This window comes from Somniosus microcephalus, chromosome 34, assembly GCF_052327205.1.
Source record: "Somniosus microcephalus isolate GS21.2 chromosome 34, FLI_Smic_1.0, whole genome shotgun sequence".
Lineage (NCBI taxonomy): Eukaryota > Metazoa > Chordata > Chondrichthyes > Squaliformes > Somniosidae > Somniosus > Somniosus microcephalus.
In genome coordinates this window covers 9,870,392-10,151,163 of record NC_141020.1, presented here as the reverse complement: position 1 = coordinate 10,151,163, position 280,772 = coordinate 9,870,392, and the positions used below count along the sequence as shown (strand labels likewise).

General features: G+C 48.1%; 3 protein-coding genes and 2 long non-coding RNA genes across 9 annotated transcripts in view; 3 read left to right on the top strand and 2 right to left on the bottom strand.

The window, feature by feature from the left end:
• The window catches only part of LOC147096755 (uncharacterized), a 49,735-nt gene extending 36,342 nt beyond the window's left edge, over positions 1–13,393 (bottom strand). The window contains exon 1 of the long non-coding RNA XR_015074549.1: positions 13,105–13,393. This is a non-coding gene — a long non-coding RNA (uncharacterized LOC147096755). The remainder of the gene's footprint in view (positions 1–13,104) is intronic.
• Positions 13,394–57,921: 44,528 nt separating this feature from the next.
• On the bottom strand, positions 57,922–82,928 carry fkrp (fukutin related protein). The gene is made up of 2 exons (XM_085973372.1): positions 82,896–82,928; positions 57,922–60,428 (listed from the first exon to the last, which is right to left on the bottom strand). The coding sequence occupies exon 2, from the start codon at positions 60,249–60,251 to the stop codon at positions 58,746–58,748; it is 1,506 nt and encodes a 501-aa protein (XP_085829498.1). The 5' UTR covers positions 60,252–60,428; positions 82,896–82,928; the 3' UTR covers positions 57,922–58,745.
• On the top strand, positions 60,427–81,027 carry LOC147096754 (uncharacterized). Of its 2 annotated transcripts, none has more exons than XR_015074547.1 (2): positions 60,427–60,532; positions 79,267–81,027. It is a non-coding gene; the product is annotated as an uncharacterized LOC147096754 (long non-coding RNA). The 2 variants fall into 2 exon arrangements; XR_015074548.1 differs by lacking the exon at positions 60,427–60,532 and adding an exon at positions 74,369–75,354.
• Positions 82,455–152,353, top strand: LOC147096752 (striatin-3-like). 3 transcript variants are annotated; one of them, XR_015074546.1, is made up of 20 exons: positions 82,455–82,735; positions 95,124–95,227; positions 98,237–98,310; positions 103,719–103,800; positions 106,234–106,413; positions 110,680–110,839; positions 112,583–112,724; positions 113,096–113,200; positions 114,587–114,708; positions 115,947–116,122; positions 120,034–120,081; positions 120,612–120,733; positions 122,801–122,968; positions 123,813–123,953; positions 124,801–124,899; positions 126,743–126,829; positions 128,992–129,198; positions 132,630–137,386; positions 142,764–142,818; positions 151,427–152,353. XR_015074546.1 is itself a non-coding variant. In XM_085973370.1 (18 exons), exons 1-17 carry the CDS (start codon positions 82,508–82,510, stop codon positions 129,159–129,161), a joined length of 2,208 nt encoding a protein of 735 aa, XP_085829496.1. In that variant the 5' UTR covers positions 82,455–82,507; the 3' UTR covers positions 129,162–129,198; positions 132,630–142,650. The 3 variants fall into 3 exon arrangements, 1 of the variants encoding a protein (XP_085829496.1); XR_015074545.1 differs by having other exon boundaries at positions 132,630–140,350; positions 142,652–142,818; XM_085973370.1 differs by lacking the exons at positions 142,764–142,818; positions 151,427–152,353 and having other exon boundaries at positions 132,630–142,650.
• A 27,038-nt stretch (positions 152,354–179,391) lies between these two features.
• On the top strand, positions 179,392–278,744 carry prkd2 (protein kinase D2). 2 transcript variants are annotated; one of them, XM_085973368.1, is made up of 18 exons: positions 179,392–179,859; positions 215,405–215,543; positions 230,857–230,988; positions 233,755–233,915; positions 239,025–239,232; positions 244,917–244,994; positions 248,192–248,357; positions 252,859–252,982; positions 253,717–253,794; positions 256,701–256,980; positions 259,844–259,896; positions 260,979–261,051; positions 265,288–265,394; positions 267,905–268,066; positions 270,716–270,814; positions 272,895–273,162; positions 274,257–274,342; positions 275,455–278,744. In XM_085973368.1, the coding sequence occupies exons 1-18, from the start codon at positions 179,656–179,658 to the stop codon at positions 275,653–275,655; spliced, it is 2,619 nt and encodes an 872-aa protein (XP_085829494.1). In that variant the 5' UTR covers positions 179,392–179,655; the 3' UTR covers positions 275,656–278,744. The 2 variants fall into 2 exon arrangements, with proteins under 2 accessions (XP_085829494.1, XP_085829495.1); XM_085973369.1 differs by lacking the exons at positions 179,392–179,859; positions 215,405–215,543 and adding an exon at positions 218,410–218,764.
• The last annotated feature ends 2,028 nt before the right edge of the window (positions 278,745–280,772 follow it).

The window sequence follows — 280,772 nt, the reverse complement described above, 5'->3', positions numbered from 1 at the left end:
ACTGACAGTAATATAATGTGGAGGGGAGACTAATTTTTCTGGGTCCAATGAGCTGCTATTGGGTCTTTTAAAGTCTACCTAGACGGAGCCAGATTCTCTCCCTTGTATGCAGGAAGTCTTATTTGAAGCGATCTATTAAGGTGGTGGGACCTCCAGGTTTGGACCACTCCTCAGGGACCCACCAACTCGACTGAAAGTATCGCACGTTAAGCATATCAGGGCAGCAACGCTTGGAATGAAACGGGCTCCGTGACGACATGCATTGTGTCACTATATAAATACAAAGAAAGCGCCCAAAGCCCCTTCTCCCTCCTCCACATCCAGATAGTTGTTGTAAATACAGAAAAATGCTGGAGGCGCTCAGCGGGTCAGGCAGCCTCTGTGGAGGGAGAAACAGAGTTGGCGTTTCAGGTCGAGGGCCTTTTTGTCAGAACTGGAGGAAGTTGGAGGTTTAACTGCTTTCAAACAAGTGCAGAGGCACGGACAGGGGAAGGAAAGAAAAGGGAAGGTGGGGTGGAGGGCAGGGGTGATTTAATGACAAAAGGGATGATGGTGAAAGGCGATGGTAATGGGACAAGTAAAGAAACAAAAGATGGGTCCTAGAGGAGGTGTAAATGGCAACAGTTATGATCTGAAATTGTTGACATCAATGTTGAGTCAATGAAGGTTGTGAAGTGGTCTGAAAGTATAATATTTGTTATCTGTGTGCAGGCGAGCGCAGGAGTGTCCAAACCAAGGTTAGGGGACGTTATCCAGTTGTCAACCCAGCCCATGAAGCCGGGGCAACTCGGTTTCTGTGATTTTCATGGTCTCTCGTTTGTGCTGTTTAAATGTCCTGGAGCCTGGAGGTTTGGGAAGGGCTCTTGTTACTGCTGTTGCCTCATCCAAAGACCCACGGTCTCCTCGCACCAACAGCTTGAGCTATTGGGAATCAATGGGCGCAGGGATTTACGGGGCCCTTGAGGCTCCATGGTGCGGACCTCATCAGTCCATGTAGACCAAAGGCTTTGGAATTGGGCCCTCCTGCGTTAAAGCCTAAGGCTCTGGTACCCCTGCTCCACTAGGGAGTGATGTATCCTTCATGACGGGGCCTAGTAATGGTGTTCTGTGCTTTAATGTCTTGTGTTTTTTTTAAAAATACCATTGTATTTCTGTTTTCTATTGGTGCCTCCTTGTACTTTGTAAATTTGTGACTTTTAACAGAATCGATCGGCCCATGTGTCTGTGATGTCGATTAGAGTCTCTTGTATGTGGGTCAAAGTTTGCGTGTGTGTTTTAAATGTTATACAAAGTGAGGTATAATTAGGCGGCCATTTCTGTCCCCCCATTCGCTCCACTCCTCCAAGTCCAAAAGTGGACAGGAGGCCGCAGGATTAGGCTCCAAGGTTTGCTTTGGCGATGATGATAAATTCGTCAAAAAGCTTTGACAGTAAAAGCATCTTCACAAATCAAAAATGCGGAGGGGGGGGGGGAATGGTCTTCTATTTTTCTTTGTACCTGATTTAACAGCAAGAACTGGCCTGTTGAGCGCTTAAACCAAAACCAGTATAAGCCCGAGGTGTTATACAGGATAGAAACAGAATCGTTGTCAAAGGGCCCAACATGTATTGGAACTGAATCTTTGGTTGTCTCCTTGCCTCCCTCAATATTCCTCCCGACGCTCTCCGTTTGCCCGAATGCTTTCTACTCTGGTGGCCTCCTGCACTACGGGACCATGGCCCTTTTGTGTGGGTCTTCGATAAAGAAATGGGATCTTCCTCCCAAGCAGGGTGCCGGAGGAGCTCGGAGAAGAGCTTCCCAGAGAATTTTTTTCCCCCCTTATTGGCCCTGGGTTTTTTCCTCGGCTTTTTGCCTCTCCCAGAGGATTATATGGCTGGGGTTTGAGGGGGTGTGGTTGGGTAGGAAGTGCCAAAATCCAGGCTGACTGGAGCGCTGCACTGTCGGAAGTGCCGTTAAAGCGAGGCCCCTTCTGCTCTCTCGGGTGGACGTAAAAGATCCCCCGGCCACTATTTCGAAGAAGAGCAGGGGGGGGGAGTTCTCCCCCGGTGTCCTGGTCAATGTTTATCCCTCAACTGTCTGGCCATTTATTTCAATGCTGTTTGTGGGATCTTGCCATGCGCAAATGAGGCTGCCGCGTTTCCTACATTACAACAGTGACTGCACTTCAAAAAGTACTTCATTTTTGGCTGTAAAGCGCTTTGGGACGTCCTGAGGTGGTGAAAAGGCGCGATAGAAAATGCCATTTCTTCCTGCCGCTGAAAGTGAATTGAGAACCTGAATAAGTAACCGCTCAATGTCACAAAGACGCAGAAAATATGTGGGCGAAATTGGGTTTGGGGTCGGGGGAGATTATCTGTGTCAGGTTTGCCTTTTGAACCTGTGCATTGAATTGTCCGGTCCAGAGTTAGCTGGTGATTGAAGCCTGGCCTCAGTATTCATCGCGGTATATTTGTCCAGTTGTAGTTCAGAGAATACATGAGAAAACCTTGCCAAATACTTTCTTGGATCACGAACGTGCCCAGTTTCGAAGTAAAACATTTTTTTATTCATTCACTGGCAAGGCCGGCATTTATTGCCCATCCCAAACTGCCCTTGAGAAGGTGGTGGTGAGCCGCTGCCTTCAATAGAACTGAGTGGCTTGTTAGGCCATTTCAGAGGGGCATTTAAGAGTCCACATTGTTGTGGGTCCGGAGTCACATATCGGCCAGACCAGGTAAGGACGGCAGATTTCCTTTCCTAAAGGACATTAGTGAACGAGATGGGTTTTTAATGACACAGCTTCATGGTCGCCAGTACTGATACTAGCGTTTTATTTCCAGATTTATTTAAATTCCTCAGCTGCCGTGGTTGGATTTGAACTCTCGTCTCCGGATCAGTAGTCCAGGCCCCTGGATTACTCGTCCAGTAACATTACCACTATGCTACCGTACCGCACCCCAGCCTGACGACATTTCAGTGATTAAACCCGCGGCGTTATTCCTGCCAAAATGTTGCGCCCCCCGCCCCCCCTCCCCCCCTCCCCCCCTCCTTTTCATGTGAACACTTTCACTCTGGATGAATCTATCCAACTTTATAATTAGGAAAGAAAAGAGGAAAGTGTTCATGTACCAAAGTGCCTTTCACATCCACAGGATGTCCCAAAGCGCTTCACATAGCCAATGAATTACTTTTTGAAGTGCAGTCACTTGATATGTAAGGGAATGAAGCAGCCATTTTGCGCACGGTCCCACAAGCAGCAATGAGATGAATGTCCAGATAATCTGTTTTAGTGATGTTGATTGAGCGATGTATATTGGCCCCAGGACACTGGGGAGAACTCCCCCCTGCTCTTCAAATAGAACCATGGGATCTTTCACATTCAGCTGCAGCAACGGGGCCTCGGTTTGGCGTCTCCTCTCAAAAAGACGGCGCCTCCGACAGTGCAGCACTCCCTCAGTACTGTACTGGAGTGTCAATCTTAGTCTTGGCGTGGGGTTTATACCTGTGACCTGATTCAGAGGCGAGAGGGCCGCTTCTCAGCCAAGCAGGCCCTTGCTTTGCAGGCTGCCAAAGTGCATTATTACTGCTTGGTAAATCGATGGTTAAGTGCACTCTCTCCATCGTGGTGCTGAGGGGGGGGGATCGGATCAGACAGGGTCCCTGCTCCTGATTGCTATCCAGTGACCTCCAGTTTGGCCACAGGGTGAGGACAAGAACAAATGTGATGCCCTCCACTGTTGAACAGCCATTGACATGCACTCCCTGTCGAGTGGCCTCTTGGCTGACATGCAGCAGGTGTGTCTCGAGCTGAAGCCTGTGCAACTGTAACTCAGCAAAATTCTCTCGAGAGAGAGAGATGCTGACTGCGAGGGAGGCTGTAAACGAGGGTGAGTTAATTGGTCCTCCCTAGCTGCACCAAAAGAGGACCAAGAGAGCACAGGCAGAGATAGGATTATAACTCTCCGACCCTGAGTTTGGCTCCCCACTGGAAGCTCGGGATTGGTGAAGCTACTGTACCGTGTCGACGTGACATTATACAGGGAACTAACAATACAAGGGCTTTCATATGCCACTGCTGCTCTGTTACTGGCCTTAGGCTAGAGTACAAGGTGATTGATTAATGTCTGTTGAAGTATTCTGATGTTATCAATGCCCGAGGCTTTTGGAAGTGCTTCAGATTCAAACCAATGTTGGATTATTTATTAGAGGGACGTGTTTAATCTCCAAAGATAACAGGTGGTGTATTTGAGTCGATGGATTGTTAATACCTGCCCTGCCCCTATTGAGTCTCATGCAGTCATCACAAGCGCTGGCAAGGATGAGGAGGCTGCAGGTGACGCCTTCCAACATATTTAGCCGTGCTACTGCTTCCAACAGCCTCTGTTATCATTGCCCAGGGATTGAGCAAGTGGACGCAAAAATGATATTTATGTATGTTCGCACATCTTCATAATCAGTCTTGGTAGGAATTCACAAGCGCATCCGTTCGAAGATATTGCTTTAAATGACTAGTGGATTGTAATCGGGGATAATTGGGAGATATTTCTGACTGGTTTCACTGTCCCCTGATTGAACAATGTATAAACAGTAATGTATTAAAAGTTCTTGACTATATTGTGTGTCACAATGTACGATAGCAAAATACTGCAGATGTTGGAAATCCGAAATAACAACAGAAAATGCTGGAAAAACTCAGCAGGTCAGGCAACATCCGTGGAGAGAAATTTGAGTTGACGTTTCGGGTTTGACCCTTCTTCAAAACTGGAGAGAAAAGGAACTAGATCGAAGGCAGGGCTGCGATCGGACAAAAGAATAAAAGAACCAAAAGAAGTAAAAGAGATTAGAAGCTAGACGAGATGGTAATAGGCTGGGATTAGGTGTAAAGTGTACTGGCAGGGCAAAAGATAGCTGCCAGGTGTGAGAGAGAAACAAAAGGAAAGGGGGGGGGGGGAGGAAAGGAGTGGAAAAATATAAGTAAAAATGAAATAGGGGCCGAGGTTATGATCTGAAATTGTTGAACTCGATATTGAGACCGGAAGGCTGCAGAGTGCCTAATCGGAAGATGAGGTGCTGTTCCTCGAGTTTACGTTGAGCTTCCGTGGAACAGTACAAGAGGCCAAGGACGGTGAGGTCCGAGTGGGAATGGAGCGGTGAATTGAAATGACAGGCGACCGGAAGCTCGGGGTCACCCTTACGGACTGAACGGAGGTGTTCCGCAAAGCGGTCACCCAATCTGCGTTTGGTCTCCCCAATGTAGAGGAGACCGCATCGTGAGCAGCGAATACAGTATACAGTCACAGTGTTCCCTTCGTATTAGCTTGACTCGGTGCCATCTGTCAGATGGGATGTTGAAATGAAGTTCTGCCTGCTTGTTAAACAACTTGTATTTAAATAGTGCCTTTAACATAGCAAAACGTCCCAGGGCCCTCAACATGAGCGATAGCAGTGAAAATATTTTTTGACACCAAGGAGCTAGCAGGAAAGGAGACCGAAATAACAACAGAAAATGCTGGAAAAACTCAGCAGGTCCGGCAACATCCGTGGAGAGAAATTTGAGTTGACGTTTCGGGTCGAACCCTTCTTCAAAACTGGAAAGACAAGAAACTAGATCGAAGGCAGGACTGCGATCGGACAAAAGAATAAAAGAAACAAAAGAGCTAGACGAGATGGCAATAGGCTGAGATTAGGTGTGAAGTGTACTGGCAGAGCAAGAGATAGCTGCCAGGTGTATGAGAGAAACAAAAGGAAAGGGGGGGGAGGAAAAGGAGTGGAAAAATTAGAAGAAAAAATGTGTAATAGGGGCCAAGGTTATGATCTGAAATTGTTGAACTCGATATTGAGTCCGGAAGGCTGCAGAGTGCCTAATCGGAAGATGAGGTGCTGTTCCTCGAGTTTACGTTGAGCTTCCGTGGAATAATACAAGAGGCCAAGGACGGTGAGGTCCGAGTGGGAATGGAGCAGTGAATTAAAATGACAAGCGACCGGAAGCTCGGGGTCACCCTTACGGACTGAACGGAGGTGTTCCGCAAAGCGGTCACCCAAAAACCGAAAGCTTGGTCAAAGAGGTAGGTTTTAAGGAGCGTCTTAAAGGAGGAAAGAGAGGTAGCGAGGCGGAGAGGTTTAGGGAGGGGGATTCCAGAGTTTAGGGTCGTCTTAATCCGTATTACTTTCAGAATAATAAAACCACCAAACCTTTGGTGGTTTCAGGCCAGGACAGCTCGACAGATACAATAGCAAAAATGCTGCGGATGCTGGAAATCTGAAATAACAACAGAAAATGCTGGGAACACTCAGCAGGTCAGGCAGCATCCGTGGAGAGCGAAACAAGAGTTAACGTTTCAGGTCGGTGACCCTTCCTCAGCTCTACAGGTTCCTGGTACAGATGCACATTCTTCGAATTTACAGCTTGCATTTAATTAGCACCTTTTAACGTAGAAGAACGTCCCCCAAAATAAACAGACACCAGGCCTCCCATGGCACTGCCCATCATGGGTCTGGGATAGGGTTAAAAGTTTGTGAATGATGTTATGAAACTGAGGGCAATAAGCAGCTCCTGGTTAAAAAAAAGTTTTTTTGATGGGCTGCTGGGGGGAAAAACTTGAGAACCAATTAGAAGGCAGGCCGTCTTCTGGGGCTCGGAAAGATGAAGACTTGCACTTATTCAGCCTCCGGACATCCCAAAGTGCTTTGCATTACATAGAAACATAGAAGATAGGAGCAGGAGTAGGCCATTCGGCCCCTCGAACCTGTTCCGCCATTTAATGAGATCATGGTTGATCATCCAAATTCAGTACCCTGTCCCTGCTTTCTCCCCATATCCCTTGATCCCTTTAGCCTTAAGAAATATATCTAACTCCTTCTTGAACATTGGAGGCAGTTCAAAGAAGGTTTATGAGGCTGATTCCAGAGATGAAGGGGCTGTCTTATGAAGAAAGGTTAAGCAGGTTGGGTCTATACTCATTGGAGTTTAGAAGAGAGGTGATCTTATTGAAACATATAAGATTCTGAAGGGGCTTGACAGGGAGGATGTTTCCCCTCGTGGGGGAATCTAGAACTAGGGGGCATAGTCTCAGAATAAAGGGTCGCCCATTTAAATCGGAAATGAGGAATTTCTTCTCTCAGAGGGTCGTGAATCTTTGGGATTCTCTTCCCCAGAGAGCTGTGGAGGCTGGGTCATTGAATATATTTAAGGCAGAGATAGACAGATTTTTGAACGATAAGGGAGTCAAGGGTTATGGGGAGCGGGCAGGGAAGTGGTGTTGAGGCGAAGATCAGATCAGCCATGATCTTATTGAATGGCGGAGCAGGCTCGAGGGGCCAAATGGCCGACTCCTGCTCCTAATTCTTATGTTCGTAGCCGTCGGATTTGAAGTGTAGTCACTTTTCTTGTTGGCAAATGTGGCATAGCAAGATCCCACAATCAGACAGTGAGATAAGTGACCAATTAAACTGTTTTTGGTGGGTTTTGGTTGAAGGGTTGAAAAAATGCCCAGCGCACCAGGAGAAACTCCCGCTGCTCTTATTCCCCACCAAGTGCCCAGGGATCTTTTACGTCTACCTTCACGCCTCAGTTTTTAAATTCTCTCCCCTCGCCTGTCTCTGTAACCTCCTCCAGCCCTACAAGAGACTGAGATCTCTGCGTTCTTCCAATTATGGCCTCTTGCGCACCCCCGACTTTCTTCGCTCCACCATTGGCGGCCGTGCCTCCAGTTGCCTGGGCCCTGAGCTCTGGAATTCCCTCCCTAAACCTCTCCGCCTCGCTCTCCTCCTTTAAGATGCTCCTTTAAAGCCAAGCTCTTTTGACCAAGCTTTTGGTCATCTGTCCTAATATCTCCTTATGTGACTCTGTGTCATGTTTTGTTTGATAACGCTCCTGTGAAGCGCCTTGGGATGTTTTACTAAGTTAAAGGCGCTATATAAATACAAGTTGTTGTAAATGAATCTGTCCCGAAACCCCCTCTGCTGGTTGTCAGCTGTAAGTTCAATTTTATTGCCAAATATATTTATTTAAAAAAAAAGTTGTTCCCCTCCGATGAATTGTTCCCCAGATGATGTCGCGAGCTTACTGTCGCCCAAGGTGCCAGAGTGGCTAATTCAACCTGTGACCTCATCCAGGGGGAATGGCTCATCTGAGGAAGCATAGGGGGAGCAGGACTGTGCTCAGTTTCAGGATTAACAACTTTGAAAACCTGGGATTATGAGAGCAAACCTGTTGGCTGGTGGGGAATTGGCAAATGACGTGGTGCATTCTATTTTAAAATGCTTACATCTGTCCGCACCACGGAAAATCTTTGTGTGTGTGTGTGTGTGTGTCTCTCTGTGTGTTTTTTTTATTCGTTTATGGGATGTGGGCATCACTGACAAGGCCGGCATTTATTGCCCATCCCTAATTGCCCTTGAGAAGATGGTGGTGAGCCGCCGCCTTGAACCGCTGCAGTCCGTGTGGTGAAGGTACTCCCACAGTGCTGTTAGGGAGGGAGTTCCAGGATTTTGACCCAGCGACGATGAAGGAACGGCCGATATATTTCCAAGTCAATATGGTGTGTGACTTGGAGGGGAACTTGGAGGTGGTGGTGTTCCCATGCGCCTGCTGCCCTTGTCCTTCTAGGTGGAAGAGGTCGCAGGTTTGGGAGGTGCTGCCGAAGAAGCCTTGGCGAGTTGCTGCAGTGCATCTTGTAGATGGTACACACTGCAGCCACGGTGCGCCGGTGGTGGAGGGAGTGAATGTTTAAGGTGGTGGATGGGGTGCAAATTAAGCGGGGGCTGCTTTGTCCTGGATAGTGTTGAGCTTCTTGAGTGTTGTCGGAGCTGCACTCATCCAGGCTTCTTGAGTGTTGTCGGAGCTACACTCATCCAGGCAAGTGTCGCATACTAAGGGCAGGGGAGTGGGACTAATTGGACAGTGCTTTCAAAGAGCTGGCATAGGCACGAGGGGCTGAATGGCCTCCTTTCTATGATCTCCATCTCTTTTTGTCTCTGTGTGTTTCTCCTAATTCACTCCCAGTGTTTGTCTCTCTCTGGAAATTGCAGCTGATCCTGAAATAGGCTACACATGACTTTGAAAACTTTTTTAAAAACTTGCTGAGACATATGTAAGAGTTTAATATTTACGCGTTCAGTTTACCAGCCTTCCAGTCATTCCTGTTTGTTTTGTTGAACAGCAGCCTGCTGTTACGAAGGCGATTTGGATTGCAGCAAGACACATTCCGTGTGGCAGGAATTGTAGTGCAAAAATTAGTGAATGTTTTAAAGGCGCTATATAAATACAAGTTGTTGTAAATGAATCTGTCCCGAAACCCCCTCCTGCTGGTTGTCAGCTGTAAGTTCAACCGTAGTAAAACGTCCCAAGGCGCTTCACAGGAATGTTTTCAGACTGGCAATCAGTAACCAGTGGTGTTCCGCAGGGGCCAGTGCTGGGTCCCCAACTCTTTACAATCTATATTAACGATTTGGAGGAGGGGACCGAGTGTAACATATCAAAGTTTGCAGATGATACTAAGATGGGAGGGAAAGTAGTGAGTGAGGAGGACATAAAAAACCTGCAAGGGGACATAGACAGGCTAAGTAAGTGGGCAGAGATTTGGCAGATGGAATACAATACTGGAAAGTGTGAGGTTATGCACTTTGGCAGGAAAAATCATAGAGCAAGTTATTATCTTAATGGCAAGAAACTGGAAAGTACTGAAGTACAAAGGGATCTGGGGGTCCTGGTGCACGAAACTCAAAAGGTTAGTATGCAGGTGCAGCAAGTGATTAAGAAGGCCAATGGAATGTTGGTTTTCATTGCTAGGGGGATAGAATATAAAAATAGGGAGGTATTGCTTCAGTTGTACAAGGTATTGGTGAGACCGCACCTGGAATACTGCATACAGTTTTGGTGTCCATACTTAAGAAAGGACATACTTGCTCTCGAGTCAGTACAAAGAAGGTTCACTCGGTTAATCCTGGGGATGAGGGGATGGACATATGAGGAGAGGTTGAGTAGATTGGGATTCTACTCATTGGAGTTCAGAAGAATGAGAGGCGATCTTATTGAAACATATAAGATTGTGAAGGGGTTGGATCGGGTGGATGCGGGGAAGATGTTCCCGATGATGGGTGAAACTAGAACTAGGGGGCATAGTCTTAGAATAAGGGGCTGCCCTTTCAAAACTGAGATGAGGAGAAACTTCTTCACTCAGAGGGTAGTAAATCTATCGAATTTGCTACCTCAGAGAGCTGTGGAAGCTGCGACATTAAATAAATTTAAAACGGAGATAGACAGTTTCCTAGCTGATAAGGGAATTAGGGGTTACGGGGAGCGGGCAGGGAAGTGGACGTGAGTCTAGGTTTGGATCAGCCATGATCCTATTGAATGGCGGAGCAGGCCCGAGGGGCCGTATGGCCTACTCCTGCTCCTACTTCTTATGTTCTTATGCCTATTCCTGGAAAATTTCACAACGTATTTCTCAGTCCGTGCCATAATTGTCCGCAATCCGTTACTGCAATAAATGTTGGAATTTTTCCCCCCAAAATGATTCTCTTTGCCAATGATGGTGGGCCCACTATTTCCTCTCCCTGAAGGTGCTGACTCTTGCTGGGGGTACGGGCTCCATGGGTGCTCGTCCTCGTGGGTCCCTCGAGCATGTACTGTTGCTGCGGTGGGAGCCCGACAGTACCTCAGCCAAGCGACGTTTCTTCATACGTGACCCTCGGCGGTGAGTTGTTGGCCACGTGGGGGAGGGGCCTTCACAGCTGAGCCCAATCCTTTCTCCACCTGGTGCCCGAATTTAACGCACTTTCAAGCAGTGATCAGGGGTGGGTACCCTGGCTAATTCCCCACTCCCATCACCAACCATGCCCCAGGCCAAAGGTGCTGAGGCCAACTGTAGCGACAGATTCCCTGGCTGGGAGCAGCTAGCTAACTCCACACAGTCAGAGACTGAACTATGGACCGAACAGGTTGGCCATGGCTCAACTCCACACCAGGGGGTGTATTTACCAACTGACCCGTGAGGTGTACTTGGACATTTCTTAAAGTATAATCTCCTTCACTGATCTGTAAGTTGTCTCTAGGTTCCACCACCCCTCCCCTTCCATTTGCTGTTTGCGAGCCTGCAAGTGGGACAGCTGATTGATTTGGGTTTTCAGACAAGAATTGCTGAGTTTAACAAACCATCCCTGGTGTCCACTGGCACGCTTGAGGCCTTCCGCGACCGGTGGCCAACGGAGGGAGTGCATCATCACTCGACTCCGAGACCAAATTTTAATTTGATTTGTGAAGTTTTCTTTTTTTTAAATGTCGTCTAATTTACAGTTTAAGAAGGGGGCACTTGTTACCTCTCAATTAGTGGTAATTAGCATAACAAGAGGCAGCAAACCATCTCCCTGGCAACCATGGTTGGCGGAGAATAGGCCGGATCTTCGGCAGCGGCATCTGTGGGAGAGCGGCGAAATGTCAGCAATTATTCACTTGCAAACTTAACGCTGGACCCGTGACTGAGAGTCCCAGGTGTCCGATCGCTCACCAGTTGTCACTGCCTGAAAGTGTCTGGTGGACAATGTTTTCGAGTGTGAACCAACACTGGCATTGGCGAGGGAAGGAAATGCCACAGGACTACCGGCCACAATCCCTAATATGTATATAAAACATAGTTCTGCACTAACTATAGATGCCTTTTTGAAGGTTAAAAAAAAAACCTTCAGGTTTACAGAAGAAATATGTTAGTCGACCTCTTGTGGTATTGCACATGGGGAAGAGTCGAGACTAAATGCAGACTTCAGGTGAACATAAGAAATAGGAGCAGGATTAGGCCATACAACCTCTCGAACCTGCTCCGCCATTCAATGATCGTGACTGATCATCCACCTCAACTCCACTTTCCTGCCCCGATCTCCATATCCCTTGATTCCCCTAGAGTCGAAAAATCTATGGATCTCAGCCTCAAATAGCCTCAACGACTGAGCCTCCACAGCTCTGTGATTCCAAAGATTCACAAGCAGCCCCCCCCCCCCTCCCCGAGTGAAGAAATTCCTTGTGAGGGGGCTTGATCGGGTGGATGCGGGGAGGATGTTTCCACTGATGGGTGAGACTAGAACTAGGGGGCATAATCTTAGAATAAGGGGCTGCCCTTTCAAAACTGAGATGAGGAGAAACTTCTTCACTCAGAGGGTAGTAAATCTATGGAATTTGCTACCCCAGAGAGCTGTGGAAGCTGCGACATTAAATAAATTTAAAACGGAGATAGACAGTTTCCTAGCTGATAAGGGAATAAGGGGTTACGGGGAGAAGGCAGGGAAGTGGACATGAGTCTAGGTTCGGATCAGCCATGATCCTATTGAATGGCGGAGCAGGCCCAAGGGGCCGTATGGCCTACTCCTGCTCCTACTTCTTAATGTTCTAAAAGGCAGCCCTTCCGACAGCGCAGCACTCCCTCAGTACTGCACTGGGAGTAATATGGGTGTAAATGATGTGCGCAGGTACTGGAGTGGGGCTTGGAATCCATCGCCTTCTGACTCCTGAGTCAAGAGTGCTACCCACTGAGTCAAACCGACCAATTGGTGAAGTGGGTTCGAGTGTTTGGGATAATTGGACCTAATTCAGAGCCCATTTTAAAGCCATATCTTCTGTCCTTAGCTTTCTGGTCCCATTATAATTTCCTTTGTCCACTCTTCTAATGCAAACTGCTTATGTAACCTTGTAATTACAGCCTAACAAGGTTACAATGACAAATTCCACTGTCCACTTTTGTAATGTGGTGGTGGGGAGGGAAATTGACGCAGGAAATATGTGCAAACGTAAGATTAATATATCATGGATACAGAGATCATATAAAATTTCAAAACATTAAAAAGTTGAGTTTGCTGACTTGAATTGTAATTTTAAGAGTTGCAAAGAGTGATTATGTGAAATGTGTGTTCTGCGGAGTGAGTTTGCTGTGTGGATCAGATGGATCGAATGGTTAACCAGTTTATATTTTGCTTTGTCTCGTAGCAAAAGTTTAGCACTAATGTCAAACATGCGATTTCAACTCAATGGAGCTAAATTGCCGTACACTAATACATTTCAGTAAAATAAATAAAAACTAGATTTAATAGAACCCAGCTTGTCGTGTGTGTGTGTTTTTTTTGGGGGGTGGAGGGTACCTTGTTTCGAACATTTCTGCGTTGTATGATGTGTCAGCCCGTGGCTCAGTGGGCAGCACCCTCGCCGCTGAGTCAGAAGGTCGTGGGTTCAAGTCCCACTCCAGAGACTTGAGCAGAAAATCCAGGCTGACGCTCCCAGTGCAGTGCTGAGGGAGTGCTGCACGGTCAGAGGTGCCGTCTTTTGGATGAGACGTTAAACCGAGGCCCCGTCTGCTCTCTCAGGCGGACGTAAAAGATTCCACGGCCACTATTTCGAAGAAGAGCAGGGGCGTTATCCCTGGTGTCCTGGTCAATATTTATCCCTCAATCAACATTCTCTATCTGAATGCGCGTAGCATTCGTAACAAAATAGATGAGTTAATGGCACAAATAGCTACATATGGGTATGATCTTGTGGCCATTACAGAAACATGGCTGCAGGGAGACAATGCCTGGGAATTAAACATACCAGGTTATTTAACGATCAGGAAGGATAGGCAGGAAGGAAGGGGAGGTGGGGTGGCTATCTTAATAAAGGAAGGAATCACTGTAATACAGAGAAATGATATTGGGTCAAAAGATCAGGATAATGAAACAGTTTGGGTGGAGATAAGGAATAATAAGGGGAAAAAAACATTAGTGGGCGTAGTCTATAGGCCTCCGAACAGTTGCAACTCGGTTGGACGGAGTATCAATCAGGAAATAGTTGAGGCTTGTAATAAGGGAACATCTATAATTATGGGGGATTTTAACTATCATATTAACTGGACAAATCAAATTGGGCAGGGCTGCCTTGAGGATGAGTTCATTGAGTGTATTAGGGATGGGTTTCTTGAGCAGTATGTAACTGAACCGACCAGGGGGCAAGCAACCTTAGATCTGGTCCTGTGTAACGAGACAGGATTAATTAAAAATGTCCTAGTAAAGGATCCCCTTGGAATGAGTGACCACAACATGGTTGAATTCCATATTCAATTAGAGGGTGAGGAGGTTGTATCTCAAACAAGCGTGCTAAGCTTGAATAAAGGAGACTATGAAGGTATGAGAGCAGAATTGAGCAAAGTGGATTGGGAAAATAGATTAAAGGGTAAGACGATACATGATCAGTGGTGTACCTTTAAGGAGTTATTTTACAACTTCCAAAAAAAGTATATTCCACTGAGAAGAAAAGGGTGTAAAAGAAAAGACAGCCATCCGTGGCTAAGTAAAGAAATTAAGGATAGTATTCGACTAAAAACAAGGGCATATAAGGTAGCCAAATCTAGTGGGAGGATAGAGGATTGGGAAAACTTTAAAAGACAGCAAAAAATAACAAAAAGATTGATTAGGAAAGGGAAGATAGATTATGAAAGTAAATTAGCAAAAAATATAAAAACAGATAGTAAGAGTTTTTATAGTTATATAAAAAGAAAAAGGGTGGCTAAAGTAAATGTTGGTCCCTTAGAGGATGAGACCGGGAAATTAATGGTGGGAAATATGGAGATGGCAAAAACACTGAATGAATATTTTGTATCAGTCTTTACAGTAGAGGACACCAAGAATATCCCAACACTGGACAAGCAGGGGGCTATAGGGGGGGAGGAGATAAACACGATCAAAATCACTAAGGAAGTGGTACTCGGTAAAATAATGGGACTCAAGGCGGATAAATCGCCTGGACCTGATGGCTTACATCCAAGGGTCTTGAGGGAAGTGGCGGTAGGGATTGTGGATGCATTGGTAATAATCTTCCAAAACTCCCTGGACTCAGCAAAGGTCCCAGCAGACTGGAAAACTGCTAATGTAACACCCTTATTTAAAAAGGGCAGTAGACAGAAGGCTGGAAACTATATGTTAGCCTAACATCTGTGGTAGGTAAAATTTTGGAGTCCATTATTAAGGAGACAGTAACAGGGCATTTGGATAATCATAGTTTAATAAGACAAAGTCAGCATGGTTTTATGAAGGGGAAGTCATGTTTGACAAATTTGCTGGAGTTCTTTGAGGAAGTAACATACAGGGTGGATAAAGGTGAACCAGTGGACGTAGTGTATTTAGACTTCCAAAAGGCATTTGACAAGGTGCCACACAAAAGATTATTGCTTAAGATAAAAAATCACAGGATTGGGGGTAATATTCTGGCATGGATAGAGGATTGGCTATCTAACAGAAGGCAGAGAGTTGGGATAAATGGTTCATTCTCAGACTGGCAATCAGTAACCAGTGGTGTTCCGCAGGGGTCAGTGCTGGGTCCCCAACTCTTTACAATCTATATTAACGATTTGGAGGAGGGGACCGAGTGTAACATATCAAAGTTTGCAGATGATACTAAGATGGGAGGGAAAGTAGTGAGTGAGGAGGACATAAAAAACCTGCAAGGGGACATAGACAGGCTAAGTAAGTGGGCAGAGACTTGGCAGATGGAATACAATACTGGAAAGTGTGAGGTTATGCACTTTGGCAGGAAAAATCGTAGAGCAAGTTATTATCTTAATGGCAAGAAACTGGAAAGTACTGAAGTACAAAGGGATCTGGGGGTCCTGGTGCACGAAACTCAAAAGGTTAGTATGCAGGTGCAGCAAGTGATTAAGAAGGCCAATTGAATGTTGGTTTTCATTGCTAGGGGGATAGAATATAAAAATAGGGAGGTATTGCTTCAGTTGTACAAGGTATTGGTGAGACCGCACCTGGAATACTGCATACAGTTTTGGTGTCCATACTTAAGAAAGGACATACTTGCTCTCGAGTCAGTACAAAGAAGGTTCACTCGGTTAATCCTGGGGATGAGGGGATGGACATATGAGGAGAGGTTGAGTAGATTGGGATTCTACTCATTGGAGTTCAGAAGAATGAGAGGCGATCTTATTGAAACATATAAGATTGTGAAGGGGTTGGATCGGGTGGATGCGGGGAAGATGTTCCCGATGATGGGTGAAACTAGAACTAGGGGGCATAGTCTTAGAATAAGGGGCTGCTCTTTCAAAACTGAGATGAGGAGAAACTTCTTCACTCAGAGGGTAGTAAATCTATAGAATTTGCTACCTCAGAGAGCTGTGGAAGCTGCGACATTAAATAAATTTAAAACGGAGATAGACAGTTTCCTAGCTGATAAGGGAATTAGGGGTTACGGGGAGCGGGCAGGGAAGTGGACGTGAGTCTAGGTTCGGATCAGCCATGATCCTATTGAATGGCGGAGCAGGCCCGAGGGGCCGTATGGCCTACTCCTGCTCCTACTTCTTATGTTCTTATGCCTATTCCTGGAAAATTTCACAACGTATTTCTCAGTCCGTGCCATAATTGTCCGCAATCCGTTACTGCAATAAATGTTGGAATTTTTCCCCCCAAAATGATTCTCTTTGCCAATGATGGTGGGCCCACTATTTCCTCTCCCTGAAGGTGCTGACTCTTGCTGGGGGTACGGGCTCCATGGGTGCTCGTCCTCGTGGGTCCCTCGAGCATGTACTGTTGCTGCGGTGGGAGCCCGACAGTACCTCAGCCAAGCGACGTTTCTTCATACGTGACCCTCGGCGGTGAGTTGTTGGCCACGTGGGGGAGGGGCCTTCACAGCTGAGCCCAATCCTTTCTCCACCCGGTGCCCGAATTTAACGCACTTTCAAGCAGTGATCAGGGGTGGGTACCCTGGCTAATTCCCCACTCCCATCACCAACCATGCCCCAGGCCAAAGGTGCTGAGGCCAACTGTAGCGACAGATTCCCTGGCTGGGAGCAGCTAGCTAACTCCACACAGTCAGAGACTGAACTGTGGACCGAACAGGTTGGCCATGGCTCAACTCCACACCAGGGGGTGTATTTACCAACTGACCCGTGAGGTGTACTTGGACATTTCTTAAAGTATAATCTCCTTCACTGATCTGTAATTTGTCTCTAGGTTCCACCACCCCTCCCCTTCCATTTGCTGTTTGCGAGCCTGCAAGTGGGACAACTGATTGATTTGGGTTTTCAGACAAGGATTGCTGAGTTTAACAAACCATCCCTGGTGTCCACTGGCACGCTTGAGGCCTTCCGCGACCGGTGGCCAACGGAGGGAGTGCATCATCACTCGACTCCGAGACCAAATTTTAATTTGATTTGTGAAGTTTTCTTTTTTTTAAATGTCGTCTAATTTACAGTTTAAGAAGGGGGCACTTGTTACCTCTCAATTAGTGGTAATTAGCATAACAAGAGGCAGCAAACCATCTCCCTGGCAACCATGGTTGGCGGAGAATAGGCCGGATCTTCGGCAGCGGCATCTGTGGGAGAGCGGCGAAATGTCAGCAATTATTCACTTGCAAACTTAACGCTGGACCCGTGACTGAGAGTCCCAGGTGTCCGATCGCTCACCAGTTGTCACTGCCTGAAAGTGTCTGGTGGACAATGTTTTCGAGTGTGAACCAACACTGGCATTGGCGAGGGAAGGAAATGCCACAGGACTACCGGCCACAATCCCTAATATGTATATAAAACATAGTTCTGCACTAACTATAGATGCCTTTTTGAAGGTTAAAAAAAAAACCTTCAGGTTTACAGAAGAAATATGTTAGTCGACCTCTTGTGGTATTGCACATGGGGAAGAGTCGAGACTAAATGCAGACTTCAGGTGAACATAAGAAATAGGAGCAGGATTAGGCCATACAACCTCTCGAACCTGCTCCGCCATTCAATGATCGTGACTGATCATCCACCTCAACTCCACTTTCCTGCCCCGATCTCCATATCCCTTGATTCCCCTAGAGTCGAAAAATCTATGGATCACAGCCTCAAATAGCCTCAACGACTGAGCCTCCACAGCTCTGTGATTCCAAAGATTCACAAGCAGCCCCCCCCCCCCTCCCCGAGTGAAGAAATTCCTTGTGAGGGGGCTTGATCGGGTGGATGCGGGGAGGATGTTTCCACTGATGGGTGAGACTAGAACTAGGGGGCATAATCTTAGAATAAGGGGCTGCCCTTTCAAAACTGAGATGAGGAGAAACTTCTTCACTCAGAGGGTAGTAAATCTATGGAATTTGCTACCCCAGAGAGCTGTGGAAGCTGCGACATTAAATAAATTTAAAACGGAGATAGACAGTTTCCTAGCTGATAAGGGAATAAGGGGTTACGGGGAGAAGGCAGGGAAGTGGACATGAGTCTAGGTTCGGATCAGCCATGATCCTATTGAATGGCGGAGCAGGCCCAAGGGGCCGTATGGCCTACTCCTGCTCCTACTTCTTAATGTTCTAAAAGGCAGCCCTTCCGACAGCGCAGCACTCCCTCAGTACTGCACTGGGAGTAATATGGGTGTAAATGATGTGCGCAGGTACTGGAGTGGGGCTTGGAATCCATCGCCTTCTGACTCCTGAGTCAAGAGTGCTACCCACTGAGTCAAACCGACCAATTGGTGAAGTGGGTTCGAGTGTTTGGGATAATTGGACCTAATTCAGAGCCCATTTTAAAGCCATATCTTCTGTCCTTAGCTTTCTGGTCCCATTATAATTTCCTTTGTCCACTCTTCTAATGCAAACTGCTTATGTAACCTTGTAATTACAGCCTAACAAGGTTACAATGACAAATTCCACTGTCCACTTTTGTAATGTGGTGGTGGGGGGGGGGGAGGGAAATTGACGCAGGAAATATGTGCAAACGTAAGATTAATATATCATGGATACAGAGATCATATAAAATTTCAAAACATTAAAAAGTTGAGTTTGCTGACTTGAATTGTAATTTTAAGAGTTGCAAAGAGTGATTATGTGAAATGTGTGTTCTGCGGAGTGAGTTTGCTGTGTGGATCAGATGGATCGAATGGTTAACCAGTTTATATTTTGCTTTGTCTCGTAGCAAAAGTTTAGCACTAATGTCAAACATGCGATTTCAACTCAATGGAGCTAAATTGCCGTACACTAATACATTTCAGTAAAATAAATAAAAACTAGATTTAATAGAACCCAGCTTGTCGTGTGTGTGTGTTTTTTTTGGGGGGTGGAGGGTACCTTGTTTCGAACATTTCTGCGTTGTATGATGTGTCAGCCCGTGGCTCAGTGGGCAGCACCCTCGCCGCTGAGTCAGAAGGTCGTGGGTTCAAGTCCCACTCCAGAGACTTGAGCAGAAAATCCAGGCTGACGCTCCCAGTGCAGTGCTGAGGGAGTGCTGCACGGTCAGAGGTGCCGTCTTTTGGATGAGACATTAAACCGAGGCCCCGTCTGCTCTCTCAGGCGGACGTAAAAGATTCCACGGCCACTATTTCGAAGAAGAGCAGGGGCGTTATCCCTGGTGTCCTGGTCAATATTTATCCCTCAATCAACATTCTCTATCTGAATGCGCGTAGCATTCGTAACAAAATAGATGAGTTAATGGCACAAATAGTTACATATGGGTATGATCTTGTGGCCATTACAGAAACATGGCTGCAGGGTGACAATGCCTGGGAATTAAACATACCAGGTTATTTAACGATCAGGAAGGATAGGCAGGAAGGAAGGGGAGGTGGGGTGGCTATCTTAATAAAGGAAGGAATCACTGTAATACAGAGAAATGATATTGGGTCAAAAGATCAGGATAATGAAACAGTTTGGGTGGAGATAAGGAATAATAAGGGGAAAAAAACATTAGTGGGCGTAGTCTATAGGCCTCCGAACAGTTGCAACTCGGTTGGACGGAGTATCAATCAGGAAATAGTTGAGGCTTGTAATAAGGGAACATCTATAATTATGGGGGATTTTAACTATCATATTAACTGGACAAATCAAATTGGGCAGGGCTGCCTTGAGGATGAGTTCATTGAGTGTATTAGGGATGGGTTTCTTGAGCAGTATGTAACTGAACCGACCAGGGGGCAAGCAACCTTAGATCTGGTCCTGTGTAACGAGACAGGATTAATTAAAAATGTCCTAGTAAAGGATCCCCTTGGAATGAGTGACCACAACATGGTTGAATTCCATATTCAATTAGAGGGTGAGGAGGTTGTATCTCAAACAAGCGTGCTAAGCTTGAATAAAGGAGACTATGAAGGTATGAGAGCAGAATTGAGCAAAGTGGATTGGGAAAATAGATTAAAGGGTAAGACGATACATGATCAGTGGTGTACCTTTAAGGAGTTATTTTACAACTTCCAAAAAAAGTATATTCCACTGAGAAGAAAAGGGTGTAAAAGAAAAGACAGCCATCCGTGGCTAAGTAAAGAAATTAAGGATAGTATTCGACTAAAAACAAGGGCATATAAGGTAGCCAAATCTAGTGGGAGGATAGAGGATTGGGAAAACTTTAAAAGACAGCAAAAAATAACAAAAAGATTGATTAGGAAAGGGAAGATAGATTATGAAAGTAAATTAGCAAAAAATATAAAAACAGATAGTAAGAGTTTTTATAGTTATATAAAAAGAAAAAGGGTGGCTAAAGTAAATGTTGGTCCCTTAGAGGATGAGACCGGGAAATTAATGGTGGGAAATATGGAGATGGCAAAAACACTGAATGAATATTTTGTATCAGTCTTTACAGTAGAGGACACCAAGAATATCCCAACACTGGACAAGCAGGGGGCTATAGGGGGGGAGGAGATAAACACGATCAAAATCACTAAGGAAGTGGTACTCGGTAAAATAATGGGACTCAAGGCGGATAAATCGCCTGGACCTGATGGCTTACATCCAAGGGTCTTGAGGGAAGTGGCGGTAGGGATTGTGGATGCATTGGTAATAATCTTCCAAAACTCCCTGGACTCAGCAAAGGTCCCAGCAGACTGGAAAACTGCTAATGTAACACCCTTATTTAAAAAGGGCAGTAGACAGAAGGCTGGAAACTATAGACCGGTTAGCCTAACATCTGTGGTAGGTAAAATTTTGGAGTCCATTATTAAGGAGACAGTAACAGGGCATTTGGATAATCATAGTTTAATAAGACAAAGTCAGCATGGTTTTATGAAGGGGAAGTCATGTTTGACAAATTTGCTGGAGTTCTTTGAGGAAGTAACATACAGGGTGGATAAAGGTGAACCAGTGGACGTAGTGTATTTAGACTTCCAAAAGGCATTTGACAAGGTGCCACACAAAAGATTATTGCTTAAGATAAAAAATCACAGGATTGGGGGTAATATTCTGGCATGGATAGAGGATTGGCTATCTAACAGAAGGCAGAGAGTTGGGATAAATGGTTCATTCTCAGACTGGCAATCAGTAACCAGTGGTGTTCCGCAGGGGTCAGTGCTGGGTCCCCAACTCTTTACAATCTATATTAACGATTTGGAGGAGGGGACCGAGTGTAACATATCAAAGTTTGCAGATGATACTAAGATGGGAGGGAAAGTAGTGAGTGAGGAGGACATAAAAAACCTGCAAGGGGACATAGACAGGCTAAGTAAGTGGGCAGAGACTTGGCAGATGGAATACAATACTGGAAAGTGTGAGGTTATGCACTTTGGCAGGAAAAATCGTAGAGCAAGTTATTATCTTAATGGCAAGAAACTGGAAAGTACTGAAGTACAAAGGGATCTGGGGGTCCTGGTGCACGAAACTCAAAAGGTTAGTATGCAGGTGCAGCAAGTGATTAAGAAGGCCAATTGAATGTTGGTTTTCATTGCTAGGGGGATAGAATATAAAAATAGGGAGGTATTGCTTCAGTTGTACAAGGTATTGGTGAGACCGCACCTGGAATACTGCATACAGTTTTGGTGTCCATACTTAAGAAAGGACATACTTGCTCTCGAGTCAGTACAAAGAAGGTTCACTCGGTTAATCCTGGGGATGAGGGGATGGACATATGAGGAGAGGTTGAGTAGATTGGGATTCTACTCATTGGAGTTCAGAAGAATGAGAGGCGATCTTATTGAAACATATAAGATTGTGAAGGGGTTGGATCGGGTGGATGCGGGGAAGATGTTCCCGATGATGGGTGAAACTAGAACTAGGGGGCATAGTCTTAGAATAAGGGGCTGCTCTTTCAAAACTGAGATGAGGAGAAACTTCTTCACTCAGAGGGTAGTAAATCTATAGAATTTGCTACCTCAGAGAGCTGTGGAAGCTGCGACATTAAATAAATTTAAAACGGAGATAGACAGTTTCCTAGCTGATAAGGGAATTAGGGGTTACGGGGAGCGGGCAGGGAAGTGGACGTGAGTCTAGGTTCGGATCAGCCATGATCCTATTGAATGGCGGAGCAGGCCCGAGGGGCCGTATGGCCTACTCCTGCTCCTACTTCTTATGTTCTTATGCCTATTCCTGGAAAATTTCACAACGTATTTCTCAGTCCGTGCCATAATTGTCCGCAATCCGTTACTGCAATAAATGTTGGAATTTTTCCCCCAAAAATGATTCTCTTTGCCAATGATGGTGGGCCCACTATTTCCTCTCCCTGAAGGTGCTGACTCTTGCTGGGGGTACGGGCTCCATGGGTGCTCGTCCTCGTGGGTCCCTCGAGCATGTACTGTTGCTGCGGTGGGAGCCCGACAGTACCTCAGCCAAGCGACGTTTCTTCATACGTGACCCTCGGCGGTGAGTTGTTGGCCACGTGGGGGAGGGGCCTTCACAGCTGAGCCCAATCCTTTCTCCACCCGGTGCCCGAATTTAACGCACTTTCAAGCAGTGATCAGGGGTGGGTACCCTGGCTAATTCCCCACTCCCATCACCAACCATGCCCCAGGCCAAAGGTGCTGAGGCCAACTGTAGCGACAGATTCCCTGGCTGGGAGCAGCTAGCTAACTCCACACAGTCAGAGACTGAACTGTGGACCGAACAGGTTGGCCATGGCTCAACTCCACACCAGGGGGTGTATTTACCAACTGACCCGTGAGGTGTACTTGGACATTTCTTAAAGTATAATCTCCTTCACTGATCTGTAATTTGTCTCTAGGTTCCACCACCCCTCCCCTTCCATTTGCTGTTTGCGAGCCTGCAAGTGGGACAACTGATTGATTTGGGTTTTCAGACAAGGATTGCTGAGTTTAACAAACCATCCCTGGTGTCCACTGGCACGCTTGAGGCCTTCCGCGACCGGTGGCCAACGGAGGGAGTGCATCATCACTCGACTCCGAGACCAAATTTTAATTTGATTTGTGAAGTTTTCTTTTTTTTAAATGTCGTCTAATTTACAGTTTAAGAAGGGGGCACTTGTTACCTCTCAATTAGTGGTAATTAGCATAACAAGAGGCAGCAAACCATCTCCCTGGCAACCATGGTTGGCGGAGAATAGGCCGGATCTTCGGCAGCGGCATCTGTGGGAGAGCGGCGAAATGTCAGCAATTATTCACTTGCAAACTTAACGCTGGACCCGTGACTGAGAGTCCCAGGTGTCCGATCGCTCACCAGTTGTCACTGCCTGAAAGTGTCTGGTGGACAATGTTTTCGAGTGTGAACCAACACTGGCATTGGCGAGGGAAGGAAATGCCACAGGACTACCGGCCACAATCCCTAATATGTATATAAAACATAGTTCTGCACTAACTATAGATGCCTTTTTGAAGGTTAAAAAAAAAACCTTCAGGTTTACAGAAGAAATATGTTAGTCGACCTCTTGTGGTATTGCACATGGGGAAGAGTCGAGACTAAATGCAGACTTCAGGTGAACATAAGAAATAGGAGCAGGATTAGGCCATACAACCTCTCGAACCTGCTCCGCCATTCAATGATCGTGACTGATCATCCACCTCAACTCCACTTTCCTGCCCCGATCTCCATATCCCTTGATTCCCCTAGAGTCGAAAAATCTATGCATCACAGCCTCAAATAGCCTCAACGACTGAGCCTCCACAGCTCTGTGATTCCAAAGATTCACAAGCAGCCCCCCCCCCCCTCCCCGAGTGAAGAAATTCCTTGTGAGGGGGCTTGATCGGGTGGATGCGGGGAGGATGTTTCCACTGATGGGTGAGACTAGAACTAGGGGGCATAATCTTAGAATAAGGGGCTGCCCTTTCAAAACTGAGATGAGGAGAAACTTCTTCACTCAGAGGGTAGTAAATCTATGGAATTTGCTACCCCAGAGAGCTGTGGAAGCTGCGACATTAAATAAATTTAAAACGGAGATAGACAGTTTCCTAGCTGATAAGGGAATAAGGGGTTACGGGGAGAAGGCAGGGAAGTGGACATGAGTCTAGGTTCGGATCAGCCATGATCCTATTGAATGGCGGAGCAGGCCCAAGGGGCCGTATGGCCTACTCCTGCTCCTACTTCTTAATGTTCTAAAAGGCAGCCCTTCCGACAGCGCAGCACTCCCTCAGTACTGCACTGGGAGTAATATGGGTGTAAATGATGTGCGCAGGTACTGGAGTGGGGCTTGGAATCCATCGCCTTCTGACTCCTGAGTCAAGAGTGCTACCCACTGAGTCAAACCGACCAATTGGTGAAGTGGGTTCGAGTGTTTGGGATAATTGGACCTAATTCAGAGCCCATTTTAAAGCCATATCTTCTGTCCTTAGCTTTCTGGTCCCATTATAATTTCCTTTGTCCACTCTTCTAATGCAAACTGCTTATGTAACCTTGTAATTACAGCCTAACAAGGTTACAATGACAAATTCCACTGTCCACTTTTGTAATGTGGTGGTGGGGAGGGAAATTGACGCAGGAAATATGTGCAAACGTAAGATTAATATATCATGGATACAGAGATCATATAAAATTTCAAAACATTAAAAAGTTGAGTTTGCTGACTTGAATTGTAATTTTAAGAGTTGCAAAGAGTGATTATGTGAAATGTGTGTTCTGCGGAGTGAGTTTGCTGTGTGGATCAGATGGATCGAATGGTTAACCAGTTTATATTTTGCTTTGTCTCGTAGCAAAAGTTTAGCACTAATGTCAAACATGCGATTTCAACTCAATGGAGCTAAATTGCCGTACACTAATACATTTCAGTAAAATAAATAAAAACTAGATTTAATAGAACCCAGCTTGTCGTGTGTGTGTGTTTTTTTTGGGGGGTGGAGGGTACCTTGTTTCGAACATTTCTGCGTTGTATGATGTGTCAGCCCGTGGCTCAGTGGGCAGCACCCTCGCCGCTGAGTCAGAAGGTCGTGGGTTCAAGTCCCACTCCAGAGACTTGAGCAGAAAATCCAGGCTGACGCTCCCAGTGCAGTGCTGAGGGAGTGCTGCACGGTCAGAGGTGCCGTCTTTTGGATGAGACGTTAAACCGAGGCCCCGTCTGCTCTCTCAGGCGGACGTAAAAGATTCCACGGCCACTATTTCGAAGAAGAGCAGGGGCGTTATCCCTGGTGTCCTGGTCAATATTTATCCCTCAATCAACATTCTCTATCTGAATGCGCGTAGCATTCGTAACAAAATAGATGAGTTAATGGCACAAATAGTTACATATGGGTATGATCTTGTGGCCATTACAGAAACATGGCTGCAGGGTGACAATGCCTGGGAATTAAACATACCAGGTTATTTAACGATCAGGAAGGATAGGCAGGAAGGAAGGGGAGGTGGGGTGGCTATCTTAATAAAGGAAGGAATCACTGTAATACAGAGAAATGATATTGGGTCAAAAGATCAGGATAATGAAACAGTTTGGGTGGAGATAAGGAATAATAAGGGGAAAAAAACATTAGTGGGCGTAGTCTATAGGCCTCCGAACAGTTGCAACTCGGTTGGACGGAGTATCAATCAGGAAATAGTTGAGGCTTGTAATAAGGGAACATCTATAATTATGGGGGATTTTAACTATCATATTAACTGGACAAATCAAATTGGGCAGGGCTGCCTTGAGGATGAGTTCATTGAGTGTATTAGGGATGGGTTTCTTGAGCAGTATGTAACTGAACCGACCAGGGGGCAAGCAACCTTAGATCTGGTCCTGTGTAACGAGACAGGATTAATTAAAAATGTCCTAGTAAAGGATCCCCTTGGAATGAGTGACCACAACATGGTTGAATTCCATATTCAATTAGAGGGTGAGGAGGTTGTATCTCAAACAAGCGTGCTAAGCTTGAATAAAGGAGACTATGAAGGTATGAGAGCAGAATTGAGCAAAGTGGATTGGGAAAATAGATTAAAGGGTAAGACGATACATGATCAGTGGTGTACCTTTAAGGAGTTATTTTACAACTTCCAAAAAAAGTATATTCCACTGAGAAGAAAAGGGTGTAAAAGAAAAGACAGCCATCCGTGGCTAAGTAAAGAAATTAAGGATAGTATTCGACTAAAAACAAGGGCATATAAGGTAGCCAAATCTAGTGGGAGGATAGAGGATTGGGAAAACTTTAAAAGACAGCAAAAAATAACAAAAAGATTGATTAGGAAAGGGAAGATAGATTATGAAAGTAAATTAGCAAAAAATATAAAAACAGATAGTAAGAGTTTTTATAGTTATATAAAAAGAAAAAGGGTGGCTAAAGTAAATGTTGGTCCCTTAGAGGATGAGACCGGGAAATTAATGGTGGGAAATATGGAGATGGCAAAAACACTGAATGAATATTTTGTATCAGTCTTTACAGTAGAGGACACCAAGAATATCCCAACACTGGACAAGCAGGGGGCTATAGGGGGGGAGGAGATAAACACGATCAAAATCACTAAGGAAGTGGTACTCGGTAAAATAATGGGACTCAAGGCGGATAAATCGCCTGGACCTGATGGCTTACATCCAAGGGTCTTGAGGGAAGTGGCGGTAGGGATTGTGGATGCATTGGTAATAATCTTCCAAAACTCCCTGGACTCAGCAAAGGTCCCAGCAGACTGGAAAACTGCTAATGTAACACCCTTATTTAAAAAGGGCAGTAGACAGAAGGCTGGAAACTATAGACCGGTTAGCCTAACATCTGTGGTAGGTAAAATTTTGGAGTCCATTATTAAGGAGACAGTAACAGGGCATTTGGATAATCATAGTTTAATAAGACAAAGTCAGCATGGTTTTATGAAGGGGAAGTCATGTTTGACAAATTTGCTGGAGTTCTTTGAGGAAGTAACATACAGGGTGGATAAAGGTGAACCAGTGGACGTAGTGTATTTAGACTTCCAAAAGGCATTTGACAAGGTGCCACACAAAAGATTATTGCTTAAGATAAAAAATCACAGGATTGGGGGTAATATTCTGGCATGGATAGAGGATTGGCTATCTAACAGAAGGCAGAGAGTTGGGATAAATGGTTCATTCTCAGACTGGCAATCAGTAACCAGTGGTGTTCCGCAGGGGTCAGTGCTGGGTCCCCAACTCTTTACAATCTATATTAACGATTTGGAGGAGGGGACCGAGTGTAACATATCAAAGTTTGCAGATGATACTAAGATGGGAGGGAAAGTAGTGAGTGAGGAGGACATAAAAAACCTGCAAGGGGACATAGACAGGCTAAGTAAGTGGGCAGAGACTTGGCAGATGGAATACAATACTGGAAAGTGTGAGGTTATGCACTTTGGCAGGAAAAATCGTAGAGCAAGTTATTATCTTAATGGCAAGAAACTGGAAAGTACTGAAGTACAAAGGGATCTGGGGGTCCTGGTGCACGAAACTCAAAAGGTTAGTATGCAGGTGCAGCAAGTGATTAAGAAGGCCAATTGAATGTTGGTTTTCATTGCTAGGGGGATAGAATATAAAAATAGGGAGGTATTGCTTCAGTTGTACAAGGTATTGGTGAGACCGCACCTGGAATACTGCATACAGTTTTGGTGTCCATACTTAAGAAAGGACATACTTGCTCTCGAGTCAGTACAAAGAAGGTTCACTCGGTTAATCCTGGGGATGAGGGGATGGACATATGAGGAGAGGTTGAGTAGATTGGGATTCTACTCATTGGAGTTCAGAAGAATGAGAGGCGATCTTATTGAAACATATAAGATTGTGAAGGGGTTGGATCGGGTGGATGCGGGGAAGATGTTCCCGATGATGGGTGAAACTAGAACTAGGGGGCATAGTCTTAGAATAAGGGGCTGCTCTTTCAAAACTGAGATGAGGAGAAACTTCTTCACTCAGAGGGTAGTAAATCTATAGAATTTGCTACCTCAGAGAGCTGTGGAAGCTGCGACATTAAATAAATTTAAAACGGAGATAGACAGTTTCCTAGCTGATAAGGGAATTAGGGGTTACGGGGAGCGGGCAGGGAAGTGGACGTGAGTCTAGGTTCGGATCAGCCATGATCCTATTGAATGGCGGAGCAGGCCCGAGGGGCCGTATGGCCTACTCCTGCTCCTACTTCTTATGTTCTTATGCCTATTCCTGGAAAATTTCACAACGTATTTCTCAGTCCGTGCCATAATTGTCCGCAATCCGTTACTGCAATAAATGTTGGAATTTTTCCCCAAAAAATGATTCTCTTTGCCAATGATGGTGGGCCCACTATTTCCTCTCCCTGAAGGTGCTGACTCTTGCTGGGGGTACGGGCTCCATGGGTGCTCGTCCTCGTGGGTCCCTCGAGCATGTACTGTTGCTGCGGTGGGAGCCCGACAGTACCTCAGCCAAGCGACGTTTCTTCATACGTGACCCTCGGCGGTGAGTTGTTGGCCACGTGGGGGAGGGGCCTTCACAGCTGAGCCCAATCCTTTCTCCACCCGGTGCCCGAATTTAACGCACTTTCAAGCAGTGATCAGGGGTGGGTACCCTGGCTAATTCCCCACTCCCATCACCAACCATGCCCCAGGCCAAAGGTGCTGAGGCCAACTGTAGCGACAGATTCCCTGGCTGGGAGCAGCTAGCTAACTCCACACAGTCAGAGACTGAACTGTGGACCGAACAGGTTGGCCATGGCTCAACTCCACACCAGGGGGTGTATTTACCAACTGACCCGTGAGGTGTACTTGGACATTTCTTAAAGTATAATCTCCTTCACTGATCTGTAATTTGTCTCTAGGTTCCACCACCCCTCCCCTTCCATTTGCTGTTTGCGAGCCTGCAAGTGGGACAACTGATTGATTTGGGTTTTCAGACAAGGATTGCTGAGTTTAACAAACCATCCCTGGTGTCCACTGGCACGCTTGAGGCCTTCCGCGACCGGTGGCCAACGGAGGGAGTGCATCATCACTCGACTCCGAGACCAAATTTTAATTTGATTTGTGAAGTTTTCTTTTTTTTAAATGTCGTCTAATTTACAGTTTAAGAAGGGGGCACTTGTTACCTCTCAATTAGTGGTAATTAGCATAACAAGAGGCAGCAAACCATCTCCCTGGCAACCATGGTTGGCGGAGAATAGGCCGGATCTTCGGCAGCGGCATCTGTGGGAGAGCGGCGAAATGTCAGCAATTATTCACTTGCAAACTTAACGCTGGACCCGTGACTGAGAGTCCCAGGTGTCCGATCGCTCACCAGTTGTCACTGCCTGAAAGTGTCTGGTGGACAATGTTTTCGAGTGTGAACCAACACTGGCATTGGCGAGGGAAGGAAATGCCACAGGACTACCGGCCACAATCCCTAATATGTATATAAAACATAGTTCTGCACTAACTATAGATGCCTTTTTGAAGGTTAAAAAAAAAACCTTCAGGTTTACAGAAGAAATATGTTAGTCGACCTCTTGTGGTATTGCACATGGGGAAGAGTCGAGACTAAATGCAGACTTCAGGTGAACATAAGAAATAGGAGCAGGATTAGGCCATACAACCTCTCGAACCTGCTCCGCCATTCAATGATCGTGACTGATCATCCACCTCAACTCCACTTTCCTGCCCCGATCTCCATATCCCTTGATTCCCCTAGAGTCGAAAAATCTATGCATCACAGCCTCAAATAGCCTCAACGACTGAGCCTCCACAGCTCTGTGATTCCAAAGATTCACAAGCAGCCCCCCCCCCCTCCCCGAGTGAAGAAATTCCTTGTGAGGGGGCTTGATCGGGTGGATGCGGGGAGGATGTTTCCACTGATGGGTGAGACTAGAACTAGGGGGCATAATCTTAGAATAAGGGGCTGCCCTTTCAAAACTGAGATGAGGAGAAACTTCTTCACTCAGAGGGTAGTAAATCTATGGAATTTGCTACCCCAGAGAGCTGTGGAAGCTGCGACATTAAATAAATTTAAAACGGAGATAGACAGTTTCCTAGCTGATAAGGGAATAAGGGGTTACGGGGAGAAGGCAGGGAAGTGGACATGAGTCTAGGTTCGGATCAGCCATGATCCTATTGAATGGCGGAGCAGGCCCAAGGGGCCGTATGGCCTACTCCTGCTCCTACTTCTTAATGTTCTAAAAGGCAGCCCTTCCGACAGCGCAGCACTCCCTCAGTACTGCACTGGGAGTAATATGGGTGTAAATGATGTGCGCAGGTACTGGAGTGGGGCTTGGAATCCATCGCCTTCTGACTCCTGAGTCAAGAGTGCTACCCACTGAGTCAAACCGACCAATTGGTGAAGTGGGTTCGAGTGTTTGGGATAATTGGACCTAATTCAGAGCCCATTTTAAAGCCATATCTTCTGTCCTTAGCTTTCTGGTCCCATTATAATTTCCTTTGTCCACTCTTCTAATGCAAACTGCTTATGTAACCTTGTAATTACAGCCTAACAAGGTTACAATGACAAATTCCACTGTCCACTTTTGTAATGTGGTGGTGGGGGGGGGGGGAGGGAAATTGACGCAGGAAATATGTGCAAACGTAAGATTAATATATCATGGATACAGAGATCATATAAAATTTCAAAACATTAAAAAGTTGAGTTGCTGACTTGAATTGTAATTTTAAGAGTTGCAAAGAGTGATTATGTGAAATGTGTGTTCTGCGGAGTGAGTTTGCTGTGTGGATCAGATGGATCGAATGGTTAACCAGTTTATATTTTGCTTTGTCTCGTAGCAAAAGTTTAGCACTAATGTCAAACATGCGATTTCAACTCAATGGAGCTAAATTGCCGTACACTAATACATTTCAGTAAAATAAATAAAAACTAGATTTAATAGAACCCAGCTTGTCGTGTGTGTGTGTTTTTTTTGGGGGGTGGAGGGTACCTTGTTTCGAACATTTCTGCGTTGTATGATGTGTCAGCCCGTGGCTCAGTGGGCAGCACCCTCGCCGCTGAGTCAGAAGGTCGTTGGTTCAAGTCCCACTCCAGAGACTTGAGCAGAAAATCCAGGCTGACGCTCCCAGTGCAGTGCTGAGGGAGTGCTGCACGGTCAGAGGTGCCGTCTTTTGGATGAGACGTTAAACCGAGGCCCCGTCTGCTCTCTCAGGCGGACGTAAAAGATTCCACGGCCACTATTTCGAAGAAGAGCAGGGGCGTTATCCCTGGTGTCCTGGTCAATATTTATCCCTCAATCAACATTCTCTATCTGAATGCACGTAGCATTCGTAACAAAATAGATGAGTTAATGGCACAAATAGCTACATATGGGTATGATCTTGTGGCCATTACAGAAACATGGCTGCAGGGTGACAATGCCTGGGAATTAAACATACCAGGTTATTTAACGATCAGGAAGGATAGGCAGGAAGGAAGGGGAGGTGGGGTGGCTATGTTAATAAAGGAAGGAATCACTGTAATACAGAGAAATGATATTGGGTCAAAAGATCAGGATAATGAAACAGTTTGGGTGGAGATAAGGAATAATAAGGGGAAAAAAACATTAGTGGGCGTAGTCTATAGGCCTCCGAACAGTTGCAACTTGGTTGGACGGAGTATCAATCAGGAAATAGTTGAGGCTTGTAATAAGGGAACATCTATAATTATGGGGGATTTTAACTATCATATTAACTGGACAAATCAAATTGGGCAGGGCTACCTTGAGGATGAGTTCATTGAGTGTATTAGGGATGGGTTTCTTGAGCAGTATGTAACTGAACCGACCAGGGGGCAAGCAACCTTAGATCTGGTCCTGTGTAACGAGACAGGATTAATTAAAAATGTCCTAGTAAAGGATCCCCTTGGAATGAGTGACCACAACATGGTTGAATTCCATATTCAATTAGAGGGTGAGGAGGTTGTATCTCAAACAAGCGTGCTAAGCTTGAATAAAGGAGACTATGAAGGTATGAGAGCAGAATTGAGCAAAGTGGATTGGGAAAATAGATTAAAGGGTAAGACGATACATGATCAGTGGTGTACCTTTAAGGAGTTATTTTACAACTTCCAAAAAAAGTATATTCCACTGAGAAGAAAAGGGTGTAAAAGAAAAGACAGCCATCCGTGGCTAAGTAAAGAAATTAAGGATAGTATTCGACTAAAAACAAGGGCATATAAGGTAGCCAAATCTAGTGGGAGGATAGAGGATTGGGAAAACTTTAAAAGACAGCAAAAAATAACAAAAAGATTGATTAGGAAAGGGAAGATAGATTATGAAAGTAAATTAGCAAAAAATATAAAAACAGATAGTAAGAGTTTTTATAGTTATATAAAAAGAAAAAGGGTGGCTAAAGTAAATGTTGGTCCCTTAGAGGATGAGACCGGGAAATTAATGGTGGGAAATATGGAGATGGCAAAAACACTGAATGAATATTTTGTATCAGTCTTTACAGTAGAGGACACCAAGAATATCCCAACACTGGACAAGCAGGGGGCTATAGGGGGGGGAGGAGATAAACACGATCAAAATCACTAAGGAAGTGGTACTCGGTAAAATAATGGGACTCAAGGCGGATAAATCGCCTGGACCTGATGGCTTACATCCAAGGGTCTTGAGGGAAGTGGCGGTAGGGATTGTGGATGCATTGGTAATAATCTTCCAAAACTCCCTGGACTCAGCAAAGGTCCCAGCAGACTGGAAAACTGCTAATGTAACACCCTTATTTAAAAAGGGCAGTAGACAGAAGGCTGGAAACTATAGACCGGTTAGCCTAACATCTGTGGTAGGTAAAATTTTGGAGTCCATTATTAAGGAGACAGTAACAGGGCATTTGGATAATCATAGTTTAATAAGACAAAGTCAGCATGGTTTTATGAAGGGGAAGTCATGTTTGACAAATTTGCTGGAGTTCTTTGAGGAAGTAACATACAGGGTGGATAAAGGTGAACCAGTGGACGTAGTGTATTTAGACTTCCAAAAGGCATTTGACAAGGTGCCACACAAAAGATTATTGCTTAAGATAAAAAATCACAGGATTGGGGGTAATATTCTGGCATGGATAGAGGATTGGCTATCTAACAGAAGGCAGAGAGTTGGGATAAATGGTTCATTCTCAGACTGGCAATCAGTAACCAGTGGTGTTCCGCAGGGGTCAGTGCTGGGTCCCCAACTCTTTACAATCTATATTAACGATTTGGAGGAGGGGACCGAGTGTAACATATCAAAGTTTGCAGATGATACTAAGATGGGAGGGAAAGTAGTGAGTGAGGAGGACATAAAAAACCTGCAAGGGGACATAGACAGGCTAAGTAAGTGGGCAGAGATTTGGCAGATGGAATACAATACTGGAAAGTGTGAGGTTATGCACTTTGGCAGGAAAAATCGTAGAGCAAGTTATTATCTTAATGGCAAGAAACTGGAAAGTACTGAAGTACAAAGGGATCTGGGGGTCCTGGTGCACGAAACTCAAAAGGTTAGTATGCAGGTGCAGCAAGTGATTAAGAAGGCCAATTGAATGTTGGTTTTCATTGCTAGGGGGATAGAATATAAAAATAGGGAGGTATTGCTTCAGTTGTACAAGGTATTGGTGAGACCGCACCTGGAATACTGCATACAGTTTTGGTGTCCATACTTAAGAAAGGACATACTTGCTCTCGAGTCAGTACAAAGAAGGTTCACTCGGTTAATCCTGGGGATGAGGGGATGGACATATGAGGAGAGGTTGAGTAGATTGGGATTCTACTCATTGGAGTTCAGAAGAATGAGAGGCGATCTTATTGAAACATATAAGATTGTGAAGGGGTTGGATCGGGTGGATGCGGGGAAGATGTTCCCGATGATGGGTGAAACTAGAACTAGGGGGCATAGTCTTAGAATAAGGGGCTGCTCTTTCAAAACTGAGATGAGGAGAAACTTCTTCACTCAGAGGGTAGTAAATCTATCGAATTTGCTACCTCAGAGAGCTGTGGAAGCTGCGACATTAAATAAATTTAAAACGGAGATAGACAGTTTCCTAGCTGATAAGGGAATTAGGGGTTACGGGGAGCGGGCAGGGAAGTGGACGTGAGTCTAGGTTCGGATCAGCCATGATCCTATTGAATGGCGGAGCAGGCCCGAGGGGCCGTATGGCCTACTCCTGCTCCTACTTCTTATGTTCTTATGCCTATTCCTGGAAAATTTCACAACGTATTTCTCAGTCCGTGCCATAATTGTCCGCAATCCGTTACTGCAATAAATGTTGGAATTTTTCCCCCCAAAATGATTCTCTTTGCCAATGATGGTGGGCCCACTATTTCCTCTCCCTGAAGGTGCTGACTCTTGCTGGGGGTACGGGCTCCATGGGTGCTCGTCCTCGTGGGTCCCTCGAGCATGTACTGTTGCTGCGGTGGGAGCCCGACAGTACCTCAGCCAAGCGACGTTTCTTCATACGTGACCCTCGGCGGTGAGTTGTTGGCCACGTGGGGGAGGGGCCTTCACAGCTGAGCCCAATCCTTTCTCCACCCGGTGCCCGAATTTAACGCACTTTCAAGCAGTGATCAGGGGTGGGTACCCTGGCTAATTCCCCACTCCCATCACCAACCATGCCCCAGGCCAAAGGTGCTGAGGCCAACTGTAGCGACAGATTCCCTGGCTGGGAGCAGCTAGCTAACTCCACACAGTCAGAGACTGAACTATGGACCGAACAGGTTGGCCATGGCTCAACTCCACACCAGGGGGTGTATTTACCAACTGATCCGTGAGGTGTACTTGGACATTTCTTAAAGTATAATCTCCTTCACTGATCTGTAAGTTGTCTCTAGGTTCCACCACCCCTCCCCTTCCATTTGCTGTTTGCGAGCCTGCAAGTGGGACAACTGATTGATTTGGGTTTTCAGACAAGGATTGCTGAGTTTAACAAACCATCCCTGGTGTCCACTGGCACGCTTGAGGCCTTCCGCGACCGGTGGCCAACGGAGGGAGTGCATCATCACTCGACTCCGAGACCAAATTTTAATTTGATTTGTGAAGTTTTCTTTTTTTTAAATGTCGTCTAATTTACAGTTTAAGAAGGGGGCACTTGTTACCTCTCAATTAGTGGTAATTAGCATAACAAGAGGCAGCAAACCATCTCCCTGGCAACCATGGTTGGCGGAGAATAGGCCGGATCTTCGGCAGCGGCATCTGTGGGAGAGCGGCGAAATGTCAGCAATTATTCACTTGCAAACTTAACGCTGGACCCGTGACTGAGAGTCCCAGGTGTCCGATCGCTCACCAGTTGTCACTGCCTGAAAGTGTCTGGTGGACAATGTTTTCGAGTGTGAACCAACACTGGCATTGGCGAGGGAAGGAAATGCCACAGGACTACCGGCCACAATCCCCTAATATGTATATAAAACATAGTTCTGCACTAACTATAGATGCCTTTTTGAAGGTTAAAAAAAAAACCTTCAGGTTTACAGAAGAAATATGTTAGTCGACCTCTTGTGGTATTGCACATGGGGAAGAGTCGAGACTAAATGCAGACTTCAGGTGAACATAAGAAATAGGAGCAGGATTAGGCCATACAACCTCTCGAACCTGCTCCGCCATTCAATGATCGTGACTGATCATCCACCTCAACTCCACTTTCCTGCCCCGATCTCCATATCCCTTGATTCCCCTAGAGTCGAAAAATCTATGGATCTCAGCCTCAAATAGCCTCAACGACTGAGCCTCCACAGCTCTGTGATTCCAAAGATTCACAAGCAGCTCCCCCCCCTCCCCGAGTGAAGAAATTCCTTGTGAGGGGGCTTGATCGGGTGGGTACGGGGAGGATGTTTCCACTGATGGGTGAGACTAGAACTAGGGGGCATAATCTTAGAATAAGGGGCTGCCCTTTCAAAACTGAGATGAGGAGAAACTTCTTCACTCAGAGGGTAGTAAATCTATGGAATTTGCTACCCCAGAGAGCTGTGGAAGCTGCGACATTAAATAAATTTAAAACGGAGATAGACAGTTTCCTAGCTGATAAGGGAATAAGGGGTTACGGGGAGAAGGCAGGGAAGTGGACATGAGTCTAGGTTCGGATCAGCCATGATCCTATTGAATGGCGGAGCAGGCCCAAGGGGCCGTATGGCCTACTCCTGCTCCTACTTCTTAATGTTCTAAAAGGCAGCCCTTCCGACAGCGCAGCACTCCCTCAGTACTGCACTGGGAGTAATATGGGTGTAAATGATGTGCGCAGGTACTGGAGTGGGGCTTGGAATCCATCGCCTTCTGACTCCTGAGTCAAGAGTGCTACCCACTGAGTCAAACCGACCAATTGGTGAAGTGGGTTCGAGTGTTTGGGATAATTGGACCTAATTCAGAGCCCATTTTAAAGCCATATCTTCTGTCCTTAGCTTTCTGGTCCCATTATAATTTCCTTTGTCCACTCTTCTAATGCAAACTGCTTATGTAACCTTGTAATTACAGCCTAACAAGGTTACAATTACAAATTCCACTGTCCACTTTTGTAATGTGGTGGTGGGGGGGGGGAGGGAAATTGACGCAGGAAATATGTGCAAACGTAAGATTAATATATCATGGATACAGAGATCATATAAAATTTCAAAACATTAAAAAGTTGAGTTTGCTGACTTAAATTGTAATTTTAAGAGTTGCAAAGAGTGATTATGTGAAATGTGTGTTCTGCGGAGTGAGTTTGCTGTGTGGATCAGATGGATTGAATGGTTAACCAGTTTATATTTTGCTTTGTCTCGTAGCAAAAGTTTAGCACTAATGTCAAACATGCGATTTCAACTCAATGGAGCTGAATTGCCGTACACTAATACATTTCAGTAAAATAAATAAAAACTAGATTTAATAGAACCCAACTTGTCGTGTGTGTGTGTTTTTTTTGGGGGGTGGAGGGTACCTTGTTTCGAACATTTCTGCGTTGTATGATATGTCAGCCCATGGCTCAGTGGGCAGCACCCTCGCCGCTGAGTCAGAAGGTCGTGGGTTCAAGTCCCACTCCAGAGACTTGAGCAGAAAATCCAGGCTGACGCTCCCAGTGCAGTGCTGAGGGAGTGCTGCACGGTCAGAGGTGCCGTCTTTTGGATGAGACGTTAAACCGAGGCCCCGTCTGCTCTCTCAGGCGGACGTAAAAGATTCCACGGCCACTATTTCGAAGAAGAGCAGGGGCGTTATCCCTGGTGTCCTGGTCAATATTTATCCCTCAATCAACATTCTCTATCTGAATGCACGTAGCATTCGTAACAAAATAGATGAGTTAATGGCACAAATAGCTACATATGGGTATGATCTTGTGGCCATTACAGAAACATGGCTGCAGGGTGACAATGCCTGGGAATTAAACATACCAGGTTATTTAACGATCAGGAAGGATAGGCAGGAAGGAAGGGGAGGTGGGGTGGCTATGTTAATAAAGGAAGGAATCACTGTAATACAGAGAAATGATATTGGGTCAAAAGATCAGGATAATGAAACAGTTTGGGTGGAGATAAGGAATAATAAGGGGAAAAAAACATTAGTGGGCGTAGTCTATAGGCCTCCGAACAGTTGCAACTCGGTTGGACGGAGTATCAATCAGGAAATAGTTGAGGCTTGTAATAAGGGAACATCTATAATTATGGGGGATTTTAACTATCATATTAACTGGACAAATCAAATTGGGCAGGGCTGCCTTGAGGATGAGTTCATTGAGTGTATTAGGGATGGGTTTCTTGAGCAGTATGTAACTGAACCGACCAGGGGGCAAGCAACCTTAGATCTGGTCCTGTGTAACGAGACAGGATTAATTAAAAATGTCCTAGTAAAGGATCCCCTTGGAATGAGTGACCACAACATGGTTGAATTCCATATTCAATTAGAGGGTGAGGAGGTTGTATCTCAAACAAGCGTGCTAAGCTTGAATAAAGGAGACTATGAAGGTATGAGAGCAGAATTGAGCAAAGTGGATTGGGAAAATAGATTAAAGGGTAAGACGATACATGATCAGTGGTGTACCTTTAAGGAGTTATTTTACAACTTCCAAAAAAAGTATATTCCACTGAGAAGAAAAGGGTGTAAAAGAAAAGACAGCCATCCGTGGCTAAGTAAAGAAATTAAGGATAGTATTCGACTAAAAACAAGGGCATATAAGGTAGCCAAATCTAGTGGGAGGATAGAGGATTGGGAAAACTTTAAAAGACAGCAAAAAATAACAAAAAGATTGATTAGGAAAGGGAAGATAGATTATGAAAGTAAATTAGCAAAAAATATAAAAACAGATAGTAAGAGTTTTTATAGTTATATAAAAAGAAAAAGGGTGGCTAAAGTAAATGTTGGTCCCTTAGAGGATGAGACCGGGAAATTAATGGTGGGAAATATGGAGATGGCAAAAACACTGAATGAATATTTTGTATCAGTCTTTACAGTAGAGGACACCAAGAATATCCCAACACTGGACAAGCAGGGGGCTATAGGGGGGGAGGAGATAAACACGATCAAAATCACTAAGGAAGTGGTACTCGGTAAAATAATGGGACTCAAGGCGGATAAATCGCCTGGACCTGATGGCTTACATCCAAGGGTCTTGAGGGAAGTGGCGGTAGGGATTGTGGATGCATTGGTAATAATCTTCCAAAACTCCCTGGACTCAGCAAAGGTCCCAGCAGACTGGAAAACTGCTAATGTAACACCCTTATTTAAAAAGGGCAGTAGACAGAAGGCTGGAAACTATAGACCGGTTAGCCTAACATCTGTGGTAGGTAAAATTTTGGAGTCCATTATTAAGGAGACAGTAACAGGGCATTTGGATAATCATAGTTTAATAAGACAAAGTCAGCATGGTTTTATGAAGGGGAAGTCATGTTTGACACATTTGCTGGAGTTCTTTGAGGAAGTAACATACAGGGTGGATAAAGGTGAACCAGTGGACGTAGTGTATTTAGACTTCCAAAAGGCATTTGACAAGGTGCCACACAAAAGATTATTGCTTAAGATAAAAAATCACAGGATTGGGGGTAATATTCTGGCATGGATAGAGGATTGGCTATCTAACAGAAGGCAGAGAGTTGGGATAAATGGTTCATTCTCAGACTGGCAATCAGTAACCAGTGGTGTTCCGCAGGGGTCAGTGCTGGGTCCCCAACTCTTTACAATCTATATTAACGATTTGGAGGAGGGGACCGAGTGTAACATATCAAAGTTTGCAGATGATACTAAGATGGGAGGGAAAGTAGTGAGTGAGGAGGACATAAAAAACCTGCAAGGGGACATAGACAGGCTAAGTAAGTGGGCAGAGACTTGGCAGATGGAATACAATACTGGAAAGTGTGAGGTTATGCACTTTGGCAGGAAAAATCGTAGAGCAAGTTATTATCTTAATGGCAAGAAACTGGAAAGTACTGAAGTACAAAGGGATCTGGGGGTCCTGGTGCACGAAACTCAAAAGGTTAGTATGCAGGTGCAGCAAGTGATTAAGAAGGCCAATGGAATGTTGGCTTTCATTGTTAGGGGGATAGAATATAAAAGTAGGGAGGTATTGCTTCAGTTGTACAAGGTATTGGTGAGACCGCACCTGGAATACTGCATACAGTTTTGGTGTCCATACTTAAGAAAAGACATACTTGCTCTCGAGTCAGTACAAAGAAGGTTCACTCGGTTAATCCCGGGGATGAGGGGATGGACATATGAGGAGAGGTTGAGTAGATTGGGACTCTACTCATTGGAGTTCAGAAGAATGAGAGGCGATCTTATTGAAACATATAAGATTGTGAAGGGGTTGGATCGGGTGGATGCGGGGAAGATGTTCCCGATGATGGGTGAAACTAGAACTAGGGGGCATAGTCTTAGAATAAGGGGCTGCTCTTTCAAAACTGAGATGAGGAGGAACTACTTCACTCAGAGGGTGATAGGTCCATGGAATATGCTGCCCCAAAAAGCTGTTGAAGCTACATCATTACATAAATTTAAAACAGAAATAGACAGTTTCCTAGAAGAAAAGGGAATTAAGGGTTACGGAGAGCGGGCAGGAATTTGGACATGAGTTTAGGTGCGGATCGGTCATGGCCCTGTGGGTAGTGGAGCGGGCCCAGGGGCCGTGTAGCCTGATCCTGCTCCTGTTTCGTGTGTCTAATTCTGTTAGATTCAGGAGATAGTCCTGTCATAGTGGATTGGCGGTTAGGATCAGATCAGCCATGATCTTATTGAATGGCGGAGCAGGCTCGAGGGGCCAATTGGCCTACTCCTGCTCCTATTTCTTATGTTCTTATGTTCTTATGTAACATCACTAAAACAGATTATCTAGTCATTATCACATTGATGTTTGTGGGAGCTTGCTGTGCGCTAATTGGCTGCCACGTTTCCCACATTACAACAGTGACCACACTTCAAAAGTACTTCATTAGCTGTAAAGCGCTTTGGGACGTCTGGTGGTCGTGAAAGGTGCTATAGAAATGCAAGTCTTTCTTTAATATATGTCATAGGAATCAAATTGAACTTTAATTTCTGATGCTAATAGCTGGTAAAGGAATGAGTGTATGGTTCGGCAGTGCCTCGATTTTAAAATTCTCATCCTTGTTTTTAAATCCCTCCATGGCCCTCGCCCCTCCCTATCTCTGTAACCTCCTCATCTCTGTAACCTCCTCCAGCCCCACAATCCTCCGAGATCTCTGTGCTTCTCCAATTCTGGCCTCTTGCGCATCCCCCATTTCCATCGCTCCACCATTGGCGGCCGTGCCTACAGCTGCCTGGGACCCTGAGCTCTGGAATTCCCTCCCTAAACCGCTCCGCGTCTCTCTCCTCCTTTAAGACGCTCCTTAAAACCGACCTCTTTGACCAAGCTTTTGGTCACCTGTCCTAATATCTCCTTATGTGGCTCGGTGTCAATTTTGGTTTGATAATCGCTCCTGTGAAGTGCCTTGGGACATTTTACTACTTTAAAGGCGCTATGTAAATGCAAGTTGTTGTAATGGTATAATAATATTGTAAATGTCTTTAATGATGGCTTTAATGAAACCAATTCCTGGTAGAGGAATGATTGGCTGTTCTAACGGAATGATCATGATGTTATAAAAGTGTTTAATGATGAATTAAACTAATTTAAAAAATGACACCAATGTTAGAGATATGTGGCGCCCCCTTTTGTACAGGAACTGCAATGCAAGTCTCGAGGGCAATTACAGATGGGCGACAACGCCCAGATCCCATGAACGTAAAAAAAATATTCAGCATTTAAAGTACGTTTTTCTAAAGCCAGAGACTTTAAAAAATATTTTCTCAATATTCTTTTGTTAATTGATATTTTTTCCATCTCTCTGTAAGACACTGACTTCCTGGAATACTGTTCCACTGGATGTCCTTCACAACCTCAGGCATGCATGGATTCTTCATCTTGACAGTGGGTGTCGGCAGCTATTTAACCATAAGTGGCATCACAGTTGCTTCATGTCCTGTCCTGTCCTGACCCAAAAAATGCATACATGCCCACTTTCAAGCGGGGGTTCACTGGATAGTGATCAGGAGGGAGGACCCTAGCAGGTTTTCAGCCCTTAACCAACCCCCCCCCCCGCAAATCTCCTATGCCCCCTTCATCTCATTGTCACTGATGCCAATGGCAGCATCAAAACTGTCACCCTGACTGAGATCAGCCACCTCAGCACAGACTTTGGACCTTCTGGCCTGTAGGACTCAGTTCCGCACCAGTGGCAGTGTATCCAGAGGTAGCAAACTATTTGATTAATGCGTGATTACTGTTGGTTAATGAGAGATCTAATCAAGAGGGTTGACCAAGTCAAACATGGTAATGGTTTACAGGTGTTAACCATGGTTAAATTACAGCCTGTCATTCAATCATGTTTTTTATAATGTGGTTTCAAATCAACCTCACATTAATTCCTGGTATGCTGTAGTTTTGGTGATAACGTTGGTGGAAGCTGCACTGTTCAGTTAACAGATTAACAGAGGTGCTGCATTAACTGGCTATTAACTTCTATCCTTGCCAAATTTCCCCGTTCGCCATCGTATGGACTTCAAAATGCTTGTGTTTCAGATCCCTCTACGGTCTCGTTCCACTTTGACAGGTTTCTCTTCTGGTCGGATGTTCCTCCAGTCCTCCAAGTGCTTGTTGTCCACTTTGCCATCAGAGGCCAATCTTTCGGTCACCATCCCGCCACCCTGCTTCTTGGAACTTTCTCCCAAAACAGGAGTATGGTCCATAGTACTCCAGCTGAGGCCTAACCAGTGATTTATGAAGTTCTAGCAGTTAGAGTCATAGGGCTGGATTTTGTCATTGGGGCGGGCTGGGGTCGTGTCATCCGCTTTTCGTGTTATCCACCCGATTCCAAATTGATGTGGGAGATTGATGCGATTTTCACATAATTGGGCAATTGAGTTCCAGCGTGTGGGAACCCATGACACAATTAGTTTTTTCAGTCTGAAACTCGCCTCCAATGACGTCATCATTGCTGCTGCATTTAAGGTCTGCAAGAAGCCTTCAATCAACATAACAAAAACAGATTATCTGGTCATTATCACAGTGCTGTTTGTGGGAGCTTGCTGTGTGCAAATCGGCTGCCACGTTTCCTACATTACAACAGTGACTACACTTCAAAAAGTACTTCATTGGCTGTAAAGCGCTTTGGGACGTCCGGTGGTCGTGAAAGGCGCTGTAGAAATGCAAGTCTTTCTTTTTCCCCATATAATTAGTGAGAATAAAGTGAGTTGCTGCAGGGTCTCCTCAATCTTGATAACCTTGGCCCCCCGATCTTTTACATAGAAACATAGAAGATAGGAGCAGGAGTAGGCCATTCGGCCCCTCGAGCCTGCTCCGCCATTCAATGTGATCATAGCTGATCATCCAAACGCAGTACCCTGTCCCTGCTTTCTCCCCATATCCCTTGATCCCTTTAGCCTTAAGAAATATATCCAACTCCTTCTTGAATATATTTAATTTATTGGCCTCCACTGCCTTCTGTGGTAGAGAATTCCACAGGTTCACCACTCTCTGGGTGAAGAAATTCCTCCTCATCTCTGTCCTAAATGGCTTACCCCTTATCCTTAGACTGTGACCCCTGGTTCTGGACTCCCCGACCATCGGGAACATCCTTCCTGCATCTAGTCTGTCCAGTCCTGCCAGAATTTTATAAGTTTCAATGAGATCCCCTCTCATTCTTCTAAACTCCAGCGAGTATAAGCTCAATCGACCCAATCTCTCCTCATACGTCATTCCTGCCAACCCATCTTTTGGGTTATTATTACTTCTAACTTTCCCGTCTCTTTAATACGCATGGATTTTTTATACTGTAAACCTGACGAATTTTCTGATCTCCGCGCCCCCAAGAACAGAAAGTTATAATCATTCTTCCAAATATGCTGAACTCTGTGTAGAATTTGACCCCGGCCGACTTATTTTTTTTTAGAAAACCAGGTCAAGGGTCAAGCTACAACAGCCCAGGCGCTGAAGAGTGAAAGGAAAGGCAATTCGAGTGGTGCCGTGGGATCTTTTACCTTCGGCAAACCGAGCAGAGTGTAGGAGGAAGGGAAGGCTGAGACGTGAGGTCCTGGGAAAGAATGAGATTGCGTGGGAAACAGTACAATGTGCCTCAATTGCAACACAGTGAAGAAACAGGAAGGAGAAAGGGTGTGTAGGATGGGGTACTTGGAGCTGAGGAGAAACAAGGGTGAGAAAGTTCAGAGCAGGACTGACCACAGCAGTATTGGTGACAGAGACAAGAAAGGTTCCAATGGGATGAGGTTGGACACTAGGGGTAAGAGAGTTTATCAGACAGCAATCTTTTTCTTGTATCTTGTATCAGAGATGATGTGGAGATGCCGGTGTTGGACTGGGTGGACAAATGTAGGAAGTCACACAACACCAGGTTATAGTCCAACAGCTTTATTTGCAATCACAAGCTTTCGGAGCGCTGCTCCTTCGTCAGGTGAAGTGAAGCATACAGGCACAGCATATATAGTCAGAGAAAACTGCCAGATGATTACAGGTAATCTTTCTAACTGCCCTTTAACTGCCGAGGTGTGATAAAGGGCAGTTTGAAAGATTACCTGTAATCATCTGGCAGTTTTCTCTGACTATATATGCTGTGTCTATATGCATCTCTTCACTTCACCTGACGAAGGAGCAGCGCTCCGAAAGCTTGTGATTTCAAATAAAGCTGTTGGACTATAACCTGGTGTTGTGTGACTTCCTACATTTGTATCAGAGAGGTGCTGGAAGAATCTCTTTAGGAAGAAAGTCTTGCATGTATATAGCGCTTTTCACAACCTCAGGACATCCCGAAGCGCTTTACAGCCAATTAAGTACTTTTTGAAGTGCAGTCACTATTGTAATGTAGGAAACGCGGCAGCCAATTTGCGCACAGCAAGCTCCCACAAACTAATGAATTAAAGGACCAGATCATCTGCTTTTAGGGAGGGATCATTATTGGCTAGGTCACCGGGAGCACTCCCTTGCTCTCTTCTTCGAAGAGCACATCTCTTATGTAAACCTGAAAGGGAAGGCAGGCCTCGGTCTCATCCGAAAGACAGCCCCTCGATACTGCACTGGAGTATCAGCCTAGATTATGTGCTCAAAGTGTCAGGAGTGGGACTTGAACCGACAACCTTCTGACTCGAGAGGCAAGAATGCTACCCACTGAGCCACAGCTGGCAGACAGCAACTGGCCCTTGTGAATCAGAGAACTTTTGGGTTTCCGTCAGCTGCACGGGACCCAGATGCCGCTAACTGGTTTGCGCAGTGTGAAAACAACTACTGAATTGTTGCGGGGACAAGATTTTTCTGTCACTCTGTGTAATGCGCAGAGTGCTTCTTTAAAACTTTGCACTTGACCAAGGTTTGCTGGCAGTGTTTGCTCAAACGACTCAAATGCTGTATCCCAAAAATGGTATTTTCTGAAGGAAATCGCATTTGAATGAATCAATACTAACCGCTTCCACCGTCTCCCTCAGGAGCCTGTTCCATAGATTGACCACTCGCTCACTGAAATAATGTTTCCGTGGATTCGTTTTGAATTGACCCCCCTTCAAGCACTGTTCTGGACAAGGTGAAATAGTTTGCCGTGTTTTTTTTAATTCATTCACGGGATGGCAAGGCTGGCATTTATTGTCCATCGCTAGTTGCCCTTGAGAAGGTGACGGTGAGTCGTCCTGGGGCTGAGATGATTGACGTCCAACAACCACAACTGTTTTCCGTTGTGCTCGGTATGACTCCAGTCATGTGGAGAGTTTTCCCCCTGATTCCCGTTGACTTCAATGTTACTAGGGCTCCTTGATGCCACACTCGGGTCAAATGCTGCCTTGATGTCAAGGGCAGTCACTCTCACCTCACCTCTGGAATTCAGCTCCTTTGGCCCTGTTTGGACCGAGACTTTAATGAGGTCTGGAGCCGAGTGGTCCTGGCAGAACTCAAACTGGTCTATATTATCGAGTCTCTTTAAAATCCTTAATAACAGCAATCATATCAACTCTCAACCTTCTCTTTTCCTGTGAGAACATGCCCAATTTACATAATCGCTCCACACAAACCAGTCCTTCCAACCCCTCAATCATTCTGGTTGCTCTCTTCTCTACCTTTCAATAGCTGCGACATCCTTTTTATACTGCGACAACCAAAACTGTACAACAATGTTCTCAAGTGCGGATGCACCAACGATTTTTAAAGTGGCGGGTTTACCTCAATATTTCGGCTCAATATTTGACCTTTTAATACATGCCAACAGTATAATCAGTAAAAGAGAGAGACTTGCATTTCTACAGCGCCTTTCACGACCACCGGACGTCCCGAAGCGCCTTTGCAGCCTTACTTTGCAGTACTGTTTGAAGTGTAGCCGCTGTTGTAATGTAAGAAAACGCGGCAGCCAGTTTGCGCACAGCAAACTCTCACAACCAGCAATGCGGTCATGACAAGATTTTCTGCTTTTTAGTGATGCTGATTGAGGGATATTGTCCAGGACACTGGGGATGACTCCCCTGCTCTTCTTCGAAATAGTGCCATAAGATCGGTAATGGAGACCAGGCAAGTGAAGGAAAGATTGTAGGCGTGCTTTACTAATTGCACCACTCTGAATTCCATCCTCGCATCAGGTATGCATTGGACTAGAATAGACTGGTCTTCCAAAAGGCAAATTTAACGCGGCTTTACAAGAGACTTGTAGGGTCATGAATTTATTGGCGAAATGTCAGCCAGTGTCACTGTTCAGTGAATTCAGCGGCTAAAAACTCTGCTCTCCTTGCCTGCAGGTACTGATTTATACTGAGATAAGGTTTTACAGGCGCAGACTGGTAGTTAATCCCTGACGTTACACAACCTGAGCCACAGTTTCAAGCAAATATGAGGGAGCGGGAGGGAAGAAGAGGTTGATTAATATATATTTATGAGTGTCATTGAACGCTACATAGAATTGCAAACGAGTTTACAGCACAGAAAAAGGCCATTCGGCCCAACTGGTCCATGCCGGTGTTTATGCTCCACACGAGCCTCCTCCCACATCCTACTTCATCTCACTCCATCAGCATAGCCTTCTATTCCTTTATCCCTCGTGTGTTAATCCAGCTTCCCCTTAAATGCATCGATACTATTCGCCTCAACTACTCCCTGTGGTAGCGAGTTCCACATTCTCACCACTCTCTGGGTAAAGAAGTTTCTCCTGAATTCCCTGTTGGATTTATTGGTGACTATCTTATATTTATGGCCCCTAGTTAGTAGCAAACTAGTGATCGAATACTATACAGAAGACAATGGCTGCTGTGCTGCTGGGGCCAGGGGAATAGCCGCAGGAAAGCAACTCATAGGGTGAACTTCTCCTGTGAAGGCTTAACGGACTCCGACATTCCCGTGTGCGCTATTTTTACACAAGAAAAATGGGTTAATGCTTGGCCAAAAATAATGCACAGGGGAATGCATTGAGTGCGTTAAGCATCCACAGGTGAAGTTCTCCTATAACAACAGAAAATGCTGGAAATACTCAGCAGGCCAGGCAGCATCCATGGAGAGAGAAACAGGGTTAACGTTTCAGGTCTGGGACCCTTCATCAGAACTGGAAAAAGCTGGAGATGTAACAGATATTAAGCAGGTGCAGAGAGGGCGGGGGGCGGTTTAGGAGGGGAGGAAGGAATAGAAAGAACATCCTGTACTTTTGTAAGAGGCAGGAAAGATAAAATGTTGCAAATGGGAATGGCAAAAACCATACTGCATGAAAAATGGGGGCAGGGATAATTATCTGAAATTGTTGAACTCAATGTTGAGTCCGGCAGGCTGCAAAGTGCCCAATCGAAAGATGAGGTGCTGTTCCTCGAGCTTACGTTGAGCTTCATTGTTGGAAGCTCTGTCCTCACATAGAATAAAACAGCACAGAACAGGGCCATTCAGCCCATCGTGCTTAGGCTGGCTCTTTTGTTGAGCCCCGATTTTAACTCTAGGTGGATTCCCCGCTCAGGCCCGAGTTAAAATTACAGTCGGGTCTCAAAGATGTACTGTGCACACTTTTGGTCTCCTTATCTAAGGGAAGGATATACTTGCCTTGGAGGCGGTGCAACGAAGGTTCACTAGATTGATTCCTGGGATGAGGGGGTTGTCCTATGAGGAGAGATTGTGTAAAATGGGCCGATACTCTCTGGAGTTTAGAAGAATGAGAGGTGATCTCATTGAAACATACACGATTCTGAGGGGGATTGACAGGGTAGATGGCTGAGAGGTTGTTTCCCCTGGCTGGAGTGTCTAGAATGAGGGGGCATAGTCTCAGGGTAAGGGGTCGGCCATTTAAGACTGAGATGAGGAGGAATTTCTTCACTCAGAGGGTTGTGAATTTTTGGCATTCTTTGCCCCAGAGGGCTGTGAATGCTGAGTCTCTGAGTATATTCAAGGCTGAGATTGATAGATCCCTTGATTTTTGGACTCTAGGGGAATCAAGGGAGATCAGGCGGGAAAGTGGAGTTCAGGTCGATGATCAGCCATGATCTTATTGAATGGCGGAGCAGGCTCGAGGGGCCGTATGGCCGACTCCTGCTCTTACTTTTTATGTCCTTATGTCATCGGGCCGCAGCATGCCTACGTAAAGAAGGACCCTGTTGGCTCCGGGCACGTGTCCTTGCCACCTGCAGGTCAAAATTGCAAATGTTGCGATCATGGTGGCTTTCGGACAGGTAAGAGCCGGGGGCGATTTTAACCGCCCGCCCGCCAGGTTCCTGCTGAGTGAGTAGGGTTTAAAATCGCCCCCAAGTGTGGCCTCTCTGAGCAAATTTATCGGCAAGTTAGAAGTAATTTAGTGCTATGGGTCCTTGCCCTTCTGGAGTGAGACAGTCCAAATCATTTCAGGTAGCACCCTTGCAGCCTTTGGACAAGGAAAGCTTTCGGTCAATCTGAGGTAGATTTGAACAAGTTCCAGGGAGAAACAATACCCGCCCCCCCGGCAACTCCACTTCTTCCCTCCCATCCTGAGGCAAAATATAAAAAACTGAGGCCGTGATTTTGCAAATGGATGCAGCTTGGGAGCGGGTTAGCTGGTTTCTGGCTTCCAGTCCCGCCCCCAACTGCATCTGGCCTACGGATGTGATTTTCCCTTGATTGACCGTGTTAAGCCCCGCCCTGTGGGCTTGCCGGCCAATTAAGGGGAAGCCGGTCAGATGACATCATTTGATGATGCATCATCTGCCGGTTTTCTTAAAGGAACCACGCACAATTTTTTTTTGACAGCTCATTTCTCAGTGTTTGACAGCATTGAGGTGCTGCAAACACTGACAATCACTGTACAAAGGTGAGCCCTTGCACCCAGGCTCTCCAGTGACTCCCTCCTTAGGCTAGAACAGATGGCAGCTGCAGGTGAAGTTACAGAAGTGATCTGTCACTGGTGAGAGAGGTTCTCCCAATGAGGTGGGACTAGACATCCAATTCAAAGCTTGTTACCTACAGAAAAGTGTAAATGCATTAAAAATTATTTCCCCAACATTTTCTTACCTCTGAAACTCACCAGTGCACCATTGGATCCTTCACACCGCTTTTGCAGCTGTCATCAATCCACAAACATTACAGCAGACTCACAACATGACACACTTACCTGGCGTGGTGTCCGGATGTCGGGGAACCCAAGCCAGAAGCGTCAAAATTGAAAAAGAGCCTGTTAACAGCCAAGTAAGTGGCTATAATCCTCTTCCCGCCGCTAGGTGTCGGGTCCATGCGCAAATTGGGGATCCGACACGAGAAGATTGATTGGAGGCGGGTTGACAGCGGGTTTCCTACCTGCAGTCAATCTTTGCGATTTTGACTGCGGTTCCCCCTCCAAACCCGCCCTCTGAGCGCCGGCAAAATCCAGCCCTGTGTCTACTAATCCGGTGCGCAGTGGCCAACCCGTGAGAGAGAGAAGCAGGCCCCGGGCCATGGAGCGTGGAGCCGGTGACGGTGAGGAGGAGGCCGCGGCGATTGGAGCATTCACATCCCGACGATGTGTTCGGCGAGTCGGGCGGAGCGCAGCGCAACGAGCAGCAGACTCGACAACACGCTGCAGCACGTCGGCCGGCAGCTCCATTTCGGGTAACTCGCAGTCCGGCTGGGAGGAGGGGAGCCGGGCATGGCGGCCAGAGCGGGAGAAGCAGGCCACCACACGTGGAGCCGGCAACAGTGAGGAGGAGGCCGCGGTGAAGAGGAGGACGGAGCGGCTGAGGGACATCGTGCTCCCACTGCCACGGGAAGCCATTGTATTGACTCTGAACACGGCGCTGTATGTATAGCTGACGCGTCCCTACGGGGAATAAGCATTCCATTGTACTTGTACTTGTACTGGTTACATATATGGCAAATAAAGCTGAACTGAACTGAATACAGGGGCGATTCCGTGCTTCTCGTGAAAGAGCTGCCTACAAAACGGGCCGTGAGTTGGAGATAGGACTGCAACATTGTGGCCCCAAGTCTCCGACCCGTGCTCCCTGTGGGTGCAACTCCGTACTGGGAAGTACCCCTGAAATGCATTCTGCCAGCTGTTGGATGGCCCATCACATCTCTTCTCGACAACTCTGGACTTTAGATCCAGGACACGTGCCAGGAGGCCCAATCTTTATATTGACCTCGCAATTACTTTTTTTTGCATTGGGTCCACCCACTGGATAAATATATCGAACCGGACCACGCACACTTTCCGTTTACAGTGCCGCTGTCATCATAGATGTGAGCAGAGGGGCTGCTTTAACTGGTTCGTGTAGGTGCTCTGGTCATTGTTGACAACCTGGTTGCTAGGAGAACGTCCGATCCTTGAGCTGTGGGACTTGCTCCAGCGTCCAAGTGAAAGGGAAGCAGCTGCAGGACTTTAACCATTCAGTGTGTCCTGTCTGATCAAATAAATTCATGCAGATCATTTATGAGCTGTCCCGATGGCTCACTGGGGAAATGCTGCAGCTGGTGCGATAGAAAGAAGACTTGCATTTCTATAGCGCCTTTCATGACCTCAGGATGTCCCTAAGCGATTTACAGCCAATGAAGTACTTTTTGTAGTGTAGTCACTGTTGTAATGTGGGAAACGGGGCAGCCAATTCACGCACAGCAAGCTCCCACAAACGGCATTGTGATAATGACCAGATAATTTGTTTTGGTGATGTTGATTGAGGGATAAATATTGGCCAGGACACCGGGGGAGAACTCCCCTGCTCTTCTTCGAAGAAGTGGCCGTGGGATCTTTTACGTCCACCTGAGAGAGCAGACGGGGCCTCGGTTTAACGTCTCATCCGAAAGACAGCACCTCCGACAGTGCAGCACTCCCTCAGCACTGCACTGGGAGCGTCAACCTAGATTTTTGTGCTCAAGTCGCTGGAGTGGGACTTGAACCCACAACCTTCTGACTCAGAGGCGAGGGTGCTGCCCACTGAGCCATGGCTGACACTATGGAGTCTATACTTCACCGTGAGCCCGGGTGAATTCACCTCCTAGTGATAGTAAAGAGTTAACTTTCACCACTTAATCTTTAAGGGGAAATGGTTGAGATAGTTTTAATTGAAAAAGCAGTGACAGCGGTGAGAGGATAAAGAGCGGCCCGAGAGCGGACCTGAATTAAAGCAGTGGCGAGACTCCGATTCAAAAACAACAAAATCTATGATTGACATCACAGAAGAGCAGGTAGGTGATTGGTTGGTGAGTATTACAGCTTTATTTTGCTCTCTAGGTTAGGGAAGGGGGTTAAATTAACAGCCGAGAAACTATAACTTGCTAGTACTTATTAAATTAATAACTTAAAAAATCAAACAATAAAACTAAAATATTGATTGAATAATCGCTTTAACTAATTAATTAATAAATAAAACAAGGTTAGAGATGGCAGGGCAGGTGGTGTGTCGTAACTGCAGCATGTGGGAGTTTGTGGAGAGCATTGCGATCCCGAGCAACCCATCTGCAGTAAGTGTCTGCAACTCGAGGAACTGCGGCTCAGCGTTGTTGAGCTGGAGTCCGAGCTGCAGACATTGCGATGCATCAGGGAGGGGGGCGAGTTACCTGGATACTTTGTTCCAGGAGGCAGTCACACCCTTTAGGTTAAGCAGTACTTTAGAGTTCGTCAGTGGTCAGGGACAGGAGGGTGTGACTGCGAGTCAGGCAGGTATGGGGATCCAGGATGTAGTGATGGAGGAGCCTCAGCCCTTGACCTTGTCCAACAGGTACGAGGTACTTGCTACCTGTATGGATGAGGAAAAGGACTGCAGGGAGGATGGGCAAACTGACCACGGCACAAGGGGCCATCCAAGTGGGGGGAGAAGGAAGGAATGTGGTATTGGAAGGGACAATATAGTCAGGGGGGATAGATACAGTTCTCTGCAGCCACGAGAGTCCAGAAGGCTGTGTTGCCTGCCCGGTGCCAGGGCTAAGGATATCTCCACGCAGCTGGAGAAGAACTTGGAGTGGCAGGGTCAGAGTTGTCGTGGTCCATGTCAGAACCAACGACATAGGTAGAACTGAGAATGAGGTTCTGCTGAAGGAGTTTGCGGAGCTAGGGTCTAAATTAATAAGCAGAACCTCAAGGGTAATAATCCCTGGATTACTACCTGAGCCACGCGTAAATTGGCAAAGGGTCAAGCAGATCAGAGAGTTAAATGCGTGGCTCAAAGAGTGGTGTGGGAAGAAGGGGTTTCAATTCATGGTGCACTGGCACCAGTACTGGGGAAAGAGGGAACTGTTCCGTCGAGACGGGCTCCACTTAAACTGGGCTCGGACCAGCATCCTGGCGAATCGAATAACTAGGGCTGTAGATAGCGTAGATAGGGCTTTAAACTAAAAAAGAGGAGGGGTCAGGTGAGGGGAAATTCAGAAATCTAAAAAGAAAGATCAAGGCAAGAGAGCAGTGTTGCGATTTGGGTAAAAATAAGCAGAGTGTGACAGGAAGGGACAGAGAGTTTAACGGTAGCAGTGCAGCAGAGAATAAGGTCAAAGCAGAGAATAATGGTAAAAAATTTAAATTAAAGGCTCTTTATCTGAATGCATGAAGCATTCGTAACAAGATAGATGAACTGGTGGCACAAAATAGAGATAAAATGGGTTTGATCTAATAGCCATTACTGAGATGTGGTTGCAAGGTGACCAAGGTTGGGAACTAAATGTTCCAGGGTACTTGACGTTTAGAAAAGACAGGCAGAATGGAAAAGGTGGGGGGGGGGGGGTAGCTCTGATAATAAGGGCAGTAGAGAGAACGGATCTCGGCTCGGAAGATCAGGAAGTAGAATCAGTATGGGTGGAAATAAGGAATAACAAGGGGCAGAAAACACTGGTGGGTGTCGTATATAGGCCCCCAAACAATAGCTATACCGTTGGACAGAATATTAATCAAGAAATAGTGGGAGCTTGTAACAAAGGTAATGCAATAATCGCAGGGGATTTTAATCTTCATATAGACTGAACAGATCAAATTGGCAAAGGTAGTCTGGAGGACGAGTTCATGGAATGCATTTGAGACAGTTTCCTAGAATAATACGTCATGGAACCAACCAGGGAACAGGCTATTTTAGATCTTGTATTGTGTAATTTAAAAAAAATGTGTTCATGGGATGTGGGCGTCGCTGGCAAGGCCAGCATTTATTGGTCATCCTAGTTGCCCTTGAGAAGGTGGTAGTGAGTTGCCTTCTTGAACCGCTGCAGTCCGTGTGGTGAAGGTGCTCCCACAGTGCTGTTAGGGAGGGAATTCCAGGATTTTGACCCAGCGATGACGAAGGAACGGCCGATATATTTCCAAGTCAGGATGGTGTGTGACTTGGAGGGGAACTTGGTGGTGATGTTCCCATGCACCTGCTGCCCTTGTCCTTCTAGGTGGAAGAGGTTGCAGGTTTGGGAGGTGATGCCGAAGAAGCCTTGGCGAGTTGCTGCAGTGCAACCTGTAGATGGTACACACTACAGCCATGGTACGCGGGTGGTAGAGGGAGTGAATGTTTAAGGTGGTAGAGGGGGTGCCAATCAAGCGGGCTGCTTTGTCTTGGATGGTGTCGAGCTTCTTGAGTGTTGTTGAAACTGCACTCATCCAGGCAAGTGGAGAGTATTCCATCACACTCCTGACTTGTGCCTTGTAGATGGTGAAAGGCTTTGGGGAGTCAGGAGGTGAGACACTCATCACAGAATACCTAGCCTCTGACCTGCTCTTGTTGCCACAGTATTTATGTGGCTGGTCCAGTTAAGTTTCTGGTCAATGGTGACCCCCAGGATGTTGATGGTGGGGGGATTCGGCGATGGTAATGCCATTGAATGTCAAGGGGTGGTGGTTAAACTTTCGCTTGTTGGAGACAGTCATTGCCTGGCACTTGTGTGGCGCGAATGTTGCTTGCTACTTATCAGTCCAAGCTTGAACGTCGTCCAGGTCTTGTTGCATGCGGGCATGGACTGCTTCATTATCTGAGGAGTTGTGAATGGCGCTGAACATTGTGCAGCCATCAGCGAACATCCCCATTGCTGACCTTATGATGGAGGGAAGGTCATTGATGAAGCAGCTGAAGATGGTTGGGCCTTGGACACTACCCTGAGGAACTCCTGCAGCGATGTCCTGGGGCTGTGATGATTGACCTCCAACCACCACAACCATCTTCCTTTATGCTAGGTATGACTCCAGCCAGTGGAGAGTTTCCCCCCCCCCCCCCCCAATTCCCATTGACTTCAGTTTCACTAGGGCTCCTTGATGCCACACTCGGTCAAATGCTGCCTTGATGTCAAGGGCAGTCACTCTCACCTCACCTTTGGAATTCAGCTCCTTTGTCCATGTTTGGACCAAGGCTGTAATGAGGTCGGGAGCCGAGTGGTCTTGGCGGAACCCAAACTGGGCATCAGTGAGCAGGTTATTGGTGAGTAAGTGCCACTTGATAGCACTGTCGATGACCCCTTCCATCACTTTGCTGATGATTGAGTAGACTGATGGGGCGGTAATTGGCTGGATTGGATTTGTCCTGCTTTTTGTGGACAGGACATAACTGGGCAGTTTTCCACATTGTCGGATAGATGCCAGTGTTGTAGCTGTACTGGAACAGCTTGGCTAGAGGCACAGCCCATAGCCTTTGCTGTATCCAGTGCGCTCAGCCGTTTCCTGATATCACATGGAGTGAAGCGAATTGGCTGAAGACTGGCTTCTGTGATGGTGGGAATTCAGGAGGAGGCCAATATTGATCATTCACTCGGCACTTCTGGCTGACAATGGTTGCAAATGCTTCAGCTTTGTAATGAGACAGGGTTAATTAGCAGTCTCATAGTAAAAGATCCTTTGGGGCAGAGTGATCATAATATGATAGAATTTCACATTAAGTTTGAGAGTGACTTGCCTAAGTCAAAAACTAGAGTCTTAAACTTAAATGAAGCCAATTACATAGGTATGAGGGGTGAGTTGGCTAAGGTAGATTGGAAAAATAGATTGAAAGGTATGGTGGTAGATAAGCAGTAGCTAGCATTTAAAGAAATATTTCATAATTCTCAACAAACATACATTCCACTGAGAAACAAAAACTCCACAGGAAAAGTTTATCCGTGGCTAACTAAAGAAGGATAGCATTAGATTGAAAGAAGAAGCTTATAATGTTGTGAAGAATAGTAGTAAGCTTGAGGATTAGGCGAGTTTCAGAAACCAGCAAAGGATGATCAAAAAATTGATAAAAAGGGGAAAATTAGAATACAAGAGAAAACTAGCAAGAAATATAAAAACAGATTGTAAGAGCTTCTACAAGTATGTAAAAAGGAAGAGAGTAGCAAAAGTAAACGTTGGTCCCTTAGAGGCTGAGACAGGAGAAATTATTATGGGGAATAAGGAAATGGCAGAAATGTTAAATTAATATTTTGTATCTGTCTTCACAGTAGAAGACACAAAAAGCATACCAAAAATGGTGGGGAACCAAGTGTCTAATTAGGATGAGTAACTTAACGTAATTAATATAAGTAGAGAAAAAGTACTAAAGAAACTAGTGGGACTAAAAGCCGACAAATCCCCTGGACCCTACATCCTAGGGTTCTAAAAGAGGTGGCTGCAGAGATAGTGGATGCATTGGTTTTGATCTTCCAAAATTCCCTAGATTCTAGAACAGTCCGGGCGGAAGGTAACAAATGTAAAACCACTATTCAAGAAAGGAGGGAGAGAGAAAACAGGGAAGTACAGGCCAGTTAGCCTGACATCGGTCATTGGGAAAATGCTGGAATCCATCGTTAAGGAAGTGGTATCAGGGCACTCAGAAAATCATTACATGATTAGGCAGAGTCAACATGGTTTTATGAAAGGGAAATTGTGTTTGACAAATTTATTAAGAGTTTTTTGAGGATGTAATTAGCAGGGTAGATAAAGGGGAACCAGTGGATGTAGTATATTTGGATTTCCAAAAGGCATTCAATTAGGTGCCACATAAAAGGTTATTATACAAGCTAAGGGCTCATGGGGTATGGGGAAATATAGCAGCATGGACAGAGGATTGGTTAACGGACGGAAAACAGAGAGTAGGGATAAATGGGTCTTTTTCAGGTTGGCAGGCTGTAACTAGTGGGGTGCCGCAAGGATCAGCGTGGCCTCAGCTATTTACAATCTATATTAATGATCTAGATGAAGGGACTGAGTGTAATGTATCCAAGTTTGCTGACGATACAAAGCTAGGTGGGACAGTAAGCTGTGAGGAGAACACAAAGAGTCTGCAATGGGATATAGATAGACTGAGTGAGTGGGCAGTAAGGTGGCAGTTGGAGTATAATGTAGGGAAATGTGAGGTTATTCATTTCGGTAGGAAGGATAGAAAAACAGAATCTTTTTTAAATGGCGAGAAACTTTTAAATTATGTTCAGAGAGATTTGGGCGTCTGCGTGCAAGAAACACAGAAAGCTAGCATGCAGGTACAGCAAGCAATAAGGAAAACAAATGGTGACATGAATCAGTCATTCATGAAAGACTTATATGAAATAATACTGAGCGGCCTGCGGGTGGTGCTGTCCAGGGAGAGTATAAATACTCGGGCACGGGCCCAGCTTGCGCAGGACATTCTTAACAGGCACTAGTGAAGGACACAACTAGACCTCCATGTTGTAAAACAGTTGATTAAAGCTTTGTTTAACGTTTAGACCAAGTGCCTAGTAGTTTTCTTACGTCAAATGGTATTTTGGCCTTTGTTGCAAGGGAGCTGGAGTGTAAGAGTAAGGCAGTCTTGCTACAATAGTACAGGGCCTTGGTGAGACCACAACTGGAGTACTGTGTACAGTTTTGGTCTCCTTATCTAAGGAAGGATATACTTGCCTTGGAGGCGGTGCAACGAAGGTTCACTAGATTGATTCCTGGGATGAGAGGGCTGTCCTATGATGAGAGATTGTGTAGAATGGGCCGATACTCTCTGGAGTTTAGAAGAATGAGAGGTGATCTCATTGAAACATATAAGATTCTGAGGGGGATTGACAGGGTAGATGCTGAGAGGCTGTTTCCCCCTGACTGGAGTGTCTAGAACTAGGGGGCATAGTCTCAGGATAAGGGGTCGGCCATTTAAGACCGAGATGAGGAGGAATTTCTTCACTCAGAGGGTGGTGAATCTTTGGAATTCTCTGCCCCAGAGGGCTGTGGATGCTGAGTCGTTGAGTATATTCAAGGCCGAGATCGATAGATTTTTGGACTCTAGGGGAATCAAGGGATATGGGGATCGGGCGGGAAAGTAGAGTTGAGCTCGAAGGTCAGCCATGATCTTATTGAATGGCGGAGCAGGCTCAAGGGGCCGAATGGCCTCCTTCTACTCCTAATTCTTATGTTCTTATGTGTGGAAGGGCCCAGCTCTGCTCCAACGGTCTGTGGTGAGTTAACTGATCCCAGCCGGGGCGGCAGTAAGGTGGTGTGCTTGGTCTCAGTACCCTGTGAAAAGGAGTTAAAAATATCAGCTAGGGTTCCCATTTCCGATCAGAAGCAGTGAACCCTAATGTAGGACTGCAAGAAAGAAAGAGCTTGTATTTCTTTGGCGACTTTCACAATCTCAGGATGTCCCAAAGTGCTTCACAGCCATTGAAGTACTTTTGAAGTGTAGTCACTTTTGTAATGTAGGAGATGCTGCAGCCAATTTTAGCACAACAAGCTCCCACAATGAGATAATGACCAGATCATCTGCAAAATGTAGGCCAAAACACTGGGAGAAACTCCACCACCACCACCCCCCCTCCCCCATCTTCTTTGACTAGTGCCACGGGATCTTTTGCATCTACTTGAGAGGGCAGATGGGACCTGGGTCAAATGTTTCATCTGAAAGATGGCGCCGCTGACAGTGCGGCACTCCCTCAGTACTACGCCAAAGTATCAGCATAGATTATGTGCTCCAGTCTCTGGAGTGGGGCTTGGACCCCCAACCTTCTGACTCAGAGATGAGAGTACTACTCCTGAGCCAAGGAGATTGCAAAGGTAGGATAGGGCGAGGCCATGGCGGGATCTGTAGAGGATGATTAATGGTTTGACACTAATGCACTGAGGAATGGAGGTGACAGAACAGGTCAGGTGCAGATGGCAGAGTATTGGATGAGCTGGAACTTGTGTTGGAGAATTCGGAAACCGAGCTGATAAAGGCTTAGATTAGAGTAGAAACCAGGGGAATACTTGAAGCCTGGATTGTGAATTCTATTTAATGGGCAGTGGTTTAGTTCATTGGAATTTTGACACACAGAGTTAACAGCATATTTTTCAGGTAATACATCAGGAATTTAGCTGGTTCAGTCCAGACTCTGAACTGTCACAGAGCACCCTCTAGTGCTCTGCTTGTTTTTACATTTCAAATTTTGCATGCACGTTCAGGTCATATTATTTTCTGAGCTCAATCAAATAACCCTTCGTAACTCTGTAGTTGGGAGTCTTGAGGTGCCCCCTCACAATTTGGTCTCTTCCGTGCAAATTTGCCTCTTTATGTTCCCACATTTGTTCATCCAAGCTGTAGTTTTATTTTGTGTATTTACCCCTCGTGGCTCTGCGGGTAAATGTACCGCTCGGTGTGATACTGAGCCAGAGGATCTGAAGGTCTTGTGTTTGATCTCTCTGTCTTCAGCTGGACTTGGGGGTGTGGCCGAGATCAGCCAGGGTTCCTGCTCCTGTGACGATGCAGCGCCTCCTGTTGGAAAGGGCGAGCGTGCGGGTGTCGGGCGAGGATAGGATGGGATCGGGCTATCTGCGACTTCTCCATTTTCCAGTAGCTCGTCAACGATCACTGTCTGGACTCGTACATGAAGAAGGGCCAGATAGTGCCTTGGTGCTCGGAGAACTGACCCCCAGGAAGAGCCAGTGCCTTCAGGAGAGGAAACAGGATGGAAACAAACGTGGAATAACGAATATCTGGTATATTGTGTTTCGAGGCAAGAGCATGTCTCAAAAAGATCTAACATCTGAAGCCCCTGGCGTAACTGTCCCGTAATTCATTCCGAGATGTCTACTATCCTCAATTTAGTCCATCTTCTCCAATTTTTTCTTTGCGGGGTTTGGGTACTGAGGGTTTTCGATGACCCCCTCTCCAAACTTCAATTCCAGGAAGCGCCTGTGATTGTTGGGCGCAAAAGCAGTCACCCCAGCAAACTGCATGGGGACCAGCGGCTTAAGGAAGTGCTCGGGAAACTCCACATCCTGCCTGTGGTCCATCCAAGTGTTTTTGGTCATGATTCCTTCCCTGGCATAGAATGGCCACAAGTCGACATGCAAGTGGTTGCTTTCACTGTACTGCACTCGGTAGAAGTCCCCTTCCACTGCCTTTTCCCACACGTAGCCCTTCTCGTCAACAACCGAACCGGAGTCCAGGCTCCTTAGGAACTCGCAATTCTCCACGTCTTCCAGATATATTCCGAGATCCACATCGTAGTCCCATGGAATGATGTCCTGGTGACGGACAGCTCCCAGAAGCGTTCCGCCCTCCAGCCAGTAGCGGACACCTGAGGATTCCAAGATGTTTATAACGTACTTAGTGGTCTCGCGCAAGGCTTTGAGGCAGCAAGGCGGAGTCCACCTGTCCTCATACAGGTACTCAGGCGTGTCCTCGTGCACTGTGCCGAAACAGCGAGGGGTGTCTTTGTTGCATCCGTACCACTGCTCCTTCCCGTCGGCCTGGACCACGTGCTTCAGGCCAAAGTCTTTGAAGAGTTGGGCCAACCTCGCTTTCGCGTTGATGTCGGCCTTCCACTGGTTGTGGGCCGACATGAACAAGGAGCGGTGGTACGAGGAGAACACCACGTTCTCTGCCATCTTCACTCTCCAGCCGTGCAGCGAAGATTGAACGAAGAGGGAGGTCATGAGCGGCCGCACCATAGGCCGAGAGAGGTTGAACAAATCCTCGGTTCGAAGGAGAACCACGGCCTCTCCGCCAATGGCATCGCAAACCTGGGCTGGAGAAAGGCTGCTGACCGCACTCCACTCCTTTAGACTAACCCGCAAATTTAGGCACTGAAATATTCCTGCCGCCTGAACAGGGGCTGCCACCATTCGAACCATCCCTTTGTTGGCTTCAAATTCCCGAAGAAGACGGTCAAGCTGCTGAGTTGAGTCCAACTGCACCCCGTCGGGCACCAGAAGGGTGTACTCGGTCTTGATGTAGAACTCGGGTTTGGTGACGTAGTACGGCTGATCCGGGGACGCCTTCAACAGCACTACCTGCACGTTCCGCTTATCGGGAAGGTCCAACGGTGGGTATGGCAGTCTGTCAGCGACCACCACAATGGGCTGGTCCGGCCTTTCTTTCAAGAAGGACTGCACCACGCCCACCACCCAATTCTCAAAGTCTTCGAACTCGCGTATCAGCACCGTGATCCCAGTGACTCTTGAAACCGCCGGCCTCCGGGAGGCCGCCTTCCCTGGGTCTTTGTGCTTCAGCATTTGCTGTTGGGTTCTGGAGACGTAGTAAAGTACCACTAGATTTATCATTATTGCCCCGGTCAGCAGTATCTGGCAAAAACTAACCCGCATTGTGCTTTTTATAAATTCAGTAGTGTTGGTACTTAATTAGTTCAAGTAGCAGCTTTTCTTGAATAATATCTTGTTGTCTTTTGACATCGTAACAATTAGCAGTCAAGTCAAGATCCTGATTCCTGGACAACTAATAATTGCAATTAATTCATCAGATATGCATTGTCTTCATTGGATCTAAAAACAAAAAGAAACATTTATGAAGGACACTGAGCACAAGACCCAATTGATGAACACCTACAGACTGGAATCTCCCCAGTTAGGTATTCTTGAAGATACAGGTCAGTGGATATTTTGCACTTATAGAGTACCAACCAGGAGAACATAAGGACATAAGAAATAGGAGCAGGAGTAGGCCATATGGCCCCTTGAGCCTGCTCCGCCATTCAATAAGGAACGTATAAAATTCTTAAGGGGAGTGACAGGGTAGATGCAGGGAGGATGTTTCCCCTGGCTGGGGAGTCTACAACTCGGGGCCACAGTCTCAGAATAAGGGGTCGGCCATTTAGGACTGAGATGAGGAGAAATTTCTTCACTCGAAGGGTTGTGAATCTTTGGAATCCTCTACCCCAGAGGGATCTGGTTGCTCAATCACTGAGTACATTCAAGACTGCGATCGGTAGATTTTTGGATACTAAGGGAATCAAGGGATATGGGGATAGTGCAGGAAGGTGGAGATGAGGCAGAAGATCAGCCATGATCTTATTGAATGGCGGAGCAGGCTCAAAGAGACGAATGGCCGACTCCTGCTCCTATTTCTGATGTTCTTAAGATCATGGCTAAATTTCTATATCAACTCCACTTTACCGCTCTTACCCAGATCCCTTGATTCCCTTAATGCCCAAGGATCTATTGAGCAGTACGTCATATTTCTGCTCTCTTTTTCTGTTTCACTGATGCTATTTAGGACTGAGATGAGGAGAAATCTCTTCACTCAGAGGGTGGTGAACCTGTGGAATTCTCTACCACAGAAGGCTGTGGAGGCCAAGTCACTGAATATATTTAAGAAGGAGATCGATAGATTTCTAGACACTAAAGGCACCAAGGGGTATGGGGAAGAGAGTGGGAATATGGTATTGAGATAGAGGATCAGCCACGATCATATTGAATGGCGGAGCAGGCTCGAAGGGCCGAATGGCCGACTCCTGCTCCTATTTTTCTATTATGGGCATTGCTCTTCTGAATTTCCTCTGTTCTTTCTCCAAAGATATCATTCCATATCCTCTTCATAGTCTCTGCTTCCGCACTGTGGTTGAAGTCCAGACTCATCAAACTGTCTCCCTTCTCCGACTGTTTCTTTCACGGGACTGTTGAACTGTAGAACTCCTCTCCTCCCTCGGTCTCCCCTTCCTCTGACAATTTACATGCGTTTAAGTTGCAAGCTTGGCGTCCACTAACCCTTACTTTCTGATTTATCTCAAGCTTCTGCCTTCCTCTTTTCAACCTGGCTGCTGTCCTATATTGTGCGGCTTTGGCCCTCACCGGGGCTTCTCAACAATTAAAATATTTTAAATGATTTTTTTAGGGCATTGCATGGATTACTGAGTGGTGGAGGATGACTGTAATTTTGTGTAACTGGAGGAGTGAAACGGCAGAAAATTCCAGCCAAGAAACTCTTACTTATAAATGTCGAAGTCCAGTGCAAAACTGCCTCTGACACAAATGACACTGCCCTGGATTTCCACTCTGAGAATCATAGAAATTTACGGCACAGAAGGAGGCCATTTGGCCCATCGTGTCCGTGCCGGCCGACAAAGAGCTCTCCACCCTAATCCCACTTCCTAGCTCTTGGTCCGTAGCCCTGTAGGTTACGGCACTTCAAGTGCATAGCCAAGTACTTTTTAAATGCAATGAGGTTTCTGCCTCTACCACCCTTTCAGGCAGTGAGTTCCAGACCCCCACCACCCTCTGGGTGAAAAAGTTTCTCCTCAAATCCCCTCTAAACCTTCCCCCAATTACTTTAAATCTGTGCCCCCTGGTTATTGACACTTCTGCCAAGGGAAATAGGTCCTTCCTATCCACTCTATCTAGGCCCCTCATAATATTATACACCTCAATTCGGTCTCCCCTCAGCCTCCTCTGTTCCAAAGAAAACAACCCCAGCTTATCCAATTTTTCCTCATAGCTAAAATTCCCCAGCCCGGGCAACAGCCTCGTAAATCTCCTCTGCACCCCCTCTAGTGCAATCACATCCTTCCTGTAATGTGGTGACCAGAACTGCACGCAGTACTCTAGCTGTGGCCTAACTGGTGTTTTATACAGTTCAAGCATAACCTCCCTGCTCTTATATTCTATGCCTCGGCTAAAAAAGGCAAGTATCCCGTATGCTTTCTTAACCACCTTATCTACCTGTCCTGCTACCTTCAGGGATCTGTGGACATGCACTCCAAGATCCCTCTGATCCTCTGCACCTCTCAGTGTCCTACCATTTATAGTGTATTCCCTTGCCTTGTTAGCCCTCCCCAAATGCATTACCTCACACTTCTCCGGATTGAATTCCATTTGCCACTGTTCTGCCCACCAGACCAGTCCATTGATATATTTTTTATCCACACTTTTGTGTCTGTTCCTCTCTCCCACGTGGCAGCTGTCTTCCATTCTGCCAGCACAATTTACACTTCATCTAGAGCCATCCTTTATTCCTTAACCTGTCCCATTACCACCTCCTCTCGCCTTGAATATCTCTTAATGTCTCTCAATGTCTCTTAATCTCTCCTGCTTTCTATCCTATCACAGACCTTCCCTTTTGTTCTTTCATTCCCTCCCCCATTTCCCAGCCACACTTGCTTAAAAATCTGTTCCATTTCCTGCTTTTTTCCAGTTCTGACGAAAGCTCATCGACCTGAAACGTTAACTCTGTTTCTCTCTTCACAGATGCTGCCTGACCCGCTGAGTATCTCCAGCATTTTCTGTTTTTATTTCAGATTTCCAGCATCTGCAGTATTTTCTTTTTGCATTGATATCTTCCTGCAGTCTACAGCTTTCTTCTTCATTATCAACCACACGGCCAATTTATGTATCATCTGCAAACTTCTTAATCATACTTCCTGTATTCAAGTCCAAATCATTGATATATACAGTACCACAAAAAACAAATGACCCAGTACAGGAAACTTTCGATTTACCGGCACCTAAATAACCGGAAATCTCGGTTAACCGGCAAAATTCAGGAGTAGGTTCAGGTAACTTTTATTACTTGCCTTCCTCCATTTGTTGCTGTGCAAGGGTGTGGCTGCAGCTGTTGCTAAGCTACAGAGACACTTGCAACTTGTGGCCATTGTTCTGAAGCTGTTGCTAAGCAACAGGGTTTGTTGCTTTATACGGAGCTCTCAGCTCTCCGTATCTTTTACTATAGCGTTCGGTTATCCGGAATTTTTGATGAACCGGCACCACGTCGGTCCCGTCCGTGCCGGATAAAAAAAAGTTTCCTGTACTGAGCCCTGCAGAACCCCACTGGAAACAGCCTTCCAGTCACATGCCGTGTCATTTGTCCCAAGATATGGTATCAAGCTCTACCGAAACTCCAGCTACTGAAGGCTTTGGACTTCTTCAATGACTGTTTGAGAGAGCACTCCCGCCCGAGTCAGAAGGCCTTGGGTTCGTGTTCCGCTCCATTGAGCACAAAATCCAGACTGACACTCCAGCGCTAGTACTGATGGAGTGCTGCACTGTCCGGGGTGCCGTCTCTCGGATGAGACATTAATCCGAGTCCCCGTCTGCCCTCTCGGGCGCACGTAAAAGATCCCACCACGCTTTCGAAGAAGAGCAGGGGGAGTTTTCCCCAGTGTCCTGGCCAATATTTATCCCTCAATCAATGCCTAAAAAAAGCCAGACGACCTGGTCATTTAGTTCATTGATCTTTCTTTGTTCTCTCTCCTCTTTGTGTGTGGGATCTTGCTGTGCGCAAATTGGCTGCTCCGTTCCCTACATTACAACAGCGACTACACTTCAAAAAGTACTTCATTGACGGTAATCGCTTTGGGATGCCCTGAGTTCGAGAAAGGTGTTGTGTAAAATCTTTTTTTATGTTTTGAGTTGCCGGTGACCCTCCATCAGTTTGTCCACTCACCAGCATTTTCACTTTAATCAGGAGTGTGTTTTTGTGGTACCTTTGCTCCAGCTGCCTAACTGGAGGAGGTTGCCAGTTGCTCATGCGGTTAAAACAGGCACCACTGTGCTCAGGTTAAAGTTGAATCCATATAAAACGCTGGTGAGCAGGGCAGAATGCAAGTTGACTGTGAGTTCAACTGGGTCAGTTCAGGTGGGCAGAAAGCACTGACACTTCAGCGCTCATTCCTGAATAAAATTTAAGTCCCAGTGTATGGAAAAACAGACTGAGGGGATGGGGGGGAAGCATCGTGACCAGGTGGACTGAGAACCATTGGGGTATTAATAAGTGCAAAAGCACACGGGCGTTCTGCGTCCTTGAAAGCACTTCCTCCTTTAAAGAGAGAGTTCAGGCCTGGGCATCAGTTCAAACACACAGGGTGTGGGCTGTTACTGTTTCCAAGACTTCAGTGGGTTGAACAAAGAGTGGAATTTCCTGACAGCCAACGGGACATCAGATTCAGACACAGACTGTACCTTTCCGTCTACAATCAAAGAAAGGGCTTGCATTTAGGCAGCACCTTTAAGGCCTCAGGACATTCCAAAGCACTTTGCAGCTTCTTTTGAAGTGCGGTCGCTGTTGCAATGTGGGAAAACTTAGCAGCCAATTTGCGCACAGCAAGCTCCCACAAACAGTAATGAGATAATCTGCCTTTTAAAAAAAAAAAAAGTGATGTTGGTTGAGAGTTTAAATATTGGCCAGGACACCAGGGAGCGCTTCCTTGCTTTGCTTCGAATAGTGCCATGGGATCTTTCTGGTCCACCTGAGAAGCCAGACGTGGCCTGGGTTTACGTCCCATCCGAAAGACGGCACCTTTGACACAAATGGCCAGATAATCTTTTCCTTTTAACAAAAACTCCCGCCGCATTCTCTCTCCACAGATGCTGCCTGACCTGATGAGTATTTCCAGCATTTTTCTGTTTTTATTTCAGATTTCCAACCATCCCGCAGAACACCCGTGTGCTTTTGTGATCTGCTTTAGTACTAAAGTGTCAGCCTGGGTGACGTGCTCATGTCCCTGGAGTGGGACTTGAACAAGGGCGCGAGAGTGCTGCCCACTGAACCACGGCTAAGACCAACCTCCCACTCCGCCCTGACCATTTAAAAAAATGGCATTTTTATTCAGAACTTTTGAACAAGCCACCTAAATGTATGGTACCGCCCCATCCTATCTCTGTAAACTCCTCCAACCCTCCAACCCACCCAGATCATAAAATCATAGAATGGTTACAGCACAGAAGGAGACCATTCGGCCCGTCGAGCCCGTGCCGGCTCTCTGCAAGAGCACTTCAGCTAGTCCCACTCCCCCCGCCCTTTCCCCGTAGCCCCGCAAAATTTATTTCCTTCAGGTACTTATCCAATTCCCTTTTGAAAGCCATGAATGAGTCTGCCTCTAATACCATTTCAGGCAGTGCATTCCAGATCCTAACCACTCGCTGCGTAAAAATGTTTTTCCTCATGTCGCCTTTGGTTTTTCTGCCAATCACCTTAAATCTGTGTCCTCTGGTTCTCAACCCTTCTGCCAATGGGAACAGTTTCTCTCTATCCACTCTGTCCAGACTCCTCACGATTCCGAACACCTCCATCAAATCTCCTCTCAACCTTCTCTGCCCTAAGGAAAACAACCCCAGCTTCTCTAGTCTATCCACGTAACTGAAGTCCTTCATCCCTGAAACCATTCTTGCAATTCCTTTCCGCACCCTCTCAAAGGCACTTCACATCCTTCCTAAAGTGTGGCACCCAGAATTGGACGCAGTACTCCAGTTGAGGCCGAACCAGTGTTCCATACAGGTTCATCATAACTTCCTTGCTTTTGTACTCTATACCTTTATGCAGTCCAGGATTCAATGAAACATTGCAGGGTATAACAGATTTAGAAAAGATAGAGAGGGGAAAAGGGGAGGTGGATCTCTGCGCTCTTCCAATTCTGGCCGCTTGCACACCCCCAATTTTCTTCGCTCCACCATTGGCGGCCGTGCCTTTAGCTGCCGAGGCCCTAAGCTCTGGAATTCCCTCCCTAAACCTCTCTGCATCTCTCCCCTCCTTTAAGACACTCCTCAAAACCTACCTGCAGGAAGCTCTTTTTTATCCGGCACCGATGGGACCGGCGTGGTGCCGGTTTATCAAAAAGTCCGGATTACAGAGAGGTATAGTTAAAAGGTACGAGAGCTCCGTACACAGCAACAAATCCAGGCTTCCCTGTTGCTTAGCAACACGTGCAGGAATCCCGGCCACAGACCAAGCATCCCTGTTGCTTAGCAACATGTGCAGCCACACCCGATTGCACAGCCACAGATCGAGGAACTGCCACTAATAAGAAGTAAAACTTACCTGAACCTACTCCTGAATTTTGCCGGTTAACCGAGATTTCCGGTTATTTAGGTGCCGGTAAATCGAGAGTTTCCTGTATTTGACCAAGCTTTTGGTCACCTGCCCTAATATCTGCTTATGTCGCTCGGTGTCAAATTTTGTTTGACAATTGCTCCTATGAAGTGCCTTACTACATTAAAGGCGCTATATAAATACAAATTGCTGGTGCTGGGAGAGAATAATGTGCTGTATAATTGAGGGCCATTTGATGCTTATTGAAAAGTGAGCTGGGGTATTCCGAGGCGAGTTTGGGATAAATCAGAATAGATGCGAGTGAATTAGTGCCTCGTTCAAGTGCCCACCTCCCACTGAGGTGTCAGCCTAGATTATATGCTCAAGTCTCGGAGTCCTGGTTGGGGAGTCTAGGACTAGAGGACATAGCCTAAAAATTAGAGCCAGGCCTTTCTGGAGTGAAGTTAGGAAACACTTCTACACGCAAAGGGTGGTAGAAGTTTGGAACTCTCTTCCGCAAACGGCAATTGATGCTAGATCAATTGTTAATTTTAAATCGGAGATTGATAGATTTTTGTGAACCAAAGGTATTAAGGGATATGGGGCAAAGGCGGGTCTATGGAGTTAGGTCACAGATCAGCCATGATCTCATTGAATTGCGGAACAGGCTCGAGGGGCTAAATGGCCTCCTCCTGTTCCTATATTCCTACGGAGTGGAGCTTGAATCCATGACCTTCTGACTCAGAGGTGAGAGTTCTACCGAATGAGGGAAAACTGTTCTTCAGGACACTTCTTGTAAGGTGGCGGCCCTGCAATGTTGCTAACATCTGCAACGAGAACATAAGTATGATGGGTAGATGGGAGGGGAGCATTGTCTGGTAGAGAAGAGTCCACAGGAACATTCTGCCATCCAAGTTTTTTTCTTAACCATCTTGTGTGACACTGCGTCCTTCCAGTCCCATGTTCCGCTGGCTAAGAGCGTGAGCGGACAATCAGTTCCTCAGCTCCTTGTCAATGCCTCTTCAATCAAAATGCGTGCAAGAAGAACAGTGGGTCAGTACCCCTGCTGGCTGACTGGCTCAAAGCACTATGACGGGGTACTAGACCAGACGGTCCCAGATCCTTTGTTTTTGGCAGTTTTCTCCCTCCCCTCTCCCCTGAAGGTGCTGACGCGGAAACAGGTCCTCTCTGGTACCTTGCCCAAGTCCCCATTCTTCAGGTGTGAACCCAAGCAGTGCTGGCAGGATATTCGACCATGAAGGCCATTGCCAGATGCTGTCCTCACCTGATGTCCATGCACGTGGACTTTCCAGAATGAATAACTGGACAACATTCAGGAGCAAGAACCATGGCTGATTCTCCCCGTACTAGTTCAGGGATGCAACTGTAGCACCCTGACTGTTGCCTTACTGGCTCAGCACAGACAGAAGATCAAAACTGGGAGCATACTTTTTAAAAAAAAGAAAGAACAATTGCATTTATATAGCGCCATTAACGTAGTAAAGCGTCCCAAGGCGCTTCACAAGAACGTAATCAAACAAAATTTGACACCGAGCCACATGAGGAGATATTAGGGCAAGCTTGGTCAAAGAGGTAGGTTTTAAGGAGCGTCTTCAAGAAGGAAAGAGAGGCGGAGAGGTTTAGGGAGGGAATTCCAGAGCTCGGGTCCCAGGCAGCTGAAGGCACGGCCGCCAATGGTGGGGCGATGGAAATCGGGGATGCTCAAGAGGCCAGAATTAGAGGAGCGCAGATATCTCGGGGGGGTTGTGGGGACTGGAGGAGGTTACAGAGGTAGGGAGAGGCGAGTAGGCCATGGAGGAATTTGAAAACAAGGATAAGAATTTTAAAATTGAGGTGCTGCTTAACATTGAAATAATGTAGACAGAGATTCACCTGAACTTAAGAAATGGTTTCTTCCACCTTTAGTTTAGATGCTTCCGTCACACTATCAGTCCCAGACGTGAAGTTTTGTTGGTGATTTCTGCGCGTTATAGGACATGTCCGGATGACCATGAAACCTGGATGGATTAAAAAGCAAATGAATTTCTACACTGAAACATGCCATCGAATAGTATAAAGGGAGAAGTAATGAGGCAGCTGCAGGGGAGTGCCACAATCAGTCAGTGGTCCTTGGGTTAGGAAAGAGAGAAAAATTAAAACCAGCCAGGATTCCCTCTTGATGCATGGCAGATGCAGTATAATGTGGATAAATGCGAGGTTATCCACTTCGGTGGCAAAAACAGGAAGACAGATTATTATCTGAACGGCAATAGATTGGGAAAAGGGGAAGTGCAACGAGACCTGGGTGTCCTTGTGCACCAGTCGCTGAAGGTAAGCATGCAGGTGCAGCAGGCGGTTAAGAAGGCAAATGGTATGTTGGCCTTCATAGCGAGAGGGTTCGAGTACAGGAGCAAGGATGTCTTGCTGCAGTTGTACAGGGCCTTGGTGAGACCACACCTTGAGTATTGTGTGCAGTTTTGGTCGCCTTATCTGAGGAAGGATGTTCTTGCCATGGAGAGAGTGCAGCGAAGATTCACCAGACTGATACCTGGGATGGCAGGAATGACGTATGAGGAGAGATTGGGTCGATTGGGCTTGTACTCGCTGGAGTTTAGAAGAATGAGAGGGGATCTCATTGAAACTTATACAATTCTAACAGGACTAGACAGACTAGATGCAGGAAGGATGTTCCCGATGGCGGGGGAGTCCAGAACCAGGGGTCACAGTCTAAGGATAAGGGGTAAGCCATTTAGGACAGAAATGAGGAGGAATTTCTTCACCCAGAGAGTGGTGAACCTGTGGAATTCTCTACCACACAAGGCAGTTGAGGCCAAATCATTAAATATATTCAAGAAGGAGTTGGATATATTTCTTAAGGCTAAAGGGATCAAGGGATATGGGGAGAAAGCAGGGACAGGGTACTGAATTTGGATGATCAGTCATGATCTCATTAAATGGCGGAACAGGCTCAAGAGGCCGAATGGCCTACTCCTGCTCCTATCTTCTATACTTCTATGACCATTATCCAGTGACCCCCGCCCCCCTCCCCACCTTGCTGGAGCGAGGACAGGATGTGGCGCAGTGAAATATCCTGCTGACGTATATAAAGCCTCACCACTTAGTCAAGGTACGGGCACCTACAGGGCTGTATCTCAGTAAGAATCAGCACCTTCAGGGGAAGGGCAAAAAACATTTTAGTGGGGGGGAGCGGGTAGAAAATTGAGGGTAGAAATACAAATGAGATATCTATGCCATCATGAAAAGAAAGCATAAGAACATAAAAAATAGGAGCAGGACTTCTGCTCCCTCGAGCCTGCTCCGCCATTCAATGAGATCATGGCTGATCTTCTACCTCAACTCCACTTTGCCGCGCTATCCCCCTATTCCTTGATTCCCTTAAGTGTTCAAAAATGTGCATTTATATAGCGCTTTTCAGGACCTCAGGACGTCCCAAAGCGCTTTGCAGCCAATGAAGTGTAGTCACTGTTGTATTGCAGGAAACGGGCCAGCCAATTTTCAAACTTCTGCTTATTTTAAAAAATGAGGAACACATACAACTGCTTTTAAAGTTTAGCATCAGATGTATTGAGTTGCCCTCCAAAACAGTGAGTGAGAGAACAAAGGTTGGAAGAGTGCACACAGACCAGGAGGGCACTAGTTCACAGTGTACGTCACCCCTGAACACATGGGGGACTGGTCTAGTTCCTGACATTGCCTGGTTCCATGTCCCGGAGGAGCACAAGCCCTGCAGGCCACATTGCAGAAGTTAGTCTACTTGGCTCTGGCCCAGGTTGTTTCAGCTGCCCTTCACCCTGAGCCCCAGAAGAGGCGACTTTTCCACTCCCACTCTCAGCTGAGTCTGAGTCACATAAGAAATAGAAGCAGGAGTCGGCCATACAGCCCCTCGAGCCTGTTCTGCCTTTCAATAATGATGTGGAGATGCCGGTGTTGGACTGGGGTGGACAAATGTGAGAAGTCACACAACACCAGGTTATAGTCCAACAGCTTTATTTGAAATCACAAGCTTTCGGAGCGCTGCTCCTTCATCACCTGACGAAGGAGCAGCGCTCCAAAAGCTTGTGATTTCAAATAAAGCTGTTGGACTATAACCTGGTGTTGTGTGACTTCTCACCTTTCAATAAGATCATGGCTGATCTTCCACCTCAACTCCACTTTCCTGCCCGATCCCCATAACCCTCGATTCCCCTAGCATCCAAAAATCTATCCACCTCAGCCTTGAATATATTCAGTGATTGAGCCTCCACAGCCCTCTGGGGTAGAGAATTCCAAAGATTCACAACCCTCTGAGTGAAGAACTTTCTCCTCATCTCAGTCCTAAATGGCCGACCCCTTATCCTGACACTATAATCCCTAGTTCTAGACTCTCCAGCCAGGGGAAACAGCCTCTCAGCATCTACCCTGTCAAGCCCTCTCAGAATCGAAAATGTTTCAATGAGATCACCTCTCATTCTTCTAAACATCTGTCTGCTCCCCAAGACTTCAATCTTCACGACGTCCGTAGGTCACAATACATCGACCAGTCTCTTTATCCTTGGGTTTCAATTGGCCTCCATGTGGCAGCTACTGAGTCCTGCCTCAGTCAGTCATGGGAAAGACCACCGCACTACTGAGTGAAGAGACTTACCTCAGGTTCAGCTGAAGAACCCTCTCCCCAAAAGCTGATAGCAGACGCACTCTAGGCAGCTTCCTGGACTCTAGAAATAGGAATATTAAATATTATTATATAACTATTGGCTGCGCTCTCTACATTGCATCCAGGGCAAGGAATCTGGTACCATTTAAGAAAACTATTATTATAATTTGAATTTCACTTGAACAAATGTATTTTGTGGTCAAAGGCAGGAGTCAGTATTAAAGATAACTCATATTTATAATTTTAAGAAGATAATACTTTGTTTTCACTTTTGTTTTTATTCATTCATGAGATGTGGGCATCGCTGGCAAGGCCAGCATTTATTGCCCATCCCTAGTTGCCCTCGAGAAGGTGGTGGTGAGCCGCCTTCTTGAACCGCTGCAGTCCGTGTGGTGAAGGTGCTCCCACAGTGCTGTTAGGGAGGGAGTTCCAGGATTTTGACCCAGCGACGATGAAGGAACGGCCGATATATTTCCAAGTCAGGATGGCGCGTGACTTGGAGGGGAAACTTGGAGGTGGCGATGTTCCCAAGCGCCTGCTGCCCTTGTCCTTCTAGGTGGTAGAGGTCGCGGATTTTTGGGAGGTGCAGTTGAATTGCTGGTTGCTGTTGGCTATTATACATGTAATGGATAGATTAGGCTCACGCTAGCGTGTTCTCTCACACACGTGCTGGCCAGCGTGGTGTCTGGCTGTGCATGGAGTATTGCGTTCAGGGGTAGGGTTGGCCTGGAGTCTCCAGGAATTGAAGATTAATTTCCAGGACACTACTGCGTGCAAACCCAGGAGAAAAATCTTTGGAGCAGTATGTTTTTCTTAATTTTCTTTGAACACCCAGTACTGAGGGATTATGGCTATCGGGAAAGATTGAGCAGGTTGGGACTTGTTCTTTAGAAAAGAGAAGACTCAGAGGAGACTTGACGGAAGTCTTTCAAATTATGAACGGGTTGGACAGGGTAGATGTGGAGAGAATGTTTCCACTTGTGGGAGAATCCAAAACTAGGGGCCATAAATCCAAGATAGATACTAATAATTCCAATAGGAAAATAAGGAGAAATGTCTTTACTCAGAGAGTGGTTCAAATGTGGAACTCGCTGCACCACAGCAAGTGGTTGAAGCAAATTAGCTTAGATGCTTTCAAAAGGAAACTAGACGAGTACAAGAGAGAAAAGTGAATACAGGAAACTTTCTGGTATCCGGCACTGACGGGACCAAGTTGGTGCCGTCCCATCAAAACTGCCGTATAAACCAGCGCTAATGTTAAAACATACGGAGCTTTTCAGCTCCGTGTGAATCAACAAACCCAACAGCTTCAAAACAGTCGGCCGCAGCTTAAAAGCGTCTCCGTAGCTAAGCAACAGCTTCAGCTAGACCTTGCAGAGCCTGACTGGGGAAAAAAAAAGTAACGAGAAGTAAAAAAACTTATAGGAAACGGCTCCTGAATTTTGCCGGTAGATAGAGCTTTCCGGACTTTTAACCTCCGGTTAAACGAAAGTTTCCTGTAGAAAGATATGCTGAAAGATATGAGATGCGGTAGATGGAATGGGAGGAGACTCGTGTGGAGTATAAACATCTAGTTGGGCCGAATGGTCTGTTCTGTGCTGTATAATTCTATGTCATCAAGGATCATCCAATTAGCAGTTCAGAGAAGGTTCACTCGGTTGATTCCGGAGATGAGGGGGTTGACGTGAGGAAAGGTTGAGTAGGTTGGGCCTCTACTCATTGGAGTTCAGAAGAATGAGAGGCGATCTTATCGAAACATATAAGATTGTGAGGGGGCTTGATCGGGTGGATGCGGGGAGGATGTTTCCACTGATGGGTGAGACTAGAACTAGGGGGCATAATCTTAGAATAAGGGGCTGCCCTTTCAAAACTGAGATGAGGAGAAACTTCTTCACTCAGAGGGTAGTAAATCTATGGAATTTGCTACCCCAGAGAGCTGTGGAAGCTGCAACATTAAATAAATTTAAAACGGAGATAGACAGTTTCCTAGCAGATAAGGGAATTAGGGGTTACGGGGAGCGGGCAGGGAAGTGGACGTGAGTCTAGGTTCGGATCAGCCATGATCCTATTGAATGGCGGAGCAGACCCGAGGGGCCGTATGGCCTACTCCTGCTCCTACTTCTTATGTTCTTATGTAATTAAGTCTTTTCACTTTCCAATTGGCCGTGGGAGGATGGGGCGCCACGAGGATGGACGTGTCAGGCGACCAATGGCGGGAGCGTGGGGGCAGGGCAGTTGGAGGTGGGAGGTCACATGATGACACCGCCAGGAATACATTTAACTAGAGTTGGAAACCCTATGCAGGGGTCATTTCACATTTTTTGGTGCATCATTGCTGATCTGCAAAACTGATTTTCTTCTGCAGCGAGTTCCTGATCTTGGTTGTGCTTTTGAGATGGGCAGACACCCCAACAAGGCAATTTCGAGTTAACCCATCCTCGGCCACGCCTATTCCTGTCCAAGCAAATAAAGAGAGTAAATCTTTGGCATATGCAGTTTGCAATGGGTTGTGGTTGGGGACTTAGTTGCATCAACCAGTTCCTAATTATCATGGTCTTGGATGCAAAATCTTTCCCATTACTGCTAATTGATACCTTGACATCGTAAACAAGAGCCAATTCTACCCATCATTGAAAATCAATCCTTGTATCTTCTATTTTTCTTATATATTATTGACGGGTGGGTTGTATTATAGTTGATCATTTACTGGCAAAATTATGAAATACCAAGATTAAGCATATAGTTGCTTGAAAAAAATTATTAAAGGACGGAGAGGGGGGAGCAAGAAGAGTGGGATTAGGCTAGGTGGAGAAAAACACACGTGTGGACTTGCTGGACTGAATGACCTATTTCTGTGCTGCACTGTCGGAGGTGCCGTCTTTCGGGTGAGACGTTAAACCGAGGCCCCGTCTGCTCTCTCAGGTGACCATAAAAGGTCCCATGGCACTATTTTGAAGAAGAGCAGGGGAGTTATCCCCGGTATTGTAGAAGTGCATCAGCATAGAAATATATATCCACATAAAATTCGTATAAAATAAGCACACATACTCTCTTATATTAAAATGGAGTCTGGAACTGTTTCAACAGGCCAAAATGGCTTCACACAGTATAACATAAGGGGAAACGGGCAGGCCCATATTAGGAAGCGGTTTAAGGAAGAGGATGTGACTCCTTTGTAGCTTGCAGGCTAAGCAGTTCCAGTAAACAAGATAAGCCTAGTAGAACAAAAGCATGATAACCGAAGGACATGTACTGTAAACATTCGTATGAATGTCCAGAACCAAAGTGAGAGACAAACCGTCTCCATTGTATAAGATTAGTTAACTTTATCCAAAGGTATTCCTGCATCATGACTATTGATTATCTGTTGGCTAACCATATCTTAAGACACTGAGGCTCCGCTGACCCTCTAGTCATCTTCTTGTTGACCTTAAACATTCCTTACTCATTCCTTTCTTAGATGTTTACTTCGTTATTACTTATGTCTCACTACCATGCCATGTGATAGAAGGTTTTGATCTTTGTGTATAAAAAGAGGTGTTATTGTCCATGTATTCGGAGAAGTCACGATAGCCTTTGCCTACGTGAAGCTCCCCTTGCTAGCAAGTAATTAAATAAAGTCTGCCTTTGACGATCACTTTGTTTCACAGAGTCTTATTGAACAGTCGAAACTTCGACAGTTTCTTGGAGGTTCCACCGAGATCGCTTGCTGCCTTTCGGTAAGTCACGGACGAGGACACCATACTTTGCTAACGACAAATCCTGAATGGCCATAAGTGAGGTTTTCTCACAGAAAAGGATTTCTCTTTAGATACATAGTAGGTGTAGTCTGTCACTTCCGACGGGAGCACTGCGATCGGTTAAGACTCATGTGTGTTTGGAACTTGAGTTAACTTGTTGTAACCTTTGGCTTCTTTTTGACATTAAAAGGAGGAGGATACTGCCGGTTCGGGTTTCAAAACTATCGGACAAAGGGAGACAACAGAAAGGTCGCGACCAGGTTGAGTTCCGGAATATATGTGAGTGTACTGTGAAGGGATTAGCCTGAAGGATAGACACAGAAAGGGTACCAGAAGACCTGTGAAGAGACTAGCTCGAAGGATAGGCAGAGAGTGCACAGTGACGTAAATCTGTGAAGGGACTACCTAGTAATCCCGAAGGATAGATTGGTAGTTAAAATAAGGATAAGCATAGCATAAGGATTCAGAAATAAAACACAACTGTTTTGTAAGATAACGCTTATATGTTATATGCATATGTAAAATTGTTAAAGATTAAAAAAAAAACTGTTGGTGACTGAGTTGATCGACTAGAACAAGGAAGTGCCTGTCTCAAACGCGCAGCCTTAGACCGGTTGTTAAGAGGGGAAATCCCCCACGCGAAGGTCAGGACCCTGAAGTGGGCGGAGAGGCATAAAGGCACTTAGGATCGTGATACTCAGTCATTAGTTGTCAAAAGCTTGTAAAATAAGGCCTCGATCTGTAGAGCGTACCACGCAGATCGAGAAAACTGTCGGATTGTAATTTAGCTTTTGTAGAAAGCCTGCATAACTGTACCTACGTTATTTCATGTCTGAGTTCTTTTGTGTATCTGTTTGGACCTTCAAGTTATTCCTTAGTATTTTTCTTGATTGTTATTATTGTATGTTATTGTTCATCGCTCTCAGCACTTTGGTCATCCTGTAGGGGTCGTAAGAGGGTTGAGGGTAAAACTTGCGACCCAGAACAAGTGCAGCTAGTGGAAATTGAGAACTAACTAGGATGGGAGCTGCACAAAGCAAGGTCCCCGAAAGGGGAACCCCAGCTTTCCATATTTTTCAAAATTGTGGCCGATCATCCACAAATGATTTACCTAAATGGTCTAATTGGACCAAGAATGACAAATACCCATTCCCTATAGACGGAACCTTTAATTTAGACAGAATAACATGTCTAGAGAATTGCCTAGTAACTAGAGACCCGCAGAGAAAAGGAAAAAAAAAGAAGTAAATTGGTCAGCCTTCTCAGATTGGAAAAAGGAAGCAGAGAGGCGACGCGAACGAAGTATAGAAGTTAGTAAACATAATAAAAAAGAGGGATGAGATTAATCAGGAACAGAATAAACAACAAAAAGTTAAACAAATCAGGGTTGGCAGGGTCCACAAAATTTATCTGGAAACAGAAATACCCAAGCCCAGGTTCACACTCGCCCACAGACTAATTGGACAACTAGCAATCCCTGGGGAAATCAAAGTGGCCCAAACGAAGAGTTTGGACAAAATCCAAATTGTTCAGCATGACGTTACTTCGAGCCCACCCCAGACATTGCCCAGGAACAACAGGCTGTGGTACAATTGCCTGCAGTATCATTAAATTCTAAAGAAGAGCCATTTATAAATTTAAATATGAATGGAACACAAGTTCCATTTTTTGGTAGACACTGGAGCAACTAATTCGCTCTTGACTAAACAATATGCAGTATCAATTGTATCAATCAGAGTGTCAAGTGTGTAGGACTTTCAGGAACAACCCAGACTATGGTATGGCCCACTCCATTGGATGTACAGATGAAAGACTTTCATGAACAGCATGCATTCTTATTATCTGAAGACGTTCCCATCAACTTATTAGGAAGAGATTTGTTGTGTAAAATGAAAGCAGTGATATCATGTATGGAAAAAGGACTGAAGGTATATGTTCCAACTGACAGATGTGGGATGTACCCATTGCAGGTCCACAATTCTCCTATTTTGTATTGTTGGACTAATCATGATGACAACCTCAGTAAACAATTACTGATGGCTGTGGGAGCATTGCAGTATGCCACAAGATCAGTATCAGAATACCAGAAGCAGTTTAATTTGGGACATTGGCATGATAAATTGCACTGTATAGCCTATTATGACAAAACGGGAGAAGATCTAGAAGTGGCAATTAATTACAAGCCCTTTCTGCATCAGAAATATTCACTTAAAATCCGAAGAATTTTAATTGGGCAAGAAGGAATAGCGTCACCAATCTTGTTGACCCAAACAGCATGGGAATTATTCAGGGTAAAAGACTCTAAGCCACACTGTACACTAGCAGTGGCGCATGAATTCAAACCTTCTGATCTAGGACAGATGGTCCTACGCCTATCAAAAGCTGCAGTTCAACAGGAGTGGAGAATAAGTCAGGGTTGGTTCAAGACCTAAGAGCAGTTAACGAGTCTGTTCTCCCTGCCTACCCGGTGGTCCCAAACCCAGCCACCATCCTGACCAGTATACCTCCTAATTCAAGGTATTATATGGTCATTGATCTCTGCTCAGCCTTCTTCAGCATTCCTATTCACCAAGATTCCCAGTTCCTGTTTGCCTTCACGTTCAAAGGAACCCAATACACATGGACCAGGCTGCCTGCCACAAGGCTATACAGAAAGCTCAACTCTCTTTTCACAGTGCCTCAAACATGATTTACAGAACATTGTCTTAACCGATGGGTTAACCCTCATACAGTAAGTAGACGACCTGCTAATTGCATCACCTACCCAAGAGGCATTGTGAATCAGTGACTCAGCTTATCACTAAGCCTCGTATAGACATTGTAGAAACTCCTCTGGACAATAGCGATTTTATATTTTATGTGGATGGATCAGCCCTCAGACACGAAAAGGGCTCGCCAAAAAGTGCATATGCCATTTCCGATGATCATTCAATTATCCAAGTATGCTGACTACCATCTTTCTTTTCAGCACAACAAGCAGAACTGTTTGCCGTTACAAGAGCATGTATTTTAGCTACAGGAAAATCAGTGAATATTTATATTGACTCTCGGTATGCATTTGGAGTCACTCATAATTATGGTCAAATTTGGAAACTTAGAGGATTCCTGACTTCATCAGGATCTACAGTTAAAAATGCTGAACAAATTGATAACCTTTTAAAGGCTCTCCAGTGTCCTACAAAAATTGCTGTTATTAAATGCAAAGCATATACAGGCAATCAAGACCAGGCTTCTTTGGGCAATGATAAGGCGGATCGAGCAGCTAAGGCTGCTGCTCTTTCTGACACAGGGTCACAAGTGTCTGCATATGTTCTTGGAAATCAAGATCCAGACAATCCCCCACCCACAATTGATGACGTTTTGGCCTATCAATTACAGGCCAGTCCGGACGAAGTGTTAGCTTGGGTGAATGATTCTTGTTTTAAAACACCTGAAGGAGTATGGGTCTACCATGATGGCCGCATGGTGGCTTCCAAGTCAATACTCCCATGGATTGCCTGATGTGTCCACATGTTCACATGCAGGCAAAGGGGGGATGGCAGACTATATCACACAAACTTGGTATTCACCAGGCAGTGACAATTACAAAACAAATTAGTGAACAATGCATTACCTGCCAAACAATGAACCCAGGTGAAACGGAAAAGGTACAGGCTGCCTCCCACCCAAATCCAACAGGACCCTTTGTACATTTACAGATGGATTTTATTGAATTACCGGTATGTTTAGGATTTAAGTATGTATTAGTTATTGTAGATGTGTTTTCACGATGGATTGAAGCCTATCCATGTAAAAAAAAATGATGCAGTTACTGTTGCAAAATGTTTGTTAAAAGAAATTGTACCACGATTTGGTATACCTGCACAACTTTCAAGTGACAATGGACTTCTACTGCAGCTATCATCCACAGTCAGCGGGACTGGTAGAAAAATATAATGGTATGCTGAAGATTAAACTTTCTAAACTTTGCAATGAAACTGGACTTAAATGGGTCGAACTATTACCCCTAGCATTGATGATAATGCGAGCAGCAACTAACAGGACAACCGGACTATCGCCACAAGAGATTGTTATGGGACGACCCCTAAGACTGCCATTTTCAGCGTCACTTACGGTTAAGCAAATGGACATCCATAAAATGGATGAGAACATGTTAAACTATTGTATTGCATTAACTAGATGTATTTCCAGCTTTCACCAGCAGGTAAAAGAGGCGCAAACGGAACCAGCGGAAGGAAGGTGCCATAACTTGGAACCAGGAGATAACGTATACGTAAAGGTCTTCAAAAGAAAGAACGGACTACAACCACGCTTTGAAGGGCCATACCAAGTACTCCTGACAACGAACACAGCTGTTAAAAACAAGGAAAGACCGACCTGGATACACGCATCCCATTGCAAGAAAGCACCAGACGGGGACATTTAAAAAAAAAGACTTGAGACGATGAAATTATTGTTTACGCTGTATGTGCTCATTGAGATGGTATACGTAAACTGTCAGAGATATATTGAAGAACCCCGAAAGAAACGAGAATTACATGTTAACACTTTTCTGTATATGGCTTACGAGCATGCTAAGGATAGTGGTAGATCTAGTTGCTGGGTCTGTGCCCATATACCCATTCACACCACAGGAGGAATCCCACTAAGATCTATTCCCTTTAATATTTCCGAAACAGCAGAATGGATCATAAGGCGAAATAGTTCAGGCAACCCAGACAGAACCATGGATATGATTCAGTGGAGATCAGCAGGTTATAATCTGACCACCTTCCAGGGATGGTATCAACCCAATTATAACCATACTCGAGCGCCCCCTTCCTCTCCTTAACTAACACCTCAGGAGTTGGCAGACCGCAAGGGTCGTTATGCCTTAAAAAGGAGGTCAAGGTAGGGAGGAAGGTTGGACAGAGAATAGGAGAGAGTTCCTGCAATCAAACAGTCACGTGGCAATCACCTATTCCTGGTCTGACCAAGCAGGGAACGTTTTTACTAGAATGGACCAAGGTGTTTAATCAAACCAGTAAGTTGCTATGGGCTGGCGATGCTTTCCGCTTATGGAGGGAGATCAGGACAATCCCTTTCGTGAAGAGATGATACGGTTGGACAAAATACGATTTTAACAATTAGGATAGACAAGAGAGGAGAGACGATCTTAGATAAGGTCAGCCATCAATACAGGTATTATCCCGGGGATGGTCAAAACGGAAATGAAGTCGGTATCCTTAGGCCAAAATTTAAATTTGGCACGAGGACCGACAAAAGGGACTGAAAGAATTAATGTGGGCTATATTGTCCTAGGTAGGACAAAATGGGGGAATGTAGAAGTGCATCAGCATAGAAATATATATCCACATAAAATTAGTATAAAATAAGCACACATACTCTCTTATATTAAAATGGAGTCTGGAACTGTTTCAACAGGCCAAAATGGCTTCACACAGTATAACATAAGGGGAAACGGGCAGGCCCATATTAGGAAGCGGTTTAAGGAAGAGGATGTGACTCCTTTGTAGCTTGCAGGCTAAGCAGTTCCAGTAAACAAGATAAGCCTAGTAGAACAAAAGCATGATAACCGAAGGACATGTACTGTAAACATTCGTATGAATGTCCAGAACCAAAGTGAGAGACAAACCGTCTCCATTGTATAAAATTAATTCACTTTATCTAAAGGTATTCCTGCATCATGACTTTTGATTATCTATTCTTAAGACACCGAGGCTCTGCTGACCCTTTAGTCATCTTCTTGTTGACCTTAAACATTCCTTACTCATCTCTTTCTTAATGTTATTAATTGTGTCTCAATACCATACCATGTGATAAAAGGTTTTGATCTTTGTGTATAAAAAGAGGTGTTTTTGTCCATGTATTCGGAGAAGTCACGATAGCCTTTGCCTACGTGAAGCTCCCCTTGCTAGCAAGTAATTAAATAAAGTCTGCCTTTGACGATCACTTTGTTTCACAGAGTCTTATTGAACAGTCGAAACTTCGACAGTATCCTGGCCAATTTTTATGCTTCAACCAATATAACATAAAACAGATTATCTGGTCATAATCACATTGCTGTTTGTGGGAGGTGCTGTGCTGCATTTTCCTACAACAATGACTACACTTCAAAAAGAACTTAATTGGCTGTAAAGCGCTTTGGGATGTCCGGTGGTCATGAAAGGCGCTATATAAATGCAAGTCTTTCTTTCCAAGAAGAGCAGGGGGGAGTTATCCCCGGTGTCCTGGGGACAATATTTGTCCCTCAACCAACATCACAAAAAAACCAGATGATTCGGTCATTATCACATTGCTGTTAGTGCGAGCTTGCTGTGCGCAAATCGGCTGCCGCGTTTCCCACATTACAACAGCGACGCTACTTCAAAAAGAACTTCATTGGCCGTAAAGCGCTTTGGGACGTCCGGTGGTCGTGAAAGGTGCAGCAGGCGGTTAAGAAGGCAAATGGTATGTTGGCCTTCGTAGCAAGAGGGTTCGAGTACAGGAACAAGGATGTCTTGCTGCAGTTGTACAGGGCCTTGATGAGGCCACACCTTGAGTATGGTGTGCAGTTCTGGTCGCCTTATCTGAGGAAGGATGTTCTTGCCATGGAGGGAGTGCAGCGAAGATTCACCAGACTGATACCTGGGATGGCAGGAATGACGTATGAGAGATTGGGTCGATTGGGCTTATACTTGTTGGAGTTTAGAAGAATGAGAGGGGATCTCATTGAAACTTATAAAATTCTAACAGGACTAGACAGACTAGATGCAGAAAGGATGCTCCCGATGGCTGGGGAGTCCAGAACCAGGGGTCACAGTCTAAGGATAAGGGGTAAGCCATTTAGGACAGAGATGAGGAGGAATTTCTTCACCCAGAGAGTGGTGAACCTGTGGAATTCTCTACCACAGAAGGCAGTGGCGGTCCATTCATTAAATATATTCAAGAAGGAGTTAGATATATTTCTTAAAGGCTAAAGGAATCAAGGGATATGGGGAGAAAGCAGGGACAGGGAACTGAATTTGGATGATTTGCCATGATCTCACTGAATAGCGGAGCAGGCTCGAGGGGCCGAATGGCCTACTCCTGCTCCTATCTTCTATGTTTCTATGAATTACTTCACCCAGAGAGTGGTGAACCTGTGGAATTCTCTTCCACAGAAGGCAGTGGAGGCCAATTCATTAAATATATTCAAGAAGGAGTTAGATATATTTCTTAAGGTTTAAGAGATCAAGGGATTATGGAGAGAAGGCAGGGACAGGGTACTGAATTTGGATGATCAGCCAGGACTGGATGGGAAGGATGTTGTGGGGGAGCCACTATTTGGCAGGATGTCGGTGGCCCGCCGGCCGCACGGCGCATGCGCCGCCCAGCCTGGCGGACGGGGTGTCTCACTATCTGGCAAAGGCGGGCGGGGGGGAAACAGACCGGGAGCCTCAGCCGGCCGACAATGGACGGGCAGCCAGCCGCCGCCATGGCTTCAGCGCTCGGCAACCCGGGCTGTCCGACGACGCCGATGCCGGCGGTGGCGGCGGCCAGCCTGGAAAAATTCCCCTCGGAAAACTCGCCCGAGCCGGATTCTTACACGGTGCCGGGCATCTTGCACTTCATCCAGCACGAATGGGCGCGATTCGAGGTGGAGAAGGCGCGATGGGAAGCGGAAAAAGCCGAGTTGCAAGTAAGTGGTTTCTCCTTCTCAATGAAAACCCAACTTCTTTGGGTTTCCCCCGCCCTGTGTGTCCCGGTCGGTTCTTTACGTCGAAAGGTATCGGTCTCTGAGGAAACACGAGTGGGAAAAAATGTGCTTTGTGAGGGAGAAAGGCTTCTGTCTGTTTTACCTTCTATTGTTGCGGAGGGTCGCTGGTGCGTCGCCATCTTGGATTTCAAGATGGCGGCTTTGTGGTTATGTCATTAGCCAACAAGCCCAGTCAGTCAGAAATATTGGCATTATTCACACTTTTTTTCCACACTAAGTTGCAATAAATACTCTTTTGAACATTGTGCCAGCATTGAGTCTGCCTTTTAAAAAAAATTTACAAGCTAAAAATACAAGGCATGTTGTTGTTGGATTTGCTGCTTCAAAATGTCAAAGATCCTTGTTATCATCTAAAGATCTGTGCCTTTTCTTTTTTGTTTACTCTGAATATGGTGTGCAATGATTTTTCTATCTTGGTCCATGTAGTTCCCCCTCTCCCCCCACCCAAGAGGTGCCTGGTCCTACTTGGAGTCAGCAGTTTAGCTGATTTTTGAATCGCAGTGTCATCAGACTTGGTTTGCATTGATCTGTAGAAATTGGAGAGCTGCCAAGATCCCCAAATAAATTTCACTGAGCTTATTGGGAAAGGTGGATCGAATTCCAATGCTTACGTTGTCCAAAACGGGCAAAAAAATAGATGTTCGCTACTAAAATCACCGTAGCAGTTTGCATTTGATTTCCCCCCGCCTAGTAAATCTGCTAAATTGTTTTCACCTTCAAACTGATTTAGCTAGTTTCTCCAAGGGCGATGCACCTTTAATTTATTGTTGGCTGATAATAAAAATTGTGCCCACCAACGTACAGAGACGGAAGGTCAGACCAGGACATGTGTAAATATAAGGCAGGTGGCTAGCCTAGTCCTGTTGTGACAGAAGCATTTTTCTTGATTGATTGCTTTTTTTTTTCACAAATCTGGCTTGGTGTATATACTTCAGGTTCTCCTTTGTCTGTTCCCTGCTGCATTGTAGCTGTTGTAGTATTATTTGCAGCCATTCAGTAGTCTGTAGGGTGACGACTGTTCTTGGAGACCCAGAGCCATTTTTTGAACTAGGACACAGACTTCTAAATTTGGGACAATCAATTGCAATGGTTTTTTTTCCCAACGGCTGAAGTCACCTTCATATAAATCAAATTCGTAAAGTACGGTGGCAATTTTAGATCAGTTCAATTCATAACAAAGAAAGACTTGCATTTATTTCACGACCACCGGATGTGTCAAAGCGCTTTATAGCCAATGAAGGACTTTTTTTGAAGTGGAGTCACTGTTGTAATGTAGGAAACGCGGCAGCCAATTTGCGCACAGCAAGCTCCCACAAACAGCAATGTGATAATGACCAGATCATCTGTTTTAGTGATGCTGATTGAGGGATAGATATTGGTCAAGACAGCAGGGATGACTCCCCTGCTCTTCTTCGAAATAGTGCCATGGGATCTTTTACATTCACCCGAGAGAGCAGACAGGGCCTCGGTTTAACGTCTCATCCGAAAGACGGCACCTCCGACAGTGCAGCGTTCCCTCAGTACTGGAGTGTCAGCCTAGATTTTTGTGCTCAAGTCTCTGGAGTGGGATTTGAACCCACAACCTTCTGACTCGGAGGTAAGGGTGCTACCCACTGAGCCATGGCTGACATGAAGAAAAAGAAGTATGTACAATGAGAGTATTGTATCGAAGGTTAAATTGTGGTCAGTGTGGAAAAAGTAGCTGTCCCGACGCAGTGAGTGAATTTCTCTGAATAGCAAGCATGAAGTTATGCACAGCGCGTTTACTAAATGGTCATGTGTTGATTGTCGAAATGAGAGTTGGTTATGTGTTTGGATTATCCACGCTACTATGACACAATATTTCACAATTATCGGGGGAGGGAAGGAGAGTCAGATAGGTCAGCGACCTGCTGTTAGGCCTTTGTCTCTGCTGTGCGACTATTGAGCTGGAAGCATATGGTGTTATCCCAGGGTGTCTTGTCTCTGATTATTTCCCCCTCCTCCCCTCCTACATTAGTGCCTGCAGTATTCTGCATCTGAAGACAGTTTAATAAAGCTGTCGGGACTCTACAAGAGCAGCTCAAACAGAGATCCATGACCTCTTAAGAGAGGATCAGTGGAAAGAGGTGCGTATTTTCTGAGCCTCTAACCTCCACTTTTTGAACTTGTGCAAAAATAGGACTTGGGGCATAGGAACAGAGTCTGCGCGATGTATTTTTTTTTATTATCGGCACGTGGGTGTTGGCAAGGCTGGCATTTATTGCCCATCTCTAGTTGCCCTCAAGATGGTGGTGGTGGTGAGACTTCATCTTGAACTGCTGCAGTCCCTGTGGTAAAGGTGCTCTCTCAGTGCTGTTAGGTAGGGAGTTCCAGGACTTTGACCCAGTGACAATGAAGGAACGGCGATTATATGTCCAAATCAGAGTGGTGTGTGACTTGGTGGTGATGGTGTTCCCATGCACCTGCTGCTCGTGTCCTTGTAGGTGGTGGAGGTCCCCGGTTTGGGAGGTGTTGCCGAAGAAGCCTTGGCGAGTTGCTGCAGTACATACTGTAGACAGTATATATTGCAGCCATGGTACACCGATGGTAGAGGGGGTGGATGTTTAAGCTAGTGGATGGGGTGCTGATTGAGTTTCTTGAGTGTTGTTTGGAGCTGCACCCATCCAAGCAAGTGGAGAGTATTCCATCACAGTCTTCACTTGTAGTTGGTAGAGATACTTTGGGGGGGGTCAGAAGATGCGCCACTTATTACAGAATACCCAGCCTCTGGCCTGCTCTAGTAGCTGCAGCATTTATGTGGCTGGTTCAGTTCAGTTTTTGGTCAGTGGTGACCCTTGGCATGTTGCTGGTCAGGGACTCGGCAATGGTAATGCCTTTGATATGTGAGTAATGTGCTATTGTCACACCATTGATGTAAAGACACATGGCAAAAGTCGCTAGTTTAACCTCATCATAAAGAGTAGTTTTAAGTACTTGACAGCTTGACTTCCAACTACAAGATCAGGAGTTCAGATTATGGTTCTGTGAGTCATTCAGGTTTATTTGTTCTTTTTACAAAGTTCAAGGATTATAACTTTGTCAGTACCGCTAATCCATTTTATACTGGTCCCAAATACTTAAATAATTCCCTTTCGCGTCTTTTGCTAATTGTTCTCTTCACATGAAGGTACTGGGTCATGCTAGGGTATGGTTGCAGGGACATTGGTCACCTCCCAGCACAATGACCAAATGGTCTTCCATTATGCGATAGCCTAGACTGTGCGTGCTGGTCGACAACTCAGCAGGGGCACAGAAGCCACCCGACTGCATTGAACTCCGCAAGATCAGCAATCCGGGGCCGTCTGGTCTGTGTGGCTCAGTTAACTGCTGCGATAACCAACTGAATCAATGGGTGATTGGGCAGAAGCATGGCAGATGCAATATAACGTGGATAAATGCGAGGTTATCCACTTTGGTGTCAAAAACAGGAAGGCAGATTATTATTTGAATGGCAACAGATTGGGAGAAGGGGAAGTGCAACGAGACCTGGGTGTTCTTGTGCACCAGTCGCTGAAAGTAAGCATGCAGGTGCAGCAGGCGGTTAAGAAGGCAAATGGTATGTTGGCCTTCGTAGCAAGAGGGTTCGAGTACAGGAACAAGGATGTCTTGCTGCAGTTGTACAGGGCCTTGGTGAGACCACACCTTGAGTATTGTGTGCAGTTTTGGTCACCTCTGAGGAAGGATGTTCTTGCCATGGAGGGAGTGCAGCGAAGATTCACCAGACTGATACCTGGGATGGCAGGAATGACGTATGAGGAGAGATTGGGTCGATTGGGCTTATACTCGCTGGAGTTGAGGGGATCTCATTGAAACTTATAAAATTCTAACAGGATTAGACAGACTGGATGCAGGAAGGATGTTCCCGATGGCGGGGGAGTCCAGAACCAGGGGTCACAGTCTAAGGATAAGGGGTAAGCCATTTAGGACAGAAATGAGGAGGAATTTCTTCACCCAGAGAGTGGTGAACCTGTGGAATTCTCTACCACAGAAGGCAGTTGACGCCAATTCATTAAATATATTCAAGAAGGAGTTGGATATATTTCTTAAGGCTAAAGGAATCAAGGGATATGGGGAGAAGGCAGGGACAGGGTACTGAATTTGGATGATCAGCCATGACCTCATTGAATGGCGGAGCAGGCTCGAGGGGCCGAATGGCCTACTCCTGCTCCTGTCTTCTATGTTTCTTTGTTTCTCCCTCCCAATGTTGAGGCACTCAAACTAGGAACTGGCCAGGTTTGAGCCTTGACCTGTGCAGTGTCTGCTGATCTCAGCCAATGCAGCTACAATTCAATACCTCTGGGTTACAGAGGAGAGGGTTGCCCAGGCTTCCTGTTTCTGATTACTATTCCGTCTCCTGCTAAAAGTACCTTTTGAGACTGTTGGGTGAGGACATGTTTGGCCACAGATATGAGGCACCTCAGAGTCAAAGTCGCATACCCTGCCAACACCCTGTCAAGGCTCACACATGAAGAATAGGTATTGTGTGGCAAGGGCTGAACTTCTTTGAAGTGCCATAATCTACAAGGCTACGGACCAAGTGCTGGAAAGTGGGATTAGGCCAGCATGGACAAGATGGGCCGAATGGCGGCCTCCTGTGCTGTAAACTGCTATGATTCTTCAAGAAGGGAAGGCAGGGTCGGGGGGCAGAGGAAAATTGGTGAAAAAAGATAGGTGTGAAATCAATTAAGTATGATGTCAGATATAATCATTCATTTTCTACCTTCCCTTATGGTTGAGTGTTGGTTGGCTATTTTGATGAAACGGAATCCCGCATAGTAACTCTGTTTCTTCTCCCTGAACCTCCCCGGTGTGCTCCTCGTCTCCCCCTGAAGGTCTATGATGCCAGCAGCTGTCGAGTGGCTCCCTCGGGTAGCTATCCACATTGTGCAATTCCAGCCGATTTAGCACCTGCTGGATACTTGTCCGTGGGGAAATTGGACCCAATCCTGTCCACGCCCAAATTCCACATTTTCCAGCAGAAAGCACTGGGATAACTATTAGCAATGGAATCTCCGGCTGACTTCTTCACCCCCCACCGCCCGCCCTTATAGTGCAGACAAACACTGTTTGGGCATATGGCTGACTCGGTCATATACAGATCAATATGTGTTGCGGTTAGTGGCATCATTGCATACAGGCACACAACGTAACAAACCAGATCCAGCAATCAAATACAGGAAACTCTTTTTTTATCTGGGACCGGCGTGGTGCCGGTTTATCAAAAAGTCCGGATTACAGAGAGGTATAGTGAAAGGTACGAGAGCCCCGTACACGGCCACAGATCCAGGCGTCCCTGTTGCATGGCAACAGGTGCAGGAACCCGGGCCACAGATCCAGACGTCCCTGTTGCATAGCAACAGGTGCAGGAACCCCGGTTACACGGCCACAGATCCAGGAACGGCCACTAATATGAAGTAAAAGTTAACTGGACCTACTCCTGAATTTTGCCGGTTAGCAGAGATTTCCGGTTATTTAGGTGCCGGTAAATCGAGAGTTTCCTGTAGTAATGTTGCCCCCTGAACACTTGGACAGCTAGTCAGTCATTGGCTTTGCTGTGATTTTCCCCCCCGCCCCTTGTATTCCTACTGCAGTGCTCAGCAAAAGACTTGCATAAGGTGTGAAGAGCTGATTTATAAAAAGCATCTGCTCACTTCAATAAGGACAAGACGTCTCAAAATAATTGGCTGCTGAAAATGGTTCCTTCGCTATTTAACAATCTGCGAGATTTGCGATCTGCAGTATCTGGTGGAAACTCTTAATAAAACTATTGGATTCTGCAAAGGAAACTGTGTACTTGTAGATGCAGAATTATTTATAGCTATGTGAACTTTTTAAAATCACTTCATGTGTGTGTTTTATTCTGATCAAGGTGAGGGGTGTTAAGTGTCAGGGGATAGAACACTTCTAAGTACAGGAAACTTTGTGATATCCGGCACCGACGGGACCGGCATGTTGCCGATCTATCAAAACTGCCGGACATACAAAGTTAATGTTGAAGCATACGGAGGTTTTCATCTCCGTATCTGACAACAAACACTGTTGCTTAGCAACAGCTTCTAAAGAGTCGGCTGCAGCTGCAAGCGTCTCTAGCTGAAGCTGTTGCTATAGCTACAGACCTTGCAGTGCTTGACTGGGGAAAAAAAAAGAACGAGAACTAAAAAACCTTATAGAAAACGGCTCCTGATTTTTGCCGTTAGATCGAGTACTCCAGACATACAACCTCCGGATAAACCAAAGTTTCCTGTATTCCCAGTAACCCTCCCTCTACTCCTCCCCAGCAGTGCCTCAACCGTCAACTGAAGAAGAGCACTTATATGCACCTTTTTCAACACTAACCATCCTGTGGCCTGGTTAAGATGTCCACGGGAGGACATTTTTGTGCTGTGGGCCCATGTCTACAAGGAGCTGGATTATAACTCCTTTCCTACAACGACCTAACAGCCACTTCATCCCATCATAGAAACATAGAAGATAGGAGCAGGAGTAGGCCATTCGGCCCCTCGAGCCTGCTCCGCCATTCAATGAGATCATGGCGGATCATCCAAATTCAGTACCCTGTCCCTGCCTTCTCCCCATATCCCTTGATCCCTTTAGCCTTAAGAAACATATCTAACTCCTTCTTGAATATATTTAATGAATTGGCCTCAACTGCCTTCTGTGGTAGAGAATTCCACAGGTTCACCACTCTCTGGGTGAAGAAATTCCTCCTCATTTCTGTCCTAAATGGCTTACCCCTTATCCTTAGACTGTGACCCCTGGTTCTGGACTCCCCTGCCATCGGGAACATCCTTCCTGCATCTAGTCTGTCTAGTCCTGTTAGAATTTTATAAGTTTCAATGAGATCCCCTCTCATTCTTCTAAACTCCAGCGAGTATAAGCCCAATCGACCCAATCTCTCCTCATACGTCATTCCTGCCATCCCAGGTATCAGTCTGGTGAATCTTCGCTGCACTCCCTCCATGGCAAGAACATCCTTCCTCAGATAAGGTGAGGATCCAGTCTGGGCTGGATCCAAACTCGGGTTATAAAGGAGGACGGGCAGTGCCTGACCTGCTGCACCATGTCGAATTTTAAGCACCAAGAGAACTTCCAGCACCTTTTTTGTTTTCCTTTTAAACTGGAACGTACACTTCATGTCCACAATTACCTGCAATCCTACAACACTCCGGACATAAAGCAAGCTGTCACAAAGGCAGAGCAGCAGGGAGAAGGGAAAAACAGAGCTGGGGTGAGTGGGGTGGCACTGACCTGGTTTGAGGAGAAGGGTGTGAGGAGGTTTTGGAAAATAGCTAGGGTGATGCAGAGGCAGAAAGACTTCCAGAGGACCGGATGAAGTGTCTGGGAACTGCTGCCAGTGGTGGATTGGAGGCAGTTCATTTACCCACGAAACTACCAGGGGAGTTATCTCTTCTTTAAATCATACTTTATATATTTTCCCTCTTATTCAGACCTTCCTATTCCTTGGCTGGAGGAGCAGCCAAGTAATATAATCCAAAGCTTCTGGCAATATTACTCACTCAGAAGCATATAAATGCTTCCCACTCTAAATCAAGACGCACCATATGAAGTAACCTCATTCTGAAATAAACGGCCTCGTTGCTTATTTGCACATTTTGCTCCGACAATTTCCAATCGGTCCTGTCCAAAGGTCTAGACTGGTTTAAGTTAATGATCCCAGACATTGAGGATTGTAGCCAACAACAACGGGTGCCAGTGGTCCATCTTGCAAATGAGAAGGGACTGGGCATACGCTGTGCAGTTTTACACCTTGTACATGACAGATGGTTGCTAATAGCACCATTTGATTAGAGTTACAATTACTGGGGGAGATTGGCTGTGAAGGTACAGTGTTGTAAGTGTGCCTCTTGTATGCCAGCTGTGTTACTTGAGGAAAATAAGTGCAAAATAAACCCTTTTTTGAAACAACCCCATTTGGCTCAGTTGACAAAAGTGTCATGCAACTAAGCCAGATAGGCTAGAAGTTTCCAAGTTTGATTCTCCGTCTGCTGGGATAGCTGATTTTAGCTCTGGCTGGCCACTGCGTCGCAACAGTCGGCTTCAGTGCCCGTAGACTAAGGGCAGAAAAAAGTCCTGATTTCTATCCATTGGAAAGTGGGCATGTAAGGGTAAGGGTTTAATTGGGCTCAGTTATGGTGCTCTGCACAGCCAAGTAGCCTATTGACACAAACTGTTTAAAGAAATAAATAATTTGCATTTATATAGCACCTTTCCCAACTTCAGGATGTCCTACAGTGCCTCCAGTCAATGAAGTGCTTTTGAAGTGCATCCAATTTGCGCACAGCAAGGTCCCACAAACCGCAATGAGATAAATGACTAGCTAATCTGTTTGTGATAGTTTGAGGGATAAATGTTAGCCAGGACATTAGGAAAATTCCTCTGCTCTTTTGAATAGTACCATGGGATCTTTTGTGCCCACCTGCGAGGGCAGACAGGGCCTCAGTTTAACAGTCTCCTCTGAACGATGGCACTTCTGGGAGTGGAGTACTCCCTCAGTCCTGGTGCTGGCCTAAGTTATGTGCTGTAGATTGGGGCGTGGACTCACAACTTTCTGACTTGGATGAGAGTGCGATCGCTGAATCAAAGCTTAGGTTTGCGCATTGGGGGGGAAAAATAGGACTTTAGACAAGATACTGGGGACCTGCTGACATATGAAACCATATCCTAGAAGGAGTTAATGCCTTCAGGAGAGGAGGGCAGAAAGAAGGGAGAACAACAGCAAAAAAAAAACCCACTTAAACTCTGTAAACTGAACAATGATTAGGGACTGAACAATGATTAGGGACTGTTGATTGGGTTTGTGAGAAATTAAGAACATAAGAATTAGAAGCAGGAGTGGGCCATACAGCCCCTCGAGCCTGCTCCGCCATTCAGTAAGATCTTCGACCTCAACTCCACTTTCCCACCCGATCTCCATTTCCCCTAGAGTCCAAAAATCTATCGATCTCTGTCTTGAATATACTCAACGACTGAGCCTCCACAGCCCTCTGGGGCAGAAAATTCCAAAGATTCACCGCCCTCTGAGTGAAGAAATTCCTCCTCGTCTCCAGTCTGAAATGGCCGACGCTTTATCCTGAGACTGTGCCCCCCCTAGTTCCAGATTCTCCAGCCAGGGGAAACAACCTCTCCGCATCTATCCTGTCAGAATCCGCTTCAGAATCTTGTATGTTTCAATGAGATGACCTCTCATTGTTTTAAGCTCTAGAGTATAGGCTCAATCTCTCCTCATAGGACAACATTGGCTGTTATATCAACCCCAATGGCATAGCACCATTATAACAAACCCTATAGTGCTTCAGATGTAATAAGAGCAATTAATGGCCATGGTGGCCCACTGGGTTACTTCTCGAACTTGAAATGGGCTGAAGGAAGTGCCTGGTGGAGATTAGGCATGGAAATTGGAAGCTGATTACAAAGCAGGATTGGCCTGGAGAAGGATATTAACCCCTTATTGTTTAAATGGTGCAATGTTCCCTGTAAGCTGCACTTGGTTGTGCGCAGCCTGTTTCTTTCAGTGCGCGGTCCCTTTAAATTTCTGCGCACGTGCGGTCTTTCCAATATAAACGCTTGTGAGCGGCCTGCGCGGGACCTTGCAGATTACCGCGCGGCCGCACACAGCTTAGAGGGAACTTTGCAATGGTGCGATATTATTGACATTTTGTTATCGCTAATCTTCTATGTCATCCACCTTTTGTGCAGATGCAGCTTGTCACCATTCAGTGTCATCACTGGGCATGTTGACAATGTATTATAGCAAAATAACACAAACCACTTGTGCCTCAAATAGCTCCTATCACATGTGAATTGGTCACTTTGGAAAAAATTATAAACCTTTTTTGATTGAGAGTAATGGACACCTCCGATTAAAAGCAGCTGTTTCACTCTACAGGTATTTTGATCATAGAACACGTTGCTGGAATACATTTTTAACCAAAATTGTACCAAGTTTTATTTAATGCAGTTTAGGAAAAGTTACTCTTCGGCCAATATATGTAACTATACTCTGTGCAATACTCCAGCAGTGCTTTACTCCAGTTTTGTTATGAAACTCAAATGCTCGCTCCACACAGCAGCCAAATTTGGGAGGTCAAGCCCTTTTGCAGTTAAATTATATTTCCGGGTACTTTTCACAGTTCAAGTGGGAGTAGTATGACAGTTTTGCACATCCATCGTCACACGTCACTGAAATTCTAGTGCCCGCATTGGAGATTGGTCCACGGCCAGTCTAAGAGGCAGTCAGCGACGTGACTGCAGGAGCTGCTCGTGGCTTTATCAGAAGGTCTGTAGTAGAGTTTAATTTTTGTAAATGGTGGGAGGTATCCATCAATAAAATAATACCAGCAAAGAAATTTAAATTACAAAGAAGCTCTCGTGTCTTTGAAGAAAACTTTGTGAAGAAAATCTTCAGTCAATCCTTTGGTAATTCAATTGTAGGAATAAAGAGATAATGCACTTTTTTTGTTGAAAATGCTTGCAAATTGCTGCTAGACTGTGTTCTACCTATAATTTTAAACAACGCTGTTGAAATTCGAGTTTAGTTGCTTTGTATGCAATGTTCCCTCTTAAGCGCGGCTGCGTAGTAATTGGAAAGTCCCCGTCTTCCCTTTCAGGTGGACGTAAAAGATCCCATGGCACTGTTTTGAAGAAGAGCAGGGGGAGTTCTCCCCGTTGTCCTAGCCAACATTTGTCCCTCGACCAACATCACTAAAACTGGTCATTATCGCACTGCTGTTTGTGGGAGCTTGCTGTGCGCAAATTGGCTGCCACGTTTTCTACTTTGCAACAGTGACCACACTTCAAAAAGTACTTCATTGGCTTTAAAGCACTTTGGGACGTCCTGAGGTCGTGAAAGGCGCTAAATAAATGCAAGTTTTTTTTCTTTTACTACAACAGTATAATTGAGGTGGGGGACTCCACATGTTCAGAGCGGTAGCCCTCTGCCCCACCGGCCCCTGGCACACAGCATTGCTGGTTCCGCACCTTGTGCAGCTGTACCATGCACATTTACTTACCATATGAGATATTCAGCCCCATCATTACTTTTGATTTCAACAAAACAAATTGGCCCAGAAATTCGGGTCGGGGGCTTCCCGCGGGTGCAAGCCCCCGACCTGCACTTACCTTGCGCGCCGGCCGTTGAGATGTGGGCCCCTGTGGAATTCCGATCCGGGGCCTGGCCCAGCTGCCGGCGCGCTGTGCTTGCGTATCCCAGGGGCGCAGTTAGTGCGATGCATCCCCTGGGATCACGTGGGCCATGGGCAGCCAATCGGAGGAGGGAAAAGCCCATTCATAAGATTGACAGGAAGAGCTGTCAAAACTTATAAATACTACGGCCACAAAATAGCCGTAAACCTTCAAATAATTTTTTTTTAAAAACACACTTTTTAAATAAACTATAAATTACATTAAATAACTATTTTAAACAGTAGTTTAAATTTTAGAAAAACAGAATTTTATTTTCTAACGGGGCTAAAAATAAACGTACCTTGCTTTAAAGTATTTAAAAATAATAAACCTGTGGAAAAAATGTTTGAATTTTAATTAATTGACCACTTGTAAAAAGCAGGCCTTACGCCTGCTTTTTACATTTCTAAATCCTGCAGGCTTACGCTCCCGGGAAAACCTGTATTTAAAAAAAAAAATGTACGTTTGATGTGCACGCGCAGCCTCCCCTGCGCGCGTGTTCGACCTCTGAACCCCTTCGTTCAGAGGATCGGAAGTGCCGGTTTCCCGCGCATGCGCAGTGCATGTAGAAAACCGGCACTGCCATTCGGCCTACGGGTGAGTACCCCGTGCGTACTCACCTGTGGAGACCCGAATTTCTGGGCCATTATATTTTGTACGCCTTCACTGGGCCTCCTCTTGGCATGCACCATTTCTCAGTAGTGGGCAAACAGCCTGACGCAAGTCTAACGCCAATGCTATGCTTTAGTTGGTTACAAGAAGGTGCACGAGAATATTCTCGTTGATGAAAGGTTACAGAAACGTCACAGCCTGTCTTTCCTCTTTACATATTCTGACTAACTTGCTGTGTATTTTCAGTTTTCAATGTCAGATTTCCAGCATTTGCCACTTTTCCTTTTTTTTTAGTGACTCGGCCACTGCTTTTCCTTTTAGAATGTCCCCAAAATAAACCAAATTACCGTGAGTGGCAACTTGCTGTACAGAGAATCAATAGGTCTGGGTAGTCTTGCTGCTCCCCAACAGAAGGTTAATTGCAGCAAGCTCTCGCACTATTTTACTGATTGGTATCCGCTTTGATTGTTTACAGGCACGTGTAGCCTTTCTTCAAGGAGAGAGGAAAGGTCAGGAGAATCTCAAGAAGGATCTGGTACGGAGAATTAAGATGCTCGAATATGCCTTAAAGCAAGAAAGGTGAGCATTGCAAACTGAACTCTAGATCCTCCCCAAGAATATTGCGTATGAGCAACCATAGTTTTTCTTCTATTTAAAATTTGCTCTGAAAACTAAGTTGGGGTAATGAGAATTATAAAATATTAAAGGGCGGCGCGGTTGACAGCCGCCCGCTGCCGCTCCCCCGCTGTGTGTCTCGGGCCGAGCGGTTGTGAGGCCCGGCCCGAGTGACCCCAACTCACCTCCCGCTCCGGCGGGCCGACGCAGTTGAGGAAAAGCAGGGGGAAAAATGGCGGCAAAGTTTCGGGAGGCTGCAGGATTAGGTCCCGCCCGTGACGCACCGATTGGTCAACCATCAGGTCACTGAACTGTAGGAGTGGTCAACCATCACGTCACTCAACGCTAATGAGCGGTAGGATTGGTCAATCGCTAATGAGCGGATTTTTGAACGTTTTTTGTATACTGTCGGAACAATTTTTGTCTGACCAAAAAGTAAATACGCCTATGACACTCCCCTGATCATCAGCTTTCTTTTGATATCTATCTATCTATCTATCTTCTTATTTATTTATATATATAAAGCGGTTGGTTTGTCTGTCTGTCTGCTACACACTATAACTTTTGAGTGTATAGCGGACAGACAAAACAACCACTTTATTTTTTATATATATAGATAGATAAACTAAGCATGAAATGAAATTTCAAAAGTTCAACCCTAATGGGTTCTGCAAAGTAAAAGTTATTAAAGTGGAGTCTGCATATAACAAATGTGCGAATAGATAGGTTGAGGGAGAAAAGGGAACTCGCTTTGAATACCTGTGGAAAACGCCTTGTGCTGGTAACCGTGTTCTTTCCTCCATTACGAGCCTTGACCCTTCATCTCGGCTTCCTAGTTTTGTAAAAAAAAAATCAACCAGGTTCTGATTGATCGGTGACCCCCCCTTCCCCCACTGCAAAATAAACCTGAGATGATGGTGAGTGACCACCAGACTACAGAATGCGGCGGTACAGTGTGATTTTGGGGGTCCTCGTACATGAAACACAAAATGTTAGCATGCAGGTGCAGCAAGTAATTAGGAAGGCAAATGGAATAGAAACATAGAAGATTCGGCCCCTCGAGCCCGCTCCGCCATTCATTGAGATCATGGCCGATCATCCAAATTCAGTACCCTGTCCCTGCCTTCTCCCCATATCCCTTGATCCCTTTAGCCTTAAGAAATATATCTAACTCCTTCTTGAATATATTTAATGAATTGGCCTCCACTGCCTTCTGTGGTAGAGAATTCCACAGGTTCACCACTCGCTGGGTGAAGAAATTCCTCCTCATCTCTGTCCTAAATGGCTTACCCCTTATCCTTAGACTGTGACCCCTGGTTCTGGACTCCCCCGCCATCAGGAACATCCTTCCTGCATCTAGTCTGTCTAGTCCTGTCAGAATTTTATAAGTTTCAATGAGATCCCCTCTCATTCTTCTAAACTCCAGCGAGTATAAGCCCAATCGACCCAATCTCTCCTCATACGTCATTCCTGCCATCCCAGGTATCAGTCTGGTATGATAAGGTGTTGGCCTTTATTGCAAGGGCTATGGAGTATAAAAGTAGGGAAGTCTTGCTACAATTGTACAGGGCGCTGGTGAGACCACACCTGGAGTACTACGTACAATTTTGGTCCCCTTATTTAAGGAGGGATATGCTTGCATTGGAGGCCGTTCAGAGAAGGTTCACGAGGTTGATTCCTGAGATGAAGGGGTTGTCTTATGAGGAAAGGTTGAGCAGGTTGGGCCTATACTCATTGGCGTTTAGAAGAATGAGAGGTGATCTTATTGAAACATAAGATTCTGAGGGGGTTGGACAGGGTAGAGGCTGAGAGGATGTTCCCCATCGTGGGGGAATCTAGAACGAGGGGGCATAGTCTCAGAATAAGGGTCGCCCATTTAAGACTGAGATGAGGAGGAATTTCTTCTGAGGGTCGTGAATCTTTGGAATTCTTTACCCCAGAGAGCTGTGGAGGCGGAGTCATTGAATATATTCAAGGCGGAGATAGACAGATTTTTGAGCAACAGGGGAGTCGAGGGTTATGGGGAGCGGGCAGGAAAGTGGAGCTGAGGCCAAGATCAGATCAGCCATGATCTCATTAAATGGCGGAGCAGGCTCGAGGGGCCGAATGGCCTGCTCCTGCTCCTATTTCTTATGTTCTTATGACCATGGGCTCTGCTGTGCTGCTTCCCATAGTAATGAGCCTGCCACCACTTGTAGGAAGGATGGCCTTTTGAATGAGGTACTGAAGGGGTGTTGTTGGGTATTGAATCAGGCAAGAGCCAGTGTCTTGAAGGGAAAAAAATGGGATTTTCATGGTGAAAGTCCCTCTTTTTAACCTAGTACAGGTAGACTATCCTTTATCCGAACTTCCGAAAACCTCTTAAAAACCGAAAGTTTTTTCGTTCAGCGTAAGTCGTGCGCACGACATGACCAGAGTGGCGCACGACTTACGCTGAGGGTCACAGAGTTCCCTCCTGGGTAGGAGATTGCAGGCCGAGCTGGGCAGTGTGAAGGAGGTACCGGGAGAGTGAACCCGACAATACAGCGGCCCGTCCGATATTTTTTTCTCCCCCCCTGACCCGACCCGAACCGCGGCCCGTCCAATATTCTTTTCCCCCCCCGCCGACCCCGACAAATTTCCCAATACCTTCTGAAATCCGAAAACCGAAACTCAGCTGGTCCCAAGGTTTTCGGATAAAGGATAGTCTACCTGTAAAAGCACCTTGCTCAAAATATGTTAAAACCGCTTGCTGAAAAAGGAAGAAGAAAAAAAAAATGTCCTTTTTAAAAATTTAGCCCAGGCTTAATTGCCGGGAAGCAGTGGGATTCATGCTAATAAATCCCCAGATTACATCAGGAAGATGTAGGTGTCCAAAATGCAATTACATTTTTTCTTGTATTTCCTATTTCCCAAGTCAGGTGCTTTATTCGTGTAACTGTATCACTCCTTAATATTACATTAGAACATTTTCATTTCTATTTTGTTTTCTAGGACAAAGTACCACAAGCTGAAGTATGGAACGGAACCAGTTCAAGGTGACGCAAAGACAGACACGCCTGAATCGGGTACTTTTGAGAAATACACCATTTTTTTGCTCGAGACCAATTCATAGCTTCAGTTAAAAGTAGCTGTTGCAGATGCACATTATAGGTAGCGTCCTAGCCAATATTTATTCCTCAATCAACATCACTAAAACAGATTATCAGGTCATTATCACATCGCTGTTTGTGGGAGCTTGCTGTGCGCAAACTGGCTGGCGTGTTTGCTACATTACAGGAAACTTTCGATTAACCGGCCCCTAAATAACCGGAAATGTCGGTTAACTGGCAAAATTCAGGAGTAGGTTCAGGTAACTTTTATTACTTGCCTTGCTCCATGTGTTGCTGTGCAAGGGTGTGGCTGCAGCTGTTGCTAAGCTACAGAGACGCTTGCAACTTGTGGCCATTGTTTTGAACCTGTTGCTAAGCAACAGGGTTTGTTGCTTTATACGGAGCTCTCAGCTCCGTATCTCTTACTACAACGTTCGGTTATCCGGAATTTTTGATGAACCGGCACCACGTCGGTCCTGTCCATGCCGGATAAAAGAAAGTTTCCTGTACAACAGTGACTACACTTCAAACAGTACTTCATTGGTTGTAAAGCGCTTTGGGACGTCCGGTGGTCGTGAAAGGCGCTATAGAAATGCAAGTCTTTCTTCACTAATTTTGACACGCCGCACCCTCCAAGTGGTCTGTGGTTTTGGTCTTCGTGCTTCATCATGTCATTACTTCTCTTCCCCTTGTTCTGCGCTCGCTACGCCGGTGTGTTCCCACTACCCGCTCAGCTCTGTTCCAACAGCAAGCATTTATATAGCGCCATAAACATAGAAAAATGTCCCGAGGCACTCGATGTTGATGCTGCGCTCGCTCCTTTCTCCCTTCTGTGGCGGTGTCATTGCCACTTGTGTGCGCCTGCTGGCTCTTTTGAAATCCACTCGATTAAGTTAGTGTCCAGAGTAGCCTCGGAGGGAATGGCAACCACTTGTCAGAAGCCAACAACTTTACCCCCTTTGGGACTTTTTCTGCAAAGTTGCACCAACTGCAGTAAATGTAGAAATTGGTGGGATTTACAAGATCACATGGTCGTTGCAGATGAGGAAGGCCATTCATCTCGTAGTTTGTCCATCCAGAAAAACCCATCAGTCTCCTCACTGCAGTATCCAATTGCTGCTTAAATGATCCTAGGGTTATCACTTTCAGCACTTTATCCAGAAGTCTTTGCATATATTGATCACTCTTTGCCATGAATCATCACCCCTTGACAAATCACTTGCCCTAATTATAATAACATTTGTACAGTGCCCTTACTAGGCTTATTTAGCATTGTGTTACCATACTAAAATTAGAGTGATCATGGTTTTTAATAGGAAAAGAAAGAAAGACTTGCATTTATATAGCGACTTTCACGACCTTAGGATGTTCCAAAGAGCTTTACAGCCAATGAAGTACTTTTTGAAGTGTTTGTAATGTAGGAAACGCAGCAGCTAATTTGCACACAAACAGCAATGTGATAATGACCAGAGAATCTGTTAGTGATGTTGGTTGAGGAATAAATATTGGCCTAGGACACCGGGGAGCACTCCCCCCTGCTCTTCTTCGACATAGCTCTATGGGAGCTTTTGCGTTCACCTGAGAGGGCAGACGGGGCCTCGGTTTAATGTCTCATCCGAAAGAGGGAAGGAGCAAATATCAAATCTGAATTTGCACCACTGTTGAGTAACATGCCTGTACTTGTGTTACATCTACCCTTATTGCAAGAATCAGTGATTGTGGAAGTATGTTTATATTTGTATCGAAATCTATGTACCCGCTGGCAGTAACTGTAGACTGTTGACTAATAGTTTGACTGGAGGGTATCGCAGCTGACTGCAATCCCGTTGCGACACGTTGTCTGCACACATCACTTTCTAGCAGCGCTGGCTGATTTTTATCTCGGTTTTTTATCCTGGCCTCCTTAACCTGTAGCACCCCAATTACCACGCTGGATGGGATCAGTTAACTCCAATCAGACTGGGAATTGAATGCGAGACCTTTTGCTCTGTGTGGCGTAGTATAGTAAGAGTGCTGGGTTTATACTTGCAGAGGTAGCTGAAAAAATAGTGATGTCTGGACCTGCACGGGTTGAATTTTCACGTAAGCTTAATTGATGTGAAATTCAAACCTGATTTGGGGTGAAGTAGAATTAGGTGGAGTAACTATATGGGTTTCCAGAGCATAGAGTAAACACATTGGAATTTGAAATTACTCATTGTACAATTCTAGACTTGCCTATTGAAGGTACTGCAGATTTTCAGACAGATAAGCCTAATAGATATTTAACACTTTGAAAGGACTTGGGTCCAGTACAACTATGACTCTGGAAAATTGCAGCTATGTCCTTGCCACAGAAAATAGGAGAGATGTAACCCAGCCAATTACCACTCTATTGGTCTCCGCCCAGTAAGTGATGCTCAGTGCTATCAAGTGACAAATACTCACCAATAATATGGTCAGTTCGGATTCTACCAGAGTCACCCGGCTTCAGACCTCCTTGGCGCCTGGATCCAGACATGGACGCGAGAGATGAGAGCAGCTGCACTCGACATCAAGGCAGTATTTAACTGAGTATGGCACCCAGGAGCCCTAGCAAAACTGAGTTTAATAGGTAATGGGCCATGTTCCCTGTAATTTTTTTTGGCCCTTTTAAGGGTCGGTTTTTACATTGAAAAGCCGGCTGCGTGGGTTCCCTAGAGGGCTGCACAGCTTACAGGGAACATTGCTGGCGGGAGTCAAAGGCAAAACATTCCAGTGGCTGGAGTCATACCTGGCACAAAGGTTGTGGTTGTCAGTCATCACAATCCCAGGACATCGCTGCAGGAGTTCCTCAGAGAAGCATCCTTGGCTGACAGTCTACAGCGTCTTCAGTGACCTTCCCCCCCCCCCCCCCCCCCCTGCCATAAGCTCGGGAGCAGGGTTGTTTGCTGTTCATTTCACAGCGTTTGGCTCCAATCACAACTCCTCCTGATAGTAAAACTGCCCTTGCCAGCTTGCAGCATGACCTGGATAACATCTGAGCTTGGGCTCACGAGTGGCAGCTGATATTCACACCGCATTAGTAGTGCCGGGTATTGATCATCTTAAATGAGAGAAAACCCAGTCATCTCCCCTTAACATTTTAACATTGCCGAGTCCCCCACCATCAATATCTTGGGGGGTCACCATTGGCCAGATGCTCAACTGGACCAACCTTATCACCAGGGCAGAGGCTGGTTACTCCGCAACAAGCAGCTCGCGACCTGACCCCTCAAAGCCTCGCCACCATCTACAAGACAGAAGTGATGGAATACTTTCACTTGCCTGGATGAGTGCAACCGCAACAGCACTCCAGAAGCTCAACTCCATCGTAGACAGAGTAGTTCGCTTGATTGGTGCCTCCTCAACCACTGGCGCACTGTGGCTGCAGTATGTACGATCTAAGGATGCACTACAGCAGCTCGCCAAGGTTATTTCGACAGCATCTTCCTCACCTCGACTTCTACCACTGAGAAGGACAAGAGTAGCAATGTCGTGAGATCGCCATCCCCGCCAAGTTCCCCACCATACTTATTTGCTTCATAGTCCCTGCGTCAATATCCCGGAATTCCCTACTTGGCACCATTGTGGAAGCACTAACAGCACAATGACTGCAGTGGTTCAAGAAGGCAGCCACCAGCACCAGAGGAAAACTAGGGGTGGGCAATAAATGGTTAGCTTTATCGACATCTCGGGAACAAATAAAATAGTTGCTTTCACAATATAACAAACATTTTGTGACCACTGCTAATGTATCATTTAGATCCTGTAGGTAAATCCGTCAAAACTTTGTGTGTTAACACCTTTGGTAGGCTGCAGTGTAGTGTAATGGTCACATCCTAGTATGGTGGATTAACGAGATCCTTTATTCTCATCGTGTATTGTAAGATTATCTTACTGCACTCTCGGTTCCTTGTGGGTTTAAATATTGTCGCAGTACTTGAAGCCAGAATTGCTCAACAAGTTTCTGAAACTTCCTGCCCAGGCCCCTCTGCTTGCCATTTCCTCCCTGCTTTCAAAAACCCGCTCTTTGACCATGCTTTCAGTTCCACATTATAGCCTCTTCATATTTCTTCCTTTCCCCATGCTTCGTGGCCAGATTATCCATTTACTCCTTATTGTCATGCAATCTGTGACATCTTCCTGCCTGTGTGTTATTGTTGGGCCTGTTTACGTAGAAGATTACTCTTCATCTCTTTCTAAAGTCTTTCATTTTTTTCCCTCTAATTTTCTTTCCTGATTGCACTGACTCGTGCTGGGGTATAGTTCCACAGATCCCCGCTGCCCTCCAGTACCTTGCTCAAGTGGCCATTCTTGAAGTGCTTAGATGCTGAGTGTCACTAGGCTATTTGACTAAGTGGACCATCACAGGTAAACCTGATCTTGTCCTCAACCAGTGCCCACACATGGAAGAGATGGGGAAACCGCTCCTCCTGCTCCCAAGCCCAGGGTGCCAATTGCAGCAGCATATAGCCATCCTGGCTGAGATCAATCTGCACAAACCAAGAACCTTCCTAGTCTGCATTGCTCAGTTCTGGAAAGAAAGAACTTGCATTTATATAGAGCCTTTCGCGACCTCAAGACGTCCCAAAGTGCTTTACAGTCACTGAAATACTTTTGCAGTGTAGCCACTGTTGTAGTGTAGGAAATGTGGCAGCCAATTTGCGCACAGCAAGCTCCCACACACAGCAATGTGATAATGACCAGATAATCTGTTTTTAATGATGTTGATTGAGGGATAAATATTGGCCAGGACACTGGGGAGAACTCCCCTGCCCTTTGAAATAGTGTCATGTTATCTTTTACATCCGCCTGAGAGAGCAGATGGGGCCTTGGTTTAACGTCTCATCCGAAAGACGGCACCTCCAACAGTGCAGCGCTCCCTCAGTACTGCACTGGAGTGTCGGCCTAGATTTTTTGTGCTCAAGTCTCTGGAGCTGGACTTGAACCCACGACCTTCTGACTCCGAGGCGAGGGTGCTACCCCCTGCACAGGATAGGGCCTTTTTCAACTGTGCCATCAGGGTACACAGCTGTTTTCAGTCTTATGCTGGGATACTATGCAACCTGAAACAGAAAAATGTGCTGCTTTACTCCATTTTAATGTCCTTTCTCTTGGGGAGCACCACCGCAGTCAGTCTCCTCAACCCAGCTTTCTGTCCTAAAGCTGTTTTTGAGTTGTGGATAATGCAGTACGTTTAATATGCAACCCCCCGCCAAAACAAAATCAGAATGATAGGTTTAGCACCCTAATGTTATCAGGAATGTGTTTAACAGGTTTAAGCAAGAGTTATAATCTGATATCTCCTTATTTGTAACTAAGACTATTTTGGGATGCTATGATTGTACAAAATTAAATCAACTGTGTATTTCATGTCTTTTCAGTTATAAATAATGGCCCTGATACATCAATCATAGAACAGAGCAGTCCATTATCGTGGAAAGAAGGGCGGCAGCTGCTGAGACAGTAAGTAAGCTTCACGATCGCCTGCAGTTCCTGATGTATGAGGATAGAAAATCCCACTGACAGGAGTATGTAACACAGCACAAAGGTACCCACACTGAGATCCCTGGGCCAAAAGTGACGACCTAGCTCTGGCAATCCAGCCTACGAAGCCCAGAGAACTCTGTTCTCATAGCACTTATCTGCTGGTTTGTCCTGAGTGAATTCCATGGCCTAGAGGGTTGGAAAGGGCTGTTCTTATTGTTGCTGCCTCAGTGGCGGATAAATCCTAAATTGGAACATCAAGATCTGTTTGTATCAGTACTTGGAGATGTGTGCAAATTAATGGGAACCTGATTTTAAACTTTGTGTGACCTGTGAGTTGCCATGCCACACACCAACGCAGCCCACAAAGACAAAAAGTCCTGGTACTGAGTGTTTACTAACTCACTCCACCATGAATGCACAGGGCTGGATTTTGATACAGGAGGCGGGACTACAACTTTCGGGGTTGTAGTCCCACCTCCATCGAGTTGTGGCCAACCCACGCGATTTTCACTTGATTGACCTTGTTGAGCCCGCCCAGCGGGCTCAGCAGGCCAATTAAGGGCCACCCGGCAACAGGTGACGTCACACATTGACATTTCATCTGTCAAGAGCTTTTGACAGATGAAATATCAGCATTTGACAGCTCTTTGAAGCTGTCAAACACGGACAATCTGTACACTAAGTTAATTCCTTCCTCTCAGGCTGATTTAGAGATCTCTCCAGAACAGAAAGCTGAATGCTGCAACTTTTGACAGCTCGTGGCCATTCTGCTTTCTGTGCCGGTGAGATGAGGGACTCCCGAGACCTGAAGGAAGGAAGGCTGTAAAGGTAATTAAACTTCTTTAAACACTTTACACACACCAAACACACTTACCTCTGCACTCATGCACCCATCACTCACCTGAACACCGGACATCTCGAACACTTCAGCCCGACGGTCCGCCTCGCTAACTTGGCGTGGTTTGGAGCTGTTGGGAATCCCATACTTCAGCAATAAAAATAGGGATTAGGCTAAAAACTGCCCGTTAACAGGCAGTTAATTGGCACTAATCCCCTTCCCGCCTCAGGGAGGCGGGTCCCAGCACAGGTCGGGTATCCGCCTCCTTTGAAACTGGCATGGAGGCGGGTTGGGGGCGCGATGGGTTCGTGCCCCCTGATTTCGAGATTTTAACCCCCCACACGCCTCCCAAGGCCCAATGAAAATCCTGCCCACAGTCTCTACCAATCCCTACATGATGGATATCGTCCATTTACGTTGCACCGAATTGCAAAGAACACTATTAAAGCTTGCCTGCAATCCTCTGCTATTTTATCTTCGGCAAACATATCTTTGCATGTATAATGCATCATTGGCATTTCCTAAACTGTGACTTTGATCAGGGCAGTTTCGGTGCTGCAGCAGGGGCGGAAACCTGATTTGGAAGGGTTCAAACCAATGTTCTCCCGAAGCTGCACAGATGCGGAAGTGTCTGAGGTCCCGAGCAGGCCGCTCGCCGGCTTTCGCATTGTAAAAACTGCACACGCGCAAAATTTAAATGGCCTGTGCGGTCAAGGGAACATTGGTTCAAACATGGAGTTCCGGAAAGATATGCACTGATTTGAGAGGCGACAACACGTTCAAGGACTTTGGAGAGTAAATGGAAGTTGGAGATGGGGTGGTAGTTTGCAAGGACACGGAAATGAAATGCATCAAATCATATCCACAGACAGGCCTGATGTTAACTACAAACACACAACTCATTAGATATGTACATATTCTGTTCGGTAATTTCCTTCTCCAGTATATAAAATTAATTTGTGAGTCATGAGTGGTGAAATCTCATATCGTTCATTGAGCTGAAAAAGTGAGGATGTTTTAAAGATTTTATTGACTGTATAGTAGGATATAATAATACAGTTGTGACTTTTACCCAATGCTCCAAATGTTAAATATTCCAATTTTGGCAATTATTGCCAATAGCATTTTCAGTGTATTGATAACTAACAACAACGCAATGCATGCCATTCGTTCTGACTCTGGCCTCTTCGATGTAGCCATGTCGACCCTCCTCCTAGAACTCCCCTCCCTAAATCCCTTTTCCTTTCTGCCTTCCTCCTTCAAGAACTTCATCAAAACCTCCCGAAATCCTCCTGCTTTGGTGACTCTCTCTCTCTCTCTCTCTCTCTCCCCCTTCAAAAGTCCCAAAATTTGCCTCTTCGACCATGCTTTTAGTCGACTCTTCTAATACATGTTGGTTTCCATTTCTCATCCCTGCGATAACCTTGGAATGTTTGCTGTGTTAAAGTGCATAAGTGCAAGAATTTTATTGAACTGTGTAAAAGATGGATTAACATATGTGAAGCCCTCCATGAAGCTGCTGCTTTGTTGCCTAGAATTATATGTGTCTACCTCTATGCTGTTTTTTTTAGATATTTGCAGGAGGTGGGTTATACAGACACGATCTTGGATGTGCGGACAAAGAGGGTCCGATCCATGTTGGGCCATTCCAGTCCAGAGCACAATGGAGCAGCAGAGTCCAACAGCTTGGGACAGATTCTAAATGGGGGAGACTCTCCGTTAGTTAAGCAGATAGAAGAACAGATTAAGAGGTGAGTACCTGAATCAGACTGGTAATTCTCCTTAAATAAAAACAGAAAATGCTGGAGACACTCAGCTGGTACAGGAAACTCTTGTTTAAACGGCACCTAAATATCCGGAATTCTCTATTAACCGGCAAAATTCTCACTCCGAAAACAACACCTCAATAACCGGCAATGTTGCCGAATCCGAGTCTCCCGCGGTGGCCGAGTTAGTCAGTGGGGGTAGTTCTCCAAACTGCCACTACTCGGCTTCTTGGCACTTTCGGAAGTCGGAACACCTCAATACCCCTGTAACCGGAGTCTGACTCTCCCGCGCTGCCGGGAGTCTCTTCCGATCCGCCATTTTACAGGGGTACTGTGTGTCTCCCACGCTGCTGGTAGTCATTGCATTGCATTACCCTCAACTGGCAGTACTGTACTTAATCAAGCATCTTCCACCATCCATTTAACACAACATTCTGTAGGTGAGTACCCAATTACTGTATACTGCACATTTTTTTGATTTTTTAATTTTTCTTTGTTAAAAATAGCCTCGGTAGATAACCCTCTCCGTCATCCGGAATTTTTGATCAACCGGCAACACGCCGGTCCCGTCGGTGCCGGATACCAAAGAGTTTCCTGTAAATCTCCTCTTGCCGGTACTGCAGCTCCTAGCTCCAGACCTCCTCCAGCATTGTGTGCTTCTGTGGGATTCACCTAACAAAAGACAAAAAAGCTCGGGCGTGCCTATTGTGGAACACTGGCTTATTGATGCGATTCCCAGCCTTGATCTTGATGCTTGGTGAAGTTGCTTAGAGGAGAAGGCAAACTTGTTGGGCAGTCACCTCGAGCTGTTTTTGTGCACCTCCTATTGCCTGGTCGCAGACAGGTATTATCAGGAACTTAAGAGCAAACTACCTTCATGGAAAGGGGTTGGAAAGAACAAAATGGGAAAGGGGGGAAAAGTAAAAACGGAGGAGAAAAATCAATTTTATTGTGAATTAAGCTCAAGTGGAACACGACTAGCTGGGAATTGGGCCTTTAATATTAGCGACTCTTAATCGGTTAATCGTTGGCACTAATCTCCTGTTAATTGGTTAACCTAATATGGATGTTGCTGTAATTAATTACTGGGCTCAACAATCATTTAACAGCCTTTTTGGGGAAGGTTCAATTTAATCCGCATTACTAGAAGTCGTGCTGGGAGATGGGGAGGGGTTCACTGTGATTTAGTGAAGGAACTGCGGTACGGAAGGAAGGATTCTTGTGGTTTGAAACAGATGGCTAATACGTCTGCTCTGCAAGGCGACAGCTACGGTGCCAAAAGCAGATTATTATTTTTTTACACAGTGCTTGTGCCTCAGTTTATTTTCAGCTCGACAAGTCTGCAAGAAATCAGTACAGACCAAGTTGAATGTAAGCACTCCCAATGGCTGAGTAGGCAAAGCGCCACCTGGTGTGCTACACTGATCAGAAGGTCCCAGGTTTAATCTCTGGTTGGCGCGCTGGTTTATCTGACAGTCGGCCATGCAAGCGGGCTGGGGGGGTGGATGCTGGAAGTGGTCTCTGAGCTCATGGGCTAGGGAGGGGGAAAACCAGCCACGGTTCTCGCTCCCGATCACTAGAACGGTGATCCTTGCTGGAAAGTGTGTGTGGGGACAGCCGGTCAGGTCAAGACCGAACAGCCTGTAAACACTCGTTCGTATAAGAATGACCATTTTAAGTGGGCTACCAAAGGATGGAACTGTACCCGAGTAGGGGAGAAAATTGGAAACGTTAAAAAAAACTGCTCCTGGAGCTGCTACTGCACAGCGTTTGTTAATCAGGTGGCTGCTAAGCCTCAAAGACTAACTGGCACCTAGAGTGATGCCCTACATTATATAAAATTGAAGTGAAAGAGAAATTTAAAGTTATTTTAAGCTCAGGTAGGTCAAGTATGCTTACTTCAACCGTAAAATGTTTTTTTGAATGGTGAAGTGCATTAGACACCAAGATACAGTGGAGAGGTATAGCTTTGACTCCCATTCATCCTACCTCCAATATTGTGATGGTGCCAGCCATCATCTACAGATGGAATAAAATCTTGGCTATTCTCAGATACCCCCTGAGCATCATTTGACAAGGCCAAGAAACACCACTTCAGCCTGGGCTTTTTTGCAGGGAAGTAAAACTGACCTCAAGAAGAGCCTTAAGATGAGTAAAGGCCATCCAAGCTCATCCCTCTTGCATACAGCTACAATGGCCCAGAAATTTGGGTCCCAACGCGTAAGTACGCACGGGGTACTCGCGCGTAGGCCCAACGAAAGTGCCGGTTTCGTGCATGCACTGCGCATGCGCGGGAAACTGGCACTCCCGTTCCCCTGAAAGAAGGGGTTGACAGGTGGAACGCATGCGCCGGAGAGGCAGCGCGTGCGCATCGAACTTACGTTTTTTTTGCCGGTTTCTCCGGGAGGGTAAGTCTCCAGCAGTTACACTTTTAAAAAGCAGGCGCAAGGCCTGCTTTTAACAAGGTAAGTGGTGAATTAATTAAAATTAAAACATTTTTTCCACAGGTTTATTATTTTTAAATACTTTAAAGAAAGGTAAGTTTATTTTTAGCCCCGTTAGAAAATATAATTAATTTTTTCAAAAATTTAAATTATTGTTTAAAATAGTTATTTCATGTAATTTATAGTTATTTTTAAAATGTGATTTTAAAAAATTTATTTGAAGTTTCAGTGATGTTTTGGGGCTTATAGTATTTATAGGTTTGACCGCTCTTCCTGTCAAACTTATGAATGAAGCATTCCCTGCTACCATTGGCTCTCCATGGCCCACGTGATCCCAGGGGATGCATTGAACTAACTGCGCCCCTGGGATACGCAAGCACTGCGCGCCGGCAGTTGGAGGAGGCCCAGGATCGGAATCCCACGTGGGCCCATAGCTCAACGACCGGCGCGCTAGTTAAGTGCAGGTCGGGGGCTTGCACCCGCGGGAAGCCCCCAACCCGAATTTCTGGGCCATTATGTAGTTAATGTATAGACACTGAAAGTGGAGTCTACCGTCTCTCCCAGATCCTATTATAAATCTCACTCTGCCAATTCCCATTCATTGTGTTATGTAGAATCTGCAGCACAAACATGCCATTTGGCCCAACTAGTCTATCCCAGTGTTTATACTCCACATGACCTACTTTGCATCCTGACCCTGTATCCCTCTATTCCCTTCTCCCTCATGTATACATTAAGCATCCCCATAAATGGATCAATGCTACCTGCTTCAATCACTGTGACAGCGAGTTCCACGTTCTCGCCAGTCTCTGTAAAGAAATTCCTCCTACATTACTTATTTGACCTGTTATGTCTAAGGCGTGGTTTTCTTGAGGAATGTGGAAACATTTATATTCATCAGTGTTAAATTTTATTTGCCGCTTCTCTGCTCAATTACAAACCTGATCTAAATCCTTCTGTAATCATTTTGGTGCCTCCTCTTGTCCATATTGCTTGCCCTATTTTGGTGTTGTCAGAATATTTAACAGGCTTGCATTTGGTCTCAATATCTAGGTGATTACGGTTGACGCACAACATGGGGGCGCAGTATTGATCATGAGGATGCACTTCGTGCTCTCATGCTCCCTCTTCCCTCCAGTCTGACTCTTGTAAGCAAGATTCTCTCTTGCCTCATAAGAATGTAAGAAAAGTCCAGGACACGAAAATGTGTAGGAAGGGTGGAAAATACTTTTCATTAAATAAAATGTAAATACATTGACAGCTCAGTGGGTTTACCTATTGAGAAACATAGCAGGAAAGTCCTAGGTTGATTCCCCACTCTGTGAGTTAACTGATCTCACCCAGGTCAATACAGGAAACTCTTTTTTATCTGGCACCGGCGTGGTGCCGGTTTATCAAAAAGTCCGGATTACAGAGAGGTATAGTAAAAGGTACGAGAGCCCCGTACACAGCAACAAATCCAGGCTTCCCTGTTGCATAGCAACAGGTGCAGGAACCCCGGCCACAGATCCAGGTGTCCCTGTTGCATAGCAACAAGTGCAGGAACCCCGGTTACACGGCCACAGATCCAGGAACGGCCACTACAGTAATATGAAGTAAAACTTACCTGAGCCTACTCCTGAATTTTGCTGGTTAACAGAGATTTCCGGTTATTTAGGTGCCGATAAATCGAGAGTTTCCTGTAATGGGGTACTGCAATTGGCCTCTATCTCTGGGCTAGGAAGTGAAAAATAAGTCCTGGTTCCCCCTCTCAATGACTTTTCTTGTGTCGGCCCTGGTTTTATGTTGTGCTTTTTCCCTTTTATAGAAATGCAGGCAGTGAGTCTCGAGATGGACTAAGAAAATCAGTGCTGGAGAAGATGCCTTTCTTGCAGAATGTGGATGAGGATAGCGACGAGGACGATGACGAATTGGACAGTGTTCCTTCAGAACTCTCTGTCACACAGAGACTAAGCAAGAAACAAAGGGTAACCACTGATGCCTTTAGCCTTCTAACTTCGAGTTTTCATGACTGCCTCTCTGCAGAAATTTTGGAGGTTCCATGCATGCCTCCGGTTCTGAATTATATGTTCGTTCAAGTTAGATCCTGCAAGCTTCTTCAGGGCAAAGAGAAGATAGTCTACAGTATTTATTAATGCTATGTAAATCTGCAAAATCGTGGTTTTTAAAACCGCTCACTCTAATTGACCATAAATAAATCTCTGTCTTAGGACTCTTTCCTTATCAGTGTCTCTGTCCTTGCTGGTTGGTTCGGTGAGGGACATGTAGGACAGATCTCGTAGGAAATTATTTTCCTAAAGAGTGTACAGTGACTTAAAAGTGAGGTGTGAGAGAGAAAATTGTCACCATGCTACAGGAAACTCTTTTTTATCCGGGACCGGCGTGGTGCCGGTTTATCAAAGTCCGGATTACAGAGAGGTATAGTAAAAGGTACGAGAGCCCCGTACACAGCAACAAATCCAGGCTTCCCTGTTGCATAGCAACAGGTGCAGGAGCCCCGGCCACAGATCCAGGCGTCCCTGTTGCATAGCAACAGGTGCAGGAACCCCGGTTACACGGCCACAGATCCAGGAACTGCCACTAATATGAAGTAAAACTTACCTGAGCCTACTCCTGAATTTTGCCGGTTAACAGAGATTTCCGGTTATTTCGGTGCCGGTAAATCGAGAGTTTCCTGCATTTGATTTTTCAGACTAATATGCTGAATTTGAAGAGCTTGTCTTGACGGGCACCCATGTTTGGTTATGTGGATTCTTTGAAGCTGCAAATGGGATACAAAAGCAATGACAATTTTTCTATTTGAAAGGTTCCAGGCTTTTATTACATTTCCTCCCACTGTGTTAAAGAGCACAGACACCGCGCTCTACTCGCTAGCTTCCAACTGCTGGTCACGTTTAATATTAGCAGAGAGCTCACTAGGGCAGAGGCTGGGTGTTTCTTTTTGTACCTGGAAAGGAAAGTCGAGGAGGCCGAGGCGTATTCTTGACTAGAAAATGGTGTGTGACGTGTAATGAGAAAGATTGAAAAAGAGTTGAGAAGACAGGAATAGATTGCGCAGGGAGACAGTGCAAGCAGATACAGGAAACACTTTTTTTTATCCGGGACCGGCGTGGTGCCGGTTTATCAAAGTCCAGATTACAGAGAGGTATAGTAAAAGGTACGAGAGCTCCGTACACAGCAACAAATCCAGGCTTCCCTGTTGCTTAGCAACAGGTGCAGCAACTCCGGCCACAGACCAAGCATCCCTGTTGCTTAGCAACAAGTGCAGGAACCTCAGTTACACAGCCACAGATCCAGGAACGGCCACTAATATGAAGTAAAACTTACTTGAACCTACTCCTGAATTTTGCTGGTTGACAGAGATTTCTGGTTATTTAGGTGCCGGTAAATCGAGAGTTTCCTGTAGTTGGAAAGAAGTCGAGGGCGAATTTGATGGATATGAGGGAGTGAGTGACGGAGTATTTAGTTTTTAGAACTGGATGGATGGACTGCAGAGTTTTTCCCAGTCCTGTTATCTCCTACCAAACTGGCAAAAGTTGGTTTTTAGTGGTCAATATCACAAACCACAGTCTATCAAACCTGTTTGGTCGGCTCACTGACCACAATGATCATTTTGGCATTTGGTTGGTGGCCAGTCAGATCAGTGCGTTTGCTTGATTTCCAACGTGAATTACCAACTGCCCTCATTTGTGAAATGTGTGCCACTGCAGATAGGCACCGAGATGACAGCTGCTGATCCTGGCATGGACTGCGAGACAGTGGATGCTTTGAGTGAATTTCGCTTCCTGGACCCCGGAGAGGAAGAGGAACGGGCTGAAGATTCCAGGAGCTTGGGGGATGGCAAAGAACTCGGTAAAAAGAACGCCAAGAGTGGAGTGTGTTGAAATTTGATCCGTTGAGCACTCTGCCACCGTTGTGCAGCTTCAGAATAGTTAAAAGTTAAAGAGGAATTCTCCACATTGAATCTTTAAAAATGCATCATTTGGCTCCATCAGTAGGTCGGTCGGTAAATTCGCTGATCGGTGTGGAACTAAACCACACAAACTAGAAGGTCAGGGGTTCAAACCAGTGCCCGTGCTGAATTAGTTGATCTCGGCCACTGTGGCAGAAAGGGCCAAGTTTGACTTGCTGTGCGTAACAAGATCCTCTGGCCTTCTAAAATAGCGTGTGAAACCCTTCCTGCTGATTTGTGTAATTGCTTTTATCCATGATGTCATTCACAGGAAATCACCGCTCGAAGCTTCAGGATGTGCTGACTGATTTTACAGACATCGATGGCTTGCCTTCCATCCCATCTGGGATAATTGGTCAGCCGAAGCCAAGCGAAGGTACCAGTATTCTTTCATCTGTTTAAAAAAAAAAAAAAAAAAAAATGCACTACAGAATCGCCGGAAGTGACTGAAGGCCATCAGATGGTGTCACAGCAGTTTGTAACTGTTAGCCAAATTCTGAGATGAAATTCTTGTACAGGAAACTCTTTTATCTGGCACCGGCGTGGTGCCGGTTTATCAAAAAGTCCGGATTACAGAGAGTTATAGTTAAAAGGTACGAGAGCTCCATACACAGCAACAAATCCAGGCTTCCCTGTTGCTTAGCAACATGTGCAGGAACTCCGGCCACAGACCAAGCGTCCCTGTTGCTTAGCAACAAGTGCAGAAACCCCCGATTACACAACCAAGAATCAAGAAAACGGCCACTAATGAAGAAAAACTTAACTGAACCTACTCCTGAATTTTGCCGGTTAACCGAGATTTCCGGTTGTTTGGGTGCCGGTAAATCGAGAGTTTCCTGTAATCACTCATGTTTCTTGTGAAGTTATTTTTTTTAATATTGTAAATTTGTGGTTGAAGGTTTTTTCTGTTCGGATGAAATCGTTTATATTTTTGCCAGCTTCTCGAATCATGTCAATACTGTTGCTGAAGTATCTGTTATTGTGACTTAATCAGTACTCCTTTTAAAGAGCAGTAAAGCTCTGCCAGCACATACAGTGCCCGATGTAGTGAGCCATCCAGGCAGAGTGTCCCTCGTTCAATATACAAGCTGGGCTGAGTTAGAAGATCTCCATTGGATTGCTAATTAGTTTCTGAAAACGTGATAAAGTGCAGCTGATTACTGGGGGGGTAAGTCTGGCCAGTGCATGTTTATATTAATGCGTGCTCCAGATAATCAAAGGAGCTGAACTGTCACACAGCTGAAATCACATACTTGCTATCGTCACTACCACCTAGAAGGTCAAGGGCAGCAGGCGCATGGGAACACCACCACCTCCAAGTCACACACCATCCTGACTTGGAAATATATCGGCTGTTCCTTCATCGTCGCTGGGTCAAAATCCTGGAACTCCCTCCCTAACAGCACTGTGGGAGCACCTTCACCACACGGACTGCAGCGGTTCAAGAAGGCGGCTCACCACCACCTCCTCGAGGGCAATTAGGGATGGGCAATAAATGCTGGCCTTGCCAGCGATGCCCACATCCCAGAAATGAATTAAAAAAAAAAAACTAATGGCTGTCTCCAATTATGTTGTTTCAGACTACCTCACGCAGTCGGATTCAGTTGCTCATTCCTCTTTTTATGAGGAATTGCATGCCCAAGACAGCACATTGTGGGGGTGGGGAAGAGTAGCAATAACTGTGTGTCCTGGTTAACTTCTTCGTGGAGTACTGATGACGGAACTCTCTCTCAAAATTCTGTTACTGCTGTTTGCATTGCAGCCGTTCCTCTTGCATTTCCCCCGCACGCTAACAAGCCCTTTATACTAGGGGCGGATAACGTTGGAGATGGCGAAATGAGCCTGGGTGAGCTGGCTGATCTGACTGTCACTAACGACAATGATGTAAGTAGTATTCAAAAACTAAAGTTCTTAACCTAATTTGGCAAGAGCTGTTGCGCCTGAATTTCCATTTAATGGAGACAGAATTATGGGCTAGAAATTCGTCTCGGGCGGTATCGGATTGGTCGCCCGTTCTACGCAACGCCTGATACTCAGTTCCATTGACTGCAATTAAACTGAATATGGGGCGGGACAATCCGATGCTGCCGTTTTGCGCCACCGTTCAAGATGAATTTCTAGGCCCTTTCCTTTAACATGGTAAAATGAAAGTCAGGAGTGTGATGGAATACTCGCCACTTGCCTGGATGAGTGCGGCTCCAACATCACTCGGGAAGTTCGACACCATCCAGGACAAAGCAGCCCGCTTGATCGGCACCCCATCCACCACCTTAAACATTCACTCCCTCCACCACCGGCGCACCGTGGCTGCAGTGTGTACTGTCTACAAGATGCACTGCAGCAACTCGCCAAGGCATGTTCGGCAGCACCTCCCAAACCCGCGACCTCTTCCACCTAGAGGGACAAGGGCAGCAGGCACATGGGAACACCACCACCTCCAAGTTCCCCTCCAAGTCACACACCATCCTGACTTGGAAATATATCGGCTGTTCCTTCATCGTCGCTGGGTCAAAATCCTGGAACTCCCTCCCTAACAGCACTGTGGGAGTACCTTCACCACACGGACTGCAGCGGTTCAAGAAGGCGGCTCAGCAGCACCTTCTCAAGGGCAATTAGGGATGGTTTTTTAAAAAAAAAAAGCATTTTATTCCCTCCTCTCCTGAAGGCGCTGGCTCTTTCTGGCATACAGTTCCACCGGCGCCAGCAGCCCTCCTGAACCAAGTGTCTTATTCTGTAAGTGCGAGCCCGGGCAGCGAGACTGTTCAACCATGGAGGGCATCTCAACTGAACCATGACCTTGCCCCCTCACCTTCCAGCCCTGCTCGCTTGGATAACGATTGGGAGTGTGAACTGTGGCTTTTTCGCTCCATCTCCCCCAGTCTCGGGTCAATGAGCGCAATTACAATGTTCCAAATGCAACCCTACAGCATGACTTGTATTTTCTAAAACATTTTGCAACCTCTGGAATCGAATGCTGTATTGCGACGTAAGCCAAATGTTATCTGCTTTACAAGGTGTATCCCAGGCTCCTCATAGCCCACTGATGGTGCTCTTCATCAGCCAGAAGTGCTGTGACTGTTTGAGAGAGGGCTTTGGTACAAATTTGTCTTGCTTTGTTGCAGGTTTCTGACAGTAAGGATGCCTTCAGGAAGACCTGGAATCCCAAGTATACATTGCGGAGTCATTTTGATGGGATCCGCGTCCTGGCATTTCACCCAGTGGAGCCTGTGCTCGTGACTGCTTCGGAGGATCGCACTCTGAAGCTGTGGAACCTGCAAAAAACAGTTCCTGCCAAAAAGTAAATTTTTACATTTTTTTTGCAGGGAGAGATTTTATTTAGAGTAATATTTGTCGATGATTAGGACAGAGAGCAAAGCAGGCTAAAGCTTGGCGATGAACTATGTTATCAGAAGGCTTTCGATAAGGTCCCACATAAGAGATTAGCTTGTAAAATTAAGGCACATGGGATTGGGGGCAAGGTATTGACTTGGACAGAGAACTGGTTGGCAGATAGAAAGCAAAGAGTTGGAATAAACGGGTCGTTTTCCAAGTGGCAGGCAGTGACTAGTGGGGTACCGCAAGGATCGGTCCTAGGACCCCAGCTGTTCACAATATATATTCATGATCTGGACGAGGGAATTGGATGTAGTATCTCCAAATTTGCAGACGACACAAAGCTGGGTGGGAGGGTATGCTGTGAGGAGGATGTCGTGAAACTCCAGTATGATTTGGACAGGTTGGGTGATTGGGCAGAAACATGGCAAATGCACTATAATGTGGATAAATGTGAGGTTATCCACTTTGGTGGCAAAAACAGGAAGGCAGATTATTATTTGAATGGCAATAGATTGGGAGAAGGGGAAGTGCAAAGAGACCTGGGTATTCTTGTGCACCAGTCGCTGAAGGTAAGCATGCAGGTGCAGCAGGCGGTTAAGAAGGCAAATGGTATGTTGGCCTTCGTAGCAAGAGGGTTCGAGTACAGGAACAAGGATGTCTTGCTGCAGTTGTACAGGGCCTTGGTGAGACTGCACCTTGAGTATTGTGTGCAGTTTTGGTCGCCTTATCTGAGGAAGGATGTTCTTGCCATGGAGGGAGTGCAGCGAAGATACACCAGGCTGATACCTGGGATGGCAGGAATGACGTATGAGGAGAGATTGGGACGATTGGGCTTGTACTCGCTGGAGTTTAGAAGAATGAGAGGGGATCTCCTCGAAACCTATAAAATTCTGTCAGGCCTGGACAGACTAGATGCAGGAAGGATGTTCCCGATGGCCGGGGAGTCCAGAACCAGGGGTCATAGTCTAAGGATAAGGGGTAAGCCATTTAGGACTGAGATGAGGAGGAATTTCTTCACCCAGAGAGTGGTGAACCTGTGGAATTCTCTACCACAGAAGGCAGTTGAGGCCAATTCATTAAATATATTCAAGAAGGAGTTGGATATATTTCTTAAGGCTAAAGGGATCAAGGGATATGGGGAGAAGGCAGGGACAGGGTGCTGAATTTGGATGATCAGCCATGATCGCATTGAATGGCGGAGCAGGCTCGAGGGGCCGAATGGCCTTCTCCTGCTCCTATCTTCTATGTTTCTATGATATTGCTGATCTGTATGTAGTCCTGTTGGGGTGGCCTTTTTGAGGGACTGAGTCTTGCAGTGGGTTACACACTGGCCTTGAACCTTTGGGACCTCGCTTCAAATCCACCCAGATGGGGTGAAAGTCTCTCACTGCAATGGTCCTATTTGAAATGAGTGTGGCCAGTTTCAACCCCAAATCTTGGTGGGCATTGGTCCACAGTACAAAACTGTCCCTAATTTGCTATTAAATTGGCGATCTCGCTCTGAGAGGGTAGCTGGTGTGGAATGAAAACAAATTCATACTATTGCAGTTGGGGCAGTATTCTGAGTTTGAGGGTGAGAGTCGTTGTCGGGGCAGAGCAGAAGGAGCTTCGCTCTGCATCAAGCCTGGGAGTGCACATCAGTGACACTGGGTGCCCCAGTTGGAAAGTTTTCCATTTCCCAATACTAACGTTCCTCACCACTAATATTCTGGAGTCATTCAAGAGGCAGTTAGATACTGAGTGAGGGACTGCATGTTGTCTCGTAGAGTACAGGAAACTCTCGTTTGAACGACACCTAAATATCCGGAATTCTCTATTAACCGGCAAAATTCATACTCCAAAAACAACACCTCAATAACCGGAAATGTTGCCGAGTCCGAGGTTCCCGTGGTGGCCGAGTTATCAGTGGGGGTAGTTCTCCAAACTGCCACTATTCGGCTTCTTGGCGCTGTCGGAAGTCGGAACACCTCAATACCCCTGTAACAGGAGTCTGACTCTCCCGCGCTGTATACAGTCGTTTACTGTAAGTTTTGTTTTACTGTTAAGTAATTAAAGGGTTATGGATTACCCTCAACTGGCAGTACTGTACTTAATCAAGCATCTTCCACCATCCATTTAACACAACATTCTGTAGGTGAGTACCCAATTACTGTATACTGCACATTTCTTGATTATTTTATTTTTGTTTGTTTAAAAATAGCCTGGGTAGATAACCCTCTCTGTCATCTGGAATTTTTAATCAACCGGCACCATCCCGGTCCCGCCGGTGCCGGATACCAAGGAGTTTCCTGTATTGTGGACCGTTCTGGGCACCACACTTCAGGAAAGATGCAAAAGGTCTTAGAAAGGGTATAGAAGAGGTTTACCAGGATGTCATCAGGGATGAGGAACTTCAGTTATGAGGAGAGATTGGAAAAGTTCGGACTGTTCTCCTTGGAACAGCGAAGGTTAAGAGGTGACCTAATGGAGGGTTTCAAGGTGATGGGCGGTTTTGTTCGAGTAGATGGAGAAAAACGATTCCTCTGGCGAGTGGGTCAAGAATTGAGAGGTCAGAGATTCAAAATCATTGGCAAAAGATCTCGAGGGGAGTGGAGGAGAATTTTTTACACTCTGATTTGTCAGGAATCTGGAACGCTCTACCTGAAAAGGTGCTGGAAGCTGATTCCATGAATAATTTTAAACGGGAGTTGGACAGGTTGAGGATGAGGAACTTTCAGGGTTACGGACAAGAAGCGGTGTGTGGGACTGAGCGCGACTGTTCTTTCAAAGAGCCAGCACAGGCACGCCGGGCCGAATGGCCTCCTGTGCTGTTAAGCTTCTATGATTCTGTGCTTCTATAGTGGAATGGACGAAATGGGCCTAGAGCTAGCTCGCTTCCTGTTTGTTCATCTTCTATTTTTTTTAAGCTGCTTGTGTATTATGTGAGACCCGTGCTAGTATCAGCAGTTAACCGACTCGTGGGTCTGATATATATAACTCGTTACAACCTGCTGGGATTCGGATAGAAAATGGGTCTTCCTGGCTGCCTGCCTTAGAGACCTGGGGGGGAAAAATTCAGTATCGCCCCGTTTGGGGCGCCATTATCGGCCGTGCGCAAAGTTTAGCGCCTGGCGCTAATTATCGCCTCCACCGGCAAACTTGGCTTTTATCGCCCCTGGAGGTGATTGGAGCGCTAAATCAGGCGCTTCACACCTCTCTTAAGGCGCAAAGCCCGAGGAGCGAGGCGCTACCTCAGAGCGCTGGCGAAGCAAGGAAGTGCATATCAAAATGAACCTGCAAAGTGCTGCTCAGTACCCAAAATTCCTTCACACAGCGTTGAATCTCTCCAGAAGTCTCTCTCTCTCAGAATGCGTGGTGCAAAAATGTCACCAACAAAAAAAGGCAGGAAGCGGTCACCTTTAAACAACGCCCCCCCCCCAGTCCCTTCCTGACTGCAAAACGCTCCCCTCAACCTGTCGTTGCTGGCGGTAAGGCAGGGGGCGCCACTCAATACCCGGTCCGGGGCGCTACGCACTCGACTGACGTCACAATCTGCCGGCGCAGGAGATTGCGGCGGTAGTGTTTAGCACCGCCGCAAAATGTCTAGTTAATTTCACGAGTGGCGCAAACATCGCCGCGCCCGGGCACTAGTTGCTTTGCGCCCCCTTAAGGGGCTAACGGGAGGCGCAAACAACTGCATTTTTTCCCCCCTGGTTTACTTCAGGTTTAGGCTGGCTTTTCGCGACCGGACACCGAAGCAGTCGCACAGCAAAGTAGTTAGAAATGTTGCACGCAAGAAAATTTAGGTTTTTTTTAAATAAAAAATAATCCAGGGAGAATTACTGGAGGGAAAAAAAAGTTGTGCACTAAGTGTTTAATTTTGTTTTGTTCTAGGAGTACTGCGTTGGATGTGGAGCCAATTTATACGTTTAGAGGGCATGTGTGAGTATCATTGGAGTCAGCTATCCCGTCACTCTTATAGGAGATGCATATAATCTACTATTAACTCAATTTCCAAATTTCAGTTTTTTTTTAAAGTACTAATTTTCCGCTTCACTGTGTTATTTACATTAATTCACATTATTAGATAATTTAACATTCTTTGTGCAAACAAACCGCTTCACTTCACCAGGAGCAGGCGTAGGCGATCACGGGGTTACCCTGTACGCGGAGTTGGTCCCAGATTTGATCACAGTCTTCGCTAAGTTGATCTCACCAGGACAGCTGAAGTGGTGCAACTGTTTGGCCACTGTGGCCTGAGATGTTGAAGTAGACTCCCTGTATTAGAGGGCTGCTAGTGCTCATGTAACTGTACCCCAGCATGGGTCAGCGCCATCAGGACCGGGGGGGGGGGGGGAGTTACTGCACTACATTGCTAATATCACAGTAATTCTGGTAATACTTGAATGTTAAATCATTTTGTACTGTAGGTGGCTCTTTTTTGTTAATCTATCCCTCTCCTGCTGTTGCAGAGACCCAGTGTTATCGCTAGCTGTAGGTTCTAAAGGGGACCAGTGCTTCAGTGGAGGGCTTGATGGCACGATTTGCTGCTGGAATATTCCAAGTTTGAACACTGACCCATACGACTCTTATGGTATGTGCTAAGTCGGATTTATATATAACAAAATTGACGGGTCTGCAAATGGTTTTGTTAATGTGACGGGATGGCAAATGATCAGGGATCCCGATTATGTACAATGATGGATGGCAGGTACAGGAAACTCTCTTTTAACCGGCACCTAAATAACCGGAAACGTCTGTTAACCGGCAAAATTCAGGAGTAGGTTCAGGTAAGTTTTACTTCATATTAGTGGCAGTTCCTGGATCTGTGGCTGTGTAACTGGGGTTCGTGCACTTGTTGCTAAGCAACAGGGACGCTTGGTCTGTGGCTGGAGTTCCTGCACATGTTGCTAAGCAAGAGGGAAGCCTGGATTTGTTGCTGTGTACGGAGCTCTCGTACCTTTTAACCAAACCACTCTGTAATCCGGACTTTTTTGATAAACCGGCACCACGCCGGTCCCGTTGGTGCCGGATAATAAAGAGATTCCTGTAGTAATTAATTTCAACAATATTGGTCATAAACGGGAGTGATGCTTGAAGAATAATCGGCAGAATCTCAACTTTGTATTCACTTATTTCTGTTTTCTCCTCTTTACCCTTCTCTGCTGAATGTGCTGACTTTTGTTCTCTGGATCTGAACCCTCGCACGACCAGCACTGTGCCTCAATGGGTTTTATTTTTACTGACTCTTAACCTACTCAAAAACAATGTATTTGACTCCTCTAACTTTTTTTTTTTAAATTACTGCAAATCTCCATTTGTTGTCCTGACCAAACTAGGTCATGAGAGGTCAACCATTTATTCTGCTCTCCTGTTAACATTTACTTTATAACAATTTCAAGAAAGTGGGGAACACAGCCTGGGTAACCCGCCACCAATCATACAATACAATAATACAGCACAGAAGGAGGCCCATTCGGCCCATCGAGTCTGCGCCGGCTCTTTCGAAGAGCAGTCCAGTTAGTCCCGTTCTTTCCCCATATCTCTGCAATTTTTTCTCGAAGTATTTATCCAATTCCCTTTTGAAAGCTACTATTGAATCTGTGTCCACCGCCTTATTGGGCAGTGCGTTCCAAATCCTAACCACTCGTTGCGTAAATAGGTGTTTCCTCATGTCGCCTCAGATTCTTTTGCCAATTACCTTAAATCTGTGCCCTCTGGTTATCGACCCTTCAGCCATTGGAAACAGTTTCTCTTTATTTACTCGATCTAAATCCTTCATGATTTTAAACACCTCTATCAAATCTCCTCTTGGCCTTCTGTGCACAGAGAACAACCTCAGCTTCTCCAGTCTATCCACATAACTGTAATCCATCATCCCTGGAACCATTCTAGTAAATCTCTTCTGCACCCTCTCCAAAGCCTTCGTGTCCTTCCTAAAGTGCGGTGCCCAGAATTGGACACAATACTCCAGTTGGGGCCAAACTAGTGTTTTATAAAAGTTTAGCATAACTTCCTGGCTTTTGTACTCTATGCCTCTATTTATGAAATGAGACATTAAAGGGTCAGGCCTGTTATGTGGTCAAACATAGAAACATAGAAGATAGGAGCAGGAGTAGGCCATTCGGCCCCTCGAGCCTGCTCTGCCATTTAATGAGATCATGGCGGATCATCCAAACTCAGTACCCTGTCCCTGATTTCTCCCCATATCCCTTGATCCCTTTAGCCTTAAGAAATATATATCTAACTCCTTGAATATATTTAATGAATTGGCCTCCACTGCCTTCTGTGGTAGAGAATTCCACAGGTTCACCACTCTCTGGGTGAAGAAATTCCTCCTCATCTCTGTCCTAAATGGCTTACCCCTTATCCTTAGACTGTGACCCCTGGTTCTGGACTCCCCGGCCATCGGGAACATCCTTCCTGCATCTAGTCTGTCTAGTCCTGTTAGAATTTTATAAGTTTCAATGAGATCCCCTCTCATTCTTCTAAACTCTAGCGAGTACAAGCCCAATCGACCCAATCTCTCCTCATAAGTCATTCCTGCCATCCCAGGTATTGGTCTGGTATGATTCATGGGCTATTTTGTGATTAGACTCTGCTCTTTCAGTCATACAATATATCATTCAACGGTATGAATTTTTTTTTCTTTTTTTTACAGATGACCGTATTCTGACCAGAACATTAAATGGTCACACGGATACAGTTTGGGGGCTAGCATTTAGTAACCTGAAGAACCGCTTGATTTCATGTTCAGCAGATGGAACCGTTAGGTTGTGGGATGCAGCTGCAAATCCAGCCTGCGTTTGTACATACAACAGAGATAAGGGTGAGTTTTTTTTTAAAAAGGCATTGCAGGCAAACCCATGGTGCTACTGCAATTATTGGGAAGAGGGGTAGTGAAGCTATCTTTTGTAGGTGGGGTAGAAGAAAGGAGCCATCTTCTGCTGGAAGGGAAGAGAGACGTGGACCATACCCTTCGAGGCTCGCGTGCACCAGACCCTTCCCCTATTAAAATCGGGGTGCTTGTCCCTGAGCCAGCGAAACAGGCAGTATATTGGAAGATCTAAAACAAGCAGGGAGGAAATAAGAAAATGTCAAGATAATGCTTAATTGAAGTGTTCTTTTTTCCAGTCTTTTCCCCTCCGCTCCTGAAGGTCCCACACTCTTTACTGGGAGACCGTTCTCTGGTGCAGGCCATCTTCTGGGTACCTTGCCAAAGTAGCCATTCATGTTCAGCTGTGAGCATTAGATCAAGAAGGTTGACAGGCTTTTTAACACCAGGGAGTATCCAAACACACAGACTCTCGCTCTCTTTCCAGTCGCTGCATATCCTTCAAGGGCAGCCACTTTTTCCCTTTCCTTAGCCCATGGGCCGGTTGAAGTGCTTCTACACCCTGGCTCAGATCAGCTAACTCTGATTGCAACGCGGGACCTGCCTGGTCTCCATGGCTCAGCTACTCCCTGCATCAACCAACTGAGCCATCGGGGGAGCTGCAATTTAGATCATGTTAAACATGATTTACTGTCCAATTATGAAAGTGTATATTAATCTGTCGTAATGCCCTGATGGGAATGCTGTACAGTAACCGATGTAACTAACTGTTTGTTTACTTTTTTGTGTCTGGAGTCAACTTTAGTTGTATTCTAAATTAACATTTTATTCTCTTCAGAAAATGGAATTCCTACCTCTGTTGCCTTTGTGAGTGACCCTACTCATGCTGTCGCTTCCTTCACTAGCGGGGATGTGGTCATCTATGATCTGCAGTCGTTGCAGTCAGTGGTGACCCTGGATTCTAAAACATCTGACAATGGTAAGCTGACAGGGGAGGCTGAAGGAGGGGGTCGATCCTGTAAGAGAGTCCTGTCTTACCCATAGAGCTCCATTTCTTACTTGTAGTTATTTGCTCATTTTGTATGTGTGTGTGTGTGTTTCTTTAAAGTTACAGGGCTCCGCCTCCGTATTGCAGGAATGTTTGTGGAGCAGGTGTATTGGGGTCACACCAGCTGGGGGATAAGGCTATATAATGGGGCTGAGGGACGTTGGTCTTCTTTTGACCTCCTGTCTCTTTAAGTGTACATCGAATATGATTTCTTCACCCCGTCCCCAAAACTACTCACAAGCTTTATAAATTAACCACCCACTTTATATAAAAAAAACAACATTCTCCTGAAATTGTACCGTTTGGAGTCACACGTTGCTGCGATTTCATTACAGAGGAAAGAAAGTGACATTCCCCAGCCTTGTGGAGAATTGTGGGTGCAGATTAATGTTCCCTGTCAGCTGCGCTTTGATCTGCGCAGTCTATTTCTTTGAATGTGCGGCCCCTTCAAATTTCTGCGCATGCGCGGTATTTACAGTGTAAAAGCCGGTGAGCGGCCTGCGCGGGACCTTGCAGATTACTGCACGGCCGCGTGCACGCGCACCTTAGCGGGAACTTTGGTGCAGGTCCCACCATCCTGCCACTTGACAGCGAAGCATGTTGAGAGTGTCACTGCACATCACTGCTGTGCCATCCTCCCAGTGCACAAAACTGTATTAAACTTTGCATTGCAAAATGATGTTTCATTGCTGCCCCCGCTCGATCCCAGTTAATTTAGTAAAAATTGACTCTGAAAATATGGTTGGATTCATTGCATTTTCTCTTTTTTCTCTCTTAGCTGCTAATCAGATTAACCGGGTTGTCAGTCACCCCAAGCTACCTGTCACCATCACTGCACATGACGACAGGCGTATTCGGTTCTTTGACAACAAGACAGGTAAAAAGAAAACTCGCCCGTTGGTTTCTTAGAAGGCTACAGATGTGGCAACTGAGACGAGAGGCTTGTGAAATAGTTCCGAACCGTGTAGTTGTAGCCCGTGATCAGATGGGGGAGGAGTTCAGAGTGGGATGTGATTTTAGCAGCATGTGGCTGCAGGGGTCGGTGTAATCAACAGTGCTTACCATATACTTGAGCACGGGTCGTGACCTTTTTTATTCACTATGAATGGTCCAGTAAAGGGCCAAACTTAACAGGGCAAACTGAATGATAGTTCAGAGAAGGTTCACTCGGTTGATTCCGGAGATGAGGGGGTTGACGTATGAGGAAAGGTTGAGTAGGTTGGGCCTCTACTCATTGGAATTCAGAAGAATGAGAGGCGATCTTATCGAAACATAAGATTGTGAGGGGGCTTGATCGGGTGGATGCGGGGAGGATGTTTCCACTGATGGGTGAGACTAGAACTAGGGGGCATAATCTTAGAATAAGGGGCTGCCCTTTCAAAACTGAGATGAGGAGAAACTTCTTCACTCAGAGGGTAGTAAATCTATGGAATTTGCTACCCCAGAGAGCTGTGGAAGCTGCGACATTAAATAAATTTAAAACGGAGATAGGCAGTTTCCTAGCAGATAAGGGAATTAGGGGTTACGGGGAGCGGGCAGGGAAGTGGACGTGAGTCTAGGTTCGGATCAGCCATGATCCTATTGAATGGCGGAGCAGGCCCGAGGGGCCGTATGGCCTACTCCTGCTCCTACTTCTTATGTTCTTATATCCACCTTTAACATAAAATGCAATGAAATACAGATGGAGCTTTTGGTTCATCCTTCAGTGGAAAGCTACAGCTCCCCCTCCTTCTCACAGAAACCAAGGGGGGAAAAAATTGGGTCCCGCCCCGAAAAAGTTAGCGGTCCTGCACCGGAAATTGAATGGTAGTGCCCCAAGCAGAAGCGCTCCCTCTCCCGCTTGAGGCGCTCCCATTCAGTATCACAGCACTACGTGCAAAAGTGCCACACGCATCGGCACGCAGCGCCGCGGTATTACAGGCCTCCCTGCTGGACCACCAGGGAGCAGGGTGCTGGCAAAAGAGCCCAGTGCTCCTCCGATCGCGGCCGGCTCCCCCACAGGAGGAGGCGAAAGGGGGCAGGTGCTGACGGGCGGCCCCCCACCAAAAAATGGCCGCCTGGCACCTGCCCTTTAATTTACACCGCAAACACGGCACCATAGCGTCCGGCGGTAGGTCAGGGGGGGCGCGAGTGGAACACTGCGCACAGCGAGGATGTCACCGCCAGAGGCCCAGCGCCACGGGGGCGCTACCGGCTACCGCTAACCTCCCGCTGAATTTCACGGGAGGTGTTAGCGGCGCCGTGCCCGGGCGCATGGGGCTTTGCGCCCCGTTAGCGCCAACGGGACGCGCGAAGCAACCCAATTTTTCCCCCCAACTGTCTTTGTAATGACTTGAGAGTTTGAGTATCTGGATTGAAGAGTTTACTCGCCTTGTAGATACCCAACACTTGCCCTAGCGCGACTGATGGAAATTGTGCTGCTTGCATTTTGCCAGGATTACTTCCTGAGCTTCACGTATATTTTGACCAATTTGGGGGAGGTGCCAGGTGGTGCTTGTGAAACCAGACAGCCATTCAACCGTAGGTTGATGCCCTCGAGAGTTGGGAAAGGAAGAAGAAAAATCTGATGAACAAAGTGGACACGGAGAGTAGAAGGGTGTAGATTTGGGAAGAGGGTGAGGAACATGAACAGGTTCAGCACACGAACGTAATCAGCTGGAAGGGCTGTGTGATATTTTCCTGTTCCATTTCCTGTGATGTTCTTTAATCCACCTTTTTAGGAAAAATGATCCATTCAATGGTCGCTCACTTGGACGCGGTCACCTCTCTCGCTGTAGATCCCAATGGCGTTTTCCTGATGTCGGGAAGTAAGTACCACTCAAAGCAGTTGCTGGTTTTTTTTTAATCTTGACCTACTGCCATTGCCTGGCGCTTATCAGTTGTGTCGTAGCCTTAAAAAAGGAAAGCAAAAAAGAACTTTGAATTTATAACATCAGGACGTCCCAAAGCGTTTTGCAGCCAATGAAGTATTTTTCTTTTGAAGTGTGTTCACTGTTGTAAGGAAACACGGCAGCCAATATATACACAGCAAGGTCCCACGAACCGCAATGAGACCATTTGTTTTTGGTCTGTTTGAAGTTTGAGGATAGTGCAGCAAAGGTGGAGACTGACATTGGTTTGAGTCATTCACTGTGCCACATTAAGCAGGGCGGTACTGAGATGGAGGCTATGGGAGGGACATCTGAGTGATATCTGGTGCCTAAAGGCAGCTGGCTGCAGAGAATTGATAGTGTCCTGTGTATTAAATTTGCTGTGTATGTCACACACTCCTTATGTGGGCCTCACCATCCTGTTATGCCTCCGGAGGTGGCATTTTGGTGGATCTACCCATTATACAGGAAACTTTGTGCTATCCGGCACCGACGGGACCGAGCTGTTGCCGTTCCCTCAAAACTGCCGGACACTCCAGCGCTAATGTTGAAGCATACGGAAGCTTCTGAGCTCCGTATCTGTCAACAAACCCACAGCTTCTAAACAGTCCAAGCATCTCTGTAGCTTAGCAACAGCTTCAGCAGACCTTGCAGAGCTTGACTGTTGAGAAAAAAAGCAACGAGAAGATTTTTGCCGGTGGCTCGAGCATTCCGGACAGTTAGCCTCCGGATAACACAAAGTTTCCTGTACAACCTACCTGTCAGACAGCTATACCCACCACTGGTTGGAGCTTCATAAGTGGCGGCCGTTTGCATGAACTCGCCCTATTTGCATTGGAAAGCCAAATAAGAAAACCCCCTGGTGGCATGGCACATTGATGCTGCAGAATGGTGATGCTTCCCTGAATCTCTGCCGATTCATTCTCGGCGAAGGGGGAAGCAGGGACCGAACAGGGGACCCGCAGTTTTCTCCAGAGGGGGAAGAGTATCTGCAGCGCACGGCTCCCCCAGTGGTTAGCGGTGAGCCCAGAAAGATCCCAGGCTCTGTCCCCAATATGTGTCGAGTTGGCTAACCTCGGCTATAGCTGCAGCAATGGAACTACCGTGGGACTCATCCCCGCCCCCCCTCCCCACCCCCCGGATTGGAGAGCGGAAAAATCAGGCGCCCTCTAGGGGTATTGAGGGATATGGGGATAGTGCTGGAAGGTGAGTTGAGGTAAAAAGTCAGCTATGAGCTTATTAAATAGCGGAGCGGGCTCAAATGGCTGAATGACCTACTCCTGCTACTATTTCTTCTGTTCTTCCCCAATCCCTATCCAAAGACCATGTTAGAAAATGCATAGATTTTTGGGTACTAAGAGATTCAAGGGATATGGGGATAGGACGGGAAAGTGGAGTTGAGGTAGAAGATCAGCCATGATATTGAATGGCAGAGCAGGCTCGAGGGGCCGAATGGACTACTCCTGCTCCTATTGCTTATGTTCTTATCTCATTGGGTCGATTGGGCTTATTCGCTGGAGTTTAGAAGAATGAGAGGGGATCTCATTGAAACTTATCAAATTCTGACAGGACTAGACAGACTAGATGCAGGAAGGATGTTCCCAATGGCGGGGGAGTCCAGAACCAGGGGTCACAGTCTAAGGATAAGGGGTAAGCCATTTAGGACAGAGATGAGGAGGAATTTCTTCACCCAGAGAGTGGTGAACCTGTGGAATTCTCTACCACACAAGGCAGTAGAGGCCAATTCATTAAATATATTCAAGAAGGAGTTAGATATATTTCTTAAGGCTAAAGGGATCAAGGGATATGGGGAGAAGGCAGGGACAGGGTACTGAATTTGGATGATCAGCCATGATCTTATTGAATGGCGGAGCAGGCTCGAGGGGCCAAATGGCCTACTCCTCCTATCTTCTATGTTTCTATTGCAGGACCTTGCCGTGTGAAAATTAACTGCTGTAATTGCCTTACATAACAGTGACTGTGAAGTGCTTTGGGACGTCGTGAGGGAATGATGGGCGCTACATAAATGCATGTCGTTTTTTTTGGTTGCCATGTAAATTGTGCAGAGTTTAAATTCCTGACTGTACCTAATTGAACAGGTCACGACTGCTCGATACGACTCTGGAACCTGGACAACAAGACCTGCGTTCAGGAAATCACAGCGCACCGGAAGAAGTACGACGAGGCAATCCACGACGTCACCTTCCACCCGAGCAAAGCCTACATCGCCAGTGCAGGAGCAGACGCCCTCGCCAAAGTCTTTGTATGACACAACATAACCTCCCCGGTCTCATTCCTCTGAGCAGGTGAGCAACAGTCTGCTATAATGGAGAAGCACTTTTGTAATAACAATGCTGGAAACACTCAGCAGGCCAGGCAGCATCCGTGGAGAGTGAAACAGAGTTACGGTTTCAGGTCTGTGACCCTGCGTCCGAACTGGAAAAAGTTAGGGATGTACAGGAAACTCTTTTTTAATCCAGCACCGACGGGACCGGCGTGGTGCCGGTTGATCAAAAAGTCCGGATTACAGAGAGGTATACTTACTAAGGTACGAGAGCCCCGTACACGGCCACAGATCCAGGAGTCCCTGTTGCACGGCCACAGGTGCAGGAAGGGCAGCACGGTGGCATAGCGGTTAGCACTGTTGCCTCACAGCGCCAGGGACCCGGGTTCAAATCCGGCCTCGGGTGACTGTCTGTGTGGAGTTTGCACATTCTCCCCGTGTTTGCGTGGGTTTCCTCCGGGTGCTCCGGTTTCCTCCCACAGTCCAAAGATGTGCGGGTTAGGTTGATTGGCCATGATAAAAATTGGCCCTTAGTGTTAGGGGGGATTAAATACGTGGGGTTACGGGGATAGGGCTTGTGTGGGATGGCTGTCGCTGTAGGGACCGGGTGCTAGGGTTTGGATGATCAGCCATGATCTCGTTGAATGGCAGAGCAGGCTCGAAGGGCCGAATGGCCTACTCCTGCTCCTAGTTTCTATCTATGTTTCTAACCCCGGTTACACAGCCACAGATCCAGGAACCCCGGTTACACGGCCACTAATATACAGTAAAACTTACCTGAACCTACTGCTGAATTTTGCCGGTTAAGAGAGAGTTTCCTGTAACAGGATTTAAGCAGGTGCAGAAGCAGAGGAAAGGAACTAAAGGGTCGGTCTGTGCTAGGATAGAAGGCAGGGGAAATTAAATGTTACAAATGGGGATGGCAGAATCATCACCAGCTGCCGCCTGAAAAAATGGGGGTAGAGGTTATGGCCTGAAATTGTTGAACTCGATGTTGAGTCCAAAAGGCCTAATCGAAAGATGAGGTGCTGTTCCTCGAGCTTATGCTGAGCTTCATTGGAACAGTGCAAGAGGCCGAGGACGAAGAGGTCAGAGTGGGAGTGGAGCGGAGAATTAAAGTGACAGGCGACCGGAAGCTCGGGGTCACCCTTACGGACTGAACGGAGGTGTTCCGCAAAGCGGTCGCCCAATTTGCGTTTGGTCTCCCCAGTGTAGGGGAGACTGCACCGTGAGCAGCGAATACAGTGTACTTTGCAATGTTCTGGTTAACCCATTGTTTGAGGAGGGTGGGGTGAGTGGTAAAATGAGCATTTGTGCAACAGTGGCACTGTGTGGTAAAGTGGTGGAGAGCGTGGTCAGACTGTAGAGTTTTGTAATTGTGCCGGCTGGTGTTTAACTAATCCACGAGACCATGAAGGGAACTGAGGGCCCGCCCGAGAGTTAGCCCATGGCAAAGAGCCCAGATCTCAGCCAAAGTTCCTGCAGCTCTTCATCACTACCTAGTGACCCCTTATTGTCAGCTGGATGCACATGGCTGTTGGGGTGCGGACAGGAATGGCTGGGCTTGGCAGCGGATGCCGTTCGGTCGAATAGCTTGCCAACGCTGACTGGACTCGCACATGACGAATGGCCCTTGAGCAAGCTACCGGCGGGCTGATCGTGGCCTTGGCATCTTTCATTTGCAAGAGTCAAACCACTTGCGGGAGGCGGGGGGGAACTAGACCAGTGCTGTCATGCGATTCACTGGTATCCCAAACTAGTAGAAACCTGAGTGCCCGCATGGCAAGCTCCAGACCACTGCAGCCTGTCTGCAAAAATACTTGTCGGCCTGCTTCTTTGAGTACTTGTCAGCCTACACTGTCTCTGGGCATAGTCATAACGGCTCATCGAGTCCGTGCCGGCTCTCTGTAGAGCAATCCAGTCAGTTCCATTCCCCCGCTCTATCCCCGTAGCCCTGCAAGTTTATTTCCCTCAAGTGCCTATCCAGTCTCCCCTTGAAAACACTGAGTGTCTCCGCTTCCACCACTTCCATCAGCAGCGAGTTCCAGGTCCTCCCCACTCGCTGCGTAAAAAGTTTTCCCTCACATTCCCACCCCCCCCGTATCTCTTGCCCAAAACCTTAAATCTGTGTCCCCTAGTCCTTGTACCATCAACTAGTGGGAACAGCCTTTCCCCGTCTAGCCTATCCAAACCCATCATAATCTTGTACACCTCTATCAAATCACCCCTCAACCTCCTTTGCTCTAATGAAAACAAATCCAGCTTCTCCAACCTGTCCTTGTAGCTAAGATTCCCCATCCCCAGAACCATTCTGGTAAATCTCCTCTGCACCCTCTCCAGGGCCTTCACATCCTTCCTAAAGTGTGGCGACCAGAACTGGACGCAATACTCCAGTTGTGGCCTAACCAGCGCTTTATAAAAGTTCAGCATAACTTCTCTACTTTTGTACTCATTACCTCTATCTATGAAACCCAAGATCCTTTGTTAACCACTCTCTCAATATGTCCCACCACCTTCAGGGACCGATGCACATTAACTCCCAGCCCTGCACACTCTTTAAAACGGTGCCATTAAGTGTATGTTACCTCTCCCTGTTCCTTCTGCCAAAATGCATCACCTCACGCTTCTCTGTATTAAATTCCATCTGCCCATTCTGCTAGCCTTTCTATGTCCTGTTGCATTCGATTGGTGGTATCCTCACTGTTTGCCACACCCCCAAGTTTGGTGTCATTGGCAAATTTAGAAATTCTACTCTATTCCAATGTCCAGGTCATTTATTTATACAGCAGTGGCCCCAGCACTGACCCTGGGGGAACACCGCTGTCTACCATCCTCCAGTCTGAAAAACAGCCATTTACCATGTGCCTGAGGGCAGGGATCCCTGCAATCCCTGACCATCCATTGAACTCAACTTGTCCTTTATCGCAAAGTGCATGTGTGTAGTTGTTGGGTGAGAGCAAGATTAGGATTGGCTGTGGTAACCAGCCCGTTGACACTCGCCTTCCCGGTTGTAGAACGGTCATTTGGACAAGGTAATGGGAGAGCTTACTGCACCATAGGGGCCACCTCCCAGCGATGTTCCCTTTAAAAAAATTTGGGGGTGTGCGGCCCCTTTAAAAAAAAATACCGTGCGTGCGTGGTTTTCCTATTTAAGAACTGACTGCATGGGAGCTGCAGAGTGCTGCGCAGCTTAAAGGGAACATTGCCTCAAGAGGCGTAGAAATTAAAAAATACAATTTGTCTTTTAAAAAAATCCAGTACTCATAAAGTTATTTGAAAAGCTCACTTCTGCCACCTGGTGGTTGAAAGCAAAAACAAGTGCGCTTTTGCCCATGTGTGTGTATATATAAAAATACAATTTGTATTTAAAGTAAGATATAATATGTATCTGTCTGTCTGGTTAATCTTGCTCCTTTCATTCATATTTCATTCCTTTCCCTCTTCCTTTCACAGACTGGTATCTGCTCATCTATAAGGGTTGATCCCACATTCCTCCTAGAACGGTTGCCTTTGAATCAGTGAATGAAGATGATTTGCCCGCCAGCCTTGAAGTTCACAGTCCTGGGTTTGCGGTCCTGGGTTGTGCCCCCCCCCGCCACACCTTAGCAAAGCTCAGGGTTGCCGTTTAAACCTTTTCGGGGGCTTGTGTTTGCCGAACTTTCTACACAATGTTTTAAAACTTTAAAAAGAAAAATCATTTGGTAAATTTTGTATGGGTACCCGATCGTGGGCTGTGTGAAATAAGTAAAAGAAGTAGCAAGAGGTGTAAAGGTGCCTGAGCGGGTTTTGCGCTGGTATAAATTATTTTTTAATAGTTGGACTACTTTTTTAATACAGCCTGCGACCGGTGTGGTTATATTTTCCTTTCCCCGGCCTGTTACCCATCTGGTACCCAGTATAGCATTGACTTGGCAGAATACAGCAAGCAAATGTAACGGGGACATGGGTTCCTAACTTTTTTGTTTTCCCTTCCCTCCCCAGTAATACAGGAAACTTTTTTTTTATCCGGCACGGACGAGACCGACGTGGTGCCGGTTCATCAAAAATTCCAGATAACCGAACGCTATAGTAAAAGATACGGAGCTGAGAGCTCCGTATAAAGCAACAAACCCAATGGCCACAAGTTGCAAGCGTCTCTGTAGCTTAGCAACAGCTGCAGCCACACCCTTGCACAGCAACAAATGGAGGAAGGCAAGTAGTAAAAGTTACCTGAACCTACTCCTGAATTTTGCCGGTTAACCGAGATTTCCGGTTATTTAGGTGCCGGTAAATCCAAAGTTTCCTGTACTGCATTGTGGAGTATCACGAGGGGAAATTCTGTGGGGCACACACAGAAGTGGGCCAAGGTTTCCCCAACTTGGGCACGAAAGAATGCGAATGTAGTAACGTACAGGGGTGGCTTGTGGCTGCCCCTCCCCTCATAATCTGAGGATCAGTTAGTCCGACGGTGTTGAATGTACTCTATTAACACAATGGGGTAGATTTTGCAAACTAACGCTCCCGCTTGTTCTACTCTGAACAAGTTAATTTGAAGTAGTTGTCCTGATTTTTTTTCCATGCCGTTCACTATCTAAGATCACCTCTCTGATGCTTCCTTTCAAGACTGAAAAGCCCTCGCTTCTCCAATGTTTCCTCGTTACTCAGACCTTTTGATACTAGGGATCAGCCTCCTGGCTCCTCTCTGCATTATCTCCAGTGCTTGAATGTCTCCCTTGGTGTGATCTGACACGAGCACTATACAGTTTGACCACGACTACTTCGGACTTTTTATATATTGGCTTGTTGATTACTGCTCTGCAGTGGTTGGACATGTTGAAAGCAGCTAACTCAGCACAGGCCAGCGATCAAACCTGGGACCTCCCTGGTCCGTATGTCCCAGGGAGGAATACTTTAATTCTGAGCCATCAGGGTGGCTGCTGCTGGGTATCAACGGCCGCGCAGCTGTCTGGAGGTCCCGCGCAGCCCAGGATCGGCTTTTCAAATGGGAGATTTCGTCCGTGCATGAAATGTTGAATGGGCCGTGCAGCCAAAAATAAATTGGGAATATTGCTGTGCTCAAGCAGTTCAAGAGGAACTTGGTAGGAAAGTTTCACACTTCTGCCATTACCAAAATTATGCTGATACCACAGCACTGGTAACCAGTTTGGGAGTTTCGTTTACATAGAAACATAGAAGATAGGAGCAGGAGTAGGCCATTCGGCCCCTCGAGTCTGCTCCGCCATTCAATGCGATCATGGCTGATCATCCAAATTCAGTACCCAGTCCCTGCTTTCTCCCCATATCCCTTGATCCCTTTAGCCTTAAGAAATATGTCCAACTCCTTCTTGAATATATTTAATGTATTGGCCTCTACTGCCTTCTGTGGTAGAGAATTCCACAGGTTCACCACTCTCTGGGTGAAGAAATTCCTCCTCATCTCTGTCCTAAATGGCTTACCCCTTATCCTTAGACTGTGACCCCTGGTTCTGGACTCCCCCGCCATCGGGAACATCCTTCCTGCATCTAGTCTGTCCAGTCCTGTCAGAATTTTATAAGTTTCAATGAGATCCCCTCTCATTCTTCTAAACTCCAGCGAGTATAAGCCCAATCAACCCAATCTCTCCTCATACGTCATTCCTGCCATCCCAGGTATCAGTCTGGTGAATCTTTGCTGAACTCCTTCCATGGCAAGAACATCCTTCCTCAGATAAGGTAACCAAAACTGCACACAATACTCAAGGTGTGGTCTCACCAAGGCCCTAGTTTCTACAAAGTATTCCTTAAGGGATTAACTGATTCTTACCTGGGGAGAGGGGGCATCTTCCTGGAATGAGCGAGATTTCAATTTTTTTGCAGTGGTTTTAGTAGCATGAAAAGATGAGGTAAAGGATATATTTTTATTTATTTGTGCTCCTGGGAATGCGTATCAGGAATTTGGGTGCGGAGGTCACAGGAGGTTATTCCATCTTTAAAATTAAGGGTTGCAAAATCCAATGGGATAGGCTGACCTTCATGTTCAAATTCCCGATGTGTCATTCCCAGTGCATGAAGCTCGGCACCAGGCCTTCAATCCAATGTTCCCTTTAAGCCGCACAGCGCTTTGCAGCCCCCCCCCCCCCCCCCGCCGCAGCCGGCTCACCGGCTTTTAAATAGGGGCCGCACGCCCAAATAAAAACAAAAGGGAGCATTGCTTCTATCATGTAGGCGACTAAAGCACGGTTCATGCTGTATGACTGCAGTAACCTGTCTCATTCGCTCAAGATCATGTCTCCACCTCTGAGCCACGTGGAGCGAGAAGCTCCCAGGTTTGATCGATTGGGCTGTGCTGAATTAGCTGCTGCTATTGACCCCAAGGTTAGGGAGCGGAAGCACCAGCCGGAGCTTAAGCTTCTCTTATCCGCTGACCGCCGCTGGAAGGTGGGCGCGTGTGGACGTTGGATGAGGACAGGAATGGACTCTGTTGTGAGCTGTCCCGCAGTCGACTAGCCTGCTGGCACTCGCTGCCGAGGCTTGCAGATGAATAGCGGCCTCTTGCCCGAGGTGCTTCTGGATCTTGCGCTCCAGTGAGAGTTGACTTCCCCAAAAAAGGAGGAGAGAAGATCGGATGAGTAAAGAAACGTCACTCGGGAGCACTGGCAACACATTTACAGAAAGACAGAAGCTCTTTCCTTTCCCCCTCACATCAGCAGAAATGCTGAATATTTCTAAAGTAAAATTAGAGCGCGTGTGCAGGATTCCTGACCATTCCACAACAGTAGCCGGAGAATAGCTTTTTCCAAATCCTAAACACCTGGAATTTTCAGTGGGGTTCTCCAAATCTCCCGTCGTAACTGCGGCGATCAGCGGAACCCCCCCCCCCCCCGGGAGTAATGGTGTAAACATCATCTCTCCGGCGGTCTTGCCAAAATTATGCTGGGAGACTGGGGCCGTCCCGCAGAAATTCTCTCCCCTCGTGCTTCTCATTTCTGCGGTAAAAGTGCTGCTACAACTCCTGAAATAGTTTATTGAAGGGAGCAGTGTACAGGGGTAAATCTGCAGGGTGTGGGCTACAGGTCTGAGGGAGCTATCCTGCGCCACTCCTTGAGAGTTTAGCGCACAATGCCATTGTTCCCATCCTGGTGTGCAGTCATACATTGAGTAGGGTGCGGGATTGCTCCAATGACGCCATAAGTACCAGCACGGCAGAAATCCACAGCTACCTCTGAGCATTCCCGTGCAATGCAGATGAAGTGTAGTGAGCACGTATCTCTCAGTATATCCAGGCAGTCGCCTTGGACTGGTCCTGTTGCCACTCTTGTCCCTTGCTAAATAGGCTGGTTTAAGTCCAGCTGGCAAGTATTCCTAATGAAAACCGGGATGAATGCCTTCCTGGCTAACTCGGTGGGGAAGTTCAATATCTGATATGGCACTGAGCCACACATAAGAACTTCTAGAGCAAGAAAAATAACCGTTTGGGCTGCCCAAAGTGCACTCCATCCAGGAACTGCACCTGATTATTCCATCGTGGGATTCACCTGCCAGTCCCAACCATCACCTGCTGATTCCCTAGTGAAGGAGCACCAAGTTAATTTCCATTGGGTGGGTGAGGGTGGGAGGAAATCGAGCAGTGTTGTTAATATCTCTCTTGCTTCACCGCCCCCTGCCCAACAAAGAATCGTCTCGGCCCCCAATTGACCCCAAATCGGCGGCCACCTCCTCCAGGAGTCTACGTCACGCGTCCAACTCCGTTGTCGAACTAGGGGAAATCCCAGATTCGGGCTCTATTTTGTGCTGAGTTAGTGGATCCCGGCTGAGGCACCACAACTGGCCTGTGCCCCCCCCTGGGCTAAGGAAGAGAAAGATCAGCACGATCTGCTGCTCCTGATCCACTATCCGGTGATCCTTGCTGGACCTTGGGGTTGGGGGGGTGATTGGGCGAGGTCAGGATAGATCTTAATTCTAATGCTCTTCCGCAGTAAAATAGCCTGCCAACACTCACTATCCAGGCTTACACTCAGGTGAAGTGCCGGACAGTGGAACTTGTACCTCAACATGAGCGTCGCCTTCAGAAGAGGAGGAAAAAGGGAAGAAATATATTTTTCTTTGAAACTGCACTGGGTAAACAATGGCAACCTCCCATCTTCACATCTTATTAATCACTTGTAGATTATTTACCAGCAGACCAACGCTTCAGTAAACTGTTCCAAGGAGCATCAGTGAATTCTGCACCATGTGTTCAAATGACCAGAATGGTAATCCATTTACTAGTCCGTCAAAAGTCAGTGTTTTCTAAATGAAACTATAACCAATAATGTTTAACAGTGAATACAGTACTGAATGTAAATAGACAGGGGACAATAGCGCCACGAGGCATCCTGTCATAGATATCTCAAATGCTGCTGGCTTTCTACAGCCTTGTTGGTTACCGGTTGTTTTGCGTCCAGTAGGGATTATTTTTTTTCTTTTTAATTAATTCTTTGGGCTCCCTCAACATCTCAAGTGAGTAACTGGTGCCGTACCGACCAGGAATGTCCTTGTTTCGATCCCCCTAGTCGGTGCCACGTTTAGCCGGTTTCGGCTGGGGCAGGAGTTGAGGTCTCGGCGCTAGGCTGGGTAAAAGAAATCGGCCAAAATTCCTGCTGCTGGTTGCTATGCAGATTGGGGGGTGGGGGGTAGCGGTCATTGCAAAGTGTTATGGACATTGGATGCGTGCAGGATGAAGCGGGTAGGGGGTCACTGGAAAGTGTATGAGCATTGGATAAATGCAGCTCAGGCTTGACTGTGATTCCACCCCCCCCCGCTCCATATTTGATTAGTTCACCAGTGCTCACTCTTGCACCTGGTAAATCAGGTTTATCCATCAAAAATATTTTTGTTTCTTAAAAACACTTCATCTGCTAGCCCAGCGATAGCTTGTAAAGATTGAAGGATACAGGAAACTCTTTTAACCGGCACCTAAATAACCGGAAACCTCGGTTAACCGGCAAAATTCAGGAGTAGGTTCAGGTAAGTTTTACTTCATATTAGTGGCCGTTCCTGGATCTGTGGCTGTGTAACTGGGGTTCCTGCACTTGTTGCTAAGCAACAGGGATGCTTGGTCTGTGGCCAGAGTTCCTGCACATGTTGCTAAGCAACAGGGAAGCCTGGATTTGTTGCTGTGTACGGAGCTCTCGTACCTTTTAAACTATACTTCTCTGTAATCTGGACTTTTTGATAAACCGGCACCACGCCGGTCCCGTCGGTGCCGGATAATAGAGTTTCCTGTAGTTGCTCCCTCCTGTGGTTCAGTGGGGAAATGCACTTGATTGTTGCGGTGAGCCAGACCGATTAGGACGGGACGGGGACGGTCTCTGGTCCAATCCTCCCGGCTGCTGAGTCAACTGATCTCGCCCGCGGCTACAATTGGGCTTCTACCATTGACTTTCTCCACGGGAGTGAGACGGGGAGAATCATCCCGGTTTCCTGATTGCTGACCATTGATCTCTGCTGGGCAGAGCACTTGTGTGGGCTTCAGGTGAAGCTGTGATCAGCCTTGCTGTGATGTGCCCCCCCCCCACCCATCCCTTGCCTCTCCTCTCAGTCATATAGCCTGACAACACTCCGCTTCAGATACCGAATGGCTGCCTACAGTCATGGGATACTAGCCTTCAAGCAGGGAAGAGAGGAAAGGGAATGTTGGCGAGCTGTAAAGAATTGGGGTATTTTTATTATATTACAAGCTAAGCAAAATGTATAAGTTCTTACCTAAATGTGAACAAAATGCCTCGAGGTGATATTGACCGTTGTTTATTTCAGGACTAACATTTCCTTCATGTGGCATTTAACAAATATAACCGAGCTGTGTAGCAACTAGGAAGCAAAAACCTACATAACAGATACAGTTTAAACAAAGACTTAGACAGTAATTTTTAAATATATATTTTCAGTTCATTTATATTGTAAAAGGTGTAATAAGAACTGTTCTGTGGCATTCAGAACTACATGCTGTACAGCAGGAGTGTCCAAGGTTTTTGTCTTCATGATGTATAGGTGCATCCCTTGGAGCCTATGGGGCTACGTACAGGAAACTTTCTGGTATCCGACACGGACGGGACCGACGTGGTGCCGGTTCATCAACAATTCCGGATAACCGAACGCTATAGTAAAAGGTACGGACCTTAGAGCCCCGTATAAAGCAACAAACCCTGTTGCAGCTTCAGAACAACGTCCACAAGTTGCAAGCGTCTCTGTAGCTTAGCAACAGCTGCAGCCACACCCTTGCACAGCAACAAATGGAGGAAGGCAAGTAGTAAAAGTTACCTGAACCTACTCCTGAATTTTGCCGGTTAACCGACATTTCCGGTTATTTAGGGGCCGGTTAATCGAAAGTTTCCTGTATAACGTTTAAATCCCCCCCCGCCCCTTCCCATCTATCTTATTTGCAGCTTGACGTTCTGATGTAGGAATTGTCCTTCAATGAGGCAACAGCGCCAAGAACCAAACCTCCAGAGCCACAAAACTAGCAAACGGGAAATGCAAGTACAAATAAGACTGAACTGCCTGGGCCTCATGAACCATAGTTTGGACACCCCTACTGTACAGGACGCTTTTTCCAGTCCGGGGTCTTCTGGCTTAAGCCCCGGTGCTGTTGGGAATCTTGCAGCTGCAAGTAAATTCCTGTCGACGGTATTCCTGAACGTAGATTCCTTGGTGGGTTTCTCAGACGAGTTTATTTAATAATGGCGAGCAAGCTGGCCAGACCAGCTCAGTCCACGCACCGAGAACAATTACTCGGAGCAATCTTCAGAGTGGAGTCTTTTATACAAATGTTCCATTTGTAAGGATCACAATTCAGAGGCTTATTTTTAATTTTTTTAAAAAGCACTCTGGAGTCTGGCACTATCAGGTGGGCATTAGGTTATCTTTGTAAAGCAGCCAGGATCATTTAACTCCAGAATCTTTGGCGACAGGAATTTCTTGCTTGGCGAGCAGGAAATTCTAGGCGGCATTGGGATTTTGAAGCAGGAACGGAATTTCAGCCGCTTGGATCCAGGGTTACGGTTTCAATTTATAATTTTAATCTTAATTGTTTACTTTTTTTCTTCTTGGAGGTCTTGTCGCAGGTTTTTCTTCTTGACCTTAGTTTAGGATGGACCCCAGTGCGCTACCGCAACCGAGAGAGCCATCAACAGAAACTATAAATAACTGTTTGAGAAAGAAACGAATAAAACCGATCGGTAACTATCTTAGGAGGCTTTTTTCAGAATTACTTCCCCGTAGTATAAAAAGCAGGCATCATTTAACACTTTTCAGGATGCACCTTGGTGATAGACGAGTTCTCAAAAGTTCAGACTGGTCGTTTACTTTTATATCTTGGGAAAGGCGGCCCCCGGACACAACACTTGAGTGTGTGAATCTAAATCTCCACATTCTGTTTTCGAAAGGCCCTTTTTATCTTTGTTGTTGTTGCTGTAGGTGTCATTCTCCCCCTTTCCAAAACAGTCGGTGTCCGATGTCGGTCTGACGATTGGGCTGGGCTCCTCGGTGTATCACCAAGTTCTGAGGCGCAAACTTGCAGGACTGCTCCCCCCCCACCCCCCGAATTTCCCTGTGTGAAACAGACAGCTGATCACTGACCACATTTTTGTGGGTCAGTACTGCTGTCGGTGTACTGCATCTTTAGTCAGATGTGACCAACAATGGAGCGCTTGTCTGCTGTTTGACTGGCATAAAGAAGCCTTAAAACTGCATTCCTGCTGTATTTTCTGGGGGGGGGGGGGGTTGTTTGGTGCTAAGGACCGTGGCACATCTAATGACCCCCTGCTCGCTTTCTGAACGTGTACTGGTTAAAGATAAGTGAATCCGTTATGACAGATGTTCTGTGTTGAGGTAAATGGTGGCCAGGGTGAATGTGGTGCAAGGAATGTTGTCCAGTGGTTGATGCTGGTGGTGGCACACAATCCAAAGTGCTCTTGTCAAACTCTTCTTGTTGCAAATCACTCATTCATTCTTCTTGGCGTCATTTTTATACCGACTCCCACATGTTATATCCAGGTTGAAAGAGGCCAGTGGGAGATCTGGTCCAATTCTCTGCCAATGTTTAACTGCCCAGTAGGAACTCATGAGGACAGCTGTTCTATTACTCTTATTTTTCCTCTCCCAAATTGGGATGGCCTGGCTTTAGAATGGTGTCTTTCTTTGACCAAGATAGAATCATAGAACTTTATGGTACAGAAGGAGGCCATTCAGCCCATCGTGTCTCTGCCAGCCGTAAAAGAGCTGTCCTGCCCCGGGTCCGCAGCCTTGCAGGCTACCACACCCCAAGCATTTGCGCTGAGGGCCTCTGCTTCCACCCGCTCCCCCCCCCCCCCCCCCCAGGCAGCAAGCTCCAGACTCCCACTGCCCCCCCAGATGAAAAAAACTTCTCCCCAACTCCCCTCCAATCCCTCCACCAACCACTCCAATTCCACCCCCGCGCGGGCACCAAGATTGGAGATCATTATTTAGGTATGTGCATCTATCAAACCACACACACCCCGTCCCACAACCCCATCCAAAAAAAGTTTTGTGATTCCCACTCCAGCACCATTAAAATTTACATTACCCCTTTCACAGAAATCACAGAAACCCCACAGTGCAGATAGAGGCCATTTCGGCCCATTGAGCCTGCACCGACACATATCCCACCCTATCCCCGTAACCCCGCGTATTTAATCCCCCTAACACTAAGGGTCAATTTATCATAGCCAATCAACCTAACCCGCATATCTTTGGACTGTGGGAGGAAACCGGAGCACCCGGAGGAAACCCACGCAAACACGGGGAGAATGTGCAAACTCCACACAGACAGTCACCCGAGGCCGGATTCGAACCCGGGTCCCTGGCGCTGTGAGGCAACAGTGCTAACCACTATGCCACCGTGCTCCCCTGTGAGGTTTACAAGTTGGTTGTTCCACGCCTGTTTTGCAGTAACGATGTTTGACGGACTGTCGTTGCAACCTGGGTCTTATTTCTGTAGCCAGTTGGCTTTTTAACCCTCTCCCTCCGAATGACTTCTCCCACCTCTCCCCACAAAACACAATAGAGCTCGAGCCCTACATCACTGCCAACAACGTGCAAAATAATTCTGAAAAATGTCTGGTTCAAAAAAAAATACTTTATGCAGTTCTTAATAACAAAAATCAATGCAAGTCTTTGGAAATTGTGTGACTGGGGTCTTGTTTTGCACGTTCTCCATGGGACAGGGTTAAACTCACCACTGGCCAGCCAGTGGGATTTTTCCTTTTTAAAAACAAATTAACTTTTTCTTCCTCTACGACTTTATTGCAAAGGAACTGTAAATTGTGTAAAATTTTAAATATGTGATATTTTGTACATCTCACTGTATCTCAAATAGTTGTGTATTTATCGAAGACTACTGTAACTTTTTTATGGCACTTGTTTTTCATGTATATTTATTTTACCTTTTTGTCTTCTGATTAATCCGTGATGTTTCTGTATGTGAAAAGGTCTGAAAGTAAAGTGTTTGTTTTCTACAGATTCTGTCATAGTAACTCAACTTTCACTCCAACTTAATCAGAACACGCGTAAAGTAGCCTTGGCGTCGCCCTCAATTGGCTGATTAAATATAACTTTTCTCTTTTAAACAAGATAGTGACTGAGTTGGGAGATGGGCTCCACAGCACCCAGCACTGCATAGTTACAGGTAACTGTTTACATACAGGATTTACATTCTAAATATTTACATAGACTCATTGTTAAACGTTACCATAGAAGTGTGACCAAAAATCATAACAGGAAGGGCATGTATACACAAGATCTTTAATAATAAATATAGTTATTTCTGTATTTGCAGCAGTGCGTGATTAGAGGATTGACGGGGTCTCCTGAAACAGGATTTTTTTTTAAATGATACAATGCAACGCTGCCATTTGCAATCTGGCGGTGATCGTACCCCAAGCAGACTGCATTTAACTGTCCGGAATCCTGCAATACTTTCATTCTGTGCCCTAACTCGCACCGAGCCCCGTTCGCCCGTCACCCCCTGTGCTCGCTGACCTACATTGGCTCCCGGTTAAGCAGCACCTCGATTTCAAAATTCTCACCCTTGTTTTCAAATCGCTCCCATGGCCTCGCTCCTTCCTATCTCTGTAACCTCCTTCAGCCCCACAACCCCCCCCCGAGTTATCTACGCTCCTCTAATTCTGCCCTTTTGAGGATCCCTGATTATAATCGCTCAACCTTGACCTTTCCCCACCCCCCCTTGGAATGTAGGTGACACTAACAAGGCCATGTTTATTGAGGAAGTCTTGCTACAGTTGTACAAGGCTTTGGTGAGACCACACCGGGAGTACTGTGCACAGTTTTGGTCTCCTTATCGAGGGGAATCGAGGGATACGGGGATCGGGCGGGGAAAGTGGAGTTGAGGCTAATATCAGCCATGATCTTACTGAATGGGGGAGCGGGCTTGGAGGGGCCGTATGGCCTACTGCTGCTAATTCCTGTGCCCATTTCTAGGTGCCCTGAGATGGTGGTGGTTAGCTGCTGCCTTTTTACAACTGGATGGCTTGCTAACCCACTTCAGAGGGTATTATAAGTCAACCGTGTAATGTGAGGCTGGAGACAGATAGTAATTAGGCTGGACGTGGGAGCCAAGTTGACTGCTCTGAAGGACATCAGTGAACCAGTTGGGTTTTTTTTCCCAACATGATGAATTGGATTCTGCTGCCAGCCCACAAATGACCAGATTTACTAAATTCAATTTCACAGCTTTGGAATTTGTGCTCATAACCTCTGGGTTGCTGGTGCAGTAACGTAACCATTACGTTGTGGTGCACTCTGTCTTGTATGTGGGCCGCGAGACTCCTTAGTAAATCTAAGCAGTACATGAATACCAAAGATCTTGGGCGCTCATAAGGGTCTCTTTGTGTAATGAAACGGATGACAGGTGCAAACCGATATTTACATTTTGTTGCTGTGGCTTGATCTGCTACGTTTTCAGCTTGGTCAACCATGTGTTAAGCAGTGCGTGAAAACCTAGATTCACTTCTACTTGGTACTACTTACCCTGCTAGGCCATGCGGAACTAGCGCCGGCGTGTTCAAGCATTTTTGTCTTGGAGGCTTACTTAGCCTGTATACTGATGGGCCTCACGGAACAAATGTAAAGTTCAGTTGAATGTCCCCGTAAAGTTACCTGTACTCGCACCAAGTCTCGTTCACCCCAGTGCTTGCTGACCTACATTGGATGCCAGTCCGGCAACACCATGATTTTGTTTTTTTTTTTTAAAACTCATCCTTGTTCAAACCTCTGTAACCCCCCTCCAGCTCTTCAGTCCTCCGAGATCTCTGTAGTCTTCCGATTCTGGCCTCCTGCGCATCCCCGATTCCCATGGCGACACCATTGGCGGCTGTACCTTCAGCTGCCTCAGCCCTAAGCTTTGGAATTCCCTCCCAATTTTTGACTCGAAGCTGCAGGGTTAGCTCCCTCACTTGTGGCAATTCCCCTTCCCCCATGGTTGTATCTCCCAAATTTAGTTTTTTCAATTTGGAAAGATTTGGTACCCTGGCTGATTTCCCCTGCCCCTTGTGCCCTAGCTCAGAGGTGCTGAGATCAATTGCTGCATCCGAACTGTTACCTTGACCTGAGTTTGACTAACTCGGTGCCGGTTGACCATTGAACCTGGGACTTTCCTGCCCTGCGTGGCTCAGCTGCTCACTGAGCAATTGGGGAAGGAAGCTCAGCATAAGCTCAAGGAACAGCACCTCATCTTCCAATTAGGCACTCTACAGCCCTCTGGACTCAACATCGAGTTCAACAATTTCAGATCATAACCTCGGCCCCTATCACATACATATACATTTTTTTATTTTTTTTATCCACACTTTTGTTTGGCCTTTTTTCTTCCCTCTCACATGGCAGCTGTCTTTCATTCTGCCAGCGCAATTCACACTTCATCTAGAGCCATCCTTTGTTCCTTAACCTGTCCCATTACCACCTCCTCTCGCCTTGAATATCTCTTAATGTCTCTTAACCTCTCCTGCTTTCTATCCTATCACTGACCTTCCCTTTTGTTCTTTCCTCCCCTCCCCCTTTTCCCAGCCCCTAACTTGCTTCACAATCTATTCCTCTTCTTGCTTTTTTCCAGTTCTGACGAAAGGTCATCGGCCTGAAACATTAACTCTGTTTCTCTCTCCACGGATGCTGCCCTGGCCTGCTGAGTTTTTCCAGCGTTTTCTGTTATTAGGGAAGGAAGCTTTGTGGAGAAGTACTTGTCACCTTGCTCTTCCTGAGTGCACTGCTGCAGTTGAGCAACTGGTTGTGTGGGAACTCGCAGCCACAGACTTCTTCCCCGACCCCCCCAACATCCTACAGCTCCGACCCTCAATACTGCCTTTCAACAACTCTTTTCTGTGATGTCTTCCTGGCCGCCTCGAGATACCACCAGGCAGTTTAAATGCCCACATGGTGAGTTTCAAGTGAGAGTGTTGGCAGAGATGAGAAAGGTAGAGGCGGAGGTGAGATGTGATCTCCTGCACGGTAGAAATCCGTTCCGGCTGAGCTGCTTTTGCACATCTCCGAGTGCATATGTTTTCAAATTGGGCTCAGCTTCCATATTAAAAAAAAAAGAGATTTAGATATATATAGCACTTTTCACATCCTCCAAAAGCACTTTGTGGCCAATTAAGTACTTTTTTTTTGGCAGTGTCGTCACTGTTGTAATGTAGGAAACACGGCAGCCAATTTGCGCACAGCAAGCTCCCACAAACAGCAATGTGATCACGACCCAGATAATGGGCTAAAAATTCAGTTTGGGGCGCCAAGCTCACCTGGGCGCCGGAATTACCGCTGCGCGCGGAGCCACTTGCGCCATCGGGATATTTAGTTTCAGCGCCCCAAATGGAAGCCGGCCGCTAAACAAGGCTTTAGGCGCCCCGCTTGGGGCGCTGAAACTGAATTTCGGCGTGCAAAGTGCCACAGCGCCACCCGCTGCGGCACGGCAGACTGCGGTACTGCAGGCCTTCCTCCCACTGTTAAGGGGGAGGTGCCTGCAACAGCGCGATCCCCGCTCGCGAGTGCCGGCAAATGAGCCCGGCACCAAGGAGAAGTGCCGGGCTCTCGGGAAACAGCCGGCAATGCCGCGGGGGGGGGGGGTGGTGTAGGAGGCCGGGGATGGAGGCGCGGGCAGGCGGCCGCCGAAAAACCGGCCGGCCGCACCGCCACCTTAACTCGCCCCACTACCGCCACAGGTAGGCCCCTGTGTACCGGTCGCTATTTGCGGACGAGGCGGCCGCGACCTAATATGGCGCTTGGGCGGTAGCGGGGCGCTGCGCACACCGATGACGTCATCGGTGGCGCAGCACTACAGGCTAACGCCGCCATTAGCGCCCCGCTAAATATCGCGGTGGTTGTGGCCAGTGGCGCTAAAGCCTCTGAGTGGCCTCTTTGGGCGCAAACTGGTGGCGCAAGCAACTGAATTTCTAGGCCAATGTGTTTTAGTTGTGTTGGTTGCGGGATACATGTTGGCCAGGACACCAGCGATGATTCCCCAGCTCTTTGAAATAGTGCCATCCGATCTTTTACATCTACCCGAGAGGGTAAACGGGGACTCGGGTTAACATCTCACCCGAAAGATGGAATCGCTGACGGTGCAGCACTCTCTCAGTACTGCACTGAAGTGTCAGCCTGGATTTTGTGCCCATGTCTCTGGAGTGGGACTTGAACCCACAACCTCCTGACTCCGAGGTGAGAGTGCTACACACTGAGCCACAGATATGCAAATCTATATTTCCCAGGGACCAAAATTTGACCGTATGCATGAAATATCTGGGCTAGTGTACCACAGGCTGAACCCTTACACTATTGGCATATGCACTAGAAATAGTACAAGATACTGCCGTATACCCTTGATCTCTCTGAACTGGGAGAAAAATTACCGACTGTAATTCAGGCTAAACTAATCAAATTTATTATAAATTAAATTTACAAAGGCAAAATGATAAATCAGATTAAAAATAACAAATACAGTACTGATGCGCTATCAATAACTCAAAAGACTGAGATTAAGCGAGTAATTAACAGGCTTTTATTAACAAGAGAATGAAGGTGTGCCTCGAGTGGTCGACCGGCCCAGAATACAAAGGGGCTGTGGAGCAGTCACCTTTATACCTGGATTCGTGGGAGGAGTCAGCCCAGGCATGTACACAGTGGAATACAAACAGTGGTTTACCACAAGTACTTAACTCTACACCATTGCAAAAACAATAGGGATTCCAAGGACCTTTGAAACATGAATCCATGCTGATCTGCAAGTACATGGGAAATGATCTTCAGGGAGTCCCTATTGGCTCCCAACCTATTGGCACAGCAAAATAGGGAACTGATCCACAAAGAGCAGCAGTCTAGCTATATGTCTTTGTTTGCTGTAATATCAAAGCTGGTGGAAAGGAAGGTTAAAAAGGTATCCTTCACAATTAGACAAAGCTGTCTTGCTACCAGTGACCTCTTGGTGTAGGCCATTCGGCCCCTCGAGCCTGCTCCGCCATTCAATAAGATCATGGCTGATCTTCTACCTCAACTCCACTTTCCTGCACTATCCCCATATCCCTCGATTCCCTGAATATCCAAAAACCTATCGAGCTCGGTCTTGAATATGCTCAACGACTGAGCCTCCAAGCCCTCTAGGGTAGAGAATTCCAAAGATTCACCACCCTCTGAGTGAAGAAGTTTCTCCTCTCAGTCCTTCCTAAATGGCCGACCCCGTATCCTGAGACTGTGACCACTGGTTCTAGACTCCCCAGCCAGGGGGAAACATCTACCCTGTCAAGCCCTGTAAGAATTTTGTATGTTTCAATGAGATCACCTCTCATTCTTCTAAACTCGAGAGAATAAAGGCCTCGTCCACTCAATCTCTCATAGGACAATCCCCCCATCGCAGGAATGGTGAACCTTCGTTGCACTCCCTCTATGGCAAGTATATCCTTCCTTAGGTAAGGAGACCAAAACTGTGCACAATACTCCAGGTGTGGTCTCACCAGGGCCTTATATAATTGCAGTAAGACATCTTTACTCTTATACTCAAATCCTCTTGTGATAAAGGCCAACATACCATTTGCTTTCCTAATTGCTTGCTGTATCTGTATGTTAACTTTCAGTGATTCGTGTACAAGGACACCCAGGTCCCTCTGAACACCAACATTTCCCAATCTCTCACCATTTAAAAAATACTCTGCTTTTCTATTTTTCCTATCAAAGTGGATAACTTCACATTTCTCCACATTATATTCCATTTGCCATGTTCTTGCCCACTCACTTAGCCTGTCTATATCCCCTTGAAGCCTCCTTGCATCCTCCTCACAACTTACATTCCCATCCAGCTTTGTATCATCAGCAAACTTGGATATATTACATTTGGTCTCCTCATCCAAATCATTGATATAGATTGTGAATAGCTTAGGCCCAAGCACTGATCCTTGCGATACCCCACTAGTTACAGCCTGCCAACCTGAAAATGACCTGTTTATCCCTGCTCTCTGTTTTCTGCTTGTTAACCAATCCGCAATCCATGCTAGTATATTGCCCCCAATCTCTTGAGCCCTAATTTTGTTTAATAACCTCTTGTGTGGCACCTTATCGAATGCCTTCTGAAAATCCAGATACACCACATCCACTAGTTCCCCCTTATCTATTCTGCTAGTTACAACCTCAAAAAACTCTTAACAGATTCGTCAAACATGATTTCCTTTTCATAAATCCGTGTTGGCTTTGCCCAATCCTATTATTATTTTCTAAGTGCCCTGTTACTACATCCTTAATAATAGATTCTAGCATTTTCCCTACTACTGATGTCAGGCTAACTGGTCTGTAGTTCCCTGTTTTCTCTCTCCCTCCTTTCTTAAATAATGGGGTTACATTTCCCACCTTCTAATCTGTGGGAACTGTTCTAGAATCAATGGAATTTTGGAAGATGACAACCAATGCATCCACTATCTCTATAGCCACCTCTTTCAAAACCCTAGGATGTAGGTCACCAGGTCCAGGGGATTTATCGGCTTTCAGTCCCATTAATTTCTCCAGTATTTTTTTTACTGATACTAATATCTATCAGTTCCTCATTCTCACTGGAGTCTTGGTTCTCCACTATTACCGGGAAGTTTTTTGTGTCTTCTTCCATGAAGACAGCCACAAGGTATTTGTTTAATTTCTCTGCTATTTCCTTATTTCCCCATTATAATTTCTCCTGTCTCAGCCTCTAAGGGACCCACATTTACTTTCACTAATCTTTTCCTTTTTACATACCTATAGAAGCTTTTACAGCCTGTTTTTATGTCTCTCGCTAGTTTACTCTCACATTCTATTTTCCCTTTATCAATTTCTTGGTCGTTCTTTGCTGACGGACAATAAACAGAGACAATCGGCATTTACAGCTGTGAACAAACAAAGCCTGGCCAAATAAGATTTGCCTCAATTCGTTTTTGGATCTGATCATTTATTTAATCTCCATTTACGGCTCATAGACAACAACATCTTGCATTTATATAGCGACTTTAAACGTAATAAGACGTCCCAAGGCGCTTCACAGAAGCTTTGTCAAACAAAATTTGACACCGAGCCGCACAAGATATTAGGACAGGTGACCAAAAGCTTTGTTAAAGGGGTAGGTTTTAAACCAATAAGAATACATCAATTAAAGCTGTTTAATATTTGTCATTAATATGCAACCCTTCTATCAGGTAGAGCATGAACTGCCTGCTCATGATAGTGAGGTAAATGCTGCAAATCTATAATTCGGTCAGCAGTAGTTTAAAGGGCAATTGGGGGTTCAAAGTAGATGACCTGTCAAGCTACAGAAACAATAATTTTCCATAGAGAACTACTGGCAGATCCCAGGGCATGGGGCCAGCTAAAATTCCATATGCAAAGTGACATAAGAAAACTACTAGGCACTTGGTCTAAGCGTTAAACAAAGCTTTAATCAACTTTTACAACATGGAGGTCTAGTTATGTCCTTCACTAGTTCCTGTAAAAGAATGTTCTGAGCAAGCTGGGCCCATGCCCAAGTATATATACTCTCCCTGGACAGCGCCACCAGCAGGCCGCCCAGTATTATTTCATGTCATTTCCACATGAATGACAAGATTCATGTCACAAAGTTAAAATATAGAATTTCTTATGAAGTGATACTGCACGGGTCCTGAGATCAGTCACGTATATTAATAAATTGACAAAAGGTCTTGCTCAAAATGGACGCTGACTGACCTGCTTGTGCCTTGCTATCATTTTCTGTTCTTTTTAATATAAAGTGTCGTGACTGCAGCTTGCAGTTGTAAGTGAACATACTGGTCTGACGGGAACGCCTGATGCACCTTCCTGAACGAACTCGGCAAAGCATTGCATTGCGTAACCATTCGGGTGTTTATTCAACTCTACAATAATTGCTGCTGTTGTCCTTGAAGGGTTTTGATTACATCTCAATGCGAGGAACTGGGTGGCGCTTTGTGTTAGAACAGTTGGCCATTCATGGCTGGGAACTGGATGTGAATCCTAGCCAGATCGGGATGGAAGGCCACTTGTCTCCAGTGGAAGAGTGGGTGGCGCATCGTGTGAGAAAGCATTGTCCTTAATACAGCCTTAGAGAGTGCCCAGCATCAAGTACTACTTTAAAAAAAAAACGTTGGCATTACAATTTAGGACGATAGGTCACATTTGTATGAAATTTCTCTCTCTACTTTATCTCCAGACTCAACTATTCTAATACACTTCTGGTCAGCTTCCTATCCTCCAAGCACCAGCACATCAAAACTCTTCTACCTGTATCCTATCCCACACCAAGCATCACTTGATCATCATTCACATCCTTGTTGACTTAAATTGCTTTTTCACTCCTGACTGGCCCAGCTCGAATTTTAAGATTATGCCCTCTTGTTCTGGATTTCCCCAGCAGATGACATTGTTTCCCTGTATCTACCCTATTGAATCCCTTTATCATTTTAAACACCTTGATTAGATAACTCCTAAATCCGATAAAACTCAAGGGAATACATGCCAAGTTTATGCAATCTGTCCTCATAATTTAATCCTTTAAATCCCTGGTATAATTCTGGTGAATCGGCACTGTACCCCCACCCCACCAAGGCCAGTATATCTTCCCTGAGGTTCGGATCCCAAAAACTGAACGCAGTCACTCGAGCTGGAGTCTGACCAAGACTCTGTACAACTGAAGTGTCACTTCCTCACTTTTGAATTCCAACCCCCTTGAGATAAGGCCACCATTCCATTAACTTTTGTGATTACTTTTTGCACCTGTGCACTAGTTTTTAGTGCACAGGTGCACAAGCGCTCTACTCGGAGCTCCGGCACGGCAAGAGAGCCCCAGGTGGGCAGAGGAAAGGCTTCAAGGACACCCTCAAAGCCTCCTTGAAAAAGTGCAACATCCCCACCGACACCTGGGAATCCCTGGCCCAAGACCGCACAAAGTGGAGGAGAAGCATCCGGGAAGGCGCCGAACACCTCGAGTCTCTTCGCCGGGAGCAAGCGGAAGCCAAGCGCAAGGAGCGCACGTCAACCCAAGCACCCCACACCCACCCCTTCAACCACCGTCTGCCCCACCTGTGACAGAGATGTAGGTCCTGCATTGGACTCATCAGTCACCTGCGAGCTCATTTTTAATGTGGAAGTGAGTCATCCTCAGTTCTGAGGGACTGCCTAAGAAGAAGATTTCCCCCAAATCATTTTCTCCCTCCACACTTCCTAGTCTCACCCTGTTCCTGGGACTAGGGACAGGGTCACTGGCTAAGGCTTGGAAGCTAAGCAGAGCCAGGCCTGGTTAGTACCTGGAGGGGTGACCATCAGGAAAAGACCAGGTGCAGAAGGTCACGGAAGGAGCCCCGAGGAGGGGCGGTTGGTGAGAAGGTCACGGAAGGAGCCCCGAGGAGGGGCGGTTGGTGAGAAGGTCACGGAAGGAGCCCCGAGGAGGGGCAGTTGGTGAGAAGGTCACGGAAGGAGCCCCGGGAGGGGCGGCTGGTGAGCAGGCCCGGGCGTTGGGCTGAAGATTGTCGGACAGGAGGAATGGTGGAAATGGAATGGCGGCGCGCACAGACGCAGTGGCTTTGCTTCTCCCAGGACGGTGCCATTTACGTTTAAGGTTAATGTTATTTGTACTGGACTCATGGGAGCTTGCAAGATCCCATTTCGTTGTTCATGTACTTGTACAATGACAATAAAGTTGAATTATTATTATAATATAAGAAAGTGATCCGGTTTGTGTCTCTCGGTTCCAGAGAGCGTGACCTCACATTTTCCCACGTTGAGCTCCCATCTGCCATAGTTTTGCCCACTCACTCAGTAACTTCCTGCCCTTACCTGCACACCTTACTATGCCTCCTAACTTGTCATCTGCAAACTTGGATATAGTTTGGATTCAGTCCTGGCTCAGTGGGTAGCACTCTTGCCTCTGAGTCAGAAGGTTGTGGGTGCAAGTCCCACTCCAGCGACTTGAGCACAAAACAAATCTAGGCCGACACTCCCGCTGAAGAGTGCTGCACTGCCTGAGGTGCTGTCTCTCGGATCAGAAGCGAAACCGAGGCCCCCGCCTGCTCTCGGGTGGACGTAAAAGATCCCACGGCACTATTTCGAAGAGGAGCTGGGGCATTATCCCCGGTGACCTGGGGCCAATATTTACCCCTCAATCAACATCACTAAAACAGATTATCTGCTCATTATCACATTGCTGTTTGTGGGAGCTTGCTGTGTGTAAAATGGCTGCCGCGTTTCCTACATTACAACAGTGATTACACTTCAAAAAAGTACTTCATTGGCTGTGAAGTGCTTTGGAACATCCAGTGGTCGTGAAAGGCGCTATAGAAATGCAAGTCTTTTTTTAATTCCTTCATCCCATGTCACTGATGTATATAAATACAAACACATATTATAGGCCCTTTTCATTGGCTGCACTCCATAGTTTAAAGCAGCCATTGTTCTTGCAGCTGACTGGATCACAGACCTAGGAAAATGGGGGCCTTTCAGATTTAGGGAGCCAGTCTCCATATATGCTCTCTGGGTCTCCACATTACAGAGGAGCCCAACAGTAATGCAGAAACCATCTGACTCGGCCTAAAAGTGATGAACGCAACCCATAGAGATCGGTCTGCCAAAATAAGTACAAAAAATGAAGGTTATGATAGCAAAGTTCCCTCTGTAGAGAAACTAAATACAGGAAACTCAATTTACCGGCACCTAAATAACCGGAAATCTCTTAACCGGCAAAATTCAGGAGTAGGTTCAGGTAAGTTTTACTTCATTTTGGTGGCCGTTCCTGGATCTGTGGCCGTGTAACCAGGGTTCCTGCACCTGTTGCTATGCAACAGGGACACCTGGAGCCGTGTACGGGGCTCTCGTACCTTTTACTATACCTCTCTGTAATCCGGACTTTTTGATAAACCGGCACTACGCCAGTCCCGTCGGTGCCGGATTAAAAAAGAGTTTTCTGTATGCATGGTGAGAGGTGAAGAGGTTTCCCAGTGCCCATTCTCTCACATGGCTCATGATTCATTGGTTGGGCAGAGACTGAACGTGTGAATTCTGATCTTTCATTGTTATCAGAATCTTGTGGAACCAGTACCCCACCCCCTTTCGTGTGTGTTCTGTGTCCCGTTTCCCCGCCCCCCCCCCCCCCCCCCCCCCCGGTGGAAAGAATTGAACCATCTAAAGGGCACCAGTAAATGGGGGAACTGAGTGAGGTCACCAGTCATTGGGGAAGGGCACTGGAGAAAGTGGGAGAATGTACCAATAGATGGGGGATTGGAGGAATCCACCAGTAAGTGGGGGAAATTGGGAGAGGGGACCAGTAATTGGGAGGGCATCTACGTCTACCTTATTGAGCCCCTTCATAATTTTAAAGAACTGAAGGTACAACTCCCCGAACCTTTTTTCTCTCTTTCCCTCTCCCTCTCGCTTTCTATCACTCTCTCTTTCTCTGTCGCTTTCTCCTCCTGCTGAAAGCGTCAACTTTTGAAGGGTTTTCGATCACCCAGGTGGCCCGTTCTTGACCTGCGAGCTTAGGCTGAGTGTCGGCAAACTACTCCAAAAATGGGCGTTGGCATCAGAGCTAGGCTCGATCCTGGCATCGCCCTGCATCCACATGTGTGTGCGCACTCACTTTCCAGCAGGGGTCACAAGCTAGTGATCGGACGCACTGGCTGGTTTTCCTCCACCCCACCCACACCCACTCCCTCCTTCCTAGTCCCCGGGACATCAATGCCAATTGTAGTACCCCAACACAGCTGCGATCAGCTAACTAGGCACAGACTAGGGATCGAACCCGAAACATGCGCCACCTCATTTAGAATATCCGGGGGGGCGGTGCAGCATAAATTGCGTTTCCTGCCTTTTCTGCAGCTTTCCTCCTCCTCCTCCTTAAATGAAATGAACTTGCATCTCATCTTTCTCTCTCAGCACTTGATACTTCAGCGTTGCACTTTCAGTTATGTTGCTGCGGAAGCTGTGTCCTTTCACAATCTTCAATGAAATCGTGGGGGTTGAATTACAAAATAAACCTGCAGAAATTGCCACTGAGCTGATATGAAACAGCCAGCAATAGCGTGAGAAAATTTAAAGCATGCATGGATAGGCCGACACACTGTGGGGCATGATCAATAAAACTCGGTAATCTTTCCTTTACCGTCCTCTGCAGGCTTGCAATAAAATACTCGTGATCTGACCTATAGGAACATTCAGGCCCCTCGAGCCTGTTCTGCCATTCGATGAGATCACGGCTGATCAGCGATCTAACTCCATATACCTGCCTTTGGCCCATATCCCTTAATTCCTATTGTTAACAAAAAGCTTTCAATCTCCGATTTAAAATTAACAATTGATCCAGCATCAATTGCCATTTGCGGAAGAGAGTTCCAAACTTCTACTACCCTTTGTGTGTAGAAGTGTTTCCTAATTTCACTCCTGAAAGGTCTGGCTCTAACTTTTAGACTCTGCCCCCTAGTCCTAGACTCCCCAACCAGTGGAAATAGTTTCTCTCTGTCTACCCTATCTGTTCCTCTTAATATCCTGAAAATTTCAATCAGATCACCCCTTAACCTTCTAAATTCTAGGGAATACAACCCTAATTTGTGTAATCTCTCCTCGTAACTTAACCCTTGAAGTCCGGGTATCATTCTGGTAAACCTACGCTGCACTCCCTCCAAGGCGTATATCCTTCCTAAGGTGTGGTGCCCAGAACTGCTCACAGTGCTCCAGGTGTGGTCTAACCAAGGTTTTGTACAGCTGCAGCATAACTTCTGCCCCCTTGTACTCGAGTCCTCTAGATATAAAGGCCAGCATTCCATTAGCCTGTTTGATTTTTTTCTGTACCTGTTCATGACATTTTAATGATCTATATACCTGAACCCCCAAGTCTCTTTGGACATCTACTGTTTTTAGCTTTTTACCATTTAGAAAGTACCCTGTTCTATCCTTTTTAGGTGCAAAGTGGATGACCTCACATTTGCTTACATTGAAATCCATTTGCCACAGTTTTGCCCATTCACTTAATCTATCAAAATCCCTTTGTAATTTCATACTTCATCTACACTGCCTACAATACCACCTATCTTTGTGTCATCGGCAAATTTGGATATATGACTTTCTATGCCATCATCTAAGTCGTTAATAAATATTGTGAATAGTTGAAGCCCCAACACAGATCCCTGCGGGACACCACTAGTCACATCCTGCCAATTAGAGTACCTGCCCATTGTCCCTCCTGCCTGTCTCCTGCCGCTCAGCCAATTTCCTAACCAGGTCAATAATTTGCCCTCAACTCTGTGGGCTTCTACCTTAGCTAACAGTTGCTCTTATGTGGGACTTTATCAAATGCCTTCTGGAAGTCCATATAAACAACATCCATAGACATTCCCCTGTCCGCTAATTTAGTCACCTCTTCAAAAAAATTCAACCAGGTTTGTCGGGCTTGACCTGCCTTTCACAAATCCATGCTGGCTCTCTCTGATCAACTGAAAATTTTCAAGGTGTTCAGTCACCCTGTCCTCAATTATAGACTCTAGCAATTTCCCCACAGCAGATGTTAGTCTAACTGGTCTATAATTCCCTGGTTTCACTCTCGCCATTCTTAAAAAGTGGAGTGACGTGCAATTTTCCAATCTAAAGGGACAGTTCCTGAATCTAGAGAACTTTGGAAGATTATAGTTAGAGCATGATCATTCTTTGTAAATCATAGGTCCAAGCTTTTTGTCTTCAATATCGGTTGTTATTTTCATATCTTCACGTTCTTCCCTTGGAGAACAGTATGAAGTATTGGAAGGGTTTGCAGGCTGATTAACACTCCTTCTATGGCCATAACCATCTCTATACTAGCCGATAGGGGGGTTAGTCCTATACGACGGGAGGGTTTTATGGGCTCCTGAAACCTATACGATGAGGGGGCACCACCCACACCCACCAGATGTGAATAACAACAACTTGCATTTATATAGCGCCTTTAACGTAGTAAAATGTCCCACGGCGCTTCACAAGAACGTTATAAAAGAAAATTTGACACCGAGCCACATGGGATATTCGGGCAGACTTGGTCAAAGAGGTAGGTTTTACGGTGCGTCCTAAAGGAGGAACGAGAGATAGAGAGGTTTAGGGAGGGAATTCCAGAGCTTAGGGCCCAGGCAGCTGAAGGCGCGGCCGCCAATGGTGGAGCGATTGAAATCGGGGATGCTCAAGAGGCCAGAATTACATGAGCGCAGATATCTTGGAGGGTTGTGGGGCTGTAGGAGATTACAGAGATAGGGAAGGGGAATGTCAACCCAGGATTCAGAGCCGGCGCTCTGGGCTCCACTCACTGGGACTGTCTGGAGTGGGTTTCGAACCCTTCACCTCCGACTCAAAGGCAGGAACGCTACCACTAGGCGAGATGCTCACTCCGTTCAATATAAGTGTGTACCATGGAGCAGCGCAGGCCATATCTAAAGTTTGAACTCATTTGCCTATTGGCCTGTTCCCATCTTAAGCTGCTGATACCAACGGAGCTCGGTGTTCTGATTTAGGATTTTTCCACCAGTGAGGCAACAGTGCCAAGAACATACCTCCATGCCCACAATGTTACATTACAAAGATGACGGGCAGCAAAAGACCAGCTGGTCCATCAAGCTAACCATGGTTGGTGTATCATAACTAGACATTTCCTACCCGCCACCCAACCATAGCTATGTATTTTAATTCACCGCTCCATTCTCACTCGGACCTCACCGTCCTTGGCCTCTTGCATTGTTCCATGGAAGCTCAACGTAAACTCGAGTAACAGCACCTCATCTTCCGATTAGGCACTTTGCAGCCTTCCGGACTCAATATTGAGTTCAACAATTTCAGATCATAACCTCGGCCCTTATTACATTTTTACTTTTTTTTTCCCCACCCCTTTGTTTTGGATCTTCCCTTCCCCCCCCCCCTTCCTTTTTTTTACTCTCTCCCACACGGCAGCTGTCTCCCATCCTGCCAGTACACTTCACACCTAATCTGAGCCGTCTTTTGTCTCCACTGTCCTATTACCATCTCGTCTGGTTTTGAATACCTCTTAATGTCTCTTTTGTTCTATCGCAGCCCTGCCTTCGATCTATTTCATTTCCTTTCCAGTTTGAAAAAGGGTTAGACCCGAAACATCACTCTAATTTCTCTCCATGGATGTTGCCTGGCTTGCTGAGTTTTTCCAGCATTTTCTGTTGTTATTTCGGATTTCCAGCATCTGCAGTATTTTGCTATCGTAATAGTTATGTAGAGTCCTGGGAGAGGCAAAAAAAACAGGACCAATTTCCTCTCCACCCCCCTCAGGCACTCAGAACCAGTCCAGGAGATCATGCGACAGTTCAAGCAGGACAAAACAACGAGTAAGACATGTAAGGACTGAGTTGCCTGGGCTTTGAGGGCACAATCGCTGGGGCTCGGAGGGGAGGGGAGGGGGGTGCCGTGGAGTGCAGGTTCAATATCCTGTTCTAAACCAGTGCACCGCCCCATTGTGAGGTATTTCCCCAAACCTTTCTTTGAAGTTCTGGTTCATTGACTTCACTGGCAAGGAAAATCGGGCGGGGTAAATAATGGACGGCCGATCAAACAGTACCTGTTTTACACCATCACCAAAAGTTAAAATAACTCCCAGTGACATCCTACGATCAGGAACACGCCGTATGAGGAATTATAGGTACAACAAAGTAGCCAATGATTTTATAACCTAGAGAATATTGATGTTTTGCATTCCCGGCCAGACACATCTTACTTTTCAGATTAGTATCCTGTGATCCAGTCGCACACTATGAGCTGCTCTCCCCTCACATCTGTCCTCACTAATCAACACTGTCCCCTTATATTTCTTACTTGTTTTTTCCTGTTTTTTTGGAAAGAGCATGTCATGGTTGGAAATTTACTGAGTCATAAAGGGTGTGTAACATGACAAAGGAGCGCTGTGTTTTATTGTTTCTCCTAAGAAGGAGTTGTAAACTGTATAGGTTATATCAGAGGTGGAGGTAAATCAGAGTGCGTGATCATGAAGGGCTGCTATACCACAACAATGCATTTATTCTAATGCCTTTAAGGTAAAACCGCGTCACAGGTGGACTAGACAGAGGAACAGATGCCAAGCCAAGGAGGGAAAAATTAGGCTAGGTGACCAAAAGCCTGGTAGAAAATACGGGTTTCTGAGAAGGCTTTTAAAGGAGGATGGCGAAGTGAAGAGGCAAAGGGGATCAGGGAGGGAGTTCCAGAGAGCGGTTGGAGGCTCGGCTGCCAATGGTGGGCGAAGGGAGGGGATGCACGGGAGACCAGAGTCAGAGGACTGGATAAGGGTTGCAGAGAGCACAGGGGTTGTAAGGCTGGAAGAGGTTGCAGAGAGAAAGTGGGCAAGGCTGGGGGTGGGATCTGAAGATGAGTTTAAATTTAATATGTTGGGTGGGCAGTGTAGCCTTTATTTTTCCATTTTCTCCCCTCCTTAAAGATGACTCTTTGCTGGGGTACAGTATACATGGGCACAGTCCGCTTCTGATGCCCATCTAACATTGGGTAATTTCCCCCATCAATCATGCCTAGAAACCACACTGTTGTAAGTGACTGGTCAATTCTTCACATGTAAGCTGCATCCAATGAATCTTGGTCTGAACTAGCCTTTGGAGGGCATCCTTTGACCTTGTTCGATGCCAACGTGCCCATTTCCCAGCACGATGACCGGATAGTGATATGGGTATGATTCCCGCTCCCCCACCCCCAATCTTCCAGGGGCATTGAGACCAATTTAGTGCCCCAACCTCTGCCCTGACTGTGATCTGCTATCTCAGCACAGATCCTGGAACCTCTGGTCTGTCTGACTCATTTCCACCCTGGGCAGTGCTTTTGTCCATTGGGCTTTGGGGCCTGGCATAGGGGATTTCAGGCATAAAACTGGTTGCATATAGTGACACCACTATTGTGGCCGGAATGGAGATAATTGGGTAATTCCCCCCGTCAATCACTGCTGTGATTAGGATTGATTTTACGCATGTAATTTGTATCACGGAACTAGCCTCCCCTCGTTGCATTTTGCTGGGGGAATAATCCTGCTTTTATCGGGAGAAGTTGCTGTAGTTTCCGTCATGAGTTCAGTTTGCTGTAGTTCGTAAGGACTCTTTTTAAATAGACTCTGTTTGCTGAGTAAATAGACTCTGTTTGCTGTGAGTCCTGCCGAAAGTCCAGTTCCGCCACGCCTCCAACTCATTGTCTGACACAGTGGTGTCAATAGACATCTTGCGTGATACCCTTCCAATGTCGGACACACTGTGATCAGCAGCCTATGGTGCTTTACCCCACTCTCCCTGAACTGTAAATTGCACTTTTTACACATATCGGACTGGCCAAGCTCGTACAGTGCGACACTTTCCCCCAGTTGTGTTCAACTATTTTTCCCCTAACATAGCTGTTGAGTTTTTAAAAATCAGAATGATCTTCCATCTGTCCAATATCACCTTGTTGGCTGTAATATTTCAAAATATTACTTTGGTTTCGTCAGCTGTGGCTCAGTGGGTAGCTCTCTCACCTCTGAGCCAGAAGGTCATGGGTCCAAGCCCCACTCCAGAGAGTTGAGCACAAAATTTAGGCTGACGCTGCAGGGCAGTACTGAGGGAGTGCTGCATTGTCGGAGGTGCTGTCTCATAAATCATCCTATGGCACTAATCGAAGAAGAACAAGGGAGTTCTCCTCGGTGTCCCGGACAATATTTAATCCCTCAACCAACATCACTGAAAACAGATTAACTTGTCATTGCTGTTTTTGGGACCTGCCTGTGCACAAATTGGCTGCCGTGTTTCCAACCTAACAACAGTGACTACACTTCAAAAAGTACTTCATTGGCTGTAAGCACTTTGAGATGCCCAGAGTTCATGAAAGACGCTATATAAATGCAATTCTTTCTTTGCGCAGTGTCAGAAAATATGATCTTATTAGCTGCACTGCTCTCTGTAAGACAGGATATCTGTCTGATTGAGTGTGGTTGATGTTTACCTGGAATGTAACTTAACCAGTTTGAGAGAGCGAGAGAAAGGGGAACTAGTTTGAGATTTGAAAGAAGAACTGAGGGTAAACTTGCAACCAGTAATCTTGCTTTTTGTGAGGTTTGGATGAGGCAGCCGTATTTGTTACATTTTACAGAAGTGGTGGAATATGTAAAGAAAAGCTTCTGAAAATCAAGACTCGTTGCTCTATCTCTTACTGTACGACCTTCTTAAAAATGTTGGATTTAAATTATTTTTCATCTCAATCCATCCCATTCTCCCCTCTGGTTTTTCCTCCTCTCTCGCTAACTCTTGCTGGGGTATAGTACTACAGATGGACTCGGGTACAATCCCACAGATGGGTCCAGGGGTACCTCACACAATGGGTCAGATTTTTTTAAGTGAGCCTTCGTGGTGAGAATTGGCAGGATATTCAGCCTCGGCACCGTGCTTGATCCTGTCCACATTCAACATCTGCCCGCACTTCTTGCAAGTGTTGCCGGACAGTGTTCAGCAGTGGGAACGCTTGCCGATGTTGTTTTTCTATCCCACCCTCCCATCCCCAAACCAGAGACACTTGAGGTGAGTTACATCACTCCTGCTGCCTCCCTTGCTGAGATAGTGAAGCCTTACTGTAAGAAATAGCTGTTGGATTCAAAGATGGGTTTTAATTCTTAGAACAGAGACTGACAGCATGCAGCTGGGAACAGATAACAGAAATGCAAGCAAGGTCGAATATCAAGCATCAAAAGACAAATAGAAGTGATAAGGGAATCGTAAAATGCAAGGAAACAGGGAGGATAGCACCTGCTAGATAATAAGGAGCCACGAAGCCATAAAATGTCTTTAAAGAAACATAACAAAACATTCCTCAGAAAGATAAGAGGGAGGCCTCGTCAGCCATGCAGAAAGGGACGGCGAGGGATGCCTTCCCGCTTCACAATTGGACAATAGGATGGGGGATCAAATGATTGATACTAGGTGATTACACAGGACAGGGGATGGAGCCTGGTGACCTCCTGTTCTCTGACTCAATGAGCCACTGAGGTTACTGTGTGGGGCACTTCACAGGTGGTGCATGGGAACTACACTCCGTGGTATGCTGGGAACGTCATCCACTAGTGCCACCCTTCCCCCACACCAACCCCACCCCTGCAATCTGCATGTTCCTTTGTTGTCCCACATAGGCCAAGAACAACAGCATTTATATAGAGCCTTGAACCCAGTAAAACGTCCCAAGACGCTTCACAGGAGCGATTATCAAACAAAATTTGACACCCAGCTACAGAAGGAGATATTAGGGCATTGGTCAAAGGTAGGTTTTAAGGGGGCACCTTAAAGGAAGAGAGAGAGGCGGAGAGGTTTGGGGAGGGAATTCCAGAGCTTAGGGCCTAAGCAGCTGGAGACATGGCCGCCAATGGTAGCACAATGAAAATCGGGGCTGCACAAGAGGCCAGAATTGGAACCCAGTTCTGTTAGACTTTACCCCGTGTCTGATGACACCACCTTCTTCTTAGGCAGTCCCTCGGAACTGAGGATGACTTGCTTCCACATTAAAAATGGGTTCGCAGGTGACTGATTAGTCCAATGCGGGACCTACAGTCTCTGTCACAGGTGGGGCAGACGGTGGTTGAGGGGGCGGGTGGGTGGGGTGCTTGGGTTGACGTGCGCTCCTTGCGCTTGCTCCCGGCGAAGAGACTCGAGGTGTTCGGCGCCTTCCCGGATGCTTCTCCTCCACTTTGTGCGGTCTTGGGCCAGGGATTCCCAGGTGTCGGTGGCGATGTTACACTTTTTCAAGGAAGCTTTGAGGGTGTCCTTGAAGCGTTTCTTCTGCCCACCTGGGGCTCTCTTGCCGTGCCGGAGCTCCGAGTAGAGCGCTTGTTTTGGGAGTCTCGTATCGGGCATGCGGACAGTGTGACCCGTCCATCGGAGCTGATCGAGCGTGGTCAAAGCTTCGATGCTGGGGATGTTGGCCTGAGCAAGAACACTGACACTGACGTGGTGACACCACAGTGCCAGCCAATGAGTTGGAATAAATTGGCAACATGACAAAGAGTTTCAATTATTTATCTGTCACTCATATAAATGTGGTGACATGTAATCCAGATTTACCTGTATAATCTGTTTATGAACTGCTTAGGCATTTGTTTTGTAAAGGAAATGATTTGCATTTATACAGCGCCTTTCAATAGCTGCGGACGCCCCAAAGCACATTACAGCCTATGAAGTACTTTTGAAATGTAGTCACGGTTGTAAGGTAAGGGAAATGCGGCAGCCGATCTGCACACAGCAAGATCCCACAAACAGCAATGAGATACATGACCAGATAACCTGTTTGTAGTGATGAGTGTAGAGGATTAAGGGGTGATCTAATTGAGGTATTTGATGATTAAAGGAATTGATTAGGGTAGTCAGAGAAATTACTTCCTCTGGTGGAGGAGTCCTGAACCTTAAGTTAGAGCCAGGCCATTCAGGAGTGATGTCAGGAAGCACTTCTTCACATAAAGGGTAGTGGAAATCTGGAACTCTCTTCCATCCCCCAAAAGCTTTTGAGGCTGGGGGGGTCAATTGAAAATTTCAAAACTGAGATTGATAGATTTTTGTTAGGCAAGGGTATCAAGGGTTATGGAACCAAGGCGGGTAGATGGAGTTAAAATATTGACTGGCAGAACAGGCTTGAGGGACTGAATGGCCTACTTCTATTATGTTCACTATTCCAGGATCAACAGGAATGCAAAGGTAACCCCAGCTACTCTTCACTACAAATGGTCTTAAACCCCTTTCCCCTGCCTCCTCCACCCTCCCATCCAACAACAAGTGCGAGGAGGTCATGGCTTCTTTGTCGCAAAGATTGAGACCATTTGTTCAGCTGCCTCTGCCGCTTCCCTCCCTTCCCCTAGCCCACTAGGCCAAACTTCCCCTAAGTTTCCTCCCTGCCCTAGCCCTGAACTTGCATCTTTCTCTAGTTTCTCTCCTAATTTCCCATCATGCCTTCTCTCCTAATTTCCCATCATGCCTTCTCTGAGCTCATCTTGTCCATGAGACCCACCTCCTGCTCCCTCAACCCTATTCCCACCAAACTGCTGACCACCCATCTTCTCTTCCTGGCCCCCATGTTAGCTGATATTGTTAATAGTTCCCTCTCCTCAAGTACTGTCCCCCTCCCTTCAAATCTGCCGTCATCACCCCTCTCCTCAAAAAACCCACCCTTGACCCCTCTGTCCTTGCAAACTACCACCCCATCTTCAACCTCCCTTTCCTCTTCAAAGTCCTTGAACGTGTTATCGCCTCCCAAATCCATGCACATCCTTCCTGCAACTCCGTGTTTGAATCCCACCAATCGGGTTTCTGCCCTTATTATAGTGCTGAAACGGCCCTTATCAAAGTCACAAATGACATCCTATGTGACAGTGACCATGGTAAACTACCTCTCCTCATCCTTCTCGATCTGTCTGCAGTCTTTGACATGGTTGACCACACCATCCTCCTCCAAAGCCTCTCCTCCATCGTCCAACTGGGTGGGACTGCCCTTGCCTGGTTCTATTCGTATCTGTCCAGTCGTAGCCAGAGAATCATCTGCAATGGCTTCGCTTCCTGCTCCAGCACTGTTACCTCTGGCGTGCTCCAAGGATCTACCCTTGAACCCCCTCCTATTTTTCATCTACATGCTGCATCTCAGCGACAACACCCCTAAACACAACATATGGTTCCACATATACGCTGACAATACCCAGCTTTACCTTACCACCTCCTCTTTCGACCCCTCCAATGTCTCTGATTTGTCGCACTGCATGTCTGACTGGATGAGCAGAAAACTCCTCCAACTAAACATTGGGATGACCGAAGCCATTGCCTTTGGTCCCCGCCACAAACTCCATTCCCTAGCCACCGACTCCATCCCTCTCCCTGGCAACGATCTGAGGCTGAACCAGACTGTTCGCAACCTTGGTTTCATATTTGACACTGAGCTGAGATTCCGACCACGTATCCGCTTCATCACCAATACCGCCTACTTCCACCTCCATAACACCTTCCAACTCATCTGCTGCTGCCTCAGCTCATCTGCTGCTGAAATCCTCATCCATGCCTTTGTTACCTCTAGACGTATTCTCTCCTGGCCAACCTCCCATCTTCCATCCTACATAAACTTGAGCTCATCCAAAACTCTGCTGCCCGTATCTGGTCTCCCACCAAGTCCCAGTCACCCATCACCCCGATGCTTGCTGACCTACATTGGCTCCCAGTCAGGCATTGCCTCAACGGCCCGCTGCCTGGACCCTAAGCTCTGGAATTCCCTCCCTAAACCTCTCCGCCTCTCCTCCTTTTAAGACGCTCCTTAAAACCGACCTCTTTGTCCAAGCTTTTGGTCACCTGTCCTAATATCTCCTTATGTGGCTCGGTGTCAGATTTTTGATGACGTTTTCCTACGCTAAAGGCAAGTAGTTGTTCCAATGTTGGTTGAGGAATAAATGTTTGATTGATTGCTTCACAGCTGCCTTGTCCAGAAAGACTTAACGGTTCCACGTTGGATCTATTGCAATGAGTTGAATTGAGCCTCTGAGGGCACAGTTCGTAAGTGCGCTGTTGAGTATGGTACCGAGCCACACAGACCAGAAAAACACCAGGAATTGGCTCAGTGGGTAGCACTTTCTTCTGCGTCAGAAGGTTGTGGGTTCAAGTCCCACTCCAGGGACTCGAGCACATAACTTAGCAGAAGTTTCGGTGCAGTACTGATGGGGTGCTGCTTTGTCAAGAGTATTTTGGATGAGGCGTTAAGCTGAGAAGCTGAACCCCACTTGCCTGTTGAGGTGGGTTGAAGATTCCATGGCACTATTCAATGAAGAGCAGGGAGTTTTCGCGCAACACTCCTCCCACCCCCAACACAACTACAACAAAAAAATCAATTCTCTGGTTATCTATTCATTTTTCTGTTTGTGGGATTTTCACTGTGTGCAAATTGTCTTCCTGGATGGCCGACAGAACAATATGCTATTCTGGCAAAGACTTGTTATTTCAGCCGGCATACAAGGCAGAGAGGAAACACCAGCATTGAATCACCCACACAGTCTGTCTTATCTGACCACTGTCAAGTACAACCAAACCTCAAGAGAAAGTCCCATTTACCTATCAACTCGTCGGATCTGCATTTTAGGCAACTTCTTGTGCTGAGTCATTCTTTAAAAAAAAATTCTATATAATATGAGCTAAGTACGAACTTTGCATTTGTGTAGCACCTCATCAAGTCCACAGATGTCCCAAAGTGTATCGCAACCAATAGATTACTTTTGATTATTGATGTGTCGTCCGTGGCTCGGTGGGCAGCGCTCTCGCCTCTTGAGTCAGAAGGTTGTGGGTTCAAGTCCCACTACAGAGACTTGCAGCATATAATGCGGACTGACCCTCCCATTGCAGTACACTGAGGAGAACGCCCCTGCTTCTTCAGAATCTTCCTTCCTAAAGTGTGGTGCCCAGAATTGTACACAATCCTCCAACTCGGGACTAACCAGTGATCTGTAACGGTTTAGCATAACTTCCTAAGTTTTTGTATTCAATGCCCCTATTTACAAAACCCAGTATCCCATACGCTTTCTTAACTACCTTATTAACTTGCTCTGCCACCTTGTGAATATGCACACCCTTCAAAATGGTACCATTTAGATTATGCCGCCTCTCCATGTTGTTTCTCCCAAAGTGCTTCACTTCACACTTATCCGCATTAAATTGCTGTGGTAAACCACTGTTTGTATTCCACTGTGTACATGCCTGTACATGTCTTGGCTGACTCCTCCCACGAGTCCAGGTATAAAGGTGACTGCTCCACAGTCCCTCGGTATTCTGGACCGGTCGACCACTCGAGGCACACCTTCATTCTCTTGTTAATAAAAGCCTGTTAATTACTCGCTTAATCTCAGTCTTTTGAGTTATTGATAGCGCATCAATTTTATTAACAAGATTTTTATAATGGAGAAGATCCTCACACCAGCATGCCTGGACTTAGATCATCGGGAGGCGGACTCATCCACCAAGTTTACTCACTGGCTTAGGTGTTTTGAAAAATTTCTGATCACCTCCGCTGAAACGGTCAAATCGGACGAGGACAAACTGGATGTCCTGACCTCCAAAGTGAACCACCGAGTGTACTCGGTCATCCAGGACGCGACCTCGTACGCGGATGCTATCAAGCTCCACAAGGACCAGTACACGCGCCCAGTGAACGAGGTGTACGCTAGGCACCTCCTGGGGAGTCGTAAACAACAACCTGGGGAATCGACCGAGGAACACCTTCAGGCACTGTCTGTGCTTGGCCGGGCCTGTGGTTGTAAGGATGTAAAGGCCGCCGTTTACACAGAGGAACTTATCCGGGACGCTTTTGTAGTGGGCCACAGGTCCAATTACACCCGACAGCGACTGTTGGAGCAGAGTGACCTCGATCTCAACAAGGCCTCTGAACTCGCACTATCATTGGATGTAGCCTACCGGGGCATGGACGCCTACTCCTCTGCACCGTGGGCGCTGCGGGGAACGACAGCCTGGGACACGGTAGGACCGTCTCATAGTGCCATGCCACCCCAGCCACATCCCAGCAACGGCCCAACTACCGCAGCAGTGTCCCAAGGCCAGACAGCAGTGCCCCAAGGCCAGAAATGCTACTTCTGTGGCCAGGCCAAACACCCCAGAGCACACTGCCCGGCGAAAAATGCGATCTGCTCGGGCTGCGGGAAGAAAGGACACTACGCCAGCATCTGCAGGGCCAAAGCCACCCCAAACCCCAGCAGCACCGCGTGTGGGCCGTGCGGGCCGCCATCTTGGGCCTCCCCAGCCATGTGCGAACCACCGGAACAGCAGCCATTTTGGACGCCTCCAGCCACATGGGGATCATTGGACGCCGCCATCTTGGACGACAGCCGGGACGCAGCAGGCCCCCAACACCGCCTCATCTGCTACCCGCAGCAACACACCGACCCCTACGCTGGCCTCCGTTACGCTGGACCAAGCGAGACCGCACCAGCTGGCCCGGTCCACAATGGACATTAAGGTAAATGGTCACGAAACAATCTGCCTTTTTGACTCTGGGAGCACGGAGAGCTTCATCCACCCCGACATGGTGCGGCGTTGCTCTCTCCCAGTCCTGCCTGCGCACCAGCGGATTTCTATGGCCTCCGAGTCCCAGTCGGCGGACATTGGCAGCTACTGCGTGGTGACACTCGTAGTAGACGGGACTGTGTACGATAATTTTAAACTTCTGGTCCTGCCCCACCTCTGCGCAGCCGTTCTACTGGGGTTAGATTTTCAGTGCCACCTTAAAAGTGTTACGATGGCGTACGGTGGACCCCTCCCCCCACTCACAGTCCGCAGCCAGCAGCTTCCAAATTGCCCGCCGCGCACCAGGTGCAACCTCTCCACACTCAGAGTCACCCCCCCCCACTGTTTGCTAACCTCACCCCCGACTGTAAGCCCATCGCCACAAAGAGCAGGCGATACAGTGCCGGGGACAGGGTTTTCATTAAAACCGAAGTGGAGCAGCTCCTGAAGGAGGGGATTATTGAGGGCAGCACCAGCCCCTGGCGAGCCCAGGTTGTGGTCGTTAAGACCGGCGAGAAGCAGCGCCTGGTCATCGACTACAGCCAGACAATAAATCGCTACACCCTGCTGGACGCTTACCCACTCCCCCGTATAGCTGATATGGTCAACCAGATCGCGCAGTACCGCGTCTTCTCGACCATTGACCTGAAATCAGCGTACCACCAGCTCCCTATCCGCCCTGAGGACCGCCAGTATACTGCCTTTGAGGCAAACGGCCGCCTCTACCACTTCCTTAGGGTTCCCTTCGGCGTCACCAACGGGGTCTCCGTCTTCCAAAGGGAGATGGACCGGATGGTCGATCAAAATGCGTTGCAGGCCACCTTCCCATATCTGGACAATGTGACCATCTGCGGCCATGACTTGCAGGACCATGACGCAAACCTCGAAAAATTCCTCTGCACCGCCAAACTCCTCAACCTGACGTATAACAAGGAGAAGTGCATATTCCGCACAACCCGCCTCGCCATCCTTGGCTGTGTTGTGGAACACGGAGTCATCGGTCCCGACCCCGACCGGATGCGTTCCCTTATGGAACTCCCACTGCCCCACTGCCTCAAGGCCCTGAAGAGGTGCCTAGGGTTTTTCTCTTATTACGCCCAGTGGGTCCCCTACTATGCGGACAAGGCCCGTCCGCTGATCAAGTCCACCTCTTTTCCCGTGACGGCAGAGGCCCGCTTAGCCTTCCACCGTATCAAGGAAGACATTGCCAAAGCCACCATGCATGCAGTGGACGAATCCATCCCCTTCCAGGTGGAAAGCGACGCGTCCGACTTTGCCCTGGCCGCTACCCTTAATCAGGCGGGGAGACCCGTGGCCTTCTTTTCACGAACCCTCCAGGGCCCGGAGACCAGACACGCCGCTGTTGAGAAGGAGGCCCAGGCTATTGTGGAGGCTGTGCGTCATTGGAGGCACTACCTGGCCGGAAAACAATTTACCCTGCTCACTGACCAGCGTTCAGTTGCGTTTATGTTTAACAACAAGCAGAGGGGCAAAATCAAAAACGACAAGATCTTGAGGTGGAGAATCGAACTTTCCACCTACAATTACGAGATCTTGTACTGGCCCAGAAAGCTCAATGAACCCCCGGATGCTCTATCGCGTGGCGCCTGCGCCAGCGCGCAGATCGATAGACTGCGGGCCCTCCACAATGACCTCTGCCACCCGGGGGTCACCAGGTTCTTCCACTTCATCAAGGCCCGCAACCTGCCTTACTCCATTGAGGAGGTCAGGACCATGACCAGGAACTGCCAAGTCTGCGCTGAGTGCAAACCGCACTTTTATAGACCAGACAGGGCTCACCTGATAAAAGCCACTCGCCCCTTCGAGCGCCTGAGCGTTGATTTTAAAGGGCCTCTCCCCTCCTCCGACCGCAATGTGTACTTCCTCAACATTATTGATGAGTACTCCCGTTTCCCGTTCGCCATCCCCTGCCCGGACATGACCAGTGCCACGGTCATTAAATGTCTGAACGACCTCTTCACCCTGTTCGGTTTCCCCAGCTATATCCATAGCGACCGGGGCTCATCGTTTATGAGCGACGAACTCCGTCAGTACCTGCTCGCTAGGGGTATTGCCACAAGCAGAACCACCAGTTACAACCCCCGGGGGAACGGACAGGTGGAAAGAGAGAATGCGACAGTTTGGAAGGCTGCCCTGCTAGCCTTAAAGTCGAGGGGCCTTCCGACCTCCCGCTGGCAGGATGTGCTCCCCGATGCGCTCCACTCTATTCGGTCACTGCTCTGCACTGCCACTAACGCCACCCCTCATGAGAAAATGTTTGTCTTCCCAAGGAAGTCCACATCGGGGACATCGCTACCGCCATGGCTGATGTCCCCAGGGCCGGTCCTACTGAGAAGACACGTGAGGACCCATAAAACGGACCCCCTGGTCAAAAGGGTCGATCTCCTCCACGCCAACCCCCAGTATGCTTACATTGCGTACCCGGACGGGCGGGAGGACACAGTCTCCATACGAGACCTCGCACCCTCGGGGGCCGCAGTAACCCACTACCACCCCCCCCACGACCCGATATCCAGCCCCAGCAGACAGCGGGCCTGGGCCCTGCGACCCGCTCGACACCTACGAGGACTACACACCAGTGCCCCAGCCTACGCGGGACTCGATGCCGGAAGCTTCACTACCCCTGCCGTCGCCACGTCGATCACAACGGCAGACAAGACCTCCGGAGAGACTCCAATACACTAACTTTTAATACACTTCACCCCACCAGACTCATTTTTAAACAAGGGGTGAATGTGGTAAACCACTGTTTGTATTCCACTGTGTACATGCCTGTACATGTCTCGGCTGACTCCTCCCACGAGTCCAGGTATAAAGGTGACTGCTCCACAGTCCCTCGGCATTCTGGACCGGTCGACCACTCGAGGCACACCTTCATTCTCTTGTTAATAAAAGCCTGTTAATTACTCGCTTAATCTCAGTCTTTTGAGTTATTGATAGCGCATCAATTGCATCTGCCAGGTGCCTGCCCATTTCCTCAGTTTGTCTATGACCTCCCTGAAGTATGCTACCATCCTGCTCACTATTTATCACGTTGCCATGTTTTGTATCATTCCACAAACTTCAAAATTCTACTCCCTATACCCAAGTCCAAGTCATCATATATATGACAAGAAAAGCAACGGTGCTAATACTGACTCCTAGGGGACCTAACTGCATACTTCACTCCAGTCAAGAAAAACATCTGTTCAACAATACTGTCTGCCGCCTATCCCTTAGCCAATTATGTACCCAAGTCGCCACCACCGTCCCTTTAATACCACTTCCTTCTATTTTCCGAATAAGTCTGTTATGTGGTACTTTATCAAACACCTTTTGAAAGTCCATATACACAACATCTACTGCACTACCTTCATCAACCCTCTTTGTTACTTTATCAGAAGAACTCAATCAGGTTAGTCAGACACGATTTGCCTTTTAACAAATCTGTGCTGGCTGTCCCTTATTAACCCATGCTTCTCCAAGTGAGAATTAATTTTGTCCTTGGCAATGGCCTTGAGTAGTTTTCCCACCACTGACGTTACACTGATTGTTCTCTAGTTACCAGGTTTATCCCTCTCCCCTCTCTGATACAGTACACCACGTGTGTGCCTTACAGACAGAAAGACTTGCATTTATAGAGCTCCTTTCATGACCGCGGGACATCCCAAAGTGCTTTACAACAAATTAAGAACTTTGGAAGTGTAATGGAACTGTGGTAGCCTATTTGCACACAGCAAGATCCCACAAACAACAAAGTGATAATGACCAGTTATCAATGTTGGTTGAGGGATAAATATCAGCCAGGGCACCAGGGAGAACTCCGCTGCTCTTCTTCGAATGGTGGCCATGGGATCTTTTCGGCCACCCGAGAGGGCAGACGGGGGCCCTGGGTCTCAGCTGAAAGACGGCACCTCTGACAGCGCAGCACTGCACTGCACTGCACTTAAGTGTCAGCCTAGATCTTGTGCTCAAGTCTCTGGAGCGGGACTTAAACCCACAACCTTGTGACTCAGAGGCGAGAGCGCTACCCACTGAGCCACGGCTGACACATAACGGCTGCTGTATTGGTACTGTACACAGCGGCTAAAAAGGGGAACGATTGTTGATTCTGATTGTGACTGACATCACCCAAAGCGACAAATTGGAGGCTCGTTAAAAGCTCAACACACATCATGTCGGGTGAGGACAACCTTGGGCTGGGCTGCCAACAGCAACTATCGCACTGGCCTTGCCAGCGACACCCACATTAAAAAAATATATATCTAGGCTCCGACATGAAGAAAGTCAACCCTTTGCTTCATAACACTCAGTTTAAAAGAAATTGTCTTAATAAGCAGAATTGGAGATGTGTGTTACCGAAGCGTTCCCTCCTCACACCATTCACCCAAAAAGGAAGTTGTATGATGTCATTATTGACTTTAACACAACTCTGTTCCTAAGTCCCTCCGAGTGTTATTGCATGATTATTGCAGCACTGCTGGTGCCAAATATGAGGCCCCCACTCCCACTTTACTTTTCCTTTAAAAGGTTAGGCTACAACTTGAGGAAGCCACGTCACTCTTGTGGGACTTTCCTGTTGTCAAACCTCCTTCCACAGTTTGTTCAGCTGATCCAGAAACGAGGAACGCCCCTCAAACAGGAAAATCGAGTCATCCCTTTTAAAAATAAAACTCGCTCATCACAGGTCCTGATTAAATCTCGACCTTGTTTGTGGTCGCCAACCCCTCCAGGATTGCCCTGGGGTCTCCAGGAATTAAAGGTTAATCTCCAAGGAGGCCGGCGCGAGCAAAACCCGAGGAGAAAAATCATGGTGGGGGTGGGGGCCCAAAAAATACAGGAAACTTTGGTTTATCCGGAGGTTAACTGTCCGGAATGCTCGAGCCACCGGCAAAAATCAGGAGTCGTTTCGTTAAGTTTTTTTTCTTTTCGTTGCTTTTTTTTCCACCAGTCAGGCTCTGCAAGGTCTCGCTGAAGCTGTTGCTAAGCTACAGAGACGCTTGCAAGGTACGGCCGACTGTTTAGAAGCTGTTGTTAAGCAACAGGGTTTGTTGCCAGATACGGAGCTCAAAATCTCCGTATGTTTCAACATTAGCGCTGGTTTGCCCGGCAGTTTTGATGGGACAGCAACAGCTCGGTCCCGTCGGTGCAGATAGCACAAAGTTTCCTGTACAGAGTGTTTCCATTTTCTTTGAATACATTTGTTTATTAGTTATAAAAATATTGGAGATGTTGGGGGGGGTTAAAGACTGTTTGACGGACTCTCAATAATTATCCAATTAGGTAATGAGGAGTGTGTTCGCTTTCCAATTGGTGTGGGAGGGCGGCTGCTGCGAGGACGGACATGTTGGGGGAGTGTGGGGTCGGGGTGGTTGGAGCCAAAACGTTGCGTGTTGGAACCTCCAGAACGATGTCCAACCAGAGTTGGCAACCCTATTTGTGGCTGCCTCACTCCAAACACATCCCGATACCGTGACCTGCGTTTAACTTAGTTTTCTTTTGACATTCTTACAGGGCTCGACAAGGTAGATGCAGGGAGGATGTTTCCCCCCTGGCTGGGGGAGTCTCGAACCAGGGGGTCACACAAGTCTCAGAATAAGGGGCCGGCCATTTAGGACTGAGATGAGGAGAAATTTCTTCACTCAAGAGGGCGGTGAATCTTTGGGATTCTCTACCCCAGAGGGCTGTGGCGGCTCGGTCGTTGAGTATATTCAAGTCAGAGATCGATAGATTTTTGAATATTAAGGGATATGGGGATAGGGCAGGAAAGTGGAGTTGAGGTCGAAGATCAGCCATGATCTTATTGAGTGGCGGAGCAGGCTCGAGGGGCCGAATGGCCGACTCCTGCTCCTATTTCTTACGATCTTATGTTCTTTTATTATTGAGAAACCAAGTTTGAGTGTCGCAGTTGCAGGACGCCAAGCGTAAAAAAAAAGCAGGCATGAAGACAGGGTAATGTGGGTGATAACCAGATGGGGTTTTAAAGGTTTTTAGATTGTAGGAGGAAACGGCGACTGAAGGTGGCTTTGGAATGTGGCAGCACCTTCCACACCTGCGATGGTGATGTCCGTCGTGGACAACTAAGTATACACCACACGAGCCTCCTCCCATTCTAATGACCTCTTCCAGACCCAGACCCCTGTGTCTCTCTATTCCCTTCTCCCTCAATCATGCATCAAGCCTCCTGTAACAACAGCAACAATAGCGCCTTTAATGTAATAAAACACCCCAAAGCACTTCACAGGAACGTTATCAAGACAAAATTTGACACCGAGCCACATAAGGAGATAATTAGGACAGGTGACCAAAGAGGTAGGTTTTAAGGAGCGTCTTAGAGAGGGAGGGAGGTACGGTGCTACTAAAGATAAACTTAACAGTTCCTTGCATATCCCACAGCAGCCGAGACCCTGTTTATGCCAGGTCTCCCAATCTCCTGCCAATTCCTGGCTCTTCCCAGAGCGCTGTACTTGCTGCATTAGGAATTCCCCACTTGTGAGGATGTCCTGGCAAGTGCCTGTGCTGTTCACCCAGGTGTTCATTATAAAATGACTCAGGCCCAGCCCCAGGCACACACTCTAGGCCCAAGCCCCAGCCCGAGCTCCAGCTCCAGACCCAGGCCGCAGTGCAAGAAAGAACGAAAGACTTGCATTTAAACTGCGTCTTTCGTAACCTCAGGATGCGCCAAAGCACTTCACAGCCAATAAAGTACTTTTTGAAGTCACTGTTGTAATGTAGCAAATGCGGCAGCCAATTTGCGCACAGCAAGCTCCCACAAACAGCAATGTGATAATGACCAAATTATCTGGGTTTTTTTTAGCAACGCTGGTTGAGGGATAGATTTGGCCCCAGGACACCGGGGATAACTCCCCTGCTCTTCTTCAAAAGTGCCATGCGATCTTTTACGTCCACCTGAGAGGGCAGACGGGGCCTCAGTTTAACGTCTCATCTGAAAGACGGCACCGCCCTAATTAGGTGCCACCGTCTATAAGGTACAAGTCAGGAGTGTGATGGAATACTCTCCACTTGCCTGGATGAGTGCAGCTCCAACAACACTCAAGAAGCTCGACACCATCCAGGTCAAAGCAGCCCGCTTGATTGGCACCCTATCCACCATCTTAAACATTCACTCCCTCCACCACCGGCGTACCGTGGCTGCAGTGTGTACCGTCTACAAGATGCATGGCAGCAGCTCGCCAAGGCTTCTTCGGCAGCACCTCCAAAATCCGCGATCTCTTCCACCTAGAAGGACAAGGGCAGCAGGCGCATGGGAACACCACCACCTCCAAGTTCCCCTCCAAGTCACACACCATCCTGACTTAGAAGTACATCGGCCGATCCTTCATCGTCGCTGGGTCAAAATCCTGGAACTCCCTACTGTGCACTCAGCACTGTGGGAGTACCATCACCACACGGGCTGCAGCGGTTCAAGAAGGCGGCTCACCACCACCTTCTCAAGGGCAATTAGGGATGGGCAATAAATGCTGGCCTTGCCAGCGACGCCCAGATCCCATAAACAAATAAAAAAAAGCCGTGGTTCAGTGACACTTTCAGGCATAAAATGGTTGCGTACAGTGACGACTATTCCCGGCCAGAATGGAGATGATTGGGTAATTCCCCCCATCAATCACGCCTGCTGTAAGTGACTTACAGCAGGATCTTTTTTAAGCACATAATTTGTGTTCTGTAACTATCCTCCACTCACTGCATTTTTCTGGAGAAATCACCCTGCTTTAATTGGGAGACTTTGCTGTAGTTTCATTCGTGAGTACTGTTTGCATGTAATTCATAGAGACGCTTTTTAAATAGACACTGTAGACTGTTTGCTGCAGCGCTCAATTTAAACAGACTCTGAGTAAATAGACTTTGAGTCCTGCCATAAGTCCCGCCATGCCTCTAACTCATTGGCTGACACAGTGGACACTCTAGAGGAATTTTCCAGTTTTTCCTGTATTTCTGTAGGTTTTTTTTATTCGTTTTTTTTTTGCCTGTAACTGGAGAGCACATGGAATGGGAGGATGGTGAAAGAGGCTGCAAGCTGGGGTGAACTTAATGAGCTGCTGGTCCTTTTTCACCCTTGTCAGCCATGGCTCGGTGGGTAGCACACTTGCCTCTGAGTCAGAAGGTTGTGGGTTCAAGTTCCACTCCAGGGACTTGAGCACATAACTCCAGGCTGACACTCTAGTGCAGTGCTGATGGAGTGCTTCACTGTTGGAGGTGCTGTCTTTTGGATGAGATGTTAAACCGAGGCCCCATCTGCTCTCTCAAGTGGACGTAAAAGATCCCATGGCACTATTTCGAAAAAGTGCAGGGGCGTTATCCCCGGTGTCCTGGCCAATATTTATTCCTCAATCAACATAACAAAAACAGATGATCTGGTCATTATCACATTGCTGTTTGTGGGAGCTTGCTGTGTGCAAATTGGCTGCCGCGTTTCCCACATTACAGCAGGTGACTTCACTCCAAAAGTACTTAATTGGCTGTAAAGCGTTTTGAGATGTCCAGTGGTTGTGAAAGGCGCTATATAAATGCAAGCCTTTCTTTTCATATGTCATTAAGAGTGTGTAGAGTAGGGTATTAACCCAACTTGTTCTATTTTTCTATTAATTCAGAGTATGCTGCAATGGAACGTTCCATCCAGGGAGTGCATTTTCTCTGTCTGTCACACCTTGCTTTATAAATGCCTGTTTAGTAAAAGAATGTTTCCGTAACTCAAAGAAATATATTCCCTAGGGCCATGGGGAAAAAATAAACGTTAAAAATCGCAAGGTGCAGTGCTGACCAACACTGTTGTGCATAGTTCCTGTAGACGGGCAAACCCCCTGCCTTCTGGCAACTTGCCCACTCTGTGTGCCTGGCAGGAGCAGACACTGGGTCCATCTAGCCCACCTGCCACCTGTAGTCCCTTGGTGCATTACTAATAACCCTGAAACCCATTTGTTGGCCAGAACCTGACTAGTTCCTTCTTGAAACCCGTTAAGATTTATGTTGCAACACCTGCGCCGCATGTTTACCATTCTTTTAGTAAAAAAAGTTCCTCCAGCATTTCATAGAAAGATACAGCACAGAAGGAGGCCATTCGGCCCATCATGCCTGTGCCAGCTCTTTGGTAGAGCTATCCAATTAATCTTACTCCCTTGCTGTTTCCCCATAGCCCTGTAATTGTTTTTCCCTCAAGTATTTATCCAAACCGTTCATAATTTTAAACACCTCTATAATATCCACTCTCAGTCTTCTTTCAATCTTTCCTCATACATCAAACTCTTAAGTTCTGGGATCAAACATGTAGCTCTACTCTGAACCTGCTCCAATCCTTTCTGAAATAGGGAGACCAAAACTGCATGCAGTACTCTTCTTCTTCTTAGGCAGTCCCTCGGAACTAAAAATGAGTTCTCAGGTGACTGTTGAGTCCAATGCGGGACCTACAGTCTCTGTCACAGGTGGGGCAGATGGTGGTTGAAGGGGTGGGTGGGTGGAGTGCTTGGGATGACATGCGCTCCTTCCGCTGTTTGCGCTTGGCTTCCGCTTGCTCCCGGCGAAGAGACTCGAGGTGTTCGCTGCCTTCCCGGATGCTTCTCCTCCACTTTGTGCAGTCTTGGGCCAGGGATTCCCAGGTGTTGGTGGGGATGTTGCACTTTTTCAAGGAGGCTTTGAGGGTGTCCTTGAAGCGTTTCCTCTGCCCACCTGGGGTTCTCTTGCCGTGTCGGAGCTCCGTGTAGAGCACTTGTTTTGGGAGTCTCGTATTGGGCATGCGGACGATGTGGCCCGTCCATCGGAGCTGATCAAAGCTTCGATGCTGGGGATGTTGGCCTGAGCGAGAACAATGGATTTGCAGGATCTCTGCCCTTATTGACAATAGGCTCCCGAGGTATGGAAAGTGGTCCATGTTGTCCAAGGCCTCGTCATGGATTTTGATAATCGGGGAGCAGTACTGTGTGGCGGGGGCAGGTTGGTAGAGGACCTTTGTCTTACGGATGTTTAGTGTAAGCCCATGCTCTCGTACGCTTCTGTGAGGGTGTTGATGATGGTTTAGAGTTCGGCCTCAGAGTGTGCGCAGACGCAAGCGTCGTCTGCATACTGTAATTCGATGACAGAGGATGGGATGACCTTGGATCTGGATTGGAGGCGACGGAGGTTGAACAATTTCCCGTTTGTTCTGTAGATTAGCTCCACTCCAGTGGGGAGCTTACTGAGGGTGAGATGGAGCATTGCAGCCAAGAAGATTGAGAAGAGTGTTGGTGCGATGACACAGCCTTGCTTGACCCCGGTCTGTACGTGGATTGAGTCTGTGGTGGATCCGTTGGTCAGGATCACGGCTTGCATGTCGTCATGAAGCAGGCGGAGGATGGTGACAAACTTTTGAGGGCAGCCGAATTTGAGGACACTCCCAATGTGGTCTCAGCTGTGGCTCTTGCCTTTGAGTCAGAAGGCCGTGGGTTCAAGTCCCACTCCAGGGACTTGAGCACAAAATCTAGGCTGACACTCCAGTGCAGTACTGAAGGAGTGCTACACTGTCAGAGGTGCCGTCTTTTGGATAAGACTTTAAATCGAGGCCCCGTCTGCTCTCTCGGGTGGATGTAGAAGACCCCAAGTCACTATTTCGAAGAAGATCGGGGGGAGTTCTCCCCACCCGTCTCCTGGCCACTATTCCTGAATCAACATCACTAAAAAAACGATGATCTGGTCATCATCACATTGCTATTTGTGGGAGCTTGCTGTGCGCAAATTGGCTGCCGCATTTCCTACATTACAACAGTGACTACACTTCAAAAGTACTTCATTGGCTGTAAAGCTCTTTGGGACCTCCTGAGGTAATGAAAGGCGCTATCAAAATGCAAGTCTTTTATTCTTAATACTAATCTTCGCATGGTATGATCACATGCACAGTGACAGTACCTATTACTCATTTTTTATTTATTAATAAAAAATGCAGTTGGCCACATCTGGATTGCCAATTAGCCACAGGTGACGACTGGCTATTGTGTTGGGGAAGCCTAAGGATATTGAGGGTAACTCCCAGGGAGAGATTAATGAATTAAGCTCAGACGGATGATGAAAACTGGTCTGCCAAGCTCAGCTATTCACTGGATCAACATCCTGGAGGGTTTGGCTCGATATAAAAAAAATAAGTTTCAATCATATCAGGATGAAGAAAGCAGTCTGTGCTTTTAACCAGATTAGGAAGAAGTCAGTGTAATAAATCTTATCTCCTGAAAGAGAAACTATTTCCGCTGGCTGGTCATTCTAGGACAGCGGCGGGGGGGAGGTGTGCATAGTCTAAAAATTAGAGCCAGATCTTTCAGGAGTGACGTTAGGAAACACAAAGGGTGGTAGAAGTTAGGAACTCTCTTCCGCAAGCAGCAATTGATGCTGGATCAATTGTTAATTTTAAATCGGAGTTTGATAGATTTTTGTTAACCAAAGGTACTAAGGGAAATGGGGCAAAGGCGGGTAGATGGAGTTAGGTCGCAGATCAGCCATGGTCTCATTGAATGGAGGAACAGGCTCAAGGGGCTGAATGGCCTCCTCCTGTTCCGATGTTCCTCAAGTCCGAGTGTGAGAACCAAGAGCAAACACCGCCCCATCAGCACTCATTGGCTGCTGCAGACAGAGCCTTTCTGATTGGCTGGAGCCCTGTCTGTCCCGCCTCCCTCTGCATAATAAGCTAATAAGTTATTGAAGAACTCAGAGAGGTTAGGCTGACTGACAGGGTGTTTCCTGTTTTTATATTTGACGCCATTTTGTTGCTTTAATCTATCAAAACAGAGTGAATTTGCTTAGAGGGTGCAGCGGGGAGAGTGTTTGCAAAGAAAAGTTTGCTTTGATGTAGTTTGAGGCTGTTTCTGAAGTTCCTTTGTGAATTTCTGCCTTGCCTTTTCAGTTCCCTTTATTCTTTTTGTCTCCTCCCTCCTGCCTGTCTCCGGGAGTCTCCCCTGTCACTGGGGGTGCAGGTGATGAGTTCTGTACCTGTTGCCTGTCCCTCCAGCCCCGCCACTTCCCTGGGACCAGGGCTCAATAGCCCCTGCCCGCCAGGCTGCCTGGGGACCTCGTTCATTATCCAGATAGGGCTGACTAGGGAATCTGTGCTGCTGTCAACCTGTGGAGACAGCACCTTAGCGAGAGTCAAGGAACTTGCCTGCTCCATCGTGGACCAGAAGGTAAGGAACCACCTTGTTTTTACAAGTTATCAGACACTTGGGGTGAAAGTCGGAGAAATACACTCAGTTTTGTGTTAAATACATCTTAAAAGCAACTCCGGACGGGTTAAATGTGTCAATTTCACTTTGAAACTTGCTAAAAAGTTATTTTTCACATAACTTGCAGAAAAGTTTCTTTTGTTTCACGTAATTTGCAAAAAAGTGTTTTTGTTTGTGTGTGTGTGTGTGTGTGTTTTGGGATCTTGCTGTGCCTCTCCTGGCGTGTTTGGCTGGCAGCTTTCATCTCGCAGTCGTTCAGCAAGGAAGGATCTGATTTGATCTGTTGGCAATTTTCAATCATTTCCTGCCGCTGCGCCAGTCTTTTGAGGATCTAAACGTGTGTGTTTGTGTTTTTCCAATAGTTCCAATTTTAAAATAGTTTTAAAACCATTTATTCCCGACCTTCGCCTGGGATGTATGCGATGGCGTTTAACTTCAATTCCGCTGGGCTGTGTGAAGTCTCTGAACATAGAAAAATCAAGGATTTGAGATGATATAGTTTTTTTCTAACCATTTTTTAAACAGTTCTACACTGTAATTCGATGAGAAACATCTTTCCATAGAGATCTGATTATTAGTTTTAAAAGTTAGTTTTAAAAGTTAGTTTTTAAGTTTAACGAATTATATTGTCACTCTCTACTTTTTGAGAGTGGGTTTTCAGATGGGTTTCAAGTTGAATGGCTGCAGTTGCTTTCTTGGTCGGTATCAGTTAATCCTGAGTTGTCAGCAGGAGATGGGGAGGGGGGCTAGTTTCGAGTGTTGATGATGAATATCTGCATTCAGTTGAGGTCCTGAAACGTGGGCTGCATGAGGTGATCTTTGACGTTGACGCCCATCCTATCTAGGCACTGGGCACAGCCCTGTTGCAGCTGTTCGTCGAGAATGTACAGGGCTGCCGACAGTAACCCTTCTAAGATAACTTAAAAAAAAGATAATTAGCAAAAGAACCAGAGGGAGAGATGAGATTTATTTTTACGCAGCGGGTTGTTGTGATCTGGAACGCGCTGCCTGAAAGGGCGGTGGAAGCAGATTCAATAGTAACTTTCAAAAGGGAGTTGGATAAACACTTGAAAAGGAAATATTTGCAGGGCTTTGGGGAAAGAGCAGGGGGGAGTGGGACTAATTGGACAGCTCTTTCACAGAGCCAGCACAGATGCAATGGGCTGAATGGCCTCCTTCTGAGCTGTATGATTCTAGTGGCTGTTAGTTTTACTAATTTTAGCATAAACTGGTTTAATTTTTTTTTTAAAGTTTTTTTTCCCCTTTCCATTTTCTTGCTACCTCCCCTTTTAAGGCACGGACCCCTACAGAGCTGTGGTCTCTGGCTGCCCCCCCCACCCCCACCCCTCGTCAAACTTTGCCTGTTGCTTAGGTGAGCCTAGACACTTGAGCGTTGCCAAGCTATTCAACTGTGGTATTTATTTGGCACCTTAATAACCATCCTCGGGACATCCCAGCGGGCTTCACAACGAACGAATTATGTTTTGACTGTTGCGCAGGGAAAAGCGGCAGCCAGTTTGCGCTCAGCAAGGTCCCACAGACAACTATGAGGCAAATGACCAGTTAATTGTGGTGTTGGTTGAGGGGGGACACAGAGAGGACTTCGCTGCTGCTCTTGGTGCTATCTTCTGTTTAGCGTCTCATCCAAAAGATGACGCCTCCACCAAAAAGAAAGACCTGCATTTATATAGTGCCTTTCACAACCTTAGGATGTACCAAAGCGCTTTACCGCCCATGAAGTACTTTTGAAGACCAGATCATGTTTTTTGGCAGCTGGGGAATTTAAATTCAGTTAATTAAATAAATCTGGAATAAAAAGCTAGTGTCAGTAATGGTGACCATGAAACTATCAGATTGTCGTTAAAAACCCATCTGGTTCACTAATGTCCTTTTTTAGGGAAGGAAATCTGCCATCCTTACCTGGTCTGGCCTATCTGTGACTCCAGACCCACAGCAATGTGGTTGACTCTTAACTGCTCCTCTGAAATGGCCCAGCAAGCCACTCAGTTGTAACAAACCACTACAAAATGCAATAATAAGAATGAAACCGGACAGACCACTCGGCATCGACTTCGGCACTGGCTATGGACAAGGCAACGACACACCCAGCCCAGTCAACCCTGCAAAGTCCTCCTCACCAACATCTGGAGACTTGTGCCAAAATTGGGAGAGCTGTCCCACAGACTAGTCAAGCAACAGCCTGACATAGTCATACTCACAGAATCATACCTTTCAGCCAATGTCCCAGACTCCTCCATCACCATCCCTGGGTATGTCCTGTCCCACCGGCAGGACAGACCCACCAGAGGAGGCAGCACAGTGGTATACAGTCGGGAAGGAGTGGCCCTGGGAGTCCTCAGCATTGACTCTGGACCCCATGAAGTCTCATGGCTTCAGGTCAAGCATGGGCAAGGAAACCTCCTGCTGATTACCACCTACCGCCCTCCCTCAGCTGATGAATCAGTACTCCTCCATGTTGAACACCACTTGGAAGAAGCACTGAGAGTAGCAAGGGCACAGAATATACTCAGGGTGGGGGACTTCAATGTCCATTACCAAGAGTGGCTCGGTAGCACCACTACTGGCCAAGTCCTGAAGGACATAGCTGCCAGTCTGGGCCTGCGGCAGGTGGTGAGAGAACCAACACGAGGGAAAAAACCTACTTGACCTCGTCCTCACCAATCTACCTGTCGCAGATGTATCTGTCCATTACACTATTGGTAGCAGTGACCACCGCACAGTCATTGTGGAGATGAAGACCCATCTTCAGACTGAGGACACCCTCCATCGTGTTGTGTGGCAGCACCACCGTGCTAAATGGGATAGATTTAGAACAGATCTAGCAGCTCAAAACAGGGCAACCATAAGGCGTTGTGGGCCATCAGCAGCACCAGAATTGTATTCCACCACAATCTGTAACCTCATGGCCCAGCATATCCCTCACTCTACCATTACCACCAAGCCAGGGGACCAACCCTGGTTCAATAAGGAGTGTAGAAGAGCATGCCAGGAGCAGCACCAGGCGTACCTAAAAGTGGCAGGTAACATTCACGTCACAGAAGTGCCAGGCAATGACTATCTCCAACAAGCAAAAGTCTAACCACCGCACCTTGACATTCAACGGCATTACCATCGCCGAATCCCCCACCATCAACATCCTGGGGGTCACCATTGACCAAAACTTAACTGGACCAGCCACATCAATACTGTGGCAACAAAAGCCGGTCAGAGGCTATGTATACTGCGGTGAGTGTCTCACCTCCTGACTCCCCAAAGCCTTTCCACCATCTACAAGGCACAAGTCAGGAGTGTGATGGAATACTCTCCATTTGCCTGGATGAGTGCAGCTCCAACAACACTCAAGAAGCTCGACACCATCCAGGACAAAGCAGCCCGCTTGATTGGCACCCCATCCACCACCTTAAACATTCACTCCCTCCACCACCAGCGTACAGTGGCTGCAGTGTGTACCATCTACAAGATGCACTGCAGCAACTCGCCAAGGCTTCTTCGGCAGCACCTCCCAAACCCGCGACCACTTCCACCTAGAAGGACAAGGGCAGCAGGTGCATGGGAACGCCACCACCTCCAAGTCACATACCATCCTGACTTAGAAATATATCGGCCGCTCCTTCATCGTCACTGGGTCAAAATCCTGGAACTCCCTACCCAACAGCACTGTGGGAGTACCTTCACCACACGGACTGCAGCGGTTCAAGGAGGCGGCTCACCACCACCTTCTCGAGGGCAATTGGGGACGGGCAATAAATGCTGGCCTTGCCAGCGACGCCCACATCCCATGACTGAATTTAAAAGAAAATTTAAAAAATCTGGTTTTCGTGATGTTGATTGAGGGATAAATTTTGGCCAGGACACCGGGGATAACTCCCCTGCTCTTCTTCAAAATAGCACCATGGGATCTGCACGAGAGAGCAGATGGGGCCTCGTTTTAACGTCTCACCCGACAGTGCAGCACTTCCTCAGTACTGCACTGGAGTGTTAGCCTGGATCTTTGTGCTCAGGTCTCTGGATTGGGACCTGAACCCACAACCTTCTGACCCAGAGGCAAGAGCGCTCCTAACCACTGAGCCATGGCTGACATAGGAGCTTTTGTGTCTACCAGAGAGGGCAGACGGGGCCTTGGTTTAATGTCTCCGCTGAAAGACGGCACCTCTGACAGGAAAGCACTCCCTCGGTACCGCACTGGGAGTTTCAGCCTAGATTATGTGCTCAAGTTCCTGGAGTGGGACTTGAACCCACGACCTTCTGACTGAGGCGAGAGTGTTAGCCACAGCTGACACAAACGGACATCACAGCCGAGCCTGCATCTGTCCTCATCTGACCTCAACACATGTACATTTATCTGTTAAGTGTGGTCACTGGATAATGAACAGGATTAAGAGCGCAGCTCCGTGGCGCCTCAGTTGCTGCCTTGCCTGAGGTGAATGAACTCTGAACTCTGAACCGGTCAGGGGTCCGACCTGAGACTCTTGGTCTGTTTTAATTCTGTGCAAGATAGCGTCCTTACGAGAGGGGGGGGGGGTGCTTTACTTTAAAATCTAAGGTACAATTATTAAAACCGCACCTCAGAACTTGTTGCTGCAAATAACTGCGACACCCTGTTGTCTCTGTCTGTGTGTGTCTCCGTATCTGTGTGTGTCTGCCTGGCTCTCTCTCTCGCCTCTCTCTCTCTCTCTCTCTCCCTGTCCTCTCTTTGACTGTGTGTGTGTATGTGCCTCTCTCTCTCTCTCTCTCTCTGCCTCTCTCTCTCTGGCACACTCTCTCTCTGGCACTCTCTCTCTCTCTGCCTGTCTCTCTCTCGCTCTCTTTGTCTCCACTGTTAACCATTCTGTTCCATGTTTCCCACAAAGCTGTGGTTCAAATTGGGTGGGAAGGATAAAGGGCATGGAGCGGAGAGACAAGATGGGCAAGATCCAAATTTCTCCTCTGTTGCATGTCAGCTGATCCAAGTCAGCTGGCACGCAGGAGATCGATCTTACGTTGAAATTTAGGCTGATATTTTTTAATGTCCCGTCAAATGAATTGCCTTAATTGATCACCACTCCTTGGACCGAGCATCACCAGGTCCTGTAGAATTTTGTGCAGCTCACTATCACGTGTCAGTGTCTCGCTCGAGTTATACAGGGTGGGACCTCTATTATGTACCCTTGAAGTGTAAAAGAAAGACTTGCATTTCTATAGCACCTTTCAGCACCTCCAGACTTCCCAAAGCGCTTTACAGCCAATTAAATACTTTTGAAGTGTGGTCACTGTTGCAACGTAGGAATTATCTGCCGGACCATCTCGCAAAAAAGTGAAACTAACTCAGCGCAGACCAGTAATTGAACCTGGAACTTCCCTGATCGCAGCCGTGGCGCAGTGGGTAGCACTCTTGCCTCCGAGTCAAAGATTGTGCGACCAGTCCAGAGACTTGAGCACATAATCTAGGAGGCTGACACTTTTAGTGCAGTACTGAGGGAGTGTGTTGCACCGTCGGAGGTGCCGCCTTTCGGACGAGATATTAAACCGAGGCCCCGTCTACCCTCTCGGGTGGATGTAAAAGATCCCAGGTGACTGATGGATGGTTTTGATTCCATGCAAAAAAAAAACTCACTCATATATTGGGGGTTTGTTGGATGCAGGATATTCATCCTACAAGTAAACCCAACTGAATCATATGTCCATCTTGATGGCTCGTCTACCCATTAGGTCAATATTGGATCTACTGGTTTAGTGAAACGTGCTTTTCCATTTCCAGCTTGGGTTGCACTTGACATTGACTCAAAGCAGCAAAAAGAACTTGTTCTGTTACTGATTTGGCTGTAACTGTAGCCGTGCAGTCACTTGGCTTATTTAAGGTAATAGGTGCAATATGCTGTTGTCATACCAGTCACTTTCTAACCTGTGGCTCTCCATAGACTTGTTGCTTCATGTGCCTCTTTGCTTAGCGTCAACCGTGACTCATCGGGTATCACTCTCTCCTCCTGAGTCAGAAGGTTGTGGGTTCGAGTCCCCACTCCAGAGACTCGAGCACAAAAATCTAGGCTGGCACTCCCAGTGCAGTACCGAGGGAGTGCACCGGGACTCGCCACCACCTTCTCGAGGGCAACTAGGGATAGGCAATAAATGCTGGCCTTGCCAGTGGCGCCCACATCCCAGGAACAAATCTTAAAAAAAAAATAACATCTAAGATCATTATCACATTGTTGTTTGTGGGAGCTTGCTGTGCACAAATTGGCTGCCGCGTTTCCTATATTACAACAGTGACCACACTTCAAAAGTACTTCATTGGCTGTAAAGCGTTTTGGGACATCCTGAGGTCGTGAAAGGCGCTATAGAAATGCAAGTCTTTTTACTTTCTTTTCAATCGTGGTATTGTCTGGCCGTGAGATGTTGATTTGTAGTCTGCCTGCAAAAGAAGCAAAAGGTGTGGTCACCATCCAGAGGGAAAATGACAGAGCCCTGTTAATTAGAACTGTATGACTACCTGTTTGTTTGGGTTAGCGGCAGCACTCTCGCCTCTGTCAGAAGGCTGTAGGTTCAAGCCTCGCCTGACGGATTGGAGTTCACAATCTAGGCTGATATGCCACTGTTGTCAGTGTTGGGCGGGACATTAAACTGACCATCGGCCTGTTCAGGTGGACATAAAGGATCCCGATGGCCAAGAAGTTCTGCCAGTGTCGGGCCCCCCCCCCCCCCCTCAAGTCGACCAACACCACCAAAGCAGATTAACTCAGTGCCGACGTGGGATCGTGCTGTGCGCACACTGGCTGCTGCGTTTGCCTGCAAAAAATGACAGTGGCTGCGATTCAAGAGCAATTCTGATACCGAGAGGCTGTTTTTCCCCCCTGACTGGAGACTCTAGAACTATGGGGGTCACAGTCTCAGGATAAGGGGTCAGCCATTTAGGACTGAGATGAACAATTTCTTCACTCGGAGGGTGGTGAATCTTTGGAATTCTCTGCCCCAGAGGGCTGTGGATGCTCAATCACTGAATATATTCAAAGCGGAGATCGATAGACTTTTGGGCACTTAGGGAATCGAGGGATATGGGGCTAGTGTGGGAAAGTAGAGATGAGGTAGAAGATCAGCCATGATCTTATTGAATGGCGGAGCAGGCTCGAAGGACCATATTTCTTGCTTTGGGACACTCGCTATATAAATGCAATTTTTTTTTCCATGTGGTGGGTCAGTGAGTGGCCTGCCCTTGGTAAACTGCACCTCGCGGTGTGATTTGAAGTCAGGAGCCCACGGTGCGGGGAATTGCAAGCACAGACCCATTGTCCCATCAGTCTAAACTGCAACCACTTGCGGAATCCCTGAAAATTCCTCGCCAGCGAGGCGCCGGACCTCCGCACAACGGTAGCGAGTGACCCCGAGCGCTACAGGAAAGGGGTTTCCACTTGAGGCAATTAAACTTGAGTTGCTCCTGGTGCTGCCTCCGCTAGTGCTGGATCTAGAAGCACCACCTTCTTCTTAGGCAGTCCCTCGGAACCGAGGATGACTTGCTTCCACATTAAAAATGAGTTCTCAGGTGACTGATGAGTCCAATGCGGGACCTACTGTCTCTGTCACAGGTGGGGCAGACGGTGGTTGAAGGGGCGGGTGGGTGGGGTGCTTGGGTTGACGTGCGCTCATTCCGCTGTTTGCGCTTGGCTTCCCGCTTGCTCCCGGCGAAGAGACTCGAGATGTTCGGCGCCTTCCCGGATGCTTCTCCTCCACTTTGTGCGGTCTTGGGCCCAGGGATTCCCAGGTGTCGGTGGGGATGTTGCAGTTTTTCAAGGAAGTTTTGAGGGTCTCCTTGAAGCGTTTCCTCTGCCCACCTGGGGCTCTCTTGCCGTGCCGGAGCTCCGAGTAGAGCGCTTGTTTTGGGAGTCTCATATTGGGCATGCGGACGATGTGGCCTGTCCATTGGAGCTGATCGAGTGTGGTCAAAGCTTCGATGCTGGGGATGTTGGCCTGCACAAGAACACTGACGTTGGTGTGCCTATCCTGCCAGTGGATTTGCAGGAACCTGCAGAGGCAGTGTTGGTGGTACCTCTCCAGTGCTTTAAGGTGCTTGCTGTACATGGTCCATGTCTCTGAGGCATACAGCAGATGACGCTTGCGTCTGCGCTCACTCGGAGGTCGAACTCCAAACCATCGTCAACACCTTCACCGAAGCGTACGAGAGCATGGGCCTTGCACTAAACATCCATAAGACAAAGGTCCTCTACCAACCTAGAAGCACCAGTGCTTCATCCGTAGTGCAGTGTTGTGTGTTCGCCACTAGCCAGATGTGGCTAATTGCATTTCTGATTAGCAAATAAAGAAATGTGTCCTAGACACCGTCGTTGGACCTGTGATCTCAATATTCTAAAGATTCTCAATATTCGCTTTCCAAGAGCTGGCGCAGGCACGAAGGACCAAATGGCCTCCTTCTGTGCGGTAAGATTCTATGATTCGCATTCGCACGGCATACGGATGTGAACGTTAACCTCTTTGTGCGTTTGTTGGTAAAATGAAAAGTGGAGTGAGTGCTCGTTGTGAGTGCTTTACTTCCTTGGTTACGGACTGGTGGTAGATGTTAGCTAAGCAAATATACACGTCAAGTACGTTTACCTGCATTGTGAGAGTGTATGTAAGACTTGTTCCAACTAAAATACGCGCATGTGGCTAGGTCAGTGATTTATACTGGACAACGCTACTCTAGCATTATAGCCTGGGCTATTTGATTTACAGAGACTGAGGTGAAGAAAAGAAAGACCTGCATTTATATAGCGCCTTTCGTGACCTCGGGACGTCCCAGAGCGCTTTCCAACCAATGAAGTACTTTTTGAAGTGCAGTCACTGTTGTAACATAGGAAACGCAGCAGCCAATTTATGACCAGATAATCTATCTTTAATGATGTGGGTTGTGGGATAAATATTGGCCGGGACATTTGGGGGAAAGCATCCCGGCTCCTCTTCGCAATAGTCCCGTGGGATATGTTACGTCCACCTGAGAGAGCAGACGGGGCCTCGGTTTAACGTCTCATCCGAAAGACGGCACCTCCGACAGTGCGTTACTCCCTCAGTACTGCACTGGGAGTGTCAGCCTCGATTATGTGCTCATGTCTCTGGAGTGGGACTTGAACCCACAACCTTCTGACTCCGAGCTGAGCGTGCTACCATGCGGAGACTATTTTGAGGTAGTCAGATTCTGTTTGTTATTGCATTGGATTCCCAGGGGTTTTTTTTCAACCAATGTTTCCGGGATTGAATCCACAGTTCCGTTCATTTTTTAATTTATTTTGGTGGAAACTTGGTAACACTGCTCAAAATATTCTCTCCAGACACAAGTGCGGCTTGCAAATCCAAGAGATATAACTGCATTGTTGGGGAAGAGGTTTCCCCAGTTCGAGTGGACGCTATGAAAATTTCAAACCCACCCTTGCGTTTTACTGAAACTGTACTGACAACATGGAATAGGGAGCATTTAAATTGGTTAAGTTTATGCCTCCTGTTGCCAGGGGAACATTTTGTCGTTGTTGAGATTATGGATAGTGTTTAGGTGAACGAAGAACAGCTGTTCAAGTTCCGACATCCATTCTGGCTGTATAAGGAGACAAAATGTTCGTCTGGGCTGAGCGGTTTGGCTTCCCTCTGCGATTTGTGTTGATTGAGATGGCTTTGGTCTTCCTGGTGTGATACTGAGGCGTTTGGGCCAGCAGAGTGCCTGGTTGGACTCCCTGGTTTGTGCTGAGCTAGCTGACCCCAGCCAAGATGACAATCGGCAGTAAGAAAGAGGAGTTTTCCTGCTCTTAAGTCTTGGCTGAAACTCCCGGTGCCATGCTGCACTGTCGGGGGTGGGGAGGAGTGCCGCCTCAGATGAGACGTTAAACCAAGGCCTTGTCTGCCCTCTCGGGTGGATGTAAAACATAGAAACATTGAAGATAGGAGCAGGAGTAGGCCATTCGGCCCCTTGAGCCCGCTCTGCCATTCAATGAGATCATGGCTGATCATCCAAATTCAGTACCCTGTCCCTGCCTTCTCCCCATATCCCTTGATCCCTTTAGCCTCAAGAAATATATCCAACTCCTTCTTGAATATATTTAATGAATTGGCCTCAACTGCCCTGTGTGGTAGAGAATTCCACAGGTTCACCACTCTCTGGGTGAAGAAATTCCTCCTCATCTCAGTCCTAAATGGCTTACCCCTTATCCTTAGACTGTGACCCCTGGTTCTGGACTCCCCCGACCATCGGGAACATCCTTCCTGCATCTAGTCTGTCTAGTCCTTTTAGAATTTTATAAGTTTCAATGAGATCCTCACTCATTCTTCTAAACTCCTAGCGAATATTCTAAACTCTAGCGAATATAAAAGTTCCCACGGCCACTATTTGGAAAGGAGAAGTAGAGTTCTCCTCGGTGTCCTGGCCAACATTTATCTCTAAACCAACATAACTGTACATAAAAAAAAAAAAACAAATGAGCAGATTATCTGGTCATTATCCCATTGCTGTTTGTGGGAGCTTGCTGTGTGCAAATTGACTGCTGCGTTTCCTGCATTACAACAGTGACTACACTTCAAATAGTGCTTCATTGGTTGTAAAGCACTTTGGGACATTGAGGTCATGAAAGGCGCTATAGAAAAGGAAGTTATTTTCTTTGTATGTGTGTGTTTACATAAAAACTCATTGACAGTTGGGTACATGGTCTTCTAGACTACTGGTTTTCAAACTTGTGTTTGTGTGGGCGAGGGACCTCTGCAACTACTGTATTGGCAAAGTCCCGGGACCCTTTGTCCTAACTTCTGCAAGTTTTAACAGTGAGATAGCCCAAAAGGAAAACTGTGGAAATAATGTACCTGTACTAACCTGCTAATAAACTCAACAAAGCAATTTGTTGGAGCTCGGGGACTCTGTCTCTTGATCACTACCCAAAGACCCTCCCCCAGCGCCCCCCCCCCCCCCACCAGCATGTATGCAGACATCAGGCGAGGACAGAGTTGGGCACGACGGCGATGCCCTCTGTGGTCGAACAGCCCAGGCTCTCTCACGGTAACGGCCACATGGGCGAGATATCTGATGGGAATCTGGCTCCTGACGTCAGTGCCTTCAGGGGAGGAACAAACGGATTAGGAAAATCGAGCAGCTAAATGGAGCAGTGTGCAGGGCAGGGAGGGTGCAGATAAAGGAACTAAAAGCATTTTGCTTTCAATCCTGGGAGTTAAATATTAAGCAAAGTGCTTTAGCGTCACTGATGAAATAATAAGTACCTCCTGTACACAAAGATAAATATGCAGCGTTCACATAAAATTTACTGCCCGTGAACTTAAAGGGACATGCACCAAATCCATTGTGAAAGAGGACTGAATGCAGCCCCTTTAGGAAAGTCCCAACTTTCAAGGCAGGGCTCCAAATTACATTATCAACAAAGGGAGGATTTGCCACCCAACTTGCGAGAGTCTTGTGACTCGCTAGCCCAAGTAAATGGCTCAATTGGAGAGCTTTACATTCAGAACACCAATCACCTACCGTTAGAGGTGCTTTAAGCCCATCTAAAGTGTCGGCTGAGCACTCTTGCCTCAGTCGGAAGGTCGTAGGTTGAAGCCCCACTACAGGACTCGAGCGCATAAATCCATGCTGAGACTCCAGTGCAGTACCGAGGGAGCGTTGCACTGTCAGAGCTGCCGTCTTTCTGAAGGAATGCTACACTGTTGGGAGGTGCCGACTTTCAGATGAGATGTTAAACCGAGGCCCCCGTCTCGGGTGGACATAAGATCCCGCAGCACTATTTCGAAGAAGAGCAAGCGGAGTTCTCCCCGGTGTCCTGGCCAATATTTATCCATCAACCATCATCGTTCAAACCGATTATTTGGTCATTATCACATTGCTGTTTGTGGGAGCTTGCTGTGCGCAAATTGGCTGCCGCGTTTCCTACTTTACGACCGTGACTACACTTCAAACAGTACTTCATTGGCTGCAAAGCGCTTTGGGACGTCCTGAGGTTGTTTAAGGCGCTATATAAATGCAAGTCTTTCTTTCCAAGTTTATATCCAATTTCTCTTTGAAAGTTACTATTGCCCTTTCAGGCAGTTCCAGATCATCATAACTCGCTGCGTTTATATTTAAAAAAAAAAAAAAATTCTGTGCATCTCTCTCTGCTTCTTTTGCCAATTATCTTAAATCCGTGCCCTCTGTTTCCCAACCCTCCTACCAGTGGAAACGGTTTCTCCCTATCTACTCTATCAAAGCCATTGATAGGGTTGAGTTTCCCTTCCAAACCTTGTTCCATTCTGGTCGCACTGAAGCAGTTTCTGAAACAGCGAGCGGTGCTCCAATATAAAATGGAGCAAAACAGGAAGGGAAATGAAATAAAACAATAAACCGGAACACTTACTCTGAAACTGGACACAAGGGCAAGCTGTGGGTCACGGTGTTCCACTATTATACACCAATGGGCAAACAAAGAGGTATGCGACAGAAAAACACACACGGTGACCGTGGCTCCAGCCTCTCGTACAACTCCCTGCCCCCACTCATCTCACACATGGGCTCGCAACTGAGGGTCGCCAAGGCGCCAGCCCTCCAGGATTGCCCTGGAGTCTCTAGGAATTGAAGATTAATTCCCTGGACACTGCTGTGAACAGCACCGGGAGAAATATCAGAGGGGCATTTATGTTTTTCATTCCTCCCCCCCACCCCCACCCCATTTTCTTTGACTACTTCTGTTTATTAGTTATAAAAATATTGTTTGGGGGGGGGGGGGAAGAATGGTCTGTTTGACCAACAGTCAAGACTCCTCCAGTTGGGTAATGAAGAATGTGTGCTTTCCAATTGGTCGTGGGAAGGCGGGGCGCTGTGAGGTTGGCCGACCAATGGGGGGTCCGGGGCCCGGGCGGTTGGAGGCAGGAGTTCATGGGGAGAAACCTCTAGGAATATGCTCAACCCGGTTTGGCAACCGTATCTCAACCGGGTGCGGAGAGTCTAGATTATCAGGCAGCAGCTAGGAATACCACGCAGTGTCTCAATAATTGTGGGAGCTTGCTGTGCGCAAATTGGCTGCTGCGTTTCCTACATTACAATAGTGACTACACTTCAAAAAAAGTACTTCATTGGCTGTGAAGCGCTTTGTGACGTCCTGAGGTGGTGGAAAGATGCTATAGAAATGCAAGTCTTTACTAACTGGAGGTGGGTTGGGGGTAAAACTAGGCAGAACTGTAACAGGATTCAACAGAGATCGGAGTGTTTGGGTTCAACCCAGACCAGTGGTTGATGCTGACTAGAAAGCATATTGTGTGCTGGTGTTTACTTTCACTGCTGCATTCCTGTGAAGGGAGCAGAGGTGGAAGTGTTTATGGAGGTCACTTCGGAGAACTGTGTTTACAATATTCTGCATTCCACAAACCAGACTGCGGAGTTTTACTGGAGGCCGTTAACTCTAGAAAGGCTGGCAATTTTAACACTGCGAACACAAGGGAACTTGCATTGGAGGCAGTTCAGAGAAGGTTCACTCGGTTGATTCCTGGGATGAAGGGGTTGTCTTATGAGGAAAGGTTGAGCAGGTTGGGCCTATCCTCATTGGAGTTTAGAAGAATGAGAGGCGATCTGAATTGAAACATAAGATGCTGAGGGGGCTCGACAAGGTAGATGCAGGGAGGATGTTTCCCCTCGTGGGGGAATCTAGAACTAGGGGGCATAGTTTCAGAATAAAGGGTCGCCCATTTAAAATGGAGATGCGGAGGAATTTCTTCTCGGAGGGTTGTGAATCTTTGGAATTCTCTGCCCCAGAGAGCTGTGGAGACGGGGTCATAGAAACATAGAAGATAGGAGCAGGAGTAGGCCATTTGGCCCCTCGAGCCATTTAATGAGATCATGGCTGATCATCCAGATTCAGTACCCTGTCCCTGCTTTCTCCCCATATCCCTTGATCCCTTTAGCTTTAAGAAATATATCCAACTCCTTCTTGAATATATTTAATGAATTGGCCTCCACTGCCTTCTGTGGTAGAGAATTCCACAGGTTCACCACTCTCTGGGTGAAGAAATTCCTCCTCATCTCAGTCCTAAATGGCTTACCCCTTATCCTTAGACTGTGACCCCTGGTTCTGGACTCCCCGCCATCGGGAACATCCTTCCTGCATCTAGTCTGTCTAGTCCTGGTAGAATTTTATAAGTTTCAATGAGATCCCTTCTCATTCTTCTGAACTCTAGCGAATATAAGCCCAATCTCTCCTCATACGTCATTCCTGCCATCCCAGGTATCAGTCTGGTGAATCTTCGCTGCACTCCCTCATTGAATATATTCAAGGCGGCGATGGACCGAGTTTTGAAAAACAGAGGAATCGAGGGTTATGGGGAGCGGGCAGGGAAGTGGAGCTGAGGCCAAGATCAGATCAGCCATGACATTATTGAATGGCGGAGCAGGCTCGAGGGGCCGAATGGCCGACTCCTGCTCCTATTTCTTATGTTCTTATGGTTTTTATAAGGAACGGCCGTAGCCTTGAATATAACGCTCCAAAACGTTACTGTCTGCTCCTGAGCACAGTTTTCCAGTGATGTGGAGAACGCAGGTGAACATGGTGTCATTGGCACTGTCCCAGTGGGCCACACAGACCAGGCTTCAATCCCGGTCTGTGAGGAGTTAATCGATATCAGCCGGGGCCAGTGGTTGGGGGGTGTCACAGTTGGCCTCGGTGCCATTGATTCTGCACCTGCCCCGGGCGCCTGCACCCGGTCGCCGTGGAAATGATTTGCTGCTGGAAAGTGCAGGTGTCGTGGACGTTGGGCTTAGCGACTTGATCGGGCTCGACTGTGATGCCCTCTTGTTGATTAGGAGTTCCCGACACTTGTTGCCGACTCAAGTGAGGTGTTGGAGGGTCTCCATGGTGCCTTGCCCCAGAGTAACGGTCCTCGACAGTGGGTTGGGGGAAGAGAGGGAGATAGGAAAGAGGAGGAGAGAGAGCAGGGGGGAGAGGGGGAAGGATAGGACGGGGGCACAGCGAGAGAGTGAGAGGAAAGAATAGAAGGAGGAGAGAGAGATGGAAAAGAACAGAAGGAGGAGGGGGGAGAGAGAGAGAGAGAGATAGAAAAGAATAGGAGGGGAGAGAGATGGGAAAGAGGAGGGGAGGCTGCCTAAGAGAGGTTTGTGGGACCTTGCTGTGCACAAATTAGCTGCAAGTTTCCCACATTGCAACCGTGACTCCACTTCAAAAGTACTTAATTGGCTGTCCTAAATGGCTTACCCCTTATCCCCAGAACCAGGGGTCACAGGCTAAGGATAAGGGGTAAGCCATTTAGGACAGAGATGAGGAAGAATTTCTTCACCCAGAGAGTGGTGAACCTGTGGAATTCTCTACCACAGAAGGCAGTTGAGGCCAATTCATTAAATATATTCAAGAAGGAGTTAGATATATTTCTTAAGGCTCAAGGGATATGGGGAGAAGGCAGGGACAGGGTACTGAATTTGGATGATCAGCCATGATCTCATTGAATGGCGGAGCAGGCTCGAGGGGCCGAATGGCCTACTCCTGCTCCTATCTTCTATGTTTCTAAGAGAGAGAGATAGGAAAGAAGAGGAGGGGGAGAGGGAAGAATAGGATGGGGCACAGTGAGAGCGAGAGGAAAGAATAGGAGGAGGGAGGGAGAGAAAGAGGAGGGAGGGAGGGAGGGAGAGAGAGAGCAGGGGGGAGAGAGGGAAGAATAGAAGGAGGAGGAGGAGAGAGAGAGATAGAAAAGAATAGGAGGAGGGGAGAGAGGGAAGAATAGGACGGCGGCACACAGACAGAAAAGAATGACGAGAGAGAGAGAGAGAGAGAGAATAGGATGGGGAAGTGGTTGACCTGTGACTGGTGTGTACTATACACCTCTTGTGTGGTGGCAGAATACAGACCCTCTCTGGTATATGAACTATGGAGAGTACATTAATGTAATGTGCACTTTCTATTCTATTTTATAGCTCAGCAGGGGTTTTACTGGTGTGTCTTGAGGGAGTGCAGTGAAAGGTAAAAGGGCCTTTTTTTATTCACAGACTGCCTGCAATCTCTGCATCAGGCTCTTAGTCTTTCAAATGTAATCGTTTCCACATTGTCTGTTTTGGTATTTTTTTGTGTGCCGGTTTTATCCTCTGCTGCGTTCCTTGCTGGGATGTGGTTTCTATGGGAACCTCTCTAACCTTTCCCAAGTGGCCATTGTTTGATGTGCCAGCCAAAAAATGGTATGTGGCGGGAGGCAATTCGACTGTGGAAGGATGGGATCACAGTCCAGCTTAAACCTGCCCTCACCGCCTCTTTCTCACGCCCCCCAAACCCCCGTCACAAGCATTCTCCAGCTCGTGAGGGGGGAGTGGTCAGTGGATCGGGAACCCTGGCTGACTTTTTTTCCTGCCCCCTCCCTTCTCTAGCCCAATGGCACAGACCAAATATAGGACCGCTACGATCCTGCCAATTTACGATGCCTTCACTCCGCGCAGCCCTGGGCTATTTCTGCTCACTGTGACTCAGATACTCACTGAGCCACTGGGCTCAGTTTTATAGACTTCCCGTGTGTGTGTGTGTGTGTATATTTTTTTTTAATCATTTCGGGGATTTTCCGACTTTTGATGGTTGCTGGGAATGTCTAACTGGCCTCGCACTGAGGCACTCTTGAAACAGAGCTTGCTGTACATCTTGTGAGTCAGGCCACATCAGACCTTGTCATAGAAACATAGAAGATAGGAGTAGGCCATTCGGCCCCTCGAGCCTGCTCGCCATTCAATGAGATCATGGCTGATCATCCAAGTTCAGTACCCTGTCCCTGCCTTCTCCCCATATCCCTTTAGCCTTAAGAAATATATCCAACTCCTTCTTGAATATATTTAATGAATTGGCCTCCACTGCCTTCTGTGGTAGAGAATTCCACAGGTTCACCACTCTCTGGGTGAAGAAATTCCTCCTCATCTCTGTCCTAAATGGCTTACCCCTTATCCTTAAACTGTGACCCCTGGTTCTGGACTCCCCGGCCATCGGGAACATCCTTCCTGCATCTAGTCTGTCCAGGCCTGACAGAATTTTATAAGTTTCAATGAGATCCCCTCTCAATCTTCTAAACTCCAATGAGTACAAGTCCAATCTCTCCTCTCCTCGTCGGAATGGAGAAGGCTCTGCCCGGTCACAGTGTGTGTGGGATGCCTGGAGCCTCCATGGGGACGGCTGGCCTTTTGACTCCCCGTCTGACCTCCCCCCTGAGCGGCTTGTATGGTTCACCGATGGCTTTCGGAGGCTTAAGCCATGAGAGTGTGCGTGTGTGTACAGAAAGCACTGCAAGCTGCCGGGAGAGACTGTCAACTATTGCCTAGAATTGCATTGAATCTACAGCACAGAATCGAGCCATTCGACCCAACTGGTCTACGCCGGCGTTTATACTCCACATCAATGTTCACTTTTTTTTTGGGTGCGCTGCCCCTTTAAGGGGCCGCACGGCCCATTAAAATTTTTCCAATTGTGAAGCCTGCACGGGACCTCCAGAGCGTGCGGCCACGCAGCTTAACAAGAACATTGCTCCACGTGAGCCTCCTCCTACTCTAATTACCTTGTTCCACCCTGTCCTGATATCTCTATCTCTCTCTCTCTCTCTCTCTCTATTCCTTGCTTCCTCTTGAATGCATCAAGCCTCCCCTTAATAATAACAACTTGTCTTCATCCAGCACCTTTTAACAAAGTAAGACGTCCCAAGGCGCTTCACAGGAGCGATTATCAGACAAAATTAGACCCCGATCCTCACGGGAGATATTAGGACCAGTGACCAAAAGCTTGGTCAAAGAGGTGGATTTTAAAGGAGGAGAGGCAGCCAGAGGTAATCCTAGGGCCTAGGCAGCTAATGGTGGGTTGATGGGAATTGGGGGGGGGGGGTGCGCACGAGGCCAGAATTGGAGGAGTGCAGAGATCTCTGAGGGTTGTAGGGCTGGAGGAGGTTACAGATGGGGATGGGGTGAGGCCGTGGAGGGATTTGAACACATAATGGCGTCAATGCTATTTGCTTCAACCACTCGGTGGCAGTGAGTTCCATGTTCTCGCCACTCTGGTCAGTGACTATCTTGTATGTATGCCCCCCTGGTTAGTGACTATCTTGTATTTATGCCCCCCTGGTTAGTGACTATCTTGTATTTATGCCCCGCTGGTTAGTGACTATCTTGTATTTATGCCCCCCTGGTTAGTGACTATCTTGTATTTATGCCCCCCTGGTTAGTGACTATCTTGTATTTATGCCCCCCTTGTTCTGGACTCCTCCCCCACACGTGCAATCAGTTTCTCCATATCCTATCAAACCCCTTCATCATTTTAAAGACCTCTATCAGGTTTCTGCTTGGTCTCTTTTCCGGAGAAAAGAGCCCCAGCCTGCTCGATCTTTCCTGATTGTTGCCTCCTCTCAATTCTGGTAACAACCTTGTAAATCTTTTCTGCACTTTCCCCAGTGCTTCAGTGTTCCTTTTTTGTAGTTACGTAGACCAGAAGTGTGCCCAGTGCTCCAAGCAAACATTCCATGGCCCGTATGGGGTATATTAAATGCTGTTGGGAGGCAGGCATGTCGTGGAGGAGTGAGTGGGCAGCAGGTCTCGGCTGCGCAACTCGCTCAGAACTCGCAAGAGAACCCCTGGTCAGGCCGCGGGAATAAATGTTGTTTTCATGCCTCCACCTGGTTTTCTCTCCTGACTCTTGCTGGAGTGCAGTTCCAGGGGCACTGGCTGCTCTCCTGCCACCCCTTGAATGGCCATTCTCCACACGCAAGTGTATTCCAGCGAGGAGGTGATGAGCTATTCAACCAAGTGGGGCATCGCAGTAGAATCTGATCCTGTCATATAAGATTGTGAGGGGGCTTGATCGGGTGGATGCGGGGAGGATGTTTCCACTGATGGGTGAGACTAGAACTAGGGGGCATAATCTTAGAATAAGGGGCTGCCGTTTCAAAACTGAGATGAGGAGAAACTTCTTCACTCAGAGGGTAGTAAATCTATGGAATTTGCTACCTCAGAGAGCTGTGGAAGCTGCGACATTAAATAAATTTAAAACGGAGATAGACAGTTTCCTAGCTGTTAAGGGAATTGGGGGTTACGGGGAGCGGGCAGGGAAGTGGACGTGAGTCTAGGTTCGGATCAGCCATGATCCTATTGAATGGCGGAGCAGGCCCGAGGGGCCGTATGGCCTACTCCTGCTCCTACTTATGTTCTTATGTCATACAATGTCCAGGAGTTGTGAGTTGGGCATTGGGAGCAGAAACTCATGATGGTTTTTTTTTTCTCTCTCTCTTTCTATGCTCCACCCCACCAACCTACCCCAACCACCTCAGGGCTGCCTCAGCGAAGATCTAACTTTTTTTTAAATGTAAAATGTTACCTTCATGGTGCATAAGGTACAGAGTGTGCACCACCTGGCTGAAATGGTAAAAAAGGGGGGAGGCGGGCAATGGTGGATCATACCCAGCTTGGCTCAGTTGGTAGCACTCCAGCCTCCGGACATGGGCGATCCTGCCAGGGTCACATCTATTGCCGAGCCCTCGTTGCCCTGAGAAGGCGCTGGTGAGCCACCTTCTTGAGGCAATTGCACGTGCATGTTGGAAGGCATTAAAAGTTGGCCAGAGCGATTTTTTTTTTATTTTTTTTTTTTAAATGGGGCAACTGGTTCCCTTCCCTGAAGGCCATCAGTGAACATTGGGGAGACCAAATGCAGATTGGGTGACCGCTTTGCGGAACACCTCCGTTCAGTCCGTAAGGGTGACCCCGAGCTTCCGGTCGCCTGTCGTTTTAATTCACCGCTCCATTCCCACTCGGACCTCCCCGTACTCGGCCTCTTGCATTGTTCCAGTGAAGCTCAGCGTAAACTCGAGGAACAGCACCTCATCTTCCGATTAGGCACTTTACAGCCTTCCGGACTCAATATTGAGTTCAACAATTTCAGATCATAACCTCGGCCCCTATTACATTTTTATATATATGTTTTATCCACACCTTTGGTTTGTGCCCTTCCCCCTTTTTTTTCCCTCTCCCACACAGCGGCTGTCTCTCATTCTGCCAGCGCATTTCACACTTCATCTAGAGCCGTCTTTTGTCTCCACTAGTCCTATCACCATCCCGTCTGGTTTTGAATACCTCTCAATGTCTCTTCACTTCTCTCTTGTTCTTTCATCCCCATTTCCCAGCCCCCAAACTGGCCTTTTAATCTGTTTCATTTCCTGTGTTTCTCAGTCCTGACGAAAGGTCTTCGACCTGAAACGTTGACTCTATTTCTCTCTCCACGGATGCTGCCCTGGCCTGCTGAGTTTTTCCAGCATTTTCTGTTGTTATTTTAGATTTCCAGCATCCGCGGTATTTTGCTATCGTATCAGTGAGCCAATTGGGCTTTCGCAATTTCCCACGGTGGCGTTTTGAGTTCACAGCCTCGGGGTTGCCAGAACCAGTGGACTACGGTGTCCTGAAGAGGCTGTTGGCTTGAGTTGCCCAATGCGCCTAAGGCTTGTACGTCCGTGCAGTATTGGGTTGGAAAGCTGTGGCAATGCCATCCTTCGGACGAGATGTGAAACCGAGGACCTGTGCAAAAGAAAAGACTTGCGTTTTTATATAGCCTTTTGAAGCACAGCCACTGTTGTAATGTTAGGAAACGCGACAGCCAATGTGTGCACAGCAAGATCCCACAAAGCGGCAATGAGATAATGACCGGATAATCTGTTTTTTTTGAGTGATGTTGGTTGAGGGATAAATATTGGCCGGGACACCGTGGGGGACAACTCCCCCTGCTCTTATTTCAATAGTGGCCCTGGGATCTTTCACGTCCACCTGAGCGGGCAGACGGGGCCTCGAGTTAACATCTCATCCAAAAGACGGCACCTCCGGCAGTGCAGCACTCCCTCGGCGCTGCACCGGGAGCGTCAGCCTGGATTATGAGCTCGAGTCTTAAGTGGGACTTGGGAACCCATGACCATCTGACCAGGAGGCGAGAGTGCTTCCCAGTGAGCCACAGCTGTCCACGTGGGTTTTGAAGGCTGCTTTATATTGGTATTAATGGGCCGTTCGCTGCATGGGCCATGGACCGCTGCCATGACGCTATCCGAAGAGTTCTCCCTGGTGTCCAGGCCAACATTCAACCAACATCTCCAAATTAACTGGTCACTCATCCTCTTGCAATGTTGGCTGTCTAGAATGGAGAGCAGGGGGAGTTCTCCCCGGTATCCTGGTCAATATTTATCCCTCAACCAACATCACTAAAAACAGGTCTGGTCATTGGAGAAGAAAAAAGTTTCACATTTGAGTGGGGGGTGGGCGGGCTTTGACTGAGGTTGGGGCACAGTGGAGGGAACTTTAGTCTGTGTCTAACCCTTGCTTGGGACTGATGGGACATCACAGTGAGAAGCTCCCTCTGTTACTATGCATCTGGTTGTGCTGTTCTTTGACCTGGGAGCACTTGTGCCTCCCCGCTTCTTTTGGTCCACCATTGGTGCCTTCAGCTGCCCAGGCCCTAAGCTCTGGAATTCGCTCCCTAAACCTCTCCCCTTCTCTTTTCCCCCCCCCCCCCACCCCTCCTATAAGATGCTTCTTAAAACTTGCCTCGGGAGTGTTTTGATTCTCGGTGACAACTATGAGTAACATCCTGCCGCTGTTCACCCCCGCTGTAAACTTTCTAGTTTATTGAATTTCCAAATAAGTTCATCTAACCGTTCACAAACTGCATAGCGAACATTCCCAGACAGCGGCAAGTGAGGGCTCAGCAAAGGGGAGGCTGTGTTCGCCTTGCACCAAAAATAGGCCAAATCGCAACTGCCCGTCCTGGGGGGTGGGGGGGGGGCCCCAATTCTCAGCCCCTCTTTTGCACCCGGCCTCATTTCGCTATTCCCTTGACTCCGACCCGGGGGAAAAGAGTGAGTGAGTGTCGGTCGCGGCTCAGAGGGCAGCGCTCTCTCTCTCGCCTCTGAGTGCGAAGGTTGTGGGTTCAAGTCCCCACTCCAGAGACTTGGGCACAAAAATCTAGGCTGATGCTCCCAGTGCCAGTGCTGAGGGAGTGCCGCACTGTCAGAGGTGCCGTCTTTCAGATGAGACGTTAAGCCGAGGCCCCGTCTGCTCTCGCGGGTGGACGTAAAAGATCCCGTGGCCGCTATTTCGAAGAAGAGCAGGGGAGTTCTCCCCTGTGTCCTGGTCAATATTCATCCCTCGACCGACACCACTAAAAACAGATTATCCGGTCATTATCTCATCGCTGTTTGTGGGATCTTGCTGTGTGCAAATTGGCTGCTGCGTTTCCTACATTACAACAATGATTGCACTTCAAAAGTACTTCATTGGCTGTAAAGGGCTTTGGAAGGTCCTGAGATTGTGAAAGGTGCTGTACAAGTCTTTCTTTCCTCGTCGATGTTGACACACCGCACCTTCTAGCAGGGGGGGTCACTGAATAACAATGGAGGGGGCAGAAATCCTGACCGCTCTTTTTTTTTTCCCCCCCCCCTACAACTCTCTCCAGCGGCACTTCAGCCAGATGTAGCACCGCTTGTGCTGAGGCCCACTAACCGCACTGACTGGGAACCGAACCTGATCACCTGGGGTTCCTGGCTGTTCAGCAATTGAAAGAAGACATGCCGTTTCCTGTCAAGAGCGACATACGTTTCGCTCGCTTGATGTGCAACACTGGTGCTCTGTGACCATGACAACTCCAGCCCCCCCCCCCCCCCCACCCCCCTGCTGGGAGGAGGAAGCAGTGTACAGCTCCCTGCAGCAGGAAACTGATCTGAGGTCAGTACGAGGGGAAGGGAGGGTTTGATAAGCTAGGTCGGGCAGCCACATCCTTGTGCGGGCAGAGGCTGCTTCTGCCTCAGGAGAACCTGCAGTTAGAACGCGAGAAATAGGAACAGGAGTAGGCCCTTCGAGCCTGCTCCGCCATTCAGTAAGATCTTGGCTGTTCTTGTTTCTATGCACCAGCTGAGTTAAGGAAAAGGAAAGTGGGTATTCAGTTCTCCTTCAGGATTTCACCCACCCTCTCCTGCTGGGTATGGTCCCACGGGCTACCATCAGTGCCTCACCCAAGGCAACCAGTCTTTGCTTGTGTCGGTCCTGTGGATTTTGGGTTCTCTTCCTTCTCCTCAACATGGTGCCAGCTGGGATTCATTGGATAATGATGGATCCGAGCAGGAACTTTGACGGATTTAGTGACGCAGTTGAGTGGGTAGCACTCTCGACTCTTGAGTATTAATGATATACCTATCAATTCATCCAATGAAAAGCGACGAGTTAAGACAGTAACTATAGGTTTTTATTGGCTAAATAACAGAGCCCACCCTCGTGGGTGATCGGATCCAACAAGGAGGAATACCAGCCAGTCGACCACCTTTATACCTGGGCAAGTAGGTGGAGCCATGGGCGGAGTCAGCAGTGGTCAGCCCAGGTATAACAGCGTGACAAGAGGCGACCTCGTGTAGTGATACAACAGTGTAAACAGTGATAACCATAGTGTAACGATAAAAGTGGTTTACCACAATTAAGTCAGCAGCTTGTGGGCTCAAGTCCCACTCCACCGACGTGGGCACAAAGTCTAGGCTGACGCTCCCAGTCAAGGGGTGCTGCACCGCCGGCGGGGCCGTCTTTCGGATGAGACGTTAAACTGAGGTCCTGTGGACGTAAAAGATCAGGACGTCCCGAAGCGATTTACAGCCAATGAAGTACTTATTGCAGTGGAGTCGCTGTTGTAATGTAGGAAGCGCGGCAGCCAATTTGCGCACAGCAAGCTCCTGCAAACAGCAATGTGATAATGACCAGATCATCTGTTTTTTAGTGATGTTGGTTGAGGGATAAATACTGGCCCCAGGACACCGGGGAGAACTCCCCCCCTGCTCTTCTACAAAATAGTGGCCATGGGATCTTTTACGTCCACCTGAGAGAGCAGACGGGGGCCTCTGTTTAATGTCTCATCCGAAAGACGGCACCTCCGACAGTGCGGCACTCCCTCAGTAACTGCACTGGGACCGTCGGCCTAGATTATGGGCTCAAGTCTCTGGAGTGGGTCTCCAAACCCACAACCTTCTGACTCCGAGGTGAGGGTGCCACCGCGAGAGCCCCATAAGTTGGGTGAGGACAGCATCGGCCTCTGCTGTGTTGACGCCTGTGCACGAGCAGCTCGGCGTCCGTGTAAGTAACACTTGGGGTGAGGTTCGGGAGAGGGGGCGTTTTGCGTTGGGTCCTGTGTGAGCACAGCAACGCACAGTACTTGGTGCAAAGCCGCCCCCTTTTCTCTGGCTTCCGGTTTAGTTTCCCTGCCGACTCGGTGGTTTTCTACTCTGGACTAAATCTGTGGTGTCACAACAGCCTATTCAGCCCCCGACTGCAGTCCTGAGTAATACTCATCTGCTGTCGGTTTACATTTCCCTTGGCATAAAAGCGAATTTTTTTTTTGTGTCTGCATGTGTTTTCGTGGAAAGGAAGTGACTCGTCTCTCGGTGCCCAGAGCCTGTCCGCAGAGTCTTGATGCAGCTGTTGATGCCCTGGCGCGCCTGTCAAGACCAGGATGTTCCTGGGTTGAGTCTGCCGTCTGCCCAGCTCGCTGCGCCCTGCTACATCAGTGCCCCTGGGTTAAGGCAGCGGATTCTTTTCCCCACCCGGAAAATGTTCCCGAGTCCTATTTTTGCAGATGCCCAGGTCACCAGGAGGTGTGGTCGGGGTGACCATCCTGTTCTCCTCCCTCTGTTGGGGATTGGTCCCTACGGTGATGTGGCCAGGATTAACAATTCAATGGAGGCGGAGATGGGGGCTTGAAGATGGATTGTGACTGTATCCCGCCAAGTTGTAACATATTAAAGAAAAGGCTTGCATTTCTATAGCGCCTTTCACAACCTCAAGATGTCCCAAAGCGCTTTACAGCCAATTAAGTACTTTTTGAAGTGTCGTCACTGTTGTAATGTAGGAAACGCGGCAACCAATTTGCGCACAGCAAGCTCCCATAAACAGCAATGTGATAATGACCAGATCATCTGGGTTTTTTTTTTAGTCAAGTTGGTTGAGGGATAAATATTGGCCAGGACACAGGGGAGAGACTCCCCCTGCTCTTCTTTGAAATAGTGGCCGTGGGATCTTTTACATCCACCTATGAGAGCAGACGGGGCCTCGGTTTAACATCTCATCCGAAAGATGGCCCCTCCGACAGTGCAGCGCTCCCTCAGTATTCCACTGGGAGTATCGGCCTACATTTTTGTGCCCAAGTCTCTGGAGTTGGACTTGAACCCACAGCCCTCTGACTCCGAAGAGAGAGAGTGCTACTCACTGAGCTTATATTAAGTAAAATCCCAGAGCTAGCTGGGGTACAGCAGATGTTTGTTGGTGCCTGTTGGATGCTGGTTGTCAGTGGCTTGGATCTCCCTCCCCTAGCGGCAGCACCAGCTTGCCCATCTCATTGACGCTGGCAGCAGACTCATTGACCCAATTGTTCAGAGAACAACGCTTTACGTTGACTTTAAACAGCAATGTGTCCCAAGGTGCTGTACAGGAGGAGTAGTGGTGATCTCCGAGCAGGAAATGTTAGAGTGGGAGGTGTCTTGAGCTTGCAGTCAAAGAGCGGGACCTCGAGGAGTCTTTTGAAAGTGGTGGGGGGGGGGGGGGGGTGGGAGAGAGAGAGAGGTGGCATGGCGGAGGGGGTTCAGGGAGAGAGTTCCAGAGCCTGGAGGACACGGTGGTGGAATTGGGGAGGGGGTGGGGTGACATACAGCTGACCAGAGCGGAGGTTGTCCTCCAGAACAGCCATTCTTTAGGGACGGCACAGTCGGTGCCAGCCACCAGCCTGGCTTGTGGGTGTGAATGCCAGTCGAAGAACTTGGGCGTGAGTTTGCTGTTCTTCCCATTCGGGAGCTCAGCAGCCCTTGCACTCCTGGAGGCCACAGTACCTTGTGTCAGTGTATCTGGGTTTTAAATGACCCAGGGTCCTGAGTGATGCAGGGTGTGAGGAGGTACATCTCTGGGTCCTGTGTGATGCAGGGTGTGAGAAGGGTCATCTCTGGGTCCTGTGTGACACAGGGTGTGAAGAGGTACATCTCTGGGTCCTGTGTGACACAGGACGTGAGGAGGTTCATCTCTGCGTCCTGTGTGACACAGGGCGTGAGGAGGTTCATCTCCTGGGTCCTGTGTGACACAGGACGTGAGGAGGGTCATCTCTGCGTCCTGTGTGACACAGGGTGTGAAGAGGTACATCTCTGGGTCCTGTGTGACACGGGATGTGAGGAGGTACATCTCTGGGTCCTGTGTGACACGGGATGTGAGGAGGTACATCTCTGGGTCCTGTGTGACACGGGATGTGAGGAGGTACATCTCTGGGTCCTGTGTGACACGGGATGTGAGGAGGTACATCTCTGGGTCCTGTGTGACACAGGGTGTGAAGAGGTACATCTCTGGGTCCTGTGTGACACGGGATGTGAGGAGGTACATCTCTGGGTCCTGTGTGACACGGGATGTGAGGAGGTTCATCTCTGGGTCCTGAGTGATGCAGGGTGTGAGAAGGGTCATCTCTGGGTCCTGTGTGACACAGGACGTGAGGAGGTTCATCTCTGCGTCCTGCGTGACCCAGGGTGTGAGAAGGGTCATCTCTGGGTCCTGTGTGACACAGGACGTGAGGAGGTTCATCTCTGGGTCCTGTGTGACACGGGATGTGAGGAGGTACATCTCTGGGTCCTGTGTGACACAGGGCGTGAGGAGGTTCATCTCTGGGTCCTGTGTGACACGGGATGTGAGGAGGTTCATCTCTGGGTCCTGAGTGATGCAGGGTGTGAGAAGGGTTATCTCTGGGTCCTGTGTGACACAGGGTGTGAAGAGGTACATCTCTGGGTCCTGTGTGACACAGGACGTGAGGAGGTTCATCTCTGGGTCCTGTGTGACACGGGATGTGAGGAGGTACATCTCTGGGTCCTGTGTGACACAGGGTGTGAAGAGGTACATCTCTGGGTCCTGTGTGACACAGGACGTGAGGAGGTTCATCTCTGGGTCCTGTGTGACACGGGATGTGAGGAGGTTCATCTCTGGGTCCTGTGTGACCCAGGGTGTGAGAAGGGTCATCTCTGGGTCCTCTGTGACACAGGACGTGAGGAGGTACATCTCTGGGTCCTCTGTGACACAGGACGTGAGGAGGTTCATCTCTGGGTCCTGTGTGACACGGGATGTGAGGAGGTACATCTCTGGGTCCTCTGTGACACAGGACGTGAGGAGGTTCATCTCTGGGTCCTGTGTGACACGGGATGTGAGGAGGTACATCTCTGGGTCCTGTGTGACACAGGGTGTGAAGAGGTACATCTCTGGGTCCTGTGTGACACAGGACGTGAGGAGGGTCATCTCTGGGTCCTGAGTGATGCAGGGTGTGAGAAGGGTCATCTCTGGGTCCTGTGTGACACGGGATGTGAGGAGGTACATCTCTGGGTCCTGTGTGACACAGGACGTGAGGAGGTTCATCTCTGGGTCCTGTGTGACACAGGGCGTGAGGAGGTTCATCTCTGGGTCCTGTGTGACACAGGGCGTGAGGAGGTTCATCTCTGGGTCCTGTGTGACACAGGACGTGAGGAGGTTCATCTCTGGGTCCTGTGTGACACAGGACGTGAGGAGGTTCATCTCTGCGTCCTGTGTGACACAGGGTGTGAAGAGGTACATCTCTGGGTCCTGTGTGACACAGGACGTGAGGAGGTTCATCTCTGGGATCCAGGCTTGAATTGTGCCTAGCACTGATGGGATAAAGGTCTCCTGTCTGCCGACTCTAAGGGTCCTACACGAAACAATATTGGGACCTTTTCAACCCAGGACCACAAGACAAAGCAGGCATAAATTGCCCCGACAGTTTCTCCATCTGAGAGACGGTGCGAATGACCAGTGTCATAGAGTCAGAGTTATACAGCACAGAAAGAGGCCCTTCGGTCCATCGTGTCTGCACTGGCCATCAAGCCCTGTCTATTCTAATCCCATTTTCCAGCACTTGGTCCGTAGCCTTGTATGCTATGGTGTTTCAAGTGCTCATCTAAATACTTCTTGAATGCTGTGAGGGTTCCTGCCTCCACCACCCTTTTCAGGCAGTGAGTTCCAGATTCCAACCACCCTCTGGGTGAAAAAGTTTTTCCTCAAATCCCCTCTAAACCTCCTGCCCCTTACCTTGAAACTATGCCCCCTGGTTATTGACCCCTCTACTAAGGGGAAAAGTTCCTTTCTATCTACCCCTCTCATAATTTTGTACACCTCAGTCAGGTCCCCCCTCAGCCTTCTCTGTTCTAAGGAAAACAACCCCAGCCTGTCCAGCCTCTCTTCATAGCTGAAGCGCTCCAGCCCAGGTAACATCCTGGTGAATCTCCTCTGCACCCTCTCCAATGCAATCACATCCTTCCTATAGTGTGGTGACCAGAACTGCACACAGTATTCCAGCTGTGGCCTAACTAGCATTTTGTACAGCTCCATCATAACCTCCCTGCTCTTGTATTCTATGCCTCGGCCTAAACACCCTCCTTTAACCAAGCTTTAGCCCAAAGAGGTAGATTTTTAAGGAGTGTCTTCAAGGAGGAGAGCGAGGTGAGGAGGCTCGGGTCCTAACGCCTTCCTCCTTTTGGCTTGGTGTTGATTCTAGTCTGATTACAGTCCTTTGTCCTTGGGACGTTTTACTACATTAAATGCCCTGTATAAATGCCAGTTGCTGCTGTTAACATCAGATGGGGTGCTTTTCTGGGGCTGAGACGTGCTGTTTGGCCAGTATAAAAGGAGCATAACTCTGTATCTAATCTACTCTGCATCTAATCTATTATGTATATATCTGAACCGGGAGTGCGTGATGTTGACGCTGAGTGTTGGATGCCCAGCTCGTATCTTCTTTCATCTTGATGCAACACCAACTTCCCCATACGTTCTAGATGGGAAATCAAGACGGCTACAATGTTGTGCAGAGTGCAGTCACTTGAGAACGAGTCTCCTATTTGAAATGTGAGGGAACGTGTGATTTTTTTTTTTCAAAGGAGCGGCTTGTTGATGAACCTGTTTCTGAAAGGAATTTTTTTTGCGGGCGGGAGGGAATGGGCACTTCCCACGAGGAGCTCCGCGGGTCACTGCCGCCACACCCACGGCTCTTGGCTGTCTAGATGTAAAGTCGATACAGATCGCTAGTTTATTTTCATAACTTCTCACCTAGATGCTGCATTGGTTTGGTAGATAACAACAACTTGTATTTATATAGCGCCTTTAATGTAGTACCAGTTGTCGTGGTGCATATAGGCACCAACGATATAGGTAAAAAGCGGGATGAGGTCCTAAAAGCGGAATATAGGGAGTTGGGAGGTAAATTAAAAAACAGGACCTCAAAGGTAGTAATCTCAGGATTGCTACCAGTGCCACGTGCTAGTCAGAGTAGAAATAGAAGGATACTTCAGATGAATACGTGGCTAGAGGAATGGTGCCAGGGGGAGGGATTCAAGTTCCTGGGACATTGGAACTGGTTCTGGGGGAGGTGGGACCAGTTCAAACCGGACAGTTTGCACCTGGGCAGGGCTGGAACCGATGTCCTAGGGGGAGTGTTTGCTAGTGCTGTGGGGGAGGGTTTAAACTAAAATGGCAGGGGGTTGGGAACCTGAGCAGGGAGACAGAGGAAAGGGAAACCAGGATAAAAGCAAAAGATAGGAAGGAGAAAAACAAAAGTGGCAGTCAGAGAAATCAACGGTTTAAATCAAACATGGCCACGGTAAATAATTTTAATAGGTCTAAGAGCGTTAAAAAAACAAGCCTGAAGGCTTTGTGTCTTAATGCGAGGAGCATTTGTAATAAGGTGGATGAATTGGCTGCGCAAATAGAAGTAAACAAATACGATTTGGTTGGGATTACGGAAACGTGGCTCAAGGAAGGCCAGGACTGGGAACTCAACATCCAGGGGTATTCGATATTCAGGAAAGATAGGCAAAAAGGAAAGGGAGGTGGGGTAGCATTACTGGTTAAAGAAGGGATTAACACAATTGTAATGAAGGATATTAGCTCTGATGAGGTGGAATCTGTATGGGTAGAATTGAGAAATACTAAGGGGAAAAAAACATTAGTGGGAGTGGTTTATAGACCTCCAAACAGTAAGGCGGAGGTTGGGGATGGCATTAAAAGGGAAATTAAAGAAGCGTGCAATAAGGGCATAGCAGTCATCATGGGTGACTTTAATCTACATATAGATTGGGCCAACCAAATTAGTAACAACACTGGAGGAGGAATTCCTGGAGTGTTTACGGGATGGTTTCCTGGACCAATATGTCGAGGAACCAACCAGAGATCAGGCCATCTTAGACTGGGTATTATGTAACGAGGAAGGATTAATTAGCAATCTTGTTGTATGAGGCCCCTTGGGTCGGAGCGATCATAATATGATCGAATTCTTCATTAAGATGGAGAATGAAGTAGTTGACTCGGAGACTAGGGTCCTCAATTTAAATAAAGGAAACTACGATGGTCTGAGGAGCGAGTTGGGTAGGATTGATTGGGGAATGGCACTCAAAGGGTTGACGGTGGATAGGCAATGGCAAACATTCAAAGACTGAATGGATGAACTACAGAATTTGTTCATCCCAGTTTGGCATAAAAATAAAACAAAAAAGGTGACCCAACCGTGGCTAACAAGGGAAATTAGGGATAGCATAAGGTCCAAGGAGAGGGCATATAAATTGGCCAGAAAAAGCAATAATCCTGAGGATTGGGAGCAGTTTAGGATTCAACAAAGGAGGACAAAGGGATTAATTAAGAAAGGGAAAATAGAATATGAGAGTAAGCTGGCAGGGAACATAAAAACTGACTGTAAAAGCTTTTAGATATGTGAAGAGAAAAAGATTGGTGAAGTCAAGCGTAGGTCCTTTGCAGTCAGAATCGGGGGAATTTATAATGGGGAACAAAGAAATGGCAGACCAACTAAATACATATTTTGGTTCTGTCTTCACAAAGGAGGACACAAATAACCTCCCAGAGATGCCGGGGAACATAGGGTCTGATGAAAGAGAGGAACTGAAAGAAATCAGTATTTGTAGGGAAATGGTGTTCAGAAAATTGATGGGACTGAAGGCCGATAAATCCCCAGGGCTTGATAATCTACATCCCAGGGTACTTAAGGAAGTGGCCCTAGAAATAGTAGATGCATTGCTGGTCATCTTCCAGAACTCGGAACGGTACCCATGGATTGGCGGGTAGCTAATGTTACCCCACTATTCAAAAAAGGTGGTAGAGAAAAGGTGGGGAATTATAGACCGGTAAGCTTGACATCGGTAGTGGGGAAAATGCTAGAGTCCATTATAAAAGATGTAATAGCAGAGCACTTGGAAAGCAGTGACTGGATCAGACAAAGTCAACATGGATTTACAAAAGGTAAATCATGCTTGACTAATCTACTGGAATATTTTGAGGATGTAACTGGTAACATAGATAAGGGAGAACCAGTGGATGTGGTGTATTTGGACTTTCAGAAGGCTTTCGATAAGGTCCCGCATAAGAGGTTAGCGTGCAAAATTAAGGCACATGGGATTGGGGGCAAGGTATTGACTTGGATAGAGAACTGGTTGGCGGACAGAAAGCAAAGAGTTGGAATAAACGGGTCGTTTTCCGAGTGGCAGGCAGTGACTAGTGGGGTACCGCAAGGATCGGTCCTAGGACCCCAGCTGTTCACAATATATATTAATGATCTGGATGAGGGAATTGGATGTAATATCTCCAAATTTGCAGACGACACAAAGCTGGGTGGGAGGGTATGCTGTGAGGAGGATGTCGTGAAACTCCAGTACGATTTGGACAGGTTGGGTGATTGGGCAGAAACATGGCAAATGCACTATAATGTGGATAAATGTGAGGTTATCCACTTTGGTGGCAAAAACAGGAAGGCAGATTATTATTTGAATGGCAATAGATTGGGAGAAGGGGAAATGCAAAGAGACCTGGGTGTTCTTGTGCACCAGTCGCTGAAGGTAAGCATGCAGGTGCAGCAGGCAGTTAAGAAGGCAAATGGTATGTTGGCCTTCGTAGCAAGAGGGTTCGAGTACAAGAACAAGGATGTCTTGCTGCAGTTGTACAGGGCCTTGGTGAGACCACACCTTGAGTATTGTGTGCAGTTTTGGTCGCCTTACCTGAGGAAGGACGTTCTTGCCATGGAAGGAGTGCAGCGAAGATTCACCAGGCTGATACCTGGGATGGCAGGAATGACGTATGAGGAGAGATTGGGTCGATTGGGCTTATACTCACTGGAGTTTAGAAGATTGAGAGGGGATCTCATCGAAACCTATAGAATTCTGTCAGGCCTGGACAGACTAGATGCAGGAAGGATGTTTCTGATGGCCGGGGAGTCCAGAACCAGGGGTCATAGTCTAAGGATAAGGGGTAAGCCATTTAGGACTGAGATGAGGAGGAATTTCTTCACCCAGAGAGTGGTGAACCTGTGGAATTCTCTGCCACAGAGGGCGGTGGAGGCCAGTTCATTAAGTATATTCAAGAAAGAGTTGGATATATTTCTTAAGGCTAATGGGATCAAGGGATATGGGGAGAAGGCAGGGACAGGGTACTGAGTTTGGATGATCAGCCATGATCTCATTGAATGGCGGAGCAGGCTCGAGGGGCCGAATGGCCTACTCCTGCTCCTAGCTTCTATGTTTCTATGTAAAACGTCCCAAGGCGCTTCACAAGAGTATTAAAAGACAAAAAAATTTGACACCGAGCCACATAAGGAGATATTTGGGCAGGTGACCAAAAGCTTGGTCAAAGAGGTAGGTTTTAAGGAGCGTCTTAAAGGAGGAGAGAGAGGTAGCGAGGCGGAGAGGTTTAGGCAGGGAATTCCAGAGCTCGGGGCCCAGGCAACAGAAGGCAGAGGTGTGGAACTGAGCTGCAGGGGGCAGGAATATCCCGCTTGGATCTCCTGCTCAGTGCTGAATCGAAGCCGTTGTATACAGGATTCTAGAAAAGAAAGAACTTGCATTTATATAGCGCCTTTCACAACCTCTGGACATCCCAAAGCGCTTTGCAGCCAATGAAGCACTCATCTCAGTCCTAAATGTCCTACCCTGTATCCTGAAACTGTGACCCCTCGTTCTAGACCCCCCCAGCCAGGGGAAACATCCTCCCTGCATCCAGTCTGTCTAGTCCTGTCAGAATTTTATACGTTTCAATGAGATCACCTCTCATTCTTCTAAACTCTAGTGAATACAGGCCGAGTCGACCCAATCTCTCCTCGCTTAACCTTTCGAACACGGCCTAATCGACCCAATCTCTCCTCTCTTAACCTTTCGAACACTGCCAAGAAAGGAATTTCTGAAAGAAGATTCTGGATGGTACGTCAGGCTGCTATTGTGCAATTTTTTTTAATTTTTAGTTTGCTGTCTACCAAAACAATGGTCAGACCGTTCGCTAGCATCCCCTCTGCGTAATCTGCATTTTTTTTCAGCAGCCGATAAATGCGTAGAACAGACAAAAGAAAACCGACTGTCAGGGTGTAAAGCGGGGAGCAAGGCTCAAAAGACAAATTTAAAAAAAGCTTCAAGCAGTTTGTACGTCATAACATGCGTATACCGGGTACGCCAATACTCTCTGTGCTATGAGCTTCTGTCTCTGGAACTCGAGGCTGCAAATGTCTCAGGAATTTAACCCCTTGGTGGTAAGCAGGGAATTCTCCTTGCTTTTGTCCCCCGACCACCAGCAGTAAAGGCGGATTTGATCGTTTTTTTTTTCCCCCCGCCGCACCGATGTTTGCGGGATCTTGCTGTGCTCGAAATAGACAGCTTTGCTTTCCCGACGTAATAGTCACCGCACTTCGGCGTAATTCGCTGCATCTGAAACGCTTGGGAGAGGCTTCTGAGAGGCGTGATAAGACCGCGGCGTACATACAAGTCCTTTGTCTTCTGTCTTCTCACAGCTGCCTGGGCCCGCCGCTCTGGAATTCCCTCCCTAAAACTCTCGCCTCTCTCTCTCTCTCTCTCTCTCTCTCTCTCTCTCTCTCCTCCTTTTAAGACGCTCATTAAATCCGACCTCTTCCTGTCCGAATATCTCCTTTTGTGGTTCGGTATCAAATTTTGTTGCATAACTCTCCTGTGAAGAGCCCTGGGATGTTTTACTACGTTAAAGGCGCTGCATAAATACAAGTTTTTGTCTTGTTCACCCTCCACCCCACCAATTAGACAGGTCAATACAATGAAAGAGGTTTGGTCCGAACTCCCTTCAAGGCACTCTTGTGCTAGGACACAGTTCCTGGTTATCTTTTGGTGGGTACAGGTCTGTCACTGTAACACTGGGGTACAGTACTGGTGGGTACAGGTCTGTCACTGTAACACTGGGGTACAGTACTGGTGGGTACAGGTCTGTCACTGTAACACTGGGGTACAGTACTGGTGGGTACAGGTCTGTCACTAACACTGGGGTACAGTACTGGCGGGTACAGGTCTGTCACTATAACACTGGGGTACAGTACTGGTAGGTACAGGTCTGTCACTATAACACGGGTACAGTACTGGTGGGTACAGGTCTGTCACTAACACTGGGGTACAGTACTGGTGGGTACAGGTCTGTCACTATAACACTGGGGTTCAGTACTGGTGGGTACAGGTCTGTCACTATAACACTGGGGTACAGTACTGGTGGGTACAGGTCTGTCACTAACACTGGGGTACAGTGCTGGTGGGTACAGGTCTCTCACTGTATAACACTGGGGTACAGTGCTGGTGGGTACAGGTCTGTCACTAACACTGGGGTACAGTACTGGTGGGTACAGGTCTGTCACTGTATAACACTGGGGTTCAGTACTGGTGGGTACAGGTCTGTCACTATAACACTGGGGTACAGTACTGGTGGGTACAGGTCTGTCACTGTATAACACTGGGGTTCAGTACTGGTGGGTACAGGTCTGTCACTAACACTGGGGTACAGTCCTGGTGGGTACAGGTCTATCACTGTAACACTGGGGTACAGTACTGGTGGGGACAGGTCTGTCACTGTATAACACGGGGGTACAGTACTGGTGGGGGCAGGTCTGTCACTGTATAACACTGGGGTACAGTACTGGTGGGGACAGGTCTATCACTAACACTGGGGTACAGTACTGGTGGGTACAGGTCTGTCACTGTAGAACACTGGGGTACAGTACTGGTGGGTACAGGTCTGTCACTATAACACTGGGGTACAGTACTGGGGGGTACAGGTCTGTCACTGTATAACACGGGGGTACAGTACTGGTGGGGGCAGGTCTGTCACTGTATAACACTGGGGTTCAGTACTGGTAGGTACAGGTCTGTCACTGTATAACACTGGGGTTCAGTACTGGTAGGTACAAGTCTGTCACTAGTGGAATGAGAGCAATTTGAGGTGTTTATTTTAAAGAGCTCAGAAATTAGATATACTTTTTCTCCCTCTACTGAATTGTTACCAACACACAAAATAATGTGACTGAAATGGAATGAAGCATACCCAAGTGCCAGGATCCTTCAGCTCCCGTGATCTTGTAGATTCTGTCCTGCAGAGTGGAGGGGGCTGTGCTCTGTAAACCGCCCTCCTCCCCCGAATTACTGGTCTGATCAGTTGTGTCTTGGTCTCTATCCCCAGTTTCCAGAATGTGGCTTTTACGGGCTGTACGACAAAATCATCCTCTTCCGACACGACCCGACTTGCGACAACATCCTCCAGCTGGTGAAATCAGAGGGCGACATCCAGGAAGGGGACCTGATTGAAGTCGTGTTGTCGGGTAAGAGACTGTCGCTGCCATTGCTCGAACACGCGCCTTGCGTCACCGTAGTCTCGGCGCTCCTCCGATTCTGGGCTCTTGCGCATCCCCGATTTTAATCGCTCCACCATTGGCGGCCGTGCCTTTAGCTGCCTGGGCCCTAAGCTCTGAAATTCCCTCCCTAAACCTCTCCGCCTCTCTCTCCTCTTGGTCATCAGTCCTAATATCTCCTTATGTGGCTCGGTGTCAAATTTTGTTTGATCGCTCCTGTGAAGCGCAATGGGAGGTTTTACTACACTAAAGGTGCTATATAAATGCAAGTTGTTGTTCGAAAGAGCTCTCCAATTAATCCCACTCCCCTCTCCTTTCCCCGTAGTCCTGTAAATGTTTCTTTTTCAAGTCTATACCTGATTCCCGTTTGAAAGTTTCTATTGAATCTGCTTCCAGCGCCCTTTCAGACAGCGCGTTCCAGATCACAACGACTCCGATTATTTTTCATGCCTTGTAATTCAGAAGGAGCATTTTGCGACAGGGTAACGCTCTGCTGCTGACTGTCTGGTGTCAACTTTTAATGATCAAAGGATCCCATTTGAATAACCCCCCCCCCCCCCCCAAACCCCTCGACGAGCCTGTTCCAATCGTGAACCCAGTGAGTGCGATTTGTCGACAAAAATGGGAAGATTTCAACAAAGTCAGGAGCAGAGGATTCTGGAATTTTGCGGGAGGTTGCATCCGAGGAGGAAAGACACAGGAACACCAGAGGAGGCCATTCGGCCCCTCGAGCCTGTTCCGCCATTCAGTGGGATCATGGCTAATCATCCAAATTCAGTACCCGGTCCCGGCCTTCTCCCCATATCCCTTGATCCCTTTAGCCTTAAGAAATATATCTAACTCCTTCTTGAATATATTTAATGAATTGGCCTCCACTGCCTTGTGTGGTAGAGAATTCCACAGGTTCACCACTCTCTGGGTGAAGAAATTCCTCCTCATCTCAGTCCTAAATGGCTTACCCCTTATCCTTAGACTGTGACCCCTGGTTCTGGACTCCCCCGCCTTCGGGAACATCCTTCCTGCATCTAGTCTGTCTAGTCCTGTTAGAATTTTATGTTTCAATGAGATCCCCTCTCATTCTTCTAAACTCTAGCGAATATAAGCCTAATCGACACAATCTCTCCTCATACGTCATTCCTGCCATCCCAGGTATCAGTCTGGTGAATCTTCGCTGCACTCCCTCCATGGCAAGAACATCCTTCCTCGGATAAGGCAACCAAAACTGCACACAATACACAAGGTGTGGTCTCACCAAGGCCCTGTACAACTGCAGCAAGACATCCTTGTTCTTGTACTCGAACCCTCTCGCCATGAAGGCCAACATACCATTTGCCGCCTTAACCGCCTGCTGCACCTGCATGCTTACCTTCAGCGACTGGTGCACAAGGACACCCAGGTCTCATTGCAGTTCCCCTTTTTTCGCAATCTATTGCCATTCAGATAATAATCTGCCTTCCTGTTTTTGCCACTGAAGTGGATAACCTCGCATTTATCCACATTGGGCAGATGCATGGCAGATGCAGTATAATCACCCAACCTGTCCAAATCATACTGGATTTTCTCGGCATCCTCCTCTCAGCACACACGCCCACCCAGCTTTGTGTCGTCTGCAAACTTGGAGACATTACATCTAGTTCCCTCGTCTAGATCATTTTTATGTATAATATTTGTGAACAGCTGGGGTCCTAGCACCGATCCCTGCGGTACCCCACTAGTCACTGCCTGCCACTCGGAAAAAGACCCGTTTATTCCAACTCTTTGCTTCCTGTCTGCCAACCAGTTCTCTATCCTAGACAGTACCTTACCCCCAATCCCGTGTACTTTAAAACCGGAGGAGGCCATTCAGCCCCTCGAACCTGTTCCACCATTCAGTGAGATCATGGCTGATCTGTACCGTTGATGCTTTTGGTCACCTGTCCTAACATCTCCTTATGTGGCTCGGTGTCAAATTCTGTCTGATAAACTCTCCTGGGAAGTGCCTTAGGACTTTTTCCTACGTTAAAGGTGCTGTATAAATACAAGCTGCTGTTATCTTGTTCCCGCTCCAACCCACCAATTCGACGGGTTAACACAATGAAAGAGGTTTGTTCTGAATTCTTCAAGACACCAAGAACAACAATTTATATTTATATAACACCTTTAACATCGTAAAACGTCCCAAGGCGCTTCACAGGAGCATTATCAAACAAAATTTGACACCGAGCCACATAAGGAGACTTTGGGGCAGACAGAGGTAGGTTTTAAGGAGCGTCTTAAAAGGAGGAAAGAGAGGTAGAGGGGCGGAGAGGTTTAGGGAGGGAATTCCAGAGCCTGGGGCCTTGGCAGCTGAAGGCACGGCTGCCAATGGCTGGGGCGATTAAAACCTGGGATGCTCAAGAGGCCAGAGTTGGAGGAGCGCAGAGCTCTTGGAGGGTTGTAGGGCTGAAGGTGGTTACAGAGATGGGGAGAGGGCGAGGGCCATGGAGGGGTTTGAAAACAAGAAAATGCCTGATGTCTTATCACCTGACCGGCACAGATCCATGCGCCGTGTGCACACTGGGGCCGTACCTGTCGACGGTGCTCCATTTTACACAGCGTACAGGAAATGTGGAAATGATGATGGGGTTGGGAGAGGGCACAGGTCTTGCAGGAAACTCCTGGGTGGTGGGGGAGGGGGTCAAATTCAATTTTACTTTATGGTAATACTGCCCTTCCCTACGCCCCATATTAATTTAACACCAATGTTGGCCCTTTAGTGACCTGCATTTTCTTCCCATTTTCACCACCCCCGCCGCCCCCCCCCCCCCCCCCCCAAACTCCACTCTAATTTTCTCCTGTTCTCTATATTTTTCACCCCTGGCCCCTACCCCTACCCCCACCCCGACTTCTGCTCAGTTACAGTCGCATGGGAGCTTACACGGTGCGCATGCTGGCAAGCTATTTGACTGTGGGGTGCAACACGGGCGAGCCAGATCCTGCCCTCATCTAGGGCCGCCAACCCTCCAGGATTGCCCTCCAGGAGTTGAAGGTTAATCTCCAGGACACTGCCGGGAGCAAAAACCCCGGATGGAGGAAAAAAAATCATAGGAGTGTTTTAACAAAATTGGTTTTTTTTATTTTAAATTTTCTTTGAAACTTTTTTTGTTTATTTGTGGATCAAAATGTCGGACACGGGGGGAGAAAAGACTGACTGTGAAGGATCAACCAATCAGGTAATGATGAGTCTATTCCTCTTGATTGGTGGGGCACCGCGAGGATGGACACGTCAGGCGACCAATAGTGGGGACCGGGCGGGGGCGGGGCAGTTGGAGGTCATGTGATGAAACTTCTGGGATTATGTCCAAATCGAGTTGGCAACCCTACATTTGACATCCACACTTGCATGTTTTCCAGGGGTTTCCCTCCCCATCCCCATCCCAATGATCGGGAGGGAGTCTGATTCCTGGCTGATGGCTCCTCTCCTTACTTGCCTTCCAGAATCTAACCAGGCCACTCCTCCTACCAGCCTGGCTGAGATCAAGTCTCTGACCACAGGCCCGGAATGTAACCCGACACCTTCCTAATCTTCTGTGTAATAAACAGAAAATGCTGGAGAAACTCAGCAGGTCAGGCAGCATCTGTGAAGAGAGAAACGGAGTTAACGTTTCAGGTCGATGACCCTTCGTCAGAACTGGCAAAAAGCAGGAAATGGAACAGATTTTTAAGCGAGTGTAGAGGCTGGGAAAGGGGGGAGGGGATGAAAGAACAAAAGGAAAGGTCTGTGATCGGATAGAAGTGTGTGTGTCCCAGTTCACGCCTCCGTGACGGGTGCTGACTCTGTGAGTCCGACATACCGTACTGTAGCAAGACCCTTGCCGACGTACAGCATGGTGTAATCCTGTCAGACTTCATCTAGTTCATAACTGACCGACGGTTGTGAATTTTTTCCCCTCCCCGTTTTGGTGTCCATTTGCGAAGCCCCTTGATGCAACTTGAAGGAATATTATAACCAGTTAGTTGAAGTATTTGGCTACTTTAGACAGCGAATGATGGGGAACTTCACTGTGTGCGTGTGTTTGTTTTAAACCTACTGGATTATTCATTAACCTGGCTCCTGATTACAGTGTGTAATTTTACCAGGTGTCCATGAGATTTGCCTAATTAAGACGTGTCACAGAAAATGCTGCAACGATTCTTAATCAAACTGTGATAATTGGTCACAAAATTAACCAGAGAGGACCTAGGGGGTCAGGCTTTATTCCTGTGTTGCTAAATTGTAGTCTAATACTCCCAGTTAATTCGATCTCCATCAACCCACATCATTAAAAAACCCAATTATCTGGTCATTATCACATTGCTGTTGACGGGATCTTGCTGTGTGCTAAATTGGCTGCCGCGGGACTACGCTTCAAAAGTACGTCATGGGCTGTGAAGCGCTTTGGGACGTCCTGAGGTTGTGAAAGGCGCTGTATAAAAGCTAGTTCTGTGTGATGTGCACAGTTCTGGTCTCCATACGATGGTAAGGATGTGGAGGCACTGGAGAAGGAGCAATTTACAAGGATGATGTCAGGAAAGAGTGAACAGGCCGAGGCTGCTCTTCTCTAGAAATATACAAGAGAGTCACTAATAAATCAAATAAGGAATTCAGGAGAAACTTCTTTACCCAGAGAGTGGTGAGAATGTGGAACTCGCTACCACAGGGAGTGGCTGAGGCGAATAGTATAGATGCATTTAAGGGGAAGTTAAGTAAACACATTGGGCAGAAGGGAATAGAAAGATATGTTGTTGGGGTTAGATGAAGTAGGGTGGGAGGAGGCTCGTGTGGAGCATAAACACAGGAATGGCCTGTTTCAGTGCTGCACAGTCATTTATTTTACAATTTTTGAAACTATTCTGGCTGGAGGGTGGGGTGGGAAGGCGGGGGGTGTTTATTTTTCATTTGCAAATCGCTGCCTTTTTGCTTTGCAGCAGGAAGTCTCTGCTTCCTCTGTCACGCGGCTTGCTCACTGCTTGCTCTGCAGAGCTGAGCTGGTTTAGTTAGGTCTGGGCGCCAACAGCATCACGAGTGAAGGGATTTGGCAGAGGACCAGGGCATGGAGCCCCTTGGCTCCCAGCAACCACCCTGAGGTCCAGTGCGACAGAAAGGCCCCCCCCCCACTTTCGTTCCCCAGCCTCTGCTGCTTTAGCTGGGCAGCACTTCACAGGAACGGTAGCATCGTGGTTATGTCACTGGACAGGTAATCCAGAGACCTGGACTAATGATCCGGAGACAGAAGTTCAAATCCCACCACGGCAGCCGGGGAATTTAAATTCAGTTACTTAAGTAAATCTGGAATAAAAAACTAAAATTGGTAATGAAGCTTGTCGTAAAAACCCATCTGGTTCACTAATGTCCTTTTAGGGAAGGAAATCTGCCGTCCTCACCCGGTCTGGCCGATATGTGACTCCAGACCCACAGCAATGCGGTTGACTCTTAACTGCCCTCTGAAACAGCCCAGCTACAAAGAAGTATCACGGACTGCAGCGGTTCAAGAAGGTTCACCACCATCTTCTCGAGGGGCCGTTAGGGATGGGCAATAAATGCCGGCCTTGCCAGCGACGTCCACATCCCATAAACAAATGGGGGGGGGAAAAAACCCCAGAGGATTAGGGAGGGCAGAAGGGATTCCTGGCCCTGATTGACTGACTGCATGTAGAGTTCGGGTTAAAGACAGGATTGGGCTTGGCTTTACTGTTGAATAGCATTGCTGATACTCACTGTCCCAGTTCACACTTGTTGAAAAGACAGTTCGCTTAATCGATATTGGACTGCCTCTGTAATGGAAAATTACATAGAAGATAGGAGCAGGAATAGGCCATTCGGCCCCTCGAGCCTGCTCTGCCATTCAATGAGATCATGGCTGATCGTCCAAACTCAGTACCCTGTCCCTGCCTTCTCCCCATATCCCTTGATCCCTTTAGCCTTAAGAAATATATCCAACTCCTTCTTGAATATATTTAATGAATTGGCCTCAACTGCCTTCTGTGGTAGAGAATTCCACAGGTTCACCACTCTCTGGGTGAAGAAATTCCTCCTCATCTCAGTCCTAAATGGCTTACCCCTTATCCTTAGACTGTGACCCCTGGAGTGCTTTGTGCATTGAGTGCTGTTGGAGTTTTGCTAAGTGGGAGAAAAATCATTTAAGTGTATTTTGTGAATTTTAGTGTGTTAAGAAGTCAATTATTTGAAGTAAGTTTAATTTTTTAAGGGTTTTTTAAACTCTTGGGCAGTTTAAACAGGAAGTAGAATCTGGGTATAAAAGGGGAGGGGCTAGTGCAGTGCACGGAGTGCTTTGTGCATTGAGTGCTGCTGGAGTTTTGCTAAGTGGGAGAGTTCAGATAAGTGGGAGGTGAGGGTGTGTTTTTTGCTCTGTTTTATTCCCCACTCCCAGGCTTAGACAGCACTGCGGAGGTGGAGCAGCGAGACGAGTCAACCAAACAGGCTCCACAGACAGTATTCAAGGAGGAGGTTGGTGATCAGCTGGTTGGTTGGTTTTCTTCCTTCTCTTCTCTTTCACACCTTTAAGTTGGTAAGTCCTATTGAATAGTGGTGTGATATTATCATATATATCTGGGCAGGGTCTTCATAACTAATAATAAGAAATTTAATTAATTATATAGAATGGAGCAGGTGATGTGTTACTGTTGCGAGATGTGGGAGCTGGTGAACCCCATTGAGGCTCACGGTGATCACATCTGCGACAAGTGTTTGCTGCTAGAGGAACTCAAGTTCCATGTTATGGAGCTTGAGACTGAGCTTCGGACACTGCGACACATCAGGGAGGGGGAGAAGTTCCTGGACTCTGTTTCAGGAGATGGTCACACCTATGAAGTTAATTACTGCAGATGTAGTCCGTGGTCAGGGACAGGACGGTGTGACTACGAGTGAGGAAGGTACAGGGATCCAGGATGTAGTGTTGAAGGAGACGCAGCCCTTGTTCTTGTCCAGCAGGATTGAGGTTCTTACTCCCTGTGAGGGCGGGAGCGGGGACTGCAGGGAGGATGAGCAACCTGGCCACAGCACCGTGGTACAGGGGGCCATTCAAGTGGAGGGAGTAAAACGAAATGTTGTAGTGGTAGGGGATAGTATCATTAGGGGGATAGATAGGGTTCTCTGCAGTCAAGAGCGGGAGTCCCGAAGGCTGTGTTGCCTGCCCGGTGCCAGGGTTAAGGACATCTCTTCTGGGCTGGAAAGAAACTTGGAGTGGGAGGGGGAGGATCCAGTTGTCGTGGTCCATGTTGGTACAAACGACGTAGATAGGACAAGGAAGACGGTTCTGTTAAAGGAGTATGAGCAGCTAGGGGTCAAATTAAAAAACAGAACCTCAAGGGTAATAATCTCTGGGTTATTACCTGAGCCACGAGCGAATTTGGCTAGGATAAATAAAATTAAAGAGTTAAATGCGTGGCTCAAAGACTGGTGTGGGAGAAATGGGTTTTGCTTCTTGGGACACTGGCACCAGTACTGGGACAGGAGGGAGCTGTTCTGTTGGGACGGACTCCACTTGGCCAGTGCTGGGACTAGAGTCCTGGCGAATCATATAGCTAGGGCTGTAGAGAGGGCTTTAAACTAATTAGTGGGGGGGAGGTTTCTAGAGAGCAAATAATAGAAATGACAACAGAGAAGGTCATAGACTTAGGTAGCAGTGGGGGAATTAAAAAACAGAATGTGTCAGGAAGGAACAGAAGGTATGGAGTAAAAAGTAAAGTACTAAAAAGGGAAAAAACAGGAACTAAGTGTTACAAAACATATTTGAAAGTTCTTTATCTGAATGCACGTAGCATTCGTAACAAAATGAATGAGTTAACGGCACAAATAATGACATATGGGTATGATCTTGTGGCCATTACAGAAACATGGCTGCAGGGTGACCATGACTGGGAATTAAACATACCAGGTTATTTAACAATCAGGAAGGACAGGCAGGAAGGGAGAGGAGGTGGGGTGGCTATTTTAATAAAGGAAGGAATCACTATAATACAGAGAAATGATATTGGGTCAAAGGAGCAGGATAGTGAAACAGTTTGGGTGGAGATAAGGAATAATAAGGGGAAAAAAACACTAGTGGGTGTAGTCTATAGGCCTCCGAACAGTTGCAACTCTGTTGGACGGAGTATTAATCAGGAAATAGTTGAGGCTTGTAATAAGGGAACAGCTATAATTATGGGGGATTTTAATTATCATATTAACTGGACAAATCAAATTGGGCAGAGCAGCCTTGAGGAAGAGTTCATTGAGTGTATTAGGGATGGGTTTCTTGAGCAGTATGTAACTGAACCGACCAGGGGGCAAGCAACCTTAGATTTGGTCCTGTGTAATGAGACAGGATTAATTAAAAATGTCCTAGTAAAGGATCCCCTTGGAATGAGTGACCATAACATGGTTGAGTTCCATATTCAATTAGAGGGTGAGAAGGTTGGATCTCAAACAAGCGTGCTGAGCTTGAATAAAGGAGACTATGAAGGTATGAGAGCGGAATTAAGTAGAGTGGACTGGGAAAATAGATTAAAGGGTAAGACGGTACATGACCAGTGGTGTACATTTAAGGAGTTATTTTACAACTTCCAAAAAAAATATATTCCACTGAGGAAAAAAGGGTGTAAAAGAAAAGATAGCCATCCATGGCTAAGTAAAGTAATTAAGGATAGTATCCGACTAAAAACAAGGGCATATAAGGTAGCCAAATCTAGTGGGAGGATGGAAGATTGGGAAGTCTTTAAAAGACAGCAAAAAATAACAAAAAGATTGATTAAGAAAGGGAAGATAGATTATGAAAGTAAATTAGCAAAAAATATAAAAACAGACAGTAAAAGTTTCTATAGTTATATAAAAAGAAAAAGGGTGGCTAAAGTAAATGTTGGTCCCTTAGAGGATGAGACCGGGAAATTAATGGTGGGAAACATGGAGATGGCAAAAACACTGAACAATTATTTTGTATCAGTCTTTACAGTAGAGGACACTAAGAATATCCCAACACTGGACAAACAGGGGGCTCTAGGGGGGGAGGAACTAAATACAATTAAAATCACTAAGGAAGTGGTACTTGGTAAAATAATGGGACTCAAGGCGGATAAATCCCCTGGACCTGATGGCTTGCATCCTAGGGTCTTGAGGGAAGTAGCGGTAGGGATTGTGGATGCATTGGTAATAATTTTCTAAAACTCACTGGACTCAGCAAAGGTCCCGGCAGATTGGAAAACTGCTAATGTAACACCCTTATTTAAAAAGGGTAGTAGGCAGAAGGCTGGAAACTATAGACCTGTTAGCCTAACATCTGTGGTTGGTAAAATGTTAGAGTCCATTATTAAGGAGACAGTAACGGGACATTTGGATAAACATAATTTAATAGGACAAACTCAGCATGGTTTCATGAAGGGGAAGTCATGTTTAACAAATTTGCTTGAGTTTTTTGAGGAAGTAACATACAGGGTGGATAAAGGGGAACCAGTGGACATAGTGTATTTAGACTTCCAAAAGGCATTTGACAAGGTGCCACACAAAAGATTATTGCTCAAGATAAAAAATCACGGGATTGGGGGTAATATTCTGGCGTGGGTGGAGGATTGGCTCTCTAACAGAAAGCAGAGAGTTGGGATAAATGGTTCGTTCTCAGATTGGCAACCAGTAACTAGTGGTGTTCCGCAGGGGTCAGTGCTGGGTCCCCAACTCTTTACAATCTATATTAACGATTTGGAGGAGGGGACCGAGTGTAACATATCAAAGTTTGCAGATGATACAAAGATGGGACGGAAAGTAGTGAGTGAGGAGGACATAAAAAACCTGCAAAGGGACATAGACAGGCTAAGTAAGTGGGCAGAGATTTGGCAGATGGAATACAATACTGGAAAGTGTGAGGTTATGCACTTTGGCAGGAAAAATCATAGAGCAAGTTATTATCTTAATGGCAAGAAACTGGAAAGTACTGTAGTACAAAGGGATCTGGGGGTCCTGGTGCACGAAACTCAAAAAGTTAGTATGCAGGTGCAGCAAGTGATCAAGAAGGCCAATGGAATGTGGGCTTTTATTGCTAGGGGGTTGGAATATAAAAACAGGGAGGTATTGCTGCAGTTGTACAAGATATTGGTGAGACCGCACCTGGAATACTGCATACAGTTTTGGTGTACATACTTAAGAAAAGACATACTTGCTCTCGAGTCAGTACAAAGAAGGTTCACTCGGTTAATCCCGGGGATGAGGGGGTGGTCATATGAGGAGAGGTTGAGTAGATTGGGACTCTACTCATTGGAGTTCAGAAGAATGAGAGGCGATCTTATTGAAACATATAAGATTGTGAAGGGGCTTGATCGGGTGGATGCGGTGAGGATGTTCCCAATGATGGGTGAAACTAGAACTAGGGGGCATAATCTTAAAATAAGGGGCTGCTCATTCACAACTGAGATGAGGAGAAACTTCTTCACTCAGAGGGTGGTAGGTTTGTGGAATTTGCTGCCCCAGAAAGCTGTGGAAGCTACATCATTAAATAAATTTAAAACAGAAATAGATAGTTTCCTAGAAGTAAAGGGAATTAAGGGTTACGGGGTGTGGGCAGGAAATTGGACATGAGTCTAGGTTCGGAATGGTCATGGCCCTGTGGGTAGTGGAGCGGGCCCAGGGGCCATGTAGCCTTGTTCTGTTCCTACTGTGTTCTAATTCTGTTAGATTTCAGGAGATGGTTTTATTCCTGTTCCTGGCTGGGGTGGAGATCGCCTTTACAGAAGGTAAGTACTGTAGAAAATATAGGGACAGAGTGATCTCCTGGAAGAATTTCGATCGCCTAGATGGGTCGGAGAGGAATTTCCCAGATTTTTTTCTCCCAAATTGGCCATTGGGTCTTTATCTGGTTTTTCGCCTCTCCCGGGAGATCACATGGGTTAGGTTGGATGCAGAGTGATAGAAGATTTGAGGTTAGGATCAGATCAGCCATGATCTTATTGAATGGCAGAGCAGGCTCGAGGGGCCGATTGGCCTACTCCTGCTCCTACTTCTTATGTTCTTATGTTCTGGACTCCCCCGCCATCGGGAACATCCTTCCTGCATCTAGTCTGTCTAGTCCTGTTAGAATTTTATAAGTTTCAATGAGAAAATTACATTTTACTCTTGCTCTTACACTCACCTATTTTCCACCTTCAACTATTTCAACTATGGTGCAGTATTATTCAGGAGTAACCTTATTAGTGCAAGGTTATATGTCAAAGAAGGAAAGAACTTGCATTTATATAGCACCTTTCACAACCTCAGGATGTCCCAAAGCGCTTCACAGCCAATGAAGTACTTTTTGAAGTGTGGTCACTGTTGTAATGTGGGAAATGCGGCAGCCAATTTGCGCACAGCAAGCTCCCACAAACAGCAACATGATGATGACCAGATTATTTTTTTTTTTTTAGTGATGGTGGTTGAGGGATAAATATTGGCCCCAGGACACCAGGGAGAGCTCCCCCCTGCTCCTCTTTGCAATAGTGGCTGTGGGATCTTTTACATCCACCCGAGAGGGCAGACGGGGCCTCGGTTTAACGTCTCATCCGAAAGACGGCACCTCCGACAGTGCAGCACTCCCTCAGCACTGGCACTGGGAGTGTCAGCCTGGATTATTGTGCTCAAGGCTTTGGAGTGGGATTTGAACCCACGACCTTTTGACTCGGAGGTGAGCGTGCTGGCCACTGAGCCACGGGCCGACAGCTTCAGGGACACCAGGGGAGCAGAAAGAAACTTAATTACACATCAAACCTCCCAAAGCGCTTGACCTACGATGAAGTGCAGTCACTCTCAAATAGGCTGTGTCTAGTGCACAGCAGGATCCCACAAGCACCAATAGAAATACCAGTTGATCTGTTTTTGATGGTAGTTGAGAGAGTAATATTGTCCAGGAGTATTGGGAGGCACTTTTGACCTCTTTACTCTGTATCTAACCCGTGCTGTACCTGCCCTGGGAGTGTTTGATGGGGACAGTGTAGAGGGAGCTTTACTCTGTATCTAACCCTGTGCTGTACCTGCCCTGGGAGTGTTTGATGGGACAGTGTAGAGGGAGCTTTACTCTGTATCTAACCCGTGCTGTACCTGCCCTGGGAGTGTTTGATGGGGACAGTGTAGAGGGAGCTTTACTCTGTATCTAACCCGTGCTGTACGTGCCCTGGGAGTGTTTGATGGGACAGCGTAGAGGGAGCTTTACTCTGTATCTAACCCGTGCTGCACCTGCCCTGGGAGTGTTTGATGGGGACAGTGTAGAGGAAGCTTTACTCTGTATCTAACCCGTGCTGTACCTGCCCTGGGAGTGTTTGATGGGACAGTGTAGAGGAAGCTTTACTCTGTATCTAACCCGTGCTGTACCTGCCCTGGGAGTGTTTGATGGGACAGTGTAGAGGGAGCTTTACTCTGTATCTAACCCGTGCTGTACCTGCCCTGGGAGTGTTTGATGGGGACAGTGTAGAGGGAGCTTTACTCTGTATCTAACCCTGTGCTGTACCTGCCCTGGGAGTGTTTGATGGGACAGTGTAGAGGGAGCTTTACTCTGTATCTAACCCGTGCTGTACCTGCCCTGGGAGTGTTTGATGGGGACAGTGTAGAGGGAGCTTTACTCTGTATCTAACCCTGTGCTGTACCTGCCCTGGGAGTGTTTGATGGGACAGTGTAGAGGGAGCTTTACTCTGTATCTAACCCGTGCTGTACCTGCCCTGGGAGTGTTTGATGGGATAGTGTAGAGGGAGCTTTACTCTGTATCTAACCCGTGCTGTACCTGCCCTGGGAGTGTTTGATGGGACAGTGTAGAGGGAGCTTTACTCTGTATCTAACCCGTGCTGTACCTGCCCTGGGAGTGTTTGATGGGGACAGTGTAGAGGAAGCTTTACTCTGTATCTAACCCGTGCTGTACCTGCCCTGGGAGTGTTTGATGGGACAGTGTAGAGGAAGCTTTACTCTGTATCTAACCCGTGCTGTACCTGCCCTGGGAGTGTTTGATGGGACAGTGTAGAGGAAGCTTTACTCTGTATCTAACCCGTGCTGTACCTGCCCTGGGAGTGTTTGATGGGACAGTGTAGAGGGGGCTTTACTCTGTATCTAACCCGTGCTGTACCTGCCCTGGGAGTGTTTGATGGGACAGTGTAGAGGGAGCTTTACTCTGTATCTAACCCGTCTGTACCTGCCCTGGGAGTGTTTCACGCTGACGCTGTGTGCCTGAAGTAAGAAAAAGTGTTCCATTCCCGAACACGGACAACACTGGCCTTGAGTGCAATATTTTCAGGCAGTGAAACGGAGCGTGTGGGATCTCGCCCGTGTCCGTGAGGTAACGACACTGAATTCCTGTTTGCTTCTCGTCCGAATTGAGCAGCGACGGCCCCAGACCTCGGCCTGTTTAGTCAGGGAGATTCTTGAGTAGAACGATGCCAAGTGGAATAAAAGCCTCATTCTTTCCTTCTACTAGAGTCTCCTGTTGTGTCGATGCCAGGAGTGAGCTCATGTTCACTTTCATGTTGCATGGGTGGGTTTCGGGAATTGGGATACAATCTCGCATTCCTCGTGTCACCGAAACTCCACTGATTAAAGAATCTGTGGTCTGTCTTTGTGTGTCTCTGTGTCTCTCCCTTCCTCCCTTCCTCTCTGTCTCTCTCTGTCTCTCTGTGTGTGTCTCTGTCTCTCATCTGAACTGAGCAAAGAAAGGAGCAGCGAAGGGCCCAGACCCTGGCCCGTCTCTGTCTGTCTCTCTCTCTCTGTCTGTCTCTCACTCTCTCTCTCTCTCTGTCTGTGTCTCTCTCTCTGTCTGTCTGTGTCTCTCTCTCTCTCTCTCTCTCTGTCTGTGTGTCCCTTTCGCCCCCCCCCCCCCCCCCCCACCACCCGCACACATACGTACACGCGCTTGGTGCTGAATCTAGGACTGTTGTGTTAACAATTAACAGCACCATTCGATTTCAGTAGATGATCTATAGGTTGGAAGGAAGTTCATGATGGAATAAATGTACCTAGACTCTGGGTGAAGGAGGTGATGGGCCTTTTTTACTCCAGGATTTATGTACCCCAGGTGCCCTTGTGGTGTAACATGTCCTGAGTCCACGCAAGACATGAATCTGTCCAACACCGAGGAGACCCTAGCCAGTGATTTACAGAGGATGGAGGCCTACTTCCGCCGATGGTGACTTCAGCCAAACCCGCAAAAGACCGTCACCTCGACATTCCACCTCAACACCCATCAAGCAAACCAAGCTTTGAAAGTCTCCTTCTGCGGCGCAGAGGTAAACCATGCCAAAAAACCCTCCTATTTAGGCGTCACGCTCGATCGCATCCTGTCATACAGACAACATCTCCAGAACCGTGGGAAGAAACTAAAGAGTAGGGTCAACTTGATCCAGAAACTGGCTGGATCCACATGGGGAGCAGACGCTCAAACCCTCCGTACGGCAGCACTCGCCCTGGTGTACTCTACAGTGCAGTACTGCTCCCCGGCATAGCTATCGAGTCCGCATGTCAAATCCATTGATGTCCAGCTGAATGCTACTATGAGAATTATCACCGGTATGCTTTTTATCGACACTAACACCTTGGCTGCCCGTGCTGGCAAACATCGCACCACCTTCCTACTCCGCGAATATGCAGTCTCCAGAGAATACAACTGCTACACCAGCAAAGACACGATCCAGGCCGACTTGAACAACCGACCACCAACCCGTCTCAAATCTAGAAGGCCATTTTGGACAGTCGCCGAAGACCTTCAGCGATCTCCCCTCAGCCTTGATGACCGATGGCGAAATGCTTGGAAGAGCTGCGACATACGGAATGGATTCCTTATAGAGGACTGCACAGTACAACCTGAAGGATCAAACCTTCCTCGCAAACAGTGAACAACCATCAACCGCCTCAGAACCGGTCATGGTAGATGCTGCCACCTTCTCCATAGATGGAAGATTAAAGCATCCCCATCATGTGACTGTGGAGCTCCTGATCAGACCCTGGAGCACATCATTGAGCACTGCCCTCAGAGGAAATTCACAGGCAGCTTATGAGATATCCACGCTGTTACACCGGAAGCTTTGGCCTGGATATCTGACTTAGATATCGACATCTGATTTTCTTTGCTACTGCCATACGACAGAAGAGGAGGTAGTTATATATTCTGACCTGGGATACCCTAGAGAGCTGCCTCAGCACTGCCCCTCTGACCTGGGATACCCTAGAGAGCTGCCTCAGCACTGCCCCTCTGACCTGGGATACCCTAGAGAGCTGCCTCTGACCTGGGATACCCTACAGAGCTGCCTCTGCACTGCCTTGATGACTTAACATTTTTTCTTTTTTTTTTTTAAGGTGCTGCAACTTTCGAGGACTTCCAGATTCGCCCCCACGCTCTCAATGTGCACTCGTACCGTGCTCCCGCGTTCTGCGATCACTGTGGCGAGATGCTGTTTGGGCTGGTGAGACAGGGGCTGAAGTGCGATGGTAAGGAAATGCCGAGCTTGCATATTTTCTCTTGTCAACTCTACCGAACTGTCGACCGTGCTGGTTCCTCGGGTGACAGACGCTCCCAGGTACCTCCCCCAAGTGGCGGCGGCTCTTCACGTGTGGGCCGCAACGGGGAGCTCGGCCGGCTGTGCTACCATGGGGGGCATAACCACTGCGCCAGATTATATCCTCGCCTGACGTCAACTCACGCACACTTTTCAACCGGAGTCACCAAGTGTGCAGTTATTTTCCTCTGTGCTTTCCCTTGTGGGGATGTTCTTGTATCTTGGTGATCTCCTTATTGCCCCCCCTTGGGTTTCTCCATACCTGTCTGATCGAACTCTGCCAGCATTGCGCTGCAAGTGGCCATGGGTGATTACACTTTGGCGAGCTTCTTGTCTCACTCTCTCTCTCTCTCTCTCTCTCTCTCAAGAGCAAGCAATTAGGAAGGCAAATGGTACGTTAGCCTTTATTGCAAGGGGGGGTTAGAGTATAAGAGTAAGGAAGCCTTGCTGCAATTGTACAGGGCTTTGGTGAGACCACACCTGGAGTATTGTGCACAGTTTTGGTCTCCTTATCCAAGAAAGGATAGACTTGCCCAGAGAGGGTACAACAAAGGTTCACCAGATTGATTTCTGGGATGAGAGGGTTGCCCTATGAGGAGAGATTGAGTAAAATGGGCCGATACTCTCTGGAGTTTAGAAGAATGAGAGGCAATCTCATTGAAATATACAAGATTCTGAGGGGGATTGACAGGGTAGATGCTGAGAGGTTGTTTCCCCCTGGCTGGAGAGTCTAGAACCAGGGGGCATAGTCTCAGGATAAGAGGTCGGCCATTTAAGACTGAGATGAGGAGGAATTTCTTCACTCAGAGGGCGGTGAATCTTTGGAATTCTCTACCCCAGAGGGCTGTGGAGGCTCAGTCGTTGAGTATATTCAAGACAGAGATCGATAGATTCTTGAATATTAACTCTAGGAGAATCAAGGGATATGGAGATCGGGCAGGAAAGTGGAGTTGAGGTAGAAGATCAGCCATGATCTTATTGAATGGCGGAGCAGGCTTGAGGGGCCGAATGGCCGACTCCTGCTCCTAATTCTTAAGTTCTTGTGTTCTCTGTCTCCCTCCTTTTCTCTCGCTGTCTCTTCCCCTCTCCTTAAAGACGGATCAGAAGTCGCCGCTTGAGCCCCAAGAGCTCAAATAACGCCCCCCCCCCCCCCCCCCGCCATGCAGGCCAATCTCCTTTTTACATATCAACAATCCCTATATCCCTACATATCAGCCCCTTTAATAAACTCTCACCTGGAGATTGCTGTTTGTGGTGAGATCTCGGCGCCACCTGCTGGCTGAGTATTGTACGACAGATTAATCCACCGAACCGATTCCATAAATAAATCGGCTTGTTTTCATCCTGAGGCAAATGGCCTAAGTATTTCAGGAACCGGCTCAGCAAGTTCTTTCCGACTCAATCCCGCCATCAATGTTCCCTCTAATTTTTTTTTTGGGCGCACTGACTGGTTCGCGTGCGTGGTTTCTTGCATTGAAAAGCTGGTGAGCGGCCTGCGCGGGACCTCCAGACTGCTGCACAACCATGCAGCTTCACACGAACATTGTCGGCCGTACCCCAACACGCCACCCCCCCCCCTTCGCCGTACCCCAACACCCCCCCCTTGCCGTACTTCTCCACCCTCCTCCTCACCGTACCCCAACGCCCCCCCTTCGCCGTACTTCTCCACCCTCCTCGCTGTACCCCAATGCCCCCCCTCCTCGCCGTACCCCAACGCCCCCCTCCTCGCCGTACCCCAACACCCCCCCTCCTCGCCGTACCCCAACACCCCCCCCTCCTCGCCGTACCTCAACACCCTCCTCTCCTCGCCGTATCTCTCCACCCCCCCTCCTCGCCATACCCCAACACCCCCCCTCCTCGCCGTACCCCAACACCCCCTCCTCACCGTACCTCACCCCCCTCCTCGCTGTACCCCAACACCCCCCCTCCTCACCATACTCCAACACCCCCCTCCTCGCCGTACCTCACCCCCCTCCTCCTCACCGTACCCCAACACCCACCTTCTACATTGCGATTCTATCACATCTCCGAAAGGTTCCAAAGTCTTCATGTCCAGCTCTTTCATGTTATGTGTGACCTCTGCTAGCGACCCCAGGTTCCTGAAGCTTAGGCTCTGTGCTGCCGGCTGTAGAACAAATGCCTGACTGGGCGGCGGAAGCAGGTTTAAAAGTAAGTTTCAAAAGGGAATCGGATAAATACTTGAAAAGGAAAAAATTGCAGGGCTACGGGGAAAGAGCAGGGGGAGAGTGGGGCTAATTGGAGAGCTCTTTCAAAGAGCCGGCACAAGGCACGATGGGCCAAATGGCGGCCTCCTGTGCTGTAATATTCCATGCAAAGCTGGGCTTTGAAGACAGAGAAAGGGAGAGGAGGAGGAGGAGGGAATTCAAGAGAGTAGGGCCAAGGCAGCCATAATATTCACCCAACAACCGTAGTGCGATGGGAGTTGGGAGGGTGTGGAAATGGACAAAAAGCCCAGAGGAGGTTGCAGTTAGTGGTCTGAGGTGAGGCAGGAGTTGTATCGAATTGTTTCCGATTCACGTGCTGATTTCCCCCCCCCCCCCCCACATTGGTATATTGTACATCACTGAAGGCTTCAGTGCCGATGTAGCAGTGTTGGGCGGTGGGGGTTTGCTGGCGCAATTGGGACTTGGCTTAGAAACCATCTGTAATGCGCCTTTCATTTTATTTTGGCAACCAGGCTGTGGATTGAACTATCACAAGAGATGCGCGTTCAGTATCCCCAATAACTGCAGCGGCACCAGGAAGAGAAGATTGTCCAACACCTCGCTCACCGGCTCCATCTCCTCGCGGTTGTCGGTTACGGAAATCATGCCGTCTTCGCCGAGTGAAATTCAAGTGGTAAATGCCCGGGATTATTAATTATGAATTATGAAGGATGTCTTGCTGCAGTTGTACAGGGCCTTGGTGAGACCACATCTTGAGTATTGTGTGCAGGTTTGGTCGCCTTATCTGAGGAAGGATGTTCTTGCCATGGAGGGAGTGCAGCGAAGATTCACCAGACTGATACCTGGGATGGCAGGAATGACGTATGAGGAGAGATTGGGTCGATTGGGCTTATACTCGCTGGAGTTTAGAAGAATGAGAGGGGATCTCATTGAAACTTATAAAATTCTAACAGGACTAGACAGACTAGATGCAGGAAGGATGTTCCCGATGGCGGGGGAGTCCAGAACCAGGGGTCACAGTCTAAGGATAAGGGGTAAGCCATTTAGGACAGAGATGAGGAGGAATTTCTTCACCCAGAGCGTGGTGAACCTGTGGAATTCTCTACCACAGAAGGCAGTTGAGGCCAATTCATTAAATATATTCAAGAAGGAGTTGGATATATTTCTTAAGGCTAAAGGGATCAAGGGGTATGGGGAGAAAGCAGGGACAGGGTACTGAATTTGGATGATCAGCCATGATCTCATTAAATGGCGGAGCAGGCTCGAGGGGCCGAATGGCCTACTCCTGCTCCTATCTTCTATGTTTCTATGTTCTATTGACTCTGTTTCTGTTCAGTGTGTGTCCCGCTCTCTGGTGATCAACTGTAGAGTCACGATTTTAAACTCCAAATTTTCAAGTAGGGCACCCAGAGGATACTCCAGGGGACCCGACGGCAGTGCACGAGCACTCTTGGTACATAGTTTCCTTTACTGTGCGTTAATAAGTGTTTTCCGCAATGACCGAAGTTTTCCTTTTGGGTAGCCTGGGGAACAGGGAGGGGGGAGTGCAAGATTGATACTGTTGGGTGAGGGGGATGGGTGGCAAGAGACAGGCAGACAGAACCCCTATTAAAGGAGGAGAGGGAGAGAGATGGACAGACAACTCCTATTAAAGGAGGAAAGACGGGAAAGACAAAATGCCTCTTCAAGGAGGAGAGGGAGAGAGATGCATTTGGGGACAGGTAGAGGGACAGAAAGACCACCTGTGTTGTGGGAATGTGAAAGATCCTGCTGTGGTGAGAGAGGGAGCGAGACTGACCCTGTTGAGAGGGGGAGGGAGAGAGAAACCTTTTGCATTGTGGAGGGAAGCGTTTGCTCTGTTGAGCAGGAGGGGATGGTTCCTATTGGGGCTTCGCAGGCCCCCAATGTAAAATGACATCTTCTCTGAGTCACTGGGCAATAAACCCCAACCTCCACTAAGACCATAAGAAACAGGAGCAGGAGTCGGCCATTCGGCCCCTCGAGCCTGCCCCGCCATTCAATGAGATCATGGCTGATCATCGACCTCAACTCCACTTTCCCGCCCGATCCCCATATCCCTCGATTCCCCTAGAGTCCAAAAATCTATCGATCTCAGTCTTGAATATACTCAACGACTGAGCCTCCACAGCCCTCTGGGGCAGAGAATTCCAAAGATTCACCGCCCTCTGAGTGAAGAAATTCCTCCTCATCTCAGTCCTAAATGGCCGACCCCTTATCCTGAGACTCTGCCCCCTAGTTCCAGACTCTCCAGCCAGGGGGAAACAGCCTCTCAGTATCTACCCTGTCAATCCCCCTCAGAATCTTGTATGTTTCAATGAGATCACCTCTCATTCTTCTAAACTCCAGAGAGTATCGGCCGAGTCTACTCAGTCTCTCCTCATAGGACAATCCCCCCATCCCAGGTATCAATCTAGTGAACTCTTAATGCAAGCCTGTGGACTCAGGATAGAGAGACACCTGATGAATAATCTTTATTGATAAACACACTACAACCCATTACATGCAGAGCTCATGAGATCGGCGTGAAAATTACTCCCGAACAAAGAACTCATCGGTGGGTTCGCAAACTACGTCCTTTGACCGCAATTCACATTGCAGCTAATCACTTCTCTCCGCAACATCTCCCGCAGCCAATTACTTTGAAGACTGATTTGCTATGTCGGCAAACACCGTAGCCATTTTACACACGGCAAGATCCCACGAGGAGAGTGCCCAGTTAATCTGTTGCCTCCCCTGATTTAAGGCACGGACCCCTACAGTGCTGCAGTTTCTGGCTGCCCTCTCGAACTTTGCCTGTTGATATGTGAGCCTAGACAGTGAGGGTTGGCAAGCTATTCAACTATGGCATTCATTTAGCACCTTATCCCATCCTCTAGACATCCCAAAGCGCTTCGCAACAAATGAATTATGTTTGAGTGTTAACGCAGGGAAAAGTGGCAGACAGTTTGCGCACAGCAAGGCCCCACAAACAACTGAGGCAAAGGACCAGTTAATGGTGGTGTTGGTTAAGGGAGGAATGCTGACCAGGAGAACTTCCTTGGCCATTGCTGTGGAGTATTTTAAACGAACACTCGACGCAAGGTTTTCAGATCGATAATCAAGTTGTCTTTATTACACCGGTGGGGAGACAGTCTGCTTTGTCTTTAGCCAGACTTCTCCAAATTGTTACAGCACACACTACATTTTTATACATTAAAATAAGCATGGTGGCCTCGTGCACAATTCATTCCTGCAACCTGATTGGATCTTGGCCCGCATGCACCTTCCCGGGTTGGGTTGGATCTTGGCCCGCATGCACCTTCCCGGGTTGGGTTGGATCTTGGCCCGCATGCACCTTCCTGGATTGGTTACGAACCTTAATGTAAACATCTGTAAACTGCCTCCTCAATCAATCACTGAAACTGCTGAATGCTAATTAAAAGATACCTTGAGATGTGACCGAGGTAATAAAACTGTTAAAGGCAGTTGAAATGCTGGACATCCCATCTCCATTTAATTGTTCTGTTTCTCTTCAAAGGTCAGCTATCTTGACCGCATCTTTATAGATGTGGCCTTTCATGTTAGAGTCATAGGCCTAGAAATTCAGTTGTTTGCGCCAGCCGCTAGCGCCTTAGGAGGAGGAGATGTGGGGCGCTAGGCGGCTAGCGGCCAGGCGCAGCGCGATCTGCGCCTCTCCCCAACTTCAGTAAAGATTTAGCGGCAGCGCAAAGCCTTTGCGCGCGCTCAGCTGCGCGCGCAGATCCTGACGTCATTTCATCGTGCAACGCCCTTTGTGCGCCCCGAACCGGAAATTCAATGGCGCCGCCCTTCTTTGCGCCTGGCGCCCCCAGCGACTGGTAGAGGGGAACGGTTCCCAGTCGCTGCGGGGGGCGCTATTTAAAGGGGACTCCTCCTGCAGTATAAGTGGCAGCCATTTTGTGCCAATCCCTCTGTGTGAGAGACGGATATTTGGAGAGAGACAAAGGCAGAGAGCTTTCTGCTTTGACTCAGCACTTGCACAGGTACTTGTGGCTTCAGGCCAGAGCTTTGCACTTGGATTTCACTTTCAGTGCCATAGCCTTGAGTCGCCACATATAATGGGGGCTGCAATGGGTGGAAACGTTGGCTTTCTGTATTGCATTCAAAGGGATCAGAGACGCCGTGAGAGAGTGCCAGTCATGGCCAGACGGAGATTGGCCAACAGGCGTCGGCACGGGAGGCCTTACCCACCCAGGGTATACCGCCAGCAGTTCTCATATCTCAACATGTCTAAGGAGCAGTGTGTTCGGAGGATGCGATTCAGAAGGGAGGTGGTCACTGAGATCTGCCACCTGCTTCGCAGAGATCTGCAGCCACAGCTGAGGAGCAGGGCGTCTCTGTCAGTGGCAGTGAAGGTGACGGTGGCTCTCAACTTCGATGCCACTGGCTCCTTCCAATCCGCTACTGGGGACATTGCCAACATCTCCCAGTTCGCGGTACATTGCTGCATCCACCAGGTGAACAATGCCCTTTTCAGAAGGAGACGTCAGTACATCTCCTTCCCCATGACCCTGGACAAGCAGCAAGAGCGTGCAATCGGCTTTGGAAGAATAGCGGGCTTCCCCATGGTTGAGGGCGTAGAACTGATGAACCAGCAATGGTCAGGCCTTGCTTCAGGGCTGCAGTGTGCAGGGCATGGCAGCCAAACAAGTCGACCCTTCCCCTTTAAGAGCTGACCGGCGCCAGCGTGTCTGCCTTCATTGAGCAACTCGCCGCACCTGCGCTGCGCCCGTCCTCGCTGTTAGCGCCCCGGATCGCCAGCTTAGCGCCTAATGATAGTCGTGCATTGCCTGCTTTAGCGCAGCAGCAACCTCTTGGGGCGATGCCACTGAATATCGGTGAAGGTGGCGCGAAGTTGCGCCGGGCGCAAACTTTAGCGGCCGCCCGGCTGTAGCGCCCCAAACGTGGCTATACTGAATTTCTAGGCCATAGTCATACAGCACAGAAAGAGGCCCTTCGGCCCATCGTGTCCACGCCGGCCAGCAAGCCCTGTCTATTCTAATCCAATTGTCCAGCACTTGGTCCGTAGCCTTGTATGCTATGGCGTTTCAAGTGCTCATCTAAATGCTTCTTGAATGTTGAGGGTTCCTGCCTCTACCACCCTTTCAGGCAGTGAGTTCCAGATTCCAACCACCCTCTGGGTGAAAAAGTTTTTCCTCAAATCCCCTCTAAACCTCCTGCCCCTTACCTTGAAACTATGCCCCCTGGTTATTGACCCCTCTACTAAAGGGGAAAAGTTCCTTTCTATCTACCCTATCTATGCCCCTCATAATTTTGTACACCTCAATCAGGTCCCCCCTCAGCCTTCTCTGCTCTAAGGAAAACAACCCCAGCCTGTCCAGTCTCTCTTCATAGCTGAAGCGCTCCAGCCCAGGTAACATCCTGGTGAATCTCCTCTGCACCCTCTCCAATGCAATCACATCCCTCCTATAGTGTGGCGACCAGAACTGCACACAGTATTCCAGCTGTGGCCTAACTAGCGTTTTGTACAGCTCCATCATAACCTCCCTGCTCTTATATTCTAGGCCTCGGTTAGCACCTGACTTTCTTGCACTATTCAGTGAAACTGCCAGCGATGTCATTTTAACTCTTTCCCCACTGCAGCCATCCTTTTGAAGACCACGATTGGATCTTTAATGTCTTTAACTGGGTCAGAACGATTCGATGGAAATTAAACCTTTTTTCCTCTTCCCAACTTTTCTCCCCTTCCCCTCTCCGCCTTCCTGGTTGTCTCCAAGTACAGAAGAACTTGGCAGAGACTTTGTCTCTGAAGGAGAAACGTCTGAATCCGGGCACCTACTTCGGGCGGCCGATTGAGCTGGACAAAATCCTGATGTCGAAGGTCAAGGTCCCCCACACGTTCGCTGTGCACTCGTACACCCGGCCCACCGTCTGCCAGTACTGCAAGAAGCTGCTGAAGGGGCTGTTCCGACAGGGCCTTCAGTGCAAAGGTCAGTGTGTGATTGGCGGCTGCGAGTCTCATTAATCGGTCCGAAAATCAGTTTGAGGTTGGGTTTGACTGTGGAAAACCACTTTTATCGTTCACTATCGTTACACTATAGTTATCACTGTTGTATCACTATACGAGGTCGCCTCTTGTCGCGCTGTTATACCTGGGCTGACCACCTCCGACTCCGCCCATGGCTCCACCTACCTGCCCAGGTATAAAGGTAGTCGACTGGCTGGTATTCCTCCTTGTTGGACCCGATCACCCACGAGGGTGGGCTCTGTTATTTAGTCAATAAAAACCTTTAGTTACGTTCCTAACTCGTCGCTTTTTATTGGACGAATTGATAGGTATATCAATTTTATTGACTAAATTTTAAAGATGTCTACTACTGGCCAGCCAGAAGCCCTCCCAGAAGCACAGCCACAGCAGCTTTCAGACACCGGGCTACACCAGCCACACCAGCCGGCTTGGCTGCAAGCCCTCAAACCACCGTACCTGGATCTAAACCCACAGGCAGCAAACTCAGCCCTCAACTTCAAACACTGGCTGGACTGCTTCGAATCCTACCTGGAAGAATCCGGCGTCCCTCAGAGATCCAAACTAAGAGTTCTGAACGCCCAAGCGAGCCCGAGAGTATACGCACTCATCCAGGACACGACTACATACGAGGCCGCTATCAACCTACTGAAACAGCAGTACCGGAGCCCGGTAAATTACATGTACACCAGGCACCTCCTAAGATCCCGCCCGCAACAACCAGGAGAGTCTGTAGCTGAATTTTTACGGGCGCTAAGAGCACTCGGCAGGAACTGTGACTTTAAAGCGGTGACGGCTGTTGAAAATACGGAAGATAATATCCGCGATGCCTTTGTGAAAGGCCTACGGTCCGACTACTCACGGCAAAGACTGCTTGAAGCTAAAGACCTCGACCTGGACAAAGCTGAAGCCCTCGCTCTCTCCCTAGAGGTGGCCCATCAGGACCAGGAGGCGTTTTCCAGGTACTGCTCGCGACCCTGGGACTCGGGCCCGACCCCTACCGCAATACCCTTCGCAGCGCTGCCCCCGGGACCTACCTCAGCGTCGGCGTCCCGGACCCGACCGGGACCGCCACCCCCGGTACCGGCTCCGACATCGGGCACCCGCGATCGGGCCGCCGGCTGCTTCTTTTGCGGCCAGGAGAAGCACCCGAGGGTTGCGCTGCCCAGCCAGGAACTCTACCTGCTCAACCTGCAGGAAGAAAGGCCACTTCTCTAAGGCCTGCAGGAGCGGATCTTCAGAGGCCAGCAGTGCCTCATGCGAACTGTGGGGGCGGCCATCTTCTTTCAAGGCAACTGAGGCCAGCATCCCCACACGTGAGTCATGGGGGCAGCCATCTTTGATCAAGGCAACCGACCCCAATAGTGCCTCATGTGAGTTATGGGGGCAGCCATCTTCTCCGCCATTTTGTCCTACCTCGTGGGAGACGCCATTTTACCCACCACGCCCGACTGCCACCGGGCCCCCGGACCCGACGACCGCCTCGCCCGCAGACGACAACGACTCGCTTACCTACACACTAGCCTCCGTCACTCTGGATCAAGCCCGCCCACACCACCTGTCCAAGTCGATGATGGACATCAAAGTAAACGGCCACGCCACGACCTGCCTGTTCGACAGCGGAAGCACGGAGAGCTTCATCCACCCAGACACGGTGAGCCACTACTCCCTCCCTGTCCTGCCAACGCGCAACCGAATCTCGATGGCATCGAGGTCCCACGCCACGGACATTAGCGGCTACTGTGTTGTGACCTTGTCGGTTAAGGGTACGGAGTATAAAAATTTTAAACTCCTCGTCCTCCCCCAGCTCTGCGCTGCCGTCCTACTAGGGCTGGACTTCCAATCCCACCTCCAAAGTGTAACCCTAGCATACGGTGGACCCCTCCCCCCACTCACAGTCGACAACCAGCGAATGTTAAACCGCCCACCGCGTAACACCTGCAGCCTATCCACCCTCAAGGTGCCGCCACCTTCCCTGTTCGCTAACCTCACCCCCGACTGCAAACCCGTCGCTACCAAGAGCAGGCGGTACAGCGCTGGGGACAGAGCCTTCATTAGCTCTGAGGTGCGGCGCCTCCTGAAAGAGGGCATTATCGAGGGGAGCAACAGCCCCTGGCGTGCCCAGGTCGTGGTCGTTAAGACCGGCGATAAAAATCGCCTGGTCATCGACTACAGCCAGACCATAAACAGATACACCCAGCTGGACGCATACCCCCTTCCCCGCATATCTGACATGGTCAATCAGATTGCACAATACCGCGTATTCTCGACCATCGACCTTAAGTCGGCCTACCACCAACTCCCTATCCACCCCGAGGACCGCCAGTACACCGCCTTCGAGGCGAATGGGCGCCTATACCACTTCTTTAGGGTCCCCTTCGGTGTCACCAACGGGGTCTCGGTCTTCCAAAGGGAGATGGACCGGATGGTTGACCAGAATGGACTGCAGGCCACATTCCCCTATCTAGATAACGTCACCATCTGCGGCCGCGACCGGCAGGACCATGACGTGAATCTGGAGAAATTCCTCCGTACGGCCCAACGGCTGAACCTCGCCTACAATAAGGAGAAATGTGTGTTTAACACCTCGCGCCTTGCCATCCTTGGCTGTGTAGTAGAGAACGGACTCATCGGCCCCGACCCTGAAAGAATGCGCCCCCTCATGGAGCTACCCCTCCCCCACTGCCCTAAGGCACTTAAGAGAACCCTGGGGCTCTTCGCCTACTATGCCCAATGGGTGCCCAATTATGCGGACAAAGCCAGACCCCTCATGAAGTCCACATCCTTCCCCCTCACGGAGGAAGCGTGCGCGGCCTTCTCCCTCATCAAGGGAGACATAGCCAAGGCCACAATGCACGCAGTGGATGAGTCCATCCCCTTCCAAGTGGAGAGCGATGCATCCGACTTCGCCCTAGCCGCTACCCTTAACCAGGAGGGGAGGCCGGTGGCCTTCTTCTCAAGGACCCTACAGGGCCCCGAGATCCGACACTCGTCGGTCGAGAAGGAAGCCCAGGCAATTGTGGAGGCGGTACGGCACTGGAGGCATTACCTGGCAGGCAAACGATTTACCCTCCTCACCGACCAACGTTCGGTTGCTTTCATGTTTAATAACAAGCTGAGGGGCAAAATCAAGAATGACAAGATCTTGAGGTGGAGAATCGAGCTATCCACCTACGATTATGATATCTTGTACCGGCCAGGTAAGCTGAACGAACCCCCTGATGCTCTTTCATGAATTACATGCGCCAGCGCGCATATTGATAGACTTCAGACCCTCCACAACGACCTCTGCCACCCCGGGGTCACCAGACTTTACCATTTCATTAAGGCCCGCAACCTGACCTACTCCATCGAGGAGGTCAGGACCATGACCAGGAACTGCCAGACCTGCGCCGAGTGCAAACCGCACTTCTATAGGCCGGACAGAGCAAGCCTGATCAAGGCCACCCGCCCCTTCGAGCGCCTGAGCATCGACTTTAAGGGGCCTCTACCGTCATCTGACCGCAATGTGTACTTCCTCAACATCGTTGATGAGTACTCCCGTTTCCCTTTTGCCTTCCCCTGCCCAGACATGACCAGTACCACGGTCATCAAGTGCCTGAACGACCTCTTCGCCTTGTTCGGGTTCCCGAACTATATACATAGTGACCGGGGCTCCTCCTTCATGAGCGAGGAACTCCGTCAGTTCCTACTAGCGAGAGGTATTGCAGCAAGTAGGACCACCAGCTACAACCCCCGAGGGAACGGCCAGGTGGAAAGAGAGAACGCGACGGTATGGAAGGCCGTCCTCTTAGCCTTAAAGTCTAAGGGCCTCCCAACCTCCCGCTGGCAGGAAGTCCTCCCGACAGCGCTGCACTCCATCCGGTCACTACTTTGCACTGCCGTTAACGCCACCCCCCATGAACGAATGTTTGTTTTCCCCAGGAAGTCGACTACGGGAACCACTCTACCAACCTGGCTGACCTCTCCGGGGCCGGTCTTGCTGCGAAAGCACGTGAGGGCCCATAAAACGGACCCCCTGGTCGAGAGGGTGAACCTCCTGCACGCCAACCCCCAGTACGCCTACGTGGCTTACCCAGACGGGCGGGAGGACACTGTCTCCTTACGAGACCTCGCACCCTCGGGCACTCCGGAGACACCACCTTTACCCCCCCCCCCCCCACCACCCCCCCAATTCCAGCCCAGGTAGACGGCATGCCGGAACCCCACGAGCCTTCGCCGACCACGCAGACACCAGCATTAACACCGGATAATGCAGCACTGCCGCTGCGACGATCGGAGAGGCTTACGAGGCCTCCGGACAGACTGACATACCAGAACTGGTAGTACACTTCACCCCGCCGGACTCAAATCTAAACAAGGGGTGAATGTGGTAAACCACTTTTATCGTTCACTATCGTTACACTATAGTTATCACTGTTGTATTGTTATCACTGTTCTCACTGTTGTATCACTATACGAGGTCGCCTCTTGTCGCGCTGTTATACCTGGGCTGACCACCTCCGACTCCGCCCATGGCTCCACCTACCTGCCCAGGTATAAAGGTAGTCGACTGGCTGGTATTCCTCCTTGTTGGACCCGATCACCCACGAGGGTGGGCTCTGTTATTTAGTCAATAAAAACCTTTAGTTACGTTCCTAACTCGTCGCTTTTTATTGGACGAATTGATAGGTATATCATTGACCACTTCTCACGAGAGTGTGAGAGTGTGAGGAAAGATGGGGGTGGGGGGGAAATCTCTATGATCAGGACAAAACACCAGTGCTTTGACATTAGGAGCAGGAGTCGGCCATACGGCCCCTCGAGCCTGCTCCGCCATTCAATAAGATCATGGCTGATCCTCGACCTCAACTCCACCTTCCCGCCCGATCCCCATATCCCTCGATTCCCCTAGAGTCCAAGAATCTATCGATCTCGGCCTTGAATATACTCAATGACTGAGCCTCCACAGCCCTCTGGGGTAGAGAATTCCAAAGATTCACCGCCCTCTGGGTGAAGAAATTCCTCCTCATCTCAGTCTTAAATGGCCGTCCCCTTATCCTGTGACTCTGCCCCCTAGTTCTAGACACTCAAGCCAGGGGGCAACAACCTCTCGGCATCTACCCTGTCAATCCTCCTTCAGAATCTTAAATTGTGGCGGAGCCACTAAAGGACTCAGATCGTTTGTATATAATTCCCTTTAACAACATGTTAGCTACAGCCTGAGTCTGTATCTTTATTTATACTGTTTACTTGTACAGAGTGTGATTACTTTAACAGCGCGGGTAAACACGATGACGTCACGCCGTACATCACGTGATCCCCCACTGGCGGGAAGAACGTGATGACGTCATGACGTCAACCACGGGACCAGACAACAGTCCTCGTGGAGCCTCCGAACTGAATAGACCTACACTCGATGTTCTCCTGCAGTTACTTGTTTAAACCTGTTAGTTTCCATTAAACTTTGTTTTGTTTGAGCGCCTGAGTGGACCTTAGTCTTTGGATAGGAACTAGACATTCCTACAATATGATTAATACACAGACCATTCAACAGTTGTCGGGCTTTGATGAAGAGCTTGTGTTTCTGTAATGAAATTAAATATCTTCTTCCCTTATCTGCCTCTTGCTCAGTGAACTGTGATTATAACGTTTTGTGTGTTTTCCCAGACTGCAAGTTCAACTGCCACAGACGATGCGTTGAGAAAGTGCCCAACGACTGCTTGGGGGAGTCGGTCACCAATGGAGGTGAGGAGTGACCCCTCGTGCATCTTTTTTATTCGTTTATGGGATGTGGGCGTCGCTGGCAAGGCCAGCATTTATTACCCATCCCTAATTGCCCTCGAAGGTGGTGGTGAGCCGCCACCTTGAACCGCTGCAGTCCGTGTGGTGAAGGTGCTCCCACAGCGCTGTTAGGGAGGGAGTTCCAGGATTTTGACCCAGCGACGATGAAGGAACGGCCGATATATTTCCAAGTCAGGATGGTGTGTGACTTGGAGGGGAACTTGGAGGTGGTGGTGTTCCCATGCGCCTGCTGCCCTTGTCCTTCCAGCATCAGTTAACTCTCATAGCAGGGGGCTCCTCTGCCAGTGAAGCCCCCTCTTTGTTCTCTCTTGGAGGAAGAATGAAAGGATTGTATAGAAGAGTGGGGTCAGAAAAAGAATGAATATATTCAGCGTCTTTCACGACCTCCGGACGTCCCAAAGCACTTCAAACCCAATGAAGTACTTTTTGAAGTGTACCCACTGTTGTCATGTGGGCAAATGCAGCAGCCAATTTGTGCACATCAAGCTCCCACAAACAGCAATGAGGTAAATGACCAGTTAATTTTCTTCTTGCCGATGTTGACTGGGGGAACTTGCTCCTCTTCTTGTGTCAGCCTGACGGGGCCTCGGTTTAACATCTCATCCGAAAGACGGCACCTCCGACAGTGCAGCACTCCCTCAGTACTGGCACTGGGAGTGCCGGCCGAGATTTGTGTGCTCCAGTCTCTGGAGTGGGGCTTGAACCCACCACCTGCTGACTGAACTGAGTCAAGCTGATGCTATGGATGGGAAGATGATGAGAATAGGCCATTGGACCCATGGAGGCTCAGCCATCTCCTACATTAATGCTCCCGTCATGGCATCTAATTGTACTTTGTGTCAGCTGTGGCTCAGTGGGCAGAACACTCTCTTGCCTCGGAGTCAGAAGGTCGTGGGTTCAACCCCACTCCAGAGACTTGAGCGCATAAATCCAGGCTGACACTCCCAGTGCAGTGCCGAGGGAGTGCCGCACTGTCAGAGGTGCCGTCTTTCAGATGAGACGTTAAACCGAGGCCCCCATCTGCCCTCTCAGGTGGACGGATACGATCCCACGGCCACTATTTCGAAGAAGAGCAGGGGAGTTCTCCCCGGTGTCCTGGGGCCAATATTTACCCCTCAATCAACATCACTAAAACAGATGATCTGGTCATTATCACATTGCTGTTTGTGGGAGCTTGCTGTGCGCAAATTGGCTGCTGCGCTTCCCACATTACGACAGTGACTCCACTTCAAAAAGTACTTCATTAGCTGTAAAGCACACCGAGACGTCCGTTGGTCGTGAAAGGCGCTATAGAAATGCAAGTCTTTTATTTTGAATGATAAGAGTTGGAATAAACGGGTCTTTTTCCGAGTGGCAGGCAGTGACCAGTGGGGTACCGCAGGGATCGGTGCTAGGACCCCAGCTATTCACAATATATATTAATGATCTAGACAAGGGAACTACAATGTAATATCTCCAAGTTTGCAGACGACACAAAGCTGGGTGGGCGTGTGTGCTGTGAGGAGGATGCCGAGAAACTCCAGGATGATTTGGACAGGTTGGGTGATTGGGCAGATGCAATATAATGTAGATAAATGCGAGGTTATCCACTTTGGTGGCAAAAACAGGAAGGCAGATTATTTTCTGAATGGCAATAGATTGGGAGAAGGGGAAGTGCAACGAGACCTGGGTGTCCTTGTGCACCAGTCGCTGAAGGTAAGCATGCAGGTGCAGCAGGCGGTTAAGAAGGCAAATGGCATGTTGGCCTTCGTAGCGAGAGGGTTTGAGTACAGGAACAAGGATGTCTTGCTGCAGTTGTACAGGACCTTGGTGAGACCACACCTTGAGTATTGTGTGCAGTTTTGGTCGCTTTATCTGAGGAAGGATGTTCTTGCCATGGAAGGAGTTCAGCGAAGATTCACCAGGCTGATACCTGGGATGGCAGGAATGACGTGTGGGTCGATTGGGCTTGTACTCGCTGGAGTTTCGAAGAATGAGAGGGGATCTCATTGAAACTTATAAAATTCTGACAGGACCGGACAGACTAGATGCAGAAAGGATGTTCCCGATGGTCGGGGAGTCCAGAACCAGGGGTCACAGTCTAAGGATAAGAGGTAGGCCATTTAGGACAGAAATGAGGTGGAATTTCTTCACCCAGAGAGTGGTGAACCTGTGGAATTCTCTACCACAGAAGGCAGTTGAGGCCAATTCATTAAATATATTCAAGAAGGAGTTAGATATATTTCTTAAGGCTAAAGGGAACAAGGGGTATGGGGAGAAAGCCGGGACCAGGTACTGAACTTGGATGATCAGCCATGATCTCATTGAATGGCCGAGCAGGCTCGAGGGGCCGAATGGCCGAGCAGGCTCGAGGGGCCGAATGGCAGAGCAGGCTCGAGGGGCCGAATGGCCTACTCCTGCTCCTATCTTCTATGTTTCTATGATCACAGCATTTTTGCCCCCTTTATATTACCTGGTAAACTATACCAACCATTTCTTGATTTTAATTTTCCCAATCTAATAGACTAAATTTTCTGAAGAGAGATGGGTTTGTTGGGCTAAAAGCTTTTCCCTCTTGTGGATTAATAGACCGATAATATGGTAGATTCTTGAAGCTCACTGTGTGGAGACTGAAGCCAGAGATTATAGAAAATTTACAGCACAGAAACAGGCCATTCGGCCCATCTGGTCCATGCCGGTGTTTATGCTCCACACCAGCCTCCTCCCACCCCCTCTTCATCTCACCCTATGAGCATATCCTTCGATTCCTTTCTCCCTCGTGTGTTTATCTAGCTTCCCCTTGAATGCATTTCGCCTCAACCACTCCCTGTGGGGGCGAGTTCCACATTCTCGCCACTCTCTGGGTGAAGATGTTTCTCCTGAATTCCTTTATTGGATTTATTAGTGATTGTCTTATATTGATGGACCCTAGTTTGGACTGCCCCACAAGTGGAAACATCTTCTCTACGTCTATCCTATCCGGTCACCCCTCAGCCTTCTCTTTCCTAGAGAAAGGAGCCCCAGCCTGTTCAATCAGAGATGGTCACGATTTCATACGGGACCATTTTTTTCAAATTTTTACACTAAAAGTTGTTTTTTTTTTTTTTTTTTCTTTGCCCTAATTTGGAGACGCATGAAGTTTGAATCTCCTTCCCTTCCAGATTTGATGAGCCCGGGTATCGATGTGGACGTGAACATGGAGGACGTGAATGAGTACGGGGACGGAGACAAGACCCTGACGATGGACGATTTCGACGATTCACCGACCAACCCCGGCGTCCACTCGGAGAACGGTTTCCCCACAGACGACGACCCCAACAGAATGAGGTGAGGTGATCTGGCCAATTGGGTTAAAGGAAGAGAGAGATGTGGGGGAGGGGGTGGATTGTATTTCTATAGCGCCTTTAATGAACTCCAACATCCCAGAGCGTTCTACAGCCAATGAAGTACTTTTGGAGTGTAGTCACTGTTGTAATGTAGGAAACGCGGCAGCTATTTTGCGCACAGCAAGATCCCACAAACAGCAACATGATAATGGCCGGATCATCTGTTTTCAGTGATGTTGCTTCAGGGATAAATATGGGCCAGAACACCAGGGAGAACTCCGCTGCTCTCGATTCCTTGAGGGGATGGGCCTTGTTATTGGGCGGCTGTGTGTTGTGGCGTGCCACCATGAAGTTGTTTGATGTGCGCTCAATGTTTCTTTTTCAAATGAACTGTCTGAGGTTTCGCCGTTCTTTAGTTTAATCATTCTTCCACCTTCCGACCCTTGCGCGTGCCCTCCAACTATTCTCAGACCAGCGTGTGTGTGCCAGTGCCCTCCAACTATTCTCAGACCAGCGTGTGTGTGCCAGTGCCCTCCAACTATTCTCAGACCAGCGTGTGTGTGCCAGTGCCCTCCAACTATTCTCAGACCAGCGTGTGTGTGCCAGTGCCCTCCAACTATTCTCAGACCAGCGTGTGTGTGTGCCAGTGCCCTCCAACTATTCTCAGACCAGCGTGTGTGTGCCAGTGCCCTCCAACTATTCTCAGACCAGCGTATGTGTGTCAGTGCCCTCCAACTATTCTCAGACCAGCGTGTGTGTGTGCCAGTGCCCTCCAACCATTCTCAGACCAGCGTGTGTGTGCCAGTGCCCTCGAACTATTCTCAGACCAGCGTGTGTGTGTGCCAGTGCCCTCCAACTATTCTCAGACCAGCGTGTGTGTGCCAGTGCCCTCCAACTATTCTCAGACCAGCGTGTGTGTGTCAGTGCCCTCCAACCATTCTCAGACCAGTGTGTGTGTGTGCCAGTGCCCTCCAACTATTCTCAGACCAGCGTGTGTGTGTCAGTGCCCTCCAACCATTCTCAGACCAGCGTGTGTGTGTGCCAATGCCCTCCAACTATTCTCAGACCAGCGTGTGTGTGCCAGTGCCCTCCAACTATTCTCAGACCAGCGTGTGTGTGCCAGTGCCCTCCAACTATTCTCAGACCAGCGTGTGTGTGCATCAGTGCCCTCCAACCATTCTCAGACCAGCGTGTGTGTGCCAGTGCCCTCCAACCATTCTCAGACCAGCGTGTGTGTGCATCAGTGCCCTCCAACTATTCTCAGACCAGCGTGTGTGTGCATCAGTGCCCTCCAACTATTCTCAGACCAGCGTGTGTGTGCCAGTGCCCTCCAACCATTCTCAGACCAGCGTGTGTGTGCCAGTGCCCTCCAACTATTCTCAGACCAGCGTGTGTGTGCATCAGTGCCCTCCAACCATTCTCAGACCAGCGTGTGTGCCAGTGCCCTCCAACTATTCTCAGACCAGCGTGTGTGCGCCAGTGCCCTCAAACCATTCTCAGACCAGCGTGTGTGCATCAGTGCCCTCCAACCATTCTCAGACCAGCGTGTGTGCATCAGTGCCCTCCAACCATTCTCAGACCAGCGTATGTGTGCCAGTGCCCTCCAACCATTCTCAGACCAGCGTGTGTGCCAGTGCCCTCCAACCATTCTCAGACCAGCATGTGTGTGCCAGTGCCCTCCAACCATTCTCAGACCAGCGTGTGTGCCAGTGCCCTCCAACCATTCTCAGACCAGCATGTGTGTGCCAGTGCCCTCCAACCATTCTCAGACCAGCGTGTGTGCCAGTGCCCTCCAACTATTCTCAGACCAGCGTGTGTGTGCCAGTGCCCTCCAACCATTCTCAGACCAGCATGTGTGTGCCAGTGCCCTCCAACCATTCTCAGACCAGCGTGTGTGCCAGTGCCCTCCAACCATTCTCAGACCAGCGTGTGTGTGCCAGTGCCCTCCAACCATTCTCAGACCAGCGTGTGTGTGCCAGTGCCCTCCAACCATTCTCAGACCAGCATGTGTGTGCCAGTGCCCTCCAACCATTCTCAGACCAGCGTGTGTGCCAGTGCCCTCCAACCATTCTCAGACCAGCGTATGTGTGCCAGTGCCCTCCAACTATTCTCAGACCAGCGTGTGTGCCAGTGCCCTCCAACCATTCTCAGACCAGCGTGTGTGTGCCAGTGCCCTCCAACCATTCTCAGACCAGCGTGTGTGCCAGTGCCCTCCAACCATTCTCAGACCAGCGTGTGTGTGCCAGTGCCCTCCAACCATTCTCAGACCAGCGTGTGTGTGCCAGTGCCCTCCAACCATTCTCAGACCAGCGTGTGTGTGCCAGTGCCCTCCAACCATTCTCAGACCAGCGTGTGTGTGTCAGTGCCCTCCAACCATTCTCAGACCAGCTTGTGTGTGCCAGTGCCCTCCAACCATTCTCAGACCAGTGTGCCAGTGCCCTCGAACCATTCTCATACCAGCGTGTGTGCCAGTGCCCTCCAACCGTTCTCAGACCAGCGTGTGTGCGCTAGTGCCCTCCAACCATTCTCAGACCAGCGTGTGTGCCAGTGCCCTCCAACCGTTCTCAGACCAGCGTGTGTGCGTCAGTGCCCTCAATCCATTCTCAGACCAGTGTGTGTGTGCACCAGTGCCCTCAATCCATTCTCAGACCAGTGTGTGTGTGCCAATGCCCTCAATCCATTTTCAAACCAGTGTGTGTGTGTGCCAGTACCCCACACCCAGGCCGCAAAACATGGGGACAAGTACAACCTCGAGGTGCTGGAACTTTGCTCGGGGGGGGGGGGTGGTACTGAGTCTCGTAGACTGGGTTTAGTCTGCTGTCTGTGCTGATTTCACCCAAGACGAGACTGGTCGGTCAGCAGTTGCCCTTGATAGCTCTTGGGTAGGGGGAATCAGCCACGGTCCTCTTTCCCGATTGCTGTCTCGTGACTCCCGCTACAAAGTGGGTGGACGTTGGGTGAGGGCAAGACCGGGCTTGGCGCCTGCCGCTCCCTGTGCCTGCCAAGTCATGCTGCCCAAGCCTAGACATGGTGAACGGTCGATATGCCACACAGCTGCCAGCACCTGTGGGTCAGTACTGGCAAGAATCGATGCCTTCAGGAGAGGAGGGGAGCAAACTGAAGAGAATGTAATTTTCTTCTAACTTGTTTGTCTCGCCGTTTCTCACATTCGAGTGTCAGTTCTACTGATGCACATTTTTATGCCTCTGTGATTGTAGCAGGCAGGGAAGGATGCAGATTGTAGGAGTGTACAGTGGAATAGTGGTTCTGGCCTTGGTCTAGTGACCCAGAGAGTTGAATCCCGCTGTGGGAAATTGGATTTAATCCTTGGGATGATGGGATTGTCCTATGAGGAGAGATTGAGTAGACTAGGCCTATATTCCCTAGAGTTTAGAAGAATGAGAGGTGATCTCATTGAAAATTATAAAAATTCTTAAGGGGCTTGAAAGGGTAGATGCAGGGAGGATGTTTCCCTGCCTGGAGAGTGTAGAATTAGTGTCAGAATAAGGGGTCGGCCATTTAGGACTGATGAGAAATTTCTTCACTCAGAGGGCGGTGAATCTTTGGAATTCTCTGCCCCAGAGGGCTGTGGAGGCTCAGTCGTTGAGTATATTCAAGGCAGAGATCGATAGATTTTCGGATACTAAGGGAATCGAGGGATATGGGGATAGTGCGGGAAAGTAGAGTTGAGATATATCAGCCATGATCTCACTGAATGGCGGAGCAGGCTGGAATGGCGGCGCAGGCTCGCATGGCGGAGCAGGCTCGAATGGCGGAGCAGGCTCGAATGGCGGAGCAGGCTCGAATGGCGGCGCAGGCTCGAATGGCGGCGCAGGCTCGAATGGCGGAGCAGGCTCGAATGGCGGAGCAGGCTCGAATGGCGGCGCAGGCTCGAATGGCGGAGCAGGCTCGAATGGCGGCGCAGGCTCGAATGGCGGAGCAGGCTCGAATGGCGGAGCAGGCTCGAATGGCGGCGCAGGCTCGAATGGCGGCGCAGGCTCGAATGGCGGAGCAGGCTCGAATGGCGGAGCAGGCTCGAATGGCGGAGCAGGCTCGAATGGCGGCGCAGGCTCGAATGGCGGAGCAGGCTCGAATGGCGGAGCAGGCTCGAATGGCTTACTCCTGCTCCTATTTCTTATGATCTTATTAATAAATCTGTGGACTGACACTAGGGGGAAAAAAAAGACCACAGGAGCTGTATGGATGTTGCAAAAACCCCCAACTGGTTTCTTGCAACCCCCTCTGACCTACATGTGACTCCAGTCCCACACTAGGTAATTGCCTTCTGAACTGGCCGAGCAAGCCAGTCAGTTGTAAATCATTAACTGCTCAAGAAGGTCTACCACTATCTTCTCGGGGCAACTAGAGATGGGCAACACTTGTGGTCTTGCCAGCGTTGCCCACATCCTGAGAGCATTTTTTTTTTTTTATAAAGTGCCACTACTCTCTTTGGGGAAGGAATCTGTGAAATCTCTTACCTTCATTTCTTCTCTGTCTTTTAGCGACCCCATGGCCAGCAACATCCCTCTGATGCGCGTGGTGCAATCCGTGAAACAGACCAAACGGAAATCGAGCACCGCTCTGAAGGAGGGCTGGATGGTTCACTACAGTAACAGGGATGCTCTGGTAAAGAAGCCAAGTCCAACTCTTCTCTTCATCGTTACAGGGATGTCACCTCGCTCCCTCAAAAAGGACCTTCCTGCCATTGACCATTTTCTTTCCCTGTTATGTGGAGAATGACAGCCACAGACATTGAATCTTCAGCATGTACATCTTTTATAAGCAATGGGCTTCCAGTAGGATGGCGGGCTTCCATTCCACTGGCTCTACTGTTCGTCTAAAGGACCCATCCCTTCTCGTTCAGTCCCATAGGATGCAGTTTCAATGGATCCACCCCCTTCTCATTGACTCCCATTGGATAGAATTCCAATGGATCCACTGCTCCCCATTCGCTCCCATTGGATAGAATTCTAATGAATGCAACCTTTTTCATTGACTCTAATTGGATTGAGTCCAATGAATCTGCCCCTTCCCATTGGAAAGAGCCCCCTTCTCATTCATTCCCATTTAATGCAATTCCAGTAGATCCACCCCTTATCATCCTTTCCCATTGGATAGAATTCCAATGGATCCATCCTTGCTCGTTCACTCCTATTGGATGCAATTCCATTAGATCTACCTATTTCTGATTTCCTCCCATTGAATTGAATTCCAGTGGCACCATCCCTTTGTGTTCAATCCCATTAGTTAGAATTCCATGAATTTGAATTTGATGATTCTCCTGTTTGGTTCTTTGTTGCTGGTGTGCAAGTGGCTGTGCTTAGTGACCAGGAGTCATCTCCTGTCCTTCTCCTTTTCAGAGGAAGAGGCACTACTGGAGGCTGGACTGCAAGTGCATCACACTCTTTCACAGTGACACAGGAAACAAGTATTACAAGGTAAAGTCTACTGTCCTCTCGCAAGGGGCTGGGGGGGTCGCTCGGTCCGTTTCAAGCCTACAGGCAGGTGGCCGGTCCTGTTGACACACACACAGTCTTCACGTCATTGGAGCTTGGAATGTTCGAGCAAGATTTGGCGATGGGCAGCATTGTGTAAGGTGGATAAACTTTTACGTTGGGCAGTAATTGGAAAGAAGAGGTGCAAGAAAATAATCAGCTCAGTCTGCACACAGTCAGTCTGAATGTTCTCTCTCCCTCCCCCTTTTCTCTTGACATTCCTTCTCTTCTGAATGCATTGGTTCCTCACGGGTACAGATTCCACGGGTCCTTGATGCCCTTCGATACCGGACCCACGAGCACAGTTTTGGTCTCCTTACTTAAGGAGGGATATACTTGCATTGGAGGCACTTCAGAGAAGGTTCACGAGGTTCCTTCCTGGGATGTAGGGGTTGTCTTATGAGGAGAGGTTGAGCAGGTTGGGCCTATACTCATTGGAGTTTAGGAGAATGGAAAATGCCACACTGTGCAGTAGAGTTTGCTGTTCTGAGGTTGGGGCTGGGCCACTTGTTGGGGCAGTGTAGAGGGAGCTTTACTCTGTACCTAACCCGTGCTGTACCTGCCCTGGGAGTGTTTGATGGGACAGTGTAGAGGGAGCTTTAGTCAGTATCTAACCCGTGCTGTACCTGCCCTGGGAGTGTTTGATGGGACAGTGTAGAGGGAGCTTTAGTCAGTATCTAACCCGTGCTGTACCTGCCCTGGGAGTGTTTGATGGGACAGTGTAGAGGGAGCTTTACTCTGTATCTAACCCGTGCTGTACCTGCCCTGGGAGTGTTTGATGGGACAGTGTAGAGGGAGCTTTAGTCAGTATCTAACCCGTGCTGTACCTGCCCTGGGAGTGTTTGATGGGACAGTGTAGGGGGAGCTTTACTCTGTATCTAACCCGTGCTGTTCCTGCCCTGGGAGTGTTTGATGGGACAGTGTAGAGGGAGCTTTACTCTGTATCTAACCTGTGCTGCACCTGCCCTGGGAGTGTTTGATGGGGCAGTGTAGAGGGAGCTTTACTCTGTATCTAACCCATGCTGCACCTGCCCTGGGAGTGTTTGATGGGACAGTGTAGAGGGAGCTTTAGTCAGTATCTAACCCGTGCTGTACCTGCCCTGGGAGTGTTTGATGGGGCAGTGTAGAGGGAGCTTTACTCTGTACCTAACCCGTGCTGTGCCTGCCCTGGGAGTGTTTGATGGGACAGTGTAGAGGGAGCTTTACTCTGTACCTAACCTGTGCTGTACCTGCCCTGGGAGTGTTTGATGGGACAGTGTAGAGGGAGCTTTACTCTGTATCTAACCTGTGCTGCACCTGCCCTGGGAGTGTTTGGGGCAGTGTAGAGGGAGCTTTACTCTGTATCTAACCCGTGCTGCACCTGCCCTGGGAGTGTTTGATGGGACAGTGTAGAGGGAGCTTTAGTCAGTATCTAACCCGTGCTGTACCTGCCCTGGGAGTGTTTGATGGGACAGTGTAGAGGGAGCTTTAGTCAGTATCTAACCCGTGCTGTACCTGCCCTGGGAGTGTTTGATGGGGCAGTGTAGAGGGAGCTTTACTCTGTACCTAACCCGTGCTGTACCTGCCCTGGGAGTGTTTGATGGGACAGTGTAGAGGGAGCTTTACTCTGTACCTAACCTGTGCTGTACCTGCCCTGGGAGTGTTTGATGGGACAGTGTAGAGGGAGCTTTACTCTGTATCTAACCTGTGCTGCACCTGCCCTGGGAGTGTTTGATGGGGCAGTGTAGAGGGAGCTTTACTCTGTATCTAACCCGTGCTGCACCTGCCCTGGGAGTGTTTGATGGGACAGTGTAGAGGGAGCTTTAGTCAGTATCTAACCCGTGCTGTACCTGCCCTGGGAGTGTTTGATGGGGCAGTGTAGAGGGAGCTTTACTCTGTATCTAACCCGTGCTGCACCTGCCCTGGGAGTGTTTGATGGGACAGTGTAGAGGGAGCTTTAGTCAGTATCTAACCCGTGCTGTACCTGCCCTGGGAGTGTTTGATGAGGCAGTGTAGAGGGAGCTTTACTCTGTACCTAACCCGTGCTGTACCTGCCCTGGGAGTGTTTGATGGGACAGTGTAGAGGGAGCTTTACTCTGTACCTAACCTGTGCTGTACCTGCCCTGGGAGTGTTTGATGGGACAGTGTAGAGGGAGCTTTACTCTGTATCTAACCTGTGCTGCACCTGCCCTGGGAGTGTTTGGGGCAGTGTAGAGGGAGCTTTACTCTGTATCTAACCCGTGCTGCACCTGCCCTGGGAGTGTTTGATGGGACAGTGTAGAGGGAGCTTTAGTCAGTATCTAACCCGTGCTGTACCTGCCCTGGGAGTGTTTGATGGGACAGTGTAGAGGGAGCTTTAGTCAGTATCTAACCCGTGCTGTACCTGCCCTGGGAGTGTTTGATGGGGCAGTGTAGAGGGAGCTTTACTCTGTACCTAACCCGTGCTGTACCTGCCCTGGGAGTGTTTGATGGGACAGTGTAGAGGGAGCTTTACTCTGTACCTAACCTGTGCTGTACCTGCCCTGGGAGTGTTTGATGGGACAGTGTAGAGGGAGCTTTACTCTGTATCTAACCTGTGCTGCACCTGCCCTGGGAGTGTTTGATGGGGCAGTGTAGAGGGAGCTTTACTCTGTATCTAACCCGTGCTGCACCTGCCCTGGGAGTGTTTGATGGGACAGTGTAGAGGGAGCTTTAGTCAGTATCTAACCCGTGCTGTACCTGCCCTGGAAGTGTTTGATGGGACAGTGTAGAGGGAGCTTTACTCTGTATCCAAACACAAACTGAGCCTAATCCAGACTTCAGTGGGAGGTGAGAATGATCCCGCTTTCTAAACCTCTAATTATTCCCCCCACCTTCCTCTTTCTGCTCAGGAAATTCCGCTCTCCCAGGTCCTGGGCGTGGACCCCGCACAGAACTTTGCGTCCGTTCCGCAGGCCGGGATCCCTCACTGCTTCGAGATCCGAACCGGCAGTGTGGTGTACTTCGTCGGCGAGAGTCCCTCCACCGTCCCGCGCCCGGCGCCAAACTGCGGCGGGCCGAGCAGCATAGCGGGGGCCGAGGAGGCCAAGGCCTGGGAGAGTGCCATCCGGCAGGCCTTGAAACCGGTCATCTTCCAGGACACAGTCAACAGCCAGGGACACACGCCACGCAGTAAGAGCCGTTCATCTGATCAACTCTTTCACCTCTTTTCTCCTCAAGGCGCCAACTCTCCCTGGGCGACAGGGATAGGCCCCCTGACATGAATCACACTGAGGAAGGATGTTCTTGTCATGGAGGGAGTGCAGCGAAGATTCACCAGACTGATACCTGGGATGGCAGGAATGACGTATGAGGAGAGATTGGGTCGATTGGGCTTATACTCGCTGGAGTTTAGAAGAATGAGAGGGGATCTCATTGAAACTTATAAAATTCTAACAGGACTAGACAGACTAGATGCAGGAAGGATGTTCCCGATGGCCAGGGAGTCCAGAACCAGGGGTCACAGTCTAAGGATAAGGGGTAAGCCATTTAGGACAGAGATGAGGAGGAATTTCTTCACCCAGAGAGTGGTGAACCTGTGGAATTCTCTACCACAGAAGGCAGTTGAGGCCAATTCATTAAATATATTCAGGAAGGAGTTGGATATATTTCTTAAGGCTAAAGGGATCAAGGGGTATGGGGAGAAGGCAGGGACAGGGTACTGAATTTGGATGATCAGCCATGATCTCATTAAATGGCAGAACAGGCTCGAGGGGCCGAATGGCCTACTCCTGCTCCTATCTTCTATGTTTCTATTTATGAAAGAAAGACTTACGAAATAATACTGAGCGGCCTACGGGTGGCGCTGTCCAGGGAGAGTATAAATACTCGGGCACGGGCCCAGCTTGCGCAGGACATTCTTAACAGGAACTAGTGAAGGACACAACTAGACCTCCATGTTGTGAAACAGTTGATTAAAGCTTTGTTTAACGCTTAGACCAAGTGCCTAGTAGTTTTCTTACGTCACCCCCCACCCCCGGTGCCTCGCTCCAAGTGGTTATGGTTAGAATCTAGCAGTGCAGAAAGGGGCCATTCAGCCCATCGTGCCTGTGCCGGCTCTCCTGAAGGAAGCGATCCAATTAGTCCCACTCCCCCCATTCCCTTTCCCCGTAGCCAACGTTCCCTCTTTGTTTTTGTTGCGCCAAATCAAATTTTCCCGCAGGCGCGGTTCCTCCCATGTAAAAGCCGGTGAGCGGCCTGTGCGGGACCCCCAGACCACAGCGCGACCGCGGAGCTCTGCGGGAACGTTGCCCGCAGCCCTGCAAATGTTCTCCCCTTCACGCATTTATCCGATTTTGCCTTTTGAAAGTTACTGTTGAATCTGCTCCCTTTCAGGCGCCGCGTTCCAGATCACAACAGCTTGCTGCGTAAGAAAAAATCCTCCTCATCTCCCCCCTCTGGTTCTTTTGCCAATTACAGGAAACTTTGGTTTATCCGGAGGTTAACTGTCCGGAATGCTCGAGCCACCGGCAAAAATCAGGAGCCGTTTCGTTAGGTTTTTTTTCTTTTCGTTGCTTTTTTTTCACCAGTCAGGCTCTGCCAGGTCTCGCTGAAGCTGTTGCTAAGCTACAGAGACGCTTGCAAGGTACGGCCGACTGTTTAGAAGCTGTTGCTAAGCAACAGGGTTTGTTGCCAGATACGGAGCTCAAAATCTCCGTATGTTTCAACATTAGCGCTGGTTTGTCCGGCAGTTTTGATGGGACGGCAACAACTCGGTCCCGTCGGTGCCGGATATCACACAGTTTCCTGTATCTTAAATCTGTGTCCTCTGGTTACCGACCCTCCTGCCAGTGGAAACAGTTTCTCCCTCTCTGCTCTTATCAAAACCCCTCATCATTTTGAACGCCTCTATTAAATCTCCCCTTTAACCTTCGGTGCTGTAAGGAGAAAAAAGCCCAGCTGCTCCAGTCTCTCCACATAACTGGAAGTTCTCCGATCCGAGTTGGTCAGAAGCACAAAATAAAAGCTCCTGAAGATGATCGTTCTCACTCCGCTCTTTGCTTTTCACGCCTCCTTCCCACCCCCCCCAAGCCATTACAGGCAATTAAGTACTTGTGAAGCGCACAGCAAGGTCCCACTAACATCAATGTGATAATGGTCAGATAATCTGTTTTTCAGTGATTAAAAACAGAAAATGCTGGAAATACTCAGCAGGTCAGGCAGCATCTGTGGAGAGAGAGAAACAGTCAACGTTTCAGGTCGATGACCCTTCGTCAGAACTGTTTTTCAGTGATGTTGGTTGAGGGATAAATATTGGACACCGGGGAGAACTCCCCCGCCCCTCTTCCAATACTGGCCGCGGGATCTTTCACATTGACCCGAGAGAGCAGACGGGGGCCTCGGTTTATCGTCTCATCAGAAAGACGGCACCTCCGACTGTGCGGCGCTCCCTCAGTAACTGCACTGGGAGCGTCGGCCTAGATTATGGGCTCAAATATCTGGAGTGGGACTTGAACCCACGACCTCCTGACTCGGAGGCGTGACTGCTGCCACGTTGGCCTGTGATAGACGTTGATTTAAGGCCTAGCCCTTTTCCTATGTTTGTTTTTTTTCCCTTCACTACCTCCCCCTGGTCATATGGGTCTGCGATTTGTAACCCTGTGCACTTGGCTCCTAGTGCGTAGGTCCCACAGAGTTCTGGCCCCCCATCACTCGCGTTGGGGTAGATGTAGCTCAGCCAAGTGGCCATTCTTCATGGACGGATGGTGAGGTTCTAGCGAGCTAATCGACCTTAGGAGGGCATCGCGCCATGCCCTCATCCCGCTTTCTGCTACCGCCTGTTGGGGATCAGGAGCAGGAATCCCGTTCGCCCTCTCTAGCCCCGAGATACTGGGACCAACTGCGGTCCACCCCCCTCCCCTGGCTGCGATCATTTAACCAGGGAACGAGTCTGGGATCGAACTGTCCCGGTGACCACGGCGGGCAGTGCCTTTACCCAGCAGGAACCCCAGTTGCTGTGTCCGTGTCTGATTCTCCTTCTCTCCCTTTTTTGCAGGACAAGCGTCCGTTAACTTCTCCGTGGCCAACAGTCAAATCCAGGAGAACGTGGTAAGTGTTGGGCGGCTTCGTCGTGCAGTCAACACGAGCACCGACCGGTTCACAACACGACAATCAATTCAATCTCCCCGAGAGAGGCCGGGATGGCGGTGCCTCGCTCGTGCAGCAGAGGGCGCTGTTCTTGGGTTTGGTTTAATATGCAATAATAGGACAGTGTAGAGGGAGCTTTACTCTGTATCTAGCCCGTGCTGTACCTGCCCTGGGAGTGTTTGATGGGGCAGTGTAGAGGGAGCTTTACTCTGTATCTAACCCGTGCTGTACCTGCCCTGGGAGTGTTTGATGGGGCAGTGTAGAGGGAGCTTTACTCTGTATCTAACCCGTGCTGTACCTGCCCTGGGAGTGTTTGATGGGACAGTGTAGAGGTAGCTTTACTCTGTATCGAACCCGTGCTGTACCTGCCCTGGGAGTGTTTGATGGGACAGTGTAGAGGGAGCTTTACTCTGTATCTAACCCGTGCTGTACCTACCCTGGGAGTGTTTGATGGGACAGTGTAGAGGGAGCTTTACTCTGTATCTAACCCGTGCTGTACCTGCCCTGGGAGTGTTTGATGGGACAGTGTAGAGGGAGCTTTACTCTGTATCTAACCCTGCCCTGGGAGTGTTTGATGGGACATTGTAGAGGGAGCTTTACTCTGTATCTAACCCGTGCTGTACCTGCCCTGGGAGTGTTTGATGGGACAGTGTAGAGGGAGCTTTACTCTGTATCTAACCTGTGCTGTACCTGCCCTGGGAGTGTTTGATGGGACAGTGTAGAGGGAGCTTTACTCCGTATCTAACCCGTGCTGTACCTGCCCTGGGAGTGTTTGATGGGACAGTGTAGAGGGAGCTTTACTCTGTATCTAACCCGTGCTGTACCTGCCCTGGGAGTGTTTGATGGGACAGTGTAGAGGGAGCTTTACTCTGTATCTAACCCGTGCTGTACCTGCCCTGGGAGCGTTTGATGGGACAGTGTAGAGGGAGATTTCTCCATCCCCTCTCCCTCATCTCTACACTGACTGTGGTCTCTTAGTCCCTCTGTCTTAGGGAGATATTCATATTCTGACTGGGGTCACTCTCACTTTTTCCTCTCTCTAGGATATTGCTACACTCTATCAGATCTTTGCAGACGAGGTGCTGGGATCAGGACAGTTTGGCATTGTCTATGGAGGTGAGACAATCTTTTCGTTGATAAGATAGCCTGTTGCATGCCTGGGAGCAGGCAGCCCAAGACTCTGACTGAGGGCCAGAGTTAGTCTGTTGCTATCTGCTGAGGTCTGAATATTTCACAAACAAGAGGAAGCCATTCAGTCCTTCGAGCCTGTTCTGTCATTCAATTGGACCATGGCTGATCGTATCTCAACCCTATCTGCCCAGCTTGGTTCCGTATCCCTTAACACCCTTGCCCAACAAAAATCTATCAGTCTCCGTTTTGAAATTTTCAATTGTCCCACAACCTCAACAGCCTTTTTTGTGGGGAGAGTTTTCCAGATTTCCACCACCCTTTGTGTGAATAAGTGCTTCCCGACATCACCCCTGAACGGCCGGGCTCTAATTTTAAGGTGCTGCCCCCTTGTTCTGGACTCCCCCCACCAGAGGAAATAATTTCTCACTGTATCTACCCTATGGAATCCTTTAATCATCTTAAACAACTCAATGAGATCACCCCTTAATCTTCTACACTCGAGGGAATACAAGCCCAGTCTTTGCAACCTGTCCTCGTAATTTAACCCTTTTTAGCCCGGTGTCATTCTGGTGAATTTGGGCTGCGCCCCCTCCAAGGCCAGTACAGGAAACTCTTTCTTTAATCCGCCACCGACGGGACCGGCGTGGTGCCGGTTGATCAAAAAAGTCCGGATTACAGAGAGGTATACTTACTAAGGTATGAGAGCCCCGTACACGGCCACAGGTGCAGGAGTCCCTGTTGCACAGCTGCAGGTGCAGGAACCCCGGTTACACGGCCACAGATCCAGGAACCCCGGTTACACGGCCACAGATCCAGGAACCCCGGTTACACGGCCACAGATCCAGGAACCCCGGTTACACGGCCACAGATCCAGGAGCCCCGGTTACACAACCACAGATCCAGGAGCCCCGGTTACACGGCCACAGATCCAGGAACCCCGGTTACACGGCCACAGATCCAGGAGCCCCGGTTACACGGCCACAGATCCAGGAGCCCCGGTTACACAACCACAGATCCAGGAGCCCCGGTTACACGGCCACAGATCCAGGAACCCCGGTTACACGGCCACAGATCCAGGAGCCCCGGTTACACGGCCACAGATCCAGGAGCCCCTGTTACACAGCCACAGGTGCAGGAGTCCCGGTTACACGGCCACTAATATATAGTAAAACTTACCTGAACCTACTCCTGAATTTTGCCGGTTAAGAGAGCGTTTCCTGAGGTGCGATGCCCAGGACTGAATGCAGTTACTCCAGTTGGGGTCTGATCAGAGCTTTATATAAACTGCAGCATAACTTCCACCCCCTTTGTATCCCAGCCCCCTTGAAATAAAGGCCAACATTCCAATAGCCTTTGGTTCCGTGAGTAAATGCGCCACCCGCTGTGGTACTGAGCCCAACAGGCTGAAGTGTCCCAGGCTGCATCCCGGGTCTGGACTCCTCTTCAATGGTCCACAGCGCCCCCCCTGAGTTAGGGAGGAGTGAAATCAGCCAAGGCCCCCTGATCAGTATCTAGCGACCCCTGTGGATGCAAGTGAGGAATTGGACCTTTCAAGAACGAGGTTGATATTGGGCGAGGGCATCGAGGGATGTGGAGCAAAGGCAGGCAAATGGAGTTGAGGAGCCGATCAGCCTTGATCCAATTGAATGGCGGAGCAGACTCGAGGGGCTGAATGGCCTCCTCCTGTTCCCAAGACTGGGTCAGGCTTGGCCGTGATGCCTTCTGCGGTCGAATATCCTACCAATTTTCGCTGGTTGGTTTCGCACGTCAGGATTGGGTGAGGTACTAGTTGGGGGGGGGTGGTGGGGGTGTAGCAGGGGGTGGATCTGTGGTACCCAAACTTCAGCGAGGAGTCGGCGCCTTTGGGAGACAAGGTGGGCGGAACATGTAGCTGGAGCATTAAATGGAATCAAAAAAAGGGGCGCGGGCCTACATCCAGGGCTCTCCTCGAGGGGCCTACATCCTGGGCTCTCCTCGAGGGGCCTACATCCAGGGCTCTCCTCGAGGGGCCTACATCCAGGGCTCTCCTCGAGGGGCCTACATCCAGGGCTCTCCTCGAGGGGCCTACATCCAGGGCTCTCCTCGAGGGGCCTACATCCAGGGCTCTCCTCGAGGGGCCTACATCCAGGGCTCTCCTCGAGGGGCCTACATCCAGGGCTCTCCTCGAGGGGCCTACATCCTGGGCTCTCCTCGAGGAGCCTACATCCTGGGCTCTCCTCGAGGGGCCTACATCCTGGGCTCTCCTCGAGGGGCCTACATCCAGGGCTCTCCTCCAGGGGCCTACATCCAGGGCTCTCCTCGAGGGGCCTACATCCTGGGCTCTCCTCGAGGGGCCTACATCCTGGGCTCTCCTCGAGGGGCCTACATCCAGGGCTCTCCTCGAGGGGCCTACATCCAGGGCTCTCCTCGAGGGGCCTACACCCAGGGCTCTCCTCCAGGGGCCTACATCCAGGGCTCTCCTCCAGGGGCCTACATCCTGGGCTCTCCTCCAGGGGCCTACATCCAGGGCTCTCCTCCAGGGGCCTACATCCTGGGCTCTCCTCCAGGGGCCTACATCCAGGGCTCTCCTCCAGGGGCCTACATCCTGGGCTCTCCTCCAGGGGCCTACATCCAGGGCTCTCCTCCAGGGGCCTACATCCAGGGCTCTCCTCCAGGGGCCTACATCCAGGGCTCTCCTCCAGGGGCCTACATCCAGGGCTCTCCTCCAGGGGCCTACATCCAGGGCTCTCCTCGAGGGGCCTACATCCAGGGCTCTCCTCGAGGGGCCTACATCCAGGGCTCTCCTCCAGGGGCCTACATCCAGGGCTCTCCTCCAGGGGCCTACATCCAGGGCTCTTCTCGAGGGGCCTACATCCAGGGCTCTCCTCGAGGGGCCTACATCCAGGGCTCTCCTCGAGGGGCCTACATCCAGGGCTCTCCTCCAGGGGCCTACATCCAGGGCTCTTCTCGAGGGGCCTACATCCAGGGCTCTCCTCGAGGGGCCTACATCCAGGGCTCTTCTCGAGGGGCCTACATCCAGGGCTCTTCTCGAGGGGCCTACATCCTGGGCTCTTCTCGAGGGGCCTACATCCAGGGCTCTTCGGTGGGGGGCACGGTGGCATAGTGGTTAGCACTGTTGCCTCACAGCGCCAGGGACCCGGGTTCGAATCCGGCCTTGGGTGACTGTCTGTGTGGAGTTTGCACATTCTCCCCGTGTTTGCGTGGGTTTCCTCCGGGTGCTCCGGTTTCCTCCCACAGTCCAAAGATGTGCGGGTTAGGTTGATTGGCTATGATAAATTGACCCTTAGTGTTAGGGGATTAAATACGTGGGGTTACGGGGATAGGGTGGGATATGTGTCGGTGCAGGCTCGATGGGCCGAAATGGCCTCTATCTGCACTGTGGGGATTCTGTGATTCTCGAGGGGCCACTGATGATGTGCACTGCCAGGCGGGGAGGATAGGGGGTTAAATTAAATGAGCCTTGGGCTAGCTGTGGAGCAGGATCGGAGGCCTGGGGGTAGATTACTGGCCTGGGGAATATTGCCGGGGATTTTAGATGGAGGGGAGTGTGTCTGTGTCTGTGTGCGTCTGTGTCTGTGCGCGTGTCTGTGTCTGCGCGTGCGTCTGTGTCTGCGTGTGTCTGTGTGTACGCAGCGTAGTCTGGGGCTGCTTTACGTGTCTTGTGTCCGGGTCTTTTGGAGTCCTTGAAGAGGGTGCAGAGGAGATTTACTGGCGTGGAACCAGGGAAGCTGGGGTTGTTCTCCTTGGAGCAGACACGATTAAGGGGAGATTTAATAGGAGTTCAAAATGATGAGGGGTTTTGATCGAGTAGATCGGGAGAAACTGTTTCCAGTGGCAGGAGGGTCGGTAACCAGAGGACACAGATTTAAGATAATTGACAAAAGAACCAGAGCGGGGGGATGAGAAGAATACTTTAACGCAGTGAGTTGTTATGATCAGGAACACGCTGCCTGAAAGGGCGGTGGAAGCAGATTCAATAGTAACTGGATAAATATTTGAAAATGATTAATTTGCAGGGCTGTGGGGAAAGAGCAGAGGGAGTGGGACTAATGGTGAGAGGAGACTCGTGTGGAGCATCACGGCAGCATAGACCAGTGCTGTAGACTCGATCCAACTCGAATTGGACAGCACCCACCGAGCCGGCACAGGCGCGATGGGCCGAATGGCCACCTTCTGTGCTGTGTGATTCTAGACGCTGACGCCCCGCTCTTCGTTTTCCAGGCAAACACAGAGAGACCGGGCGGGATGTGGCCATCAAGGTGATCGATAAGCTACGGTTCCCAACTAAGCAAGAGAGCCAGTTACGCAATGAGGTGGCCATCCTTCAGGTGAGCTCTGGGTAGGAAGGAGCCATTTCTGCCACAAGGTGGTTCCCCATTACCGGGGTGGGGGGTTTCTGTTTACCCCAGTCCAGCACCTGACCGCACAGTCTCAGCCGACTCCCAAGTGGTTACTGGGAGAGCGCCGCGATGTCGAAGGCGAGCCGTTGAGCCCAGGCCTGGTGTGCCAGCTCTGGTTGACGCTAAAGGTCCCCCGGCACTGTCAGCAGAGCAGGGAAGCTCTCCCTGGTGCCTTGGCCAACATGGCTCGGTGGGCAGCACTCTCTCTCACTCGCCTCGGAGTCAGAAGGTCGTGGGTTCGAGTCCCACTCCAGAGACTTGAGCGGAAAAATCCAGGCTGACGCTTCCAGTGCCGCACTGTCGGAGGTGCCGCACTGTCGGAGGTGCCGCACTGTCGGAGGTGCCGCACTGTCGGAGGTGCCGCACTGTCGGAGGTGCCATTTTTCAGATGAGATGTTAAACCGATGCCCCGTCTGCCCCCTCAATTGGACGTAAAAGATCCCGGGTAAATGAAGAAGAGCAGGTGGAGTTCTCCCCGGTATCCTGGGGCCAATATTTATCCCTCAATCAACATCACTAAAAACAGATTATCTGGGTCATTATCACATTGCCGTTTATGGGATCTTGCTGTGCGCAAATTGACTGCCGCGTTTCCTACATTACAACAGTGACTACACTTCAAAAATACTTCATCAGCTGTAAAGCGCTTTGAGACGTCCTGAGGTTGTGAAGGCGCTATATAAATGCGGGCAATGGGTTTGTTGGGTATACTGTTGGTGCCAGTGGACTGATGGGGCTCCCAGGGGTTACAGTTTTAGGAGGACAGGAGGGGTGGGGAGCCCATTTTCCATCTGAAACAGGTGTCCGAACCAAGGTTAAACCAGTCTGTGCTGGAACTTAAACCTTGATTTCCCAGTCAAGAGTCTAAATTTCTGCCCTGCGCAACCCAGTAAGTTCATTAAACTTGTATTGAACCTCGGTTAGACCGCACTTGGAGCACTGTGCACAGTTCCGGTCTCCATATACCTTGGTCAGACCATATTTGGAGCACTGTGCACAGTTCCGGTCTCCATATACCTTGGTTAGACCACACTTGGAGCACCGTGCACAGTTCTGGTCTCCATATACCTTGGTTAGACCGCACTTGGAGCACTGTGCACAGTTCTGGTCTCTATATACCTTGGTTAGACCACACTTGGAGCACTGTGCACAGTTCCGGTCTCTATATACCTTGGTTAGACCACACTTGGAGCACTGTGCACAGTTCCGGTCTCCATATACCTTGGTTAGACCACACTTGGAGCACTGTGCACAGTTCCGGTCTCCATATGCCTCGGTTAGACCACACTTTGAGCACTGTGCACAGTTCCGGTCTCCATATACCTCGGTTAGACCACACTTGGAGCACCGTGCACAGTTCCGGTCTCCATATACCTTGGTTAGACCACACTTTGAGCACTGTGCACAGTTCCGGTCTCTATATACCTTGGTTAGACCACACTTTGAGCACTGTGCACAGTTCCGGTCTCCATATACCTTGGTAAGACCACACTTGGAGCACCGTGCACAGTTCCGGTCTCCATATACCTTGGTAAGACCACACTTGGAGCACCGTGCACAGTTCCGGTCTCCATATGCCTCGGTTAGACCACACTTTGAGCACTGTGCACAGTTCCGGTCTCCATATACCTTGGTAAGACCACACTTGGAGCACTGTGCACAGTTCTGGTCTCTATATACCTTGGTTAGACCACACTTTGAGCACTGTGCACAGTTCCGGTCTCCATATACCTTGGTAAGACCACACTTGGAGCACTGTGCACAGTTCCGGTCTCCATATACCTTGGTAAGACCACACTTGGAGCACCGTGCACAGTTCTGGTCTCCATATTATAAAAAAGGATATAGAGGCACTGGAGAAAGTGCAAAAATGATGCACATGATTGCTACCAGAACTGAGAGATTACAACTATCAGGAAAGACTGAACAGGCTGGGGCTCTTTTCTCTAGAAGAGAGAAGGCTGCAGGGTGACCTGATAGAGGCCTTTAAAATTCTGAAAGGGTTTGATAGAGTAAACGTAGAGAAGATGTTTCCACTTGTGGGAGAGACCAGAACTAGGGGCCATCAACATAAGAGAGTCATTAATAAATCCAATGGGGAATTCAGGAGAAACTTCTTTACCCAGAGAGTGGTGAGAGTGCGGAACTCGCTGCCACAGGGAGTGGTTGAAGCGAATAGTATCGATGCATTTAAGGGGAAGCTAGATAAACACACGAGGGAGAAGGGAATAAGTGGACAGGGTGGGATGAAGAGAGGGTGGGAGGAGACTCCTGTGGAGCATAGACACCGGCACGGAGCAGTTGGGCCCAATGGCCTGTTCCTGTGCTGTACGCTCCACGTTACTCCACTAGATGCCATACTTACCACAAGTTAACCTGTGCCCCTTTTTTTTGTTTCTGGTCTCCTGCCTTTTTCCTCGGCCCGCCCCAATCCACAGGGCCTGCGTCACCCTGGGGTGGTCAACCTGGAATGCATGTTCGAGACGCCCGAGAAGGTCTTTGTCGTCATGGAGAAGCTCCACGGTGACATGCTGGAGATGATTCTGTCGAGCGAGAGGGGTCGTCTGCCAGAGCGCATCACCAAGTTCATGATCACGCAGGTAACTGGCCTTTATCCGCTGGATAGTTCCTGTAAACCCTTTTTTTTTTCCTCTGGTTCCGTAAATTGCTCTTTTTTTTCCCCCCCTCTGTTTAAACTGTTTCCGTAAATTGATCTTTCCACATTCTGAGAACTTTATAGAGGTTTAGAATAAAGGGGGCTGGCAATAGAATTAAGCTGCAGTCGCACTTTGTCCCAGCAGATGGTGCTGCTGAGACCTGCGGCTTGCTGTGGCTCCACATCGCCGCCAGGAGGAATTTGGTTGAGTTGCAGCCGTTTGATTAATTTACGACAACTTACATTTACATGGCGCCTATTACAGGGTGTATGTAGAATTTTACAGCACAGGTACAGGCCATTCAGCCCCAAAGATCCATGCCGGCGTTTATGCTCCACACGAGCCTCCTCCCACCCTACTTCATCTCGTCCTCTCAGCATAACTTTCTCCCTCTATGTGTTTATCTAGTATTTAATATAGAAAAAGATCACTACACAGAAGTGTGATCAATGACAAATCAAAGCAGGAGATATGAGGGACAGGTGGCCAAAGAGGTCGGTTTTAAGGAGCGTCTGAGAGGCCGAGAGGTTTAGGGAGGGAATTCCGGAGCTCCGGGCCCAGGCAGCTGAAGGCACGGCCGCCAATGGCGGAGCGATGGAAATCGGGGGATGCGCAAGAGGCCGGAATCAGAGGAGCGCAGAGATCTCCGGAGGGGGTTGTGGAGCTGGAGGAGATTACAGAGATAGGGAGGGGAGAGGCCGTGGAGGGATTTGAAACCGAGGATGAGAATTTTAAAATCGAGGTGTTGTTTAGAATTAGAGGGTTGTGGGGCTGGAGGAGATTACAGAGATGGGGAGGGGCCAGGCCATGGAGGGATTCAAGAACGTAAGAAATAGGAGCAGGAGTCGGCCATTTGGCCCCTCGAGCCTGCTCCGCCATTCAATAAGATCATGGCTGATCTTCGACCTCATCTCCACTTTCCCGCACTATCCCCATATCCCTCGATTCCCTTAATATTCAAAAATCTATCGATCTCTGTCTTGAATATACTCAACGACTGAGCCTCCACAGCCCTCTGGGGTAGAGAATTCCAAAGATTCACCACCATCTGAGTGAAGAAATTTCTCCTCATCTCAGTCCTAAATGGCCGACCCCTTATTCTGAGACTGTGACCCCTGGTTCTAGACTCCCCAGCCAGGGGGAAACATCCTCCCTGCATCTACCCTGTCAAGCCCTGTAAGAATTTAGTATGTTTCAATGAGATCACCTCTCATTCTTCTAAACTCTAAACACAGCACACATCTACCACAATTTTAGAACAACAAATCTTAATCTTAATGTGTGAAATGGGGTTTTAATTTTTTTTTCTACCCGCCTCCTTACCCTGCAGGACCTGAGTTTTAGGCAGTCAGGAGTGGCAGGCTATACAACTGTGTGAGGCTTCTCAGTCTAGCCCAACCCTGTCCACACGCTCCCACTAGCTAGCAGGGGGTAGCGATCGGGAACGGGCGAGAACATGGCAGATGGAATATAATGTGGATAAATGTGAAGTTATCCACTTGGGTAGAAAAAACAGAAAGGCAGAGTATTTCCTAAAGGGTGAAAGATTGGGGAATGCAGATGCTCAAAGGGACCTGGGTGTCCTTGTACATGAGTCACTGAAAGTGAATGTGCAGGTGCAGCAAGCCATTAGGAAGGCAAATGGTATGCTGGCCTTCATTACAAGAGGATTTGAGTACAGGAGTAAAGAATTCTTACTCCAATTATATAGGGCCTTGGTGAGACCACATCTGGAGTACTGTGTACAATTTTGGTCTCCTTCCTTAAGGCAGGATATACTTGCCATAGAGGGAGTGCAACGAAGGTTCACGAGATTGATTCCTGGGATGGCGGGACTGTCGTATGAGAAGAGATTGAGTAAACAAACCTGTATTCTCTTGAATTCGGAAGAATGAGAGGGGATCTCATTGAAGCATACAAAATTATTACAGGGCTTGATAGGATGGATGCTGGGAGAATGTTTCCCTTGGCTGGGGAGTCTAGAACCAGGGGCCACAGCCTCAGGATAAAGGGTAGGCCATTCAGGACTGAGATGAGAAGAAATTTCTTCACACAGAGGGTGGTGAATCTTTGGAATTCTCTACCCCAGAGGGCTGTGGAGACTCAGTCATTGAGTGTATTCAAAACAGAAGTCAATAGCTTCTGACTAGTAAGGGCATCAAGGGATATGGCGATAGGGCTGGTGAATGGAGTTGAGGCAGAAGATCAGCCATGATCTCATTGAATGGCGGAGCAGGCTCGAAGGGCCGAACGGCCGACTCCTGCTCCTATTTCTTATGTAGACCAGCTGGTTTACCCCTTGCCTAGCCTAGCAAGAGCCTCAAACTGGTTGCCTCGGCTGATGTTGCGTAACTCTCCGCACAACAGCAGAGCTGCCACCTTTGGTTCCGTCCAGACCGTGTTGAGTAAAAGTCGATTTTGGGGGAGGGCTGAGGTGGGTGGTGGTGAGGGGGGGGTGGGGGTAAGCGCTGTGCTGCAGCCGAGTATCCGTGATAGTGGGACAGAGACCAGCAGGTAGGCCTCGGAGCCCCAGCGCCTTCCTGATTAAACCCCAGGCCGTGATTGACAAGATGGCACCTTTCGTTTCCGCAGATTCTTGTCGCCCTCCGCCATCTGCACTTCAAGAACATCGTGCACTGTGACCTCAAACCGGAGAACGTGCTGCTGGCATCGGCCGAACCCTTTCCCCAGGTAGGTAACCATGGAGACAAAGATGGCCGCCATTATCGTTCCTTATTTCCCTCCATCCCTGTGTTCTTTTCTGACATTCCTCTCCTAAAGACTGGGTTTCATGGGCACTGCCCGCTCTCCAGTACCTCGGCAAAGTGGTGTGTGTTGGCAGGCTATTTGGCTGTAGGGGCGTCGCGGCAGAGTCCGATCCCGTCCCTCAACCCAGTGTCCACGCGCTCTTTCCAGCAGGGGTCACTGGGTAGCGATAAGGAGCAAGAAACCCCTGCCATGGGGCCAACTGCGGCCCGCGTTGGAGGTGAGCTAACTCGGCAGACTGCAGGGGGGGTGTAATCCTGGCCTGGCCTGCGCTTTCCACACATGGGCCATGCGAGGGAGCTGCTGGGTGTGATGCCCAACAACCCTGCCCAGACACTGGGACTAGGGGCTACGCCCGGGGGCAAAGGGAAGGACAGTGGAGACTGGTGATGGTTTGTGGTGTGGCCACAGCAACAGGGCCGGAGAGGCTGGCCAATGGTGTGTGACTGCTCGGCTACAATGAGCTTTGGCGGTTTTGACCTGTGAACCTGGGAGTGGGGTGGGGACGGGGGTCTTAATTAGATCTGGGTATGGGAGACCCATAGAAACATAGAAGATAGGAGTAGGCCATGCGGCCCCTCGAGCCTGTTCCGCCATTTAATGAGATCATGGCTGATCATCCAAACTCAGTGCCCTGTCCCTGCCTTCTCCCCATATCCCTTGATCCCTTTAGCCTTAAGAAATATATCTAACTCCTTCTTGAATATATTTAATGAATTGGCCTCAACTGCCTTCTGTGGTAGAGAATTCCACAGGTTCACCACTCTCTGGGTGAAGAAATTCCTCCTCATCTCAGTCCTAAATGGCCTACCCCTTATCCTTAGACTGTGACCCCTGGTTCTGGACTCCCCCGCCATCGGGAACATCCTTCCTGCATCCAGTCAGCCTAGTCCCAAGACCTTATTTGCCTCTCTAAGTTGTATTCTGCAGCAGATGGGAGAGTGGGGGCGGTGGGGTCACTGTGCTGTCCCTGTTTCCTTCTGGGTTGCTGGAGTTGGCTTGGAAACGTAACCCGTTTCAGGAACAGATGTCGGGAACTAACTCGGATGAAAATTTCTCCTCCACCATTCCCAGTGCCGCATGAGCTGTGTGACCGGTGAACAACAACTGGGACACCTTTTTTTGAAACCTGTTTTGGGGTTGGAGGGAGAGCCCTGAAAAGACGAAACAAAAATAAGCTGGAAAGGAATAATTACATTTTTTGACTCCAGTTTTCCCCAAGGTCAGATTTAAAATGTTGGAACAAACGACTCCACTAAAACTGGGAGGGAATTTCTTCTTGAGGATTGTGAATAAAATCAGACAAACTCCCAGTCCAGAGACCAGGGTTCTGAGAGTTAGCATCATTTACACCTGTCGCTGTAACGTCAGTCAATCAATAATCTCACACAATATATCTCTCTCCCCCTCAATCCTCACACTCCCTCAATCCCCCTCCTCCCTCCTCTCTCTCTCCCCTCCTCTCTCTCTCTCCCCCCCTCCTCTCTCTCTCTCCCCCTCCTCTCTCTCTCCCCCTCCTCTCTCTCTCTCTCCCTCCTCTCTCTCTCCCCCTCCTCTCTCTCTCTCCCTCCTCTCTCTCTCCCTCCTCTCTCTCTCTCTCTCTCTCCCCCTCCTCTCTCTCTCTCTCCCCCTCCTCTCTCTCTCTCCCTCCTCTCTCTCTCCCTCCTCTCTCTCTCTCTCTCTCTCTCCCCCTCCTCTCTCTCTCTCTCCCCCTCCTCTCTCTCTCTCTCCCCCTCCTCTCTCTCTCTCCCCCCCTCCTCTCTCTCTCTCCCCCCCTCCTCTCTCTCTCCCCCCCTCCCCTCTCTCTCCCCCCTCCCCTCTCTCTCCCCCCCTCCTCTCTCTCTCCCCCCCTCCTCTCTCTCTCCCCCCCTCCTCTCTCTCCCCCCCTCTCGCTCCCCCCCTCCCCTCTCTCGCTCCCCCCCTCCCCTCTCTCTCGCTCCCCCCCTCCCCTCTCTCTCGCTCCCCCCCTCCCCTCTCTCTCGCTCCCCCCCTCCCCCGTTCCCAGGTGAAACTCTGTGACTTCGGTTTTGCTCGCATCATTGGGGAGAAATCCTTCCGTCGCTCGGTGGTTGGGACTCCGGCGTACCTGGCGCCCGAGGTCCTGTTGAACAAAGGCTACAACCGCTCGCTGGACATGTGGTCTGTGGGGGTGATCATGTACGTCAGCCTCAGCGGCACCTTCCCCTTCAACGAGGACGAGGACATCAACGACCAGATCCAGAACGCTGCCTTCATGTACCCGCCAAACCCGTGGAAGCAGATCTCTAAAGATGGTGCGTGGGGCTCTGTATCTAACCCGTGCTGTACTTGCCCTGGGAGTGTTTGATGGGACAGTGTAGAGGGAGCTTTACTCTGTATCTAACCCGTGCTGTACCTGCCCTGGGAGTGTTTGATGGGACAGTGTAGAGGGAGCTTTACTCTGTATCTAACCCGTGCTGTACCTGCCCTGGGAGTGTTTGATGGGACAGTGTAGAGGGAGCTTTACTCTGTATCTAACCCGTGCTGTACCTGCCCTGGGAGTGTTTGATGGGACAGTGTAGAGGGAGCTTTACTCTGTATCTAACCCGTGCTGTACCTGCCCCGGGAGTGTTTGATGGGACAGTGTAGAGGGAGCTTTACTCTGTATCTAACCCGTGCTGTACCTGCCCTGAGAGTGTTTGATGGGACAGTGTAGAGGGAGCTTTACTCTGTATCTAACCCGTGCTGTACCTGCCCTGAGAGTGTTTGATGGGACAGTGTAGAGGGAGCTTTACTCTGTATCTAACCCCGTGCTGTACCTGCCCTGGGAGTGTTTGATGGGACAGTGTAGAGGGAACTTTACTCTGTATCTAACCCGTGCTGTACCTGCCCTGGGAGTGTTTGATGGGACAGTGTAGAGGGAGCTTTACTCTGTATCTAACCCCGTGCTGTACCTGCCCTGGGAGTGTTTGATGGGACAGTGTAGAGGGAACTTTACTCTGTATCTAACCCGTGCTGTACCTGCCCTGGGAGTGTTTGATGGGACAGTGTAGAGGGAACTTTACTCTGTATCTAACCCGTGCTGTACCTGCCCTGGGAGTGTTTGATGGGACAGTGTAGAGGGAGCTTTACTCTGTATCTAACCCGTGCTGTACCTGCCCTGGGAGTGTTTGATGGGACAGTGTAGAGGGAGCTTTACTCTGCATCTAACCCTTGCTGTACCTGCCCTGGGAGTGTTTGATGGGACAGTGTAGAGGGAGCTTTACTCTGTATCTAATCCCGTGCTGTACCTGCCCTGGGAGTGTTTGATGGGACAGTGGGTGTCTACAATGTGATCTGGTCCAACCACATTGATGAACCTGTGAGGGGAGAGGTTTATTGATTTGCTGAAATCTCTTTACTTTTTCAGGCACCGATCTAATCAACAACTTGCTACAGGTGAAGATGAGGAAGCGATACAGCGTGGACAAGTCTTTGAGTCATCCATTCCTACAGGTAACTTCTGTGTATGGTTGGATGAGGTGGCCTGGGCCTGGTCGCAGTCTTTGAGCCGGAAGGCTGTGGGTTCGAGCCAATTTGCGCACAGCAAGCTCCCACAAACAGCATTAATGAATTTTTTTTAGTAATGTTGGTTGAGGGATAAATATTGGCCAGGACACCAGGGAGAACTCCCCCCTGCTCTTCAAATCTTTTACGCCCACTTGAGAGGGCCTCGGATTAATCTCATCCAAAAGACGGCACCTCCGACAGTGCGGCGCTCCCTCAGCACTGCACTGAGAGCATCGGCCGCTCAAGTCTCTGGAGAGGGACTTGAACCCACGACCTTCTGACTCCGAGGCGAGAGGGCCATCCGCTGGGCCAGGGCCGACTCCTTTGGCATTGAGAACAATTGCAGGTCCCCAACCAGAGCGCAGCGGAGCTCCGCTAGCTGAGCGAGGGCCAGCGATTTACACGCGTGAAGCCTTTAGGTCAAGCAAGGGGACAACATAGAAACATAGAAGATAGGAGCAGGAGTAGGCCATTCGGCCCCTCGAGCCTGCTCCGCCATTCAATGAGACCATGGCTGATCATCCAAATTCAGTACCCTGTCCCTGCTTTCTCCCCATATCCCTTGATCCCCTTACCCTTTAGCAATATATCTAACTCCTTCTTGAATATATTTAATGAATTGGCCTCAACTGCCTTCTGTGGTAGAGAATTCCACAGGTTCACCACTCTCTGGGTGAAGAAATTCCTCCTCATCTCTGCCCTAAATGGCTTACCCCTTATCCTTAGACTGAGACCCCTGGTTCTGGACTTCCCGGCCATCGGGAACATCCTTCCTGCATCCAGTCTGTCTAGTCCTGGTAGAATTTTATACGTTTCAATGAGATCTCCTCTCATTCTTCTAAACTCCAGCGAGTAGAAGCCCAATCAACCCAACCCCTCCTCATACGTCATTCCTGCCATCCACCCCACCCCCCCCACCCACCCCCGTCTCCTCTCCCCATCCTCTATGAAGCGACGCCCCTTTCAATTTAACACAGGAATGTGAGCTGCCTATGATCACAATCTTTGACATCCTCCCTTCTTCTTTCCTTCCTCTCCCCCCCCCCCCCTCCTCCCAGGACCACCAGACGTGGCTGGACCTCCGTGAGCTCGAGTGCAAGATGGGAGAGCGGTACCTGACTCACGAGAGCGACGACTCGCGCTGGGAGCAGTTCAATCAAGGTCGCGTCTTCCAGCACCTGACCAATCAGCCGCTTCCTGGGAGCGGTGGGGGCGACGATGACATGCAAGGACTCAGCGAGAGGGTTAGCGTCCTCTGAGCCCAGTCCGAGAGTCCCTTCACACACACACACTCCGTATTGCACCTTGTGTTGACATCTCGCGAAGACTTTGGGCGCGAATCGAAGATGGAGTATTGAGTCTTGATGATCAAAACCTCAATCCCGATGGAGGAGCTCGCTGGATTTGGACTAATGACGCCATTTTGACCGATGTTCTTCCTGCTGTCGTTTGGGGCCGCGGGATTTTAATCTGTTTGTCAGTTTTTGAGCGTGTGCGAATGTATTTATCGGGGCTGTGAGGGACGGAACTTGTATATAACTTCCTTCAAAACAAAACTGAATTGGGCTGGGGTATGGTGGGGGGTTACTGGAGAATTGTTTGTGGCCAATGAGAGTCAAGCTACTAATCTCCCCATCTGTGGGGGGTGGAATTGTGACCTTATTTGGGGAGGTCAGGGAGCAAAGTGTGCTATTTGCCTTCAAAATGTGGCTGTAAACTATTGGGAGGTTTTAATTGTAGGGGTTTAAAAAAAAAAAGATTCCCTCCTCTTTTCATTCCCCCACCGCCCCCCCCCCCGCCCCAACCATGCCTGATCCTAAACAGTGAGTGTTGGCCGGCTCTTCGACCATGGGGTGCATCACAGTTCAGCTGAAGGCGGACGTTCTGTGTAGGGCACTTCCTGAGCAGGATTCATCAAGTTCGCGGTCGGGAGGGGGTTGCGGTGGGAAGCCTTGTTTATTACTCAATTTTCTTCTCCCCCCACCCCCACCCCACCCATAGCAACCTGCAGTGGGACCAAACACAGTGTTCCAGCTGAGACCCGCTAACTGGGCACAGGCTGTGGGGGGGGGCGGGGCAGGGGTCAAACTCAGGAACCTGATGGGGTTGTTTCCATGCCGACTGATGGGGGTTATGGGAGCCATGCCCTAAATCCTGACCAGGAGAGGGCTTCTGGTTACCCCCCCCCCCCCGACCCTCTGAGCGGGGCCTCAGCCTTGACGCGCGCACTCTGCTGATTGTGGTCAACTTTGAGCCGTTCGTTCGAACGGAAGTGGGGGGGCTATCGTGGAGCGACACTAAACCCGCGCGCGTCTGGTCACCTGACCCTAAACCAGTTTGAATTGGATGATGGGGAATGAAGGAGAAGGGGCTCACAGTACGAGCTGTGTATTATAGTGTAGCACTCCTGTAATGATCAGATCTATGGGGGTGGGGCACATAGAGGTCAGAGTGGCTTGGAGACAAGCTGGGGGGGGTGCGGGGTCTCCCTCGCGCATGTGGATGCTGCCAGGGTTTTCCGATTGTTTTATTTTGAATATTTATATATCTATTGTACATAAATGGCAATTCCTAACCTGAGATTTAAAGAATGTTTAGTATTTCTCCGCTTCCGCGAGCCGTGTGTCTGTTGCGGTGGGTTTTTACAGTCCATGTTTGTGCCTGATGTCGTCTGTTGAGCTGTTGCTATGACTCATTGCGAGTGTGTAAGTGGGTTTCTACGAGGTTGTTTTTTTTTATATTGGGGAGAGGGGCATGATTGGGATCAGACCGGCGTTCCCCAGCGACTGGCGCGATGAGCTCGTGTGTCGCTCTCCCACCTACAGCCGAGCCGTCCCTGGACGAAGGCTCAGCTAAGCTACTTCTTCTGGGTCCCGTCGCCCAAGATGGCCGCCCGCGCTCGCTCCATTTCGGCCGGGGCATCCTGCACTCAGGTCAGACTCCGAACGCGGCACGGCGATACGGCGGCGGCAGCCGTGGCTCAAGTCAACTGCGCTCTCGCTTCCCGAATCCGAAGGCTGTGGGTTCCGAGTCCCCACTCCAGAGACCTGCGCACGTAATCCAGGCTGACACTCCCAGTGCAGTGCCGAGGAAGTGCCGCACTTGTCGGAGGTGCCGTCTTTCGGATGAGACGTTAAACCGAGGCCCCGTCTGCTCTCAGGTGGATGTAAAAGATCCCGTGGCCACTATTTTGAAGAAGAGCAGGGGAGTTCTCCCCGGTGTCCTGGGCCCAATATTTGTCCTTCAACGAACAGCACTGAAACATTGCTGTTGGTGGGAGCTTGCTGTCCGCAAATTGGCTGCCACAACAGTGACTACACTTCAAAAAGTGCTTCATTTGGCTGTAAAGCACTTTGGGACGTCCTGAGATTGTGAAAGGTGCTATAGAAATGCAATTTTTTTTTTATATAAGTGGAGGGGCGGGCTGGCCAGGGGGTGGGGGGAGAGAAAAATGGAATTGATCATTATTGCAAAACAAAAGTCTTCAAAAGAAGCAGTTCTCTCGTGGAGCTCCGAATAGGTCCGAGAGCCAACAGCACAAATTGTGTGTGCTTTTTATAAAAATAAAAAAAATAAAAAAATGTTTTTAATTTTTTATTTTCCACACTCCCCCAGTTTCTATCCCCATCTCCCCTAAAGGCGCGGACTATTGCTGGATACCGGTTGCCCTTCAGAAGCTCACCCCCCCCCCCCCCCCCCCGAGTGCCTTTTGTTCCCGGCCGAGCCTAGACAGTGCGTGTCGGCTGGCTATTTGACTGTGGTAGGCGTCGCGGCTGAGCTTGGCCAAGCCCGAGTTTGGTGCCGGTGAACATTCTAGCAGGGGCCGCTGGCGAGCGAGCGAGTGGGAATCCTGGGGACTCTTCTACTGCCACCACCACACCCCCCAGCGTGAAGTCCACTAACTCGGCACAGACTGGGATGGAGCCTGGTGTCAGGGTCCTGGGGTTAGTGTCCGGGCATGCTCGCTCAGCTCAGTGGTGACAGTTTCTGCCTGTTTTCTCGTTGGCTGGGAGGCACGAGCCACCCTGATGAGGGAGGCCAGTGGTAGCAGAAAGGCTATGGTGTTGCTACTTTCACTGTATTGCACAAAAAGTTTTGTTACTCCGAGAGTGTCTGTGTGCATCTGTCTGTGTGCGTGTCTCTGTGTACGTCTGTGTGCACGTCCGCCTGCCTGTGTCCCTCTTTGTCTCTGTCTGTGTCTGTCTGTCTGTGTGTCTGTCTCTGTCTGTGTGTGTGTCAGTCTGCGTCTCAGCTGCTGTCTGCCGGGTATCTGCATATATCTCGATTGTTTTTTGTAGAAAAAATTATCCTGATCTGTTGAATAAAGAGAGTGACGTTTGAACACTTATCCATTGCTATTAGATATCATTGTTTAAATCCCAGCATCGAATCTCAGCTGCCCGGTGCCATCAGTTTATAAACTGCGGCCCGGGGAGCGGTTGAGGGGATTGGCGTCCTTCCTGCCCAGAGGTGAGCTTTAAAAGCTGCCAAAGGCGCCTCCGCTCGCCCGACACCGCCCCAGAAAGCAGCTTGGCCGGTCACTTCTCCAGTTGCTGCTTGTGGGATCTTGCTGTGCGTGGGTGGTTGGTCGGCTGGACTAGCGGCGACCGGGCTGCCGAGGGGCTCTGGGAAGTCCTGAGGAGGTGAAAGGCGCTACATTATCGCAGGAGGTACAGGTGCTCTTCGCCGCGTAGTTTCTCCTGAGTGAGTCGCGGGACGTTAAAGGCGCTACAGAAATGCAAGTTCTTGTTGAGTCATGTGGGCATGCTGGGGAAATGAAACGAATGAGCCTTTCTGTATTTTTCTTTAATTTCCCTGATTTTTCACGGTGGGCAGCACTGTGTCTCTCTCTCTCGAAGGTTAAGGTTGTGTGGGTTCGAGTCCCCACTCCAGAGACTTTAAGCACAAAAATCTCAAGCTGACGCTCCCAGTGGGAGTGCCGCACTGTCGGAGGTGCCGTCTTTCGGATGAGACGTTAAACCGAGGCCCCGTCTGCTCTCCCGGGTGGGTGTAAAAGATCCCGCGGGCACTATTTTGAAGCAGGGGACGTTCTCCCCGGTGTGCTGGGGCCAATATTTATTCCTCAATCGACATCACCAAAAGAAAGCAGATGATCTGGTTGTTATCAGGTTGCTGCTAGTGGGAGCTTGCTGTGCGCAAATTGGCTGCTGCGTTTCCTACATTGCAACAGTGGCTACACTTCAAAAGTACTTCATTGGCTGTAAAGCGCTTTGGGTTGTCCTGAGGTTGTGAAAGGCGCTATATAAATGCAAATCTTTTTTTGCGTTCTTCCATTCCCTTCGCTGACGGTTCGTGACCCAGTTGTGAGGAGATGGTGTGAGATTCGCCCCAGCTTCTTGTACATTACGTACCTGGCCCGTGGATGGTGTGCTTGCAGCGGAACGCGGCTCGTAAGATCACTGGTGTGGGCGCATGGCTGCTCCTTCTGTATTGCTGGAGACTGGTGTCCCAACACGTGGCGCCCTGATATAGACACTCAGTGACTGTATCCAGTTCCAACTCCTCGCCGTTAAGAACAGGAGTCGGCCCCTCGGACCTGCTCCGCCACTCAATTAGATCACGGCTGATCTGCACCTCGACGCCTTTGCTCCGTATCCCTCGATAACCTGACCCAACAAAATTCTATTGCTCTCAGTCTTGGAAGCTCCGATTGTTCCCCAGCATCCAGAGCCTTTCGTGGTGGGGGGGGCGGGGGGGGAAGAGTTCCAGATTTCCACTACCCTCTGTGCTTCCTGATTTCACTCCTAAACGGCCTAGCTCCAATTTTAAGATTATGCCCCCTTGTTCTGGACTTCTCCCCCCCACCCCCACCAGAGAGTTTTTCTCTCTATCCCATTGAATCCTTTTAATATTTTAAACACCTCGATCAGATCACCCTCTATACTTGAGAATGAAAGCCAAGTTTCATAGAATAGTGCAGCACAGAAGGAGGCCATTTGGCCCATCGAGTCTGTGCCGTCTCTTTAGAAGTTTATGCAGCCTGCCCTCTTAATTTAACCCTCTAAACCCCAGTAGTAATCTCTCCTGCTCTCCTAAAGCCATTAGCCCCAGGGTGGGAGGGGGGGGGCGGGGGAGAGGGAAGGGTTCCACAAGCAGCCTTCCTTCCCCCCCCCCCATCACCTGAGTGCCCACTGCTCACACATGATACCAGAGTGTGAGCAAGCTATTCGGCCGTGGGGATCATCGCGACCGCTCCGGACCCTGCCCTGCAGTCACAGACACGCCCACCCCTCACAGGAAGTGTTTGGGTGGGGGGGGGGGGTGCACAGGATAGTGGTCAGCAGGAGGAACCCCAGCTGCTTGTCTGACTTTCCCTAGCGTGAGCTGCTGGAGACGGCCGAAATCGGCTCAGTTT

Coding starts and splice junctions, on each gene's coding strand:
- fkrp (XM_085973372.1), bottom strand. CDS start 60,251: ATGCGGGTTAGTTTTTGCCAGATACTGCTGACCGGGGCAATAATGATA.
- prkd2 (XM_085973368.1), top strand. CDS start 179,656: ATGAGTTCTGTACCTGTTGCCTGTCCCTCCAGCCCCGCCACTTCCCTG. Junction 256,981..259,843: donor CCAGGGACACACGCCACGCA/GTAAGAGCCGTT, acceptor CCTTTTTTGCAG/GACAAGCGTCCGTTAACTTC. Junction 270,815..272,894: donor CGGCCGAACCCTTTCCCCAG/GTAGGTAACCAT, acceptor CCCCGTTCCCAG/GTGAAACTCTGTGACTTCGG.
- LOC147096752 (XM_085973370.1), top strand. CDS start 82,508: ATGGACGGGCAGCCAGCCGCCGCCATGGCTTCAGCGCTCGGCAACCCG. Junction 113,201..114,586: donor TCAGCCGAAGCCAAGCGAAG/GTACCAGTATTC, acceptor TTTGCATTGCAG/CCGTTCCTCTTGCATTTCCC. Junction 114,709..115,946: donor CTGTCACTAACGACAATGAT/GTAAGTAGTATT, acceptor GCTTTGTTGCAG/GTTTCTGACAGTAAGGATGC.